Source organism: Streptopelia decaocto (genome assembly GCF_964273445.1).
Source record: "Streptopelia decaocto genome assembly, chromosome: 20".
Lineage (NCBI taxonomy): Eukaryota > Metazoa > Chordata > Aves > Columbiformes > Columbidae > Streptopelia > Streptopelia decaocto.
Window position 1 is genome coordinate 6,712,611 of NC_138675.1, and position 253,515 is coordinate 6,966,125.

The 253,515-nt window shown below is 51.4% G+C and overlaps 3 protein-coding genes across 3 annotated transcripts in view; 2 read left to right on the top strand and 1 right to left on the bottom strand.

The window, feature by feature from the left end:
• Positions 1-12,041: 12,041 nt before the first annotated feature.
• On the top strand, positions 12,042-226,482 carry PRDM16 (PR/SET domain 16; the record flags this gene model as incomplete). Its single annotated transcript, XM_082069877.1, has 17 exons — positions 12,042-12,078; positions 100,784-101,133; positions 129,625-129,675; positions 192,882-193,016; positions 197,355-197,457; positions 201,355-201,553; positions 203,640-203,787; positions 204,123-204,276; positions 206,702-208,103; positions 211,587-211,674; positions 215,035-215,204; positions 215,973-216,050; positions 221,566-221,735; positions 222,464-222,638; positions 223,155-223,385; positions 224,292-224,466; positions 226,348-226,482. The coding sequence occupies 17 exons, from the start codon at positions 12,042-12,044 to the stop codon at positions 226,480-226,482; spliced, it is 3,801 nt and encodes a 1,266-aa protein (XP_081926003.1).
• Positions 226,483-234,080: 7,598 nt separating this feature from the next.
• On the top strand, positions 234,081-243,448 carry ARHGEF16 (Rho guanine nucleotide exchange factor 16). The gene is made up of 15 exons (XM_082070026.1): positions 234,081-234,202; positions 235,240-235,822; positions 236,426-236,477; positions 236,911-237,080; positions 237,600-237,656; positions 238,032-238,192; positions 238,556-238,708; positions 239,350-239,479; positions 240,124-240,198; positions 240,994-241,086; positions 241,416-241,570; positions 241,765-241,962; positions 242,343-242,416; positions 242,655-242,756; positions 242,937-243,448. The coding sequence occupies exons 2-15, from the start codon at positions 235,265-235,267 to the stop codon at positions 243,074-243,076; spliced, it is 2,118 nt and encodes a 705-aa protein (XP_081926152.1). The 5' UTR covers positions 234,081-234,202; positions 235,240-235,264; the 3' UTR covers positions 243,077-243,448.
• Positions 243,449-245,696: 2,248 nt separating this feature from the next.
• MEGF6 (multiple EGF like domains 6) overlaps positions 245,697-253,515 on the bottom strand; it is a 63,602-nt gene continuing 55,783 nt past the window's right edge. The window contains exons 17-34 of the mRNA XM_082070057.1: positions 253,190-253,321; positions 252,740-252,868; positions 252,366-252,494; positions 251,919-252,047; positions 251,515-251,643; positions 251,217-251,345; positions 250,940-251,068; positions 250,350-250,478; positions 249,572-249,703; positions 248,721-248,849; positions 248,074-248,202; positions 247,748-247,876; positions 247,430-247,558; positions 246,754-246,882; positions 246,540-246,668; positions 246,263-246,394; positions 246,039-246,083; positions 245,697-245,860 (exon numbers count right to left, since the gene is read on the bottom strand). Coding sequence (XP_081926183.1) covers positions 245,796-245,860; positions 246,039-246,083; positions 246,263-246,394; positions 246,540-246,668; positions 246,754-246,882; positions 247,430-247,558; positions 247,748-247,876; positions 248,074-248,202; positions 248,721-248,849; positions 249,572-249,703; positions 250,350-250,478; positions 250,940-251,068; positions 251,217-251,345; positions 251,515-251,643; positions 251,919-252,047; positions 252,366-252,494; positions 252,740-252,868; positions 253,190-253,321 — 2,183 coding nt within the window. The 3' untranslated portion in view covers positions 245,697-245,795. The remainder of the gene's footprint in view (positions 245,861-246,038; positions 246,084-246,262; positions 246,395-246,539; positions 246,669-246,753; positions 246,883-247,429; positions 247,559-247,747; positions 247,877-248,073; positions 248,203-248,720; positions 248,850-249,571; positions 249,704-250,349; positions 250,479-250,939; positions 251,069-251,216; positions 251,346-251,514; positions 251,644-251,918; positions 252,048-252,365; positions 252,495-252,739; positions 252,869-253,189; positions 253,322-253,515) is intronic.

Genomic DNA, 253,515 nt, shown 5'->3' on the forward strand with positions numbered 1-253,515 from the left:
TTTCTTGGTAGAACTTGGTTCATGTTCGGCAGTTCTGAGTAACAGCTTTGGTTGGGATGTTAAGGTGAGAGTATCTATTTGAAGCATCACATGAAAACAATTAGTGGCTGTTGCTAAGCTAACGAGCAAAGCCTGCTGTTCTTGGAAAGTGCCACCTCTTCTGAGCTTGCTTTCGTCACAGTATTTCATGTATGTTCATATGAATTGCTGGAGACTTTGTTGGTGTCTCTCTGAATGGGTTATTTTGAAGTTTCTGTGCTGCTGGTTCTTACTGGGATTTTGTGGGATTTTTGTGAGGAGAAGGGACGGACCTGCAGGATGATTTGGTACTTTGTATGTGGCAAAATTTGGAGTTTGTGGTTGATAGCTCCCCTTCAAGCTTTTTGTGATGCTGGAGGGCAGGTTGCCCCGAGCCGAGGTCCTGGAGCACGGGGGAAGGAAAGCTGGTTTTGCAGTGGGGGTGAGAACTGTCAGGGTTGTCCTCTGAGAACACGGCCGTGTTCTGAACTACAGTCATCTGCTTCTATTAAAGAAAAATATAGCTGCTCTCTTACTGCATTTATTGTTTAATTCATTCATGCTGCTCGTTGGAAACACCATCGTTAAAGTCCTTCTGGGGCATAGTTTATTGTAAAGAAAACTCTCTATGGAAAAGACTTGACTTTAAATTTAGTACAGAAGAAAATCCCAAGTAGTTTTATTTATAGATCAGGGCATGAGAGATTTTCAGTTTTCAAGCTTGTTCTATATCTCTGTTTCTCTCATGAAAACATGGTTAAGATTTTTTTCCCATCCTTCTAGAATAAAATTATTTTATTGCGTGTGGGTTTTTTTTTTTCCTGAAATGCAGCCACTTAGTGACAAAAATGTTGGGTTTACCCATTGAACAGGCGGTTCTGTGAGTTGTGATGATGTAATTTGAGGTTGGGTTGTTCTTTATTGGATCATCTCTTGCTTCTGTGAATTTGTGACAGTCTATATGCCCAAAGTTGTCTGAGTATTTTCCAGATCAGGACCGTATGTATGATGAATTTTAGGATGTTATTAATACAGAGGCATCATGAATTTCATTGTGCAATATATGGTTGTATGAATAGTGAGAAAATGGCTAAATGGTGAATTGGTTAGAAATGTGGCTTTCCAGCAACCTGGATGATGAGAAAATAAACAATCAAGATCAGTTTGTGTGTGTTTAATGGGGGAAAATACTAAACTGTGGTTTGTATGGAAAACCAGCGAATGACAGCACTGAGAATCTTGTTTTCTCTCCTGTATTTATAGTAGGATGCAGAGTTTTGAATGACTTTCAAAGTGATAGTTTTTCCATTTCTGGTGAAAGTTGGGCTGTGATAAACAGGTCCAGCTGTAAAAATGAAAGGCCGAGGTGATTCCGATGCAGAGCTGCTGACCTGTGGTGTCGCCGGAGCTTTCACAAGCTGCGTGTCGGTCCCAAAAAGAGCAGCAACTCTTGACTGCTTTGAAAAGAAGTCAGGGGACACTTTTTTCTCCTGCTGCACCTTCCCTGGTTTCACTGTTTCACAGTAATTCTTTACACCCTTGTTGTGCCCCGCCAGCCCAGATTTTGTGATCAATATACTCAGGAATAGAGTGTTTCACTGCCTAGATGGTTCATTCAGCTGAGCTTTGTGACAAAATAATTAAGACTCAAATTACTTTGAAAATGTCAAGTCCTTTTGTGATCTTTAATTGATTCACATTCTGGGTTGCTTGAAAGTGGAGTTTAAAAGCTATTAGTAATAATTTTATAGAAAATGTTCGCCATATGAATGGGCAGTCCCCTTGTAATGCACCCAAGTGGCTGGGAGGGAGAAAGCCTCCAGTTCCTCAGGGTGTACTTGATAAGTGCGAGCGCTGCTCTTATTGGAGCTGGTTAAAATCACTGTATGGCTGATCTCACTCCATTATTTTTGAAGAAACTTCTCAGTTCACTCTATTTAACTTTATACTTCAGAGAAATTAAACTGTTTCCCCCTCTCATTTATACTGAAGGAGCAGAACTGCAGCCGCATGGTAGTCAAGCACTCAAGATGTATCTGTTTCAGGGTACTAAAAGAATCTGGAGCAGAAATACAAGATTTGGAGGCATATATCAGGAAACAGTACTTGTGGCTCTTCCAGCATGGAGTGTATTCCTCTAGGAAGGCTATTTTTTAGATGTTGGGTAAACACTATTATTCAGTAAGACTCTTGTTTGACCCAGGTATTGAATGAATTTTTTACTTTGAATGCTATACCAGTTGCAAAAGCCTTTCTGCTGCACAGGATATAAATCAGCGCTTTGACTTTTTGACAGGGAACAGTGAGTATGGCTGGTGCTTTCTGAAACGCAGCGTTCCTTCCCCAAAGGTTCTGCTCTTTCCTCTGCTTTAACACAAGTCTTCACAGGAATAAACCCAATGGAATATGAGTCACTGTAGGAAAAAGCATATGGGCAAGGTGGGCTACTGCCTTATAAATGGTACAATTGTAGATACAGGAGCGCAAAGGCTGCGCTGGTTGGAAAGCTGGCTGGAAACTAGCGGTCAGACGGGCACTTGTATTCATAGAAACCATTGGATATTTTGTATATATTTGCATTTCATTTTCTAACTGCTTCTTAAAAATGGAGTTTGGTTTCTAACTCTGTCAATTAGCTTATCACTAGCTAAGCCTCTGTTTAACAGCAAAAGTGCTGGGCTCCTGTGGGACTGCCACGAGTTCTCCCGTAGCCAATGTGTGCACTAAAACCTGACCAGGAAGGCTGAGAAGCTGCTGATCTTGCTTGTAGACATTTGATGTGCTCGTTCTGTGTTAATACAAGTGCGGGGAGGGTCTGTGTGGAACTTCGCATTTCTGAATGCAAAGACTACGGCTCTGGCAGTACATTGGTGTTGATCTCTCCATTGCTCCTATCACTGTATTCTGAGATTTCAGCCCAAAGCACTTGAAGGAATTAGTTTATCTCCCACCTGTAAAATAAGCACCGTTGCTGCAGTGAATGTGCATATGTAGGAGACTCCTATTTCCTCCTCCCTGTGTCTTATCAACTAAGCCGTCCTTTCCTGCGCTGGATTGTGTTGTATTGTGTGAGTGGCTGAGTAATTACTTGTAACTGATGTGATATTAGGGGGTAAAAAATGAAAAGAAACAACTTATTTGTCAAAGTAGCATTTTCCAGCAAGGAAAAATATTTTTGAAAAATTCCTGTCTAGCTGTGTCTGACCCGTAACACTGGAGAGATAATTGTGTGGACAACAATACATGAGATGAGGGGGGAAGGAGATGATACACATCCATGCCTGGTGCAATTGTCTGCAGTTCAGGGAGTTTTACTGAAGGAATGAAGTTGACTCATTCTTCCTGGATACAATCCACCTCGTGGAAATCGATGGAATTCTTTCTCTTGTGTTTTAACACATGTTCTTACAGTTATTTTATACAGCAAATTTTCATTAACTGGTAAATCTAAATGAACTCTTGGTTCCCTACAGTTGAAAAAGATGCTTTTTGGTACTGATAGCTTTCCCTTGGACTGGGATGTATGGAGGTGACATGGTCGCTTGAAGGGTGCTATTAAAGACTTTCCTATCTCTGGTTATGATCTACAGACCTGAGGACAGGAGCTCTTTGTGCACACTTCTATACCTTTGTGGGCACGTTGCCGGTGCTCTGAAGGTCGGTGGGAAAGCCCTGGTCCCCGGGGAGGGGCTGGGGGGGCCGGGGCCCCCCTGCAGCGCCCGGGCTGCGCGTCCCCCTCGTGCTCGGTGCATTGCGACAGATCACGGCAAGATCACATCGCACCCCATCAGCTTGGTTTTTCTTCCCCTGGACCTTGAGTTATGCTCTGAACTGTGGGCTTTTTAAGTGTTGGTTGGGGTTTTTTTTATTTTAGCTGCTTTGTATTAAATGAATAAAATATGGTCATGTCCCGTCAGGTCCCTGTTTGCTTCCATTATGCACCTTTATAAAAGGGAGTTGATCATAAATGGCTTGCCACTGGCTTTTTGCAGTTTATCGCATTCCCAAAAGGAGTTCTACATCCTCAGCTCACCAGATTATCTTCTTTTAATCTTAAAAAGAAAAAGCGGGGGGGCTGAGTGCAGAGATCCTGTCACCTTTAAACAGCTTCCAAGAAGTCAGTAAGAATTGCAGTCTGCATTTGTTTTGTGCTTGCGGAGATGCTGCTTGCTTTGCCCAGTATGAGTGTGTCAGTGCTTTAATTTGTTCTGCTGTAGACAAACAACATTCATTCAGCAACAAGCCCGTGTTCAGGTGTTTGTGGCAGAGAGGTGTTGCTGGAGTGCAGAGCTGTGTTAGTGCTGAAAGAAAAAGCAGCATTTGGAAAAGGGGTTGATTCTCCCCCCCCCGCCCCAGCAAACAGGAAAAGTAAAAAGTGTTCTTAATTATGACTTTGTGGTGGGAGGGTTATGCTCAGAAAGCTCTTCCAGAAAAGTAATTCTAAACAGCGAAAAAAGGAGGGGGGGAGGAAGCTCTATGATGTTTTATTTTAATAATCCTTTGCAGGCATGTGAGCCGCTCTCTGAGAGGGGAAAAAAAGTTTCAGGAACAAGGCACGAACAATACAGCCTTTAAAACCAAATCTGCAAACTTCAGAGGATATGCCCTCTTATTGAATACACCGGATTTCTCTCCCTAGCGAAGGGGAAGGTTTTGTTCGTTTGGACAGTCTTTGAATACTGTTCTAAAACTTCTTTCAAGTGAGAACTGAAGAGAGAGATGTTAAGTTCTGAGAGGAGACAATAAGTTAGCATCTTTGAACGGGGTCCCTTGCATGCAAATAAGGCTTTTGGCAATTTGGGGGAGTTTAATTGGAAGGTGGAAGCGTGTAAAGATAAGGCTTTATGGAAAGCGAATCGGTGAGAAGAACCCGCTGCTGGATGGGGATGCGGGGGGATCGCGGGAGCCGCCGCTCCTCACCTTGGCCGGGGTCCCCCCCGGCACAGCCCGGGGTCCCCCCGCTGCCCCCCGGCACAGCCCGGGGTCCCCCCGCTGCCCCCCGGCACAGCCCGGGGTCCCCCCGCTGCCCCCCGGCACAGCCCGGGGTCCCCCCGCTGCCCCCCGGCACAGCCCGGGGTCCCCCCGCTGCCCCCCGGCCGGGCACCGCCGCGGGGCTCTGGCATCTCTGCCTCTTTCTCCCCCCGCTCTGGAGTGGCAGCCCCCAAAGGGATCTCGTAAATAAATCCATCGGTTTAAAGTTTCTATAATTTTCACCTAATGAATTTTTTTCGTTAATGCTTTCCCCGCCCCCAGGGGCATTGTGTCAGGCCGGGCCCAGCCAGCCCTGGATGGCTTTTTCATAGCTCTTGGCTGTGCGCAGACCCTTCTTGGGATTAGTGGTCGGACTCCTCATTTCCCAGAGCCATAAAAGGTCTTGAACTCAATTAATAGCTAATAATTAGACAGCTAGCTCCGCCGCAGCCTTCGGTAGCGCAAGCAAAGCGGGTGCGCAACCCGCGGCGGGGGGAGACCGGGGCAGCCCCTGCGCCCCCCGGGCTGGCGAGGGCGGCAGCGCCCGGGGACGGGGCAGCATCGCGATCGCGCTGCGCCTCGGGGGCTGACCCCCTACACACACGGACGGGGAGCACAGGGGCACCCCGGCGGCCTCTGGGCTCGGAGGAGACGGGGTGGGCTCCTCCGGGGCTCCCGTCGGGGCTTGGGGAGCATTAGGGGAGGGGATCACCCCCGGAGCCGGCTGTAGTCGAGCTGGGAAGCGCTGATCTTTGGCAGGATCGCAAATGAGATTTGGACGGGTTTCGGTTCACTCATCTCCCCCCGTAAAACTTTATTAAAAGAACTCTTTTCTGGGGTTGCCAGCCCTCGGTTGCCGGTGCCCGGGTCGCTGGCCGTGGCTCTGCAGCAGCTCAAGAAGAGCAGGGTCTTCCTCTCCTCGGCCAGGAGGGGTTTGCGGTGGTGCCGCTGAGCTCCCGCACACCGCGGTGCGGTAACGTGCCAAACCCCGCGTCTCGCTGGATGCTACAGCTCGCTCCGACCTTTAAGTAGGGGGGGGTAATTTCGAGAGAAAAAGTGAGGAAGGTCGTTTTAGTGTCTTCAGAACACTGTATTTCAGTTGAAAAATGTTCGATCGAAAATTACGTGCCTAATACCTGTTTCCCAGTGCCGCCTCCCTCAGGAGGGGACCCCTCCAAAAACCTCCTCTGCCCTGAGACACTGCAGACTTGGGCTCCTTCCATTACAGAACTGTTTGCCGAGTTGCGGCACCCATCATTTCCATTTTGCTTTCATTTGGCAAGCGTTCTCCGGGCAAAAATATTTTGATCAAACGTCTAAAAAAATTGCTATAACTCCTTAATTTCCCTTCATTCCAAGAGAACCATCATGATTAAAACTGCTGTGTTTACATCCTCCGAAAACTAACTGTTCGTAGGCTGGCGTTTTAAAGACAACAGTGCATAATCTTTTACGATTGTAATTATAATACTGTTCAAGTTAGATATTCATATGTAAATGTTGCTTTTCTTTTTACGACTTCTTATTTTAGGACATGCATTTTTACCTCGCCCTGGACAGGCAAGGCATAGCCTTGCAGAGCGGGGTGTAACGAATTCGAAGGAATTCTTATAGCTGAACATGTTTTTTGAAAAATCTTAAATGGCGATTTACACGGTATTTTTTCATGGCCAGATGAGCTGTGTTTTCTCCTAGAAATGAGGGGAAAAAAAGTCGGATAAACGCATTTTGATGTAAAGACCTATTTCAGCGCAGCTTAAGTATCAGGAAAGTGAGCTGCAGGACAGTAACGTGCATGCACGGGCTTTGCAATTCTATGAACCTTGTTCCTCCTCCCCCCATGTATTTCATTCCTAAGAGGACCAGCAAGGGTGATTTGATATCTATATTTTTTTCCCTGTACAAAATGCGGGCATTTCTTTCTTTCTCGAAGTCGTCTTTCTTCTGCAGCTTCTCAAAGGTTTCCTGGTGAAAATTTGAGTGCGCAAATAGGTTTCTTAAGAAAGGAGCCACTCGGGTCTCTTGAGTGTGTGATTCGCCTCCTCGGACTCAGCCTAAATCACGATTTAGCTGCGTGCAAAGAGCGTTTGAGTCGAACTGCGGGCACCGGCTCCGGGCGGCCGGAGACCCCAGCGAGGCAGGGGGTGAACCCGGTTTGTGGGCTCGCCAGCCCGGGCTGCCTCCGGCTCCGAGCCCGGGGAGGCTGCAGCCAGCCTTTGATATAGATTATATATATATTTTTTCTTTTCCCCCTCGCCCCAGCCGCTCAGAGAGGCAGCAGAGCTTCTGCGGTGAAAGCGAACACGCGTTCTCCCCGCCGGCCGGCTTTTTGGAGGGGCTCCCGGGCTTGTCCTAAACCCGGGCTTGTCCTAAACCCGGCTGTCCTTAACTGCCCCCTTGCGCCTGCAGCACGCAGGGACCCGGGGCTTTACGCCGCGACCGAAAGGTGTTGAAATTCCTTGGCAGCGGCGGGGATGAAAGGCAAGCTGCTCTTTGCGTGGATTTCAGGCAGCCCCTAATTACAATGTGGCGGTTGTGTGTGTGCTTCCTCCGCTTATTAATGGCAGATTAGAAAGGGAAAATCTCTAGGGAAGCGTGTGACATTCTTATCGCCTAATCTGTCCGGGGCTCGCTGACCCTAACGGAGAGCAGCCCCGTCGTATGCCACGGGGATCTTGCGTAGTTTAAAATATTAATTCTTGGTCTAATCTCCCCGCAAATTTGCGCAGAAACAATAAGTAATTTATGCGAAAATCCTTGGGAAGGGGAAGAGGTTATGCTGTGTGTGCGGCAGCTCTCGAACAAGCCGGACTATCTCAACCATTTTAATCTTCTTTACTGCTCAAAAATACTTGTACATAACAACTTGCAAAACGCTTTTCCCTCCCCCGCCCCAGCGCCGCCGCGGTGCCAGCCCGAGTGCCCGCTCCGAGCCTGAGCCGGCGGGAGGGGGGCAGCGATTTACATCTGGTTTGGAACAAAATCGATCAGGGACACTCGCACGCGAAGTTTCACCTGGAGTGTATTTTCGATACTGGCTTCATAAAATACCTGGGAACACGGGGCTTTGTAGTGAAAATGCCAGACAACCCACCCGTAAATTACAGCCCCTCCCGCGCCCCCCTTTACAGAGCGAGTCCCCGTTGCAGCGCATGTGGCACGCTGCGGAGTTTGTGTGTTGAAATGTATATTAGCTGGGCGAGGAAGCAGAGATGAAGGTGCAAACAGGAGCAAGGGCGGATGATATAAACTCTTAACAGGCGCGTTTCACTACCGGCGGCTCGTCTGTGCCCCCGGCCCGGCCCGGGAGCGCGGCGGGTCCCGCTGCCCTGACACGCGTGTGCTGGGAAGTGGAACGGCTGCTCCTTTCCCTGAAGGGGACAATTTTTTAGACTCGGCGGAAAAGCGGCCGCCTCCGGGGAAGTAATTTTCCCCTTCAGCTGGCTCCAGGGCTGCCCCAAACTTGCCTTGGGGGAGCAGAACTCCCTGCAAACTCGCGCGAAGTGGTGGAGCACTCGTGTCTCCGGGCGTGCGAGGCCGCCGGCTCCATGTGCCAGGTCCTTGGCAGCCACCTGGGCTGACCCGGGGCAGCCGAGAAGCTTCCTGGCCCCTCTCCCTCCCTCCCGACTAATTAATTTGCCATTCTCCGTGGAAGCGACACGCAAACAGGTGCAAGCTGTAAAAGCCGGCGGTGGCCGCGGGATGCTCGCCCGGCCGGGCGGGCTGTGCCGGCGGGAGCCCCGCGGGCTCTGGGAAGGGCTGCGAGGCTCTTCCTCTCGCCCAGCTCAACACCTTGCTCCGGGATTCGCTGTGCCCAAGCCTCGGGAGCTCTGCGTGTTCCCGATGGGGATTTACAGCTGGAGTGCGGCGAGGCGCCCTTGGCAGCCATGAGTCTGTCTTTGTAGGTGCAGGAGGGAAGACCATGTCCCGAGAGGACGCGCTGTCCCCAGAGCCTCCCGGCTACCTTCCCTCGCCGCCAACTGTGCCACCTCCAGAGCATTTTTGCCTTAAAACGAAACGAGCCTGTGAAGCGGGTCCGTTCCCGGGGACGGGCGGCGGCTGCTGAACCGCAACCGCCCGCCCGCGCGCGGAGCTGGAAGGGACCCTGCTGGTGTCGGGAATGGAGCGTGTTCCCTCCCGCACGCCTCACAGTTCACCGCCAGCACACCTCGACACCTTCCGCTAAAAATGAGGTTGTTTTTTTTCCCCCCCTTTCCAACGCTACCTTCCGGCCCCACAAAAGCGCAGCGCAAGCCCGAGGCGCCGCCGTGCCCGCCGGCGGGAGCTGCGCTCCAGCGCGGTGTGAGCTGCGCTCCAGCGCGGTGTGAGCTGCGCTCCAGCGCGGTGTGAGCTGCGCTCCAGCGCGGTGTGAGCTGCGCTCCAGCGCGGTGTGAGCTGCGCTCCAGCGCGGTGTGAGCTGCGCTCCAGCGCGGTGTGAGCTGCGCTCCAGCGCGGTGTGAGCTGCGCTCCAGCGCGGTGTGAGCCTTTCCCGTCGGCCCGCCACTAACGCGGCCAGGGAGAGTGAGAAACGCAGGAAAAAAACCCTGGTTTCCGAGGCAAACGGAGAGCAACCCCAGCCCTCGGCTTGCCCGGGCTGCCGCCGGGTCGCACGACGACTTTTCGATCGCTTCTCTGTGGCTTCGTTTGCAGAACCACCAGCTAAAGCGTCGAGGAAAACCCCCACCGAAAGCGTTCTGCATCTCCCAAAATATCTGCGAGCGGGTCAGTCGGTACATGCTTAGTTACTGTAGGAGTTTTTTCCTGGGGGGAATCAGGAGATTTTGGCAAGAAAACAAAAGGCAGGCTTGTGCCGGAGCGGGGCTGCGGGAGCGCACCGGCCGCGGCTCCGGGCGGCCGTGCCCGGTGGCCGCTCCGCTCGCTCGGGCCCTCCTGTCCTTTGTTTTCCGGCTCGGGAAGGGGGACGCGACCGCGTCCCTCTCCTCGCTAGCCGGGGGTCTCGGAGCTTTGCTTCGGGTCGGGGCTTGAGCACGTCCCGTGCACAGCCAGCGCCTTCTGCCAGAAAACCACGGGAATAATAGGGAAAAGTAACCAGGGATGGTATTTTCAAACTGAAATCTGGCTGTCCCATGAGCAGCTCATTGAGGGAGGGATGCAGGAGACAGCTAGCGTCCAAGGTCGTTGGAAGGAATATTTCAATGAATTGGAAACATTAGAGCTCCTGTTTCAGCGGTGAAGCTCAGAAGAGCTTGTTTTTCCAACCTCGGGGTGCCCGCCGCGCAGTGAAACGGCTACCTGTGCTACCGCGTCCTCCAGGAAGGAATTCACAGGCACCATTTCAACATTTTAGGCGACACGTGGCTGCAAGTTCCCTTCAAACGTATTTATTTTATTTGGACTCCTGCTCCACCAACCTTCCCTTTAACGCTGGCTCCTAGGTAGCATCTGAAAGGGCCCTGCTCCCATTTGCAATTAAAGAGTTTATTGAGGAGGGGAAAACCGGTAATTAGCAAGAATATTCCCCCCTCCCCAGTTCCACCTGCAGGGCAAAAGTGCAGCTGGCAGAATGGCTTCCAGCAGAGACCTGACGCACCCACAGAAGTTTTGCTTTGTTTTTGCAATGCCCTTCAGTGAGAGGGCTCCTGATTTTCCTGCTGCCTGAGCCCCGCTATGGGTTCGCACCTCAAGCGCACAGCAGAGCCCTCTCCCTAACCCGATTATTTTATTGAATGTTTATGAAGGCGCGCGCTTTCTCTCTCTCCATATTAATCTCATTAAATCCTACCTTTCAACCTTCTTCCGTGACCATCTGACCTGGCCACTTGAATTAAAATAGTGCTTTCTCCGCAGTCAAAGACAGCACATCAATCATCGGGCTATTTACACTTCGCTCCTTTCTTCAAAGCAGTTCTTGCCTGGGCTCTCTCTACCTTCGCTCTTGGGGTGACGGGCAGGTCCTGCGGGGCTCGTCGGTATCGCTCCGTCCTTTTGTTTTTTTTTAATTTTATTTTTCCTTTCTCTCCCCGCTTTCCTCGGGTGTCCCCGCTTCCCCCGGCTTCCCCCGGCCCTCGGGAGCGCTTCCCGAGCGCGCTGCCTTCCACCTGAAACGCAGAGAAAAGCGGCACCGGCTGCCCGCGGCCGCCTCCCCGTCCTGCCGTTCCCCCGGGAGCGCCGGGGCCGGCGGCCGCTGCCCGGCGGGGAGGCGAACGCGCCGGGCCCGGGCCCCGCCGCATCCCGGCCCGCAGCGCGGAGCGGGGCTGAGCGGCCCCGGGAGCGGCAGCGGCTGGTCCGCGCCCCCCCCGCCCCGGGAAGGGGAGCGAGAGCGTAGGGTTCGCGTTCTGGGTCAAAACGTTCACGAACACAGACAAATCAGCCGGGGGGGAGAAAGGGTAAAGGCTTTCGAGCGCCGGTGTCGAGCAGAAATATCTTGGTAAAAACGCGAGAAATGACGGCAGAACACAAAGCGTAAATTACGTTATTTTAAAAGTTATGCAAGCCCTTGAGCCGAGGGGGGAAGAAAGGAAAAAGGCTAAAAAGGCAGGAAATAAAGGCAGACACTGATTGAAAAGTTAGTGTAAATAAATATTTTTTAAAATAAAAAATAAAATACATGTCTAGTATATTTACAATTACAAGATGACATCCATTAATAAACTCTCTCTACAACATTGCTGTTTAGTAGTAGTAATAATAATAATAATATAATGATAATCACCTCTTTATATGATGGCACCTTGATCCTTAAATATTGTCCAGTGTGTAAGGTCAGTGTGCGGAGGGTTAGGAGCGGAGAGGGCTGATTTTTCTTAAAGGGGCAGATCAGGGGAAGGCTGCGATGGTGCTGGGCGAGAGGAGGGGGGAGAGATAAGTGGTCTGAAGAAGAGGATAGGACAAAAAAAGAAAAAAAAAAAAGCCAAACCACCCTGATGATGATGAATACATTGGAAAGTTTTTTTGGCCCTGGTGAGGGTGTCAGATTGAATGCTCTGTGCGCATGTGCGAAGGTGTCCAAACTGACAATGCTTGGGAGATGAAGATAGTGTGTAGCTGCTTCTGGGCTCAAGGAGGAGGAGAGGAATCCACAAGCCGACACGATGAGATCCAAGGCGAGGGCGAGAAAACTGCCCAAAAGTAGGTCCTTTCTCTCCCTTCTTCCGCGTCCCAGCGCCCCGGCGGGCGGGCGGGAGGGCGCGGAGCCGGGCCGGGGGCTGCGCGGGGCTGCAGCCCCTCTCCCTCCCCGCGGCGGCGGCCAACGCGCCGCCCGCCCCGTGTGCGCGGTGACCGGGCGGCCCGCGCTGCTCCGCGCCGCTCCGCGCTGCGCCGCGCCCGGGCGCGCTATAGCGGGGCGAACGGCGAGCGGCGCGGGGCCGGGGGAGAAAAGCGAAAGTTAGCTGGAAGTTGACGAAAGGGGATAGCAACTTTTTTTTTTTTTTTTTTTTTTTTTTTTATATTGAGTCGTTCCAAGTCTTGTGAAATAATATTCCTGGCTTTTGAAATAGTGGGCGCTAGAGATCTGCGTTTGGCATCTGCCTGCGAGAGCCGGAGAGACTTAACGCTGGAGGGGGCGGGGGGGGAGAGAGACAGACAGAGGCAGACAGGGGGGAAAAAGAAACCCTTCTAGTCTCGGGAACAATTATCGGGGAGAGGAAAGAGAATTTGTAGCAAAAATGGATCCGCTCTCAGTGAGGGGCTTTGGATTCGCAGGTCCAGAGGGAAGATCCTGAAGGCAGCTCGGGTGTCCCAGCTGGGGGTTAAGAAGGTCTGGGGGAGGGGAGTGTGGGGGAGTGTCTTTAATTTTTAATTTTTAAAATTTACTTGGGGGTGGAATTGCAGCTCGTAAGTCTCGCGCAGCTTTTTCCTCCGTCTTCCACCAGACCCTTTTCCTTGCTTGCTTGCTTGCTTTCGAGCCGTTTTTAGGCTGGATTTTCAGAGAAGGAGAGTGCGGCTTTTGTAGGGAAGAGTGGGGGCTTTTTTGCCCCCGCACCCGTAGAGTCCAGCTGCAGACGCTCGGTCCGGTTCGCCAGTTAACTCTTAGGTTCGGTGCAGCAGAGGATCCGGGTGCCCGGGCAGTCTGTCTGTACTTCTCTACTATTATTATTTAGTTTCTGTTTCACTCTGGCTCCGTACGAAATATCTGGAGGCTGCAGAAGTTCCAGCGCAATCTGGCCCCTGTTGGAAACTCTGCTTGTAGTGCTTGGAGGAGCATTCTGAGAGTTAGCGGCGCCCGGATCGGTTCAGTCGCGGGCGTTTTCCCAGGGAGGCTTTCGGGCGGACTTTGACGTGTTAAGAGCTGGATGAGGAGGTTTTGGGGGCTCCCCGGCAGCCCCTGGCATGTGAACGGCTCTGCCGCAGCTCGGAGGGGGGGTCCCCAGGTGCGGTGGGCGCTGGCGGCCCCGCGGCCACCAACACCGTTTGGGGTGAAATCCTGGGCGTAGTTGCAAACCTTGGCAGGCGAAGGGGCAGAGGCAGCGGGAGCGGACGCAGCGCTCCCACACGTGGGCTCAAAGGTTTATTTTGTAATTCAAGTTCGTTATTCGGGAGCCTTTTCAACTCCTCAAGGTCAGCGGGCATTTCTTGCTGCAGCTCTGGTCCCAGTATGGGCTGCAGTTCCCCTCTCGTTTCGCGGAGAGCTCATCGCTCTCGCAAGCGCTGCCCGGCAGAGCCGCGGCTCCTCAGCCCGGCTTGCTTTAAAAAATACAAGAAAATGGCTTTGTCGCGGGGTTTGCGGCGGTGGCGGGTCCCGCCGCGGCCGAGCAGCCACGCCGCTCCGCGCCCTCGTTTTCCAAACCACACAACACGCAGCAGCCCCAAGGCCCAGCAATTTACCTTCGTGCGGCCACATTTTACAACGCGCTCCATTAAGATTTCCCCAACTCCCAAAATAGCCCCGTGCAGATATTTGTGTGCCGTCCGTACACCGTGCTGGCTCTAACAAATGCTGCTCTGTACGCAGAAATGCTGCTCCAAGGCGGGGATGTTTTACAGTTGGTGATCAACAGTGTCAGCACATCGCTGCGATGCTATTTGGGAAGTTGTCTTTCTATTAATCCTGTTTGGTTTTGGTTTTGTTGCTGTTTTTTTTTTTTTTCCCAATAAACACACGCTTTAAATGCCCCCGTTCATTATTTTTTTTTTTAACTCATCATTTATCATTTAGGTTGTTAAGGAGAAGAGTAATTTTCAGAGCTCTCTTGGCTGTGAAAATAAGGCTGAATAGAGTGGAATAATTATGTATTTTTTTTAATGTTGATTTTTCCCCCTCCTTCTCTTTCTCTTTGCTTCTGCAAAGGGCACGGAGGTTCTGCAGATGTGCGCCCGTGTGCGCAGCGCGGGCTCCGCGTTTTTCCAGTTGGTTGGTTGATGCGGGGTCCGAGCTGCCCCGGGCTTGGGAGCGGTGAATCCGCTTCAGGAGCGGGAGGTTCTCAGTGCCCGGCTTCTGGAGTGCTAGGGACATGAGCTGGGACTTCTGTGCCTGGAATCAACTACTTCCCTTCAGCAGGAGCTGCAGTTCAGAAACCTCCGGTCTGTGAGTGAGCGCTGCTAATACAAACTGGAAGTGTCTATTTGGAAGGCTGAGCTCTGATTAAAATCAGGTGTTTAATACAATACAAGGCCCAACGGTTTATGGGGTTTCAGTTGAGGATTTTTTAGGGATCACAGTTCAAAACAGTAGTCCAAAGCTAAGGTTTCAATATCCCAGGAGTATTTATTTGCAAAACAGATTAAACACGGACACGAGTGTATGGATCTTGCTGTATTTACATCAGCAAGGTAGCGAGAACTCCCGTTCCTGCACGAAATCCCGGGCGCACCTCTGTGCCCGCACTTCGGGGTGCTCCAGCCTCCATTAGGTGCATTTATTAATGCTGCACATATCCCGGGGAAAGCGATAGCACACGGCCGGCCGCCGAGCTGTGCAGGGCGGCACTACACAGTATATTAAAAACACAATATGTTGTAGAATTTCATTTCATTGGACAATATTTTAAGCAGATGTGAGGCTCCTCTGGGAATTCGACTCTATTACCTGACTTGGGAAGGGTTGAACGTGCGTGTGCGCGCCGGGGTGGGGGTTAGAGTGAAATTCTCGGCAATTTTAATCCGACTCCCCAGGAGCAAGGCAGGTATCGGAGCCGGCGGGGTTGAACCGGAGATGGGGAATTATTTTCGCTCGCTTTATCGCTCACCTCTGGGGGTGGGAGTCTTTGGTCATGGTCGTAAATCTAAAGATGAGGCTTGGGCAGGGTGCGAGGAGGCGCAGCAGCCCCGCGGGTGCTGGCGCTGCGGGCGGGCACCCCCGGGCCCCCCGGCTCCCCGCACCCCCGCCCGGGGGCTGCTCCTCTCGGTAGGGACCCCAGGGGCCGGCGCCCTGCGCTGCGGAGCGCGGCGAGCCGGTGGCCCCGAAGGAGTGGGCAGGTAACAGAAGGCCGTGCTGTGCCCCCGCGGTCAATGGGCCTCGTCCTTCAGCGAGAAAATAAAATATTGGTGACTAGGGAGAAGCTTCTATAATAGCTGGCGGTCTCTTTTCTACTACCGAGAGAGTGGAAAGGCGGCAAATAAATAAGTTGAATGCTTCACGTGTAAAGCAAATTCGTTCTCTTTCGAAATCTATGAATTACGTTTGCAATGTACAAATAGAATTCCAAACCACACACGGATGGGTATTTGTTTCATTTCAGGCTCTAAATAAATGTTCGTGCTGGAAAACGATAGCCAGTATTTCTACGGCCCCGTTTGCTTTTCGTTATTAGGAATATGACAAAGTTTCAAGTCCGAGTTTTCAGAGAGAGTTGCTGCATCTTTCCGGGCAGGCTGGACCGACAGGGAAAGGGGTGCGAGTCCAGCGCTGCCCTCCCCAGCCGCCTGAGCCCGGTGCCTGCTCCTCGGGTTCAGACCCGGACAGGACAGGTTTCCCGTTTACTGATATTTATTTTTTTTTACTAACGAGGGAAAAGGGAGCGGGCGAGAAGCGAACGCAGCGGCTGGAGTCCAAGTACCGCTTCTCGGCGTGCGACTGTTATTTGTGCTTGAACAGACGGTTCCAATATTGGAACACACGGAGGACGAAAATTTATGGCGGTTTCGGGCGTTTAGGGTTTTGTTGTTGTTGTTGTTGTTTTGTTTTTTTTACGTCTTCAAGTCTGCCGCCGCCTGTGCCCTGTCTCTAACCCGACCGGCGGACCCGGCCCCGGGCTCAGGCAGACACATCCCGGGAAGCCGGGCGGAGCGAAGCCGCGCTGCTGCCCGGCCCGGCCGAGCGGCTCCGGGGCTCCCGTTCCCCGCTGGCCGGCGCTCCCTGGCCCGCCGGCATCGGGCCGCTCCCGTTCCCCGCGGCCGGGAACGCGCTGCGCGGGTGCGGGGGCCGCTGGCGCTGGGTCCCCGGTCCCCGCCGCCGGGGCTGCTTCGCCCTCCCCCGCCCTGCCCCGGATCTGTTCAATTAGGCAATTAGGGATGCCGGGCAGGGAAGCGGGGGGGAGGTTGATCCGCTAATTAAGATGATGTGTAATTAGCGCTCCAACAAAAATTACCAAGGATTTAAGATCGGTTTAGTATTAAAAAAAAAAAAATCCAAATTTTTCAAATATAATTTATTAATTCAGCCGCCCTCCCCATTTAGTTTATTTGAGAAAGCATAGATGGAACAACTGCAAAGCGTTTCCTTCTCCCTTGTCCTGGGAAGAAACTTGGCGAATGGGAGGAATGAAGCTGTTGCTTGATGTGGGAGACCGAACTTGCCCGCAGATGGGCAGGATTAAGGTGCCAAAGTGCTAATGCTGAGGAAGATGCACAAATCGGGGGCTGAATTTTGGCCTGCAATAAAGTCAGTGCCCGTGGGTGTCCGCGGAGTTTGCGTGTGAAGTGCATGTGATGTTTTATCCACATGTGTTTACATCAGAGGGCATTTGCGTGTGCGTATGTAAAAGTTTATAAAGCGCACCAAAGAATGGTGCATTATTCCAGTTTCACTGAATTCCTGTGTCCTCTAGAAAACACTGGGCAGATGCAAAACATATCTCTGCAGATGCACTTGTCTGTTGAACTGAGAATGCACATGCAAAGACCTTATAACACGCAGTAAAATCACAGGTACTGTGTGATCACAAACCAGTATGGTATGTGCAGAAATCAAATGACCCGTATTTTAAAACTTTGTTTGGCATCAAATAAAGCTGTCTTATTTTTAGACTTTATATTGGAACTGCAGCGCAAGTTCAAGTTCAGCAATAGCAAATTAGGTCTTTGAGCTAAGGGCAAAAATTGAAACAAGCATATTTCTAAAGGCTGCAATTAAACATACCTGATGAAGACACAGAGGTCAGAAAGAGCAAAGAATTGCTTTTCTCTCCCACACACAGACACCATCCCCTGTGCAGTCATACATTACAAGGCTTTGAAATGGGTAGGATTCTGAACTATTAAACGGGAGAAAGCCAAGTGTACCTGAAACACAAAATCTCCACTGGCTCCCAGGCAAAATGCAATGCAGGAGCTAGGATTTCACAACACGGGAGCACTGTAATTCATCGCCCTTGCTCGCTGTAATAATACCCCGGCTCCTCGGTCGGATGGGAGCGTTCCGTGACCGGTGCGACAGGAACGCTGCTGCACGGGGCTCCCACCTGCCGCACAAACCGCCGCCGCTGGGCCCCGATACCTGACGGCAGCCAGGGAACGAGCGTCTGTGCGCGGCTGCGTTCATTACTGTTTGCAAAGCACCCTGAGATTCTCAGAAGGAAATGCCCTGTTGAGTGAAAAGCATTATTATTGTTATTATGGCTATGATTATTATGGCTTATATATTTTATAAAAGCTCTGTACTATTTAATATAGTGCTTCAAAGACAAAGGCCTGCGGAAGTTTGCAAACAGGAGCGAGGCGCAGCAGCCACCTGGGCGGTGGGAACGCTGTCGGTGTGCGGCGGCGCTGGGGACGCGGAGGCCGCGTGTGTGACGGCTGGCGCGGGATCCCGCGCGCCCGGTGACACCAGCAGGAAAAGAGCCCACGTTCTTCGGACTTGCTCTTGCCCTTCTAGCTGTAAAATTTGCATTCTCTGTGCTTACTATTATTATCATTATCATTAGTCCCTGTTGCAGTAAACTTCCGATGGGAGAAAGTGTTTACTGGAAGAAAAAAAAGCCATTGCATTTACAGCCTGGGCCTTTTGTGCAGCACGAGGCCGTGCTCCCGGGGCCAGGGCCAGCTCTGCCTTTGTTTCCACAACCTGATGGCTCTCCCACTTTTACTGGATATGTTTATTTTTTTCCAGTTAGAGATTATTTAAATGATAAACTCATGCAATTCCAAATGCTACCTGAAAGGATCAAAATCTGAGCTGAATAGTGATTTTTCTCATGCCTGTTTCCCAAGGGATGTTTTTAATCCTGAAGGGGTAAGTAAGCAGCATATCAATAAATACACACACCCGCGATGTCCATCTGCGGTTCAGGGAAGGCATCTGAAGGATATGTGCAAACACATTTGTTTCCACTCTCTGGATAACAGCCTGTTGATATGTCAGGGCTCCGCAGCATTCCACACCAACATTACTGCTGTGTTTTCTGATCTTAAATATGCCCTTTTTCTGGAGGAATTTCAGGTCAGGGATGTCGTGCTGGAAAAGATCTATGACCTTATTATTTCTTTTATTTTCTTAATGGATTTTCATGCATCACCGCTACCTACTCACGGGCTGTTTATTTTTATTTTGATTGCAGTAGGTTGTGCGTTATGTAGCGTCCAAATCTGTAACAGAGCGTCCCTGTCCTGAAGAGGTTTTTTTCCCTCTCTTCATTCAGTGAATGATGTGACCCCCTTTGCTAATAAAAATGAAATACGCCCCTCATCTCTGGAATCAGTGTACTTCTTCGTGCTTCTGAATGCTTATGCCCTGCAGAAGCGACTTGCCTTTTTTGTTTTGGCAGCGGGGCAGGAGGTCCCCGCGGTGCGGTGGTGACGCGTGCTCCCCGTGGGTGACAGTCGGAGCTGTCCCGCGGAGCAGAGCGCTCTGTGCACAGGTACCGGTTGGCAGTTGCTGCTCAGCAGCACTCGGTGCCCAGGACAGTGGGAGAAGGAGAAGTTTCTGTTCGGAAGGAGGATGAGCTTTCATCACGTCACCTCTGAGATGTGCTTTGTTCACATTTTTGACAGAAAACTAGTAAGGCATTTTTTGTGCCGCCGGACCCACTTTTGTCCTGCGGACAAGGCCACTGGCTCTCGTGGGGAGACATTTTCCAGCTGCAAATGGACTCAGACAGCCAAATTATTTCCAGTAGGCCACAGAATAATACGTCTATCACGGTAAATCGTGGTCTCCGTTGAGCTGGTGTGGAGAGAAAGGCTTCATCTTCTCAAAACCATTCCCTTTTTGTAATGGTGTGGACACGACTGGGGGAGGCCAGACCCGGGCTCTCCGGAAAGCGGTGACCGCGCGGGCGTTCGGGCTGAAATGTCAGCCCAGAGTAACGGTGCGGATTTAGTTTTGTCTCGAGAGTTTTACATCTTTCAGGTGTTTTGCTTAAAGGGAAGATTTTGATGTGGGAGGTTTTTGCTGGTCTGTTTTTCTTGGCTTAGAGCTCTGAGCAAAGCTCCGGGACACAATGCCCGGCATCAGTTATTGGGATCAATTTAGCCATCATTGCCAGATAACGCTGTCAGCCCGTCTGAGATACATATTTGTTTAATAGTTAATGTTCTGTACAAAATACAGAGGGTGGGGAGAAGTCAAACTGTAGTGAATGCTCTGCTTATTTTATATCCACTATAACTATTTTTGTCCATGAAAATTGGCTTAATTATATCAATGGAATGTTTCTTTTTCAATTCTGTAGGCAATTAGTCCATCTTGCTGGCTGCAATTTATTTTAATAAAAAAATAAACCAGTGGCGTGTTCAGTTCCTCATCCCCTGGGGACAAATGCGATTGGTGTGTTTAATTTCATTAACTACAATGCGGCCTACTGGAAAAATGTATAAAATCAGCTTTATACAGCTTAAACACTGGCATTTGAAACAAATCATTACTGCATTGGCTGTCACACTGGTAATTCTAGAATCCAAGACAAAAATATTATAGCTGTTTTTATAACCCTCTGCAAATACACTGTTAAAATAATTTGTAATCATTTTTTAAACATGCCCTGATGTTTTTAGTTAAAATATCTTATCACCACCAAAGAAGGTCGGCTATTCGTTATGGCGTGTGTGTTTTATTCAATGATTCGGAGGTCGCTTCCCCTGCAGCAAACCCACACCTGTCTGTCTGTCTGTCTGCCTGCCTGCCTGAAGCTCCCCAGTTTAGGATGGGCTGTTAGTACCCCCTGAAACTGTATTTTCTCAAGCACATGTGCTTGTCCCGCTTTGCAAGCCCAGCTTTTGTCAGGCAAGGGCAAGGAACAGTTTTGCTGAACGGGGCAGATGAAGAACATGATGAAATTCAGCGTAATTTCAAATACCACCTCCCCCTTCAACGAGCTTTTCTCTCCGTGCCACCCACGGTGCACCATGGCGCAGCGATGCCGCGGCTGTGCTCCTGGCGGCGGGGGGACGGGGTGTCCGTCCTGGTCCCACAAACACTCATATTGTGATTCCGCGAGGCTGCGGAACAGCCGAACGTCGCCTGTTCGCGGCGCCTGAGCCGCCCCGGCGCGTGGGGCAGACCCTGGCGCTTGCCCTGCTTCACAACTCTATTGCTGCGCTTGATTACACCGAGCGGTTTTCAGATACACGGTGTAGCCACAAAACTGTTCTTCACTGTTTTTAACACATCTCTCCATATACACACAGTATTGGTTTAAGGTTCGTGTGTTATTAGTGAATAATCCCAAGCAGAACACGTGCGCCTCGTTTTCTTCTGTGAAAACTGAGGTTAAACTGACAAAATTCAGGATTTTTTTTTTAATGAGAGGCCAGATCCTCAACTCATGTAAATCAGAATCAGCATCGGTGAAGCTGATTTTCACCAGCTGAGACATGACCCAGGAGATTTTGTGCATATGTGCATAAAATATACGAATATTGGTCTGTAGCTGTTTTGGGGGGATGCAGTTCCAGCATCTGCAGATCAATAGCTGCTGGAGAAATATGCCTTGCTGCTTTTTTTCCCCTTTCCCTTATGGGATGATCAATTATATCTCCTCAGCATATTTTAGACAGATTGCTATTTTCTGAAGTGGCAGGACTTCCTTTCCAAAGAAGTAATATACAGAAGATGGGCCATATTGGACATAAGCCATCTGTTCCCTTGCATGCCTTGTGCTTTTATCCCCCCCACTTCCACTGCTGTCATAAACAGTAGTTAATTTTCTTTCCCGTATCTTTAACTTTACAGCAGCGGTGTCTTGGTAGGAGCGATACCAAGTTATTGTTTTATTGGTATTACAGGGGGAGAAAAAAAATCTCCTTTATTTCCTCAATATAAAATCAGAGGGGGACTGAAGAGGAGACTTTTCCCCCCTCGCTACGTGGCCCTTCCCGCAGAGCAGCTCTACCTGAGCTTAGGCGCAGCTCTAGGCTGGGAGCAGCTCCCTGCCCAGGCCTGGCCTGCAGCACACAGCCTATATTTAGTATATTTACTCTCCCGGCCCAGCGTTATTGTGCTTTGAGCGTGTGATTCGTTGGCTGTAAGGAAAGGTGGAAAGTTGGATGCGAAGTTTCGCTCAGGACATGGAAAAGTGGTGGAATTGTGCAGCAGGGAACGGTGGGTGCGGACCTGGGTTGCTATTATTAAACAAAAAAACCCAAACACCAAACCTTGCGCAGATTGAAACAAGGGAGCTGGGCAGGGGTTGCTCTGGGATGCAGGAAAAGCATGAATCGGGTTTTTGCTGAGCTGATGAACCAACTTTACCAGCTTATGCAGATAATTTACCCTCAGCTACTTCAGCTGTGGAGCGGGAGGGACGTGCGTACCTGCCTTGGATTTCTGGATCGATGTCTCGTTAATGATCTTTGTGTTTGTTCCGACTCCCACTGAGATCTTTGGGATGTAGTCGCTGAATTTATTGGATCAGATTTTTAATTTTTTTCTAAGTTTCAGATTTGGCTAAAAATCTTTTGTTCTGCCTCAGATGCTTAAAAATGCTGTTGTTGACATGTAGCCTGGCATTTGTTTGCCTTGCAGGGTAGTGTTTACTGGTGTTTTTCTCTATTTCACAGTGAATGGACCTTTTGGGCTCAATCATATAAATTAATATTTAAATGGCTGTGCTTGAGGTTCATGTAGTATAAAATTGCTTAACCGTTTTTTGCTGTTTATAGTAAAGGACTGGTTTCATTTTATATTTTATTACATAAACGTGAAATAAAGAACATGCACAACTTAAAGTGATCATATATTTTATTTTAGAATTATCACATAGGAATAAAATAAATGTAAATCCCTACATGGCACGATAGTCACACTTAAAAAGCAGTTGATACCTCACGGAGAACTTTGAAAAGCCCTCTGCTCAGAAACACTTCTGCTCATATATCCCATATATAATGAATAAAAACCAGATCTTTGTTACTTTGGGAGTTCTTAAATTCTTCCTGCTAGAACACTCTTCAAGTATTTATCCAGCTAAAGTTCCGAATGGAGGTTGGTGCTTTGTGTGCTGACGGTCCCTGTCGGGAGGGCTGGACCAGCTGCCCGGGCCACGGTCGAGCGCCGGTAAATGCTGGTGCCTCCTCACATCGTTCATTGTGGGGGGTTTATGATTATTTATATACTCAAAATGTGTTCATGAGGTGAAATGGATGTCAGCCCGTTAAACAGCAGTTTTGGGTAGCTCTTCAGTCACCATGTGGATCTCTGAGTCCCGAAGAACCCAGAGTTTTGCTGCAAACCGCCCCAGGCGTCGCCTCGAGCTGCAACCAGAAGTTTCTTGTGTGATCTGGGAGTCAACACCCCAGCTAAATATTGATCCATGCAACTGCGCTGTGTGTTCCAGTACATCAGGAAAAGGAGCCCACATTTAACACCTATCTATTAATCTAGGGGTTTTTTGCCCAAGGGACAGTGACTTTTTTTTCTAAAGGATGGTTTAGCGGTTTGTGGAGCGAGTCTTGGGGCGTGAACCGGAGCGATGTCCTGCACGGGGTCGGTTCTGTTCGGCGTCTCGGTGCCGCGGGTGCTGGTGGGAGGAAGCAGCGCTTGGCTGGGACCTGAGCTTCTCACCGCTCAGTAATTCAGCCCAAGTCACACCCCTGGAAACTGAACACAGAGCTCAGAGAAAGCGTTCTCCTGCCCTTCTGTCCCTAGGAACTTCCCCTCTCATTTAGTGAAGAAGCCATAATTCAATAAACGAGGTGGGAGGAAGAGAAGGAAACAAGAACCTATGGAAGATCCAGAGTGTTACTTTGGGTTGGGACCCTCCTTTTTTTCCTAATGGAAATACTAAGGGTAGAACAGGGCAAACCGAGGCTCATGCCCAACTCAAGACCAGGAAACCTGAGTTCCCCCATGGAAGTTTGTCTTCAAGCTCATGCAGCCGATCACTGTCCCGAGGGAACGTGCCCAGAGCCCGAAAGCTGCTGCGGTTCATGGCCACCCCCCCGGGCCCGCTGGACTTTGGAGCGGGCCCTCAAGGCACTGAGCTCTTTGGGACATCAACGCTCTTTGCATATAAAGATTTTGCTTATATCTGAGTTGGTCTGTAAGGCTCGTTAATGATTAGCCACCAAGGGGCTGGTGTGAGATACCTGTTTCCGTGGATGAAGTCAGCTGTGCCTTTGTCTCTGCTTCTAAAGTCCTTTTTCTGATGTGACCTGGCTTTTAAAATATTGATCAACTTTTTTTTTTTTCTTCGCCTGTCATTTGAAGAGCTATATGGCTTATTCTTCTCCAGCAGCATAGAGGAATGTGTATTTACAGCCCCTTCAGGATCCTTGCGTCAGTGGAATATTCCCCTTCCGCAGTCACGTTTCAGTAACCCAGGGCTGAAGGGGCAGCTTTGAGGACGTCCCTGTCTGTACGTAGATCTGTCTGTCTCTCTCGTTCACAGTCACAAGCTGTAACTACGTCAGGGGTGTTCATCTTGTTGATAACGGCAGGTTCTTCGTCTTGCTTTTTAGTTCTTTCACTGAAATGACATCATACATGTTTGAAATGAGAAGAATCCCTGAAAACACAGACAAATATCTACCTGCTGATCTATCTGTCTAGAGACTAAATATTGGAAGAGCGCTCATTTAGATCAATCTTGCGCCTCAGTGCTCACGTTAGAACAAAGCAAAAAAGCACTCTTGAAAAATTACTGAATTCTCCTTGCAGCATCAGGTTCCAAGATAATGATGTGTCTGTGTGTGAAAATATTAAATTGCAATAACATGCAGAGTGAGTGGCTTTCTGAATGGGGTATTCAGTTCACAGCTTGGACTATCCATAAAGCTAGTGAGTGACAGAATACAAATGGTGTCATAAAACATCAGGGGAATTTACAGCCAGCCTCAATCTTTTTGATCTATATTCTATCTATGGAGCGCTCTCAATCTATCTTTAGTTAATGAAACAGTTAAACATATTTAATTATTTATCACTGTTTAATGTCAAGAGTTATCAAAACAGATTACGTTTCCCACACATGCACTTAGAGGTATTAGAAGAACTCTAAATTGTATGTACTGAAGTCTGGGATGTTTCCTGTCCAGAGATAATGCTTTAAAACGCATCTCTGCATGGAGATGTTTTCAACCCGCGGTTGTTTGGTGAAAGCAGAGCCTCTCGTGTCTTGGCCTGAGAGCATGCTTGATTTCTAAAATTTTGCTTCTTCTACAAACTGCTTTTATTCATATTAAAAAACCAGAAAAATGAGAAATCAGTTTTACTCAAGGTGAGAAATGAAATATAACGGAGCATTCTCAGAGGGCATGAGCTGCCCCACAACAAAGAGCCAACGGAGAAATCCTTCCTTCCGAAAGTCGGTGTGCGGCGCCGCCCTCCCTGCGCTGGAGAGCAGCCCCGGCAGCTTCGCACGCCTGCCCTGAGCGCACCTGAGAGCGAGCACGCGCGGCTTCCCGCGGCTTCCCGCTGTCGGTCTCACACGTGTATGCACACGTACACAACGTGTGCCGGGAGGTCTCCGAGAGCCCGGCGCCTTCGGAACAGTCGGGCGCGGATCTCGGAGCTGCCCCGCGGGTCTCTGCTTTCGCAGAAGTGAATTTCGGCATCGCAAACCTCCCAGGCCCTTGGGTTCCTGCTCCCCCAGCGGAGGTGTTAATTGGCACCTCGGGTTGTGCTGAGCTGCTAAAAGCCGCCGGTTGTTACTGAATCTCATCTGCTGGTTCTGGGCTGGGGGTGGGTCCTGGGGATCCCCCTCGGCCGCACCACCTGCGTCTTCTCTATTGGCAGCTTTGATAAGAAATCATTCTTTCTTCTCTGCCGAAGGTCTCTCTTTACCGGTGGTTTTAAATTGCTTTCCACTCCGGACAGACTACCCTCGTTCAAAGAGAAATGTGGAGGAGGTGGCTGGTTCCACTAAGTATGAGGAATCCATTACCAGAGGACTGAATCCTGTTGGGATCTCTCGGGAGCCAGCCCTCCTTGGCCCACCAAACACAGTGTGGCATTGTCGGCAGAAAGGGCCGGGGGATAAAGGCATCCCGCCTCGCTTTGCCCTCACAAAGAAACCTCAATACTTTTATTCAGCGGAAAATGGAATAATACTTCTGGGTTTGCTTTGAAAGGCGCAGCGCTGGCTCCTTCGTGCGCTGCGGCTGCGCGGGGAAGAGCTCTGCGCGAGGGGAGAGGGCTGCGCACGTGAAATGAGATTAACGGCATCGCCGTGCCAACGTGTTAAACGTTTGGGGGTTTACAAGGAGTATCGATGTTTCGTTGCAGGAATGAAGCCCCGCTGCACGGCTGTGCGGCAAAGCAAGCCAGCCTGCTGGAGAGAAAAGGTTTATTATATGTCGTGTTCCCTTTAAAATGCACCAGGTACTAACGTTCTTTCGGTAAAGGTAGGTTAGGGGCTACTTCAGATATTGCAGTGCTCTTAAAGAGTCACTTTTCAGTTGCTGAGTGGCATCCCTGTATCTTTAAGGTAGCCTGCCATAAAAAAAACCCACCCTACCAATTGCAGGTAATTAATTAATTTTCTCTAGCTTCTGTTTTGTGAAGGAAGGGAAAAATTCACCAGTGCATCTGCTGGTTTGTTGTATCACCTTTTGTAATTTTCGGTAATGTAGTCCAAAAATTCCCAGTGCAGTGAGATGAGTGTGTTAGATCCTATAACCCCAGCTGACGAAGAGCAAAGCCTTTAATGCGCGTTGTTGGGGCCAGAGGAAAAGATTTTGGTGTTGGAAACAGACAATGAGGCGCTTCAGAGAAGGGGTTTTGCCTTCAGTGGCTTGCAGGTGGTTTAATGATGATAAATGTGGGATGTAGATAAGTGGACTTGAGTTTAAAATGAGGAATCCCCATTTTCCGGTGGGTGGGAGCTGCTGGGCCAGTGTCTGCAGTGAAACCCCCCGAGGAACGAGGAAGAGTGTTTGCGTGAGCGCAGACTAAACTTTGGTCCTGAACCCTTCAGCAAATGTGGATTTCGGAGCAAGTGGCATTATTTACAGGGCTAAAGGGATGCTTGTAGTGAAACATTTGTGTAATGGAGCCTGAGCTTATGCTCCTCTGTTTTCCCACCTGCCTACTTCTGGCTCTCAAGAGAGTCAGTGGAATAAAGATAAGGGAGGGAATGGGGAAAGGGCTCTGCTCTCAAAATAGCTGGTTTATGTACACATTTTTCTCTGCATTGCGTAGATTCTTTTTTGGCAAATCTTTCTCACTACCCTTTCTTATCTGACTTCCAAAAGCTATTGCTGGTTTATGTTTTAAATGGTCTGAAGTTGTGCTGGGAAGCATTGATCGTTTTTAAATGCAACTGAAATGGTTGTGGCCTTAGATCCTCCAAAACTGAGCCTGGGGGGTTCAGGATTGTTTGTTCCATGGTGTATCTTGATATATCATGTTTCAAGAAGTTCTTATTATCAGAGGGAGGTCAGAAATATACTCTTGTGGTGTGGGTTTTTTTTGCAGTTGGGAGGTTATTTGTAGTGCTACAGATGCCTCAGTGGAAGAAAAATCAGAGTCCGTAATGTCATATTAAAAATATCAATAAATTATTGATTATTATTTAGCCCAGGCTTCAAGTGCGAGTGAGCGGTTCCCATGGGTCCCTGGTCCCTCCGGGACGTCACCGCCCGGCCGGGTTCAGTGGGAGGTGACGCCCTGGCTGCGTTTCAGGGGTCCCGTGCAGCCACCGAGCCCAACAGACACGGGACCAGCTGCTCGTGGTGTTCGGCTGCTGCTCCTCTGCCAAGACAGGTGATATTTCTGACCGGTTTGGATGTTTGAGTGAAAGGTTGCTCCAAACAGGATCTTTTGGTGAACGTATTTGTAGCTGTGAGCACACCGGGGCGGCTGGGCGGCGATGCTGCTGCTGCGAGAACAAACCGTAAAGACTCTGTGTCGATGCTCAGTGCCTGGTCAAGGGACGCATCTCTGTTTCAAACGTGACGTCGGAAGGAATCCAGTCTGCACAATGACTGCAGGAGCAGTTTCTGGCACAAAGGGTTCTTGTGAGTCAAGTGCCGGAATTTTGGGAGCGGTCTCTAGGCCTGCGGAGCCCATTGGCGTGATGTGCTAAATAGACAACACGGACGGGCTTGGTGGGAGGGGAACAGCTGGAGCGGCAGGAGACACCGGCCTTGAGGCAAAGCTCTTTGTACGCAGGGGAAATGGACTCGGAGTTATTTTGTAGTTGCAGAAAAAGCCCCAGTTCTCTCCCTACACCTTGACATGCACATCGTAAAGATTGGAAGAAGCAAAGTTAGTATTGAAATGAACGTGTGGCTAAAAATGAGATGAGATCTTTCCCGCTTTAGTGGGAACAAAGCCATCTATTTTTTTTTCCCCTTGGTGTATTGCTCTTTTCCTTACTCTGTGTCATCCAAAATAGCTATTAAAATCTAAAGTACTTTAATTCTAGTCATTATCATTTTTAAGGCATTATTTTATCCCTTGTTAAAGTTCAAAACAAACACACCTAGTTGTGAAAACTTCTGTATGGAAGAGGAAGCAAATTTGTTAAAAGAAAAATAATCACAGCATTGACCTCAAAGTCAGACATTTATTCCTCTTATTTCTAGGTTTCATTTCTTGCTTCTCTCCTTCATGGCAGTAATGTGCCTGTCTGCCGTTCGCTCTTTCCGCACCAGCAGAGGAAAGTGCTGTAATATTGTCCCTGTGTGCTGCTGATTGATTCTTGTTAAAGCCCCGTCACCCAGATCCACTTTGCTACATACAGGAAAACAACCCCAGACCCAAAAACCAAAAGGATCTTCTGCATCCTCTGGGGAACACAAACCAAACCGAATCCAGAGCAGATTTCCTGCAGGTCTTGTGCACACTGGGGCTGCTCGATGTCTCTGTACACTGATATAACTGGGAGCACTGCAGGTCTTGTGCACACTGGGGCTGCTCAATGTCTCTGTACACTGATATAACTGGGAGAACTGCAGGTCTTGTGCACACTGGGGCTGCTCGATGTGCTCTGTGCGCTGATATAACTGGGAGCACTGCAGGTCTTGTGCACACTGGGGCCGCTCGCTGTGCTCTATATGCTGATATAAGTGCCCTGGCACACCTTCTGGGCAGTCTGGAGGAATCCCTGCTCTCTGGTTCTTCCCAGAAGCAAACGCCGAAGCTTTGGAAGTTTCCCCATTTACATGCGGCGCGAGTTTCCCGTTTGATTAAACAAATGATGCTTTGCCTAATTTGTCTATGTTGGCTATTTTTATGAAATATGCACTTAATTAAGTAAGAGAAATACAGAAACATGTTTATTCTCTAGATTTATGCGAAAAGTGAGAACCCCACTGAAATTTCCAGTAGTGAAGCAATTAAGTAATGGAATTCCACAGTATAAACATAGTATAATTCAACTATAAAAACGATGTCTAAGCAATGTTAATGAGCTGACTCAAAGCTACAAAAGCTAGAAAAGTTCACAGTTACAGATGAAAATTGAATTTGTTTGGAGTTATAACTGAAATAAAGTTAGTTTGCGTGATGAATAATCTGTAGTCCCGGTCCAAGCTCTACGTGTGTAATATGTTCAAGCCTGAACATCAGCTAAATATCGGGATAGCAGAACTGGGCAGAACTGTCTCTAGGTTTTGTATGTGTAGCTCTGATCCATAACATCATTATACAAATGATGGTTTGCTCCCGTGGTAAGTGCTGTTTGAGAGGCAGGGGAACAGCGGCTCTATGGAACAACCAGCCCAGCCCCCAGATAACGTACCCATGGTTTGGACTGACACTTTGCAGGGTCTGCAGTTGCTTGTTTAAATGTTTTTCACAGTAACTACTAAAATGTTCTATTTGCTGGAGTGTAACGCGGAGCCTGAGCGCCATAACTCAGGAATCATGTGTGTAGAAAGCAGCTCAAACCGATCTGACACTTTAGCAACGTTCCAACTTGAAAATTGACAAAATGGTTTTTTGGATTTAAACTTGAGCTCTGAATTTATGTAGAAATTTGGCAACGTTGGAGCAAATCTTGTAGCTGGCAACTCGAATCTCCGTTTTCCGTGTGATCTCCCAAGGGCGCGTTTCCGATGGAGGGAGCGGGGGCTCCGCCGCGGCGCGTGCGGAGAACCTCGTTTCATTTGTGCAATGGTCCTTTATTCTTTCCTTTGCCACTGTTCTGACCTGATTGTTTTTTCCCTCTCTTCTGAATTCTCTCTCCTCTGTCCCCTTCCTTAGCGCGTCCGCAGGGCCGGGCTGGGTGCTGTGCAGTGCTGTGCGGTGCTGTGCGGTGCTGTGCAGTGCTGTGCAGTGCAGTGCAGTGCTGTGCAGTGCTGTGCAGTGCAGTGCAGTGCTGTGCAGTGCTGTGCACTGCTGTGCTGTGCAGTGCTGTGCAGTGCTGTGCGGTGCTGTGCAGTGCTGTGCAGTGCTGTGCAGTGCGGTGCTGTGCGGTGCTGTGCAGTGCTGTGCAGTGCTGTGCGGTGCTGTGCAGTGCTGTGCAGTGCTGTGCAGTGCAGTGCAGTGCTGTGCAGTGCAGTGCTGTGCAGTGCTGTGCAGTGCTGTGCTGTGCTGGGGTGCGTGTTCCTCCAGAGCCGCGTCCCGGGGATCTCGCTGCACTCTGGCCCCTGCGCTACGTTTTCTTCTCTTTTCTCATTCCACTTCAGAATGTTGTTTCTATCACCTTTTCAGCCTGGTAAATAGCACGCTGAAGGTTTATGATGTTGAAACTTCGAATGCCATGCCTTATTTTCTGTATTTTTCACGGCATTATTCAGATGTGTTATGTTATGGTTAGTTCAAGTTCTAGTGCAACTGCTCGAGGAGCTCGTTCCTTGTGGGCAGCTCCTCTTTGCCAAGGAGTGTTTGCACTTGCTCCAGAGGAGGAGGAAAGGAATGTTCCATAAATGTTGCACAGGATTAAAGCTGTGGATGGCCAAATCATTATGGATGGAGCCTAAAGCCTGAACCTGCACGCTGGAGGAGCCATGAGCCCGTTTGCTTTTGCTGGGCGAGCTGTGCTGGCGCAAACTGCTGCCATTGCTGGAGGATGGGACACGCTAAGCTGGATTCAGTCTCATTTTGGGGAGAGCCCTGCTTTTTCCTCTTACGTTGTCTCTGTTGAATATATGACTATTAAAAAGAAAAGAAAACAAAAAAAACCCCCTAGAATTAACAAATTGTGAGGCGCATCTGCCTGCCCTGGGCTACTTTCACAGTGATACAGATTGTTCTGTGAAGTTGGATGGGTTTCTCAGACATAGAGTGCTCGTGCAAGAGCAGCAAACGTCGTTCTGTCCTGCAGACCCCAACCCAGCTACCAGCTGGGCCAGGGCCTGTGCCCAGCAAGGGAGTATTAATTTGGATGGAGAGAGGCTTAGTGTTCTGGGTATTAAATTAAATGCCTTGGGAAAAGCAGCACAGTAGATGTGTGTTCGTACTGAGTAGTGTCTTTGTCTTTCATATATAAAAACACTAATTAAAATATAATGTAAAAAACTGAAGTATGCTGGCTACGTTTTAGTACGCTGCTAAGGTAAATAAAAACGAAACAAAAGATATATATACTGGGTCATTAAAAGTGCATTGTTAAACCGCTTTATGCCACAAAATTTCCGAATTAAAACTTGAACAGAAATACATCTGGAATGGGACACAAGGGCAGATTGCTGTTACTTCACCCGAGTCCCGCGTTTGGTCCCCGGTTCATTTGCGCTGCCGGTAACCGCTGTGCAGGGGAACGCGGGCGAGCGCGGCTCCTGCAACCGGACCTTGCAGACCTCCTTTAAACCTTGCAAACCGCCTTTAAACCTTGCAAACCGCCTTTAAACCTTGCAAACCTCCTTTATACCTCGCAAAACCTCCTTTTTCCAGCGTCCTGTACCCCCGGCAGTTCCACCCCCGGGCCTGAGCGCCGAGCTCCATATGCTGTGTGCTGCTGGCCACGAACGTCCCTTTTCATGTGTTCAAAACAGAAACAGCTTGGAATATTAACTTAGCCGTACTTTCCAGCTTACAGGGTGTAACGAGAAAAGTAGACAAGCCATCAAAGTTAGCAATTAAGGCTGATCCTTTACAATTGACAATGTGGAATATCGCGTATAAATCTGAAGTATTTGATGTTGCTTAATCAAAGCGTGTTCCTGATGGCAAACCAGCATGGGCTCACACTGGCAAATCAGCGCTTGCTTATTTTGATTTTCTCGTCTGTGCAAGCGAGTGTGCGACCTCCCGTGTGCTTTTTGGAACTGCCGCGGTGCCCGCATTTCAGCATCAGAGGTTGCCTGGGCAGCTTTGGGAGCTCAACGCAAAGCCCACCAGTAACTGTAAAGGTCTTTCCATTGGGGTCACCCCGGTTTGGATTTGTTCTCCAGGATGTGAGTGTGATAGCTCATCTTGGTACTTGCGGTTCCAGCCCCTTATTAATCCATGTCTTTCTGGGCAGAGATCCGCAGTTGAAGGCCTGGGGTGCACTAAAGGTGACAAAAGGTCACTTTATCACCACTCTATCGCTTTAACAGTATGGAAGTCCCTTCCAGAACCTTCTGGTCTTCCTGGCATAGGATGTGGCCACTTTGGGAAGGAGAGGGAAAAAACCTGAAAATCTTTCTTTGTGCCACTATTCCCCTGAAGAAAAAGCTTAACATCTGATTTAAGTTTCCTGAAATAACAGCAGATGTTTATCTTGTATTGTATGGCACATGGCGCTACATCTCCCGACCCCTCCCGCAGCCCGCGCAGAGGTTCTGCCCCCTCCCTGGACACTCGCAGGCTTTGTGCTCTTTTTGCAGTGTTTTCATTTCTCTGCAGCTTAATCTGCTACCAAAGTATTTATAAGTATCGCGTTATAAACCGTGAAACAAGGAATAGCAAAGGAGATTTTCAATACTTCCTTCCCCTAAGCACAGGACTGTGCAGCTGCTTACCTGCAGCCTCAAGTGATGAAAAGATTGTGCAGGCTTTCTGCAGTTCTTCATTCAGAGGAATCCACTTGGGGTGTGGGACTGGGGACAGGTCGATAGGAAAAATATCATGTCTTGGGAAAGCAAAAACTGCACAGAAAACATGTAAGAAAAAGTCTTTCTCTGGGTCTTGAGAAGAGTGAAACATTTTCACTTCTAAAAATCTCTGTATTTTACCATGAGAAGAGTGAATGCCTGTAGCTGGTGTAGTTGTTTTGTATTTATGCATGCAGACACCTAATTCAGCTTTCTGCAGACGCAGCGAAGCCGCGGCATGGCAGACACGAGCGGTGACTCCAGCCGCCCTCGCGGACGCGTGGGGGTGAACGCGGGTCCGGGGTCCCCCCGTGTCGGCGGGCAGAGCCGCTGTCGTGTTGGGGTGAACGCGGGTCCGGGGTCCCCCCGTGTCGGGGGGCAGAGCCGCTGACGCGTGGGGGTGAACGCGGGTCCGGGGTCCCCCCGTGTCGGCGGGCAGAGCCGCTGTTTGGGGTGAACGCGGGTCCGGGGTCCCCCCGTGTCGGCGGGCAGAGCCGCTGTTTGGGGTGAACGCGGGTCCGGGGTCCCCCCGTGTCAGGGGGCAGAGCCGCTGTTTGGGGTGAACGCGGGTCCGGGGTCCCCCCGTGCCGGGGGGCAGAGCCGCTGTTTGGGGTGAACGCGGGTCCGGGGTCCCCCCGTGTCGGGGGGCAGAGCCGCTGTTTGGGGTGAACGCGGGTCCGGGGTCCCCCCGTGTCGGGGGGCAGAGCCGCTGTTTGGGGTGAACGCGGGTCCGGGGTCCCCCCGTGTCGGGGGGCAGAGCCGCTGTTTGGGGGCGCTGAGCGAACAGTGGGGCTGGCGGGAGGCACGTGGAGCAGCCGCTGCCCGGGGAGAGGAGCAGCAGGTGAATGTCCCGGCGTTTGTGGAGCAGATCAGATGCTGCGTTACTGTCTTCAACAGGTCTTTTAATTTTCAACGTACTTCTGAGCTCCGCTGATCCGTGACCATTGTGGCTGCTTTTTTACCGTGCTCTCTGCAGGCACGGTTTATTTTATGTTTGAATAAACGCAGTCCTCCTTTGTTTCCTCCACCGAATTCTTTATTTATTATTTCCTAAAATGATTTGATTTTCCCCCTCCTTCAACACACATATGATTGCAATAAGCAGTTACAAAATAGAACCGAGAAACAAAAGGCTGAACATGCTGATAATGTACATTTGGTTTGTATTTATCGTTTTAAGATGTGTTTTAATTGGTTCACTACCAACATCCTGTAACTTTCAGTCAGTCAGAAGAGAAACCTGTTTCATTTTAAAGTCAGCTCGTTTCTTCCCGTTTCAGCTGAGGGCAGTGGGCAGGAGCCTGCTGCAGTATCTGCAGATTTAATTTAATTAAAACATTTAAATAAAGAGGATTAGAATACATCTTGTTTTGCTATCCTGCGCTGGTGATTAGGGGCTGGATTTCATTGTGAAATGGGCTTTTAAAAGAACAACAACACAAAACACATTTTGTTGCTTTGTAACATAAACCTTCATGCATAATTTCTAATGAAAACGTGCAACTATAAACCTGGAAATAAACAGTTTGCCTGTTATTCCAGGAGCTCAGTCTGTTTAGTTTAATGGAAAGAAAGTGACAAGGTGACATGAGCCATCTTAAAGTACTTACCTGACAACAGAATTGGATTCAATAGGCTAAAGGTGTGATGACACAAATTAATACAACCCTTTATTAAAAAAAAAAATCACAAAAAAACCCTAAACACCAAACCCCACCACAAAACAAACCAAAAAGAAAACCCCTGCTCACCACCACAAATCCAACCACAAAACAAGCAACCAACCAGCAGCAACAGCAAGCCCGCGTGGGAATGAAAGAGAAGAGGGTTGGAGCGGTGATCCAGGGTCAGCTTGGGCAGCCCCTGCACAGCGAGATCGAACGGAGCTGGTTTTGCCAGGTGTTTGTTGGGTGTGCTCTTAAAACCGCCCAGGACAGCGTTTCCACAGTCGCACGGTTTGCCTGTAGCTTGAGGGTTGTTGCTGGCGGGTCCAGCGCCCAGGCCGGGTGGATCCTGGAGTCCGTGTGTCCAGACCAGGAGCTGATCCGAGCACATCTTGTTGTCCCGGAGTCCATTGGAAAACCACAGCACGGCCCCTTTCCAACCTGCCTTTTATGAGGTTAGTGCCGCTCTTATTTGGGCCCATCAGCTTCTACCTTCAAGCTGTAATTTTGGATTAGCAGCTTTCATAAATATTTTGTATTTTAAAGGGTAAAAGTGTCCTTTTGCTCTTGCTAAAATCAGAGCTAAAAAACCGGCTAGGCCTGAAAGCGACAGTTGCACGTGTTTCTGTCTATCACCCCTCGTAACACGCTTTCCCAAAAGCCTTGACTGTGTTGTAAATGGTTGTTCCAGAAGCTGTATTCAAACACCAAACTTCTGGGTCTGGTTGACCCCACATGAGAGCTGGTCTGGTGGAGCCTGCAGGGTGCTTTGAAACGTGGATTAACGACCCACAGCCGAGGTCAGAGCGAGAACTCGTGGATGCTGGGGGTCCCCTCTCTCCATCGGTCCGGCCTGTGTCCCCAGCAGCTGATTTCCAGCCATCGCCGCCTCCTCCTGGGTGACCGAACCAGAGATGACCAGAGTTTGATGCAGACAAACTCCCTCGTCCATGGGAAGCAAGGTGTCCCCGACCAGCCCCTCTCCCGTGTGATAACGGATGTTTCTGCTGCTGCGGTGAAACTGTTTAATGTGGTCAGTCCAAATCAAGAAGTTTATGAGGAGAAGTGGTGAGGCGGTGGAAGTTGACCCTGGGGAGCAGGACATGGCACCGCCGGGCCACGGAGCCCGCGGGCTGCTCGGGCCAGCACCGAGACCTGTCTGCCTGCAGACCAAACAGCTCTAAGGTTACAAAGCTGAGGTCTTGCAAAGGAGTTTTTGTGTCTTTAGGGAGGGGCGAGTAGTTGGATGCTATTCAGAAAAACGCATGGAAACTTTTGTTTTAAGAAATGTTACGGAGTTTCCCTTTTCCGTTTGGCTTCTGGAAATACGGGGAGGGGGAACGATGGAAGAAGGTTCAGTTTGTTTGCTGGCCAATTTGCTCAAAAGAGGAGAACTGGGAAGTGTCTTTTTCCGTGAAGGTTCTTGCTGGAAGCCCCGTCCAGCTCTGCCGGGGCGGCCGGTTCCGTCCCCGTCCAGCAGCTCCCGCGGTGGTTTCTGCAGCGCCGGCGCGAGCGCGGTGGGAGCGGGATCCCGGCCACGGCTGCGAAAGCCCAGTCAAAAACGAAGGGCCAATATTCCACTGCTGTGGTACGGAGAGTTACTCCAGGAAAGAGTTATCCCTCTGGCGCTGGGACGACAATGTAAATACTTCTCTATGCTAAAAAACAAATACAGGATCATTTATTTAGTTCAGCATGCTGGAAGATCGCCATCTTCATACTAATTATATTGCATCTTGTTTTTCTCATATATATTGTAAATGATTTGTTATGCCAAAATGGCTGGAAACTTTTTCCCTGGTATCCTATTACTAGTTTAGGTTTCTGAGCATCTTCTCACTTGTATTGATTTTTCCGGTAGGTTTCTGGCAGCCGGGCTCGTTTGTTACCTGCTGCCATAGCAATGCCGCTCGTTCTCTAAAAGCGTGGTAGGAAAAGAAGGAAAAAACGTTGAAGTGTTTCCTGAGACAAACGCACCCCGCAGCGTGTCAGTCTGCGCCTCGCGCGCTGGTGGGTCAGCCTGAAGCGTGGATTTTCCCTTTTGGAAATAATACGAGCTCTACTGTCCACGAAAATTTAGCGAAGAGCAGCATTAGAGCTGGAGCAGCCGTACAATGAAGGAAACGGCTCTTCTCTGGTAATATTCAGTGAAGAGGTAGAGAAATGTCTTTGCGAGGGAGGGGTGAGGTTTGGGCCTGAGCTTTGCAGAACTCAGAGAGAGAAGAGCTGGAGAAGATGGAAGATAAGAACAAAGAGGATGCAGAATATGATCAGACGCAAAAGGAGAATAAGGGGGGAAAGGTGGCTTGGACAAATGGGGTCAAAAGGGCGCAGAAAACAAGAAGTGGAGTGGAGGGGGGAGCGTTTTGATGCTACAGCTTATCAGTTTTTAAAAAAATTGCCTTCAATTTAAAACTTTAGCCCGAAGAACCTCCAAAGCAATGAAACTTTATAGTGTCAAGGACAATCAGATTAGATTTTTAAGGGAAACTTTTCACCTTGAAAGCTTCAGTAGCAAAGAGGTGCTGGTCACCAGGGGCTGCTGGTGCCTGAGCGCTGGGACCGGGTCGGGTGTCCCTCCCGGAGCACCCGGCTCCGCACGGTCCCGCAGCAGCAGCAGCAGCAGCAGCGTGCGGGGGCACGAGCAGCCCCCAGCTTTGCATGGAGGATCTGGATGTGGCCATCGTACGCGTGGTGCAGACCCAGCTCATCGGAGCGCTCAGTCACCCCGAGGTGATGAGGGGTCCTCGCTCTTGAGGACCGAGGTGCTGCTGAAACACTCTTTGAAGTGTTTGAGGTTTCTTTGGTTTCTTTATTTTTTTCTCCTTGTGGTTTTTTGCTTTCTTCCGAAGAACAAAAGCGTAACTTCCCATGCAGCCCCGGTCTGTACAGGACAAGGACTCTTGTGCGCTATTTCACATACAGTCCCTGTTCAAAAGAACCTTCCTGCAGCTTCGGGAGCCCTGACAGTATCGCGTTTGGGTGAAGATGGAGCGAATCCCTTTCACGGGAACAGCGATCACAACAGAAATAACAGCGAAGGGGCAGGTTTGCGTTGCCACATTTCGTGGAGCCTCGGTCGCTGTTGTCCAGCAGTGAAATAGATCCGAGTGCTGAAATTCTCCTGAATTTTAGTTTACTCATCTGAACATATGTGATAGAATTATTCTTCATTAGTGTTGGTTACTGTTGCGCTTTCTGTTCTAATAGCGTGTGCAACTTCCCGCTGAGCCTGAGGCTCCTGGTGCCAAGAGCCGTGTCCAGGGTGGAAGAGATTCCAGACTAAGGCTGGGCAGAAATCCTTGGCTGTGTTTGCCATGCAAACCCCTTGAATTTATAGCTTCTTTAACACAGAGATTAAATCCACTCCTATTATACAGAAAAAAAAAAGCTGATTTTTTTCTTCTGTGGATAAATAACAATATTGGTATTTCCATCCTGTAGGATCTGCACATGTGAGTGGTTGTTCTTTGCCACTTCTCCCCTGCAAAGGCTGGTATCCAGAGGGAAATCATCTTTGTGCAAACTTATTTAGCTCAGATGGCTTTGGGGGTAAAGCTTTATGGAAAGCTAAGTAAAAGGTGACAGAAAAGGGATACTGAATGTGGTGAAAATAAACTGCAAGTGAATCCAGAGCTGTGAGTCTTGTGAGTAAGCGTGCTGGGTTTGGTTTGTTGTTGCGACGTGGGGAAGCAGGTACCTGTGCTGGAAAAAGCCGCAGTGCTTGGCTGGTGGGCTTACGTGGGGTTTGGGCGAGTGGAGCCGACAGTGGTTCCCGCTGAGCCGTGGGGACGTTTGCGGCCGCGCTGGGCGACGCGGCCCCGGCGGCTCCCGGCGGCTCCCGGCGGCTCCCGGCGGCTCCCGGCGGCTCCCGGCGGCTCCCAGCAGCCCCGCTCGTGTTCGGCGGGTCGGTAGATGGTCAGCAAAAGCCTGGGTTGATAAGGACTTGCCTAAATTAGGCTAATGATGGGTTCTCCTGGGTAATGCAGGGCAGAGAGAGTTCAAAGCCTGCTATTTATGTGCACAAAGTCCAAATACCTGCCAAGTCTCTTTGATGAAGTGTCTTTGTCAGAACGATTAAATGAAGGTTAAAAAGGCCAGACCTTTTCTCAACATATTTGACTCGCTCTTTCTTTCCCCTCTTCAAGGTGTCTTCATGTTACATTTATTTGCTTCATGAATTCTTTATTACACTAATCAGTCCTGATGTACAAACTCATTAGAAAATGAGCTGGAAATGTAAGATCTGTCAAATTTCAGAGACTTCTGACATTGTTAGACTCAAGGGCCTTTTTGCAAAGAAAAGAGAGAAAGGAAAGAAGCTAATGAGGAAATGTCAGATAATGTAGAAGTCAGTCCATTTGGGGCTGGAGTTTTACAAAGTTCAGAGAGAAAAGCTGTAGCATTGCCAGGGTAAACACCTATTTTTTTAATGTAAATTTTTGTGCAGACGATTTTTTTCGTAGTGGTGTTACTGAGCACTTCTGGTTTGGTTTTGTAACTGATGTCTTAAATCGGTTTACGTTGTTATTTTTTTTAATGATGACACAGAAATGAAGGGAAACAATGGTTTGAATGTGATTCTGAGCAGCACAGAGAACAGTGTAATGCTAGTGAGGGGTAAGCTTGCCAGCCTTTATTCGGCTTCGCTTGCATTTGCACTGGAAGATCAAAATGTAACTTGGCTTATTTCACTTGTTTATTGAACAGCTCAGGATGCTGTTGGTAGAACTGTTATTCACGCTCTGAGGAGCGTGTTACCCCATCCTTGCAGCAAACAGGAGACTTGTTAGATTTACCTGTCAAATCCCTTCTTCCTTGTCAGTTGGAACATGGGAATGTCTCATATTGCCGTCATCTGCCTGTGACCATCAGACTGTCAGCGAGAGCATCTGTACTGCTCAGTGCTGCTGTAATGTACTTGTGAAACTTAATCATGTACAAGAGGTACTAAGGAAGAAAACGAAGCCTATCACGTCTGACAAGGTGGACTGGGATGCAGGACAACGGGATCTGGTCTTGGTCGTGTTCTGAATTCCCTGTGTGACCTTGGGCAAGCCTCTTCATCCTTTTCTCTTGCCACAGGCTGCACTTGTGCTGTCTCAGTGATAGCTGGGTCTGACAAACGGCAATTATAATACAATGCATCACAAACAGATGGTTCTGGCTTTGCAAGGGCTTTTTTCCGGAGGTGCCAAAAGAGCAGTCCCCTTGGATTCCGCCCAGGAGATGCTCTGGGACCTTGGAAGGTGCAGCGATGCACAGACCAGCAGCTCAGGCGCTCGTGTCACCGCTTCTCCGGTCACCGCGCCCCGGACCAGCAGGTTGTGAACGTGTGGGTACAGCAAGAAGGGACATATTCCTTACTGTGATCTCAAACACAGGAACGTCTTCTGCGCTGTCTTGACAGCATTGTGCTGGGGGGGCAAGTGAGAGAGGCCCAGTTTTCTGAATACAATTGCCAGAATTGCTGTTGGAGAACATCTTTAGTCTTTGAATTATGTTATATTACCACACAGATTTTTAGAGCAGGCAACTCTGTTCATATAAAGAGCTGTATGCCAAGAGAAACCTTTCCCCGAGGCTTGTTCTTTCTCTGTTTCATTGGTAAAGAGCCAGGTGACCGCTCAGATGTGCGGGTCCGGAACGGGCCGTGCTTGTCAGGCTGCGTGGAGCTGAGGGCCCGGCCGGGGTCCCCAGGCGCTCCCCGGTTTGTGTGTCCTGGCGCAGCGGGGGCTGCTCCTCGAGGTGCTGAGCTGAGCATCCCTGCGCCTCCAACCGCAGGGCAGCCAACGGGAGCTGTGGTTGCTCAGCACCTCGTAAAAAACGAGCCCCTGTGGTTCTGGGGGGATAAATGAGAGAGAAACTGGGCTCAAGGAATAAGATAAGTGTGCTGGCAAGTTGTTAGTAGCAGTGAAAGCAAAACCTGAGGCATTTACATACCCATTAGAGGGGGATTTCAAGCCTGGACGCTGGCCTGCTTTGAAATCATTGGTCTCCTGGGGCCGCCTCACCGTGGCTGCCAACGCGGGGCTGGCGGCAGCGGCCGCCTGTGGCCGCCCTGCTGGTGGCACGGTGGGCAGCCCCGTCCAGCCCTGGGGGGTTCATGGCCACGGCTGCTCCTGTGCGGTGCGGGGAGGGGTGTCTGGAGCGCGGTGCAAAGGTGAGCATGCAGAACCCCTCAAAGGCAGGAGCGTTGCAGCACATGTGGCAGGGAGCGATGATTCATTTCAAGGAGCGCTTTTAAAATCAGATTAGACAGGATAGGCCAGTGAAAGGGAAGGGGGTATGTTCTGCTTTGCAAATCTAACTCCATCAAAAAGGTGTCAAAGAACTGGTACTTCCTTCTTAGTTCTTCCCCCTCTTTCCTTCCTCTTTCTGTCTCTAGCTCTTGTCTTGGCTCTTTTTTTGCAGACAAAAACCACATCTCAGATTGCTCCTCTTTGTAACCTGTGGCTGGTCAGGTAAAGCAATTTCATTAGTCCCCTAGGAAAGGGTCTTGGGTATTTTCTGTGCCCGAGGGCTGTGGAGCTGAGTCCTGGGGAGCAGCCCAGGTTTCCCGCTGCGTCACACCCACACGTACGAGATTTCTAGGGCAGTAAAGCTGAAGAGCGCTGGATCGGCCTGGCTGCTGGCGGAATCCTGGTATGTGCTTCTGTTTGCTTTGCTGATGAATGTGTTTTAAAACTCTCCTCAGAAAAAAAAAAAAATGTAGGAGTTGTTGTACATGAGTTTGCTTAAAATCATCCTGAACTTTTCCCTGAGCAGATCACCCCGCTGCTGTGGTACCAGCCCCATCTCTACGATTTCTTACGGTTTCCTTTAATTTCTAGTGTTCTGATTGGTACTGGCTTATTTGTCTTTGAACGTAGCTGCTTGATAGCCTCTAATATCCTACTGCTCCAGGTATTTCTCTCACCAAATAAAAAACGCTTCATGGCAAGTATGAAATTTAAGCGCACACCTAATTTGTTGCTGTTGGCTTTGGTGTTTTACAGCCGCTGGCAACCCTTCGTTTTGTCTTTAGTCCCAATTAGAATTTCAAGCTGTGACAACCCAGTTCTGGTTTTGGGCCCGGCCGCGGTGCTTCCCGTGGCTCGGCAGCCGGGGCCGCAGTGTCACTCGGGTCACCCCTTCCCAAGGGGTTCCCGTTGCCCACCGAATGGCTCCCAGACCTGCTGGAGCACAGCGGGCACGTCTCTGTGGGGCAGGGACGGCTGCACAAGCAGGGAAGGAAGGAAGGAATGCGCCAAATATATAACGAAAGAATTGCCGTGTCTTCTTCCACCAGAACCCAAGATTTTATGTTACAAGGAAACTTCAAAATCAGACTTCTTGAACAATTCTCCTTTAGAAAACATCTTGTGAAGAGCTGCAAGAAGCTGCAGGCCAGGAGCTTTCCGCTCCAGCGCCTGGTTCGCTCTCACCGATCCACACGTGGAATGTCCAGCACTGCTGGTTGTCTGTCTTGCTGTTCATTGTTCTTTCTGACGAGGTTGCTCTTCATTTGGGTTTATTTCTTGCCGGTCTCATCTGCTCTTCCCTCGTGTCCCTTCTATGCGGGAACAGCCACTGCTGGGAGCTTGGTTAGATGCTCTGTAATGTTTTGCTTTGGATTTGCACCAGTTGATTATTTCTGTAATAAGCAGTGCACTATCAACCTGAGAACTTTTATTGGGCGTTTTTTTGATGCTGTCTTTTACTTTTTCCCCTCTGTAACCCAAAGGTGCCCAATATGCTCATCTGACACAGTCCATCTCCCCTCAGAACTTCAAAACAGTAGCTGAAAGAAAAACAATTCCTTCTACAGTCGGGTGGACCTGGGCTGCCTTTCTCATTCTGAACCCGAGCCTGAAGGGGCCAGGGAGTTTTCTCTCCTTGAGACGTCTTTACCTGTTTTCTTCAGCAAGTTCAAACAAATTGATGAAGCGTATATGGGGAAGTTTACATTTCTGCCAAGTGCGTCTTGATAAAGGGGAGACTTTGATCCTTTGGCCTGTCAGTTGTGCCTCATCTGTGCTGGGTCAGGACAAAAGTCTAAGTGTGCTTCCCTTAACAATTGGATTATGCTGCCTCTAAAGTATTGCATGTGTATGACCATCAGTAGTGAGTTGGCACGATTACGATTTCAGAGATTTATCTGGGGAAAATCCTCTGGGTAAGAACCGATTCCGAACACCCAGCGCTAACCAGGTTGAGGGTAACTGTCGAACGGCTGATGATGAGAAGCAATCTCGCTGTTTACAGAGACTCTGGAGATATTTAGAAGCAAACGCACACACCCGCATGCTTGACTGAAAGGCCCTAGAAATAGAACACCTGCCAGTGCTCTGGTTGGAGTTGTGTTATTGCAGTGACAAGGTTTTTCTGTGTATTTTTAAGTGGATTATTTGAGGAAAAGGAGTAATTTTATGAAGAGTTAGTGCTGCTGCCAAAATGCGGCAATTTTAAAGCGAAGAATCTTCCTGAGTATTTACACTTTTATGTTAGACTGACCTGGGCTCGGGAAGTTAAGGATTCTTGAAATGAAAACCCATTAGCAAACAAGGTGAGTTTCCATGTACAACGCGATGGTGTCAGCGCCTGGCTGTGGGCAAAGACTGCGGAAGGACAAGGGGTTCGCACTTCTTACTCCAGTGCTTTGTGCTGCTAAAACCCAAGGCAGCAAACTGCTAAACCAGTTTAATATTAGATGTAACCTGGAATGCGAGCAGTGGACGCTGAGATCGTATTTAATTGTGCGTGACACCTCTGTGTCTGCGCTCGGCAGATGCGCGTGGGTTGGCTGAAGCTGTTCCTGGCTTCGTGGGCACAGGACTCAGATGCAGGAAGGCGGCATTGTTGCTCTGCACTACCCTGCACAAGAACCTTTGCGTGGTCATTTTTCCTCTTTGCTCTGTACCCTGAGCAAGCAACGTAAGAATCTGTTAATTCTCCGGGGAAATGACTCACTTTTGCTAACAAGCGGTGCCATGTCCGGAGCTGGTTCGAGGCCCCTGGGAACTACTGCAGCACAAATAATAGCGTAGATGAGCTACGGCGATGCCAGCTTGGCTGACCAGTGTGTGTTAATTTGCGTGTGGGTGGTGCTGCGCTTGGTCAGAAATCCAAACCAAAGCCACCTGCAAGGTGTGGGGTGTTTTTCCCCTTGAGGTCTGGTGTCCCAGCCGGGTCACCTGCAGAGCTGGCTTGCTCTTGACTTTGTAGCTCTGGAACGGCTCTGGGTAAGTGTGCTAATAATATCCTGGAGACCAAAGAGAAATGGGGTGTCACACGGCGCTGAGCGGGTCCCACAGATTGGTCTCGGGAGCTGCGGTGGCCGTGCACAGCCTGGGCAGAAGAGCCCTCCGTGAAGTGCGAGCAATTGCTGGAGAAGTGGGTCTGATGTGTTCCTGATCGCCTCCCGAAGCTGCCAGCCCCGGGGAGCTGAAAGCAGCCATTGGAAATACCTTTTTTAGAGTCGAGAGGGCCAAGGGACCCTGGTTATTGCAGATGAGTGTTGCTCTTTTCCTTAGCGGAGCACCTGGGCTCCGCAGGGCTGCTCGGCAGCCGCGCTGAGCTGCTATTTGCATCTACCATTATCACAGGAGATTTTGACACCTAGAAGAGGAAACACTTCTGAGCTGCCCCGTTCAGAGGCAGCAGCCGGTGGTACCGCACGCCTTGGCAGCCTGCGCCACGTTGCCAGCTCGGCTCGGTCCTCGTGTGATGCCGCTTGTCGCTGCTGCGCAGCCGTGGCCTCCTCGGGCGCTGTCCAAGCCTGGCCCGTGGAAACCGTCACCGGGGCTTGCGGGGAACAGCCCAGGTCGGGAGCACCAGGACGTGGGTGCGCTGGTGCTGCTCTGCCTGCGGGGACCAGGGTGATCGGGGGGGTGCAAAATGAATTTGATTTTTATGGTGTATTTCTTCTAAATGCAGATCTGTTTTAACCTACTGCTGCTACCGCAAAAGTCCCTCTTAGTTTTCAGGAAGCCTGTACAGAATAATTTTCCTTCTACTTTCTCCACTTCCTCTAAATGCTGGGCCAGACAAGGGTGCTGTAAAAATTATAAGCCACAGTTTGATGTCTCTAAGTTACAAGGAGTGACTCTGGGTTTGCGGTGGTTGAGGTGACATGGGAATTGGCCTTGACATTAATTTTTCTGTGGGATCCCTATATGGTCTTTTATTTTAATCTTAGTTTTGTTCCTCTCGTGTTCTTTCCTCCTTCCCCCCCCTCCTCCCTGCATTCACCATTTAAAATAGGACAGAAAAACACTGCTTGAAGTAGCTTGAAAGGCCAGATAAAATATTCCAGGATGCCCATTTAGCCCCAGAGGGATGTGGAAGATGAGGCCTCTATCTCTTGAAGACAGAGTTGCGACAAACACCAGGTCACTCATTAGTTCCATGTTAATTGAAAGAGTAGCCACCTTCATGGACTGAGAGCGCGCTTTCGCAGGGGAAGGGTTAGTGCCGTGCTTTGGGCGGCCCGTGTCCCACCCGTGTGCCTGTTTCTCCGTGGGCATCAGTCTGTTGGTGGCCCTGCCTCAGCTGTGTCTATTGGATTACACACTCGGGGCTCCGTGCAGGCACAAACATGTGCTTTTGCTTTTTGGCTGAGCTGCTCCCGAATTCCCATCAACAAAAGAGAACACCGCCACTTTTCTTCTTGCAGCTGATGGAGTCACCCACACGTGCAGTTGTGGATCAGAGAATGAGATGTGCGGCAGCTGCAGCAGAGCGTGTCCGGTGCCGCGTCGCGCAGGAGGGTCAGCGCCACAGGTGCTTTGGAGATCGCGCTGTTTTGGCTGTGCAAGTGCAGAACTTCCTGCTGGCGAACTTCATAGTGATGAGATAGTCTTCATCAATAAAGTGAAATAATCCACAACGCTTTGTGCTGCGCGGGTATGGCCATGAATGCCTCTGTTGGAAGGTGTTCGGGGCACCTGCTGTGTTTTGCAGGTGTTCCTGTGCGGTTGTCCTCTGCTGTGGAATCTGAGTGTCTTTGCTAGGAAAGTGCAGACTGTCAGCTTCTTTTCTAAGCCGTGAGCACGGTGGCTGATTTAAGAGCGGTACTGCGACTCCTTCCCTTTCAGAAAACCACTTACGCTTAAGTTCAGGCAGCACGTACCTAAGGACGAGTGGATTTCAGTCTGTGACAAGTGCTTTTCTAAATGCAGAGCATAATGAAATAAACGAGGAGCTCCTGTTTGTGGAAATAAATCAGTCGGGCCCTGGCCAGCGCTCTCGCAGAGGTGACAACGCCAGGTCCTCTTTGTCCCCAGCCCTGCCCGCTGCAGATAGCGCTGGCATCTGGCTGGGCCCAGTCCCCAGCCCTGCAGCATTTCTCCCAGATGAGTTCAACTTTTCCCCCTCCCCTTCCTTTCTCTTCTTCCCACCTCCCTCCCGCCCTCCCTGGTCCTCGACAGAGGCGCAAACACTCTTAAATGAGAGATAGTGGCTTCCATCCAATGGAGCCCCGGTTAATCACCGAACATCGTGGGAAAAGCACAAGATGAGGGCCGAGAAACAGCCCATTGTCTGGGCAAGATTAAAGCCCCAAAAGCCGTATTGTCTACTGAGGGGATAAATCTTCCTGCTGTCACTCAAGCACTGAATTAAATTCCCCTTCATTTCTAAAGGGGCTTATCTGTACTGAATAGGCTGTTGCGCCACAAGCGTAAGGGAACGTATTAAGTGAGCTCCTGTCTTGGGCACCTTCACAAATAGACGAAAAACGGGAGCAAATCTGGAAGGGGCGGGTAGGAGGGGGAAGAGTAAAAGTGCTTTGGGCTGGGGGAAAGAGGAGGGATGTTAATTGTTGTTGCAGGTTATTACTGAATGAGGTAAATGAAATGGCCATTTTGACTCTCCAGCTTCGTTGCCATTGAAATAAATACGAGGTGGAGTATTGGGAATAAGCATCATTCAGTGCAAGGGTGATTCGGGCACAGGGATGTCCTTGTGTAGTCCCCGGATGACAGCGTGATGCTCTTGCGGGGTCCCCAAGGGAGGAACCGGCCTTTGGTGGCACCGAGGGTGACAGGTGCGCTGCCACCCAGGCTGTGTTGGGAGGGACGGTGCGGCCAGCGCCAGGAACGTGTCTTTGCCTGGGTTTTGTGGGACGTTTTGTCCGCTGCAGGAGCTGGTTCACTGCTCTGGTGGGAGCTGGAGACACGGGGAATGTCTTGAGTGTGTGTAATGTCTCCAGGAGCCACCGCTGCCTCTTCTCTAAACAGCTCCCCTGGTGTTTGGCAAGGGGACCTTGCCAGCCTCCCAGCACCGGGGGCCGCGGGACACGCACCGTCCCTGCCGTGGCACCGGGGGCTGCTCCTCCCGCACCGCGTTCCTCACCCAGTCCAGGCCCCACTGTGGGAATGCAGGTTGTCCCGCCGTTTCTGGTGGTTCAAAGCCGTACTTGTGAAATGCAGCCAACAGACGTGAGTTTGCGCCTGGTGGACCAATGTTAGACAATGAGCTTGGAATATTACTGTGCCTCGGATGGTGAGGGTGCTTGGTGCTTGTCCGCAAGCTTTGCTGGTCACCTGCTCAGCTTATATTTGTGAAAAATGAAGCGTGCACGGAAAAGTTCTCCATGGCAATGAAAGGTTGGTTAGAAACTGTTCTTCAGTTAAAACTGAGAATACTACTGACCGCATATACACAATGCAAACGTCACAGCGATATTTATACATTTCTATTCACCGTGTAAAATATTAACTATGCAAAACATACTCAACATAGCGATCAGACTTTTCAGTTTGAGCAAACAGATGATTGTACTTCGCCGTTGTGTTAGCGTATTGGATTAGAAGCAGACTGCATTTCGCATTGGGTGCAGTTTGGTAAGTGCTAAACAGGATTTTCTGCATCCTGAGTGGAGTTTCCTCTTGTTGATGGGGTTTAATGCTCCCTTGTACAAGTCTCTTACTGTGCAAATACCTCCAATCTCTCCTTTTAGCAACCCAAACCATTGCTCAAACAAGCGGGTTTACACCTGCTTACCAGATTAATTTAATTAGCCAAAAACAGAGTGAAAGAACTGGCTTGAGAACAATAGTTTGCAAAGAACACTTTTATTTGTTTCTGTTTGAGTCTGGTAATCTAGAGGAAGCTGGATTGAAAGATTATTCCTCTTGGTTTCCTGGCTTCTTGTTTTTATACACTAACTGGAGAAAAGAAATTATCAAAATCATGTGTAGAGACTTTGTATTTGAAATAATACAAAGAAAACTTTTTCTGTTTTTTGAACTGTTACATGAAAGATCAAGCCCTTTGCTGTTTTAGGAAATCCCATCTATTTTCTGTCTAAAATGGTCCGAGTTCTAAAGTTTTGTGGGAGGAATTATTTCAGGAAGCCCGAATTAATGCACAAAGGGTTGTAATCAAAGTGCCGGGGCAGTAACGTGTGTGGTGTCGCTCTTACCGCCGCACTCGCCTGCAACGTTGACCAGCGTTGACTCACGTTGACCCACGTTGGCCAACATTGACTCATGTTGACCAACATTGACCCACGTTGACCAACACTGACCCACGTTGACTCACGTTGACCCACGTTGACCAACACTAACCCACATTGACCGAGGGGCCGGTTCGTTGGGGCCGAACGGCGGCGCCCAGCCCGGCTGCCCCGGCCCACTGAGAATGGCCCCTTTCCAGCAGCCCCACTTGCGTTTGAGTGGTTTTTTAACACCGGGGATTGCTAATTATTCGAAAAAATGGATTTTGTCAATAGAAACATTTTATTTCGGTAACCTTAAATATTTATTTCCATTTCAGCCTTACTTTTAAGACCATTTTCTTTACAAATCCGATCTCTGGTTTTAAGTAGCCGCACTGTGCAGCAGAAAAGGAGCTGTGTGGTAAATGTCAAATTGGCTTTTCACACTGGTCCTCCTTTCTCTTTTTAAATTTCCTTCAAAAGACACCAGACAAACTCCCGTTTTAATAAATCCACATTTCCCTAACACATACAGTTATTTAGAGGTACGTTGCATTGGACAATTGTAAACCCACTGAATTATATACATTAATTTGGTTAGAAATCAGCTGGTATTTTCCTGCTGAATTGAGATCACAGACTGTTCCATGCATTTTTCTTCATATTCTACAATCTTTTGGAAGAGGCACAAGATTTAAGTAAAGCACCTTCAGAGTCCTACATAATGCTACTTTTAAAGTAATTTGTATTTAAAAAATAATAATAACAAGCAAACAAACTTGTTAGCCCATAGGATGCTTCTGCCCTGTGGCTTAATGGCACAGGTCTTTATACATCCAAATCCAGCAGCTTTCAATAACAAAGGATGAAATTCATGAAACAAATTGCTTCTCTCTTCATAAGTCACACACTCGGATGCCAGGGTAAAGATGTGTTGATAACATTAAAATAGTTTGGTCGCCGATGAATTGTAAATTCCCACCGAGACTTGGGCCTGGAAGGGAGCTGGGAACAGCGTGATGCTGGACACAGAAAGCATTCCGATTGTGGTATTCACTGCTTCACTTCTCATAATATTTTTAGGATAAGAGCTCAGGAACACCACTGGGAGATTTTGGTAGGAAGCCTTCAGGGGAAAAAAAGAGCAAAATATGCAGAGGCGATTTAATGAACATCCACGGTTCTTTAGCGCGCTACTGGTGTAAATGTGATCTCTGCCGACTGTGACTTTTGGGGGCAGGGGAACAAAGGATAAATTTACATGAATTTCCTTTCTGACAAAAGGTAGCACATTTGCACTCCTTAGACAGAGAGCTGCTCTTCATCCGCAGAAGAATTCAATACATCAGGCAGGTTCTGCTCACGAGCTCTTCGCTCCACGATGCTCCCCCGGGAGGGGCTCGTGGAGGGGGAGGGCGACGTTGGGGGTCTGGGCACCTTGGGACTCTTGTGCTGCTGTGGTTAAAGGACGTCGGAGGTGCCCGAGCCCTGGACGGCGCTGGGTGGCGGTTGTGTGTGCGCAGGCTGGTGTGGGACGGTGTCCGTGTGTCCCTGGCCTGTGGGTGGTAGTTTGTGCTGTCCAAGCCGATGCAATGAGAGCCAGGGGTTGTTCTCACCTGAAGAGCAGACTGACCCATGTGAGTGGAGCTGTCCTGACGTTGGGATGGACTCGTGTGCGGGATGTTTGTTTGCGGGATTCCACACTGAATGCTTGAGGAACTGTATATTTTAAATGAAAGAATAACACTGTAGTTCTCTTTAGTTTTTCCCAGTTGCTGTCTTTGAATTAGCCAGCACAATGTGAACCTGCCTGCTCCACAAGTGAAAAAAGCAGTAGTCACTGGCTTGCCGTGCCGGTTTGGGTGAATACCTCCTGAATTTCAGCACATTTGGGACAGCGTTGAGCCCGCCCTCCGCAATTAGAGCCCCGAGCCCTGCAGCGGGACCTGTGGCTTCAAACCCAGGGCAGGGAGGGGGACCCGGCGGCACCGAGTTCTTCCTGCAGGTCAGGACACTGGTGGGACCCAAAAGGGTTAACAAACAAATGGCCTGAATCGCTTTGTTCACTGGAAATCTAATCAGATGTTAACCTACAGTCTATATCCAAGCAATCCCTTCCTTATGATAGTGATTAGTATTACACTCAGAATGAATAGACCAAGGAAGGATTCCTATGGTAACCTTCAAAATGCATTCCATCGGCAGGCTCTGCCTACTCACAATAATTACATTCTTAACTCGTCTAACAAGCGGCATGCTAATTAGCTGCTTAACCAGCCTCAGCTCATTATTACCAAGGTTGGGCAGGCTTGAGTAAAGTGACCCAGAGAGAACAAGCCCACTTAAAAAAAAAATAATAGTAATAATAAGGCATTTGTCAGATTGGCCATGAGGATGGACCTCCTCCGCAGCCACGGGGCTCTGCGCGCATTGGCCTCTTGGCAAACCAGCAGCACGCTCCGGCTCCCGGCCCCGCTGCCAGCCCCGTGTGCTCGGGGGCAGCTGCGGTCCCAGTGGTTGTTACAGTGCGGGGTGTCCCAGCGGCTGTCCCGGCCTTGCCACCCCTGTGACGAGCGGTTCTTGCGCCCCCATGGTGGCCGGTCCTGGCTGGCTCAGCTGAGCTCCCTCCACCTCCGCACCTCGGAAACCTGCTGTGCAATAGCTGCTGAACGTCAGTGGCTGCACTTGCAAGTTCCTTAATATTGAGCTCTGGTTTTCTCGAGTCTTGAGCCCAGCACCTGCACGGCTCAGCCACGCAGAGGTGTCTCGGTGAGGACCGAAGCAGCCCCCATCCAGCCCCGCAGTGCACACCAGGGCTGTGCTGTGCGCCAGGAAAGTGTTGCTGGAAGGGATAGTTATTTCCCAGCCATTGGTATTTCAGCTGAATCCGGGCCTGGCTTGACCGAGTTCAGTTTAGCGCAGATCAGCCTGTCTGTCTGTCACAGGAGAGTCCCTCTAGTCAGCGAGAAGCTGTTCTGAGCCTCACCCTGTGCTTCAGCAGCTGCGTTTGCATTCATTGTTTCCCCACAAAACACTCAATTTCCCGCTGGTCCGCTGTGGTGATATTTTCAGCGTACGGAGAATGAGGAGAAGAGAACTTTCCTTGCTGCTCTGGGAAAGGTGCGTGCTGGTGGTTTTGTTCTGTTTTTAAATATTAAGACTTAAGATGGGGGCAGATCCCAAGCGGCTGCGTTTCAAGAGCCTTTGCAAAGGCGCTTTCCAGGCAGGAGCGTGTTTGGGAGGCTCCTGCCCACGAAATCCCCCAATCCCGCTGTCTTTGCGGTGAGCCAGGTTCGCTCCAGTAGCTGACGTGGCTGAGAAAAGATCACGAAAGTGAGCGGTTTAAAACTCTTTCTGCAGTTCTTCAGTGTCAATCCACAAAGTTAATCCTAACGTAAACAACGAGTAACACGGTTTCTGTGCCGCTAAAGGCAGACTGGTGCTAGTGCGGAGCCCTGCGATGGTGGTTTGCTCCGAGTGCAATCTGTTCCATTTTGGTGTCCTTACACCAGCTGGAAATGTGAGCTCTTACCGTGATTTCAGATATCGATTTGCTTAGCATACATCAAAACATTACCTTAACATGTTGAGCAGAATGTTTATTTTTGGCTTTCACACTTCCAACCCTTTTAACACCTTAATGTGCTCTTGCATTTGGTTGCACTCCTAATTATTTTTCCCCTCCTCACCTCTGCAGTTAATTCTTACGTTGTTGAAATTGAACCGTATGAATAACGAAACAAAGCTAAGCCCACTGTCTCCAAAATAATACAATTTCCTTCTCGTATAAACCTACAGAGAAGCACAGAGTACAAAATTCCAGTAAAAAAGTGGCTGTGTTTACAATTTGTGGAAGGCATTTGACTGTCACAGTGACTTTCTTCATCTTTATCTAACCATAGTTATCAGTAGAATAGAAACGCATGTCTTAGAACAATATATATCATCTCTCTTCCTCTTCATAAAACGCTGGCAAACTTTGTCAGTAGATCTGGACGCAGTTTTTGTCCCCACGTGTATGAGTTGATGTTTCTCAGTCGCTGCCTCGTGCTCCCCTTGGCCCAGGTGAGGCTGGAGGGAGGTGGGTGAGCTCTCCAGGCACGTGGCAAAGGATCTTTCGAGGTCCCTTCCAATCCCTGACATTCTGTGATTCTGTGATTAGGATTTGCAAAGCTCCAAGAGGTCAGATATGGTTTAAAAACCCGCGGTGCTCGTGTTGTCACCATTCCCGTCAGCACTGGCTGCTCGGGAACCAGGGTCACCAGTGCCCGATGGTGCCAGAGAGCTGGGCAGACACTGACGGAGGGATCAGCACCCATCTTGGTTACCAGCGTCAAACCTAATTCTGTGTCTCATGCTACTGAATCTTTGTCTTGGCTGGATGAGAAGTATATATTAGTGATAATTTTCACAAACATCTGCTGGGGTTCGGACTGTGTTTAGCCCTTTAGTTTTCATTGTTAAGGACTCTCCTACTGGCCGGTCCTCCCTGCAGGTGGAGCAGCGTTTGGAACAGCCTGTGTCTGCGGTAACAGAACTTACATTTCTATTTGAACATAAGAAAAACCCCCAAGAATTTGCCTCCGAGTTCCTGTATATTCACCAATTGCAGAATAGAAACCGTGTCATGTGAACGATGCATCCAACCAAAAGAGAATAACAGAGCTCGTATTTCAGCTCTTGTTCGGAAGCCGCTCATTGCTGCAAGTTGAGAGCCGGGCTAGTGAAACGACTCAAGAAAAGGACCCGTTGCTTTCAGCTCGGCCGGCGCAAAAGCCTCGATATTGCTGTGTAGAGCACAATGTTTATATCCAAGTTCTGCACTGGGCAATGAACGTTATCTCAGCTATTGCAAATGGGCCGGTTTCCACTTTGTGGAGAATGCCCACGGCTGGGCGTCGGGCTGGCCCGCTGCGGCGGCCGCTCGGGGAATGCAGCTGCGGAACCCCCTGCTTTCCGCTGGGACGTAACAAAAGCCCCAGTAATGTGTACAGTGGGGAGAAGTATTTTAGAAATTGCACGGGGAAACAAGCTGCTCTAAACGCTCGGGAGGGGACAGCTTGTGTTTTGCATTGGTAACAAGAAGGGCACGACTTGTTTGCTTTTTGGAAGGCTGAGCAGGTTTTTAAGAAAGTATTTGTGAGGATTGCATTCCTGTTAAGTTTGCAATGGACCTTGGTGTCTTCAAAGCAGTGTCACCCTCCCCCATGAGCCAAAAAACTAACTAAAATAAATGTGTATCTTCCCATAAAGTGGAGAAAGCTGTGAAAGGCAGCACGTAATGAGAAAGCAATTCTACCTGATTAAAAGAGAGGAGCAAACAAAGTGCCTGGCTTGACCAGGTAGTCAGGATGTCCTTATAGCAAAAATGACATTTGTTCTCAGTTTTGTGTGGCTCAGTGATACGGCATGAGAATCTCTTCTGAGAAAGGACCAGAAACATCATTATTCCCTGCTTCCCCACTCCCTGGAGGCACATAGTTTGATGCTAAGAAGTGTTTAATTGATTAGTGACTTTCTCGTGGCTACAACTGCCCCCCTGTCCTGAGACCTGACTTGATGTCCACGCTCCGGGCAGCTGGGCTGTGGGTTGTTGTCCCGGCTCTGCAGGTCCTGGCAGGGACGGCCCAGCTGGGACACGGGGGGCTTGACTTCCCCGCTCACCGGGAGGGGTTGGAACTGCTCAGCGAACAGTCCAGAGTAACCCCCGAACAGGAAAATAAACAGCTGAGGGGATGCCGAGCACTTCAAGGCATCTGGGCCCAGGTTTTGCAGCTGTGTCAAGTGATTTTTTGTATCTACGAAATTTGCTTTCACCGCTGACTCGAGCGGTGACATGTGGTAAGAACCAGCTGAAACTTTTGTACTAAACCCTGCGGAATCTCCTCTTACGTTGGAAAAATTCTCTCCCCCAGACAAGCTGTGATTTCTGAATTTCCCGATGCTGTTTGTAGGGAAAGTGGAGTTATTAGCAAGGAGATACCTGGTTTTCTAGAAGCAAATCAGAAAGTGCTGGAAACGTTCCTTGCTCCTGGAGCGCTGGCGGGTTTGGGGTTGTGGCTGTGGGTAGGCAGCCCCTGCAGATCCGGGGCGCTTGTTTGTCACCTCAAAGCCACCAGAGCCGTCCCCTCCCAGCACAGCTGGAGCTTGTGGTTCTGGAGGAGCCGCTGACTCTAAACTGCAGCGTGTTCATAAACCACCCCCATTTGTATAATGCAAGGAAGGAATATGAAAACACAGCTTCGGAGATCTCTGTGAAAGATTCTTATTATCCTGCCCCAGATGGCACCAGCTGTACTCCTGGCCCAACACTAAATGGCTGCGGCTTGTGCCAAATATGTACTTGAGTGGGTTGTACATGCCCTTTACAAATAGAAGCTGAATGTTAATGGATACTGAATGAAACCCATTGCCAAACCAAACAGAGCCCCTGGATATATACAGGGCATGCAGGGAAATTATACATTTCAGCAACGCTTGCTGCAGAATGCGTGCGAAGGATTTCAAAGTGTTGGTGGATTTAATGCGGTCGCTGCTAATTCTCCGTATGCTAATGGCCGCGGGAAGATGCGGGAAGAGGAATGGGGAAAGGTTAAAGGACCGCGGCACTGATATCATGTAAATTCGGGATAGGGTCAGCGTCTGGTGTTGTAAACAACATCACATCTCGGAGTACATGGAGTTCTGATCCTTTCAGGTATTCGAGCCTTTGTCTGCTGATATAACGCTTGCCTGTCAGCCCCACGGTCAGAGGCCCAATCTTTTTTTCTTCAGTTGCTGAAAAGGTCCCAGCGCCACATCGGGGCAACACACTGGCTGCCTATTCTCCTTCCCCATGGAACGCAATCACCGGACAACTCTGCTATAATTCACTCCCTGGCCAGCCCTTTGAAAAGGTGGGCTGCCTCGGTGCTGTTAGCCCAGCAAGATAAATCATGTACTCGAAATTAACTTCCATTGAAAGGAAGGGGTGGAAGAAAAGCCGACTGGTCAGGCGGAGCACGCTAAAGAAAAGATGACTAGAGTTGATAAATGTCATTGCGGATAATTTGGGGGCTGTGATTAAGATCTTATCTAGGTAGGAAGTAAATAGAAAAGACTTAATAAAAGTCCTACCCAGGGATCCGTCCTTATGAACTTGTGAAGTTTTAATTTTTTCTAAGTGAATATTGAAGAGAGCACCGGAAAGGTCTTCATTAAAGGGAGCTGTTTGCAGGGCGCTGCCTGGGGGGATTTGCAGCGCGCCCGGGTGAGACTGCGCGTCCTTCCCCCGCTCCCTTGGCTTCTCCAGAGCAGAAAGAAGGCACCTTTGTCTAAATTCCTCTAAAAAGTTAAAGGATAAACTGGGGGAGAGCCGCTGCGCATTTCTGGGGAACAATCATCTGGTTTTTCTCTCCTCTTTTTCTTTCTTTAATGAATGGGCTTTACTGCCATAAAATTCCCCACAAATAAAATGTAACCTTATCCCTAATATGTGTAAGGGAGAGAACGCAGAGGCCTGTTTGTCCATAAATTCGCATACTGTTCGCTCAGAAAGCATAAACTGCCTACTATTTTTATTGTGCTGGCCAGAATTTGCTTTTATTATATTATTAGCAGTAGTTTGCTGCTTTTTTTTTGGTTCAGGCAATTACTCAGGCAACCTGCGAGCAGCGAGCGGCAGTAACGCCGGTGCCATGTGCGGGGAGCGGGTGGGGACCCCCCCGCCCCGCGCCGGGCAGCGCCTGCGCAGCCTCCCGACAGCGAGCCAGCGCCGCCATCCCACAGCCGGACAGCTGCTGGCTGTACGCGGGCTCCTGTCAGCTAATGAGAACGGTTAAACTTTTATTGAGGAGTCTATCCTGTGATCTATAACCTACCTAATCCAAATCTCTAAGGGATATTGAACTGCTAGAGGTTGCCAGAACCCTTGAAATGCCACCTCCTAAATTACCCAGGCTTCGTATTTACTTCCTCCGTACCTTTTTACTGCTTTCTCCAACAAATAGAACATATTTCAATATGAGAACTGGGTAATGTACTTTGGGGAAGAAAAAAAAAAGTGAAAAAGACCAGATACAAGGGCAGATGGGAAGGAGGTGGGGGAGCCGGGGGGCACTGTGTCCCTACCTGATGGGAGCAGATCGCGTTTGGAGAGCCGGGGAGATGGAAGATGTTGGTGTGTCCCTGATCCCTTAGTGTACCAAAGGGCTCTTCTCGCTGTTCCAAAAACAAATGGGAAAAGGTGTGAAGAGTGAGTAGTTACACGTGGTGCATCTTTCAGAAAGATCGGGTATTGAGTAAATTCTTACACAGCAGAGAGGGGCAGAAGCAGAACCTGCCCCTGCGCTCGGCCCAGGGAACCTTTGGGTGCTGAGGATGTCCCTGCAGAAAACCAGCTGCTCTCAGAGCCTGGCTGAAGCTGCTCTTCAGCACAGATCACAGATCACTCATTCTGCGCACGCGGAGGTTGGTGTGGCACACACACGGTGCTCCAGTTGCCAAAATACAATGGTAAACCTGCCCCATTGGTTCCCATTTGGGAACCCTCGGGAAGGGCAGGATCCCCGTGTTGGGTTTGGGAACCCTCGGGAAGGGCAGGATCCCCGTGTTGGGTTTGGGAACCCTCGGGAAGGGCAGGATCCCCATTGGGAACCCTCGGGAAGGGCAGGATCCCCGTGTCGGGTTTGGGAACCCTCGGGAAGGGCAGGATCCCCATTGGGAACCCTCGGGAAGGGCAGGATCCCCGTGTCGGGAGGGTTTGCCGAGCGCTGCTCCAGCGTCATGGCCTGTGCTGGCCAGAAGGTGCCTGAGCCGCAGGTTGAACTCCCAGCGCCTGCAGCTGCCTTTGTAATTAAACTCTCCAGTGTGAGGCTGCCTTGGTGCTTTCTTAGCCTGGGGAGAGTTGTCTTGCTTGTATTTATTGTAAGATCCTGCAATAACAAAACTCGTGCAGTTCCAGTGGAAACAACAAACTCAAAAAGTGCATATTCCACTCAGCAAAAACATTGAATTATTTTGTAGGAACAAGAGCTGAAAAATCAAGTCTATTCTTTCTGTTTGTAAATTCCCCGTGCGCTGATGCAGATTTCTATACGCGTGTTCGCTGTTTACAAGCATGAGGGAAAGCTTAGAGTTTAGTGCTTTATTAAGAGAAGAGTTGTGCCTCGGGGAACGGGTTGGGCACCACTCGCCATCAGTGTCGCTGGCCACTGGTACCACAGGAGACTCTGCTGCTCCAGTGTGGGTTGTCTGCGTTAAAAACAAATAAAAACAAACATAAAATGGCTAAGAATGTTGGCTCTCAGACAGTAAACAGACGCTGTTCTTGTGGTGCTTGCCATGCCCGTGAGTGTACAAATACCGGTGGTTATGGTAAGTTCCTGTGCAAGCTACCGACCATTTCTCCATCCGTCCCTCAGAGACATGCTGAAGGTAGTTGCTGAGCTGGCTGTTTTTCTCAGGTGTTCTTGACTCAGATCCCCAGCCAGTCCTCTGCTGGCCTTTGCCATGGGTTTGCTGTAGAAAATGAAATGCTCCTTAGAAATTTCTCCACTGAAATCTAGTTTTGAATATCAAAAACATCCTTGTTCAGAACATAATTTGAGTCTAACTCATGAATTCTTTCCAAGCTATTGACATCATCATTTTCCAGTGATCTCATCAGCATGTCAAAATCTCCCTTGTTAATGACTCTGAGAAAACCGTGGACCCAATAAACCCCGTGTCAGGTAAAGAATACAGCGAGGATTGGGAAGTGACAGATAAAGCAAATATCCTGCTCCTAAACAAACACAGCAGGACAGGAGAAGATGACAAATGATGGGATCGTGTCAGCTTGAAAACAGATTGGACTAATGGCATGCTGGACTTTGCACTCTGCGAGATCAATACTCTATCAGCCAGGAGAGCTCCAGACCTTGTGAATAGCGTTTGCACGGACAGAAGAAAGATATTTGCTGATAGCGTGGGGGTTCGCGGCCGGCGCGGTGGGCTGGCTGGAGCTTTGCTGCGGCTCTGAGTGCCCTGCCCGCTGCCCCCCCGACACGTGGCTTTTGGGGGACAGTTTGCTTTTGTCCATCTTGCTCTCAAGCGAGGCCCCGGAGGCTCCTCCTGTGCTGAGCACAGAGCCCCGCTGGGCTTCACCCGGAGCCCCGCTGGGCTTCACCCGGAGCACCGCTGGGCTTCACCCGGAGCCCCGCTGGGCTTCACCCGGAGCCCAGAGCCCCGCTGGGCTTCACCCCGAGCCCCGCTGGGCTTCACCCGGAGCCCCGCTGGGCTTCACCTGGAGCCCGGAGCCCCGCTGGGCTTCACCCGGAGCCCCGCTGGGCTTCACCTGGAGCCCAGAGCCCCGCTGGGCTTCACCCCGAGCCCCGCTGGGCTTCACCCGGAGCACCGGCCCGTGCCTGCTTTGCCAGGGCCGCCGGACGCGGTGTATTAACAATACCCACTCCTGTCCCTGGAGAGCTTTCCCCTCCCCGCTGGTGTGCTCGAAAGGGTTAACTGCTTTCTGATAAATTACATTCTTCTTAATAGCTATAAGTTGTTTACCTGAGCTAATAAGATTAATGTCGTATCGAATATGGGGGGGGGAAAAAAATCCCTTGGACAGATGAACACATGCTTTTAGATTTATATGCTAATCATCAGCAGCATGAAATTAACGCTAAGGAGACATTGTGGGAATGCTTTTGCTTGATCAAGAAAACAGAATTAACAAACTTCGGTATGATGTTGTAATGATGTTGTAGATCCCGGAGCGCGGGTCCCGTGCAGCGGGGCCGGAGCTGCTCTCGCTCGGGGGTTCGCAGGATCAGCCTTGGAAATGTGTGTTTGAACGTGGAGAGGTCGGGTTCAGAGCCCGGGAGATCCGGGGATTGCTTGTGCTTTTCCAAGCTGTTTATTCAGCTTTAAAGTCTCTTCAGAAGGAGGAGGAAAGAAGGCCTCCCGTGTGCCTATCAGTTTCTCTGTTGGTATTTCTCTCTACCCATTTGATATTTTAGATAAATAGGTATTATCTCATCTGAAGGAACTCTTTGCGAGGCAGCAAGTATTTTTTTTACCAGTCTAACCAGCTGCAATTTCAGAAATGTATATATATAACTATGCTGTGGAAAGGCGAGGTTTAAATGGAGGCCATTTAATAAAAAAAAGCAAATTAAATTCCAAGAAAAATATATAGAAATAAATCATGGGGAGATTTAGCCACGAACAACGTCAACATTTTTAATTGTGTGGTATTTAATTAAAGTATTCACAGTACTAAGATAATAGAAATGATATGCTGAGAATGAGAAAGTGAAGCTATTTTACATATATTTTAAATGCTGCCTTTGTTTTTTTCCTGATTTTTCTTGAACACCAGTGATTATAAACCAACTAACAAGCAGGAAACCCCTCTCTTAGTAGCTTTTCTCTTTTTTCTGTGCTTTGCACATGACGTGTGCTCAGAGCGGCTAAAGGGAAACAGGGCGGTTGCGTTTCTGTTGGGTCGTAACTCGGTTGCTCGGGCCAGAGAAATTGCAGCTCGTAGGGGGCAGGCGCTGAGCACCCCAAACCGCGCGGCTCCCTCCTGCCAGCCACGGAGCCATCGCTCACCGAGGCCTAATTGGAATCAGTTCATTTATATAATAAATTAAAGCTAATTCCCCACTCACATGTCTCAAAGGAGTCCGCTAATTTTGTTTTCTTTAAGAAAATCAGAAAGCCCGGACGTGCCTGTGCGCGGAGCCGGTGGCCGGGGGTCCTCACCTGCAGCACCAGGGGTTTGCAGGCCCGTATTGCGTGAAATGAGGGGGCCTGGCACTTTCAGGAGCGTTTTATCTACAACAGGAGCTCTGCAGAGATCCCAGATGCACACGATGAGCTCTCTGTGGCTGCCGCAGCTCGTTACCTCAGCAGAGCTGCACACGAAGGAGAGCGCCTGCGTCGGATTTGACAAGTAAAAATGCATCGAATCTGCCACAGTCATTTGTCTTTATTGCAGCCCTAATTTGAATGAAAGCACGTGCTAATAGAGGACACGGTTTAAGAAAACTCTGCGCATCAGCGTAAATATCCTGGGGAGGGAGAAACCCACAGCGTGACGGAACAGCCTGGCTGGCTTTGCTTGGCGCGGGCCCTGGCCCTGCTGCCGTTCTCTCGATGCCCCGCGCACAGGGCGCCAGTGGTTCCCGTCTGCCCGTGTCCCCCGCGCGTCCCCCTGGGGTCCCAGCACGAGCTGCCCGGCCCGGCGAGGGGGGCGCGTTAAACCACGTGCCCCCGGCCGGTCGCTGCCGCGCGGGGCAGCCCAGGGTAGCCCATGGTGCTGCCGCACGGGTGAGCTGGGGATGGGTTTGTCCCTTCCGAATCCTTCTTCATTATCTTTAATGGGATTCTGGCTTGGAATGATATCTCAATAGAAAAGAACTTGGGGCACAATTACCTTCTTCTGTGTCTTTGTGAATATCCATGCGCTGGTTTGTTCAGACGGGGAGCGGGGCTGGCAAGAAGTGGGAAGAATCTGAGAATTTGATGTGTAACCATTAAAACCTTGGAAGGAGTAGAACTGGAACTGAAAGCCATCTACTCACTAAGGCTTGTTTTAGCGTGGTTGTTGGTTGGTTGGTTTGTTTGTTTTCTTTTCTTCCTTTTAACTATTTTTAATGTGACATTAGGCGAAGCGCAACTGTTCTTTGACCGAATTCAACAAGTGTAAGATCTGTTGTGCTGTTGGGAAAGGCAGCCAAATGAGAAAAGCTGTATTGTGAACAACATTAAGCGGTTCCATTTTTCCCCTTTTTTTCTGCCCCACCCCTTTCTTCCTATCTTCCAATATAGATACTAATACTTTACACTGCATTGAAAAACCTGATACGTACTCCCTAGGTCTTTGAAATGTTTGTGAGCTCCGGTTTTGGTGCCCAGGAGGAGACACGTGAGCAGGGCTGCAGGCTTTGCCTCTCAGGTGCTGCTTTAACCCTTCTCGTCTCTCCCAGCTCACCCCGCTCCTGTGTGATACTGGGCGGCCCAGTCCCGGTCCGGCCGTGCGCTGGGGGCCCAGTTCCCTTGTGACGGGGACTTGGGCAGTTTGTGCTGGGTCGTATCTGAACACCAAGGCATTAATTTGAATTCAGGTCTCTAGAGAAAGATGCTTTGTGCAATCAGCACCCTCCCAGCTCCATGCGAGCAATGTTAGGGCTTTTAATAGCATGCTTTCTGAGCCCCTAGGAGGCTGGGACTTAAAACAGTCAGGTTCTAGTTAAACAAAAAATATATAGATAACCAAACCCATAGTAATTAAGAAGCTGGATACAGTCTGGTTTAGACCTCTCGTTTATTCAGTATTATTTAATTTCACAAATATTAAGTTTCCCTTTTCCATCATCAACGCCTCTCCCATGGGATGCACGTTACCACCAATTTCATTCTTCTGAAGCCTCGTTAATGTCACCAGTTGTTCACTTTGACTTATGGGCTTAACTTAGCAGGGAATGGAAGGAGTGTGAATAGAGTTGGGCTGTCCTTGGAAGGCCCATCCACACCGAAACCTCTGCAGTGAACAAGAGCTGGGAAGGTCAGGAGGCTCCAAATGTGGTCGGGATGTACAGAAAACCCCCTCAAAAACTCCTTGGCAGGAGGCAGAACCTGAACCGAGCAGCGTAGTGGGACCACTTGTGATCACATCGTTAGACCAGCAGAAACAGAATGCTCAGTAGCTGAGGAAGAGCGAGGTGGGTGGTAACTGGGACTGTTGATTCCTCCGTGTGTTGCAGCACAGGGACAGTCGCTGTAAGGACTCCAGGCCGCAGCATCAGCCGAGCTTCACGTAGGAGGCTGAGTGCTCTTAAAGAAACACAGCAAGGGGCAAAAAGAGCCCATCGATGACCTTAGGCTGAGCAACTCACGCCTAGAGATATTTCCTGACCCTCGTAGTTTTACAAGAGGGTTTATAATACTGGCACCATAGTGGGATGGTGATTTAGTAAGAAAAAAACCTGTGTTTGGCTCACGTGCTTGTGGCTTAATGAACAGAGCACAAGAGTTAAAGAATTTCACATGCAGACATGAAGCTGTTAGCACAATAGGAAAGCATTATAAGTTTCATCCTTGCTATTTCTTCTCTGAATAAGAGCTTTTTTGTATTTAGATTAGCAATGGGATATAGTAAAGTCGTTAACGTGTCAGAAATCTGGTGTTGGGACAACGTCCATGGCTGGGCTCCTCTCCTCAGCTTTGGTGTGCAGGAGGAGGCAGGATCAGTGCTGGGGACAGCGGGAGCTGCGCCCGCGTTCCCACATCGTGGGCGTGGAGCCAGTGGGATGTGACCACGTGCACATGGAAACAGGATCCCAGAGCGCAAATGCGCCCTCGCTGCAGATCGGTGAGCAGTGTGGACACAGGAGGATGAAGGGCAAACGGGGTTTTCTAGTGCAAAGTGTTTCTGGGAACAGATAATACAGGGTTTTTTTGTTGCATCTATTTTTTATTTGGTATAAAGGTTTGAAATTTCAAGCTGTTTGGGCAGTTACAAACTACAACCGTTAATTAAAACCAAAACAAAGCAACAGGAAAAAGTTCCTTGATAGGGAACAAACCCATTTTTGTTGAGGCCGAACAGGAGCCGGAGCTCTGTCCTGGAGCTCTCTACGTCTGCAGTGCCTCTCGCTTATTGAATAAGTGAAATGAAGCCCTTGGCGAGAGCGAGTGAGTGTGGGACAAAGGGCAGCAGTGAAAAATGAACACAGTTCCAAAATGCAGAGAAACAGATGTGACTCTGCAGCAGAGCAAGGAGGAAGGGGAGCCCATTACGGAGACCATACCAAGGGCAGGATTTAAAGCTGCACAACGTTTTGCTCCCTGTGTCGCTACCACGCAGTATTTTACAGCCCCATCCCCTTCGTTATCCCCGATACTGGGGGACAGAGAGGCCGCGTGTCCAACGCCGTGAACATCTGAGGATTCTTGAGGAATATGCATCAAAAGAGCTGGGGCGGGGGGGAAGGAGAAGGTGGGCGCTTATTAAGTCCTGCTAATGTTAGTGATGTATGGAGTGAAACATCATGAAAAATGAAAGCAAATCCTCCTATAATCTTGACAGAACAAAAGGCTTTCAGTTAAAATAGAAAAATGCTAAGGCGGTATATATCAAACATAACTTTTATATTAAATGTGCATGTGGTGGAATATGGATCACATTATGAGAAATGTTGTTTGGCTTTTTTTTTTCTTCAGCAAGCACCTCAAGCTCTTGCTTGGGAACCATTTGGACTGTGCTGCTTTCTGTTGGTGAAATTAGATTTTCTTGTGTTTTGTAATTACGAGGGATTTGCCCATCTGCACTTGGAAGAGGAAGAATTTTGCTCATCAGTCATTAAGAACAAGGTTTAGACGTCTGGCCGGAGTGAAAGTGGCTGTGCTTCTCATTCATCTTCCCTTGACAGCGTAAAACCAATCTATTGAAGCAGTTTTTCTTCTTTTTAAAAATCCCACCTTTTAGAACCACTTAATGGTATAAAATTTATCTGATGACTTGGTTTCTTTAAGCACAACTTCCCCAGTTCTAATTACTGCAACCTTTTGTTCTAAGAATAATAAAATATAAGCCCGGGTTGGCAGCGGAGCGAGGTGCCCCCTGGCACAAGTCAAGTGCTTGCAGAGAAAACGAAGCTCTCCCCGTTCCTCCTCGAAGGCCGGTAGCTCTCGCAACAGCAGTTGTTTCCTTTAATGCATTTCATTTGTCACAACTGGAGCAAAGTCTCTCGCAATCCGTCGGTCCGCAGCAGCGCGGCCGCCCCGGTGCGGCTCCGAGTCCTCGGCTTGGCAGGGAGGAGAATTCATGTATTAGTTTAGGGCTCAAGCAACATAAACAAAACTCAAGTGGCTGGAGGGAAAAAAGGATCATTATGTGAGTGAAAAAAGTTAAACATCTTGACTCGCCAAATGCTGCAAATGTCTTATACCAGACCGCCTGTGTGCCAAGTTACAAAGAAGTCATCTGACCGAAGGGGGGAGAAGGGAAGCGGGTTGTGTTTCAGTGCGCGGAAACGTAATACACTAAAAAAGTCAAAAGGATTTTTCTAAATATAATTTTTTCAGCTTTTTTTTTTTTGTCTTTAGAACTGTTTAAACATAGTTGTGCCAAATGCAAAGAGGGGTTAAAAAGGAAGTTTCAATTCCTTAGGATGGGGGGGGAAACCAAAGCAGAGCTCCAGCCGATCTCTTGCGGAGTGTCCGAGGAGAACGTGGTCCCGTCCTGGGCCGTCTGCTGGAGAGACCATGACAGATCGCAGCGAAAAGAGTTCTCTATCCATCTTGTTATGTCACCTCGTATAAATCAACATCTCTTAATTAATTACATTCTTTTCATACCAAGACTTTAAAATTGATGAGGGTGTGCCAGTGTGTATTTATTGCTCATTAGCCGCATGACTCTCCAGAGTTTCTGTGCGCTATTCCCACGTGTTTAAAAACTGTGGACATCTCATTTTACTGACTGTACGGGTGATTGTCTCAGTCACGGTGCCTTAACTGAGTTGCTCTCCTGCAGCAGACATAGGAGATGCAGAAAATGATTCTGTGTGTGTGTGCAGGCGTTTTTACCTGTCACATGCGTGCACATAAGTATCTCATAAGTATCTGTACATAAATGCGCATACATGGGGACCTCAGATTAATTCCGCTTCAGGACAGCAGCATATTTGGGAGATCACAGATGCACGTATTCTGATTGATTTTCTCCTTTATAAATTAAATATGAAGTCAGCAGCCAGAGGGTTAATTCTGTAGGATATCAGCAATAGCTGTTTGTTAAACAACCCTAAATATTTCCCTCTCTTATTCTGATGTGCCAAAATTTACTTGAAAAAGAAATCGAGATGAAGCTGAAGTGGGTCTTTTAGCCAATAACAAGGCACAAGTGATAACCAGCTACAGTCTGAACTCCAGAGGCTGATTTGGGCAAATGAAACAGGGCCAGGTTTAGAGGGGAGCGGCGTAAACCGCGCTCTGCTGGTGCCGCTGCACGGAACGGTTCGGGGGGGGGTGCGGGTGTCTGGGCAGACCCTGCTCACCCCGGTGAGGAGGGGAGAGACACGCTGGAGGGTCCCAGCCCCAGCACCGGGGAGACCAGCTGGAACCCGTCAGCGATGGGCAGGATATTGCTACTGCTGCTTGAAAATGGACAGAGCGAGGGACAGGGGGAAAGAGGCAGAGAGCTGAGTGAAAGATGGATCACCCCGAGGAGCAGGAGAGGAGAGAACGGCGGGAGCAGCGGGGAAGGGCTGCGGGAGTAGGTGTGGGGTGGAGACGCCTGGCGCTGCGAAGTTCCCACATTGGTGTGGAGTTTGCGAGCAGCGGGGCTGCGGGAGCACCCGCGAAGTTCCCACATTGGTTTGGAGTTTGCGAGCAGCGGGGCTGCGGGAGCACCCGCGAAGTTCCCACATTGGTGTGGAGTTTGCGAGCAGCGGGGCTGCGGGAGCACCCACGAAGTTCCCACATTGGTGTGGAGTTTGCGAGCAGCGGGGCTGCGGGAGCACCCGCGAAGTTCCCACATTGGTGTGGAGTTTGCGAGCAGCGGGGCTGCGGGAGCACCCTTGCGCTGGGTCAGCACAGACCCACAGCTCTGCCCACACTGTGCACCAACAGCCAGGAACTGCGCTGCTGGAAAACAAACATCTCGCCCTCGAGAGAAAGAGGAGTCATCCCTAATTTAGCTTTTAATAACAATTATTTCTTATATTAATTGGTGCTCAGCATTTTGTATAATCTACTACCTATTCCATCTCATGATTTAAGACACCTGACAAATGAATGTTTTGCAAACTGCTAAGGCACCTTGGCATTTTTTATATCTGCTGTAAAATACAAAATATGCTTTAAAAATTTATGTAAAACAGCTTTTATTTCTTACATGGTATTCTTTAATCTTTACACTTCAATAATGAGTTGCGGTACCTGCGGTTTGAGAATGAGCGTAGTTTTGTCCGTAGAAGGAGCTCCCCTTAAATCACGTCTATGGGGCTATAAAGTGGCAAAAAATCAGGGATGTGCAAACCCATTTTCGAGATTTGGACTTGAGTTTTCTCGAGAAACAAATGCTGGTAAGAGATGGTTTGTACCTACACACACTCTTTTTAGGATATGAGTTATTTTTATTGTGCCACTCGATTTTTTGATTCATCTTTGTGTGCAGAATTCTTTACTCAGGTCACCAGCAATTTCTTTAAATGATGTCAAAATAAAGACTGAAATAACAGTTGAGTTTGGGTGTATCCAGTGCAACTCGCACTTTAGTTACTTTAGTTGCTTGAGTGGAGATTTGTCTGGTTATGCTACTTGTCCATGGCTTTTTACTTTATCCCAACCTGTCCTGTCCAGGAACGTAACACAATTTCTGTGCTCTCGGTGTAACTGGGTGTGTTTTCCACGCGCTCTGACAGTGACTGTCCAGCTGCAGTGAAGGTCGTTCAGACACCAACACGTGAAGGATGCCGGGATCCCCGAGAGCAGAGCGATCCCGGCCTTTTAGCGCCTCCCTCTCCTGTCTGCGGACGGGAGCCTGGCTGTTCGGTCACAGGGACGGTCGGTGCGTCCTCAGGTGGCCTCACATGGAGACCGAGCTTCCCAGCTGCAGTTCTCAGGGTCTGGAAGTTCTTGTAAAGCAGAGTTTGAAGTTGATCTCTCATAACTAAGGATCCCGCTTTGCTCTCAGAGCAGCCGCTCCGCAGCGTGGGCCCGTTGGCCGGTACCTGCACCCAGAGCAGCTCCGGCCTTTGGTTGCAGGGAGGGCGGTAACATTGAGATGCGTTCGGTTGGAGTAGCTTGTTTATTTCGAGCACAATGACACAAGCGGCTCGTGAGGAGATGTGAGCTGGTTGGAGGTGCACAGCTGAAGCCCCTCGTGGTCGGGGCTCGCTGGGGCTGGGAGCAAGGGAACAGCTCCGGGCTTGCGCGGAGGCGCGAAGCTCAGCACGGCTCCAAGCCATAGCATCCGTGTGACGTGCAGGGTGCTGGACATGGGTGCTGGATGTGCTGCTGTGGATGCTCATTCATGGTGGGCCAGGCCTCCATCGTCCCCGCAGCAGCCGCCCATGGCCGGGTGCCCGGGGACCCCCCGTCTCTGCAGCCCCCCAGCCCGGGCAGGACCCGCCATCACCCATGGCCCCCCAGGAACCGTCCCTCACTCGGTTTCCTCCTCCAGCCCTTGCTGGGAAGGGGCCCTGTGCGTTTCTTGCTGCTCCACGCAGCTTTTTCCTCCCGGAGCCTGGTGTGTGTGCTGGTGCAGGGCTGTGAAACACAAGTCCGGGCTGAGCCCCGGGGGGGCAGCAGCCCCCGCTGCCCTCCCGGAGACTGATCTGTGACAGGCAGACAAGGCCCCTCACTCAGCAGCTCACCGGTGGAATTTCTCCCCGACTAATGGAGTGCGGAAACCGGAGTCCCTCAGCTGGAGCCACATGTTGTGCTGCAGCCGGGGGATGGGGCCCTGCCCGGAGCCGAGCCCGGGCTGCCCCCCCCGGGGCCGGCCCCGCGCTGCCCGGCCCGCCGGGTCGCTCCCAGCGCCGGGTCGGGCCGGTTCGGTGGCTCCGCGGGTTCGAGCCCGGGCTGCGCAGGTGCCCGTGTGGGCGGCGGGGCCGGGGAGCCCCGTGCGCCTCTCCCCTCCGCTCTGCACGCTTTGGGCCCGCTCTGGTAAGTGTTGAACATTTGTAACTTGCCTTTTTTTTTTTTCCCTTTTTCCTCCGTGCGGGATGATGAAATGATAATGAAATGCCGCCCGCTGGAGGCGACGTGCCAGTGCCCGGCTGCAGCGCCGGCATTAGCCTAATTCACTAAGTGCTAGATGCCCGCTTTGTTTGTGTGGAGCTTGCAGCCCTATTGATGTCAAGCAGGCTGTTAAAAAGCATAATGACATGGCATTAGAGACCCCGAGAGCAATTAACAGGCTGCTTAATTAGCAAAAGGAATTAGAATTTGAGTGGCTGATCTTTGCTTAAAGACTTGTAAAAAAGCTGGAGCAGTTATCTGATTATGCATTGATCAAACAGGCTAACCCTGTCCTTAGGTAATTCTCTTCCCTCCATTGTGGTCTTTGAATATACAACTGTTTAAATATTCTGACCTGCCCCAAGGAAGCCGAGGGGAGCTGCGCCCGTGGGGCCGGGGCCTGGCGAGATCCAAGGCCTGGCTTAAGGGCTGCGGCCCAGGCGAGGCCTGGCTTAAGGGCGGCCGCCCTTAAGCCAGGCCTCGCCTGGGCCGCAGCCCTTAAGCCAGGCCTAACTAAGGGCCCCAGCCAGACACACGCGGGCTCCCAGCATCTCCACTTCAGCTGTTGGCAGCCGGAGCAACGCAGAGTGATTGATTTTTGCACAAACGCGTGCACACGCTGCGTTATTTGTCCTGCCTGCCTTGGGCTCTCATTCGCTCCGAGCGCGTTACGACGCTCTCCCTCATCTAATAACTGCGGAGCTGCAGTTGGGGCAGGAGCACATTGGGCAAGGGGACGGGAGCGTGCGTGTCAAAAGATGCTGGTGTTTAATTTAGATGGTACTCGCAACAAAAGCAACGTGTTGAAGTAAGGGACAAGTGAGCAGACGGAAAAGCAGCCGGGAAAGGCTCCGTGAGGCCGTGTTGGCTGCGGAAGGTCAGAGATGGTCGCGGAGTCTCTTTGGCTGTAGCGCGTGTGACGCTTGCCTGACCTTGCTGCGCTTTTGGCAGGCGGTTCCCTATTACCGTGTGCCACGGAGTTATTAAAAAATCCATTAACGGCTGTGCTTGTGCTTGCCAGAAACCCACCTTCTCCAAAGGTGTTTTTACACAGTTTTTTGTGAATATTGTTCTGCTCTTTGCTTTGGCTTATTGGGAAGATATTATTTAACATTTCTCAGTGCAGCAAATACATGTTTTTTATTTTCTGGGTTTGTGACAGTGAGGAAGGAGAATTAACCTTCACAGGGCAGGGGATTCTGCGGCGCCCAGCGTGGTTCTCATTGTTTCACTTGTGAAAGTTTTGTTCGACCCAAGCTGATTGTGTTTAGTTCCTGACAATTTAATTTTGGAAATGTTGGTTCTAACCGTAACCACCGAGGCTCTAAAAGGCCACCATTGTTTATTGTTTTCCTTTTAATAATCGTATTTTTCCCCTGTTTTCTAGATGGCTAGAAAGAGAAAAATCACCCCCCCAAACTTAGTGACTAAAACCCATCTATACCAGTTTCCTTACTGTGGATACCGTTTGGGAGTGTAGCCGTCCTGCGGAATCCTCTGCCCGTGGTGTAAGTTCTAGTGAGAGGCTGATTAGTTTCTGATGCTCTGAAATGAGCAAATTGCAATTTGGGTTACAGTAAGTCCCTGCTTACTGGAGAATTATTCTGTAGGGAAATATTTATTACTTCACTGCGAGTTCATGTGAGAGAGATCAAATCTGTATTATATTTCATGCCGTAGAATTCACTGAAATATAGAATACGATCAGACTGAAGTCAATCGGCTGTGCCTCAGCTTGTCGACAGCACTTTGCAAACGCACTCGTCTCGCGCTCTCCTGTCCTGATGCAGCGCTCAGGGTGCTGTGAGGCCGGGTGCTCAGGGTGCTGTGAGGCTGGGCGCTCTGTGTGGGGGGGGTTTGCCCTGTCCCCCCCAGAGGTGCAGGTCCCGCGGCAGCGGGGGCGCGGGGCTGTCCTGCTCTGTTCCCGGGGCTGCGGTGCCGGGGCTGTCCTGCTCTGTTCCCGGGGCTGTCCTGCTCTGTTCCCGGGGCTGTCCTGCTCTGTTCCTGGGGCTGCGGAGCCGTTGCCGGGGAGCGTGGGCGCTGCCGTTCCCGGCTCTGGCTGCGGAGCCGTTCCCGGCTCTGGCTGCGGAGCCGCTCCACGGGCAGAGCTCTGCTCTCCGTCAGCTGGGACCGGACGGGCACCAGGCTCTGTCACAACAGCCTGTGTTGCACACAAGCCTTCCCCTCATCTTTCTACTTTAATGACATATTTCTCCAAGAAAAATGCTGAGTCTTTTCCAATAACTGCAAAAGTGTATTTGAAATAAAAATCTCATTCCTCTGGAGACTTTCCTCACTGATAAATGGGCTATTATGCTGTTCAGCCAAAGAAGATATTCATATTTTCCAAAAAATTGAAAGAACATATTAATAACTGATCCTGTGTCTTAAGTTCTGTATTAAGTTGGATAGAACATATTTTTAAGAAAAGGAAATTACAACAAAGCCCCATTTGACATGCATCACTGGGTAAATAAGTGTGTAAAGTTATGCTTGTGCTCAGATGTTTGTAGGATGACAAATTAATTGCTCTGAGCCTACTCTGCTAAAATTCTGTGGCATTTTTGGCTTTCTCAAAGCCTTTACCATGAAGTAAATGAGAAATGTTGGTAAAACCTTTTCTGAGGGTGTTTCTGGTCATCGGGATCAACCTGGTTGTGAGAGGGAGAAGCCAACACCCAGCCTGTGGTATCGGACTCAGGCCAGAGACTCCCACGGCTGTTGGTCGTGAAGTTATGTTGGGTTGTCTCAGTCACTTTAATAGGATGTAAAGAAGTACAAAATATTAAAATTAATATATCAAGAAAAGAAAACTTGAAAATATCAGCAGAACGGGTGAATCACCTTCCTGATTCTGCTGCGTTTTGCGCTGCTTGTTCCGTGAGTGGATGGTTATGATCTTGATATAAACTTTGGTATATGCAATTTAAGGTAGCGCTGCGCTCCGGGGTGTCCTGTCAGTGGATTTCTGAGTGTTGGCACCTATGGAAACCTGCACCCCAGGAACATGAGCACATCGGAGAAATGTCCTTAACCGGAGTCAAAAACCAGGACTTGTCAAGATCTCTACGGCTGATCTATGAGTAACCTGCAGAGACACCTACCCCGTGCTCTGTGGCGGGGCTGGTTTGGAGTTCAGGACGTGCTGTTCTCCAGGACCAGTGAAAGCTGCAGGTGGTGTGGAAAAAAGGACCTTCAAGGCTTGTACTTCACCCAGATGGCTTTCTGCCTGACCTAAACTTCACCCCCCCCACTTTACTGAAGGGCGCGTTAATGGGAGATGTACAAGGTTTGAACCAGTTTTGTAAAGATTAAAGGTGGGCCACTGCTTTCCTTTTGATTTTCTCCTTCTTTTGAGTCAGCAGTATTGATGTTTTGCCTGCACCCGAACGCGGGCCGTGCGATTCCTGTCCCCCGTGCGCTGCGGGGAGGTGGCTCCCTGCGTTACGCAGCTTGTGGTGCCGGGGCTGCGCTCTCCGGAGGCGCAGACCAGTTCAACCACCCCAGGTTCAAGTAGCACTTGTTAACACTCACTGGAAAATTCTCCAGCTTAGGCAAGAGCTCTCAGCGTGCTTTTGCTGGCTGGACTTTGTCACAGCTCCTGTCCCCACAGCTGCAGCGCTGCTTGTTCTGCTCCCTCGTGCTGCGTGTGCCCAGCAAATTGCCCATTTTCAAGGCTGCCCGGTGAGCATCCCACTGGTTCCAAACAGTTTGCTCTGGCTTCAGTGGGTCAGTTCAAGTGAAGAAATTCAGGAGCTGAGCTGCTCCGTGCGGGTCTGCTGCTGTGTGCGGGTTCACAGCCTCGCTCACGGTGCCTCTCCTAAAGCTTCAATGGTAAAGCACGTTTAGAAGGAACTCAAAGCAAAATCTTATCAGTCTGTGAAGGATTATATCAGCACAGTGAAAAAAATAATTATTAAGATTGTTCATTCATGTTCTGAGAGATCCCAAGTAAAAATAATTATCTTCCTTTGCTTGATCAGTTTGAGTAATTAGTTACAAGGCGATTTTGGGAGCTCTTTCCGTAGTTGTCTAAAATAGCTGCCTGCACACTTTGCTCTGGGGGAGCAGAGAGGAAAAGGGAATAAAGTTCTCAATAGTGCCAGTTTAGGGACAGGAGGGAGGGAATTCAAATTGAGCTGGTGGAGCCATACCGGTTTAGGCAATCTTGACCTAATTAGTCTGATGGAACATAGTCCAGCACTAAGCATCTCTGCTCAGATTTTTCAAAAAGTAAAGATTAAATTTAAAGAGATTAGACAACTTTTTTTCTTCCCCCCCCCCATCCACAAGATATTAGCTGTTCAAAAATGACAAAAATGTCCTTAAGCCTGTGTGAGGGAAGGGTGGGCAAACAGCCGGGCTTTGTGCGGCGGGGGCGCCGCGCAGCCGGGGCGAGGTGCTGCCCGGGCGCGGCGCGGGACCCCAGCGCCGCTTATCCCGCGCCAGCAAAGCCAACCGGCCGCGCATTAGCGGGGATTAGAAGCCGAAGTTGCTAGCGCAGCAGGGAAAACACTGGCCACCCACAAGGTCTGTCGGAGAGACGGGTTTGTAAGAGCTTTCCCTAAAGGAGAGGAAAGAGCTGGGTAGCGATCTTCCCAGTGCTAACGTAAATGAGCCTTGGGTTCATTCTGTGAGCGCTGACCTGCTGGTAAGGTATGGAGAACAGATGCCACTGGCTTTAAACAGCACTTGGGCTTCTGCATGTTCACGTGGCCTCTGCAAATGAGCAGAGGTTCCTAAATCTTAGCCCAGGTGGTTTGGGGACTCTTGTGACAGGCACACGGGACCGCACGGGCCGTGGGCAGCTGTCTCAGAGGGGCGCTGAGGGGGGGTTGCTGAGGCACCGCCTGCCCGCTGCTGACACGACCATGTCCTCTTCAGCTGCTCACTTGGGATTTTTGAATGTTTCATTTAAGGGGATACAAGCACCTCATGCAGACGCAATACTGTGGGGTTTCACATGGGGATCGTAGTTCTCAGTCCAGGTGCGTCACACGCAGGGCATTGTCCCAAAGCTTCTCCTGCCCTTGGCTGGTGGGCCATGGGAAACGAGTTTGTGACTTTAAACTGGTTCTTGATAAACATAACTGTATATTACAGACCCATCAACTTGATGTGCAGTAATGGGCTTCCACATTTTAGTGATTGCGCTGGCCATGAAGGATAAATTGTGTTGTCATTTTATCTTGCCTTTTATTTCCTGCCTTTCTTTGGGTGAGGAGATTGCCAGGCCTTGTGTCATAGTCTAATGGACTTTTGGAACAGCGCAGTGCTTAGTCAGGATCAGCCCAGCCGGGTGTAGGTGTTCACGTGGGCATCATATGGACATCCCGGCTCCCAAGAAGCTCCAAACGCCTCTAGTGGAAGAGGACTTCTTCAGTGTTACAGTGCGAGATGGAGCACGGGGGCGTTCGGGTCATCTCTCCCTATTTTTTTGGTAGTTTTAGATGTTCAGATTGCTGGTGGGGGTTTTGTATAACTCAGCAGCAGAATCATCCCAGGTAATTCTACAAGGAGTAGCATTAGCAGGGAAGATGTGCTCAAGCTGTAAATGCTCTGGAAATTTCTTCCTGTAAAACACATGTCAAAACATCAGGAGTCCAGGTAGCTGTGAGCCTTAGAGTTGTACATTCAAGCACAGAAGGACAAACTCCATCGTCTGTGTCAGACAGACGAAATAGTGAGACACGGCAGTGCCGCTTTCGGACAGAGATTGTTCTACAGCTCAGTCATCCAAGTGGAAAGGTGGGGAGACCCTCCCGCTGCCCCCGCAGCCCCGCAGGTAAAGCCTCGTCCTTGCACCTGTGCCGCTTGTGGCCCTGCAATACGGCTGCACAAAACCCACAGAACGTTCTCAGTGTCTTCATCAAGTCCCAGTTCTATCAGTAGTTTTTTTATTAACAAACCCTTTGACTTTGAAGCCTCAGCTGAAATACTTGTTGACCTTTACAAGTGAATCAGCGAGACACTAACCATGTGAGGTGGGTCATATGGAACAGATTTAGATACAAACTCATATCCTCCTACCAGAGGAATGCAAAGTCTCTCCCGATCCCTTCCACAAAGCTGCATCATGTGTGCCAGATAAATCCAAGGGACAGAAGGGGCTGCCAGACAGCAAAGGACAATAACTTGCTATCTCAGACAAAGCGGCCAGCGCTGCTTTGGGATTTCACTCTTAAAGGTGTAGGAACCTCCTCCTGTGGCCATTTCAATTACTAACGAGGCTGGTGGGGAGCGGAATGAGGACGGATTTATAGCTGCTTCAAATCTGCGGTGGTCTGGCAAAAGTCTAAGGGGCCGCATGAGCACGAAGGTGCCTTTGGAAAGCTGCGTAAGATTTTAAGAAGTCGGAAGCAATAAAAAGTTCAACTTTTCTCTAACCGCAGAGCATCCGGAGAGAAGGTCCCATCAGTTCTTGTTTTACACACATCAAATAATTTCCTCCTGTAGCAAATCGATGAGCTTGGAGGTGAATTTTCTCCCTCCCCATCATGGCTTGTCCCCGTGCGGAATGCGTGGCTGGAGATGCGCTGCTCACACAGCTCTGTACAGTAGCCCCGCTGGGTCCTCACCGCACACATCTCGTGTTCCTTGTTTGGTTTGATGATGCTGAATAAAGGTTCTTTGGATTTTGGAAAAAATGTTGGGAAGATACAGTTGCTGTTCTGCTTGCACAGTCCGTTAATGGGAAGAGCATCTTTAAAGCCTTGGGCAGCGGTGCAGCCGATCGGGACGTGTTCTTGTCTGACGTTGTGCGGGACAGTTGACAGTGTGCAGGCCCTGGGGATTGACACGTTCTTCCCCAGTGAAACAAGGAACTGACGTCTTCCCTTGGGAAGGGGAGGAGGAGCTGGACAACAGAGGACCGTTATGGGCATCTTCTGCCGCTCGTTTTGATGGAACCCACAAATCCAGCTGACAGAGATCACGCTTAAGCTTTTGACAGAGACAAAGCTTAAGGTGCACCCATTCTTTAGTATTTAATCTGACAGACTGTAAGTGACTAACCATACAAGTGCTTCCTGGGCAGTACCGTGGTCCTTCACGAGTCCTCGTCCAGCTTCCCCATCGGTCTCTGCAGGGCGAGCCCTGGGTAACCTGCTTTTGGTGCCGAAAGGCAGGAAAACGAGACAAAGCTGTGCAGTCCTAGTTAGAGGTGTCAGACTCTTCGCCAACGTCGTTCTTCATTCCCTCATTTCAGAGCTGTTTCTTTCCAAGTGCTTTTGCCTTAGGACTGTACAACTCTGACCTCTGGCACCGACATTAGACCTTTAATTACGTCTGCTAGACAAATGTGTCCCCTCCACCTCGCTGGCGGTGGCGCGGTGGGGCTGCGCGGCCCGGGAGCTCCGCTTTGACAGTGCTGGGAGCAGGGAGGCATTTTAAGCCGTTTGTTGTATAATCATCCCCGTAAGGTGGTGATTTTCTCCAAATGAATCAGCAGGGCTTGTATTTCATCAACAAGGACACGTGTGTGTTTTTCCTGAGATGACAGACCCCGGTCTCGGTGTTCCATGGTAAGCTGGATTCTGCAGTTTATCTGATTTGTGGGATTTCAATAACTTTGGCCGGCACATAAGTAAATGAACGCTTGACCTTGAACGTAATAGTAGGAGCTGTAGCCCCCGTTGGTGTTGCTGACAAAGCAAACAGTTTAAACATGGAATTCACAATTTTCTTTCAGTATTTATCCTTTTTTAGTTCACCTGTGGCAGCAGAAAAATACAGCTCGGGCTCCATCTGCACCAGTCCTCCGGTTATTAATATTCCTGTTAAGGAGCGATGAGGATAAAGAGCAAATGGGAAAGAATAGGAATTTCGTTTGCGTGCTGGCACTACAGCGTAAAACATTATTAAGATGATTTGTTAAATAATAGAAAGGGTTTTTCATTTCCTAATTTTCCAGCTGCAGCTAAAGCTATCTCCTGGCAACCCGCTTCTCATTCCTTAATATTTAGACTTATGGACCAATTTGAGAGTATTTTCTTTCCCGCTATGATTAATGCTTCTATGAAACAATGTCATCGCAAGCCATCTACCTACCTTGTCAGCCTGGCATCAGTCTGGCTGCGCTGGGCTGTAATTTATGGCTTCAGCCAGTAATTTGCAAATCTAATGTTGGGGAGGCTATGAGGATCTGAAATTTGAATGCTTTTCACTGATTTGGTAAATATCTCCTCCATTAGTAAAACAAATGGCACAGGGATCAGACATCATCTCCAAGGCTCAATAAATATTTTATCAGCCATAATGGAAATTGTCAAATTGATCTAATTGTACAATACGTTATCAACAAGATATCAAAGTTGGACGTGGCCTCTGCACTTGTCTGTCATTGCAGCCTTTTGTCTCCAGCAGCGACTCTGGGAGAGAAGTGGCAAAGTGCAGAGTTCAGCGCAAAGTGGCGCGAATAACGTACCCCGTGAACATCCATTCGGAAGATAAATTCGGGAGAAATAATTAACTCTCCCCGGCTCGACTATAAAGCAGGAGCGCAGAAGGTTCGTGTAAATCTCCCAAATGGTAACTGATATTTTTATGTCGAACCTGTGCACGTCGATCTCATGCATAAAGGCAAATGATCCATCACCGATACTGCTTTGGAGGCGGCACCCACGGCTTTGTTCCTGTTAGAGGGAGCCGAGTGAATTCAAAAGCGAATTTTGGTTCTCTGCAGCAGCTGGGGATTAATTAATTTATTAAAAAATCTTTAGGAGAAAAATGACCTAACTTTAGCTAAAATGGAATGTAATTATGACCCTGCTCAAACTCAGTGCAAATGGTCAGTCGCAGGAAAGCCAAGTTTGTAAATGATGAAAGATGAATTTGGATGCTCAGTTTTAACATGAGAAAATGAGAAGGCTTTGCTGTGCTGTTGAACTTCATCCTATAGAGATGTTGAATTGAATAGAGCTCTTTTCAGGTCTGGGGGTGGGGAGAGGGAATCCCATCCACTGGTAGAGAAAAAGACATTTACAGAAAAATGGTGAGAACAGTTTCTCATTCCGGAGTGTTCTGGGCAGTAAAGAGCGAGGGAGCCGGTACACAGCTCTTGTATTTGTGTCCATTTTTTCCCCATCGCCCATTGTCCAGGAGCAATAGGACGCTGCCTCGGGTCCGTACTCTCTGTGCCTCAGGCTGCCTGTTGCTAAAAATGAGAACGTCAGGACCTCAGTGCGTCAGGGAGCTTGCAGACATTGCCCAAGGGCTTGGGAGCTTGAACAAGAAGGTGCAGAAGGAATGGAAGCGTCTTCCTTTCTTTTTCTTGAAATTATCGTTGGGGTCTCAAAATCCCCGGCCGTGGGGGTGTCTCATGCTGAGGAGCGTCAGCGGCCTTCACTGGTTGGAGCATCTTCAACATGTTCTTGGTGCAGCCCTGGTTATGTTTTTCATTAGATCTCTTGGAGGCTTGAACAGAAGGTCTACACTTCATGTTTTTGGTTTCCTGTCATTTTGAATAAAAATAAGGATAGAGAATGTGATATCTTAATAGGAACCTCGAGAGAGAGTAGCTGTAGGTAGCCCTGGCTTTGAGGAAGCGCTTAAAGCCGGAGCTAACAAGCTGCAAACGTCCCACGGTGCATTTTTACTGTTAGTTTAGGTACAGCTGCTTTGTGCGTTGTAAATAAGGAACAGAAGAAAATGGAAGTGTGTGTGGAATTAGAATCAGCTTCAGGATGTTAATAACTGAGCACAAGTAAGATCATAATATTCATTAACTCAATGAAGGGTAGAGGGGCTGTTTTAACAAAATACAGCAGACAGACAACTAAGACCAAGTTGAGCTTGGGCTTCAGCGCAGCCCGTAGCCCCGGGGTTGTGGAGCCGAGAGAGGTTTCTAAACATAAGCCATATGCTTATTCTTTCTTTCAAACGTTCTTTTCAAGTGTATGTTCAGGTTTCCACCCTGCACTTGGTCGTTCTGTGTTGCGCACAGTGCGCACGCGAGTTGTTCGGTACGGCTTTCTCCAAAGAAATCCATTGGGGGTGTTATTTGGCCTGGATTGGGGGCGACCAGCTGCCGGTCTCCCGCCTCCTGACCGCGGCTGGTGTTCTCGGGAGCATCTCAGAACACTCGCGGTGTCTGTTTCTCTCTGGCACACGCACAGAACACACAGCGGTTTTGTCTGACCGATTCGAGTGATGACAAACCTGCGGGTGTGAGCGGGCGCGGGTCCAGCGCCGGTGACGGGCGCGTTGTTCCCTGTGCCGCCAGCCTTCGCTGCGGGTCGGCAGCCCTTCCTTTGCGCCCCATGCACGCCCCCACCTCCAAATCAGCAGACCGAGATTTTTATCTGTAATGGCTTCTGGTGGGGGGCGGGGGGGGAAGCTAAGCATTCATTTTCTAGGCCAACAATAACCCTGGCCTAGACGAATAACTCCCTCCTAGTTCCTACAGAGAGAAGTGTTAGACTACACAGACAGTGAGGTCATTCATAGTCACTATTGTTTCTTGATAACCCAATTAAGAAAGTGCAATTTATCTAGCCTGTTTCCATTTAATTATCTAATTTGTCTGCCCGAGCGGGCCTGGCTCTCTCTGCTCCCCGGCTGCCATCGCCCGGGCCGCGCTCCCGCAGCGGCTCCCCAGGTGCTGTTCATTCATTTGACCTACAGCCACAGCCCGGCATAAATCAGGAGGGTGGAAAGAGCCATCACATCGCTTTCCTTCCTTTATCATGAGGGGGAAACGCGTGCGCTAGATTGAGAGTCACGGTGCCATTGCCCTCTTGCTAATCTAAGACTAAACTTTAATAAAGGTATTTTATAGTCTTCCATTTAGAACTAAAGATGGCTTGGGAAAAAAAAAGAAGAAGGTTTGTGTGTGGGGGGGAGGGTTTGTCAATGTGGGTGTTACACAGCAAAGGGTCAAACCCACACTATTAATATCCAACCGAGAAATCATTAATACTTGTATATCACTATTCTAAACGTGCCCTAATGAATGCTGTATTTGTAAATAGTTATTGCTGCTGCCAAACGCGCTTCTGGAGATACCTGCAGGGGAATCACGTCCGGTACCTTCAGCCTCTGTACTGATGAGCTGAGCACCAGGCACTGTTCCCGGAGGCTCCTTCTCCTGGATTCCTTGGTGCTCTGGCCTTTCACCCTGCGCTTTCTCCTTTGCCACGTTCAGTTCGCAGGTTCGGGGATCTCGTTCCCAGACTCGTGTTTAGTAAACTCGGTGTGCTTGGTGCGATTCGCTGAGCTCTGGACTCGTGGTTTGTGTTCGCTCTGTTTGTGCCGAGTTGTGGGTGTCTGGATTTGGACACGGCGTTCGACGTTCAGGCCCTTGTTGGAGTGACCCAGCGGTTTAGAGGGGCTCGTGTGTGATTCTGTGGAGGGTGGTGGTGATGCCCTCAGTTTATCCACCCACTGGGGATGCTCAGGAGTCAGTGCTGCAGATCAGACCCGCGGTTCAGCTCATCTGGATCCTCCGTCTGCTGGTAATGGGTGTTTCAGGGGTAGGGAGAGAGCCCGGGAGGGGAAGTACCTTTCAAAACGGGGGTTTTGTCTTCATTCAGATCACATTTTTGTGTCTTAATTCATGTTTCAAGTGCGAAAGACATAGCAGCAGCAGGATTTACACCACCATGCCCTTCTCTGGTCCGGGGCAGTTGCTGTTGTGCCCATTGTCCTCTTGGAAAGACGCACCCATCCGTGTTGTGCTAGAGCCGCTGCAAACGTTGCCCAGAGATAACAGCTGCCTCAGGGCTGCAGGAGAAACATCTTCTGAGCCTCCCGGGCTTTACCCGGTGAAAATGAGCCCCCGGAAACATTCTGCTTTCTGGGGATCGGAGAATATTGCAGGTTCTCCCTGCATTCACCTTGACTCGTAAGGACAGCAGCAAGGCTCTCTTGTACACTGCTCTTTGATTTTTGGAAGCCAGGGACATCCACCCTTCCTAAGGCCGTGGGTGTGTGGGTTTTCCTTTTATTTTCCGAAGTTGTTTGCGCTGCTGCTATTTCTGGAGAGGCGTGTTCCGTGCTGCTCGAAGTTACCCCTGAACCGCACTATCTGCTGAAGGCTCCGGGTCCTGTTTGCTCTCTGCAGCCCCAGCGGCCCCGGCAGGCGGACAAATACCAATACCTGCGCAGGGCTCGGCAGCGTTGGTGGGGCGGTGCGGGTGGGTTTCTGCTCTCGGCCGGTAACCCAGAGCACTCCTGCACTCCCAGGCGTGCGCGTTTTGTCTTGCTGGCTCCTGTTTAGAGAAGAGTTGAACAGCGTCATCAGAAACTGGATGTGTGCGTTTGCAGAAAGCACTGAACACAAGTTAGCCGGAGATGGAGGAGGAGCTGTTTGCATTTAGCTGATCCACAAATGGGTGTCTATCTCGTGCTGTGTTTGTAGCGTGTTATCATTCAGCATCATTGTGCAGTGTGATTTCGTGTCGTCTGCTCTCCCTGTGCAATGGGGATCATCGGATCACATGGACTGTACAACGTGTTGGGAGGTCCAAGACTTTTCTCTTGGGCAGAAGGGCCTTTGCCACCTGCATCGGGTGCCCGACTGTCCCACATCCCGTTTCACTTGGCTTGGCGACCTCCATCCATCCTGGGAACAGTGCTGGCCCCACAGTTGTTAGGAATGTACCTGGAATGGAGAAACGAGCCGGTTTTCCCCTTTGCACCTGCGGCTGGGCCTGTGCTCTGGAGCACCGTGTTCTGTGAAGAGCTTGGCTGGGCGCCAGGCATTTGGAAGGACGTTTATAAATCCTGAAAGCTTTGCATATTTCTCCTGAATGATTATTAGTTCAAATATTTATCCTGTAAAAAGACAACAGTCATTATTTGTCAGTCTCTGGCTTAGAATGGCTGGTCATCCTCAGGAAATGTAGCACGGCCTCTTGCAGATTATTGGGGGACGGCAGTTAGCAGATGATGGGTAGTTCTTAAGCAGATATTAATTGCTAGAGTCCAAGAGCAGATTTGAGGGTCTTGCTCGCCATGCAGAGGTTGCCGTGCTGCCCTCAGTTAACGTCTCATTGGATCCTTCCCCCTGCTCTCCCTCCCACCATCCGAGGAACCGCGAGAGTCCCGTCTGCGTCCCCACGGGCACGGAGCCCGACAGGGATCCTGTGCTCCTTTCCATTGTGGTAAAGACAAAACAACGAAATGAAATTGGAAGCGATCTCTGCATTACACAAGTCTGCACACTCCAGAGCTCTCCAAACAAAGGAGGTGCAGGGAAGCCGGTCACCATCGCAGAGGAGCAGCAAGCGTCTCTGGGCCAGGGCTTTGACTGTTCCTTAACTCAGAACTGAAATATTTAACTCCTCTGCATCCAGAGCCATTGGGGCTGCAGGACACGGGGAGCAAAGCCAGGGGAGCTGCACTGAACAGAAATAGTTGAAACTTCGCAAGACTAGACTGTTACTTGTTATGGTTAAATTGGCCACTAGTATAGAACGCAATCTTTTGCAAAAATTGTTGCTAGATTTTATTTCATTGGAAATGGAGGAATGGAAAAGTGAGCTGATCTTGCCTCATCCAATTTAATTATTTTAAGGAAAAAACAAAGGTAGCTGCAGGGAGGGGAATTCCTTGGAGCTCAAGTCACAGTGTTATTATCAATTGAGATTCAGCGAGCTTGCCCGTCCCCTGGCTCTGGACGGAACCTGATCTGACGAAGCGGAGATGCTGCACCGGATTCTGTGTGCGCACGTGTGCGCTGAACATCGCTGCTGCTGCTTCAGCTGCCTTTAGTCTTTGTTAGAAAGAAATTGAATAATCTACGTTAGTTTTTTAAATTATTTTGTGAAGAGGAAAGATGATTTTGTGGCAAAAGCTTTCAAGCAGGATTTAGGAGAAGCAGGGATAGCTTCCTCAGCCCTCGCACCGTCACCGTGGCCAAGCCACTGCAGGTCTCCAGGCTTTGGTTTCTTGTCTGTACGTGCAGGTACCTGCAGAACCTCCAAAGCTGCGGCTGGTGGTTCCGAACGTTCCTCCCCGGCTGCAGCCGACAGCGGCACCAAAAGCGGCAGTGCGGGGGGAGCGGGGCCCCCTCTCCTGTTGGGCTGTCAGGGATCGTGGCAATCGTGTGCAGGAAGAGACAGAATTCACAACTTGAGGCTGGGCAGGGAATAATAATCCACCTTTACAGGGCTTTTCTGCAGTGCATTGTTTAGCAATGAGACAGCATGGCGTTACGTTTAATAGATCTTGAACTGTCCAGGATGGGATCAGAGGTAAATGGTGCAGGGATTGCAAACCAAACATTTGTTGTTTTTGCAGACTTTCCTATTAGAGATAACTATGATAAAAAATATTTCTGCCAAAGTGATGTAATCCCGTAATAAGTTTGTGATGAAAGTGCAATTTGCCTTTTCAAAAAAAAAAAGGGGGGGGGGGAAGGCGTTTGCATTTGGACAAATCTGTCGTGTTTATTAAGAGCATTCCAAACAAGCGGTGGGAATCGCGCGCGCTGTTGATAGACACCGTAGCAACGTGGCCGAGTCTCCCTCGTGACTGATAAGTCCCGGCTTTATTTTGATAACGCGGGGGAGCTGAGATAACTGGGACAAAGGACGGACTCGCTGCTGCTGCACAAGTGGCTTCCTCAGGTGAAGCTGCTCACTTGTTCCTGAGCTGACCTGTTGACCTTCTAATCACTGACAAATTATCCACTGCTTTATTCTACAGTCTTCATTATGCGCTGTTATTAAACAGACTAATTTCTTTTCTATTAGGACAGGATCACTGAGGTGCAATAATGACCTTTTCCCTCGGCTTCAGTGAGGGGTTCTGGAGGCATTTCTGTGATTTCACAGCAACGCTGGGACGCCGCGGTGGCTCCCGTGGAGGTTTCTCGGACGTTTGTGCCGTGCGCCGCGGTGTCCTCGAGCAAGTGCGCGCGGTTTGAAGTCCCTGCAGAGGGACGTCCCTTGTCGCGCTGGCGCTGCCGCAGGAGGGTGGGACCCCAGGCCCCCGGAGCAGTGACCGTGTGCCGCAGGGGACAGCCCGGCCCAGCCCCGGGGCTGCAGGCTTCACCGAGTCCGAAGGGAAGAAGGCAGGAAATACGTTTTGCCTAAAATAACAGAGATAACTTGATGTTCCTTGCGTGATATTCTTTAACTTTTCCCATCAGTCTTTTCACTAGAGCATTTCCAGTTTTTCAAAGGATTTATTGTGAGGGTGGAGGGAGTGCAGGGGAGGGCAAACAAATTAGGGGTTTAAAATTACTATTAAGTATCTTATTTTCAGCCCCCTTGACTGAGATCCTCAGTTCAGAAGGAAAGAGATCATTGAACCGTGGTCTGCGTTTTGAAAGAGAACTGGCGAGCTTAAGTTTCCAGTATTAAACATCTTAAAGAAACCCAAATTTTCAGGAAGTACCTGCATTCTGTGGTTCCCTTTCAGTGTTTCTCATGGAGTGGCAAATGCTGCTACATCTCAAATCAGTCTTTTAAAACAATACATTTGATAAGTGTTTGTTTCCCAAAGTCCCTCCAGCAATGAAGGGATAGAATTTTTTGTACTACATAAGATTCCAAATCCGTTTCCCCAAAACTGATTTTCCAGGTTGGTGATTGGGAGCAGTTCCCAACAGACCGAGCTTTGGAGAAGCTCCGTGTTTGCTCCGTGTCCTCCCCGTGGTGCTCGCTGGGGTTCCCGGAGCTGTGGCAGCAGCACAACCGAGTGTTCTCACATGGGCCGTGTTCAGTGTGTCCTGTGCATGGAATCAAAGAATGTCACAAATTACCATGCAAACCTCATCTGACCTTTCAGAACAAAATTGCCACTGTTCTGGATCTGCTTTTCACCAACTCCGTTGGTCCTTCTTTAGTCCCTTTTGTTACTGGCATGAGAAAGCCTGAATTTCTGACGTCTAATAGAACCTCCGTGTAAGAAACACGGGGCAGAGACGCGGAAACGGGCTCAGGTGACAACATGTGGCACACACACTGTGGCAAACTGTTCCTCTGGGGAAGGACAAAGGCCTAAGTGCGAGAACCTTTCCGTTTATGAGTTTGCTAATCCCTTTAAAACTGGAGATGAGCTTTTTTGTCAATGGGAGCGGGCGCGGGTGCTGAGTCGAGCTGGTTGCTTATCTAGATGGCCGTGTTTAAACCCTCCGTTTGCAAACCCCGCGCCTCGAGTGCCCGAGCCCGCAGCGATGCAGAAAACGGACAGAAGCCCCGTTTTTGGCTGTTTAGCTGTGTGTTCGCTCCCGTCCTGCTCATCGCGGGGTCTGGCGAGCGGCTCGAGCTCCTGCACGGAGAACCCCGGGGGCACCTTCGCAGTCCTGTCGCGCCCCTGAGCGCTTGTAGGATCGCGCTTGACCAGATCAAGCACAAAAACGGGGACTAGATTTGTTGGGTAGATCAGCTGCAAATAATTCAGTGATAAATTGTTGCAAATGGTTGGGTGTTTTGAACCACTGGTGGGTGTAAGCTCTGGGCATTTAGTCTTGAATCTTTTGTTGTGAGATTTTAAAAAAACAAGTAAAAAATGCAGTGAACTCAAAGGCTGGGTTCGCATGATGGGAGCTGCGCGGGGATTGTGCCTGCTGATTAGCATCTCGCACAAAACGGACTCGCCGTTCAGGTTCACAGAATTATTTCCCCGTTATCTTTGTTGTCAATGGCACGATTGTATATAGATTTCTACAGAAGTGTTCTGTTATTTTGCAGTAAAAGGGACCTGCTGTATTGTTTGAAACGCACTTGTTCCAATTCTGAGTCCTTTCCATCTGTTTTCCTCTTTCCTTCCTGTCGATAGGAGCAGCGTTTCCTCCGCTCTGCGCGGGAGATCCGTGCAAAGCCCGGCTCAGCTGGGCCAGCCGATAGCGCCCGGCGCTTCAGCCCCGTCTTTGGGAAAAGGGGAAGGAGGGGAGGAGGAAGAGTTAGCGTGCGTGTTTCGGAGGGTTTGGAGAGCGCGTGGCTGGAAGGCTCCACAAGCGCCTCCCTGGAGCAGCGTCCCCAGCGTGGTGGGGGGTGGCCCGTGGTTGTTCCCCATGGTGGGGCCTGCGGTGCCGGGACGCTGCGGGGTTTGTGCCCGCGCTGTGTCCCCCCGGGCGGGCGGGCTCGGCGGGGCCGGCAGCCGCCTCCGGATCGTGGAGGGAGAGACGCGTGGGAGCGGAGCGTGCGGGGCTGCGGCTGCGGAGCGTGCGGGGCTGCGGCTGCGGAGCGTGCGGGGCTGCGGAGCGTGCGGGGCTGCGGGAGCGGAGCGTGCGGCTGCGGGTGCGGAGCGTGCGGGGCTGCGGCTGCGGAGCGTGCGGGGCTGCGGGTGCAGCGCGTGCGGGGCTGTGGGAGCGGAGCGTGCGGCTGCGGGAGCGGAGCGTGCGGGCTGCGGGCACAGCTCCGCTGCAGCCCCGTCCTGCCCTCGCAGCTCTGGCCTGTAATGGATTTCTTTAAATTAATAACGCGTAAAAGGAGATTTACACCGCGGTGCTAAAATATTGTCTTTGCCTTTTATTCATGCATTTGTCACTGTAATCTCTAATAGAGGTGTTCAGTGGGGGGATAAATAATGAAGGGTAAAAAACTCTGCCATAATCCAGAGCCATTTGCAAATTCATCACCAATATTCTTTTAGAAGCAGAGACAGAGTGAAATGAAAAATATATACTGGTGCTAATATATCTCACTGATTTCCATCTCCCATTTATTCAGAGCACCTACTTTGAGCTATGATAGAATGTGAATCCTAGAAATTGCCATTCCTGTTGAAAGACGAGTCTGGGGCTGGTTCTGAGCCTCCCGAGCAACAGATCAATGAATCCTGAGCGGTGTCTTTACCGTCAGACATAATACACGGACCTTGTGTTTTCTGATTAATTAATGTTTAAGTTATCATATACAGAATAGTAAGGAAGTTGTAGCACTTCTTCAGCATTTAAACTGTTGTGAAAGCTTTTGAAGACAGGTTTAAAAAGGCAAGGAAATAAAAGCAAATACCTTGAAGTAAAAATCCTCTAAGGAAGTTTTATTCCCCATTAAAAGTGAGAGTGGCTGAAAGAAGTGAAAGCACCGTCCCGAAAGAGATGCAATTTCTCATCGAGTTCAGATTCCTTTAACCTTCATAAAAATGTTGCAACTTCAAGATTTTGAAATTGTGGTCTTGGGACAAAAGGAAATGTGTTATTGCAAAAGAGCTTCCCTTGCCGTATTCCCTGAGCATCCGAGCCTGGGAAAGATTACAAAACCGAGAGCGTAAAGGCTCCTGTTTTTCCGCAGCCGGCTGGGGCGGTGGCGGGGGCCCCGTGGGCTCGGCACGGAGCTCGGTGCTCCCGCCGGAGGGGGAAGGTGTGTCGGGGTGTGGGAGGTTCGGGTCCCATGTCTGCTCTGGGGTGACAGGAGGTGGTGTCGCCGGCGGCGCCGGGACGTGATGGGACACGATGGGATGCGATGGGACGCGCTGGGACGCGCTGGGACACCATGGGACGCGCTGGGACACCATGGGACGCGATGGGACACCATGGGACGCGATGGGACACCATGGGACGCGATGGGACGCGCTGGGACACCATGGGACGCGATGGGACACCATGGGACGCGATGGGACGTGATGGGACGTGCTGGGACGCGCTGGGACGCGATGGGACGTGCTGGGACACGATGGGACGCGGGGTGTGCAGTCGGTCCCGCCGCCCCGCTCCCTGGAACCAGCAGGCAGAGTGGAAACAGAATGTAGTAGCACTCCGAGGGGGGGAAGATGAAATATATCACAAGATAATAAGAAAATAAACCATTAAAAGGCTCTGTTTCCTATTATCATGTGGTTTTATGTTAATGAAGTTGTTCCAGGCCTGTTTGAGTTTAACTCAAGCAGGGGAATATGAGTAATATGAAAAATATGTGGGGATGAAGACCCTAAGTTAAAAAGTCTGTGAAACATTTAACGTTTTCATTCACCGTGCGTTTCAGAAGAAGATGTAAAGCAGCCAGAAAGCGCTACGGAAAAAACACGACGCAGCAGATTTTCCTGGTTGCGATCGGGGGATCCCTGGGTGGGTGTTCCCTGGTGTGTGAGGACACCCGTGGATCGTGGGATCGCAGAGGAGATGATGAGAGCGGTGACGGAGGAGGCGTCTGTCCGTCCCTGCGGAGGCGTCTGTCCAGATCGCAGGGCGGTTTGGCCTCTTCAAACAGCTCATTGACTTAGGAAAGAAAGGTGGAATTTGGAAAGCAGCTGTGATCAGAAACATGAAAATCGTGACACAGTCTAAACACAGACTTGAGTATTTTTTATAGCATTTTATTTCAGAAAAGCTAAAAAATTTAGCTTTGACCCAATATGACTGAAATTGAAGAAGGGAAAAGGGAAAGTGTGACGGGCCAAAGATGTCCCAGGTTTAGAAAATCAGATTCCATTGTGAGAAGAGGTTTTGGGCAGATGACGTTATTAATAGGCAATATTAGAAGACAGGAGCTGTATTTAGTTCTAAATAAAAGTAAAATGCTAGTTTTGATGGGTATGTTTTCAGTGCATCTGCATTTTTCCCTGAAAAATAAGCACTGAAAAATATGAGTCATTTAGACACCTGGTTGAGAGTGTAAGAATTTTTCCTCTTAAAGAGAAAGCTCCAGGTTCCCTTTGGTCACAGTTAACGTGTTGAACAACGTGGGGGTATTGCTGGCCAGTCAGAAGCAAAATGTACAGATATTTTTATATTAAACATTTTAACACCAATGCGCTTGTGGCACAGGCAGCGCGGGAGGAGGAAGCGTCACGGAGGGATCTCTCCAGGACCGAGAGCTGTATCGAGGTGTGTGGTAAATCCTTCCAGATTCAGGTATCGACTCTGGAGAGGTTTCCCTGCAGCACACGGTTTGCGTAGGGTGCCGCTTATTCACTTTAATGCTATTTTTGCATCAAACCAGAGTTTTTAAGAAGTGAAGGTAATGGATTGTATTGCACATCGGGCCACGGGAACCTTTGCTAATCTGAAGGGTGAAGAGTCTGTGTGGAACCCGAGCCGGTGGTTCTTGTTCCTGCTTCAGTGTTTAAGTGCTCAGGAGTTGTGAATGGGGCAGGACGGCTTTGGGGTGGCAGGGGATGAACTGGCACAGGGTGGGCACTCGGTGCTGTCAGAGCAGAGCGGATGTCGGCACATGGAATCCCTTACGGCCCCCGGTTGTTGCCGTATCGGAGCTGCGGCATTAAAGAGGAATATCACCTTGCCTTCTGTTCTGCTGAAATGAATTAACCCACAGGAAATCGTGGATTTCCGAGCCCGGCTTTCCTTACGACATTCCTCGCTGCAAAAGGAGAATTAAACCCGCGAAAGTGAGTAACAAGAACCAGGTTCCAAAATTATTCTTCTGTGGTAAGAGAGAAACATCATCAACGTGTTTAGCAGCAGTTCCACCGCTTTTCAAAAGGGATTTAGAGGAAGATGAAGCGCGAGTGTGGGAGCTGCGGGTGCGGAGCGTTGGGGTGGGGGGCGATGGAGACACCATGTCCCTTCGGGGTGGTGACACCGGTCCCAGCAGAACTGGGGGAGAAGACCCCACTGAGCACTTCTGGAAATTCTCCATTAAATCCCTTATTAGGCCATGAGTGGAAAAAAGGCCGTAAAAACTTTCGAAAGAGATTTTTGGAATTCTCACCATGGTTTTATTATCTTCATAACTTTCAATGGCCTTACTGTTGAAACTGGTTCAGTGGGAGTTACGAACTGATGGGACAGGGCAGGACCGAAGGAATGCGGTTCCTTTGCCATCGCCTGTACAACGCAGCAGGAACATCCAAAGCTCCTGCAAAGAGCCATTCTTCCCGCGGTTGTTGCGCCGCGGCGGAGCGTGTGGGTCTCCTCCTCGGGCCTTCGTTCAGGAGCCGCATTTCCTCACGTTTTGCTTTCTTGCGGTTCTGCTGACGCCGTTTTCCAATTTAAAAATTGCAGTCAAATGCGTACGTTGGGTTTGATTACCACAGCGCCACCAGGGCACGCAGACCGTGCCGTCCAGAGTTAAATATTCAAAGAACGGTCGTGGTGGGGTTTGGTGTGTGTCTGTCCGGGATGCTTGGCCCGGCGCTGGGGCCATGGAGCCGCGTTCCGGCGGGGGGAGCGGGGCTGTGCTCCCGCCGCTGCCTTCCCAGCGTCTCCGGGCAGGGGTGCTGGGCGATCCGGAGCCCGAAAGCTTCCACAGGGGAGGATTCATTCAACTCCTTGAGAAATGTGGTTACCCAAAGTCTTCAAGGGGAGAGAGAGGCTTGTGGGAATGAGCTTTGGTCAGCCCAGCTGTGTCTGCAAGGGTTGGTTTGGGGGATGCTGTACCCAGTGGCAGTGGAACAGGCTCCCCAAACACCTAGCCATGAAGAAATTATTGCACGGTGCTTAATGGAAGTTCAATACAGCAGGCGACCCCATGTTTCTCCTCCTCTCCTCCTTCCCGTAGCGCCCTCGTGCCTCAGTTTCCCCATGTAGCTTGCGGCTGCTCCGCTGTTACTCATTTCTCTTTCTCTATCCCTTTTTTCCTGCCTCAGCAGCTTAAAAACCAAACAGCAATCCTTTCTGTGCTCGGCCCGCGGCTGCGCCGCTCTCCTGCGCCCGCGGCCCGGAGCCGCGCTCGGGTCAGCAGCGAGCTAACGCCTTTGTCAGCGTGATTAATAGCGCTGTGGATTGTCGTTAATTCACTGGCTAATGACTGCAACTCTGGCCGCTCCTGGAGTAATCGGGTGATGTATGTGGGGAGCGCGCACCTCATGGCAGAGGTGAAAATCATTTCGACAAGTCAAATATTGTCACAGGGAACAAATGGCTCTCCCTGTTAATAAAAATTAATGAATTTTTTTTACCACTGGCCTGCTAAATGAAGCTGTGGAGTGACTGAGTGGAGGGGACAAGCTCGGTGGAATTAAGCACTTTATTTGATGGTTAAAACTATAAACATCTTTATTACGGTTGTGATAGGATGTGGCACGCGTCGGTGGGGATTTTGTTTGTGCTGCAGAGGTTCATTCAGAGGCACCAGGGCTTTTTGCAAGTTTGTGTCTGTGTTTGCATTGGGATGGAGAAGGGAGAGAAGACAAGAGAGGCTGGGTCTGGTCCAGCGGGGACGAACGTCTGGTGTTGGTGCTGGATCCCTCCCTGCCCGCCGTCCTGCGGGGACGTGTCCGGAGGGATCTGCTAATGAGGGCGCTGCGTCCCGTGGGTAATTAGGAAGGAGTCTGGCTGGGTTTCATGAGGACTTGTGGTTCTCTCCGTGCTGGTGTTGAGTCCTGTTGGTGAGATAATTGCCGTGCAGGTGCCATCTATGGAGAGAAAGGCTCTCAGTGCGCGGGGGGCGGCCACCAGCTGCTCTGGATCCACGCACGATGGAGCCCCGCGGTGGAGGGCCCGGAGCCGGAGAGAGATGGGGACACATGGGGAGAGATGGGGACGCGTAGGGAGAGATGGGGACGCGTAGGGAGAGATGGGGACGCATAGAAGGGAGATGGGGACACGTAGGGAGAGATGGGGACGCATAGAGAGAGATGGGGACACATAGAGAGCGATGGGGACACACAGAGATAGATGCACCGTACAGACGTGAGCAGGAACTTCCATCAGCTCCGTTTTGCCTGCATTAACCACAGTTTTTATACTCTTGCCAAGCTAACATGTTAAGTGGAAAATAAACGTCAAATAACCCTGCTATAAAGCCGGATTTGTTTTATCAAACACGTATAGGAAATCTTCAAGCAATCTCACCAGTCTAAAGTCATGTGTGTGAAGAAAAATACCACTTGACCTGTCCAGGTTCTTCAACAATTTCCAAGTTATCATATATTTGTCTGAAAAAATATTGGGACACCTGGTTTGTAATGTATAAATTGTATTAGACACCGTGGGGATTATGTAAATGGAGGAGAACAGCAAACAGCATCTCACTGCAGCTTCTGCTTTCCAAGTATCTTTCCCTGGTGAACGTGAACGCCAGGTTTGGCATCTATTTCATAGGAAAATCCATCCTATTTGTCAATGAGGGAGACAGAATAATTGAAAACTTGATTAAGCAATCCCAAATCTGGGTTAAGTGTTACTGTGCTTAAAAACAAATTATTTGTGTCACACAAAAACCAAGAGCCTGTCTTTTGAACAGGCTGTGAAAACTACCAATGTAAACTTCAGAACTTATGCGAAAGTCCACTGATACACTGAGCTTTGTGATACGGATCTCAGAGATCATCGTTTTCAGTGTGGACCTGGAGCTTCCACAGCGCCGCGCTACAATTCTTGTATGTTTTATTCTGTGTTTTTTCCATTTATCTTATTTTCTAATATACTCTTCTGCATTTATTCTTGAAAAGTGTTCTAAGCTCACATGAGGGAGATGGAGAGTTGCCAGCAGAGCAGAAGATGCTCATTTTCAAAGGCACGGTGGGTGACCACGCGGCTGGACGTGCCTTTGCCTCGAACAGTAACGAATGTCGCCGGAGCCGTCGCCGCGGTCGCCGCCGTCCCCTTCGCTGACCGGCCCCGACACGCGTCCCCGCGACGGAAAATCCGGGAGCTGAAGGGTTAAGGCACAAATAAACCTGCGGTTCAGACTGTCAGCTTAGATGGTGCTTAGCAAGGGCGAGGAAAGAAAGCCAGTTGTGATTTAGAAGAAAAACAGTGAGATTTGACCAATTCCATGGAATACCTATCTCAGCCCCGGGGCAAGTGGAAGTGGTATATTAACCAAGGAATAGAGCAGAGGAGGAAAAAGGCCAAATCACATTTCTTTGAAACAAAGAGGCTTTTTACCAGGAACAAGCCTTGATAAAAATTACAGTGGCATCGCAAGTCATTTCACCCGCTCTGCCCCAGGCTATATTAGAGCACTGAGGAAATAGGGGATGCAGCAGCCCTGAAATACAAGTACAGTAGTCCCAGGAGCATTTTTAGTATAAATAATCCTTTTTAGAATAATGCGCTGGCTTTGAATAGGCGCAGGTGGCGGGTGCAGCACCCAGGGCTGGTTTGGGAAGGGTCAGGATGGCACCCTGTCCGGGATGTGCCCGCAGCACCCGCTGCCTGGCCACCACAGCCCCTGACCGCAAACGGAACCGCGCGGAATCGGCTTCAAAATAACCCTCATGGGTCTGTCAGGCTAAGCCAGAAGATACTGGGTGTGCCTGTGGGCTGGGCGGCTCTAGAACTGCTGCAGAGCTCCCGGCGTCGCGTGGATTTCCACTGGAATCGTGAGATTCCTACGGACGCGTCCGCTGTTGCTGGACGTGTGTTCACAGCTCCGCGGGCAGGTCCTGCGACCCACGTGCAGAATGCTCGGGAAACCCGCCTGCTGAACCGCGTTTGCGCACAAGTGCCGGGGAAGGGTACGTGTGGTGTTCCGCCCCACCGCCTTCTGTTGAACCTGCTGTCATTCCTGTCCCAGGTTTTGCAGAAAAGCTTTAGGAGCGCTTTCTCGGCCTGAAGTGACTTGTAAATAGGCTTCAGTGGAAAGAAAGCACTAGGATGAAACATGCGCTTGGGTCCTGGTCGGGTCCTTGTGTTCAGCTGGCAGAGAGGACAGGAGCCTGCATAGAGCGCTCGCGTGGTCAGCAAGAAAATGCCCCAACTCGTCTTGCGGAGGAGCTCAGTGCAGACGGCCTTCGAAACCGGGCTGGGAAACCTGCGGAGGAGGAACAGAGACAGATCTTTGCAGAGAACGGGATTTAAAAAGCGAGTTGTGTTTCTTACTGTGTCATCACTTGCCCCCTAAAATTCCATTTTTTCATAGTGGTTAAACATTTCTGTAATCGTCAGGACACTGGGAGCTGGGAGGTGTGCGTGGCCCACGAAATGAGTTTGGGTTTGTTCCCATAATATCAGTAACTTGCCTTCTTGGCCTAAAGGTGGGGAAAAACTTGGTAGAACTCAGAGTCAGACTTTGCTGGATTTTCCTTATGTGCATGTTTGAAATCTGACAGGTTTAACGTGAGTTGGAAGGTGCCTGAATGGGATGCGGGTTGAGAGCTGAGATGCAGGTTTAGAGCAGGACCAGCCCGGGGGCCTGGGCACCCGCGGCGGCGCAGCGCCGTGTCCTCGTGTGTCCTGTTCTGGTCACCCCGCTGTCCTTGTGCACAGACAGTGCGTGTCCTTGTGCACAGACAGTGCGTGTCCTCGTGCACAGACAGTGCGTGTCCTTGTGCACAGACAGTGCGTGTCCTTGTGCACAGACAGTGTGTGTCCTTGTGCACAGACAGTGCATGTCCTTGTGCACAGACAGTGCGTGTCCTCGTGCACAGACAGTGCGTGTCCTCGTGCACAGACAGTGCGTGTCCTCGTGCACAGACAGTGCGTGTCCTCGTGCACAGACAGTGCGTGTCCTCGTGCACAGACAGTGCGTGTCCTCGTGCACAGACAGTGCGTGTCCTCGTGCACAGACAGTGCGTGTTCTCGTGCACAGACAGTGCGTGTCCTTGTGCACAGACAGTGCGTGTCCTCGTGCACAGACAGTGCGTGTCCTTGTGCACAGACAGTGCGTGTTCTCGCAGCTGCCAGTCAGGGCAGTTGTGTGAAATCTCCAGAGGCAGAAGCTGCAGCGTGTTTGACAACCCTCGTTGTGTCCTCTCCGGGGAGCAGCTCGGGCAGCCTCTTCTGTGCGTACAGGGGTTTCCGTGCTGATCTTCACTTGACTTTCAGGTCTGGAAAAAACACAATTCTTGGGCCAAAGTGAAGTTGGAGGCTGCTGTGAAAATGTGTCCTTGAGGTTTGTGAATAAAAACTGCGTTGGTCATACACAGCTCCGGGAGGACTCGGCTCGGTGACCGAGTGGGATTTATGTTCTGCCAAGAGGTTTTGGGCTGGAATGGTTTGATTTGGCTGATCCGACACAGACACTGTGCAGTGGGTGACTCAGGAGCCTGTGTAGCAATAGGACTGTGCGTTCTGCTTCTGTAAATTAAAAAGTGTGTGAGATAATGATAAAGACTTTCAAAGACTGAATCTTAAAAATTCAGCTGGGCTAATTCATTAGAAATAATACAACAAGTTTTACAGATGTTTTGGCTTTACAATAGAAGGGGCAGGTGATAGAAAATATCCTGAGCACAAGGCAGGCTTGAAATACAAATCTGGTACATTTGTGCATATCTGATATTTACAATATCAATATAGTGTTTAGGGCGTTGAGGAAAACACAGTTTGCAGAGCACTGTGTGTGTGTGTGTGTGTGTGTGTGTGTGTGTGTGTGTGTGTGTGTGTGTGCCCTGCACTCAGAGCTGTGTGTGTGTCTGTGTGTGTCTGTGTGTGTGTGTGTGTGTGTGTGTGTGTGTGTGTGCCCTGCACTCAGAGCTCTGTGTGTGTGGCTCTGTGTGTGTGTGTGTGTGTGTGTGTGCCCTGCACTCAGAGCTGTGTGTGTGTGTCTGTGTGTGTGTGTGTGTGTGTCTGTGTGTCTGTCTGTGTGTGTATGTGTGCCCTGCACTCAGAGCTCTGTGTGTGTGTCTCTGTGTGTGTGTGTGTCTGTGTGTCTGTGTGTGTGTGTGTGTGTGTGTGTGTGTGCCCTGCACTCAGAGCTCTGTGTGTGTGTCTCTGTGTGTGTGTCTCTGTGTGTGTGTGTGTCTGTGTGTGTCTCTGTGTGTCTCTGTGTGTGTGTGTCTGTGTGTGTGTGCCCTGCGCTCAGAGCTGAGCTCTTGTCACCCACCTCACGCCTGGCCGCTCCTTCACCGCCGCGTTGCCCGTCCTGCCCGCTCTGCCCTCCCCTCCTGCACGGGACGTGTTTGTCTGGCTCCTGTTAGGAAATAGAAATTGTTATCGATTAATATTAATATTTAGCGTGTTGGTGAAAATGTCGTTTCCCACCGCTATTAATCTGCTATGTTAATAATGCCCGGACTCCTGTTCTGGACCCTGGGGAACCCACAGTGAGCAGAATGACAATGAGACGGTAACAACAGCCGAAAAGCTTTGGCTTGGCAGAGATGTGAATTCCAATTGCAAGGTCTCCTTTTGGAGCCGTACAAACGCTTTATTCTTGTTCTATGGTCTGACATCCAGGACCGAGGGAAATACCCGGCACCGTTTGTTAGCGGCTGGAGAACCAGTCTCGCTGCATTTATTTATTTATTCTGAATAGGTAACATTTCTCTTAGCGGAGAATTTATCGTGCAGTCATTTTTAAAGTTCCACTTTACTGCATTTCCAGCGAAGAAATTTCTGTAGAATTGGAGCATTTCTATGGTTTTATAGATTTTTTAGGGGGAGATGTTTTGTGGCCGAGCCGAGCAGAGCGCTGGGGAGCAACGGGGATTTTCTGGGCGAGCGGAGCATTCTCTTCAGGCTTTCGTCTCTTCTTTCCAGATTTTCTTTCTCTTGAATTATTTCCACAGATTCTTCACAAGCGTTTGTTGCAACTGTATGTGTGACACCCTGTACGTTTCTTGTGCCGCTTCATTGCAGCTATTATGTTGTAAATAGTTTAGAGACACAAATCCCAAAGGCTAATATTTTTCCAGTGGCTTTAATAATAACACAGTAGAGCTTTTATTTTTCTTATAACAACCTGCTTTATCTACTGCATCCAAATATGCATTGAATTAATTTTTTAACATAGCGCAATCGTGGAAATGTCGTCCTGAATTCAAATACACAACAACACACTAACACAGAGATGGGGTGAAGTGTAGCTATGGACAAGAACATTCGTGTGTGAGTTTCATTCTGGAAGGATCTTGCGTGGAAGGGTTGTTGCTGCCGGGTTGGACCAGACTCTCACTGGAACGTGATCCTGGCGCTTAGTGGCGAGCGATTCGGACGCTTTCCCTGCCGGTTGTCCCGCAGGAAAACGCGCATTGAGGAACACGTCGAAACACTGTCTCAAGCTTTATTCTTCATTCTGCCAGCCCAAACCCCTTAATAAAAGAAAACACTTAATTTTTTGCTTGAAACCAAAGGTAATTGAAATCCTTACTTCTTGTTTGTCTTACAACCAAGTTCTGAAGCAGCTGGTTTTTTAGAACATGTATTGAAACATACATCCCATTAACTCTTCTGCTCCGTACTCGTCGTTCTCACCTCTCGTTCCTCATGTAAGGTGTTTCCTGTTTCTTTTTAATAAAAGGGTTGGAATCTGTTTTGCGAGGTACAATGGCAGTCGAGACGAAACAGACCGTAAATGTGGAGCTTGACGAATTGTACAAATTAAAGGCGGAGAAGGAGTTACGCGTGCAAACGTTCAGTTTTGATCACATCCTTTCCCCTGGTCCCGTGTCCCCCCGTCTGTCCCTGAGCAGCCGCGTTGCTGTGTCAGGACCCGCTGGTTCCATGTGCAGCCGTTCTGTGCTGGACACGGGGTCGGGAGGAAGGAATTGCCTCAGTAACTTACTCCTTATTGTCCATGGATGGAGGAAAAGCTATTTTTGTACGACCCTGAAGCATTTAATGCCTCAGTCCCATCCTTAAAGAGAGAGAAATCATTCTTCTCACTGCGGTTTTGGCACTAATGTGCATCCTTTCTGGCAGAAGGGAACCCAAATATTTTAGATGAGCTTCCAGAGATGGTCTTGCCCTGAATTTAGGTGTTTGGCTTACGAGTGGAAACGCTTTGAAGTGTTCCAGCCCCAGCCGTTGGTTTCTTCGGTGCGAGGGCTCCGCGTGTGGCGGGAGGTGGACGGTGGTTTGTGGGTGAGCTGGAGGCTCCTCGAGCCGAGCGCTGGATCCCGGGTGACGGCCCCAGCCCACTGGGAGCGGGGCTCTGCGTTCCTATTGTATTTCAGCTGCGGCCATCAGGTGGCAATCTGATCACTGAGATCATCCTGCTCCAGGGCTGTTTGGGTGGGTGCTGGTTGGTGCTCTCGGGTGTCCTCTGTGATTTACACGTGTCCTGGGGGTTTTGCTCCGCTGGTCAGGACAGAGGCCGGGCAGTGGGGCTGCTGCACGATCTTGAGTGCAGGAAGGAGCATATAGGATATAGGTACTTGTTACAACTCACCTGAACTAGATTATAGCTGGGCGGCACAATACTCGGGGCAGTGAGCCTGGGCAGCTGTTGGCAGTAGTTGAGCGCATGTTGTTTAATGGGAGAGTTTGCACGCCCGGCTCGGGCTGGAATGCTGAGGGTTCACTCCAGCTCTGCTACTCTACAAATTGGTCATGAAAATGACTATTTTTGCCGATGAAACGTATTGAGCATACAGCGAAGAGACAGAATCCTCTCACCCAGAGTGTCTCGTGTTCCGGAGGTGTGAAATATTCCATGACTTCTTCCCAATGTAGCGCTAGAGCCGGAATAGCTTTTGGTGTGGTTGTTTTCTTTTCTTCCCTGGGGAATGTTTTAAAGCAAAATCCACCCAGCGCAGGAGCCTGGGTACGTTCCATGGAGCTGTAAAGGTGGTGGCAGGTCCTGGCCTGGTGGGGGTTTATCTGATGACACCTTTAATATCATAATAGCCCAACAAGAAGCAGTTCCAGACAATAGTGTGGTTTTAATACCTGGATGCACTTCTAAACTTATAGCGAGGAATGAGTTGCAAAGTTTGAATAATTAAGTAAAAAACCTTTCAACAGCCAGTTGATGCCTAAGGACGGAGTCTGTCCGTGCGGCGCCGCGTTGTTCGGGCTCACGTACAAAGTCACAATTCTGTGTGGATATTTCTGTTTTCTCCTTTTTTGCTTGAATTATCCCTTGGGCCTGAGATTCCAGGTTATCTGCTGAGGCAGAGTGTGAGTTCAACGGGGGCTTGATGTTCTTCTCCTTGATGTTCTTCTTGATGTTTAGAAAATGAAAATACCTGTTTATTACACAGATTGGGAAACAAATACAAAACATACAAAACGACCCACCTGAAATCTAACACATTGTCTCTTTTACCACCATTTCCTTTAACATCAGGCTTTCTTTTTCTTTCAGTACAGCTGCTAAATAGATTATTCATGAGGCCTCTACCAACACTAAAGCATCACTCTCATTGTTGCAGGAACCTCATTGGTGTCACACAGATTTTAAGCCTATGCCCATATCTGATTATCTGTGGAAACGACCTTTCAATGGGTCTTTTTATTGAGCAATTTTGCTCGTGAGCTTTGAAGGACTAATTTTAGTTTCATGGCAATAACAATAAGGTCAAGTTGTATTTCTGTGCGGCTTTTCAGAGCAGCAGACGTTGTGGGTGTTGAAATCCCGGCGGTGAGGAGAGGGGCAGCGGGACAGCGGCTCGGCACCGGAGCGGCCACGGAGCCGCCGGCTCCTTCCCGGGCAGCTCAGGGCTCTGGGCAGCGCTCCTGAACTACCACATGTTCTCAGCCTTTTGGTTTGTCAGCAGTGGTGTCGCACGTACAGAAATGCCCAGGGGGGCGCTGGGGTTGGTGAACGGTGCAGCGTGCACTGGGGACACGCTGGGGATTCTGCAGCGCGATGGTCGCGGGACTCTCAGCAGCGCGGTACCCAGACGTTAAAGAGGCTCCACCGATTCTGAAGCAGCAACGTGAGTAGATGGACTTGTCACAGGTGCTTCAGCTCTAAGCCAAACTAAACCCCAGCGGCTGATTTTGCCCTGGCTATTAATAAATCCTACATGGAAGCTGTTGATCTAAAGATTTCATAGTGTGACAAACCCAGCGTGCGTACGTATGTGTTTGGTGGTGCTGCTCCTCTGGGTGCGTGTGGTGTCTCTTGTGTCACAACTAATGGGACCTGAGGAGGTTCCGTTTGGTCGGCGTCCGGTGCCTGTTGGTGCTGATCGCTGAGTTAGCCCTCAAGAGGCAGAGGGAAATATTGCCCGTGATTGGTGATGTCTCCTGAAATACGAGGTCGGTCAGATGTGTGTTTAACTTCAGAGCAAGTTAAAGTCACTGTTCTATAGTGAGGTGTCTTTATACTTGTATCATTTGAACATTTTCACAGGTTGTGCTCCAATAAACCTGGTTTTGCTTTTCAACTCAGTTGGAATTCCTGTTTCTTAAGTGCAAAAGAGGCTAATCATAGAGTAGAAAATAATTTGACTTGCTAATACTAGGAGAGAAAACATTTAGAGCAACCACAAGTATTTTCAGGATTGGGGAGTATATCATAGTTATGAAAGCGTGTTTCTGGCGCCGTGTTTGGGTGAGGAGGCTGCACTTTCTAGCAGAGGAAGCGTTTGGAAGCTGGAGCAGGCGCTTCTCTGTACGGCTCAAAAGCCGGAGCAAAAAAAGTGTTGGCAAAGGAAGCCAAAGCCTCCTCTTTGGTGCAGTCTGCCACCGGCCTTCTTAGGCGTGAGCTCAGGAAAATCTGTGTTAGGCATCAAAAAGCATGAGGAGGAGATGTCCTTCACACAGAAGGTGTATTCTGAGGAGAGAGATGTAGTGTGTGTATATATATCTATACGTTCAGCGGAGCCTTGCTTTTGCGCTGTTCTTCCCGCGGTGTCTCCGTGGCAGCAGGAGCCTGCACGCCGATGTGTGCTGGGTGCTGCGGGATGACATCAGGTCGGTCATTAACATGCGCGGTGGGCGTCCCTCCCGGCCCGCAGGCCACAATGAGCCGCTTGTTGGGCTTGTTATCATAGTGGAAACTACTGTGCAATGAAAGCACAGTCATGCTGCCTCATGTTTAATTGAGAGATGGCAAATCTGTTCCCAAAATACTTCAGCTACTTGTATGGTATGACAAATGTGTTTTTCTTTTCCCCCTTCATCTGTTTCCCTCCCCCCTTTTTTCCTTTTTGGATGAAAAAAAGCTCTATTTCCATTACATATGAATGTTGTAGCTTAGCAATTGCCTCCTCTTGGAAAATCCCCAAACACGATTACCCTCTGAATCTGCAGTTTTCACTCGTAATCCTCCTATCTCTATGTATTTCAGGCTCCCTGGGACTTGATTTCTTTTCCTTCAGCATGCTCGGGGCTGGTTGTACAACTTGCTTCTCAAGCTTCTTGGTGTTGATGCTGGTGTTTGGCATCACCAGAGGTGCTGGGTGGGAGCTGGTGACGCTGTGGCGCTGGAGATGGGCCACACCTGGAGCAGCCGCGTTGTGCGTCGGCTCCTCCGCCTTTGCAGTCGCACCGTAACACTTCACCCACCCCCGTCACAACTGCGGTTTGAGTGCCAGCCCACCCCCCTGTATTTGGAAGCGATATCAACTCTGCCTCAGTGTGATACGAGACATGTCAACATCAGTTCATCACATTCAATTAAAACAGGGTGTTCTAATATGCTAATGAGCACTCCAGTTAATGTGGCAAAAGCTTTGAAGATATATAGTTAATTATTTTTTTGTTTCCTAGTAGATTTCAGGAAGGGTGTTTGAAATTGACTTTTGCTTAATCTCGAACCATTTGAGTGCAGTTGGAGAGAAATTCCATTAATGGTTTTGTGGAAGTTGCAACTAGATATATATGTGTATGATTTTTCAGGTATAGGGAATAAGAGATGTAAGAGCCTGGTTCTGCTGAGTCTGTGTTTAATGCTTTATGATGCCTGCAGTGCAGTGTCTGATGTTAAGTATTGTACTTCCTACGATAAAGATGGTGAAATCTGTAAAAGGCCCTGTTGAGCACTAAAAATCTGAAGAGGTAAACGCATCCCAGAGCTGAAATCCATTGTGTTCGGTGGAGAATTTCTCTCTGGATTTCGCGCTCGCCTGGATGATCCTGGAGTCCCTGCCTGGGTCTCACATAGATGGTTCACAAAGTTGTTGAAACACCCCAGATGGTTCAGTCAGGAGCCTGCAAGGGGCTGAAAACTCCCATTTCAGTGGAAGATATTCTATCCCGTGTAGCTCATTGGAGAGGTTAAGAGGTGACATCCTCAAAAACTGAAAAGGGAGAGATGTTGAATGCGGAAGGTAAAAAGGAGGCAGACGGCTGGCGGGGAGAGGGGACAAAGGGTTTAGAATTGCTGGGGGCTGTGCACGGGGGACGAGCCCTTGTCCCCCGGTGGCGGTGGCTGCTGGTTGGGCCTTAAAGTAGCGGGGTCAGCCTAAGAGAGAACCCGCGCAGAGCCTTCTGTGCTGAGCTGATTCACAGGGGTCCTTAGTCCGAGCGGGGCAGGGCCAGCCCTTCCAGCTTTCCCTTCGGCTGCGGTGGCACCGTTACAAAGCAGGTCCTGCACAGCTCAGGGGAACAACGTCTGCGATGAGGTTGAGAGTGTAGTTTAACATGCTCACTCTTCAAGCATGTAGGGTGTATTAGTCATAAAACAGTATTGCAAACTAGCGATGCTTTTGTTGCGCTGCCGAGGGACGTTGCTGGACGGTCACATCAGCCGCGGCTCCTGTTGTGTGGCGCCTTGAGCCCGAGAAACCCAAGCACTCAGCAGACAGTCCCCGTCAAACTTCGGTCATATTTTACCTTAATTTCTCTTTTAATTCCCCTACAAAATACACCGAGCCAGCTGAAGCAGTAAATGGTCAATGGAGCTTTGGGCACCTGTGCTGCGTGCTCGTCCCCCTCTGTGCCGCGGCTGCGGGGCGAACGCCCGCCGGTCGCCCCCACGGCCCCTCCAGCCGCTGAGCACCCTGCAGCCGGGACGAACGTTCTCACCGCGTTCTGTAGCTCAGAATGACCTTTGTTCCGCCGCTGCTCCTCTCCGTAAAGCACGCGAACTTGGCTTTATGAAACTATGTCCCAAGAAGAGATTAACTGATGTTCACGTGAGTATTTCAGTGTGTTTTGTTCTGCTGTTTCCCCTTTTAGGTGACAGCGAGATTGTAAATAATATGTACGAGACCGACCCTGATCTCCTTGCTGGCGAAAGTGCAGAGGAGGAAACAGAGGACAGTATTATGTCCCCCATTCCGGTCGGACCTCCGTCACCCTTTCCCACCAGCGAGGACTTCACTCCCAAGGAGGGCTCACCCTATGAAGCTCCCGTCTACATTCCTGATGACATTCCAATCCCACCAGATTTTGAACTCAGAGAATCTTCGATTCCAGGGGCAGGGCTAGGGATCTGGGCCAAAAAGAAGATTGAAGTTGGGGAGAGATTTGGACCCTATATGGCAGTACAGAGGAGCACATTAAAGGAAGCAAACTTTGGATGGGAGGTAAGCGTGTTGAATGTGATAATCCCATTCGTTTGTCTTCTGTGCAAAGTGTTTGTGAAGCTCCATCGAGCCCCGGCCGGGCTGGGACAGAGGCGGTGGCTTTGCTGATGCCGTGTTTCCCTGCCTTACTTTGCATCCCCGATTACGTGCGGTATTTAAAAAGCAGCAGAAATAATTTTTAAAGACGGCTTCTCGGGCTACAAATACTGCTTTAGCACCATTTTAGAAGGTTGGTTTTAAATGATGTTGGGTCACTTCTTAAAGTGCTTGTCATTTCCAAATTGTGTTCAGAACTTGTCACAATGGAAGGAGTATGATTAGTCGCATCATGTTTTGTAGTTGGCTGTGTTACCTTTGACTTGCAGCCCATGTTCGCTGTGCAGGCGTTATTAACTGGTCATAGAAAAATCGCATGTACCCATTAAGAGCCCAGGTGTTCTTGAGTTCTTGTTCTGCATCGAAGATAAAGAAATGTGAAAGTCATTTTTCCCTAAGACCTAAGCAAACCCCAATGTTCAATAGGAAAAACACCCCGTCCAAGGGCTCGCTGAGCTGTTCTGGGCTGTCGTGCGGTAGAAGTGTCCGAAGAGCTCAAATCGGTTTGGTGGGACAAGCTTTTCCTTTCCTCTCCCTCCCAATGCAGGCGAAGGGAAGTTCAGCCAGAGGCTCGAGCCCCCTCGCCCGCCCATGCAGCTCATCCGCGTGCTGGCTGCTCTGTGGTGAATGGCGTGGAATGCTGCGTGTTGGTGCTGTGGGAGCTTCGAAACGGGTGGGTATTGGGGAAAAAAGATCTGTTACTGTGCTGGTGATACTGGTCAGTACTTGTCAGTCTGGGCCGATGGGTACACGGCAGCTCAAGGTCCCTGGTGTGCTGGTGGCATGGAGGTCTCTCTGAACAGAGCACGTTTTCCTCTAGGAATACCCAGCGCTGACTGTTTACAGTGTGGAAGTGGCTCCTCTGGAAGGCGAATCCTCTGTTTCTGAACCTCGCAGTCAGACGCGCCTTTGTTTTCACAGACTTTTTTTTATTTTAAAAAGCGCAATCCTCCTTGGCTGCTGGAACTCAGGCCAAGCTTGGCTAATACCGGTCTTGTTTTCTATGACCTCGGCAAAACTTTGTCCTTGTGTTTTATATTTGTGATAAAAGTTTGTGTTTACATCCCTGTTTTTAAGATAGTTCCCTGCATGCGTTCTGCACTGATATCAGCCGTACCTGTTCGCTTCGGTCTGCGTTGACTTTGCGATACTGTTGATTCTTGTAGCGCAGTTGAACAAACTTCCTTTCCAAGAGGAAGTTCCAGGCCCCAGCAGCGCTGCTCTGGGCTCTGGGTCACCCACACCTGGTGGGAAGGACGGTTTGTCCTCACACCCCCCACACCGTCTCTTTGACCTCGTCCTTCAGACGCCTCTCGGGGTTTTCCATTCCCAGTGCGTTTAAACAGAGCGCAGACGGCGGGTTTTGGTCCCTCAGTCTCTTCACTTGGGAACAACACACCCGGGTGCCTTCGGGTGCCGGGCGGGAATCGTTGCCGTACAAACCATCTCTGCCCACGCGCTGCTTTCTGTGCTGCTTCCTGAGATTTTAAGGGTGGAAAAGCCTTCAACATGCTCCAGGCAGCTTTACGGGATGTCACTTGTGCTTGAGAATTGCAGCTTGGGACACGTTTCCATCGCTGCTAATAAAGTGGAGCGGGCAGACAATCGGCAGCAAGAGAAAAAAAGGAAAGGGGAGGAGTTTTTTGTCACCCTGTAATTTGTTGACGAGACTTTTGCCTCTGTGTTGGTGCTCAGAACAGCGGTGACTCTGACAGATGTACTTGTTGGCGTGTTCGTGTGCAGTTTGACATTAGTTTTTGGCAATAGTTCTCTGGAACTCGTAGTTTTGACTTCTTGAAAGCCGGTGTAAGACTTGTCGTAGCGCCTTATTGCTGGCTAATTGAGATATTACCGGTGTGTCTGGATCGCCTGGCCTATTAGTTACATGAGGATTTTTGCTTCAGGAGAGACGTGTTCTTCACGCTGCACTATCTTGTTTCTTCATGTCTGTTTCCTCCACCATGCACTTTGTGGAACAGCACGGAGCTCCCCGTTTCTCCCGTGCCGGTGGTGTCTGCCCGCCGCTGTCCCTCCAAAGACACTCCCGGCTCACACCGTGCGGCTGTTCAGTGCGGCTGTTCCTGCCCCGCGCTCCCGATCCTGCGGCTCCTCGCCGGCTGGCACAGAACCCGCCGTTCAGAGTCCCCGAATAAATCACAGCGCGTTTACACTCCATTGCCTCTGGGACTTGGAAAAAAAAAGCCACGTAATGATTTTGATCACTTTGTTGAGTAAATAATGATATTTATCATAGCGCTGTTTAATTTGCTAACTGGGAGAAGAATGGGAATCACATCCTGGAGGGAAATTTAGCAAGTGAGTTCTGGGGAATTGGGAAGCAATCAGATATGCTTTTAGCTCAGTTTGCTTCGCAGGGTAAATACCATTAATAAAATATAGTTATTAGTTCCTTCGTTTTAACTTATATTTTAAGAGAGGTGATTTGCTGAAGCACGAGAGGCTTTGCTCATGCTGCAGCAGGAACCAGGCTGCCTATTTACCTGTGAAAAATAAGTGCTCTCCGGTCACGCTTTAGGGTGGCGATAGAAGCTGTGTTGTGAAAGACAAATAACTGTGGGAAGAATCAGATGCAGCAGGAGCGCTCGTGGCCCCGCAGCCCTGCCCGTGGACAGCGCCGGGTCCCGTCGGTTGTGGGGCTGTTCCCTACACCTGGGATTAAACACAGGCCAGGAGATGCGCTGTATTGAACACAGGCCAGGAGATGCGCTGTATTGAACACAGGCCAGGAGACACACGGTGTATTCAACACAGGCCAGGAGATGCGCTGTATTGAACACACGCGGTGCTGCGAATGCTTCTCAAAGAGCAGTGGGGAGGGGTGCGGGAAAACTGCGCGTTGTATCAAAGGCAAGGTCCCGTTCTCTGCAACTGCATCTGTTGGGGGATAATTTATTAATCTCGAGGCTGGATAAAAAAGAAAAATGCACCTTATGATGTCCGAGTGAAATGACCGACATTTGTACCATTTTTGTGGTGTTTCATCAAATGCTTCGAGTTGGGGTTAAAAGAGTAAGTCTTTTTTAGGCCCAAGAATGCCAGGATATCTTGCTCTATCTTGGGCACGTCTCTAAAACATGGGTATATAAGGAATAAAGGAAAAAAAGAAGAGACAGGGGAAGGGAATGACTAAGAATACCTCCTGATATTCCTCCTTTATTTCCATAAGGGGTAATAACTCATGAGCAATCCGGCAGAGGGCACTTTCTTTAAATAGAACATTCTGATTCACAAGCAGAAAAAGGAAATAAATATTTTCTTTTAGTTTTCGAGAGGCATCCATGAACACCCGCTTCTGAAACAGCATCTGATCATCCACACTAAAAAAAAAGGGGGGGAAAGAAAAAAAGGAGGAAAACCAAATCCCACAGATTGGTCAGTGGTGAGCGGAGGGCTTGCAAACCAGCCCGTTGGGTGTCACGGGGCGTGTGGGGCGCAGGGCAGCGCTGCGGAACCTGAACCTCCACAGAAATCCAGCCTTTGCTTTGTGTCCCCAGGAGAGTCCGGCTGCTGGGCCGGGAACACAGCGGGGTTTGGGAAGGGAACAGTCAGTGCGTTGGAGTTAAACAGAAACACACACGGACTTGAAAGGACGCGTCATTTTATGTAGAGTCATGGAATAGTTTGGGTTGAAGGACCTTCCCAGCGCCCCCAGCCCAACCTGCCATGGAAGGGACATCTTCACAGCTCAGGTTGCTCGGAGCCCGTCCAGCCCGGCCCGGGGCGTCTCCAGGGGGGTGTTTGTCCCAGGAGGGCGTGAAGCGCCGTCTGAGTCACATTTGGGACGCTGAGTGTGCGGGAGGAGCTCTGGTGTCCAGACAAGGTGCAGAGCTGGCTGGGAGGAGCATTTCCCCGCACAGGAGTGGCTTTGGAAGCGTTACTAATCCTGAGCTTTGCTTCCGGAGTTGTGACTCAGACCAGCTGCTCTGCCAAGTGTCCTCGTGTAAAACACCCACCTGGACTCATCTGTGCGTGTGTCTTCATGTCCCGGTTCTCTCCCCGCTCTGAAAGCAAACGGAGAACAGGACAGTCAAGGCGCAGGCCCGGGTGGGAGCTGGTTGGTGTCCTGGGGTTTGGGCTGTGACAGTCTGCTGGGACCATTTAATGCGTTTGCACCGATAGAGACGTGCACGTCCAAGTGGGATGTGTGAATCAAGGAGAGGCGTCTCTCACAACGCAGGTGATCCGTGTGCGCATCGGGGAGCACAGGCTGGAGAGCGCTGCGTCACAACTTGCCATCGCTTACTCTCTTTGCACAAAAATGCACAAAAGCTGCTTACAAATAATAGTAGCGCTTTTGGGTGCGGGGCGTTCGCAGGCAGCCGTCCCGCTCGCGCTCTGCAGCGAGGCGCCTTCGGCTGCCCTGGGCAGCGTGCGGCTGGCGAGGCCAACGTCCGTGTGTCCTGGCAGCAGCCTGCTGTCCTGCCAGCGCGGCCGCGGCTCGGAGCCCCATCCTGAGAACCACCTTGGGTTTAGTGCCTTTCAGACCCTTTCTGGGGCAGAAGCTGCAGCTCCAGCCCACCTGTGCCTGCGCTGTTGTGCCCGCGTGGTTGTGCCCGCGTGGTTGTGCCCGTGTTATTGTGCCCGCGTTGTTGTGCCTGCGCTGTTGTTCCCGCGTTGTTGTGCCCGCGCTGTTGTGCCCGCGTTGTTGTGCCTGCATTGTGCCGGGCCGGTTTGCTCCGCGCACACAAGTGGGTATTTTCTCCCTTTTGATCTGATTAGCGAGCAGTATGTTTCTTCACTTTCAGATAATGCCCGGGCAAGTCATTGCTTTAATTGTACATCTCATTGTGTCATCCCTGTTCAATCATGTTCAAAAATACCTACATTTCACCCTTGTCCCCCACCTCCCTTTTCCCATTTAGATCTCACTGAAGTCCATTCTACCTTATCAGCACAGTAATTTCATGAGCAGAGCTTGGATTTCTGCCGTTTAGGCCCCGGCCATTGTCTGTCGCAGCTGCAGTCAAGATAAACCCTCACCCAGAACAAAGTTGGAATGACCTTTTACAAGCAGAATCTGCCTTGTTTCCCTCCAGACTAATTTATCAGCCTTCATTTCAGCCCAGTCTCTCAGCAGAGGCCTGAAAGAACATTACAGAGAGCATGAATGAACAGGGGGATTAAGATGCTTGGCTAGTCCCTCTTTTTCATCAGACACCTTCTGGATTTACTGAGATGTAAGCTGTAAATGACCGTAAGTGGTGAACTGCCTTAAACTTGGAGGAAGGGAAGGGAAGGGGCGGGGGAGTCGCCAAAGCCAAATGTTTGGAGAAGCAGAGAGCTCTGGGGAACGCGATAAACCTCGCTCCTAACTCAGAAAGTGGTGGGTCTGAGCAGGACTCGAGCTGCCCCAGCTCTGCCGCCCGCTCCACAGGGCTCCGTGTTGGGATTTAAACCCCATTTATTGATTTAAAGCAAATTTTAAATACTGGGTTACGTATGTCTATACTAGAAGTATTTTTGCACAGCAGACTGGCAGAAGTTTCATTGGGAGCGTGACTATAACGCTGCAAGAGCTGGAAGTTTTTTGCAGTGCACATGCTAAGGGTCAAAGAGCCCGATATGAAAGAAAAGATCCACTTTTAGCTGACAACAGCCACCGTCCCAGAGACCTGCGGCGAGGAAGGGAGTAAAGCGTGTGTAGTGAGGGAGGGCAGAGCCGTGGGCTGGGGCTCGGTGGCCGTCCTGCGTGTGCACGGGGGCAGCTGTCGTCAGCGTTGGGGGACCGGCGACCCCGCTCCAAGCACTGACACATCAGATATATCTAGTGCTTACACCTTGGAGCTTCCTTCATCTTTTATGTAGTGAAAAAAAGGGTCGTTTAACAACTTCCAAACGTTACTGTTAAGTCACGAGCTGCTCAGTGCAGGGGGGGAAACCCTTGTCTGCAGAACTGGACTCATTGTGTTGGATTACTTGAATTGAGTTGACTTGAAAGCTTTTGCACGGGAAGAATTAAAGGCGGCTCCAGTGAGTTGGCCTTTGATACTGGTTGTAGTGGTGAGTACTGGTGGTGATAAACGACGTCAAGGGGACATTTCTTGTGACCCCAGGAAGATGTTGCGTCTTCATTCCCCGCACTCGTGCGAGTGCTGGACCAGTGTTGCTATTGCAAATCTCATTTTCAACTCCTTGTTGTTTGTGTGGGGTTTGGATCCAAGCCAACATTCACAGTGTAAATTCTCATCTTGCCTGCAGTTTATTACAAGATTTTGTGGTAGTCTGCTGGAAATTTCAGATTTAGAAATTTGAGCCAAAGCGACTGCTTTTCCTGCCTTTTTCTGTTTTCCAGAGTTGCTTCATTTTCTACAGGGCTTGTGTGTGTGTGATATATGTATCAGTAAATGCATGTGTAAATTTACTGCTTGCTCTAAACTGTAATTGGCAAGAGTAGGAATGTAGCAAATTCAGAATGTGAATGACAAAATACTGATACTGTATCCTTTAATTTATTACCTGCATTATCCACAGTCCACGTTTTCCACTCGGTTCTCTCTCCTTCATGAGTTGTGTTTTCACTGGACTGGCATTTTCCTCCTCTGATGAATTAACTGTCAGTTGAAGTTAGTGAGATAAATCAAAACAAATGGACACCCTGCTCCATATTGACTTTCTCACTGCCTGGTTCTGAAAAGCACTTTCTGAGCCCCGCGCTGCTATTCCGCTCGCATGGTTCTAAGCAAATGTACAGGAAAGGAGGAACTGGGTGAGGTAGGTGCTCAACAGCCATCAGTTACGTTTTCTCTATCTTGGTTTTATCTGGGATCTTGTCAACAGTGAGATCTGTGCCATTTGCCAGGACAGAAGACACTTGGCGTTGTGTCAGGAAATGGGATGTTAAATGGCTCTCAGGAAGCACACGTTGATGTTTCGGCCTTTTAAAATGTGGTTTAATCTACACTGGAGAAGAGGTTTTGGAATAACTGCAGCAGTTTAAGTGCAAAGAAGGACCCTGTGTTAGCGCACGGGCGTCGCGCAGACACCAGAGCAGAGACGGGTCTCCGTCCGGGTCCAGGGAGGTTTATCCCCATTGCTGTGGGAGTTGCTGCAGATGGTTACACGGCTGTTGGACAGGGGCTCCGAGACGTCGGGGTCTTGGCTTTTCTCCCAAGATAGCAGAGCTGTTTCCAGCCCGGGTTATTCTGTTTGTGCAAGGGGATGAGTAGTGATCAGACACAGGATCCCCCGTGTCCCCGGTCACACAAACCTCTGCAGTGACACGGAAAAGAGATCTGCGATACGGGCACGTTGGAGACTCCGATCCCTGGCAGACATGGTGAAGAACACGCGGTTGCATAGGTGCAGGCGTTCATTTTAATGTCATCAGTGTTGTAATTGTATGATAGAAAAGAGATTGGTTGTTTAAAAATAATGAGGATAGCAAATCCATCTGAGCCTCGCGGGGCTGCGGATCAGGCACCAGCCGTACTCACACCTAAAATCAGCAATTAGTAATCAGTAAGTCTATAGGAATAAGGGTGATAGATTTTAGGCTGGTTGCGGGTGTCTTTAGGTGTCGGTTCCCCTGGCTGAGCAGTTTCAGTCGCAGGAACGAGCATGTGCCGGGCAGACGTGGGGAAATTCCTGTGTTACTTGTTTACTTGTGTCCTAAACGTCTGCGCCTCAGCGCTTGGCTTTGAAATGCATCCTGCATCGAGCAGGTTCCTTTTCCATAGCTCCCGCCCGACGGTGTGTTGTGTCTTCCTGTGTAACCAGAGACACGTTTGGCAAATAAATTTCCCACCTTCTCACCTGGAAGAGATCTTCTGAACTTCAATTCAAGAAGTAAAAGGTTAAAAAGATGTCTGTGCAGAGGAATGGGTGGTGGAAAGGGGTAAAGCCTCTCAGCAGTAGGTTAATTGGAGAGTGGAATACCAGCGTAGATGGGAGCACATAGTTCCCGTGGACAATGTGCTAAAGAAGCGGGAGCTGGGAAGGACCAGCTGGGATTGTTAGTGAATTAGCTGAAGTCAGAAACCGCTGAATGGAGCAAAGAAGTAAAGGGGAAATGAAGGTTAGGGTATAATTCAGTCTAAATTAGGTGGGCCATTCACAATGCATAAAAGGGCTCTGAGCTTCCTTTCTTGGGGAAAATGGGGAGGAAAGCTCACTTTTATTGGGATGCGTGTTGAGTGGTTGATTTTAAGAATGTGCATACCTAGAGCCTACATGTTGGAAGTGCATTATCCACCGGGTTTGGAGGAAGCATTGAAAATGTCATGAGCCTGAAAGACAACAGATTCAGGAAGAAAGACTCACACCCGTTCTGCTGCACAAGCGCGTCGTTTGAATCTCTTTTGAACTGAAACAAATTCTCTTCATTTATTCTGTCTTTGGCTTGTTATTAATGATGAAAACTCTGTATCTGGTCCCCTCTGAATCCTGGCTGCTCGAAATCCACTCTGGCTTTGGCCCATCTTTCCTTGTTGTTTTTGGAGAGATTTCTTATTGCATTTGAGTACTTTGATTAGTTTCTAAGTTTGTTTCTGAGTGGTTATACTGTTGAAAGTCACGAGGCAGACAGCAAATGTTCCTGGAGAGTGTGTTTGTTCTACTTAAACGATGAAACCCTAGAGAAGCCCCTCTGCGGCACGAATTTAATACACTAAGAGTTAATCTCAAGTGGTTGCTGCGTTCACAGCCGCCCACAATCACCGTCTCCATTGCAGCATCATTTGGGTGTTGTTCACCCAATCCTGAGGGAAGGGTTGAATTCACAGCATTCTCGGGGATAACGAGTGCTGAGTATTTCATACAAAGTGGACAAAACATGTCAGAGCTGCACCAAAGACGCAGAATAATCCGGTGCACAGTGCCTTGAGTCACCTCCGGCTTGGGTGAGTTCACCTGCTGAACAGTCTCTTTGGAGCAGGGGCCCATAGGAACAACATGCTAAGAGGTTTATGCGGGGCGCGCTCTCGGGTGCTCTGTGCGTTATGGACCTTCCCGCGGGACGTCGTGCGGCATCGTTCATCAGATAAAGCCTGGCTGTTGGCATTCTGGTTTTACCAGACACGAGGTGCCCGAGGAGGAGCGTGTTGCGGCGCCGGCGCTGCGAGCGGCTGCGGGAAGGGTTTCCAGCGCCGCGCTCGCTCCGCGCGCTCGTGTCAAACCCGTCAATGGGAACGAGATTCAGAGCTGGGGCAGCAGCGAGTGCTCAGTCAAAGCGTTTGATAAATCACTTAAACAATCTCGCGGATTGCAAATTCTGTAAATGCAAGTTCTGCACTTATTCAAAACTAGTGAATGTGACAAGACCAAGAGACAGCAAAGTCAAAACAGCAGGAAGGAAAACCCCGATTCTTTGATGAGATTAAAATACCAGCAATTGAAGTGGCAAGCAGGTAGGACTGTGCCTCTCGTGTGGCTTTCTAGCCAATACGTGAGCATTTCCAAGGAGAATACACAGATGGGATAAGAAGAGAAGGCTGATTTGATGATTGCAGCATAATTTTACCGTTACTTTGGGGTATGTGTGTTTTCTTTAATATCCTGAATGGCATAATTCAGATGGTCAGGAAAGTTTTCTCTCTTATTAAATGGAATGACAAGTGACTGTGAAAGTCGGAGAAGGGAAATCTCAACAAGGCCCAGATGGCTTTGAATGCTGAACAGTTTTTCTTTGGTTGGTCAGGCTGCAGCTGGAGCCTCCTCAGGGGGAGCTGATTCTGACGAGTGTCCCCACGCCAGAGGTGGAAACAAACCACTCAGACAATGTTGTGAGTTCAGCGGGGCCCACGTGGGCCGCAGGCAGCACCGGCCTCGCGCACACCAGGTTTTAGGCACTTTGAGATTCCGGAATGAAAACTACTGTACCCGTCACAACACGTTACAAATGACATGGGAAAACATTTTGTACAACTGTGACACTGGGCAGATTTGCATTACGCTGGACTGAAATACGTATGTGTATATATATGTACACACGTGCTTAAACCTCCCAAAGCAAAGTGCCAAATGGCTCCTGGAGGCCTTTTCCAGCAGGGCCTGCGTGACCTCCTGGTTCTGGGCGTTTCAGGCAACCGCTGGGGTTCAGCTGCTGTTCCAAGAGCTGCCCGAATGCTAACGGCTTCAATCAATAGCAAAGAGCATTCTAGAGCACTAGCTACTGAGATGCCTTGTTCTATTCAAAACATGGTAATTTTGGGACTACACTAAAATCTACCTCACACGTGTGGATGCGATTGTTAAAAAAACCTTCCCCCTTGACTTGAAACCAATTTTTTCCTCTTAGAAAGAAAGGTGATTTTTAAGACTTGCTAGCAGTCATTATTCTTTCTCCTGTAAAATAAGTGTGCTTAGCACATTGAACACGTACCAGTGAACGGGAATCAGCAGCTGTAGGGATTTATAGAAAAGGACATGGTGTGTGCAAGGTGGAATGGTTTTAAAGTCTCGATTTGCTTGCGGTGCTGTTATTTCTGGGTGTCTGCTGCGCGGCGGTTTGGGGGTGCACACAGGCATGGGGGTGCACACAGCCATGGGGGTGCACACAGCCATGGGGGTGCACACAGGCATGGGGGGCGCGCGGCTGTTGGCTCTTTCTTCTCGAAACGCTTCACCGCAGTGGGCAAAATGGATGAAACACAGAAAAAGAGAGACAATAAATAGTTTCCTAACCTGGCTCGGATAATAGAGAAAGTTCGTTAGATTTATTAATCCTCATTTTCCTTTGGACTGTCAGGCTTAGAGTGACAGTAAAAAAGCTTGTGACGACTTTGGCTAATTTGCACTCCATTCACTTTCTCATGAAAACCCATCAGGATGACTGAAGAACTGCTCTGCAATTGACCTTATTCAATGGCAGAGTGATATACTGGGAAACAGGCCAGTTTTTACAATGCCGAAAAGAGCAAATTGGACGGAATCTTTGTTCCTCTCTTTCTTTCCCTTTCCTTTTTATGCCAGTCTTGCTCTAGTTAAGCTCTCTCGTTTGTTCCCAGTCGCTCCGGGGCTCAGGTCACCCTCTGTGGAGCCGGTGCAGGTGATCGCTGGGCTGGACGCGGGGACAGACGGGAAGGGAACGGCTGGGACTGCACAGGGAGCACGGCCACGCGGGGCGCGCAGCCGGCTGCGTCCGGGCACGATCGCCCATGCTCAGCCTGGCGTGTCCGGGCACGATCGCCCATGCTCAGCCTGGTGTGTCCGGGCACGATCGCCCGTGCTCAGCCTGGCGTGTCCTGGCACAATCGCCCATGCTCAGCCTGGCGTGTCCGGGCACAATCGCCCGTGCTCAGCCAGGTGTTCAGGACCAGGGGCTGGTTGTGTCCTTGCACAATCACTGGTGCTCAGCCGGGTGTTCAGGACTGGGCACCGGTTGTGTCCTTGCACAATCACCGGTGCTCAGGCAGCTTGTGCACCACACGGTCCCCACGAGCAGAGTTTTCCTGTTGCTCTCTGATTGAGGCGTTACAGCCGGTGGTGGTTGTGGCAGATGAGGACGGGGAGGAGATCCTGGGCTCTTCCGGGGAGCTTCTCTGCGCTCCCTTTGAATAGACGCCGGCAGAGCCGGGATCTGTCCCTGCCCGTCAGCGAAGGGAAAGGGGACGTGGGGCTGGGGGGAGCGCTCCTGCGTATGGCCCCTTAAATGAACATTTAATGTTTTATGCAAAAGAGAACAGCCATGAATGAGAGTCTGCCTCAGATTAGCACATGAACAGTCAGTAGTCTGGCAGATATGGAATTTATCCGGGGCGGTGGAGAAGGGCAGAACGGTTTGAATGTGAGAACCAGGCTGGTGCTGGTTTGGGGTGGATTCTTTCTGACTGAAACCACTGCAACTGCAGCTTTGTTTCCAGGCTTCACGAGGTGTGGTTTCTGTAAAGATTTCTGACTAGTAAGATATGGCTATTGATGGTTTATATTAATAACGACAAGACGTGGGGTAGATCCTGTCTGTCTGTCCTGCCGTACCAAACGTAGGGAGGCGGGACAGCTCTGCTTGTGTCCTGCGCTGTGTCGACGTGCTCGTCGTGTTTGTGCTGATGGATCCGATCGAGCGCGGGCGCAGCTCAGCTGGGACGTCCCGCCACGCAAAAACATCGCCGGCTTTTCAGCGTACGATCGTTGCTCTTTTCTGACCAGCATCAGCACTTCTGATTTGTTCACGTGAGGAAATGAGACACCTGAGTGAAGTGACAGGATTTGCAGAGCTCTTGTGTCTCCAAAGTGGCACCAGCCAAACCCTCCCCTGACATCCAGAAACCCTCGATCCGAACGCGGTTCCTGAGGAAAGTCGTCGGTGTTTGGGACGCCGGCAGGAGAGGTTACGAGCCTCAGTGTGTTTGTGTTTTGTGAGCGAACCGACAGGGCGGGCTGAGGCACCTGTGAAAGAACAGAGGAAGCGACAAAGCTCTTTCTACCGATGTTTTTGGGGCCGATGTTCACAGGAGGAAAGCGTTGTGTGCCGTGGCCGTGCGGGACGGCCCTGGGCGAGGTGCGACGCTGTGTCACATCGGCGCTGTCACGACAGCCGGGGCTCGGTCCGTGCCGGCCGGGTGGCCACCGCGCGGGCTCTGGCACCGGCCGCGGCCCCGTCACCTCCCCGCCCTCCTCCCGGTGCCCTCAGGTCCTCCGGCTTCCCCTTCTCTCTCCATCACATTCTGCCCATGTCCGCACCCTCATTAATCAATGTCAAGTCACAGAGTGTACAACAAGGGCTGTATTCTTCAACTGCCCCCTCAGCCCTCATACATCCCATTGTTCCAAAAAACTGATTCAGATGGCAAGAAAACAGCCGATGCAGCACATAAAAGAGATGAGACAGAAATGAAAAGAATCAAGGAGGGGAAGAAAAAGAGGAGGCATTTTTTTCCCCTGAAACACTCGAATAAATACCGGGCAATGATAATTTAAATTATTCATACATTTATGAAAACATCCATTGAAAAGTGAAGTGTATGATGCTCTTTGTCTACTTTACTTGTCTCTTGTTTGTGATTAACCTTTACTGTAACTTGGGCTGGCAGTGCCACGGTCACAAAGACCAGACTTTTCCTTCCATGGGAAAAAAATGTTTCATCGTATCCAAATGAAAAATTAAGTGGAGGTATTTAGTGCTGATGTGGCAATTTGTTGCAGAGCATTAAAGATGCAGTATTATCCGTGTCTGTAGTACAAACGCTGCCTATTAAAAAATAGAAAAAAGACAGACAAAGCCAGCTTTTAGCAGCGTGTTCGGTGCGAGTCTGACATCTCTTCTGCGTGCAGCCCGTGCGCCCGTGGGGAGCGGAGCCGGACACGAGGGGCTGTGGGGTTTGCGCCCAGCAGGGGAACCCGCACGGACACGGACACAAACACCCTCAGAAAACAGGAACGGAGCGAAATCAACCCTGTTGCTTGGTCATAGCTTGGGAGATGTGCAAACTGCGTAAGACGCACTCACAGATAGCATTAACAATTTAATCAGAAAATGTGACATTTGAGGCCTGTCTGGGGAAGTCCAGGTGACATTTCTTTTGCCTTTCAGACACTTTTTGCTCAGGCTGCCGTGTTCTGGAAAACCTCGGTGTGTGGAAAAGTGAGTAGTGGGAGAGGAAATGCCAATAGTGATAACAAACCGATATCAGGAATACCAATAATAATCATTTTGAAAAGTCAGAGCAGTAGGGAACTGTGTTCTTTTGGTCCATCTCTGCAGTTCTTACTTTCTTGCAGAGACCAAGAGAAATAGTCAAAGCAAAGCTTCTCTTATAACATTTGTGTCTCGTGTGTAATTCATCAAATTTCTATGCGACTTCCAAACCAGAGAGGTCTGGATAATGTCATGTAATTTATAGATAATCATCCCAACATTTTTATTCCCCAGTGAACATATTTAGTCCTGCAGATCTGCGTTTCTGCGTCTCCATAACTGGTTGATTACGTGGGAGGGGGAGCCATTGTCTCGCAGTCAAAGCCAAGGGATTTGGAGCAAAGATCCCGTTACTCTGGTGTTGACTCTGCAGTTGACTCTTTGTGTGACCTTGGACACGTCACTTACGCTCTGAATGCTTCACTTCCTTCTGTAAATGGATAGAACGGGTTGGAGGACGCGCAGAGAAGTGTGTCTGGAACCTGGTAGCGCGGTTTGAGGTTCCCTCGTATCTGGCAGCGGGATCCGATGGTGCTCGTCACCCGTGGGCTCTGAGTGTTATCCTGCCCACCCACCTCGGGAGTTTGGTACATTTTCTTTCATGCTTTTTTCGGTCGCCTTCCACTTGTGCACGTTGTCTCGTTTTTTAGCTTTTCTGCCTCGCAATTGCTGTATGAAATGACTCTGAAAGTTCTTCTTTGCATCTATCTTGTCTCGGGTTTACTGGGTTTGTATTTAATACCGTCTCTGGCTGAGGTGAAGCATGTGCCCCTGTTTAAACAGAAAACATTTTTAGTAAGTCCACTAACGGATAAATCTACGAAGAGAGGCTGTCAGCCATAGGATACAGTATTTATATAGAAAGTGTGGTGGAAAACTGTGTATTAAAAGAGGAAAGGAACTGGAGCAAAAGTCCTAAATCAAACTCCTGGCAATATACCATCTTGGTGTGTATTTCTTGCTAGGCTGTGATTCCTTTTTCTTGGAAATTATCCAGAACGTCCTGGCTCGGTGATCTGGGATACTTTTCAATATACTGGATATACAGAGCAGTGGGCAAACTTCAAACAGTTCTGCGATTTTTCTGGGCTATGGAGAGGAATCCAGAATCCTGGTTCCTCTCCTCGGCTGATTCACAGATGCCCCGCGCCGCTGCCCAGCCCGGCGTGGTTTCTGAGCGGGAAGCAGGGCCGGATCCCCCCTCCGTTCACACGGCGATCGGGTTGTGTTTGGAGCGGCCGGTGCCATGCAGAGCTCAGCTTGACCCTTGGGAACGGGCTCCGTGGTGAGAGCTGTGCAGGGCCAGCCTGAGCGTCCACACCCGCAGGAGCACCCCAGCTCTCAGCATCCTGTTCTGGATGGCGATGGCTTAATCGGGTCTGCTTATTCCGAGCACAGAGCTGTCCCGGGGCTGTAATTCATAGGTAGCCACTGCACCTCTTTTTTTCTGCAGGGCCTTTCTAGGCTGGGGAATTAAAGGCATTTTCTGCGCTTCCTCGCATTAGCGCGGTTGGGCAGTGCTCGGTGTCCAACCCGGTCCCGTGTCCCCCCGCCGCCCCCGCCGCTCTGCCCGTAGAAGGCTGGAGATGCTGCGTGCTGGGCTCCTCCTCCCGCCGGCCAGCCCTGGGCTCTGGGAAGGTGGCCAAATGCCACCGAGGACACTGGAGCAATAAATCATCCTCCTTCCAACATCTGCAGGCCCCAAGGCTCGCCCCTTGCCGATGATGATCTCGCCTCCCACCCCCTGCTTTTTATCCTGTCCCCCTCTGACAAAACACCTATTGTCACCGCCTGAGTGAAGAAGAGTCCTTTCTGCGCCACAAAGGCCCTCTGAAGCCAAGTTGTGAGCTGCCAGAGACGATGCCGATGGCTCGGCGGGGAGTCTATATCTCACTCTTTTTCTCTGTAGTTCATACTTTTTCTCTCTCACGGGGGTCACCCAAAGCCTTTCACTCTGGCTTCATATTCACATAAAGACATCAAGAAAAAGAAAAACCACACCAGAAAGAATTATTAGGCATGGCTGTCAAATGCTTTATGGGGGGGTTGTAGGGGGAAAGAACAGTAACTCTTTATGTGCTGGCATTGTTACAGGAGCTAATGTACCGCTGCCGAGCGCGCTTTGCAGGAAGACCTTACAGAGCTACGTTAAACTAAAATATTGCATTGCAGTAAAGCGGCACTTTGTTTCCATTTCTAGGGTTTTTAGGAGGTTCTTCTGTATTATAGGTGGCTCTTTCCCGATCTCACTTTCTTGAAGAACTTTTTGATTAGAAATCTCTCCTGACGGGCGTTTGCGTGCCGCTGCAGTGCTTTTGGGATCAAACAGATCAACCTGCCCCAAATCCACTTTCGCACGTGAGAGGAGTTTAAAAATCCAGACGCTGCCACGCCAAACCCTGCCCAAACTATTCGTATTTCCTCACCCAGTGGGCAAAGCTGCGTTAGTGCAAACGAGCTGCAAACATGGACGGCAGGAGCCTCCTTGCCCTTCCTACCAGCGCAGACACCAGCGAGCTCCTGCACTCTGTGCGGCTGCCGCGCCGACGCTCGTGTTCCGGATGCTGGAGTTGCCCGTTTGTGGCAGGTTTCTGCTGAAGAGCGTCCCTGGATCTGCTCCCCGGCCCCTCGCGGGCTCCTGGGGAGCTGTGAGCCGCAGGCTTCGCACACAAATCGCTGCCCAAGGTTCATCCAGATGCCACGTAGCCATGTATGTTTTTAACCCTTTGGAGCTCGCCCGGGAGAGCCCCTGCTGCCTGGGAGGGGAGGAATCAAAAACCTCATTTAATCCTTTGGAAGGCCGAGACTGTAAAGCTAACAGTCGAGTAACCTATTAAAATTTACAGTGCAAGGCATCAAAACAGCAGAAAAGTGCACATGTATAAAGTTTAAAGCATCCTTATAAAAAGCCGGAAACCTAACACTGCATTCCTACAAATTATTCCCTTAGCAAACATTTTTATTTCCAATTAGTAAAAGAAAAATTGCTAATTTGCTGCAGTTGGACAGGCCTGACGTCTCAATCTGCAAAGTGTCAGTGCTGTGAAAGGAAATGTTTCACACTGCGCTGGAGAGAGAGCCGCTCTAAAGAGGGTCAGGGCATCGGGCCCAGAAACCAGATTGACTGGCCATAGCGCTAAATTACTCACACAAGACGCACATTGTCTGCCGTGCCAGCTCCCGGGTACTCACTTTCTCATTCTTTCCCTTTTTCAGCTGGTGCTGGGGGGGCGCTGGGTGCACGGGGGGGCTGTGTTAGCAGCAACGAGCTGGGTCTGGTCTCATCCTCTGCTCCGGGCTGGAGACGGCGACCCCGGGTAGCGGAGTGCGGTAAATACCCCCCGACCCCCCCACAGCGCCTTGGGGAACCCATCGCTAAAACCGGGTGGTTCCAGCACAGGTGTCGATGGACCGAGGTGGACGTTGTGCTGGGATGAAGGCCGAGCTGGGGGTGAGCAGCCCCTCCACGTCACCCCACAGGACGTTGTGCTGGGATGAGGGGTGAGCAGCCCCTCCACGTCCCCGTGTCACCCCACAGGACGTTGTGCTGGGATGAGGGGTGAGCAGCCCCTCCACGTCCCCGTGTCTCCCCACAGCAGCAGTCGGTGCTTTCTCGAGGTGGTGCCGGAGCTCCCGCGTTGCTGTGCGGGAGGAGCGGGTTCGTGTGACGTGGCTCCCGTGCGGCGCAGCGTCATCCTGGAGACCTGCCTGGGGTGCCCGCGGCGCGGGGAGAGCGGGGCAGGGAAACCACGGCATCTGCGCTTGGTGCGGCGCTCTGCTTAAAATACCCATGTTGTATTTATTTCGTGGCTCATCAAGAGCCCTTGAATCCAAAATGCTATTTTGAGCGTATTGTGATACCTGAGCCAGGATGTAAATCTGGGTTTTGTGAAGCTCCCTAGTGACTAAAGAGCAATCACCAAATCTTCTCTGAGAGACTCAGGAGGTACCAGCTTTGATTTTTGTGGCCTCACCTTGATATTTTCCTGTTATACAGCTGCACTGAGCAGCGCTGAGACTGGCAGATTGACAAGGCTTAGTTTTATGTTATACGGACTTGTATTTGAATTTAAATTATTATTATTATAATTATCTTTTATCACATAATGAAAAAAAATGCACAAAACAAGGATCAAGTTCACAAGTGATTAGTACTTTTTACCTGGCAATTTTATTATCTGCCTGTGAAGAAGTTTCCTTTGGTCCCTATTTCCCCCTCGCTGCTCCCACCGCCCCTTTTGCTCTAATTGTGTGTATGCGGGGACTCAGGAGCTGGGGCTGGAGCAGCGACGTTGAAGGTCTTGTAAGCCTGAGTTGTTTATTTGAAGGGCGGTGCGTTGCAGCACTGGGTGTTTAACAGGGATAAACTTTGTGCATTTGTTGCAAGCAACATTTTCTTTTGCTGGTACCTCTAGTAGAGCAGCTTCAGCGTGGAGAGCCGCCTGGATTCCTCTGTGCGTCGTGCCGGGCAGCAGCCCGGGCAAGCACCGCTTTATTTGCACTGCAAATCTTGCGTGTGGGCACAGAACTCCAGTTAATTTGCTGGGGGAGACTGATTTCCAGGAGCAGCTTTTAGCGTTGCTGGAAGGAAACGGGCGCACCTTGACATAACAGTCTGCACGGCCCCGGCCCAGCCAGACAGCTCCTGCGTTTCTTTCTGCTGATAATCCCTCCAGGACCTTTGTTTTCTGATAAAACCAGATTCCGCTGGAGAAACCTAAACACATTAGAGGCTCCATTACATCCTCTGCAAACTTCTTAAACCTGCCCCGGGCTTCCTGTGCGTTAAACAGAGCAGACGCGGCCGGTTCCCGCGCCGAGCGGGGCCAGCGCCGCTCGCTGATAGCGCGGGAGCATCTGCAACGTGTCCCTGTTCAAAAGGAAAACAAAAATGGGCAAAAAAAAGCCTTTAGTCAGATAACGCTGGAATAGAAATGTGAAGGTTTCTTGTCAGGAGCGAAGATGCCGTTGGTAAGAGTCAGTTTACGGCTTCATTCCTGTGCCTCTCAGCCCGCAGTTATTTGTGATCTGATATGAAGACGGTGCTGCTGAGTTGGTGTGAAGAAAAGCAGAGAGGAAAAGCAGATTGTTCTGCGTTCCAGGCTTGGCTGTCGCAGAACGGAGCCCAACGTGTTTCCTTTTGCGCCGGGCCCTTGCAGAGCCGCTCCGGGGCTCCAGGCCCGCGGGCCCGGGCGGCAGCTCCAGCACCCGGGGCAGGAAGGGAGGAGAAGGAGAGTGATTGAGGCCTGGGGAGGGTTTGGGAAGGTTTTGCTGGGGCTGGGTGGACAGATGTGTGAGCCACAGCCTGTGCTTCTGTGCTTCAGTGACCACACTCGCCTCCTTCAGCTTCCTGTTGGTTGTAGCGGAGGGGACAGTTACACCACTGAGAGATAAGCCAGGCTTCAAAGTCTGAACTGATGTGTGGTTATTCAGACCTTACTGGGGTCAAAGGTGTTTGCATCTGAGGAGGAATGACAGCCTTATTTTTAAGATTAGGTCTAAGGAGCTTCAAACGCGCTTTCTAAATGCCAGAGACGTGTGATTTGGGCGCATCGCCTAATTTCTTGTCTCAGTCTTGTCTGTAAAACTGAGTTAGTAATCCTTCTCTTTTTCTCTTCTTACTGTTCATCTATCACATGTGGTTATTTTGCAAGGTTATTTAGATAGACACGTCTTCATATTTAATGTATCAGGTAACAGGACCGCACTGCCATGGTGTTTTCTGGGTGCTCAGCCCAGGGTACCTGACGCGGTGCTGCCCATGACGCGGAACAGCGGCTGTGGCCAGCAATGGGGACACATCTGTCCCCGTCCCCGAGTCAGCACTGAGCGTTTTCCCCATGAAAACGGTGGGTTTGGTCCTGGGGTTCTGCACGTCTACCTGCTTGAAGAGAAGGTTTGCACGTTTCTCTTTATAGCCAGCAAAACCAGTGCGGTAAGAGAATTGTGATCTGCGTTTCACAGAACATGCATAGCTTGCTGGGTACACCCTGTGTGGTTTTAAGCCAAATTTACTTTATGAAACGGGCTGAAACAACCTGTGCCGCACTGTGGGGAAACAGCGGCAGCGGGAGCTCGTTCGGGGGTGTCCAACCACATCAGGCGTTTCTTCAGGGAAATGATCAGGTGCAGGTCACCTTGTGTCACCGTCACCGCGACGCAGCCAACAGAAGCTGCTTGTGGAGCGGCCGCTGGTTATCATTGGGGAGCCAATGTCTTCAGATTTTATAGCTCCTGTTATCTGAACTAATAAAAACACAAAGCCGGTGACGAGCCGAAGGTCATCCCATCTCTGTTGAGGCGGGCGGTGCTCAGCAAAGCTCAAGATTACGCACACTTTTTGTCTAATACAATCTGTAAATAGAAGTTTTGAATGAGGGACGCAACTCAAAGATGCGTTTTGTCCTTCCATTAACACTTACACAATAGTTTTCACGTCCTGTTTTCCGTATTCCTTGCTAAGCTCGCGCTCCAGAAGGGAACGGAAAACAGGGAGCGGAACCGAGCGCCAGGATGGGCCTGAGTCCCTTCTGGAAAGTCAGATTGAATAGAAAATCTGTTGAAACAATGCAAGTGCTCACCTTTGGGGAAGCCATTGTGCCAAGTGCAACGTAAAGAGACAGCAATAAATCACCGCGCCGTGCACCTCAAATAGATAATCAATTTAACTGAAAGCATCAATAATCATAGTTTGACATTTATTGCCCTGCGGATGTTTTATCTTTTAGGCTGGGGACAGCGGGCGATGATGAATGCCAGTTCTGCCATGGAACACAATTACATGGTGCAAGGAAAAGGGTTTTATATTCGGGGAAAAAAAAGCAGTCAAGTTCATAATTGAACCAGATTGCACAAAATTTGTGATAAATAAATGCATATAACTCAAACTCATATGACTTGGATTCTAGTGTTAGGGTTCATGAGATGATGTGGCAGAAGCTGCTCTGTGTGTTCTGAAGTGGCTCAGCCCAGCAGTTCTGCGGGTCCAGGGTGTCATGGTGCGTCCTCGCCGGTGCCGAGCGGCGCCAGGGCTGCGCTGGTTGTACGGACAGGGGCCCCGCGGGCAGCAGAGGGATGAGATGCTCTTTCCTGGTTACTTTCCGAGAAAAGAGAAGGTTCCTTTCCACCTGAAGAGTCGTTTCCGTGGGGGTGGCCGTGAGTCCGTCCTGGTCGAGGCAGAACGGGACCCAGCGGGACGGACCAACAGCACGAGGGGGTTTGTGGCTTTTTGCTTTACACTCTCCAAGAGGTTCAGGGTGTTGAGGAGACAAGAACCAAGTTTATGAGAACATTAAACTGCTGTTATGTTGTTCCCACAAAGCGACAGTTCCCTCGATGGCGCATTCAGGTTATTTGGTGAGATGGGATCTTGTAACTACACTCAAATCAGTGATTATTTACGTTGGGCTGGCAGTTAAAAAATGCTCTACTTCATTAAACACTCTTCAATGGCTTAAATAGGTTTTGTTTCCAGCATCTGGATACATTGCGGACATTTCTGTGTCTGTGATCTGTTGGTGACAGTTTTTAAGACGTAAACAGAAACGCTCTTTGGCGAGGTCGTGTGCGGAGCATCTTCCAACCGCAGCGTTCCTCTTGGCTCGGCATTAAACAGCTCCGTGTAATCAATACTCAGAGCTGCATCTCCCAAGGTTTTCTTCAGAACTTCACTTGCAGTGTTTAATAACAATAAGGGCTGTGTGTGCTTTTCAAAACTTTTAATGCAGGAAAGAAAAATCCCCCCTTTTTTTCCTGGTACTGCTCTGCAAGAAACTGCAAATGCAGAATCTGTGTTAATTCTGTTAGTAATCAACTGCAGTTACTAAGGGATAACATAGGGACGTTTTTAGGAAGGTCGTAGCCGTGATGCACGTTTATTGTCTGTAGAGATGCTCTAAAGGTTAAGCATTACCTTAGGTTTAGTTGTTTGTAGCTGGTTGTCCGTTCCTGTGCGGGTTCAGCAAGCGGGGGAGCTCAGGACGCTCGGCGTGGCGTTACTGCGGCTGTATTACAGCGTATATCGTGATTATATCGTGCCTTGGACGCTCCAAACGCAGATTCCCACCCGTGCGAGGCGCCAGCAGCCTCCCCACAGCCCAGGAGCTTCTTTCCCTTTGGAGTCTCTGAATCCCTGTCTTAAGAAAGTGCATTGAAATTGCCACCCGCTCTCTGTCTGGCTGATTAAATAAAATATCATCCTTTTCCAAACACAATGTTATCATTCCAAGCATAATATTATCCAGTTCTGTCTGAGATTGTTTCTACGGCTCTTAGAAGGGAACTCACCTGGCACCCCCTGTCAATTCAGATAAAACACCACCGTGTGCTTGTCTAATAAGAAACTGATTGTGCCCATGTCTGTTAGTCCACAGAATAATTCCCTATTCACTTTTCTTTACAGAGAGGATCATTTGCTTAATATTACTTCCGAGTAAAGGAGGACAAGGTGCCCTTTCTGTCCCTCTGTTGTTCTCTTTCCTTGCACAGAACATTCCCACAAGGAGTCCCTCGCCAGGTTCACTTCCCGGTTCAGAGTAAATACTCCTCTGTGCTGGAGCAGCAACACGTCTTGAGGACAAGTGGCAGAAGGGGGACGTGTGGATTTCCGTGTCGGGGTGTCCGGGATAGGAAGGCTGAGCTTAATCTGCAGTACAAGCTCCTGAGCCGGGCCCACAGGTCCCCCTACGTCAGACCAAGTGCGCGTCAGCGTTGCCATTACAGCAAGATGCATGGTCTCTCTTTTTTTACTTATGATTATTACTGATCATCTTAACAAACAGGTTATCAATATATGAAGTAGAGGGGAAGTTCATTTATATTATTCTGTCAATATCAAGGTCATTTTTATAACTAAAAAGGGTCGAGAACAGAAGATAGATGGATTGTAGATGGCCGAAGCTGCCCGCCCGGTCCGTGCACGTTGCTGCACACAGCGGAGCTTTATCTCTCAACCAAAACATGACACTTCACTCTTCAAGATGATTTTTTGCCCCGCTAATAAATAGCTCCAGATCCATTAAGTGATTGTGTAGCTGTGTGCAGGCAGAATGCGGAGCTGCCAACCCGCTCCCATCCTGCTCCGTGCTCGCTGAGCTCAGCGGAGGCTGCAGCTGCTTCGGGAGCGCGTTGTGTCAGCCGAGCTCCGGTTTATTTAGCGCCCAAGTCTGCTCGGCGTGTTCCCGGCTTTCAAGAGGAACAAACTGAGTAAATACAGATACCATTCAATACTCACAACTTGTGTTTTCATCCTTAGACTGCACCTACTGCTCAGCGCTAGGCACAGAGAAGTGTCCCTCTCATCTTGTCAGAATTCAGTTTTATAATGGAATTTCTCTTCAAGAAAAAGGGAGTTGATAATATTTGTAAGGGTATTTTAAAAAGAAGATAGTAATTTAAACCTTTTTTTTCTCATGTGTACTGTTACATATTTATTTTCTGGTGTTTCAAGAAGTGAACAAAATGCTGGACAGAAGATTTGGAGGCTCTTGTTATTAACTGGGGCTCGCTCTTGTTTCAGAGCTTGCGGATGCTGCGGAGGGGCCGCGGCGGGTGCGCTCCGTGTCCGTGACCGTGTCCGTGACCGTGTCCGTGACCGTGTCCGCCCGCGCGGGGCCTGCGAGGTCTCGTTCCTGTAGCTGTCGAGCACTGTTTGCTCCGAACAGTAACAGTGCAGAGGTGGTTGCTGAAGGGGCTCTTGGGTTGCTGGAGAAAAAGGGCAGAGGGAGGTTGGATGTGGCACCGTATGAAGGGGAAATGCACCCCCAACTGGGGTCCAGGGAACGCACGTAATGAAGGAAATGCATTTTCCTTTAGCAAAACTGCCAACCTATCAAGTGCATTTCTCGTGCTTATTAACACTGGACTTTAAGAACCTGATAAGAATGCAATATAAAATCAAAGAGCCCCTAAAGACTGTGAGATTATATTTAATACTCTCCTATCACCAGTCCTGAGTGCTTGGCAAGAGAAACGGTGACATTTAGTAATCAGTACCCTCTCGTATTTGTCTTGGCTGAAAGTCTCAAGTCCTCAGCTTATTGAAGTTATTACAAGTTCTCTCCATTAGATTCTGTTTAACTTCCTGGTGTTTGCAGTTGAACTGGATCACAATGTCGTGGAGGAGTCACGTCTTTAAAAAGAGATACACACGTTGCGATACCACGTATGTAAATTGCGTGTTTATCTTCTTTCTCACAGTCTTTGTTCTTAAACACATTTTTAATGTTTGACATTCATTCTTCTTCACATTAACTACTCCTGGCGTTTCCCTGCGCCTCTCTGGATGCACGGAAGTTTGTTCTGTGTGATAAGAAGCTGTTATTTCTTACTAAAAGATGACTAAAGATGTTCCTTTTGAACACCCTTTGCAACAATCTGGAGTGATTCACCTCCGCAAACTGCGGTTTGTTCTCCGGAAGGTGGCAAACAGGAGTTCTTGGTTATAAGAGCAGTGCAGGCCGGTCCTGCTCCGCAGCCGCAGTCTGGCCGCTCCGCAGTGTTCCCGGTTGTGCCGGGGTTGCCCTTAGCACTGAATGCCTGGTTTATTCTTTAGACTCTTTTCAGCCCTCGGCTTGTTTGTTGCCAGTCAGGGCCGTGCGATTCTCCCTCGCAGACAGGAGCTTTCCTCCCTTTCCTCTTCATTCCAGGCACATTCATTGCAAATTCCCAAGGCAGGATATAGAAAATTTCCTGGAGCTAACAGGCTTCACGAATTTACTTACTATAGAAAATGTGAAATTTTGGTAAATTGCTGCCCAGAAAGTGCTATAAAATCCCTGCATTCTAAAAATCCAGTTAATAAAAAAATTCTTAAGTGCTGAAATGGTTTTCTGGGGGTTCCTTCTTCTGGCTGTGCTGTGAAAGAGCGTCACTGTGGCGCAGCTATTGCGGGGCTGATGAGCTTTACAGGCTGTTCCAGCCCCTCAATGCCAAGTTTAATATCTGGCTTACACTTGGCCCTGGACGAGCCCATGTGAGCTGTTCCAGATCCGGCTCATCCTTCTGATGATTCCTTTTTCAGCTACCGCTCACTCCAGTGCCCACTGGGTCAGGGCCAGCGTTCTCCAGACTTTGCAGGATAAAACTTTTAAAGGAATAATAATTAATGGCAATTATGAAGGACCAGATTTGTAGCTTAACAACAACATTCTCTTTCGAGCTGAATTGGAGCAGAGGTGCAGAAAGCCCTGGAGTTGTGTCCTGGGGATGCGGGTGCCGATGGGGATGCGGGTACCAATGCTGGTGCCAAAGGGGATGCGGATGCCGATGGGGATGCGGATACCAATGCTGGTGCCAAAGGGGATGTGGATGCTGGTGGGGATGCGGGTACCAATGCTGGTGCCAAAGGGGATGCGGATGCCGATGGGGACGTGGATGGGGATGTGGCCGCTGGGCTGGGTGCTGGGGGTGTTTTTTAAAGCCCATAATGACCAGAGGGAAGGAAATATTTGCTCTGGTGTCACATTGTTCACTCGTGCACCGGGGATCGTGCAGATCCCTGGGCACGGATTGAAACGCCGAGGTGCTTGCTTGGTTTTAGCTCTTACTGACTGCAACAGTGAGTGTTGAGGTCTTGCTAAAGAATCAGATGATAACGAAGAACAAGTTATTGAAACAAGTGCTGTTATCCGCATACTGACTTGTGTGGAATTATTGGGTGTTCTCTTCTGTTTCCAGCTTGGAACAGCCATGGAAATACTTGTTAAAAATCAAGATTCCCAGTGATCCAACAGGGGCAGGTTCTTTCTGTCGTCTTCGCTGCTGGGGTTTGCTGAATGCATCAAGCCTGTTGAACTTCTGTGGTGTGCGTTGTTTTCTGCCCCCTTTTTAATGACAGTTTATCTGAGCTCAGGGAATGAATGGATAACGTTACTATTTACATAAGCTCATTGTGATCTGTCTCAGTAATGTAATCAAATTAGGGTTAACTGCAGCTGGAGAATGCCAGCTTGTAAACTGTTTTTCAAAAAGAATCACATGGTGTTACTTGACATGTTTAGTATACATTTGGGAGGCTTTGCAAAAATTATAGCACATCCTGAACTGATGTAGCTAAGTCAGGGTTCTGCTGCCACCAGTTCTCTGGATCCAGGAGTGAGAGGCAGGGACCTGGTCCCGGCTGGAGGAGATGACACCTCCAGCCGTTCCCGCCGCACCGGGCGCTCTGACGCGGCTGCTGCTGACACGTTGTCTTTCCTTTGGCTAAAATCAACATATCGGTTGATAGAAAGAGCATATGGTGTAAATTTTGAGTACATTTAAGAACATCTGTGTTAACTGCGAAAGTGCAGCCCACTGTAGACGTCAAGCACTATATTTAATCTTGCGACACTCGCATAAGATGAAGTCCAGCCTGAGCTAAAACTACCCGATGAGTAGATTTTCAAAGTATCTTTTGTTATTCTTATTAATAAACATCGCATCTGGTACTCAGTTTCCCTCTCTCTGCCTTTCTCATGTGATAGTTGGTGGTACATACATCACCGTGTTGGTACGTCCATCACGGTGTTGGTGTATCCATCACCGCGTTGGTATGTCCATCATCGCATTGGTATGTCCATCATGGTGTTGGTACATCCATCATGGTGTTGGTATGTCCATCATGGTGTTGGTACATCCATCGCCGCGTTGCTACGTCCATCATGGTGTTGGTACGTCCATCACCGCGTTGGTATGTCCATCATGGTGTTGGTACGTCCATCATGGCAACGTGATTCTAGCGGTTCCTCGGCGGCTCCGGCAGTGATTGTCAGCAGGAGGATTTGGGTTCCATCCTCTGCCCCTGCACAGACACAACCCACCCCCTCCAAACACCAAAATCACGTCAAACTGTGGGCGTGGGGAGATGAGGCCATCAACACTAAAATGCTTCATGAAGTTGGGGCTTGTTTCCCCAGTTCTGTAACAGAAGGAAACTGCAAAAGTATTTCATCTCATCAAAAATCAGCTGTTTTGCGATATTCTGAATGAACCGCTAGGTAAACAGCACGGATGCTTTTCTGTAGAAGCACCTGTTTTGAATATGGAATCGTAGAATTGTTTTGGTTGGAAAAGACCTTTAAGATCATTGAGTCCAACTGTTAACCCAGCACTGCCCAGTCCAGCGCTAACCCATGTCCCCAAGAGCCTCATCTCCGCGTCCCTCAGACACCTCCAGTGTGAAATACTTTGTAGGGAAATTCTGTTCTCCTAAGAATTTTGAAGTTTGGGATCACCTATGAACTGAAGGGAAAAAAATACAGGTTGGGAAGCAGAACTTTCCCCTGGAGCAGATCTGTCCAAACCAACACAAGGAAGCTTGTGTTGGCGTTTAGATTCAGACTCAGGAATTCCTGACTCTTAAGCCTGTTTATACAGGACTACACCACAGCCCAATTTGCACTTCATTTTGATTTTTTTCCCCCTCTACGTTTATGGTCGTGTTGAACGGGTGGATTATGCACTCTGAATGCACATACTCAACCAATTGTATTGAAAGATTTTTTTGCATGTAATAATTGCCTTGAGGTGTCTTCGTTTGGAGGCAGCAGTGTTCCAGGAAGGCTTTTAGGTCACGCAGCACAGGCCTGTTTATGTTACAGCTCTGAAAGCTTCATGGCCTGACTCTGAAAAGGCTTTGGGGGTCGTTGCTGGTCCCTGAGCAGGTAACGGGGCAGCAATCCCAGCATCGCGGTGCAAACTGTGCGGGGGGGGTGTTTAACGCGGGTAACTGGGGGTGAGGTTTCAGCGGGTGCGAGTGCAGGACACGCAGGTTTGCGTTGCTCCGGCGCTCACCTCTTGCTCCTGTTTGCTTTCAGCTGCTTTCTAAACCACAATTTCAGTATCTATTAGAGCTGTTGTAAAATACAGAATGCTTTAGGGTTCTGACCGTTCCGGACACGACAGGTTGTTATTACAGCTGAGCCTGCAGGTATTTGCTGACATGTTTGCAGTTGGGATGTTGGTCGGTCTCACCCGGGCCCGGTGAGGCCGCCCAGGCCCCTCGTGCCAAAGCCTCAGCGTCTGGAGCCACCGGGCTCCTGCATTTGTGAGGATCGGCTCCGTTTACACGGGGGGGCTCGGCCCTTTCCTTTGCTGTGGGGGGGATTGGTTTGTTTGTTTTAGGTAAGGTTCCTTTGCAATGTACGATTCTCATTTTATCTTGGGTTTCCTTGCATTTTCCCCCACGCTTTGCCAGCCAGCAGGGCTTGCTGGGCCTGGCAGTCCCGAGCCCCTTGGCCCCCCCGGCACTTGAGCACATTTAACCTCAGGCACCTGAGATGCCACCGGGGCCGGTGAAATTGCTGAAATCCTCGGAGTCCGGCCGCTGCGTGGAGTCGGTGTTTACCCTGACGGGGCATCCGCTGCGGCACAAAGTTGAGGTGCTTGACCTGCCCCAATGCCCGCTGACCTGGAGCTAATCTGAGGGAGACCCAGCAGCGTTTTAATGACTTGTGTCCCCACACCTCTGCTGGAGGAGGAATTAGGGAGCAGCCCAGGGCGCAGCCGCTGCGCGGCGGGTCCCCCGTGCTCCGCATCGCCGCCCTGGGAACGGAAACACGTGTGCCCGTCGCCCAAACCTAAAGAAACTGGTTACAGAAGCTACAGAAACCTTAAAATGCGTGCGAGAATACAATAGTAGTTCTGGTGTAATCCTTCCGTCTAACTGACAAAACGACTGCGTCGCTCTGTTGTAGTTTAGAGTTTTGGCGTTTAAATACAATAACAACAACAATAGTAATAATAATAATAATATTCTTTATTTTATAACATTCTTAGTTGCAGTTCAACTTAAATTTTTCCTGTTTTGTTTTTTCTCATAGCAAATACTGACTGATGCCGAGGTGACGTCCCAGGAGGGCAATGTCAAAAAGGTAGGATACGGATCAATCTTACGCACATTGTTTTACTGCCTGGCTTTGCAGTGCACCTAAACACCTTTCCTCTTCTTCCTCTTGAACAAAGGTGTGTATCCCAACAGCGTCGTCAAAGCTTTCCAATATTTGCTGTTGCGTTTTTGGATTCAGTTTTGTGGTTCTTTTGGCGTATTTATGTCTTTTTGTGACTCCAGTATTTATGAAAAATAACAGAACAGTTTGAAGTGTTCCTGGATTCAGCTACAATAGGAACAGCTGCCAGTCCAAATCGAAAAACCTCAGTTACCTCTTTCCAGTAAAAGAAAATGTTGATCCTTTGTTAAAAGTGCTAAATTTTTAGAGGTCAGTTCACTATGTAATGTGGCTTATGTGAAATCCAAGGGAAAGGGAATAGATATATGAAAGGATAAAATTTAACTCAGATGATGTATTACCGGTGCTTTTCATCACATTGCGATGCTTAAACTATAATACTGACCAGAGAAAAATGTGTTCCAAATACAGCCCAGCTGTACAAACTCCTCGGCGGTAGCTGCGCTCAGCCCAGCTCGGCGCTCGCCGGTAGCCGGGCTGCTGTGCGCTGGGGTTGCTGCGGTACCCCCGAACTGACGTGGTTGCCGTGGCTGCCGCCGAACGGCTTCTAAAGCAAACGGCTTCTACGCAACTGTCTTGTGATGGGTGTTCGTGGTCGTGTTTAGAAAACAGGAGGTTTTGAAAGTGGAAAGTATTTTAAATTGAACCGGCGACACGTGCCGTTGTTATCCACCCATCGAGGCTCCGCTGCTGTTTCTTCACTCCAAAAGCTGAAGGGAAGCACTTGTTTCACTCTGCCAAAGTGAAATATAATCCTTGTCAGGCTCCCAAGTTAGTTTGGGAAAAGATACTTAGACCCATGTCTGGTATGGACCGTTCGATTCTTACCGTGTCGAGAAAAATAAGCTTTTATTGTAGGAAGCCAGGCGACCAACATGAAACGTCCTTTGACCATCCCCTGACCTTGCAGGGGACCCATCGCAATCCTGCTGAACTTTTTACCTTCTCCAGCCCCATAACTCATGTGGGGTTCGCTCTGCCCTGTGGGATCCCTTTGTCCCAGCCGTGGTGACAAGGTGGCAGGTTCTCGCTGCCACAGCACGGCGATGGAGTCGATTCTCCATGCTCGCCCTGCTCAGCTACCGCTTTCTCAGTCTTTAATTACAACATCACAAATAAATTGTACATCCCTTCCCACAGAATGCGCGTCACCCTAAAGAGAGGAGGCTTTGTATGAAACAAGGGTGGAAGGAAACGTTAAACCCTCAGCTTTATATGGTCAATACGTGGGTTTGTATTTAAACTTCAGTACTTCAGTTTTGAAGGAGAATGTTGCAAAAACGACCAGTCTTTGAAAAATAGTGTCTACTGAAATATTGTCCTGTCCAGCAGGTATAACAGTGGACAATTATGATATTGGACAAGAGGGGAAGGCCCGGCCTTCCGCTGCTGTCTGTAAATGCGTTGTGGAGAGGCAGTAGTGGGTTTATGAGGTGATAAATTTATGGAAGGATGGGCAGTAGGGTTTTACAGCGGGGTAAGAAAGGTCAGAGCAGTAAGGTAAAGAGTTCAAGTCTAAACTTTATGGCTTGTGAAAAGACCACTGCTAGACAGCAGAAAATGGAAAAGAAAGAATGAGAAATCATTCTGTACGATTTCCGTAGCATCTCAGGATGGTTTGTAAGGAGCACCGCAGCGTTTTGCTCCGGTGGTACAAAACCCTCCGGGGAGATCATCTCCCTTCCCAGCCCCTCTGAATCATTCGGGTGTCATCGCCCTGGAGACACAGGAGTGCAGATTTGCCTTCCATTTATTACAGTTCTTTCAGAGATAAGTCGGTGGTGGGAAGGTGACTGGAGACAGATGTGGCTGTGGTGGGAGGCTGGAGCCGGGGACGCGGCGCTGGGCTCCGCGGGGCAGGGACAGGACAGGGACAGGGACAGGGACGGGGACGGGGACAGGGACAGGGACAGGGACAGGGACGGTCAGACAGAGCTCCGAGTGCAGAGAAAACCTGCAGAGAGAGGGAACGCGGAGCCGGGAAGGGAAGCGTGATGGGAGCGCCAGGTGCGGGAAGATGCACGGACACGATCTCTGCTTAAAAACTGCCCCCGTGGTTATTTCTGCTGTTAACGTGCCAGGAAAAAAACTGCTCTATCATGGAAATGTTCATAAACTGCAAGGCAGTGAAAAGTCTGCAGCCGCAGCGTAGCAGGCACTATTGTCTGTCATATAATAAAGCAGGCCTCTGCTTTTTTGCTTGGAGCAAAGCAAGAAGTATTTTCCCACTATGTCCCCTATTTTTCAGTTTGCGTTACTGTTATTTCTGCTGGGACCACCAGCACCAGGAGGTTGGTTTGCTTGTTAGTGGTTGTCTCACAAGAACTAAGATCTCGAGCAATATTACGAAAGGACCTACATCCAGGATCATTTTTCCGTGTCTGGAAATGTGCTGTGCTGGAGACTAAAACGTGGTGTACGCCTACCAGCTTTTCCTTGTATCTAATTCGCTTGCTGGTATTTAGTTTAACTTGCACAAATTGACATCAGCTCCCCATCCTGGTTGTTTGATTTTAAGTAATTGCTTGCGAAAATAATGCTAAAATAGGAGATTCACCTTTTAAGTGATTACTTCCAAGTAATGCTAAAATAGGAGATTCAGCTGTACCTGCGGGGACAGGGTCCTGTATCCCAAACACCTTCTCTCCAGGGCATCTTCCTGCAGGCCGTTGGTTTTGCTGAGAGCAGCTCCCCTGCTCTATTGCTCTGATTTTTTAAGCTTCTCCGCTGCATTTAATACATTGGGGGGGGGTAAGAAAAAAGCTCATGATTGTTATTTTCATTGTCACGTTGATTTTGCTGTGAGAGGGCAGAAGATGCGGGGAGCAGCGCTGGGTGTTGGCGCTGGGCGCTGCGGATGGTGCTGGGCGCTGTGCGGATGGTGCTGGGCGCTGTGCGGATGGCGCTGGGCGCTGGGCGGATGGTGCTGGGCGCGCTGCGGATGGCGCTGGGCGCTGTGCGGATGGCGCTGGGTGCTGTGCGGATGGTGCTGGGCACGCTGCGGATGGCGCTGGGCGTTGTGCGCATGGCGCTGGGCGCGCTGCGGATGGCGCTGGGCGCTGTGCGGATGGCGCTGGGCGCTGCGCGGATGGTGCTGGGCGCGCTGCGGATGGTGCTGGGCGCTGTGCGGATGGTGCTGGGCGCTGTGCGGATGGCGCTGGGCGCGCTGCGGATGGCGCTGGGCGCTGTGGATGGCGCTGGGCGCTGTGCGGATGGCGCTGGGCGCTGTGCGGATGGTGCTGGGCGCTGTGCGGATGGCGCTGGGCGCTGTGCGGATGGCGCTGGGCGCGCTGCGGATGGCGCTGGGCGCTCTGCGGATGGCGCTGGGCGCTGTGCGGATGGCGCTGGGCGCTGTGCGGATGGCGCTGGGCGCGCTGCGGATGGCGCTGGGCGCTGTGCGGATGGCGCTGGGCGCGCTGCGGATGGCGCTGGGCGCTGTGCGGATGGCGCTGGGCGCGCTGCGGATGGCGCTGGGCGCTGTGCGGATGGCGCTGGGCGCGCTGCGGATGGTGCTGGGCGCTGTGCGCATGGCGCTGGGCGCTCTGCTGGCAGCCAGGACGCGTCTGCCCGCGGGGACGAGGGACCTGGGGACTCTGCTGCAGCCCCTCTATTTAGTTTCTGTTTACTTAGAGGGAATGGCCTGAGGGGCTACTGGAGAGAAAACATCTGTGGGAGATAATCTATAGAGTTATCTATCTATCACTCTTGTCGACCCTGTCTCCCCTGAGAGCAGGCTGAGAGACTGCTAATAAAAAGGCATCGCTGAAGAGGCTTTAGGGACAAATAAAGGGACATGTTAAGGGCCAGCTGAAAAAGGATAGAAGACATTATTAAAGCTCAATAGCCATCTTATCAAAATCCAATAGGATAGGCATTTGGCAAAAGGCTTTAAATTTATGCTTTGACTTTCTCGAGAGCTTGAATTTATCCATTAGCAAGAATGTGCTGCACGGGGAGCGGGAGATGCTATCGGCTTCAAAAGAGTTGGATTCAATCTGGTATTGTACAAAAACAACAAGAAAAACTGAAGACAAAACCAGTTTTTTCCCCTCTTTGGCCGACTTTGTACTCACATTGCAAAATACTAGAACTGGGTAATAATGCTGATGACACTATAAACTGAGAGTAGTGTATTCAGCGCAGTAATTTATTCTCCACTCCCAGATCACACAGACCTTTTAAAAAATAAAGTTGCTGTTAGAAAGTGGGTGAGATTAGAAATCTTGACCTCTTCAATAGCATCAAGTAGTGCAGAAGGAAGCGGGGTAGATGGAAAGCTCTTATTCCTGCGACAAAAGTAAAAACCAGCCCATGTTTTGTTACTGCAGATAGGAAGCGGGTTGGGGCCATAAATCTCTCCGGGTTTGTTATTATATAGAAAATGCTACAGGTCACAGGAACCATCTGATACTTCAGAAACACATTGTTCACACAAGATGATTGATTGATAATTATGATAATTTGCAAAATGATTATTTGGGTATTATAAGCACAGTTTGTCCCCCTGGGTCGCTGTGAAGACATTTTCTATATCACGGGCCGTCAGAAATGGCCCCTGGCAGCCGGGGCTGGGGAAAGGTCTGGCCGGGCCGTCCCGCGGGACCCGCGGGGCTGATGAGTGATGACCCGGCGGAGGCAGAAATCAGAGCGCAGGGAGCGCTCGGGAGGGGCTGCAGAGGAGCAGGGGACTGTCAGCTGTCTGCTGCGGAGCAATTACTGGCCGGGCCACGCGCCCCGCGGCCGCAGCACGGGCTGTCACGGCACCCACAGCACGGGCTGTCACAGCACCCACAGCACGGGCCGTCACAGCACCCACAGCACGGGCCGTCGCAGCACCCACAGCACGGGCCGTCACAGCACCCACAGCACGGGCTGTCACAGCACCCACAGCACGGGCCGTCACAGCACCCACAGCACGGGCCGTCGCGGCACCCACAGCACGGGCTGTCACGGCACCCACAGCACGGGCCGTCACAGCACCCGCAGCACGGGCTGTCACGGCACCCACAGCACGGGCTGTCACGGCACCCACAGCACGGGCCGTCACGGCACCCACAGCACGGGCCGTCACAGCACCCGCAGCACGGGCCGTCACAGCACCCACAGCACGGGCTGTCACGGCACCCACAGCACGGGCTGTCACGGCACCCACAGCACGGGCCGTCGCGGCACCCACAGCACGGGCTGTCACGGCACCCACAGCACGGGCCGTCGCGGCACCCACAGCACGGGCTGTCACAGCACCCACAGCACGGGCCGTCGCGGCACCCACAGCACGGGCTGTCACAGCACCCACAGCACGGACTGTCACAGCACCCACAGCACGGGCCATCACAGCACCCACAGCACGGGCTGTCACAGCACCCACAGCACGGGCCATCACAGCACCCACAGCACGGGCTGTCACAGCACCCACAGCACGGGCCGTCACAGCACCCGCAGCACGGGCCGTCGCAGCACCCACAGCACGGGCTGTCACAGCACCCACAGCACGGGCCGTCGCGGCACCCACAGCACGGGCCGTCGCAGCACCCGCAGCACGGGCCGTCACAGCACCCACAGCACGGGCCGTCGCAGCACCCACAGCACGGGCCACCGCGGCACCCACAGCACGGGCCGTCACAGCACCCACAGCCCGGCTTCGAGCAGCCCCGCGCCCTGGGTCCGCAGCTCTTAGCACAAAACACGCTCGCATTTCTGCACTCAGTGTATATGACGAGTATATTTCTCATCTGTGTCCAATAAAAGGTGTTCTAATACGGTCACTAAATATTTAAAAATCCAAATTTCAGTGGTTATTCATATTTCATTTGTGTATGTTGAAGAATCAACCCCAAGTTTTAGTGGTTTTAAAAGTCTTCTTATGTACTGGGAATTTACAGTATTAAGCAGACTGATTTATTTTAAAGACATCACCTGCTTTTGTGTGCTCAGATGTGGCTTACAAAGGAGAGCACGTTCGTATAAAACGTACCGGGCTATTGGGAGCTCGGAGACAGCGCAGCACAGCGACCCAAACGGGGGGTTAACGGGGCTTCACCAGCTCCAGAGATGGGCAACAACACCCGGTTATCAGAGCCAGGTCCAGCATCTTCACTGCCTGACCGTTACTATTGCAGAAAAAGGGCTTTAATGTGCTTGTTTTATAGGTTGTATCTCTAGGAAATAAAGGTATGTTTAGCTGCCACAAACAGAGGCAGCTCCGAGTTGATTTTTATAATCTTTTCTTGAATAGACGTGCGTCATTCCAATAAGCCCCGGACAAAGGAGTGGACAGTTGTCTGAGAGTCTTTTTTATAACAATTCTCTCTTTCCATTGTTAGAGAGCTGCTAATAAAAGAACCAGGAGTCCATTAATTCAGTGAATGAACATATAGTAAAGTCAGTTCCCTCTTGAGAACAATAATGTTGCGGTCAGCTTAGGTTGCCATGGAAACTAAGTACTTCTAAGAAGTTTGCATCCTTGATTTTGCTGAAATGAAGCATGTAAAGTAAAAAAAAGGTGTAAGGCTGGCACAGAAAAGTCGGCAAAGAAAGTGACGGTTAAATTATTTTGCAGGAATAACGTAGTAGGTTTAGTTTGTGTGATGCATACGTTTGGGCTGGGTTGTGTAGTGTGTGTCTGACTGCAGGAGGGTCTCTGGGCTTTGGAGCCCGTGACTCAGGGCAGGTTTTGGGGGGCTGTGTTGAGTTTGCTCTGTCTGGATCTCCAGAGCGTGGAGATGTGGCCACGTGTGTCGCTGGAGGGGTGAGCAGCGTGTCCCACACGTGTCCCACGTGGTGTGTGTGTCCCACATAACGTGTCCCACACATGTCCCACACAGCCCCCTGTCCCAGGAGCTCCAGCAGCACCTACAGGTGATTGTGGTGGTTAATGACAGTTCACCATTAGCACTGATTTATAATCTGCTGTCTTATTTTCTTGAAGAAGTGAATTGCTATAGCTGAGAGGAACGTGTCCGAAATGTATTGTTGAGCTATTTATACACGTTGTTGTGAACAACACGCATCTCTGCTCAGCAGTGTCTCCTAAGGTGAGCGTCCGTTTAACTGGCACAGCTGGTTACAAGAGGTCACCTTGTCTTCACCTGATGCGCCTCAACCACGGACACACGGGCTTGTGGTGGCCCCGAGTTCCTCACAAAACCAGCTGAGCTTTCTGCAAGTTGGGTTGGATCGGTGAGCTATTGGGTTGGATTTGTGATCTGTTGGGTTGGATGGGTGATCTGTTGGCTTGGATGGGTGATCTGTTGGGTTGGATGGGTGATCCGTTGGGTTGGATGGGTGATCTGTTGGGTTGGATGGGTGATCCGTTGGGTTGGATGGGTGATCTGTTGGCTTGGATCAGTGATCTGCCACGTCTCTGAAGTGTGAGCAGCAGAGTCAAGTCCAGTTGCTGCGCGGTTTAACCCCTGTGCCCAACCAGTGCTCTGCTCCAGCGGTAGAAAAGCCCAGACCCCTGCACCAGTAATTTATAATCAATGTCGTATTTCAGCATCAGTGCGACCTCGTCTCGTTAGGGCAGCAGTGTCATCCATTAGCGAGCTGGTGGAGCAGTTCGCTGTGTTCCCGTTGCTGTAAGTGGTCCAGCCCATCCCGTCCCGCCGGGGGGTGTTCCCAGCAGCGTGCTGGGCGCTCGGCATCACCGGGTGCCGCGGGTACCGGGACCTGCCGCCGGCCTCAGGCTTCTGCAGAGCCACCCGGTAACCGAGACTGGTTGAGACGTTCTGGCTGAGCCATCGGTTATACTAAAGACATGCACAAATTTGAAAGTCATAAACCTTTTAATAGCTAAATAGTCTGGAAGCCACAAATCCTGGGGAGCGAGCTCTCTGTGCTTGTGATAATGGTCACAAGCACCCGAGAGCAGTTTTAACACTTCTCTCATAACCCTGCTTACCTCTAAGTGGACAGATAATTAACGATTCCTTGTTGAAAAAACACATGTAATATCATACGTTAAATTAAAAATCCCCTACATACACACTTACTCGTTTGAACCAAGACATGTTTTTAATTGTTTGCATACCTTTGAGCACCCGCTCTCGACCGAGCTGCAGGCTGAAAGGCTGGCATTTACATAGCGCCTGGAAGGCGATTACTGGGGAAATAATATTGTGGATGATTAGGAGGCATTACAGCCTCTCCTCAGTTTAAAAATGCCAGAATGCCCCAGAGATGGCCATGAATCTGCTGCCAGCCGGCCCCTGTCAGAGCTGAAGGCAGCGCTGTCTGGAGCCCAAAATCAACCTCAGGAAGGTCATGTGAAAGAAAATCCTCCGTCGTCAGGAAGCCCTTGGCCTCGTGGCCTTTCTGACATTTTCTGACAAACCTTAAATCACTGCAGTAGACAAAACATCACAAATTTGGGAATGATGGCCCCTGGGATTTCAGAGCCGTGTGTTAACGGGGGGGACGCGGGGGCGACGCTGCCCCCGCCGTTTCCACAGCCTGGCGATACCCACCGGCGGGACGGGCGAAACTCAGAATCGGGGTTTGTTGTATACGTTACGTACGTTACAGGAGCCAGATGGTTCTATTAATGTAATCTGGGAGCTCGAGGTGTGCGCAGCGTTGGGTTAATCGCGTTGTGCGGCTATTAAAGAGAATATAGATCAGGCAGGAGGCCCGTTAGAGCTCACTGGCTGGGAAGAAAAGCCTGGATGGTAATTGGGGGGGAAAGGAAAGAAAGGGGAAGGGGAAGGGAAGGGAAGGGAATTTTGCTCTAGAAGTGTATCAAGGGGTTGCCGGGCGCTGAGGACGTGGCTGCTGTCCCACACACATTCTAGGAGCGCAGTATATTTTGACGATGCCAGTTGGATGGAGGTTTAGATTAGATGAGGTTTTTATGAGATTATAAAGTATGTCTTCTGAACAAAAGACCCAATTTATTTTTCAGAAGGCAGTTTTGAGGGAAAAATAATTATTAGAAATCAGCAATTCCATTATATTCAGTAGTACCTTTATTCTAATTCCTCACACTAACTGGGCTGGAAATACCCAAGAAATAGGTTTCCTTGTATTTTCTCTGTTCGGTTCATAGTGCCAGCCAAAGCCTTGGTGTGTTAGAGGCTTATGTACATTAATAATGTGAAAAGGAAGTTTCTGAAAGTTCAGAAATGCTTTAGAGCCGGACGAGCTTTGAGTGTTTTCTTCTTGCAGAGGTGTCGGAGAATTAAAGAGCAAGGACCTTTTCTTGTAGTGTATCTAAATGGGTTGTTCCATAACAGAGCAGAACTGCAAATGTAGATATGGTTGGCATGACAAGCAGATTTTAGAGGAGGACTAGATAGGGAGTGAAGGGTAAATATTGTGAATACAAACTCGCATGCCGGTGGTTCATTCATTCTCAGTCGTCCCGTGTCTGCCGTGTCGGTCTGTGCTCGTTGTGGTGCTGACTCGTGTCCCGCGCTGAGCTGCCCTGGCCGGGTTGGGGGCTCTTCCCGCTGGAGTGACCCGTGTGTGTCCACACCGGCCCTGGGTTCCAGCCCTTCTCCCCGCTTTGCTCTCGCTCACCTGGGACAGTTCACCTGCATTTGCTGTGCTTGCACGCTGCCCCCCTTTTAGTGCTGACACAGCACATCAGATATTAGTTTGACTTTTCTTTACTATCTGCCGAAACGAATGGCCATTTCCTTAGGAAAAACACCAAACCAGCACTGCTGAGCATCTTGATTCTGCTGCTAAAGGCTCTTCAGAGTTTTAGGCAAATACCTGCCAGGCTGGAGTAGAAATACACAATCCTGCCTTAGAATAAGGGGCCTGGATGGCTTCCCGAGATCTTCTCCAGCCTCGTGGGTTTTGGGGGGTTTACACGTTTATTGCGTTAACTGGTGCGAAGGGGCTGAGCCTGGCCCGTTGGGACAGACGGGAGGGCGGCACCGAACGCCGTTCTTCTTAGGTTAGGTGATTTCTTTTGCCTTTCTCTAATGGTCCCTGGGAAGTTTCATGCTCTTTGTTTTCAGTCCTTATCGGCCAAACATTCTTGTCCGTTCTCGAGTGGGTTTGGCTGGGAGGGCTGGCAGGGAAGGGCCCATCGGGCGCTGCAGACTCACCCCCCGGCTCCCACATCGTGGAGTTTCCTGTGGAAAGAGTAGATTCGCGTTCTGAAATGTGTGTTTGTGCACACCCGAACAACAGAAAACCAGGGAAAGAGAAAAGAAAGAAGAAAACAAAATCTATTTTTTAAAGCCCTGTATTTGTAACTGTAAGCCAGAGTTCTGAACTAGTATAATAAGGAAAAACAAGGGTGATAGAATATGGAATAACAGATGAAATAAAGGATAGGAAATTAACGCTGAAGTGCATTTTGCTTTTATAAAGAAGAGTTAAGGTGTCAGAATATTTTTCTGTTTCAACATGGAAGTTATTTGTCCTTGTGGCTGACATTGCTGAGTTTCTATGTATCGTAGCAATGGGTGGAAACATCCTTTAACTGCCCGACAGCACTTACCGATAAGCCGGCCAATTAATAATGGTGGTTTGAAAAGCCCAAGAATAGGTGAGAAAGCAAAGTCCTTCGCTAAGTCATATTTGCACAGCACTAAGAGTCCCCTTTTACCTGATCTAGTAAACATGGTATTAGGAACTCTGTGCTATTGAAAAGCTGCGAGACTATAATGATATGTGTAACTGATAATTGCCACTCCTAACTATTCAGCACCCACTTATCATGCCTTTTGTACATATCCATACCTTTGAAACGGACAGCATATGTATTTCTCTTTCCTCAATACTGATGGGGGGATTTCTTTTTACTGATACGACCTATTTTATCAAAGAGGTAAATGCAGAAGGAGGATCAGCGTTTCCTCCCAGGCCAGTGGCCCTGGAGCCGTAGACTTTGCGCTGGCTCTGGATGTGCAAACACGGAGCCGCGTGTTTGCTCAGCTGATGCCAACGTCTCCTCCTCCCGCCTCGAGCGCCCGCAGACAAAACCAACACGGTTTCTGATGGAAACAGAAAGTGATCTAAATCTATAAGCAAATGCACAAGCGGTTCCCTGAGGTAATTGTAACTAATTCCACACAGCCACTGCTTGTTACTTTTGGTCTTTGACACGAATCCGCTGAGTCTCGAGCAGCAGAAATATGGAACGTGTAGGATAGTCACAGGCAGAATGAGCCTGAGCCATGAGGGAGGCTTGAGCAGAGCAGGAGTTGTCAACTGGCAGCAGAACGTGCTCCATCATCTGTATCTTTGTATGTTCCTGTGCTCTTAAAAAGGCACAGAAATGGAATTAATTAGAAGTAGATGAAGCTGTTTGATTAAAGGGCTTATTTGTTGCCTAGACGTATGTATAGGTATAGAAATGCAATTAGTTGGAGAGTGCCATTAGCAGCGTCAGGGAGCAGAAGTAATAGAGCTTAACCCTCCCCAGAGCCGCGCTGCGGAGCTGGGACGGTTTGATCCTCGCAGGACGGGTTTGGTTTAGCGGAACCTTCCTGCCTCTTAACTCTTTGTGCGCTGTTTTGCAGCCAGAGCCGCCCTGAGCTGGGACGCACACGGTGCCAGCGCCTCCTGCACCGCGCGGGCCGGGAAGCAGCGCGGCCGGCAAACGCCTTAAAATGTGCCCAATACACCAATTCCTCAGCTTTCCAGAGGTGCAGCTCCAATGGTCGCACAGGGAGAGCACCCATTTAAGGGTCTGTTGGTGTGTGTTGCCCTGCGGGTGTTGGGTGTGAGCGGTTCTGGCACCAGGACTGCAGGGACAGCTCTGGGACGTGCCGGGTCGGGCGCTGGGCGGTGCTGCGGGGTGACTGCGCTGCGCCTCGCTCACAGCGATGGTGCCGGGGCCCAGCCCCAGCGGTGCTGCGGGGTGACTGCGCTGCGCCTCGCTCACAGCGATGGTGCCGGGGCCCAGCCCCAGCGGTGCTGCGGGGTGACTGTGCGGTGCCTCGCTCACAGCGGTGGCGCCGGGGCCCAGCCCCAGCGGTGCTGCGGGGTGACTGCGCTGCGCCTCGCTCACAGCGATGGCGCCGGGGCCCAGCCCCAGCGGTGCTGCGGGGTGACTGCGCTGCGCCTCGCTCACAGCGATGGTGCCGGGGCTCGGTGCCAGGGCTGCTCGGAGCGCACTCCGAACGCTGTTCTGACGGTGTCCCAGCGGCTCGTGCTGTCTCTGCTCTCCCCAGCGCCGCAGGGCACGGAGCGGGCGCCTGGGCTGGGACCGGCGCCGCTGCCGCTCGTCCCGGGTTCTGCTGGGGTTCAGCGATTCCACCCCGGGCTGCTGCTCCCCGATGGAAACACGACCGGCTCAGTGCCGCGATGTGTCCGGCGCACGGGTCAGCACCGGCTCACTAATGCCCCGTGACGGCCCGGTCGTGAAACACCTGAACGCTGTCCAGGGAGAGGTATCGATGTATGTGGTACCCGTCATGGGAGAAAACGTTCACCAGCGTCAGTCACGGCTGGAGCAAACCCACCCTTGGTCATCATCGATGTACATTATATATCTGTTCTTTCCCTTGAGAAAGTGCCTTACTTTAGATGAAAAGAAATGCACTTCATATTTCAGCTGATAATGAGAAGTTAATAAAATTGGGATTTTGTGCAATGCGGGACCTCTGACATCTTAATCTTTATTAAAGAGACTTAAACTACCAGGAACTGCTGGTGCTGACTGGCACAGCCAGACCCGAGAACCACCAGGAGAGACTGGTCAAATGAACTGTTAAACAGCTCCTCTAATCCATCAGGAAGAAACAATAAGTGCTGGAAACATCTATTTACCATGCATCAATCACGCTTACCTAAGCAATTCTGAGTAATTATACTTCTGTTATATAGTTCCTGAGATGACTGGTCTGAACGAGACATTTGCTTTATTAAAACAAAAAAATTTACTTTAGTTGACATATCAAATGTTGTTTCATATTCTGACAGAGTAGTAATTTTTCTGGACATAACCTCTACTAATTGTTGTGTTAAAATCCTATCTGGAATTCAAATAGCTCCTTTTCCCTTTTAAGAGCTTGACAAAAGGAGAGGTTTAAAAGTTTAAAGTGGTGGAGATTTTGTCTGTTGAGCATTGCTAAAAAAAGCATTTGGACCAGCTTGCCTTGGTGCGACCTATGGGAGGCAATAATGGGGAAATAATAATTGATCTGTGGTGCAGTTAAAGAGTATTGTCTTCTTTTTCTTGCATTTCTTCTGCTTGCTTTCCCCGAAGGCGCCCATGGCCGTGCTGCAAACAGAACAAGTCGTGCCCATCCAGCTCTGCTTATTCTAGCACTGCAGGCTTCGAAGTTTTGCTTCTGTTTTTCCTGACCAATATAACGTTCTAGACTAACAGATAAATCGATGCGGGACAATTTGTATCTTCATTTTATATAGCTCTACAAATATAATACCTTTTGTCTTGTTGACCTTTGATGTTTGAACATGGTGGAGTTATAAAAACTATATATATTTATGTGTGTGTTTTACAAACCATTGTTGTGTGGGGCTTTGAAACGTCGTTTTCTAATCCACTCAGAGAAAGGGGAGGGATAGAGTCTTTGTCAGTATCCAAGCAATTAGGATAATTAAAAAAGAAAGCTTATTGGGTAAACATGCTCTTAGATTGTGACCTCTTAATTAATGGACTACAGGGAGAAATTACAGCGGTGGCAAGATAATTAACACATGCATTTAAAAAGAACTGTTAGACAAGGGTATTATAGGATAGTAAGACACAGATTTGAATCACCCAAGGACTTTGGAGGTGAACAAACACGGCTGAACAGACAGATTTGCACGTGCGAGCGCCCCGGCACGCGAGGGGCGCACACTCGGTTAACTCGGGTGGCAGCGTGCGCGGCTCTTTCGGTCGGACGTTCCCTTCCGGGAGGTGCTTTAGAAGCCCACAGTGACTTCTGTAGAGTTTCCACGGGTCTGAGGACGAACCAGAACGTGATCCCAGCACACGGGGCTGCCCGCGGATCGAGCTGGGCTGCCCAGGCCCGCCAGCCCGCCCAGCCAGGCTGAGCGTGGGCCGGGGTGTGGTTGTCTGGGTAGAACGTCTCTCATATACATCACATACACGACAAAGCATTTTCCGTGCTCTCTAATCATAATTCTCCTGAAATCCGATTAATAAAAAGAACAAACTGCAGGCAAGTCTAAAACTGAAATGATTTGTGTTGGGAGATCGAGCCTCGTGTTGTAAACGTACGCACAAGCCAAAGGCAAATGATGATGCGCCATTGAAGACCATGATTTGCGCGAGGCCTGGCAGGGCCAGGAACAAAGAGACGCTCTGCCCAGGCGGCGTTTCCACCCAGCCCAGCACTCAGCAGAGCCCACCCGCCGCCCAGGAAGCCTCCGTGTTGCTGCTTTTGTCTGCACACAAATGTCCCTGTTAGCACAGTGTTCATCCTACCTGGAACATTAAAGATGCATGTAGACAAAAAAGTAATAAAAAAAGAGCTTTATGAATGTTTGATTAGGGACCTGGGCCCCAAATTTTTAACTAATTGAGTACATTAAATAGTATGTCTCTGAAAGACTAATACAAGACACTTTTCAAAGCTTCTTTAATAAAAATTCTATTTGGGATTTGACCATAATGGCTATCCGTGCTTGCCAAAACATGACTTCTTAGCAGGTGACTTTCATCAAGTACATCTGAAATAGTACCTAAATGAATTAGCAATAAAATGGACTTAGGCCTAGCAGTAGGAGCCTCCATTAATCTTGGGTTAATCACTAAAGAGATGCCATTCACTTTTCTTAAGAAGTCACATTTTTCTCCCCTTGCTGGCGACCAGATTTCATAAAGTAACATATTTCTAATGAAAGGGCTCTGCTTGAATTAAAACCCTGAAGGTTTATGCAGATTTTAGTTTTGATTACTGCTGGCATGGGCTCTTAGCAGACTCCGGAAGGTAGGTCCGCAGTGAAAGAGTCCCAGCATGCAGTTCATAATATTCTTTGAAATAAAATAGTGCACTTGTACTTAGTGGCTTTAATCAGCTCTGACTTTTGATAGTCAAACAATAGCTAATTACAGTAACACCTGCCTTCTAAGTCATGTCATGTAGGTTATTGCCAACAAGAGACCTTGTATCTTAGCTGCATGATTATTATAGAGTCTAAAACCTATCTGTTAAAAAAAGAGAGGGGGAGAAGAACGGAGTTTGGTAGCCATTATATGTATTTTGATTGTCTGATGCATTTCTGGCTTTTCTGCTGGCGGTTTGCTGTGTTAGAAAGGCAAAGAGTTGCTGTTTGTGACCACATTAGGAGCTGAGTTTCAAGGGAAAGGATTTGCAGCCCTCGCTTTCCCGTGAAGTAACGACAGAGAACGCTGGGTGTATATATTGCTCGCTGTATTTGAATGTGTCTCAATTTTCAGCATAACACAAAATTTAAAATACGTTTTGAGTTGTTTGTATCATCTGATCTCTGACCTGTAGCCACAGAGCAGAATTTGGTTGCGCTGTCATTGAACACGGTGGTACGGTGAGGGGGGCAAAGGCCCCGTTTATTTCAACCTTCATCAAGTTTAGAAAGGTTTCATAAAATAAAATACCCAGCTACGAACCTGATTTTGAAATAGCAGACAACGCTTCTGAAAATAAATGCACACCTTTTCCCCTCTAATATTTGCTTTCACTGTGAAGAACAGTCAGCTGGATGTCATTGTACGTGCCAGCTGCCGTGGACGCCATAAATTCTTGTCTCATTGAAGACTCTTTTCTCATTAATTTTGCTAGCAAATAAGGCTTCGTTTCCACAAACTCAGTCAAGTGAGTCACATCAGATGTTGCCAGAGGCTGCGCCGGCTCCAGGAGCCGCAGATGCGCCGGATGGTCCCAGACCCGCAGCACCCGCGGCGCCTCCGCCCGCCCTGCGCCGGCGCAGGGGAGACGAACGGGGACGGGGAGACCTGGCCGTTGAGAGGAAAACCCTCCCGAAGGACGGACAGACCCGAGCCACAGCGAGATCCTGTTTCCCAAAGCGTATTTCCATGCGCGTGCTTTACAGAAGCCATTGCATCGCAGTTGGGTTATGCACGACGTAGGGAGTTTCACCACTTTCTCCGTGGTTTTGAAGGCAAAGAGGTGAAGTTCTGGGAAGAGCTATCATTGCGGGTAGCTCTGCTCTGACTGACAGTAGACTATCTCAAAGCATTTTTGGATTTTGACAAGTTGGGGTGTGTCTCTTCTCTGGGATTTTCAGGTAAATCTTGCCGTTGCTGTCAGCGGCACAGCACCTCGTTTGCACCTGCGTATGGACCGTGATTATTTAAGCTGCTGTGAAATACCCAGGATCAAGGCCTTATCCCGTTAGGCAGCGTGTGTGCTCCTCGTCAGTGACAGTCCAGACTCTCACAGTGTAAAACCACAAGAAACCGTGAGGGAGACGGTCTGCAAGAAACGGGGCCCTTCGTCTCCGTTTGGCTGATGGAGAATCCAAAGTGCGAGGTGTGGAAAGATTGTGTGAGGCTGAACCGCTCAGGCACCGGCCAAGCAGGGAGTAGAACTTGGGGCTTTTTCCTGAGTTCCAATGCTGTGTCCTGCTGAAAATGTAAGAAAAGGCAGATTGGAAGTTGTGTGACACAACTCTGCTGGCGTGAGCACCAGAACACTCGAAACCTCAAGGCTTGATACAGCTCAGCTCCCTAGGACTGAACCGTTTGCTGGTTTTCCCGGCACCGGAGCACCTGTCTTAATACAGATTTTGCTGTTTTCTTTAATGGCTTGTACAGAATTTGGAGGTAAAGCTGTGCGTTGGCCACTCTCTATATTTTAGGTGATATAGGTACCACAAGCGACAGAAAATGAGTCGCGAACCGACGTGTTACCTGCACTGTGAACTATTGTATCTGAATATTGAAGATGCACATGGGGGGTTAAATTTCTCTTTACAATCAGGCTGTATGTTTAAAAAACACTCTTTCTGGATTATATAAGGGTTTGGGGAGGGAATGTGTTGCCTTAATGAATAGGGAATATGAGTGCGTGTTAAATGAAGCTGTTGTTAATTACTGTTAATGGGCTACCCCCCCCTCCCCAAGTTATTCTTTCTCCCTATTTGTCACGTTAACCCTGAACTATGCATCGAGAAAAATCTTCTTGATATCCTTTCCCGCGTTTGCCATATCTGATCAGTTTGATTGATCATCGCCACGGCCACAGGTTGGCAATAAGCCCTTTGGAGAGAGCCACGCATTTCCCACAGGACAAAACTGGCACGACAGCGTTATAACCCGGCCATTCATCAACCTGGTCCCAGGTGGTCAATGGGGGGGGGACGGGACCAATGTGGCGGGGACGGGGGGGCGGCGGGGGGAACCGGGGGGTCGGCGGGCGGGCTTCGCCCTCCCGCCGCCCCCCGGTTCCCCCCGCCGCCGCTGCCCGAGTGCGCCCGTCCGATACAACGGCGCCCCCTGTCGGCGGCGCTTGGGGGAGTTGGCTTGCGGCGCGGGAAAGTTTGTCGGTTTTTTTCTTTGTGTTTTTTTTCTCGTTATATAGAATATTCTGTATTATTGCGGCCGGTTCTGGGCCTCTCGGTTCAGAGAGAGTCCAGCGTGGTGAATACGAGGAGTTGTTGGCTCCATTTCTCAGCGCAATAGGAGGAAAACCAAGGGGAGCAAACCCATATTTCTGTAAAAGGTGTGGAGTATGGGAAATTGGCGTAGAACAAACAAGGAAAATATGGCATAGGCTCCTAACCTGTGCCAGGGAGCGGCTGAACTGCTGGACAAGCTCGGGTTCACTTTGTGTGCCGTGATGTGGCCCCGTGCCTCGCTCGCTCGGGCTGCGCCGGCTCTCGGCTGCGGTACTAACCACCCGTGCTACCTGGTGGGTGCCGTTCTGCTGGGACGTGTGAGTTCAGGGCTTCATTAGAGTCTAGAAACATCACCCGCTTCTTTTCTCGTGGCTTTCTGCATCTTTATGCGAAATGCGGGTGGAAGCGCCGTGATCACTCGCTGCTTCGTCAGCGCCAGTCCTGCAGGAGGGAGGGACGGGCTGGAGCGTGTGGACGGAGCGTTACCGGTGCTTCCCGTGCCTTTCCAAGGCATGTCTGCGCTCTAACCGCAGGCTTTGCCCACTGCTGCTGCGAGGTCACTTCTTGTTGGTGGAAAGAAGGGAGCCCTCTGAGCGCCTCGGAGGAAGAGTCAGGCCTCTCAGTTCAGGGAACCGCTGCGGAGTCCAGCGCAGCCACCAGGATGCTGGAGGGAGTGGAGCATCTCCCGTGTGAGGAAAGGCTGAGGAGCTGGGGCTCTGGAGCTGGACAAGAGGAGACTGAGGGGGGACTCATTCCTGGGGATCAATATGGAAAGGGGGAGTGTCAGGAGGATGGAGCCAGGCTCTTCTGGTGACAACCAGTGACAGGACAAGGGGCAATGGGTGCAAACTGGGACACAGGAGGTTCCACTTAAATTTGAGAAGAAACCTCTTCCTGGTGAGGGTGGCAGAGCCTGGCCCAGGCTGCCCAGGGGGTTGTGGAGTCTCCTTCTGTGCAGACATTGCAACCCCTGGACACCTTCCTGTGTAACCTCATCTGGGTGTTCCTGCTCCATGGGGGGATTGCACTGGATGAGCTTTCCCGGTCCCTTCAACCCCTGACATCCTGGGATTCTGTGTGCCACGCTCTTTTGTTTCAGTGTCGGCTTCTAGGAAGGTTTGGTTTCAAAGGGGCCATGTCACAGTTTATGTCTCTATCAAGTCCTGAAAGATTGTGGTTCTGTTCCTAATGCTGGATCTGTGAACACTACACCAAAAATGGCAGCACTTTTCTGGCTATTATTATTCCAATATAATAAACTGTTCTGGATACGTGACTTCCAGGGCACTTCCAGGGTGCAGTGTGGGAAGGCTTGTTGATGCAGTTAGGAGTTCATTTATCGACGTTTGAAAACAGACGCTTTACCAAACACGCAAACAAAACCCCCCAAAAAGCCCCGTGATGCTTTTAGTACTAAAATACTTCAGTTTTGTGCCAGAATGGCGATTTTCAATTTTGCCAAAACAGCACAAGATTTAACTGGAAGATTTCTCTGGAAGTGGCTGAATGTTGCCTCGTGAATCCGTTTGTTGACTGATTCCAAGCGCTGTTGTGGAAGCGCCGCCGTTGGCACAGCAGCGCAGCCGCAGCCACGGGCGGGTTTGGCTCTGCTGTAGGGTTGGGTGTTCCTGGTGTGCTGGGGGTGTCACCCGAGCAGCCCCAGCGTGTGACACGGGCGGTGACAGACACCGCTGCCTTCGGCACTGACACAACTCTGGGATTCCAGACCAATTCTCAAGATACCAGAGCCTGCGGTACTTTGGGAAAAGTTCCAGGTTTTGAGAACGTCGAGATGTTGTTAGACATGTTCTGAATTTGTGGTCGGCTTGGAGCTGCCTGAGCCTTGTTTTAATTCTGCGGGGATCCCTCTAACCCCTGAACCGGAGCAGGATGAGGCCCTGAGCTAACAAAATAACTGCGAGCGCCCCAGTCCAAGTCGTTCGGTTTATTATGGCACTGGAAATAGTTCTATGGCATGTGTGTGATGTTTGCTGAGATTTTATTAGACCTACACTTGAAAATTAATTCACAAAGGGCAGGAGCAGGAAAATCTTGATGAGCTGTTAATCAACCCCTTTTTAACAGCAAAACCAGCGCGTGTTTGTATAACAAGTTGAATGTATTCAGTGATGATTTTCGTTGTCTGGAAGTACTCTCGCAGTTTCAGAGTCGTGGCGAATGCAATTAACTTGTTATTGCTACTTACCAAAATATGTTTGTTTAGTCTTTTCTTTTTTATAGCTCTTGCTGTCTGGAAGCGCTCAGAAGGCTTTATCTTCTGTTGGAAATGGAAATACTCCTGTGTACACCCATGTGCACATGTATGCAAGTGTCTGTAGGTATTTAGAACACTCCCAGGTTCTAATGTAAAGGACCAGTGTGTCTTCCCAAGCCCTGGGGGGCTCAGGGGGGTTCCCGTCGTTCCCCATCACTCGTGTGAGCGAAGGGACTCGGGTGTCCCCAGGGGACCCGGCTGGAGCCCCGCGGGGACGGGGCGTCGCGCAAAGAGCGCTGCTGCCTTCACCCACACACCTGAGTGGGTCACTGGGGGCTGAGGAATTGCAGAACACTGGGCCTGAGCCAGGGTCGTTCCCGCCCGAGAGCCCCTCTCCAAACGTTGTGTATCTGTTTGTTCTGGTTTGGGTTTATTTGATTGTTCTAAACGCCGTCTGTGTGTCCCGTGCTCTGCGGTTACAGATAACGGCTCCCAGCCTGAGAGGCTGAGTTCAATGTGAACACAACACCGCGTCTTGCAATATAGCACAACAGGAGGAATATATTCTCAATTTCTTACGTTTTCAGCTTGCTTTCCATTAGTTGATGAGATGTTCTTAGGCTGTTTTAATACCCCTGTAACATTTGGTTGGAGAGGTGACAAACCTCTGCTTGCAGGGCCTGGTGTGTCTGGGTGTATTTGGTTTAGAGGGGACCCGGACCGGGCCCTGGGGTCCCTGCTCGTCCGTTCGCGGCACAGAAAGCTCGGTCCGAACGCTGATCTGTGGCTGCTCAGCCTCAGGTGGCCCGAGGAGAAGGCGCAGAAATGAGTCCGAACCCAAGCAATGGTATCTCCTCATCCTCTTACGTTTTGTCTGAACCAGTTTGATACAATTATGAAAAAATCGTGCTTTATGGAAGTGAATTTAATTGGGAATAAGCAGAGAAAATGGGAGGCGAAGGATCCCAGCTGTCCCGGGGCAGATTTCAAGCAGTTCTCATTGAAATTAGCAGAGTTTGGAAAGACAATTTCAGGTCACTTCATCATCGAAGGGTTAATTCTAATTTTGAACTTCCCAAATGTCAGTGCTCTCCTATCCAAAAATACAGCAACTGGCTTTATCAACATATGCTTTTCATTACCTACAAGACTTACAATATTTTTGGTGTCTATATCAACTTGATTCAATTACTGGTACCAGCGCGAGGGAGCGTTAGCCCCGGGGACGCGGGGGCGAATGCATCAGTGCCCGTGGATACAGTGTACGGAGCAGATTAATAGAGCAGATTTACATCAGGACTGCTGACTCTATTACTTTAAAACTCCTGTAATTGACTTTTTTAAAAATGACATTAGCATTTAAATGGTGCTATCGTTACAAGGGTGAAGGTTCAGCAGAATATGATCAATTTATTGAGCTCTTCAAATGTTCTTTTGATATTTATTTTTGTTGTCATGCTGGAGGGGTTTTTTAGTGTGTTGTCAGACACAAGGAAAAGTCTATACCATTGAGAGCTCGCGCTGTGAGCAGAAATGCACGACAGCGTCACGTAAACCCGCGCGTGCCCCGCTCCGTCCTCTTCCTCGCCTTCATCCCCGCGCTCGGCAGCTTTCTCCAGCATGTACAGTTCCGGTAGGACGGACAGAAATGATTTACAGAGGCTGTCTTGTCTGTGAGAAGAGACTGGTGTTCGTGCTTCTTACATAGAAACAGAAATTTGAATAGTTTCGTTAGAGAAAATGACTTAAAAATGGTAGAAAACACTCAAGCAGATAATCTTATACCACCAACCACATTGCAGTTACAACTCATTAAAGACTGAATTATTAGAGACCCGCGTTGTCCGGGGCGCCCGGCAGTTCGGGCCCGGCTGCACAGAGCGGTGGGGAAAGGCCCCGCACCCGAACGCTGCGGGACAGAGCCCGGTCTGCCCGGGTTCAACCCAAAACCCAACCCAAAACCCAACCCAAAACCCAACCCAAAACCCAACCCAAAACCCAACCCAAAACCCGGGCTGGCAGCAGCGGGCACCTCCCGCAGGACTGGCCTCCCGTGGGCAGCACCGTACACGAATGTGGGCAGCTGTACCGCGGTGCGAGTGTGTCTGCGTGTGCATCTGTAACCCGGTGCGAGTGTGTCTGCGTGTGCATCTGTAACCCGGTGCGAGTGTGTCTGCGTGTGCATCTGTAACCCGGTGCGAGTGTGTCTGCGTGTGCATCTGTAACCCGGTGCGAGTGTGTCTGTGTGTGCATCTGTAACCCGGTGCGAGTGTGTCTGTGTGCGCATCTAGAAAATGGGTTCATTTTAGTCTAATATTCTGACGTCATCTGTGGAGTTTTGGAAACCTTGGAGGACACATGAAGGAGACCGACACGGCCTGAGAGAACGTGTGTGCTGAGCCCGCCCGCGGATGGTGCTGGGCCCGCACAGCGGGTGGTGCTGGGCCCGCACAGCGGGTGGCGCTGAGCCCGCACAGCGGGTGGTGCTGGGCCCGCACAGCGGGTGGCGCTGAGCCCGCACAGCGGGTGGTGCTGAGCCCGCACAGCGGGCGGTGCTGGGCCGCGGTGCCTCACTGCGGCTCACCCAGCTGCGGGTCAATAGGCTGTAAGTCTTCTCCTCCCGGGCCACCTAATGCCACAGAACCAAACACGGAAATTGAACAGTCCACGGGGCTTTGATGAGGCCACTTAGTTTTCCCCGGTTTTAAACAGAAAAATCGAAAAGGAGAAGAACAGAACTTTTTCTGCTGTTTTTTGGTGGTTTTAATGGCGGTCTTTGGCTGCCGCTGCTGGGATTGCCGCATCCCGGCCCCGCTGTGCGGGAAAGGCGCGCGGGGCCGCGGGGGCAGAGCCGTGCGGTGCCGATCGGCGGCCGCTGTCCCTCCCGCGCTCAGTGCTGTAAAACGGCCGGTAGTGACCCAGCTCGACCCTGCCAGCTCCCTGACCTGCTCCTTTCCAGGATGCTGCTTAATTTGCACTAATTACATTCCATTCTGACAGGAACTTGGACATTGTCTCAAGCTTTCAGGTATTTGACTGCCGTGTTCCAGTACAGAGGACTCTTGAGGCTGAGTATGAAAACAGCAATAAGTAATCTCTGAAAATGCACTTTTTTAATATAATACCTAAGTAGCTTGCATGTAGCATAGTCTGTGTGCATAAATACCCTTCAAGTTTGACTTCATGCTTTCATCTTGAATTTGCACAAGGATTTGGGAGGGTTGGTCAAACCCAGCAATAACAGGTTTTAATAATTAATACACTTGTTGGCTTTGCTGATCTGCACGGAGCTTCTCATCCCAGATCTCTCTGCATCGGGGAGGAAAACGGTGTTAACCAAAAGGACCAGGGATTTTCCTCCTTGTTGGGGCTGTGAGTGATGCTGAGGATGCGATGTGATGATGTGACGTGATGTGATGATGCGATGCGATGCGATGCTCTCCTGTGCCTGTGTCACAGCCCATGGGCCACAATGTCCTTTTGCAAAGAGTAATTGGGAAGCGTTTGGTGTTTTCAGCACGGTGACCACTGAACACGACCCTGCCAAAGCAGCCGAGCAGCGGCTCCCGGCCCCGAGGGGTCCGGAGCAGGGGACGTGGCCACGGATCTCAACGCCAGGTCTCAAAGCCACGGATAAAAAAGTATCGAGCACATGCCAAGGCTTTGTATTACTTTCAAAAGAAAAAGATAGGAGCCATTGTTGCAGCTCCATGAAGGCTTTTAGGCACAGACGGTATCAGTAAAGTAGTCGCATGTTTCAAAATATTGTATCATTTTAAAGTGCAGCGCACATGAGATCAGTGAAACGGGATACGCCAATTTGAACCGTGTCGGATAAAGCAGCTCTGTGTTCGGAGAGACAGAGGCACCCGGACCCAAAATCCCTGGAGCTGTCTTTCAAAGAGTGATAGTTACGGAAATTAGCAGTGCAGAAATCCATACTAATCATTCATCGGGAGTCTTATTAACTGTCTTACCAGTGTTATTAGGAGAGGGACCGGCCCCCGGCGGAGCAGCAGGGCGGGCGGCCGCTCCAAAATCAGCGGCATCCCTGTGGCATCCATCCCACATCCATCCCGCATCCATCCCGCATCCATCCCAAATCCATCCCACATCCATCCCGCATCCATCCCGCATCCCTCACGCATCCCTGTGGCATCCATCCCACATCCCTCCCATGTCCCTCCTGCATCCTGGCCTCTGGCTCACAGTGAGAATCGTTTTGTAAATGACTGTGGCACGAGCGGAAAACATGACCCAATCTTCATGTAAACTGAAGTGATGCCTTGTTGTGACAGAACCGATGCAGAGAGAAGGAGGTGAGACGTAATGCTGAGGACCAGCTCCCTCTGCTCCTCCAAGAGCACCTCGGGACCTTCTGCCCGTCCCCAGGTCTGAGCAGGGCTGGCGTGGGACTGACTGGCTGGGTGGGAGCTTGGAGTGGATGCTGGTCCATCTCCGGTCCATCTCCGGTCCATCTCCAGTCCATCTCTGGTCCATCTCCAGTCCATCTCTGGTCCATCTCCGGTCCATCTCTGGTCCATCTCCGGTCCATCTCCGATCCATCTCCGATCCACCTCTGGTCCATCTCCGGTCCATCTCCGGTCCATCTCTGGTCCATCTCCAGTCCATCTCCGGTCCATCTCCGGTCCATCTCTGGTCCATCTCCGGTCCGTCTCTGGTCCATCTCCGGTCCATCTCCGGTCCATCTCTGGTCCACCTCTGGTCCATCTCTGGTCCACCTCCGGTCCATCTCTGGTCCATCTCCGGTCCATCTCCGGTCCATCTCCGGTCCATCTCCGATCCACCTCTGGTCCATCTCCGGTCCATCTCCGGTCCATCTCTGGTCCATCTCCGGTCCATCTCCGGTCCGTCTCTGGTCCATCTCTGGTCCATCTCCGGTCTGTCTCACCGAGCGGCCGTGCCGTGGCAGCGCCCATGCCCGTGGTTCTGCTTGTTCTGAGCAGCTGTGAATGGTCAAGTGCCCTGAACTCACAGGCTGTGTCTGTAAATATTGTGTTTAATACAACGGGAGCTATCATAACATCTCTTTATTTATTGACAAACTTTACCTAACTAGGAAATAAACAAGAATATTTGTCTCAGCTGAGCTCCCACAGGGAGTTTTGCATGAAGCTTTGCCTTTGGTTTTATCAAATACATTTATGAGTATCAGCTGGGACCTGTTTCTTCGGAAGAAGAGGCCGTGGTGTTTCGGGGGGGGGTGTCAAGTTTGACCCCTGGTGTTCCATCCGATGTTAGTTTCAAATGAAAGAAAATTAAATTACTCACTTGGGTTCAAGGACTTCAGTCTGTGAATCCTACCCAGCTGGTATCTGCACCGTGAGGGAAACAAAGAGCATAGAGGAGATAAATAATACTTGAAAAAGACAGGATCTTTTTTGTCTGCTTCTTTATCTGTGGTTTGACTGTGTTCCTTAAGTGTTGAAAGGGGCACTTTCTTGGCAAGTATGACACAAATAACCTTCACCCTTGACTGCACTGTCTGAGACGGTTATAAATTTGAGGATAAAGGACGCGAACAAGAGTTACTTTATATGCCATTTTCTCATGATAACAGGGGATGGAGAAATGAATGGGTGTTCCTGTCCCACTCGTCCTGGGCTGTTTAGTCAAGCAGTCGGGTTTACACCCGGCGCTGTGCTCCAGCCTGGCTGGGCTGGGTCTCGGTGCGGACGCTGCTCCGGGTTTGCGGGACGTGCCCGTCGCTGCTTTTCCTCCCAGGAAGAGGTGAAGCATCTGCGGAAAGGACCGAGATGTGACGGCACGATGGTGTCGAGCAGCAAAAGCTCCTCAGTGTTTGCAGAACTGAAGCGTTTCTGGGTTGGAACGTGGGTTTTGTTACACTGGCCCCATGAAGGTTTATGCTGTGAATAAGCTGTGTGTATTTTCTTTGTGTGTATTCTTTTGCAGAGCTTTTCAGGGAATTTTTTAGACTTATAAATGCGTTTTAAAGATTTTTTAAAATGTCTTTTCGAAGGCTGATGTTTAGAGAATTGCAAAAATCTGCATTAAAAAACCACCAATGGCATCACGCGCTTGACAGAATCTTTGGCCGGGCAGCACTGACATGGTGGGGGCTCCCCGGTGCGGTTTGTGGGGTTGTTTGTCCTGTCTCACTACTGGAGTTGTGTCCGATGGGGGTGTCTGGTTGATCTGCCGGGGACCCATCCAGGTTTTCAAGCAATTCTGTGCACAGCTCACCTGTTTCCTTCCAGAGCCGCCCGGACAGCTGCTGAATTGGGCCACATCCAGGCCTTACCATTAGACCGCTTTCCTACTGCGGGCTTACCTTAATCCATTGCCATTTGAATACTATTGCAGCTACTGCTTGAGTTTGCTGTGTTGCGGGCAGAAATGTAGTAAACTTCAGGAACAGCTGTGGTAATGTAAAGCTGGTAATGTATGGAAACATTGAATAGGGAAGGAACGCGCCGTTCCCTGGTGCTCTAGCGCAGGTTGCTGCTCCCTCCAGGCCGCGCGATGGAGCGTCCTCGGTGTGCCCGGGAACCTCATTTTGTGTAGGATTAACCACAATCAGTGAGGCCCAAAACCTCTGAGAGCCCGCTTCATCTGCAACGGTGTCACCGTTCTGCTGCCCCGTGCTCGCACAGCTCAGAAGTCAGAGCAATGTACGTTTGCTGGTGGTGTTGTTAAGAAAATCCCCCCCTTTTCCCCGTCATTAATTAAAGCTGCAGTTTGATCTGTATATAGAATTGTATATATGGCCATATATAGAACTGTACTTTGGTATAAAATAGATACTGCAGTTGGAATTGCAGTAAGGAAACAGAGCAACAACGGGCATTGCTGAGATCGCGGTGCTGATGAGGAGTGCAAATTAGATTTACATTTCCTGCATATCTAACAGCAGCTAAGCGTTTTTTGGTCCTTTGTGTATGAACATTTCCATTAAAATTTACAAAGGGTTTGAACTGGATTAGACTCCCACAGTCACTTTGAAATAACAAAATACAACTTGGCTGACAGGGGCTGTTTAGAAACCTTTTGCAAAAATTATCTTGAGAAACCTTAGCACTTAGCGCTTGCAAAACGTCGCCTTTGTCTTGCCCCCTCTGCCAAGTTCCCTTTCTGTCTTGCCACGAGGAGGATAAATTATCCGACTGGCAGAGATAAACCGCGGCGAGGTGAGATTGCTGAGCCGAACACCAGCAGCTCCGGCCTCCGCTGCCGCGCGTTCCAGCCCTTTCTGCCCGTGTCAATCAGGCGCTTGATGAATACATTACTAAGTGCAGTTGGTTTTTTGCCTTTCCAGAAGATGCAATTAATGTTTTGGCTTAAGACACCCAGTTTATAATAAATGTATGGAGCGCAGCAAAGGATCTTTGAAGTAATTCGGGGAATTATCTGAAGGGAAAAAAGGCGTACGAGAAATGAATGGCTTTGGAGAGTCCGAAGCGCGTTGGCGTGGAGCGGGGAGGGGGAGATGCCGCTTTGTGCCGCCAGCGAAACGGCACACGGGGCTGGGGCTGGACGGGAGCCGGGGGCAGGGGGCGAGAGCTGCGGTCGGAGCCGCTGTGGCCACGGGGCTGGTTTGTGCCCTGAGTCTGCAACGTGTGCAGTAGAAAGAGAGCGTGTCTGGGAGGGTGTCCGGGAGGGTGTCCGAGAGGGTGTCCGGGAGGGTGTCCGGGAGGGTGTCCGGGAGGGTGTCCGGGAGGTTTCCCCCGCGAAAGGGACGAGCAGGATCCTCCTTCCAAGAGAATTTGTCCCAGGAAGCGGTGAAACGCAGGCTGGCTGGAACAGGAGGGGACAAAACTGCTTTAGCAATAGGTGGTGACAGTTTCTTTTAATCCTCTTTATGTTCTGCGTGTATTAGTCAGCAGCTGGCTAACAGTATCTTTGGGTTTATCTCACCAAGAAGCCTTTTGACAGGGGAGTTTTTGCCCTGGTTTGTTGGAGCGGGTTTGTGCTTTGGGGCCGTGGTGAGCTGGGGGGGCAGAGCGAGGGGGGGCCCGTCCTGGGCGGGGGCGCCGCTGGACCGGCCGAGGTGACCGGTTTGTATCCAGAACCTGGTTCTGTGCGAGATGCCGTCAGGGTCGGCGCTGGGCTGGTGGGGGCGGCTCGTTGGGAAAAAGGGGGACGCTGGGAAATGCCTCTTCAAGCAAATGTTTCATCCAAGTGTGTTCTGCTGAGTTTTCCATCCCGTGTGATCTGGAGGTGAATCAAACCTAATAAACAGAGCTTGGACGTTATGTTGTGTCTAATACTGATCTTTAGGGCCAGACACCGGCTGCGATTTTCTTTCGGGGTCTCGCGTTACGCACATAACGTCTGCAGCGTCAGGTCGGGCCATCATCCACAATCTCACCCTCTTTCTGCATTTGCTCTGAGTATCTCGCCCCCGTTTTCCCTCATCCTGACAGTGCTGGGGCGCTGCAGTGGCACCCGGGGGCCGTGCGGTGAGTTCACTGCGCAACGAGGGCTGGGGCAGAAATTCCCCTCGGCACAGGCTGCAAGGAGCCCCCGGAACGGTGACACCCCCGCTGTCCCCCAGCTCTTCTTGAGATGAGACAAATGACAAGCGATGAGAATCAGCCCCGAGATCGACTCCTGCGTTAGGGCCCAGCCGGCCCTTGCGAACTTCTCAGTCCATTTGCACTGGATTCGAGGGCTGTGAAGGAAATGAAACCCCGAGTTTCATGTTTCAAAACATAAATTTTGCCCCGGCCTGGCTGGGAGGGTATGGTGTGAACAGGGCTATGGAAAGGTAGGATATTATTTATAAAACTACCATGAGGAAAGTTTTAGGGCTTTGTAACCAGCTGCAGGTGAGCTGATCTGCTTACACTGCCCTGAAATCTGGAAAACACACCCGAATGTTGCCACGTGTAACCCCATTGATTGGGCTGGGTGCTGCGGGACGGGCGCGTTTCGAGAAGTCCTTGGGTTGAAAATGTGCTAGCGCCCCGTTACCAGTTGTTAATGCTAATTAATTTTAATGGTAATTTTAATACCATAGTATTAAATTGATAATTTTATATTTAATAGATATGATGTTACTATATATTAAGTACATAATTTAAATTAGTGTATTAAAATGGAAGATAGCAAGTAAGAAGTTTTCACTGCCGGCTTGAGTTGGTGTCTCCACGATAACGAGTTTGTCATTGTCACGTCTCTCAGGATGCGAGGGCCGTGCAGGGCCCTACCCCCTGTCCCCCCCATCTCTCCTGTCCCCTCCTGTCCCCCCGTCCCCCCTGTTCCCTCGGGCAGGGGCAGCCGCAGGGAGCTTGTCTGTGGCCGGGCTGGGTCGGGCGTGCTGGGCGAATCCTCCCATCACAGCTTGTGCAAGCGCCAAATTCACCTGCAAATGTCACCCTGGTCTTGGTTGACATGACGCACCTTCACCCAACTCATAGATCTATATATATATATATGTGTATATATATGTGAGTGTGGATTTTTTTTATTTGGGTGAGGAACAGTCTGTCCAGCCCATAATCAATGTTTAAATTCCTCCCCAGTGGATCCCAGCGCTCCCCTGCGCGTCCCCCGTGCTGCTCCCGGCCGGTGTCCCGGTCGGTGTCCCCGTGCCCCAGGGAGCCGTCCCCGCGGGCAGGACCGTGCGCTCCGTCCCCCCGCAAGGGTTAACTGTCCCCACAGAGCCGCAGACGGGCAAACAGTCCCCGCAGAAACCGGACCCAGCACTTCCCTCTAATGAAAACCAGATTCACTCCGACAACAATCATTCCACTGTTCCTCGGTACCGCTCCTTGCTTGAGAGAAGCATTATTGTTGTTTCTATTAAAAAAAAAAAAAAAAAGAACCCATACATGATATTTCTCGAGTTGATCTATTTTATCATCTGGTTTTCTTTCTTGAGAAGGAAAAAATCAAGTAAAAAGTGTTGCTGGGTCCTAGTGCCGAGTCTGGAAGCAGGAGGAGGGAGGGGGTTCACAGGGCCGCTGGCCCAGGCCCCAGCGTGAATTAGTGCAGACAAAACAGCCGAAGCTCCACCATCAGGGTCTCACGCGCGTCTCCAGCGCTCGTGCTCGGCTGGGCCGGGACGCGCAGGAGCTGTTGCAGACAGGGTGTGTTTCACTGCGCTAAACACAAAAAGGAGAAATAGTACAAACTTGGTGCAGCTTTAGTGGAGCCCTGAAAACAGAGTTTTCCACACACTGTGCTGGAGTGGGGGGTGTTTCTGCACATCCCGGGGGTGTCGCGCGCGGGGCCGCGTTTGCGGCCGGTGGAGCCTTGAGCTCCGCGAGCAGCGGGCGCAGCCTCGGCCGCTCCTCGGCTCCGCGTCTGCAGCTCGTGCTTTGTAACCGGTGCCGTAGCGGGCAGGACGGGATTCTGATCGGGCTGCGAAGGAATCGGAATTCAGGCTTTTATCTTACCGAGCGTTTCCTTTAAATGGACAGATCGACCACGAGGCCTTTGTCAGCGCGTCCTGCCCCCGCGATCGCCCGCAGCCGGGCTGTTCTCCGAAGGGCAGCGTTTCCAACTTACACAAATATTCCGATGCTTTTGAAACGTGTTCCAAATAGACATTTATTTTGGCTACAACAATATTTTCCTTTTATTGCTGTTATGGGGTTCAGCATTTCCAGAAATAACTTCTGAAGGTGCTTGAGGGTCTTGGCCATAGGTGTTGTCAGATACAGCAGAGGGGTATTTTACAACGCACAATGTATAGGGACATGCATTGCGAAAAGCAGGGGCTGCACTTAGGGAAACTGAAAGAGTTTTTTCAAGCGATTATGGAAGAATATCCCTTCTCGCCGTTGTGTAATCTCGCTGTTTGGGTTTTGGTGCACTGGTGCTGGTGTTTGGAAGCGGCAGCGCGGAGCAGGCGCGGCGTGCCGGCCCAGCCGAGGTGCGCGGGGGATCTGTGAATGTGTGAAAGCACTGGCTGCCAGTTACAGCTGGAACCCAGCCTGGAGGAGCCCAGATCCTTCAGCGGGAAGTTTGTAATACATTATCTCTGGAGTTGGCCCAGCTCTCAAAACCAGGAAGCATTAATAGGACTAAATGTGAGCACCGTTAGCACTTCCAAAGGCGTGATTTATTATCCATTTTGGTTGCAAAACGTTGTTTAGTTGCATAATCTTGTTCGTTTAAGCAGGAAATGTCATTAATGGATTAGTTCATTAAATGCACAGACCTGCAAGCGAGGGAGCTCTTTGCACTGTCTTTGCAGTGTCGCCATTTCCAGCCGTCCTGTACCCGCTTTGAGACACAGAAAGCGTTGAGTTTTCCGCTTAGAAGAAATTTCGGAGCTTTTGAAGAGGAATGGACGCAGCGGGGAGTTCGGGCTGGGGGGAGGCGCAGGGTCCGGCCGGGACGGGGCGCGGGACGGGGCGCGGGACGGGGCGCGGGACGGGGCGTCATCGGGGCGACGTGGGGCAGAGAGGAACCGAGGGAGCTTCGGTCAGTTCCCATCCTGCGTTGGGCACCTGCGCAGGTTGTGGGTGAGTCTGGAGATCTCACCCCTCCCTGGCTCCAAGAAACAGAGAGCGAGGCTGCTGGGAGCGGTCCTGCTAAGGCCGGGCTCAGCCAGGCCTGGCTTAGGGCGGCACTGCCACAGTCACCAAGTCCTGTCTAACTGTTGGTCTCTCGAATTGGGGTGCACCGAGTACTCCGAGGACTGGAGGACTCTGCTCTTGCCACAGTGTTGTTCTTTCCCAAGTTTGTACATGACTGGCTCTTATGAGTGTTAGTGAAAATTTACTTCAAACATCAGCATGTTCTACTTTAACAGGAATAAACAGTTGGCCAGCGATCATTCTATTTGTTATCTGCTAAGTTTTACTTGGTATCGGAGTGATTCATGGAGGCAATGCTAATTATACCGGCTTTCTTTCTATTACGAGATATTTTTCCCCCTGTGTTTTGCCCCGCAGTGGGTCTGTTCCTGGAAAAGCCTCTCCTTCCCTCTCCTTCCCTCTCCTTCCCTCTCCTTCCCTCTCCTTCCCTCTCCTTCCCTCTCCTTCCTTCTCCTTCCCTCTCCTTCCCTCTCCTTCCCTCTCCTTCCCTCTCCTCCTTTGATCTGCTGGGTAGGGTTCAGCTCCTTCATTGTTGCAGTTCGCGGTGAGCGGTGAGGATGGCCCTGACCTTTCCAGCGGTCTGGCAGACACATGGCACAGGAAGCTCGGGTTTTATTTCAGGCTTTTCCACTATTCATCTTGGATGGATTACAACGGTAGCAGCTCCGACTGTCTCGGAGGCCTTTTTGTGATAAAGCGGAGGTAGCTCAGAGAAACGCGCAGGCTGATTTGGGATGGGCCGTGCGCGCTCACATCTTTGGGTGATCAGATGCAATCGCCCCTCATGTTCTATATGTTGCTATACTGGGAGGAATTTCTTTTACGCCAGGTCCAGCAGCAGTTGCCCAGAGCGCAGTCTGTTCTGGAGAAGAATCTCTGCGGATGTCAATACAGCAAATGAGTCATTTGCTCCAAGAAAGGGACGTGCTGCTCTCGTGCTGCTGCTCCGCTGCTTTCTTTTGCTTTCCCAGCTCGGAACCTGCAGTGGAACAGGCGACGTACAGCAAGCTGCCGTAAATACTTTGTAAAGGATTAGGATGGAGCTTGGGGTTGATGTTCGGATTTCAAGAGGATGGGTCAGTTTGTCATAAAGAAATGCCCATCCTAAGTACTGAGGGGATTGCAGAAGTGAGCGGGAGAGCCAGCCCTGCAGCTCGCGCCAGAGCAGCTCCGCAGTGAGAAGCGGCAGCACCTCGTACTTGCCCTTCTTTGTTTATGCAGCTTAAAAGTAACACAGCAATCCGTCTTTCATAGCTGGCCTTAGCAGACAGGTGATTCAGCAGCTGTGTGTGAGCTTGCTTTTCTGTTTAACGTTTCACAGCAAAACAGACAAAACCAGGCAGACCTCTCCAAAGAAACGAAATGTGATAATTCCTTTAGAGGTGCTGTGATTTATGGCAAGAAAAAGCGAAGACAGGCTCGTCGGCGGGAGGAAGGGGCTGCGGAGCGGGAGATGAGCCTGTGCGCTGACATTCGAACTCTACCTGCCTGCTGAGGGTATCTGTGGATTTAAATGGCATCTCAGGGGACAGTATCAAACTTCTGAATTCCATTCATCCATCAGACGGGAGAACAAGACCTGGCTTTCAGTCGGCCGGGAGCTGGAGGTTTCTCCTGGAGTAAATGAGCTCAGACCACACAGATAAAGAACGTCTTCTGTTCCGTTTTAAAACATTTCAGGGGAGAATCATCTGTCACTCGGCTCCGGGCTGGAGGAGCCGCGTCCAGCGCAACAGGGACGCTTTTCAAACCGCCCCCGCCCTCCGGCCCAGCTTAACCCCCAGGGTTTGCTTCATGGCTTCTGGGGAAGGTTTGAACCACTGCCCGGCCTGGGGGCTGCGGGTCGTTCCCACCGAGCAGGGACCTGCTCCCCAGCCTCCTCCTGAACCTTAGCAATTTCATGTCCATTGACTTTTTCCCTCCGTCAAGTGTCCTCCCGTCCCAGCCAAAGCCGAAAGGGAAATAAACCGAGCTGCAAATGAAGTCGATCTTGCGTGGGGAGTCAGCTTGCCTGGGTGGATCCCCAACGCATCTGTGTTTTATCTTTATCCAAATATAATTCATACTATTAGAATAAATCTGCCGGTTAATACAAATCAGCGTCACCAGTGATGTGTACTCTTCATGTACAGCAATGCCTAGGGAAGAACCGAAGCCTCACGCGTCAGCCTCAGAGTGTCTGTGAAGTGTTTTCGGAAGGTTTTATACATTTCATTCCACCGCTTGTGCTCACCTGGTGCAGCCGGACCTGCTGCTGCTCCACACTGCCGCTCCTTTTAATGGTAAAAACTCTATTCACCGGAAAGTTCCATTTCAGGAGGCTGAAAGCAATCACAGATTGGGTCAGTTTGAATGGATATTTATGGATTTTAAAGTGTCGGAAGTCCACGGGTGGTTTCAGAGCAGGGTCCCGTGGCTTTGGGACGCGCCCCTTGGCTCTCTCTCGGCCTCCCGTGTGCAATATCTCAGTCTAAGCAGCGCGGTTGGTTTGGCTGGAGCAGCAGCGTCACGGAGCAGGACGGCGGCGCCGGGAACGGGCTCCACCTGCAGAGAGGAGCGGAACCGCCGAGGAGCCGAGCGGGCTGCCAAACCAAGAACCACCGAAAACCACCACGGCCGGGGTTTGGTGAATACTTCAGCTTGATTCCAGAACAAATGAGTTTGGGCAAACCTGGAGATAAGGATCTGAAAAGTGACTCGCGGGCTGGCTGCCCCGAGAGCTGCCGTGGGACGTGGCCCCGGTCACTCGGTGTCTCCAGAGGCTCCGTCAGTACAGATGATCCTAATGATTTCCACCCAGTTCCCAGCTCTCTGGGTCGCAGTTGTGCAGGATCACAGAAGAATGTGTGCCTCCTGTGCTTATAGTGTGTTTTTCCACACAGAACACGAATAATACACTGGGGGGGAAGAAAAGGGGGATGTTTAAAGCAAAATTTCAGTTTAATTAAACTAAAAGCACCTTTTCAAATATGAAACGTCAGGCTGGTTAACCTTGCATCCTGAGCTGGAAAGATACATTTTCATCTTTGCAGTGCCTTAGTTAGTGGTTCCTGGCACATTACATTAACTAATTTGAGATCGAATTATCAAATTTGCTCATTGCTGCTAGCACTAATTTGAAACCTTACAATAAAGAACAGTTTGAGAGGCAGATGAAAGGCTGCCACCCACGGAGGCTCCAAGACCTGTCCCTGGTGTATCGCAGCGAGCTTCGCAGAGATTTGGGGTAATTGCAGTCATGAGCCGGAGCTGATTGAAGAAAATTATACCCCAGTTTTTTACTACAAGCTTTTTTTTCCCCCTTTTTCTTCCTTTTATTGTGTGTGTGGCTTTTCTTAAATTATGCTGTGAAACGCTATTGCAAGGAGGACAAAGTTATTGCATTTTTAATAACTTTATTAAAACTTTGCTAACAACTCTTTCAGCTTTGATACTCCTGGAGTTGCTGAGGAATTATGTTACCTGCCTTTTCCAAGAGTTATTGGAATTTATTCTATCTGAGGTTTTTGTCCTTGCTAAACTTTTAAACTTGTAGCCAAAACTATGTTAATGGCTTTCACAACGATGTAAAATCTTTCACATTACTAGCACAGGTTTGCTGGCCCTCCTGAGTCTCGCAGTTTTATGAGAAGATTGCCAGGCTTAGGGATGGCAGCTGGGAGCTGAGAGCAATTTGGTAACATCAGCATTTCCTAATTGTGCGAAGAGCGAGCGCCGCGTCCGTGTCTGCGCCGCCCTGGTTGAGTTACCGTCCTCAAAGAACTCGCGTTTTAACAAGTTCTCCAGGCGGCAGCGGTCGGGGGCCCGAGAGGCATTTTCCCCCGACCTTCCTGAGACAGATGATTAGGATGGAGTGCAGATAGAGATCGCGGTCGGAGAGGAGGGGGCGGCCTGGCTCCCGACCCGGGGACGGCCCCGAGTGCCGTGGCAGCTGCGTGCAGCGGGACCTGGAGGCTTCGCTCTGTTGAGTGGGCAGAGCATTGAAAAGAAGAGATGGGACAGTAAAGGTATTTGCCGTGTATACCCATCAAATGGCCTTTATAAAATAAAAATGAAAATTCCCTGTCTGGTCAAGGTTAAGGGAGCAGGTTAGGGGATGGTAACAAGGCTTGAAATGTGAAGAGTGCAAAGGTTAAAACGTTCGTCTGCTTTGGAGCCCGTAGGCATACCTGGCTTTAGAGCAGGCTCTGCAGCGCTCGGGTTTTGTTCTGTGCAATAAGTCGTTTGCTCCCGTGCTGAGCCCTCCCGCGGGGTCTCTGGAGCGGGGTGGAGCGGAGCTGCTGCTCGCGGGGTTCCTGCTCCTGCCCACGCTTGTCGCTTTCAGCACCCTCCACGTCACGTTCTCATCTGCGCATCCTGGGGAACCTCAGCAGCCCCTCGGCTGGCGAGCAGCTCTTCGAATGGCACCATCGCCTCTGGGGAGGGATCCGGCCTGCAAGGTGGGGACAGGGGACACGTCACCCCCGAGAGCAGCCGGAGCTGCCCCTCCGTGCCCTCCTGCCACGGGCACAGTGCCACCCGGAGCTGCCCCTGCGCTTCGAGGCCAGTCACTGACTCTGCAGACAACAAGGAAGTTTGACCCGGATCGAGTTGCCTTGGGAGGAAGATCGTCCCTCTTGGCCCTGCCGCCCCAGTCGTGCTGCTGTTCAGCAGACGTCGCTTCACGAGCCGCTGGCCGCTGAGCAGCAATTAAATTAAGATGAAGGTGTAGAAGCAGTTTGGAAATTGTTTATAATGAACTAATCCATTATCGTTACACGACCAGAATGTGAGAGGGAAAAACAGGGGAAAAAAATCCCCCTCGGCTCCCCTGCCGCCCGGTGTGAGCTCGTTCCTGTTTGCAGCTCTGCTGTGGGAGTGCAGGCGTTCTCGTCAGACAGCTCGAGCTCTTGGGGTTTGCCCATCTCATACGTGCAGACGCGTGTCCCTTTGTCCCCAGGACGGAACAAACCCGCATGTGCCACCGGCAGCTCCGGATTTCGGGGCACACGGAGGGTGGGGGGGCTGGCAGGGCCCCAAACGGGGCCCCAGGGCCACCAAACGGGGCTGGCAGGGCCACAAACAGGGCTGGCCCCACGTTCAGCCCCCGGCACAGCCCAAAATGAGCCTTTTCCTGCCCGTGTCCCTGCGCCGCGTCTGCAGGCGCTGCCTCCGCTCCGCAGGCCTGGGGCTGCTTCCAGAGCCCAGTGACAGAGAGGAAACAGGGCCAGGAATAAATGGCCTGTTGATTTACTCAAGTTACATCATTTTCTTCCCCTCAAGAGCCTATAAATCTCACGCTCCTTGTAAAAACAGAATTTAAAAACAATTGAGAGCTTCTGAGACGACCCCATAGCTTCCAGCCGCTGCGGCCTCTGAATATAGAGCTGCCTTTCACAGGCCGGGCCACTTGGTTCATATTAGATGCTCGGGAGCCCTGCTTCCAGCTAAGCAGCAGAAGCTGTTAAGATATTTTATAGTCGTCCTAGTGGTTTAGATAACGTTCCCCATACATCGCGCGGGGCTGGAGCTCAATAGCAGCTTCCTGACTTGGCCGCAAGGCTCGGAGAGTCATTAATTCACACGTTCGGGTTTCTCCTCTCCTCTCCTCAATAATATTTCTGATCAAAGACGCCCAGGCTGGCAGAGGTGCCTCCGCTAAAAAGTGGATCCTTCTGATTGTTGTACAATTTACGGCCTCTTTGCTCTGAGGGTTTGTATTTTAAGAAAAATGCTGGATTGTTGAGCTTGCTGCAGTGCTTGTTAGTTCTGCCTTCAATCTCACATCTGAGGAGATGTTTTAATCCAACGGGGATTTGTGTTTTATTATTTTCTCATTGCTAATGGGATACAATGGGCTGCAGCTCTTTCCACAGCTGGGTTAATCTTTTGGATGGTTACCAGTGTTCTGGAGGGTGAAAAGGGGACCTGACTGGAACAAAGCAGGTTTGGATGTTGAAGGTATCAGTGGCACGTCGCCACCTCTCACCTGGCCCCACCGGCGTCTCGTCCGTCGTGATGTTCCAAGCCAGGGCTCGATCATTTTATAACTGTGCTGTGGGGATGTGGAGCTGACGGAGAAGGGGCTGAGCTGGTAAAGCCGTGAAAGCTCCGGTTTGGAGTCGTGTCTCTGGGAACCCCGGAGAAACACGAGCGGCTTTTCTCAGTCCATTTCACCAGCGCGTGTGCCCGTGTGGGATCCGACACCGCGCTGTCTCATGTGAGCTTTCTGATGGCTCCCACCCAGACCTTGACAGCAAAGCCCTAAAGTTCTGCTCTCTTTATTGTAGCTGATAAGCTCTAAAGTGGCTTCTCTACTGTTAGGTGTGTAAATGTTTGAAAATCTGTCATTTAAAATACTGTCTTAGAGTGGAGGTCGTTCCTTTCATTCAGTGAAGGGGACGGTACCGGTCACCGCGCTTGGCCGCCATTGCCGCCTGAGCTCACAGGTAGAAGAGTTTGTCAGTTGCTTATCAAGGGATGCTTTGATAATGATGCTGTGGTTAAGTGCAGGAAAAGCACAACTAAGTAATGAAACCAGCGATTCCCTCTAGACTGATGTTTTGTTTCCCCAAGAAAGGAACTAAACATACGAGTTGCCATGATCCCGCAACGCCGTATTTGCCGGCCGCTGGCTCGCTGCCATTGCGGCGTCAGCGGGGCCGCGGGGTCCCTGCGGCGCTGCTCACACAAACGGAGTGGGTTTACTTGTCATTTCTGAAAACAAAAGGGAGCTATCTCATTAGTCACTGTGGATCGAGGTGTGCGTTGTGATGGTTTATCGTGTGTCTATCGCGTGCTGTGTCCCCGCTCCGTTCCCATTTCAATTTGCACTTTCTTTTGCGCAGTTTCCAGGTGACTCGGTGGCTGGGTTCAAACATCCGCTGTCCTCTCCTGAAGCTGATGGAATTTTCTTTCTCTTCTTTCTGAAACAGTGTTTAAAAAATGAGGAGCATTCTCCGTGTATTTTATGTAACTTAATTACCTTTGTAATTTCCGTGCTGTGAAAGGGAGTTTAACGTTTTTGTATTGGAATGGGGGCGATGTGGATCACATCAGCCTTTCAGCCGGTGCCGGGAGGAGGGCGCTCGGTTACCTGTGTCTAATAACACATAGTGCTATACTGTTTTCTTATGTTCTTCCATACCATATTTGATCTTTTGAAAACTGCTTCTGTAATTTCTGTATACGCTTCACTTTCAGTTTCTATTCTGAAGCCACAGCAAACTGCTTTGCGTATGTTTGCGCGAGTAACTACAGCGGGGTAACAAATGCGACTTCTCAGCGGCGCAGAGCGTTGTTCTCGCGCTCCCGCACGCGGTCGTCGTTCCCTCCGGGTGCGTTTTTCTGTCCCCGCGAGCCCAGGTTGAAGATCTAGTTCACATTCACGCCACACGCTGCGGGATCTGCCGCTTTTGAGGCCGAACAAAGGCGGGTTCCCCATCTCCAGGGCGCCGCTGGCCGTCCCGCGCGCCCCGCACACACTGCTCTCTTTCACCGGGGTATTAGAGAGCAGCTCAGAAAGAGACCTCACAGATGCCAGGAGCTGTTGAGCATTGAGTTGTAGCCTCCGCGGCGCTCGGCTCCCGCGCGCGGGAGATGGGCAGCGGTTTTCATGCTGTTTGACAGTTATCTCCTCAGCAGCATTACTGGGCTCATACATCTCCTTTCAGCAGCTCCAGATAGAGCTGACAGCAGGGGATTCTGTTTTGTCTCAGCAAAGGGGGGGGGAAAGGAAAAGAAAGAAAAGAAGGTGGTCTTTTGGCAGTAGCCGAGGCCACACTGGAGCACCCAGGGGCACAATGTCTCCTCTGTCTCCGAGAGAAAAGAGCTCCTGACAGGAATCAGCTTTCAGTCAACTGCCAGGCATCTCTCGTGATGGGAGGCCCGACCTGCGGGCTGCGCGCAGATAACCTGTTATCGCGGAAGATTGAATGCAGAGTTAAATTGCCTCGCGCTGCTGTTTCTGCAGGTTCCGGCGGCGGGAGGGGGGAGTAAAACATCATCGTAGGAAAATTTGTCAGAGGCGAGGAGCTGGGTTTGGAGGCAGCGGCGCCCTCGGCGCTGCCCGCCGGAGCCACGGCTGTAACGCGCCGTTCTGATGGCTTGAGATAGAGAAGTTGATCGTGTAGATACTCAGTTTATTGTAACAGGCGATGCTGCGTTGGAATGAGCTTGTGCAGAGCACGAGGCTGATGTTTGGACGTTGAATTTTCACTGGTTATAACGTGAGGCGCCTCAGCCATCAGTGTTGTTACGGACCAGCCGGCCTCCCCACCGCTGCGCAGCCCAGTCCGGCTTCTCCTGCTGTTGCACGAGGCTCAGTCCAAGCGTTTTCGTTAACCCGCGTGTCCCTGCGTCTGGTACGATGGGAATCGGCTGCTGCACCCGTTTCCTCCAGCCCTTCCCCACTCACCCTTTTGTGCACTGGGAATCGTTTTTCATTGAGGCCATATACAATTAGGGCCAACAAAGTTAGATGGGCCTATTATAGCAGTTCTGTTTATGCTGACAATAAGTTATTTGACCTCCAGGCTGATCGTGTTTCTGATAGGGAATGTATCAGCTCACCGCCTTACCCGCTGATAACACGAATGCACTGACTGACATCTGGGATGCTGCAGCCAGAGAAGGAGCATCCGCAAAGAATGTCCCACCTTCAAAATCTTTTACATCCTCTAGTAAAAATGTCTTGAAATTAGGTCGTTTTTCTTTCTCCTGGCTGGGAGAAAGGTCTTCTGAATAAGTCATTCCAGATTAACCGTAGTAGCTGTTTGTTCAGGCTGCCGGGAAAAGGTGATAAACCAATTCAGGGAGGATGAAAGTGAAGCTGGAATGCTCTGTTAATCACCTGTAGACGCAGTTGAACACTCATGAGTCGAACTGGGATGCTTTAATTGCAGCAACATTTTGAAAAACTGTGTGCGGTATTAATCTCACGGGAAACGTCCTTCCAGACACTTCCTTCGAAGGCTCCGGCGCCCCGAACGTTAACGTGGCAGGGACGTCCCGTCCCAGCCCGCGCACGTGCGCTCCGGCCTTGCCCAGGAGGGCTCCGGTTCTCACAAGGAGGTTTTGTCGGTGTAACGAGTGATGCTTCGCGAATCGAAGCTGCGTTTCCTGCTCAGAAATGGCCCCTGCCCAGGCAGGACCTCAGCGCCCTGTTCCTCGCCCTCCCTTTTGCTCTGTGGTTTTACCTGTCTCGCTGCTCTTTATTGACGTGTACAAATTGCGACGGGATTCTCGGGGAAGGGGAATATTTTTGAGGTAGTATTTGTGTTTTTCTGTCCGCATATCCAAGTGAAGGGAATAGCTGTGCGGGCAAAGACGTTCCTTTCTTGCACCGTGCGTCCCGAGGACCTGCTGGAAACGCTCGTGTTGTGTCACCACGCTGGGGTCGCTTGTGGTAGCAAACGTCTGTCCATCTCCTGCCCTCGGACCAAGCGGCTCTTGCTCCTGCAAGCCCGTCTGGGTCTTTTTGCAGCACCTGCCTTGGGGTCTGGAGCAGCTACAGAAATAAAGAGGAGAAAACACACAGAGCTCGTCCCGAGTTCAAAGGACCGTGGGCGCGCTGTTGAATGCCGGCTCTCGGTGCTATCTTGGACATGACATAGCTTGCTGAGCAATTTGGTGCCGACTGTGGCCCGTCAGCTCGCACTGTCCCGCCGTGGGACACCGGCGGCTCCCGGCGCAGCGAGCAGAAATGCTTTCATGTCACTGTTATCTGACGCTGGATGCCTGGGACAAGTTTACAGAGGTAGCGCTGAATTCTTTGTAGTAAATCGTGGCGGGACCGCGCTGGGCTGTCCCTGGGGCAGACGGTGGTCGTGCTCCTCTCCCACCAGCGCCCGCTCCACCTTCCACTTCGCTGTTTCACTTCAAGATCTATTTCAGGAGAAATTGTAGCCACAGTTGTAGTAGCCATAAATATGAAAAGCAATTTTAGTGCTGGGTTTGGAGTTGGGGTGTGTTTTTAATTTGCGGAACCTGAGGTAGCGCTGCAGGCTGAGTGGTGAAAGTCGGCTCGCGCGCAAGGACGGTGCCCTGAGCGGGGACGGGGGGCGCAGCTCTTTAAATACGGATTTATTAAAAAAATCAAAGATCCTTAGGCTTCGGAATGCCAACAGTGGCTTTTGAAGGGCAGGGGTTCAGTGTTGTCTGAGAAGCAAATGTGTTTCCTCCCAAATCATTAACGTATCTATTTCTGCCACTTGAAGTGTCCACGGGCGCTCCTGTTGTCATTACCTTGATTGTCTGGTGTCCGTTCCCGTCGAAGCTCCGAAGCTCAAGTGCTCAGGCTGCGAGGCCAGAGGAGCCTCTTCCAGAGCCGAGTGCGGCAGTGGGCTCTGCTAAGGGCCGTTCTGAGCCAGGGGGAGCTGGGCGGCGCTCACCGTGGATGTTGGGCTGCGGCGAAAGGGAAGAGTCCCCGAAACCAACCGCTGCTCAAATTCGCATCACTCGAGGTGATTTTGATTTCGATGCAAACATCATTTCTAAGGTCTGTTTATAAAGGGTAAGTTGTTTTAAATGGGTTTTGCAGATGAAATTTACTGCGTGCAACCCAACAAAAACAGATGGGGAAATGGTGTCTCCTTTATTCCTTAAAGATGGGGGTCTGGGGCAGCTCCCCCTCTCCTCCGCCCGCAAAGCCGAGCTCAACCAGGGGCCCGTCTGATGGAAACAGCACCGTATTACTTCAAAATCTATCATGCGATTTCAGGTTTTTTTCCTAGATGGTGTAAATGTAATTAGAATTTGCCCGCATCAAGCAGCAGTTCCCCAGAAAGTCATCAATTAATTGATTCCAATTACTCGTAATTGTTTCTCATACATTTCAATTAGTCTGCTGTGTTGTTACCAGCAGTATGGTCAATTGTACAAGTAATCAACGTGCCTTTAATAACCGTCATGAGAAGAAGTTGTGAAAAGGAGTTTAGGGAGGAAGGACAACGCTCTGCGTGGCAGAAAGTGCCTCTTGTCTGGTTTGTCATGATTTATCGTGCAGTGGTTTCTGGAGACAAGGGAAATAACCAAACTGTACAGATGTTGTTAGCAGGCGAAGGGCCCAGCACCTTTCAATCAGGCTCTGATTTCAGTCGGTATCTTTCGGTATCACTCAGTTTCTCCAGGCTCATCGGGTGTCCTTGTCCCCAGGTGCGAACACGTCCCAGCTTTGCTCTGGTCCACATTGAAATCCAAAGGACTGGAGCTCAGTCATTTATCAAACCAGTAAAGCCAACTAAATAGTTAACAGAAGTATTGAAATGATTGTAATAGATATTTTCGTATTGATTAGAGTTGTGATTTTATTACAGATATTCAAAAATCGACTCCCCGCTTCAGCAGCAGCTTCTACTTGTCGACGTTCTGAGGGAGCTCTTGTTATTTACCCATTTGCAGTTGTTTTCTGTAGCAGAGTTGTGGTAAATACGGGATCGAATGTTCAGGTATCCCTGAACAAAAGTGCCCCCAGTCCCTGGGAATGCTTATTCCTGTTATATGCACTTATAAACCCCAAATTCTGTTACTTTGAGCCTGTGGTGCCAGAGGTTGCCGCAGCGTCCCCCTTGCTGGGACGTGCCGCTCCGCCACAAGGGCCGTTTGCAGGCAGACGCCGACACCGATGTGTTTATCATTAGGTTAACTATGTTTTCCATTAGAAAAAGAGTGATTTAGAACCTAAATATATGTCTGCGTTGTGCTGTGTGTAGAGAGAACTTTAACAGGTTTCTGACTGTCGTAACGTAATGACCACTAATTCAAACAGGTTGTGGGTAAGATGAAAGCAAGTATGGGAAATGCAATATTTGGAATGTTGTCAGTAGGAAAGCGTTGCTGGGGCTACTCAGTGTGGCTTGAAACAGCCCTTTATTCAGCAAAGTGATAACGGTATCTGTGATTTAATTAATATTGGTGATTTGGGGCTGTGTGTGGACTCCATTCTCAACAGAGTAAAGATGTAGCAGCGAACAAAGCGCGGGGTCCCGGGGTCAGCGACTGTCACTATGGAGCTGATATCAGTTACCGAACAGACAGGGCCAGATTTCGTTTATCTGACACTGAGCATTGTGCTGGAAAAGTTGGCAGTGCTAATAATTAGAGATGTGAGTGCTGGCTAAAGAAACCCCGCTTAGCATGTAATCAATCTTTACGGAAAGAAAAAGAGAAAGAGAAAGAGAGAAAATGAATCAACCCACACCTGCAAGGTTACGGGAACTTAAAAGGAACAGGGGAGTACGAGCCCATCCTGTGCAAACACGAGACGCTCTGAACACTCAAACCGCAGCTCTGAGTATCTGGGAGAAAACAACCCAGCTGGTGTTGCGGCTCCGGTCCCCGCGCGGCTCTTTGTTGTCCTCACGGGAAGGGGCTTTTGCTGGTTCTTACGCTGAAATACACCGTACGGAGAGGTGGTTCGGTTCAGTATTAAGGCAGTTACAGGATGCAGAAGCATCATCACAGTGCGATGTGCGTTTTGTCCTGGTTTAGTCCTTGGGAATGTCCAGGGAAGGGGTTTGTGTTGCTGGCGCTGGCTCGAGCGCGTCCCGGGGAGCGGAGCCCGCCGTGCTGAGCTCGCCCGCCGCTCCCAACTCATTGCACCTGCGTTTCTGTTGGGATCCCTTCTCCTGCTTTGGACTGTTGACTAAACCTGCGTTCCTTGCTTGGTCCTGAACGATGCTCGGTGCAAAGGGGACATCTTGTTGCAAAACTTGGTGCTTTCGGGCAGATACAGCAGGCAGAGCAAACATGAGTTTATCTGGAAGAGAGGAGGGGAAGTTCTGGAGGAATCTGCCTCCAGCAGCAACGTGCGTGCAAACTCATTCTTTTCACAGTCTACCTTCCAGCCTCATTGTTTTCATACAGAGAATATAGAAACTGAAAGTAGGCTACTGAAGAATAGATATTTATTTGCAGTATCTCTGCAGTTGCTGAGCAAACAGCAATACAGGCGGAAGTCTGTGTACTTCCCAAACTTCAGCTTTAAGAGGCTGGTGCATCAGAGGGTGTCTCGAACATTCCCGAAGAGAATAATCATTTTTAGCGAACGCGCATCAATCCGCTCTCCCTGTTCCGCGGCGTGCGCTGCGCGGCGGGCGTCCTCCGCGCTCCCTCCGTGTCTTCAGGACATAAAACTGACAGCAAACTCAATAAACCAACTGTTTTCCCATCAATCATATTGCGATTCAGAAAATTCAGCAGGCGGCACCGTGCTAAATTATTAACCGAACATCATCATTCACAGGGGACGCGTTCTTTCGGATGGTCTTTGGGAAAAACACGATGATCCTTGATGTTTAATAGGCCCGTGGCCGAGACAGGTGTTGGACGGGCTGTTACGCGTGTCCCTGCACACACGTCCCTGCACACGCGTGTCCCGGGGTGGGTGCACACGTGGTCACACTCGTTCCTGTGGCCCCAGACCCCTGTGTCCCTGCACTTTGGGTCCTGGATGGGATCAAACCTCCCGGAGCAGCCGGTGGAGAAGCTGCTGAGCTGCCCTGTTCTCTGACTCCTGGCGCTGGGCTCGGCTGTCGGGTAATGATGATTTTTGACTCTCATAAGGGCTGGATTGGGCCCAGGAGACATTTGACATCATTTGAAAAATATGACCTAAAAAAATTCACCAATTGTTCTAATGGCAGAAACCCCACGTACCTTCAGTAATGTAGGTGACAAGAAAGAGAAAAAATACTTCTGCGTTGAGGTAATGCAGCCATAGTGCTTCAAATTCTGTGGCCATACGAAAACAATGATCACATATTCTTTTTCGGTCATTTTGTCTTCTATTCTGGGAAGAAAAGTTTAAAGGAATTGGAACAAAACACTGTATTTGTTATGAAGTGAAGTGTCCTTTGGGGATGGGGCTTCGCGGTGGAGACCCCGTGCAAAGGACATGGTGGGGGTTAATGAATTGAAGGTGCCACCATGCGAGGGCGATGGGCGGTGATGGGGGCCGTGGCCAAAGCCGGGGGGAGCTGGGAGCAGCTCAACCAGGGTCCAACTTGTGAGATGCAAAAGAAGGATTTTTATGTGAAGAAATTGGGAGAAACTACTGTAGTGATTTTCAGATGTGGGAAGAGAATTCCACTGCCCAGCCAACCAGGAATAAGTCTGTATTTTTTATGGTTGGACTCGATGATCTTAAGGGTCTCTATGATTTTTGTGAAGGAAAGATGCTGGACCGTGCTCGTGCAGCGGTGGTGATGGGAGAGGAAAGCAGCTGCGCTCCGGAGCAGCGCGATGGGAGTGTCCCAGTAGCTTTGGACTGAAATTACAGTAATAATTCTTCAATTATAGCAGTCAGAAGTTAATGTATTTCTGCTCAGTGTTGTCAGTGGCAAACCAAAGCCCATTCATTTCCCACTCGGTGTTTGTTTGAGAATCATCCCCCGTCGGCTGCCGCGGGTGAACTTGTCTCCAGCTGCATTCCTGGACGTCTCTGTCTCCGCGCGAGGGTCCTGTCCCGAGATAAGATACCACGGCATTCCCGGGAGGTGTCAGCGGGCCGCCCCATGACACATGATGGGCGATAAGGGCTGCGCGAGGTGCTGATGTGGCCACGTTGGTTAATGAGGTCAGCGCCCGAGCCACTGCCCCCCCGATAACCCGCGGACCCAAATAGAGCGGAGATAGCAGAGGGTGCTCAGAGCTCCTGTCTCCGATCCTCCTGCTGTCCATCACATCCGAGCACTCAGTCCAGAAACGATGATGCTTCCAAAGGGTGACACTCGTGCTTTTTGCGGCTCCCCGAGCTGTGGGACCACGAGGGACAGAGGCAATTGTGCACGGGCTGGGCAGAGCGGGCCCCGCGTTCTTCTCAATGTGTGGGAGAGCTGTTACACTGCAGGAATAGCACTGAACGTCCTCAGAAACTGCGGCTTCAGTGCCCAGGGGGTGCTAAGTTGGGTTTAAATACAGCGAGGTTAGTGAAATCTGCCACTAAACGTGTATCAGAAGAGTTGCTATCCTCACACAAGGATGTTTTCCATCGATGGCTCTGAATAAGGGAAGGGAGCATTCCTCGCACCTCACAAAAAGCGCTGGGTTTCAATAACCACGTTCCTAGCGGGGCGGATGGAGTCGGGCGGTGTCGGGCGCGTGGAAGCAAAGCGGCGTTTTGGGACGCGTGGAGCCGTTCGTGTCCCGCGCGGAGGGTGCTCGGCTGGTCCCCTGCAGAGCCCCGCGCTCGCTTTGCTCAAAACCACCCGTCATCTCATGGATTTGAATGTCATATTGTCACTTAACAATTAAAAAGCACCTGGAGTTTGGAAATCTGTTCGAATGTGCTGGTTTTTCCCCTTTTTCTCTTCGTAAACAAGCCAAGACCTGGCAACGTCTGGTCGTGCTGGTGCTGAACTTTCTGTCCTTCCCTTCTCTCAGCTCAGGTCTAATTTATTTAATCATCGGAGCAAACTTTCAAAGTGCTCCGTGCCTCCTCTTTTGTTTCTAAGGTTCAGATGTATTTTTAGCGCTTGTTACTGAACTAGGTCTGTGCATTGGAGAAGAATTAATTATTGTTTTGGGTTTGTTGTTATTCAGACGTTCAAAAAAAGGGGGATTTGCGGACTTTGAACACCTCAGGGGCTTTGTTACATGCCGTTTGTATGTTGTTGGGGTTTTAGCGATGATTTGGTTTTTAATATAAATCCATGCTGCTGAAAGGTGACGGCCCCACCGAATGAAGCCTTGGGTACCCAGAGCAGGGTTTTAAGCTCGGTTCAAGGTTTGTGGGTTTCAGTCATTTTCTGCAGAGCAGGAGGAACCCCTGCTCCGTTGGGTATGGGAAGCAGGAGGAACCCCTGCTCCGTTGGGTGTGGGACGCAGGAGGAACCCCTGCTCCGTTGGGTGTGGGATGCAGGAGGAACCCCTGCTCCGTTGGGTATGGGAAGCAGGGGGAACCCCTGCTCCGTTGGGTGTGGGACGCAGGAGGAACCCCTGCTCCGTTGGGTGTGGGACGCAGGAGGAACCCCTGCTCCGTTGGGTATGGGAAGCAGGAGGAACCCCTGCTCCATTGGGTATGGGAAGCAGGAGGAACCCCTGCTCCGTTGGGTGTGGGAAGCAGGGGGAACCCCTGCTCCGTTGGGTGTGGGACGCAGGAGGAACCCCTGCTCCGTTGGGTGTGGGACGCAGGAGGAACCCCTGCTCCGTTGGGTATGGGACGCAGGAGGAACCCCTGCTCCATTGGGTGTGGGACACAGGAGGAACCCCTGCTCCATTGGGTGTGGGACGCAGGAGGAACCCCTGCTCCGTTGGGTGTGGGAAGCAGGGGGAACCCCTGCTCCGTTGGGTACAGACCAGCGTTTTGTGGCTTTGCATCCTCCCCGCTGCACATTTTGTACCTTAGAGCAGAGCAGGTGGGGGACAGGGAGTGTTCCAGTGGCCCAGCGGGTCCCATCCAAGGTGCCACAGTCCGTTAATCTAAGTTCACTAGGGACTTCCAAGCTCAACCTCCTTGTGCATCCCCAAGAACGATCTTCTAACCTTACCTGCTCTGGCTTCAAAATGAGGTTTTATTCTTGAATCATTTTTGGACACAGGTTTAAAGTAGGAAGCCTCAGCCGGTTTCCTTGCCGGTTTGAGCCCGGGTTAAGCTGGGCTCCCGTGCGCCTCGCGGTCCATCTCTCTATTCATTCTCTCCTTTTTGTGTCTCGCTCTTCCTCCCTCCACGGGCCCAGCCTCCGTGATTAAGTCTGCAGCTCTCCTGCTGTTTTTAATAGGCCTGTAGACCTGACCATCTGATGAGAACCAAACTGCACAGCGTGCTCCTGAATACTTTCACTGGAATCTCCTAATGCAGGGTATTAATCATTAGTGTCAAACCATTCAGGCCCTAAATATGTCCACCCAGTATAAAATTATACTAAACAGGAGGGGAAAAGGGACTTGGCCCATATTGAAAACAGACATCAGACAGTCCCCGGACTTGTGGGGCGCAATGGCCGAGGGCACTGTCCGCTGGTCCAGAATAGGCTGTTTGAGATGGGCATTCGCACAAGTTGCAGAAAATCAGCGTAATGAGTTAAAGGAAATACAGAAGCGTGTGGCTTCCTCTGGGGTTTAGCGACACTGACCCCTGGGACGGCGTTTGCTGGTGTGTGTAGTTCAGGTGCATCTGCCCTGGGGATCTTCATCAAGAATTTTTGCGGTTCGCTCTTTTTTTTCTGCAATTAGAAAACCGTAATTGCTAAATAATTTGCCTGCATAGCGAGTTCCTGTATGCGCAGGTGGATTTGGTGCAGGGCAGAGCGGGCCCAGCGCGCTCCTCCAGCACGGGCTGTCAGCAGCGCTGAGCCTGCGCGTTACCTGTGTTCTAAACTGTATTCTTGGTATTTCTAAGCTAAGGGGAATGCAGCCCCTTATATTAGAATGGCTTTTTTTTTTTTTTTTCCCCAAAAGGCTGTTTCTAATTCTCTGCAGTAAGAATGCCTTTATTCTTTGGGCTTGGTAATAAAAGTTAATCGAGTGTAAAATAAAAGTTACATAAGGTGAGTGGTAAAACTTTACGTTCCCGATGCTGGGTTTGCGGACGCCTCCGTCCGGCGTCAGGGCCGCGTCGCGCCGCCCGCCCCGCGGCGCGTTCCTCACCGCACCGGCCAGGTAAACCCAGGGGTTTATGTTCAGCTGGTCTTTGCTCATCTTTCCCGTGTTTGACTCTGTGCCTATCAGGAGAATGTGTAAAGCCTGCCAGAATAAAATACACCATCTGTATATATTGCTGTGTACGGGGAAAGTCACCTTCCTTTGATTCTGCCTGTTGAAAATACGCAGTGTTGCTGCCCCCAGCTCTGTGTCCCGTTATCAGTATTTTTGGTCCTGTCTTGCTCTGAAGAACATAACTGATGTCTGTTAAACGCCGCTTATTCCTGCGGTGTCTGTCCCGGTGTTTCCGTAGCTGTGTTATTGGTCTTGTCCGGCCTACAGGAAAGAGCGATACTGTAGCTGGCGTCCCAGAGTTAGGTCATATTGAAACCATCTGTAACAAATCTTTATTTGCAGTTACTTTGGGGTTCAAATTTCAGCTTCTACTCCACCTGTCATCGGTGTTTATCCTCATAAACTTTCACAGCTTCTTCTAGTCTGTTTCTTCTTTTGGTTTTTTCCTTCTGAGGGACCGTTTCGGGTTGTTGGTGTCCTGGCGAACACCGCGCGCAGGTGGTTCGGTGCTGTCACAGTGACCAGCGGCTCCGGGGCTTTCATTTTAGTGTCTTGCTTGAGAAAAGTTTTAAAACCTTTTTTCCCCCTAATTCATGGCTTTTAATCCACCTCCTTGGTCTTCCGAGCAGAGCTGTCTTACACGTTGATCCTTTCCGACTGTAGTTCCTGCTGTCGGGTTGTTGTGGTAGCAGAGATGGACACGCCAAAGCAAACAGACGTTCTGCTGCATTGCAGGAGTGGCGGTTTCAATAATTCTCGATAAAATGCGTTTTCCGCTGTGGTATCTGCTGTTGTTCCAGGTGGGGTCGGGGAGCACTGAGACACACGCGGTTTGGGGTTGGCGGGGCTGCCCAGCCGGGGGGGCAGGAGCCCGGTGCGCTGGGGAGATCGGAACCTTCCAGAAAGCCGGCAGGAGAGCGCTGGGCTGGGAACACGGAGCAGGCAGGTTGCTCACCCCACACTGGGCATCAATAACAGAAATACCTTGTGCATCACTAGAGACGCTGCACAGGTGTCATTGTCATCTCAAACCGCGCTGTGTTCTGGGCACAAACAGGACACTCAGCACTGGGTAGGAAGGGAAACCAGTTAATGCACGTGGACGTATTCAAAGAAGCGTGCACGTGTGAGCAGCTGTGGATGGTGGTTTACATGTCTGCCTTTGATGGTGCAGGTTTGGATCCCTTCGTTAGTTTCAACCCCATAATGCCCAAAATGGTTTTAATTTCTTGTTTCCCATGGGAGACACATTAATCCAGCTGACAAGACAAAGAAATTACACAAAACGCTGTTTAAGATGGAAATGAAACCGTCTGGATTTAAATGGACTTCTGTGGACTATCAAGCAAAGGCATCAGCTCGCAAGCCTGAAATTTCCAGCTCATTTTAGTCAAGCAAAGTCAGAACAGCCGCAGTTTGGGTGTTGAAGAGCTCTAGAGCTTCTCCGGTACCACGCCGGCTCTGTTGGCTTTGTTGTGATGCATAAGTAAGCACACACACATATACATAAATAATTGCCGTTGTCTGTGTTTGGCGTGTGTTTTGGTGCTGAGTGATGGCGTTTGGGGCGGGAGCGGGGGAGCGCGGCCGTAAAGTGGACCCCAAACAAGCTCCATCTTTGTGGCTCAGCCGAGCGCCTTCTGGATGGTTTTAATCTCTTTGACCTCGTGGCAGAGAAAGAGGGAAGTGAAGAAATGGTGACAAACACCAGCTCTTTAATGCCAGGTTTGTTACTGCCTGGAGTGCCCTAAGGGTTAATGTAACAGTTTTAAGTCCTTCAATCACACCCACCCCCAACTACAGAACACTTCCAAATAATCCCTTTATAATAGACCCTTTTCCACAGATTGTATCTAACCCATGCATTAATGGGGCCCATTGGTGTCAAGCGTTTCAACAAATCTGGGCCGGGAGTGCTGGGGAGCCCCGCTCCGGCTGCAGCCGTTAATGATCTTTTGCCCCTCTGACTCGGCTCCCCTGCTGCCGGGACAAAATTAAACCGCCGCGGATGGCTAAATAGTTATTTGCTGCCCAGGCAATTGCATACTTGCAAACCTCTCCATCGCGGAAGGCCAGATGGACTTTATAGAAACCAGACCCAGGCCGCAGTTTTAATTATCATAGTCCTGTCAGAAATGAGTGAAATTCTGAATGACCGCATGAAACGAACCAAAAGCCTTACACATGGATTTTTTCCTCAATAAAATTTTATGGCTTCTTAAAGAAACAGCATTCATATATTTTACGAGGCCTAATCATTCACTAATGCCTATATTAGTGCACCTGTGGCACTCGGCCCCATGGAAATTGCAGCGCTGGTCCCGCTACGTTCTGTGCGTCTCATTACAAACCCCGTGTCAGAATCGCAGCACGTGCTGCAGGGATAAGCTGGTTCGTTCTCCTTAGCCGGCGGCCGTTGTAGTGAGGTGAAGAGATTTATGGGCCTTTATCTGCCGAAAGCTTTGTTTCGTTGTGTGGATAAGACTTGTATAAATACAATGACCCTTCATAATCTAAGTTTTGTAAAATTCACCCCGAGACAGTACACTTGTTTGAAGGGGTTGACTGTGTTGTGTTCCTGTGCTACTTCGAGGAGAGGAAGAATTTCCATTGAGTGGTTTCCCCCTCAACCAGTCGTATTTGCTGGATAAGTGGTGGCGCTGGTGGCCGAGTGACAACTTGTTTGCTCAGCGCTGGTGGCACCACCTCCGTTCCTGCTCCGCTCATCCCACGGGCAGCGCTGGTGGCACCACCTCCGTTCCTGCTCCGCTCATCCCATGGCAGCGCTGGTGGCACCACCTCCGTTCCTGCTCCGCTCATCCCATGGCAGCGCTGGTGGCACCACCTCCGTTCCTGCTCCGCTCATCCCATGGGCAGCGCTGGTGGCACCACCTCCGTTCCTGCTCCGCTCATCCCATGGCAGCGCTGGGCTTTTCCAGCAGCTTCTCTGCAAATCGGCCTTTGCTGGGGTGCCGGGCCCACAGCCGGGGGGTCCCTGGGCTGCAGGGGGTGCTGCGTTTGGCGGGTTTTGTTCTCCACAATCTCTTCAGCCCATTGTCCTTTTCTGCGTCTCTCTGGCCTGTTGGGCAGCGCCCTGGGCTCTGAGCTGAGGAAGGTCCTTGCAGCTCAGGCTCCTCCGGGCTGAACGACCCCGCTCTCCCAGCTTTCCTCGCTGGTTCTGGACCTCGTTTGGTTCCCCGGCTCTCCCCCCGCCCCAGGGGCCGCGTCTCGGCCGGCTGGTCGAGTCCCATCTGCTAACGAGGTCCCTCCAGCGCCGCGCTGACAGCCCGAGCGCGAGCTGGCTGCGCGGGCTCCGGCGCGGGGATGGAGTCAGCTCTCGCTCCCTATGCTTTCTCATTACTTCATGCGCTTGGCAGCTGCGAACAGGCCGGACAAGCTTAGCCAAAATAAGAACTGATGTAGAAACATGGAAAAGACTATTTAGCATTTCCAAACATTCTTCCTGGGGAGACGGCAGGAGGGGGAGGAGGAGCTGCTCTGCCTGTGTATTTTCCTTCTGCGGCGCTGTCAGATGCGAGCAGCTCTTTGTCGGGGAGGAGGAGGATGATGAGGGTGGCAGCATCTCCACCGGTCCCCTCCAGCCAGGGGCTTTGTCCCGATCCCGACGCTGTGCTGCGCGGGGCTGGAGATACAGCCCGTGCGTGTGCGGAGTGCTCCGGTTCCAGAGGGGCTAGTAGTAAACTGAGAATATTTGGATAAACTTGCCGGCCCTCAGGACTAGAAAAGGACTTTTGTTCATGTAAAGAAAAAGGCTGTTACATTACCATAGGATGGCTGGATCCCGTCCAGTAAAAACTGAGCTTGAAGGATAAAAATGATGAGGAGTGTCAAAGGAAGGACCTTTTACTTGAGGTCAGGTATTTATTTTTATTTATTACAACGTGAGATCTACGTCCACGGCCTCGCTTTGCTCTGAAGCGCCGTCTCTCTTGGGAATCCTGTCCCTTGGCAAAGGGAGCGGGGTGCCCAGGGGGTCCCCAGTTTCCAGCGACAGTGAACCGCTTCAGTTCAGCACCATTTACATCAAATTATGTCAAACCCGAGAGGAGGAGGCGGGGCGGGGGGGCCGTACAGCATCCACACCCCGCGCGGATGTGCCTTTGCTTCCCAAGCACTCTGTCCGTCCCGGAGCAGTTTACAATCAACACGGCTGTTTACAAACAGGCTGGAGCTGCAGAGCCCTGCGCCCGTCACCCGGCCCCAGCGCCCTGTGCTGCTGTGAACCGGCCGCTGCTGGGACGGGGCAGCTCGGGCCCCTCGAGGCTGGTTTTGGGAAGGTGACGGTGACAACAGGACGGGGTGCGGGGCGGCAGCGGTTTTGGACAGAGGAGGCAGATCCGTTTATCAAAGCAGAGTAACGAGAGCCGCAGCCAGCGCGTTATTGAGTCCATGTGCCTGCCCCTCTGCGAAACGCTTCGTGTAAAACACACGAGACGTATTTGGTGCAAATGTTTTCCTGAGATTTATTTTTATCTAATCGCTTATGAAAGTTTTACTGACTTTAAAGAGCAGATTTGCTAACCACCCGTAAACCACGTTTTTCTGCTTTAATTAAGCCATTTTTGTCCATGAAGTTTTGTTCGCACACTGACAACATCAATATAAATATCTCTCTGCCAGAGTAATTAATAAAAGCAGGCAGCTCAAGGGACAAAGCATATGTGTTGTATCATCCTTGTAGGCTCTGCTATTGTATCGTTCTTCCAAAAAAAGTTAAGGATTGCCTCAATTAAAATGTTATGTGGCTTATGTATGTTCAGATTTAATTTGGTAGAAGTGAATTTATGTTCATCCTTAGAGAACTCGTGGGGCTGCCAGATACAGGCAGGAATCATTTATACCATGGAAATACTGTGCTGTGAGATGTTTTTAAAGGCTGTAGGATTAGGTCTCAATAAACTGTTTCAACAGCATTTCAAGGCTTGTGCAGTTGCTTCAGTTTACAGCACGGGTGTTTGCAGGAAGAAGGAGACAATGCTGTTGTTTGCACTGGGTGTTTCACTTACTTTGCATGCTAAAGTGCTGCTAAAAATGTGATAAAATGCTTCTCAGCATGGAATCCATACTTTTTATTATGGTTTAAAGGAATTTGTGAAGTCCTCTGTTCTGTAATATGTGAGTTTTAACTTCAAAATAAGATAAGCAAGCTGTCTGCAAGAAAAGAGTGTCTGTCTGTTAATGGAGAAGAGTTGCAGGTTGTTAGGTGGCCTTTCTGAATACCTGAAGGCTGTGAATAATGTCATTTTCTGGGCCTGCACTGAAGTCTGGCTTCCTGAGAGTGGAGGAAATGCTGTGAAAGGCAGATGCAGTTCTGTTGTGTTTGGTTTTTCTTCTATTTGGCTTCAAAACGGCTCATGTTAAAAAGTGCAGGAGTGTCCTGTTGGGTTGGGAGGTGGATCCAAACCAGCGTGTCGGCTGTCGTGGGGGGTTATCAGAACCGCCTTAACCCGGCACCGCGGGACAGACGGTGTGTCAGGTTGTGTCTTGTTTTGAGAGCCGCCGGCGAGAACCAGATGTGCGGGGATCGCCGCGGTGGAACGAGGCGCCGGGCGCCTTCCGTCGGCTCTGCCGCGGCCCTGCCTTGGGCAGCCGCTCCACAGCGCCCGCCTGCCCGGCTGCTTTGGCCCAGAGACGGCTTGAGAGCCGACCCGCCGATGTTGAAATGTTTGTTAGCGCATTCAGAGGGCAGATTTATCATTAGAATCAATTCCCTGGAATATATCATTTCATAAGTGGGTGAATTGGCTCGGGGTAAAGTTCATCAGGCGGCACGTGGGACTGTGCAGTTTACCCTTGTGCTTCCTTACAGCCGAGATTTCGGCCTGCGATGATGACAAGATAATGATTCCGTTTCAGCTGCAGAGGGGTCAAATCAGCCTTTGGAGGGAAATAATTCCATCAGCCCCGCATTGCTCAGAGGTTTGAAAAGAGCAACAAGCTCTGAGGAATTCTAGGGATTGCTTTTAAATAAAACAAAAGAGATTTCCGCGTATTTGAGTGAGAGGGTAATGGTCGGATCTCTTTGGAGAAGGCAGATGGTTGAAGGTGATTATTCCGGGGTGGTGTGTCTGTAGATAAGATCCATAGGGACCCCGACACCTTCCGCTGCGAGTGTGACGGGCCTGGTGTCTCCAAACAGCCTGAGGAGCGTCAGGTTGTCCACGAGCAGGAACAGTGTTGGTTCTGAGCTCGGGATGAAAAACAAGGATCCAAAATTCCTTTACACATTGAGTAATTGTGTCAGAGGGCAAAATTACTTTATTCACTGCATAAATGTGAAGGAAAACTACTCTGCTCGCTTTGTTTCTGTGTCTAATTGTGAGCGATGCTGACTCGCAGGTACCTGGGGGTGCATCCCCTTCTGGAAAAACACCTTATTTTGCTGAGGGTGCTCAGGCTTCATCACCTCATTTTTGCACCTTCTCTTGTTCACATTTTTGGTAACTATCAGCTCTAAAGAAGTCGCTCGAGCACAGAGCAGCACTTGGTTACTGCCCCGAGAGGAAACTTCTCTTTGGTTTGCTGTGCGGCGGCTGCTTTGTTCTCAGAGCCCTTGAACGGTTCCGCTGCTCTGTTTGCGATCGGGAAACCTCTCGTGTCCTTTGGCTGCGTCTGTGTGCCAGCCCGGTGCACGAGCTCCTGCATTTCGCACCTTGCGAGGAGCACGAGAGCGGCCTGCAGAGCAGCGGGCCGCTCGCTCTGAGCGCAGAGCTTCAGCCGGCTCCGCCGTGCGACTGTGGCGCTTTGGGGGTTTCCTGTGCGATGGAGCTGGCGCGGCTGCGGCAGCTCGGGGCAGGCTGGCGCTGCCTTTGCTCAAGGGCTCCTTTTGTCTTTTAAATCTCCTTTTTTAAAAATCTCTGTTCTGAGAGCATAAGGTCATGGCTAAAGCTACAGTAATATGCACCTTTTTGGCCTGCGAAGGATGATAATCCTGTGTTTTAGGCATATTGATGCTGGTGAATTTGTGCTAGAAGAGCGCGATACTGTTGTGTTCAGGGCCTGCCTTCTCTGGCTTTGCTATTCTGCAGCTTTTTTGGCGTTAAAAATGTGGCCCAAGCACCAAAACCAGGTGTCAGGAAAACTCCAAATACTGAGCTATAAGAATAATTATCCTCTCGGTTTTGAGGGGTGAGACACAGAAGTTGCACCCATTGAATATACCACACGACGTGGGCTTGATTATCTGGACACCAGTTATCTGCATCTTCCTGTTACTTGAACTTGGGCCGTATATCCCCAGATCTATTAATTAAATGGAAAATAGGTGCTATTTCAAGAACCTCAGCTCTCTGGATTCATGCAGTTTTCCTTGGGGTACCTCATCTTCTGGTCAGCTGGGGTTCCCATACACCAGCAGCACCCTTGGAGCACCAATAAGGAGCCGCTTTCTTTGGTTTCACCACAACTTTCACAACTGAGCACTAAAAGTGGCAAGAAACGCATCGTGTAAAGCCCCAGTTCCTGGAAACAGCAATTAGTTCGGGACCTCGGGTTTCTTAATTACTGGGCCCAGGGGAACCCCACGGTGAATCAGTTACAGACAGCAGGCTCAGAAACCACAGGGGAAGCGAACAATCCGTCAGTGTGTTTGTCATCTCTCGAATTTTCTGTGCGCTTCTGCTCCCTCTTCCTAATCAGCTGAGATGAACTGTCCTGAAACTCTGAATCCTCATCTGCCTGCTGGCAGCTCTGTCTTTTGTTAATCAGATGAAGAATTCTCTCACGTCCCCATGCGTTTTTCATGTATTAAGCTTTTACAGCTTTAGCAGTTACTATTTTTTAAAATGAAGCAGAATGAAGGAGAACACAGAATGTGATGTCTTGGGCTCTTTCGGGGAGGAGGAAAACTTCAAAGTTGTTGTGTGTGTATATTACAAAGAACTGGAAATCCCTTTCTTGACTTGTGTGTACAATATCTGAGGCAACGCTGTGATTTGATTCAAGCGTAACTTTTTATGGTTTACTGTTTAATTTAAATTGGTGCGGTCCGAATGACGTTACCAGTGAAAAACGAGCTTTTGTTGAGATAATCGCCTGCCATCATCCCCAAATCGTCCTCTGTTTTGACGTTCGTGCTCCGCGTCGCCGTGTGTGGTGATGAGATGTTGCTGTTGGGCGCAGCTGATGGCGCTCAAGGAGCACGAGGGTGCGAGGGGGCGCAAGGGGCGGAATTGGCTCCGTCCTGTGTTATTTGGGTTGTTTTCTGGGCCGCAAAGCTGCGCCCCCAAAGCAACCGGGCTCCTCTGCCCCGGGAACGGAGCAGCCGTTCTGGTCCAGAACAGCCTCATTTCGTGTGATTTCTCGTGTTCTTTAGATGTGGTGGAAAAAAGAATGAGAGGGTTATTTTTCCAGGACAAAACTATGTCTCAGTAACAGCAGCTCGCTGATGTTTTTCCTGCAGATCCTTCATGAAACCAGGTGATACGGTAGCACGAGGGCAGACTCAGAAACGCAGGCACCGGTGGAAAAACTCCACTCAGGACGTGCGGCTTGAGTGGGAGTGGAGCTTCAGAAGTGTTCTTCCTTTTAGAAACGTAGCGATCTCCCTCCTCTCCCCTCGGCCGGGCGCGCCGGGCTCTCCTCCGGGACGGACGCTTTGCTGAAGATCCGCGCGTCCCTTTGCGGGCGCTGGGGACGCTGCTGGGGCCACGCGGCCAGTCGGGCAGGCGCAGGTGAATGAAGTTCTCTGATCCGCAGTCGTTTGGTAAAGAGCCCTTAGAATTTGACCCTGGAGCCCCTGCACATCACGTACCCGCGTCCTCTGGGTGCATGAGGGTTTGGAGGTGAGAACAGCGTTTTCTCTCCTTATCATCCAGCAGTTTTGAGGATGGGGAGCTGGCTCCAGGCGGTGCCGGAGGACCTGTTGTTTGGACAAGAAATTCACTGTGTGCCACACAAAGTGGCTCTGGCTGTGTGTATGTGGAGCGCTGTGTGTATGTGGAGCACTGTATGTATGTGGAGCGCTGTATGTATGTGGAGCGCTGTGTGTATGTGGAGCGCTGTGTGTATGTGGAGCGCTGTGTGTATGTGGAGCGCTGTGTGTATGTGGAGCGCTGTATGTATGTGGAGCGCTGTGTGTTTGTGGAGCACTGTATGTATGCGGAGCGCTGTATGTATGTGGAGCGCTGTGTGTATGTGAAGCGCTGTATGTATGTGGAGCGCTGTGTGTATGTGGAGCGCTGTGTGTATGTGGAGCGCTGCCTGCACCCTGCAGCGGCGCAGCAGACCAGGTGTGTTTGCTGGGCTGCTGGTCCCGCGGTTCTCGGTGCCGTGGCCTGTTTGTCGGACAGTTTCTCATTAACTCTTTGTCAAAGCACCAGGAAGCCTGCTTAATTGCAGGCAGAGCGCTGGATTTATGAGTTCATCCAGGCTTCATGTCCACACATTGACAGAGGTGTTTCTCTGGATCAAGTCTTTTTTCTTCATTTCGTGGCAAGAATGGACTTTCTGTTTCAGTTACTTCTGAAAGTCATAAATTGTAGCAGACCCTCCCTCCCCTTTATTTAAAAGAAACACAACAAAACTTCATGGCAACAGTTTATTGCTCTAAATCAGCTTGTGGGTCATTAAAGCAAAAAGGAAAAAGAAAAAAGCAAAAAAAGGGAAAAATCTCCCTCTAACTCCTGCCAAATAAAATGGGACCATCGGCCAAGCTGTCAGAGGCAGATCCTGCGACGATGGGATGAGAAGGTTTATTACACTTCGGGCTTCTGGGGAGGGATGTTACAGCAACAGGGCGCCGGGTCGCCGGTGGCAGACCCGCGGTTGCTCCGTTTCCCCGTGCACGCTAGGAATCCATTAAGGCGACTGAGGACAGATGGCGGCGCCCCCTCCAGCGGCTCCGCGGGCCGAGCGCCGGACGCTGCCATTGAGCCTGAGCGGAGCAGCCCGGCAGAGCGCCCGCGAATTAGAGGAGCAGGAAACCTCAAATGGTGTGCAAAAAAAATTGTAAACCTTCAAGAGAATTTTTCCATAACTTTCGCTTCATAACTCAGCATTTCTGATGGTAATAAATTATGAAACGGAGCCTTTGCGAGATCAATGAGCCTTTTGGATCCCGGTCCCGAGCGCTGCTCCGCAGACGCAGAGGAGGCTGCGGGGCCCTGAACACAACAGTTTCCTTTGGCCGGTGGGGATGAGTCTGAACCACAACAGGGTCCTGGCTCGGGCTCCTCGCGTCTCTGCCGCGGGCCGGGTCGAACCCGGAGCCAGAGGGACGGGAAGGGGCGTTTGTTTAACCGAGGCTGCCGAGAAGGACGGGGAGCAGATGGTGAAGGTGGTTCTGTCTGAGCAGGACGGAACCGGGGCCCGATACCGGCCAGGAGGGGAGTGGAGCCGAGGTGCTGGGATGAGCTGTCGGACTTGAAAACAAAAGGGATGGGAGGTGCCTTGGGTTAATATATAAAGGTATATATGGAACTCACAGTGTGCAACGGGGGGACAAAAGATGAACTGGGGTTTTGGCATTCATTGAAAAGGAAGCCGTGAGCAATCCGTGATTGGGTGGGCGGGATAAGATGGAAGGCTGATCAGAGGGAGAGGAGGCAGAGGAAATGTCCCCAGTAATTAACTTTACGAGAATGCCCCCGGCTGCAGTCCAGGTGGGAGCTCATTTCTCCAGCAGCCGTACGAGTGCACGTCCGTCCCAGAGCACCCGGGTCTGACCTGGGACAAGGGGGGACAGGGACACGTGTTCTGGGTCCGGCTCTCACGTAAGAGGCAGGTGAAGCGCCTTGTCCTGCGCTGGGCTGCAGCGGCAGCACCTGATGGTTTGAGGCTTGTAAAAATGATACCGATTTCTAATTATAAATTTATTTTCTCTTTTCCTCGTCTCCCTTATCTTCCCCCTTCCTTTCCCCTCTCCTTTTCCTCTGATAACCTCTTTTAATGTCTGAGCCAAGTTACCCGTCTCCGCTGCCTCACCCATTTCAGAGGGCGCCTGAACGCAAAGTGCAGCGGTTACAGTTCAGCTCCAACAATGCGGATTCCTGCTAATTACATGTGATCTTCTGTTGTTGTTTTTGGTGGGTTGGTTGGTTTGTTTGTTTGTCTGTTTGCCAGTTGCTTTAATAGAGCTGGAAACGGCTGTTTTGACGAGTCCATCCCGGATCGGGTGTTGAATGTGCTGAACCACCTCGCGCAGTCCCTGCGGGTGGATCCCTCTGCCATCTCTAATTTACCCCCAGATAAGGCTGTTTGCCCCCTTTTCTTTCCCCGCTTGATCTTCCTCGGAGCACCAGTTCTCTCTTAGTGCTCGTTGTGCTGCTTCTAACAAATCTAGAAGAGTGAATGCCCATGTGCGTTCCAAAAGCAAACCTGCAAACCGAAGATCTGGTTTGTTGCTGACAATGGCTTGTAAACAGTCGGTTTGAAGAATTTCGGCACAGGAAATTTCTGATTTCCTTCTGGTCTAAACTGTGGAGATGTGGTCAAAGGTTGCAGTTTGTTTTTCTGGAGTTTTTTAAGGTGGGAAGAAGAGGGACTTAGAATATTCTTCTATGAGCGCACATTTCACAGAGGAAAAAATACCTACTGCAGACAGTAATTTGTGGCTGCTATTGGATATCTCACTATTTTTTAAATTGTGTTATGAGTTTCACATAGAACATCAGAAAAGAGCGTGAGAACTGATCTGTAATTAGAGGTGTCAACCACAGAGCGCGGCCCCTGCGCCTGGTCCTGCTCGGCGCTCGGCGCGGCGCTCGGGGGCGTTTCGTGGCCCGAGAGCAGCGTCCCGGCAGCACTTTGGCACGGGGGGGACAGACAGCGGGCGTCCCGGTACAGAACATGGCAGGCGTTTCCAGCCTCGGAGATGCCGCCTGGTGTCTCCCTTCACTGGCGGGGAAGGCAGATGCTGCGTGTTTGCAAATACTGAGGTTTTGAGAGAACGATTGTCATTTAAAGGCAGGATTTATAAGACTAGCCTGTGTTCTTGTAGATAGTATCTCACTTTCATTTTTGTTCCTATGATAAATCGTAAGTATCTAACGAGTACCCAGCTGCCAGGGACTCTGTAACTGGTAGTTTAACCTGTACTTTGTTTGCTCCTGGGTTGCGGGCACACAGAAAACCATGCTGTTATTAATCAGGCAGATAATGCTCAGCGCAGGTTAGAAAGCTACATAAATCTGGACTTATTCATCAAGGGTTTATAGCGAGTAAAACCATAGACCGGCCATTCTAAGCACCTTTGCTAACAGTCTGTTCCACATCGTTGCGTCCTGTTGTGCCCCCGAGCTTCCAGCCTGCTGCAATTGCAAAGGAAAAGCGTGTTAGCAAAATCCGGGGAGATTCCCTGCCTAAAAATGATGCCCTTTATTCATATGCATAAGGGGACAGGAGGACTCGCAGGGTCACTTCATGTGGCTCAGCTGGCCAGGAGAACTCGCTGCCTTTTAACAGCTCTATTGCTGGGGATATCCTGCCCACTCCCTTCTGCTCCGTAACATTTTGTCTTCCAGCTGTTGGGATTCCAAGGTCCCTGTTGCTGACACAGCCCCGGCCCGTTGGAGAAGGGACAGTCACACTCGAAGGGCTCGCCATGCCTTGTGCTATTTACGGGGCGCAGAGAGCGTGTGTGAAAAACAGGGGCTGAAGTTCTCAGGGTTTCATGCAACCTCTTTCTCGTTTTGATCTGTGAGATTTCACACCCCTGTTGGGTTTTCGAGCTGCACTCAGATCAAACCGCGGGTCGGGGTGGTTTGTGGCGGGCGCTGCGCTGAGCTGCCAGCCCTGCAGGGCCCTGCAGGCACCTGGGGCTCGGGCTCAATTCTGGCTCTTCCCAGGGCTGGCCGGGTGTCCTCAACAATCTGTTCTGGAATACGGGAGAGGTGCCTGCGAGGTACCGCTGGGAAGTGAAATAGGCTGTTGGTAAGCCCGGGAGTTTCCGTGTTGTATTCCCGGGGTGACTTCACTTCTCTGCCCGCTGCTGTGTAAATGAGTGGGGCTGGGAGGTCAGTGCGCTGCTGCTCGTTCAAACCCTTTTAAACTATATGTGATGTACCCAGAGGGGCTTCCAATAAACAGCTGAATGTGGATGGTTCCTCCCGGTCTGGTTTTCCGGACGGTTTCTGTGATCACTTTCTGTCCAGTGCTGGCCGGGCTATTCCGCTTCGTTAGCTAATTGGGGGTCAGTAAGGCCAAGACAAGTACTTTAATCTCAACAACAGTCAACAGCTTCAGTCACCCTCCATGTTCCTAGAAGTTCCCTGAGATAAAACAGAAGTTGTTGTTATTTTAGCTGGAGTAAACTCCGTGGAGCTTTTCAACCCACGTTACGGACGCTTTAAAAAAAAAAAATTACGAAGTCCAAACTACCTTGAATTGGCTCCTGTGGCGTTACCGCCGTGCACTTTGCTCAAAGCCCTTTCCTGCGGATCCCAGCACAGGAGGGTTGTTTCTCCCACCAGTTCTGTCCCAACAATCACCGGTTCTGGGAGGAAACGCGGTGAAATGGATCTTTGCCAGCGTTGGTGTGGAACGCGGAGCATCTTTTCTGGTTCTGTGCCATCAAACCGTGCTGTCTCAAGAATTAAAACATGCCAAGTATCTTGCTGGTAAAACAGTGGTTCTCTTTAGACCACAACCATTTCATTAACCTGTTTTTTTTCACATCTGGACACACTCGGGGTTTTTATTTGGAAGGAATCCTCTCTTGCACACTGGCCCAATTTTACATGGGATGCTCTGGTGCCACCGTTGTGGTTCTATAAGCGAAGGCACCGTTCATTACAGCGCTTTTAAAAGCATCATTTCCCAGCCCTGTGGGAAGTGACCGGTTCTGAAAGTCTACTCAAAAAAGGAACGTGATTTTTTATGTATGATAAAAAATTACCTTACATGAAAGGGTAAAATAGATAGTGTGAGGATGGGGCAGTCTAAGGGCCCTACCATTTAAATTAATCCAGTTCGGAGGAGTTCTGTGCTTCATTACTTGAGCTGGTGTGGACACTGGAAGTGTGTGTGATCCTGCGCCTGTGGCTCGTGGACAACTCGGGTGCACGTCCTCGGAGGTTCTGCCGACCAGGAACTGCAGATTGTGCCTCAGAGCTGATTTTAGTCTTGTCATGTGTGTCTTTATTAATTACACACACCATCCCGCTTTCCCGTTTCTTGTTTGGCATCCTGCGCTGCAAGCGGTTCTGGTGTCTGTCTGGGTTCTGTCGCCGTCCCTTGGTGCTGGGTGACCCAGGTGTTTCTCGTCCTGTCCCCTGCAGGTCGCTGATGAGCTTGGCACTGAGAAGTTCGGAGTGGACGCCGGGCAGAGCGGCTCCGCCACCTGGCTCAAGTTCATCCGCGGCAGCTGCTCCTGCGAGGAGCAGAACCTGGCGCTGTGCCACCTCAACGACCAGGTAACCAGGCGGCCGTCACCGCCTCGCCGGTCCGGCCGGCGCGCGGGGCGGCACCCAACGGAGTGACCAAGGGGCGCGTCCCTAAAACCAGCTACAACCCCTGCGCTGGTGGGACCCTCTGGTGCGGGACTGCGGTTGTGGTGGGGAGGATGGTGTGACACACAGGTTATGTTAGCAAAACGCAATGAGACAAATGGGAACCGGTCTTGGTATTTTGTTGCCATCGACGCCGTAGGAATTCGCTGTGAGGAGCAGAGGGCGATTCCACACGGGACCCCGGGACCGCGGGGAGAGGGACACGGTCTGGGGGTCCCCTGGGGAGGGAGGGAAGAACAAACCTGCAATGAAAGGAAAGACCTTGCAGTTAGAGATCACCCACAAACTAAGCAGCACTGTGGGGATAAGAGCCAGGACAAGCTTTAATCAAAACCGTTTGCTTTTCAGGAAGAAATCAACATGTTTACATGGGGAGACCGTCCTTTGCCCCCCCCGCCCAGACCACATTGTGTTCCTTACGCTCCTGTAGCTCGGGAACGTTCCCAGGGCTGTTCAGGGGATTTTCCTGGATTTCTAAGTAATGGGCAGCAGGGTCTGGACCTCGGAACGTGCTGCTTTCCGTTTGGTTTTTTCTTCCCCAAAGTGCAGGTTAAAATGCTGCTCTTTAAAAAGACATCAGTTCATATATTTCATTAACTATATTTCAATTGTGAAACCAATTTTGACATGTAAAATAATGTTAGCCGGTTTTCTTTATATTTAGTCTTACTTCATAGGTATTTGCAAGGAACAGAAGGTCCTTGATTAGCCGAGATAATTCTGTTTCTCAAGGAGGACTGGAAAAAAAGTGTAGAGAAATGAAATGATTTGCTAAATGGATCTGGAAAATGATACATGACTCCTGGTTTATTTTTTCATGTTGCTACTGCTGCCTTCATGGGGCAAACACTACAGCAGTTTAGCTGTTCCTATTCAGGAGACTAATCTTAAACAGCATATATGTAATAAATAGAATAGCCATGAGCTTGCTTTCGGAATGATAGCTGCTGCTTTTGTTTGTGTTACATATATTGGAAAAAAAGAGCCTAACAGGAGCTACAGTGATGGAGAAAATAGGGCCTCTGTTTAGTAAGTCAATCTGGTGTGCGCATAATGGAGATATTTGATGTGTGTTTTACATACGCGGTCTGGCTGTGGAGGATTCCGAGGTGTGTGCACAAAAGAGGAAACAGAACGCAGCGTGGCTCGGGTGAGACAAAGGGAGGGCGACTCCAGAGGGGGAGAAGCAGCTGAACGGGAGCAGGAGCAGCCCCGGCCGGGCCAGAGGCACCAGCTCCCGCGGCCCCGAGCAGGCGCGCGGCGCTGCCCGTGGTGTTCCGTGCGTTTCTGGTGCAGGTCACTGCTCGCAGGACAAGGACACGAACCAGCCGCTTTTGGGCTCGTTTGGGCCGGTTTGCCCATCGGCTCCGCGGCCGCGCTGCAGTTGGTGCTGGGTTTGATCTCCGGGCAAACGCTGCAGCTGTTTGCTCAGCTCTCTAAAGCGCTTTTTCCCCAAAGTACAAACGTGTTGCTGCAATGAGGCGAAGATGAATAGTGGCCGTAACTCGCACGGCAGGTAAACGGGGCTGTTTCTTATGAAAGATACTTGAATAATGAGGTAATACTGGGACGGACTTTTCTCACTTGACGTGTTTCATCTCCGTCTATTGCCCTGATACTGAAACACCGCGTTGTTTCTGGGCTGTCTGCCTCAAAGCACTTTTTCTCAAGGAAAAGATGCACAGAACCCCAGTTATATTGTCAACTATTCTGCATTAAATAAAACTGGTAATTAGGTGCCCTTTTGTTGTGAGAAATAAGAAAAAGTAACGTGTGGAATTTTTATATAAATTATGAACACAAATGATTTATGAATGTTCTGATGTGTTAGTAAATCCCATCTTTTCGGGTGCACAACAGATTAAAAAAGGAAAGGAAACACAGCAGTAGTTTTAATTAATTCAGACCACCAGTAGCATGATTGCAAGATGAAGTTTATTATTATAACGAAATGTTTGATGAAATTAACGTGACTCCAGAAGAATCCACCTTTTCCCTGGTCCTTAGTGAAGCTCGTACTGTATTTCTGGACAGACTGCAGCAGACATGTTGTGATATACATGTATGTTGTGATATACATGTTGTGATATACATCAGCAACTTTGTTCTGAGAACAACCAGCAGTGACGGGGTCGGAGGGGACGCGGTGGCCACGTTGGCCAGTGAGAGTTCCTGTTCCAAAGGGTTTTCCCAGTGTAAAAATTGTGAATGTATCTATGAGCTGGGTGTTACCTTTTAGGTGGCGGTTTGTGCTTTAGAGCTGGTTTTGTTTGGGGTTGGTAGCTGAAAGAGGAATGTCTGTTAACAGCTGTTTTGGGTGCTTGTCTTTTTCCCATCTCTGCATGAGCTGCGATCCTGCTGCCCAGTTTGCACCGCACAGGGATTTTCAGCTGGGGATCTCAGAGCACAGCGAGATACCCAGATCGCTCCAGCTGCACAAATCCCCGTTTTCTGAAGGCGTATCTGGCAGATGTGAGGATGGATATATCTTCAGTGGGAGAACTGGGTACAAACCAGCAGAAAATTGTGATGAAAATCGCGCCAGGGTTCTGGCAAGTGCAGGGACGGGATTCTGTGCGGTTTGGGACACCTTGTAAATCACAGGCAGTTACATTTCAGTTCTCAAACGTTTGGGTTTGTGGCTATGCCGCTGCTGCTGGTTTGAAACTCTTGTTGAGAGATTTGATGCCCATTCTGCTGAGCAGTATTAATCTGTTTGCACGTAAGATATCAATGTATCTCAATTAATTTGCAGAAGAAATTGAGGGGGTTTAGAGCATGCTTAGGATGAATGGAGGCACCTGCACAAACCAAACGCATCACGCTGATCTCACTTTACCAAAAAGGGCTTTTTCAGGTCGGGGTTGCGGTGTCGGGGTTGATCTCGGCGATTGTCGCACCGGCCCCGGGCATGGCCGCAAAACCCCGGCACAGCCCCAGCTTCCCTCACCTGATCCGCGCCGGGGGGCGGGACAGGACGGGACAGGACGGGACATCGCGGCCGCTGCCGCCGGAGCGGCCCCGGGACAGCGCTGCCCGCGCCCCGGAGCGCACACAGGTCAGGCGGCCCGGACCCCGGGCTGCCCCCGCGGCCCCGCTCCGCACCGGCCCCGCTCCGCTCCGCACCGGCCCCGCTCCGCTCCGCACCGGCCCCGCTCCGCACCGGCCCCGCTCCGCTCCGCACCGGCCCCGCTCCGCTCCGGCCCCGCTCCGCTCCGCACCGGCCCCGCTCCGCACCGGCCCCGCTCCGCTCCGCACCGGCCCCGCTCCGCTCCGCACCGGCCGCTCGGCGGGGACCCCGCGGCGGGCGGAGCCTGCCCCCTGCTGGGCCGGGCGGGGGCCGCCACGGGCCCGATCCCGCTCCGGCCCCGCTCCCGCCGCTCACCGGCAGCTCCGCCGCCCTCGCCGGGGCCGCCCGTCGCGCCGGCAGCTGCGGCAACTTTCGCTCGGGCTTTCCCGGGGAAAGCTGCGGGTCCCGCTGCGGGCGGATCCCGGTGCGGATCCCGGTGCGGGTCCCGCTGCGGGCGGCGGGCGCTGCCGGAGCGGGAGCGGGTCCGGCTGCGGGGGAGGCGGCGGGAGCTGCTCCCGGAGCCGTGCGGGGTGAACAGCGACCCTGGTTACAGACCTGCGGGACCGCTCACTGCCTCGCGGTACACGGTTGTTTTTAGGTTTAGTTGTAACGAATTATTAATCCCTTGGGAGCTTCCCGAGCTCGGTCTGCAGGAAGAGCTCGGAGCCGGGATTCTCCAGCGGGGCTGCCCCGGGCAGCGCGGCCGCATCTTGGGGCGGTTCAGACCGCGGCTTCAGGGGTCGGATCCTCAGGCTCCGGGGATCCCCAAACAGCTCTGTGCGGATGCGCTAATTCAGCGCTCTAATCATCAGGCCAATTTTGGCTTAGAGAAGCAGAGACTTGAATGTGTCAATTCCGTCAGTTTAATCTTCCCTGCGCTATAACAAATGCACCAAGCTTATGGGAGGCAGGGAAAACAATGGGAAGATTTTGTGTAATTTGAAGGAGAGAGGCTGTTACCATAAATACTGCTTTATTGTGCAAGCCGAGTGAAACGCTGACACACGTGGAGGAAAATAAAGGCAGGAAAAAGAGCTCTCAGTAGCAATTATCACACAAATCAAGTGACAGCCTCCCCTATTAGCTGGAATAATTTGAGTTATTGGTTAAAATGTAAAGTGCAAGTCTTTGCATATTTAACGTGTCTCTCAATTTTTGTTTCTGATTCCCAGATCTATTATAAAGTTATTAAAGAAATTGAGCCAGGAGAAGAGCTCTTGGTGTACGTGAAGGAAGGTGGTTATTCCCTGGGGAACATGGCGCCCAGCATGGAAGGTAAGGCCTCGGTTCAGCAGACAGGACCTTCTCACCCCTCCCAGCACTCGCTGCTCCGCGCCGGCCCCGCTCCCACTGGCCGTATCTGGGCTGATCTGCACTGCTCCTGGTGAGCTGTCTCAGCCGTTGATAGCGAGCGAGCTCTTATTAACCTCAAGCCGTGCAACAGGTTAATTTGCTGCTTCTCTTTGAGGGACGTTGTGGTTTTCAATGCGGTTGGAGGTGCCTTTTGAATTCCCAGGGTCACTGTGTTTCTTCAGGTTTAATAAAGATGGGCCAAACGCTTCCAAGGCCAAGCAGAGGGTGGAATTATTGTTGAACAGAATGATGGTTGCAGAACGTGGACCCTGCAGCGCTGCAGTGCTGCAGTGAGGCTCTTTGCTGAAGGTCGGTTGGTGCAGGGAATGAACGGAGGGTGCTGGCTCGCTGACATGTCAGGTTTGGAATTATATGTCAGTGTTCTCCCCAGAAAAGTTCACAATTTTCCCCAGATGAGCACACAGAGATGAATAATGAGTGTATTCTCAGTGATGGAGTAACACGTGCCTTTTCTTTTTGATGTCAGGGAGAAATCAGAAGGAAACCTCACCACTGATTTGCACCTCTGTTTCTAATTGGCTTCTCTTTGAAGGAGCAGAAAGTGCTCCTTGTTTTCCATCTCCATCACTCTGTAACATTTATCTGTGTCTTCCTGGTAACGTTTAGTGCTTTTGCCACGTAATTGCTTTCCAATTATAATAGGCCAACATTAAATATTTGACTTCTTAATACTTTTTACTTTCGGTAATGCTATCTTCCTGCTGCCTCGCACCCCGTTTCCATTCTGAATTAAGAAGAAAGAAAATGCAAAATTGTTCTACACAAAGATAATTATCATAAAAGTCTTTTCTCCGCGCCCAGCGAACGCCGCAGACCCCTTATCACTGCAGGAATTTGGAGTAGGGCACTTGAACTCCTTTGAGATTCAAGTCTGGTAGATTAGCATGTAGATGCCACATAATTGTGTTCCCCTTGGTTTCTCTGAAAGCTATTAGGCACTGATTTATTTTTCTGTTACATTCCTGCTTTGTCCTGAGTGTTGCTGATGGAACTTAAGATAGACACATATAACCATAGATTTGACAAACAAGACGTAGCGAACAGGCAGCAATTTTTTGTGACTGGGTTTTTCTTTTCCTTTCATCCCTTCTCCCCGTGCGGCGCTGGAGCAGCAAACGCTGTTTGGAGGGCAGCGCTCCATTTGTGCTGCTCAACGAGAGAGGAGAACTTTAATGAGAGAGAACTTGTTCTGAAGGGCAACGTTTTTATTTTTTGCTGCTAAAAGAAGGAAAAAACAACTGTGATGAACCTGAAGTCTGCAAACCGGGTGTGTGATATGAAGACAATAAGCAGATACCAGATGGTCTCAGTTGGGTCCTGAGCCTCCTCGTGGCGCCACGTGTGGCATGTGGTCACGGGGCTTTGCATCGGGGTTTGTCAGTTCTCTAATTCTTCTTTTCTTTAAACATTTCTCTTTCCAAACTCTAATATTCTGAAGCACAAGCATCTCTTATCACCCATCTTTCCTACCTGTGTACCAGCTGTTGTGTTGGTGGTGGCAGTGGAATGTTGGACAGAGCAGACGGGTTTGTTCGGTTCAGTGACGTGCGAAGGCCGGAGCTCTAAAATCTCTGTGGCTCTGGGAGCGTTTATCGGGTTAGTGCAGTCTCTGGAGCAGGATCTGTTAGTGCCAGCGACACCCCGAGCTCAGCGCGGCGCCTGAGCCGGTGCAGAGCGGACGGGTCGGCTGGTGACGCGGAGCGATGCTGGCGAGGCCGCTCCTCCGCCCGTGTCTGCGCTCGGGACACCCGGTGCCGGCAGGTTTGTCTCTTCTCCCCCCACTTGCTGCTTCTGAGCCAAGAATCTTTTTGGTCCATAAACATGATGAAATCTTAAATTTTGCTGGGTAATGTTCATGCCGCTGGTGCAAGTCCAATGCAATAACAAGACATCTGATACTGGAATTTCCCCCCCCGCTCATAATAAGTAGTTCGGATTATTTTAATGGTGGGTGATACACGCTCTGCCGATACTGCTGGGTAGTTCTTTGTATCCTCATTTCCAGGGTTCCCTCCCCAGGGACATAAGACATGTGAGATACACATTGGTTCTATTCTGCAAAATGCCAGCAGATAGAGCTCCTCTAGGGAGTAGAGTGGGGCCTGATCCGCTTCACAGCAATGGCAGAGTATATGATCTGTCAAAACCAGTTGAAATGGGAGAGATACGGGTATTTTCTTCCCTTAGGTCTCCTTTTTTATTCAAAATCCCTTCTCATCCCCCAAAGGAAAGTGTTGACCCGCTGGATTTTATTTCTTCTCGCATCCCTCCGTTCTGCAGTCCGGGCAATCCTGCAGCCCCTCTGTGTGTGTCCGCCCCGTGCAGCCGGTGCGGAGCCGCGGGAGGTGCTGCCTGGACGAGCAGCAAAGCTTCGCTGCCCGTGTCTCAGTGGTATTTTCTTTTCTAGCTGCGTTTGACTGTTTCCAGTTCGTGGGCATGTCGATACTTTCCGCGTAGGTGTGGAGCACTTTGGGTTTCATCTGCCCACATCGCTGCTTGTCGCAGCCGCTGGGATCTGCTCTTTCTCAGTCACCGCAGAGGCAAGTCGCAAACCACAGCCTGAGCTTAACTGGGCTGTGTCGAGAGCGCCGGAGAAAGGAGATCGCTGCCCGGCGCAGGGGGGGAATCGGCGGGCTGGGGGAGACGCTGCCCGCGCTCACGATCGTGTCACACCAGCAAAACTCACCCTGATTTATGTAAAACACCATTTCAGTCCTTAAAGCACAGCTTAAGTGGCTGTAACTGTGCAGAACTTAGGACAGACAAGTGCATGGGGTGTTTAAACGAGGGTTTGCTGGCAGGCTGCGGGTTCTGAACAGGGTTCCAGGCCCCCGGTGTCCCCTCCCGCGGGGACGGATCCAGCACAGCGGCGGCTCTTGCCGCGTCTCGCAGAATGCTTCCTCCCTTCCCTGTGAGCTAACGCGTTTTACCACAACCTCTCCTTCGGAAAGTGAAGTTACCAGAGAAAGAGAATAAAACTAATGGGAAGCGGAGCGCCGCGCAGCACCGGGACGGCGGCGGCTGCAGAAGTTGCGCGCTGGAGGAACCCGGAGCTTCCCGGCTCCTCGCAGGGGTCGCTCTCCTGGAGAATTTACAGCTCTGAGCTGATTGTTTGGCTTGGCACCGTGGTCAGGATGCTGCCTTGTAAACTTCATAATAGCTGCCCTCTTTTTAATTTGTTTGACCTTGACTACAATAATTTATTATGTGCATTAGGTCTTTTTTTTAAAAAAAAAAAGCACAACAACAAAGAATTTGGCTGCCTTTTCTTTCTTCACGGTGCTCTGGTTTTGAACCCGTCGGGTTTGATGGCGCCCTGAGCTGCTGCTGTGTGGGATGGGTTGAGAGGATAACATTGTAATAGAAAGACATTTTCTTAGGAGCTTCCCCAGGTTTGTGCTGTGGCCATTTGCTCTTCCCGGTGTCTGTCGTTATGGTTTGTCCCTTTATCCCTGGCAGCCCCTTTTGAGGAAAAGCTCATTCGTCATTTCAAAGAACCTCATGGCAAACAAATGCGGTGCTCCAGAAGTCCCCCCGGTGTTTTGTGCATCTGCTGATTCTCGTGGGTCTCAGCAGAGTCCGGGACACAGAGAGAACAACATCCCTCCTGGGTGTGTGGTGCAGTTCTTTAATGCCTAAAGCGAAAGCAGCGTGTGGGCACAGCCCACCTTGGGTTCTCTCTGCAGATTTCCTCTTGGTTTGTTTGATAGATCCTCGCAGAATGTCACATCTGTACCTCTGTTGGGTACAGCAGGCTCCTTGACCCAGCAGCCCAACTCGTCTGTGTGTCTGTTGCAGAAGAGCCCACGTTTCGCTGCGAGGACTGCGACGAGCTGTTCCCGTCCAAGCTGGACCTGCGGCGCCACAAGAAATACGCCTGCAGCGCCGTGGGCTCCCTGTACGAGAGCCTGAGCGAGGACATCAAGCAGGAGGGACTCGGCGATGGGCAGGTCTATGAGTGCAAGGACTGCGAGAGGATGTTCCCCAACAAATACAGGTACCGGGACAGCCAGCCCCGCGCTGCTCCTGCACGGTCCTGGCTGGTACTGGGGGATGTGGGGCCAAGGTGGGAGCTGGGACGGCTGATTGACCTTCCCTTTGTCCGCAGGGCTCAGGAAGGGCCTTTTTGGGTTCCTCCAGTGTCGTTAGCTATGGGGCGGCATTTTGTTCCACTTAAGTTTCACAGACTGATGCTTTTCATTATCCACTGGTAGAAGCACCCACAGATTATTGGCAATATCAAGTTTAAATGGTTGTTTTCTGAGTTGCCTGTGAGTTCCCCAGGGCTGTGACAGTCGGATGGTGGCTGCATTGGCTTCTAGAGCATCATCCCAAGTATTTCGGTTGGGGATTTTTTAAGCAAATAATGTGAAGTCATGTTTTCATCAGGGGAAGGACAGAGGCAGCAACATCCCCGTGCAGTGTTCCCGATGGACCGGGTGGGGCTGGGAGGGAATGTCCACACCTACCCCACCCATCAATCTGCCCTTTATGTCCTGAGAAAGGCACTAAACCACAGGATCTGTCTGGCCAGCTTACCTACATGGTCTTGTAATTTTTCAGAAGTTAATACAGATCAAATCAGGAGTGCCACTGGGGAACCCAAATTGAGCATTTAGCAGCTGACTAAATAAATAAATGTTTTGCTAATCCCGGTAGGTACTTGCCTCTAAACAGCCTATTAGTTTGTCCATATTTGCTCTAAATAAACTCATAAATCACAGTTAACAGGAGCCTATTTTTGTATATGTATATGAAAGGTATATATTTCTTTGTATGTGTAAAAAATTTAGTAGTGTTAAGAACGCCATTTCTTCAGCAAAATGAATGTTGCTGCTTTGAAATGAGTGGACTGGCAGTTTGTGAGGGGCATGAGTGTGAACAGTGATGGTGTGAGCTGGAGGCAGGGCGGCTCTGTGGGGGCTGGTGGCTGCGGAGATCGGGGTGCAGTCCCCCCGAGCCCACTGGTGACAGCCCACCGGCTGCAGGGCTGCCCTTGTTCTAGTGCTGCGGTTTAATGTTCCCATTAAAACACAGCCCTGCTTTAAAGTTCCATAGGAGTGGTTTAGTATCAATCTGGAGGGGATTTCAGGCAGCAGCAGGTTTCACGTAAGTTCGTCAGAATTCATGGTAAGAAAGAGAGTTCATAACTCAATTAAACTCCACCGAAGGATGCAAAGCTCCTTCCTTTGTTTCTGAGGACTGGCCCGGGAGGGGCAGCATTTCCAGCACCCTCGGTACATTTTGCAGCACTCGCTCTTCACGGGGGTGGTTTCCAGGCTGCAAAGCTGCCCCGCTGCCCCGGCGGAGCCGTCCCCGGGTGTCCCCAGAGCTCCGCGGGCTGACGGGGGACAGTGGGTGACACAGGGAGGACGAGCACCCCGTTCTCTCTCCGAAAAGCCGTCGCTGCCCTGGCCCCGCTCCAGCAGCCGCGTCGCTTCGCCATCATCATCCTCCTGGCCTGGGAGAGGCTGCCAGTTGGCAGGAGTCGAAATTGCCGAGTTAAGTAATAAAAGATGTCTGACATTTAGAAGTGAAATGTGTTTGCACCTTATCACGTTTCTTTCCAATGTTAAGTTGCTGTGTTCTGGGAAGCCGTGGGCTTTGTGCCCGTGCAAACGGCAACGTGATAGTCTCAGCAGCAACAGCTAATATCTTGTCTTTCCCTGCGGGGATGCCGGAGGAATCTTGGTCACAAAGCGCTCGTTTTTCCCTTCAGGAACCTGCAGGGTCAGCTCTGCTTTTACCTTCCTTCTCCCCCTTGTAAACGGACTCAGGTTTTTAATAAGATATGTTATAAAACACAGCAACGTTTGGAGGCAGAATAGGGCAGTGAAATAAAAGCCAAAAGCCCAAGCGGTGTTTGCGTCTCGCTGCCCCATGGTCGCTGTGCCGCTCACCCGCTTTCCGCAGGGAGTTCTGCAGCGGCGCTGGGCAGCGCGGCCTGGAGACCCCCCGCGCTCGCGCCGTTTCTCTGTCACCATCTAGAACCTTCTATCGGGGTTTCAAACCTTGTGCCGTGGCGGCGTGTGCCGTGTCCCCGGTGCCGCTCCGGTGGCTCAGCGCGTGTCTCTGTCCCCCAGCCTGGAGCAGCACATGGTGATCCACACCGAGGAGCGCGAGTACAAGTGCGACCAGTGTCCCAAGGCTTTCAACTGGAAATCCAACCTGATTCGGCACCAAATGTCTCACGACAGCGGGAAACGGTTTGAGTGTGAAAACTGCGTTAAGGTACGGGGCAGGACGCGGGGACAGGCGCGGGGACCTGGGGAAGGGGCCCAGGGGGACACACACCAGCCCACTTTGCTGGCCTGGCCGTGAGGCGGAGGGTGGTGACACGGGGACAGATAACTGTGGCTGTGGAGCTCAGCCTTGCCCCGAGGAACCCGCCTTTGGGTGCTGGAGCATCTCCCGAGGTGGCAGGTGACGTTGTGCAGGAGGTGAACACCTTGCCCTCCCAACACCAGGAGCGGTGGTGGCAACAAACGGCAAACATCACCAGGCTTATCACACAGACGCTCTTCCCCTGCCGCTCCGTGTCCCCCTCAAGGCGCTTTCTCTCCCAGGTGTTCACGGACCCCAGCAACCTGCAGCGGCACATCCGCTCGCAGCACGTGGGCGCGCGGGCGCACGCCTGCCCCGACTGCGGCAAGACCTTCGCCACCTCCTCCGGCCTCAAGCAGCACAAGCACATCCACAGCACCGTCAAACCTTTCATATGTAAGTTGTCCCGTAACCGCGCGGATCCCCGGGGCCCCGCTCCGAGCTGCCCCCGCGGGAGCGGCCGCAGGGGTTTTATAGGTCAGAGCACAGGATGAAATTCCACAGCCTTTCTTTTTCTTTCTCTTCCTTTTTGCGTGCTCCCTGTTTTTCCAGCAAACATCCGTGGCCGTTTGTGACTTTCCTGATGAGTTAAAAGCCGCGTCTCTCAGCAGTCCTAGTGATGCCATTTGCTCGTATCTTTTCTTCCGCTCATCTTTTTTTCATTAATAATTTTTGAACGTTCATGTTGGTGACACAAATAAATAGCTGACACGGCCTGATCGGAGTGTTGTTCAGGGTGCCTCAAATCCTGTAGCTGTAGTAAAGAATTTGGAACAGTCACAGACACAAGAAGAAGGTTTTTTTCCTTCTTTATTTACTGCATGTTTCATCTAGATAATGCTGGGGAGCCAAATAAATAGCAGATTAACTGTGTCCTCAGTGCTCTCTTTAGTGCGGTGTTTCCAAAAGGGCCTTTTCCCCTGAGAGCCGTTCATCTCATCCCCTGTCGTTCTCAGGGTTGTATATTTTTTTAATTGACACAGCACCCATGGGGTTTGGTGACAGTGCAGAACAGCGGCGGTGTCCCGGCGCCCGGGGCCGCGGGGGCTGCTCCGGCGCGGCTCGGCCAGCGGCTCAGGCGCAGGACGGGTCTGGCTTTGATTGCGGCTTTGATGTCACGGTGGGGAAGCCACTGAACCCACTTCTGCCTTCTTTTCCCCTATTGCTGTAATGGGAACAGCATGCAGGAGTATCCTGGGAGACTCGTTTCATTAATGTGCTCTGAGATAATCAGATGGGTGTCAGTGGAGGAAGAAAAAATACTCTTATTGCTCACTTTGATGCAATCCTTCATTAGACGACGGGCACATGAAAGAGATAATTTGGATCTCATAGCATTGCTGCAGTGAGATGAATGATTTCTTCTCATAATCTCCTCACTCTCACCTCATAAGAATTAGGGGTTGTCAGTCTAGATCAGCGTGCAGAGCAGCGCGCGGCGATTGCGCCGGCTCAGACGTGCCGGGGGAGGCACATGCGTGAGTATGGAGCCCGTTAGCGGGAGCGCGGAGCCGCGGCCGCGCTGTGCTCTCCCGTTCACGGAACACGAGGGTTCGTGTGTGTGTGTGTTGGGTTTTCACACCGCGACACTTGGCTTAAAAACATCCCCAAACGGTAACTTTATAACCGCAGAACAGCAAGAGAGGGGCAGGACACAGTTAGTAAATCGTTGTATAACTGGAGACCTAAACAAACATTTTCCATTTTTCCTTATTTTAGGAGGATGATATGAGTCCTCATACCTGTCACGCTTTTCTTTAGAGAATTTTGTTAAGTTTTAATAATCTTTGCTTGGAATTTCAATAGAAGGGACTTCCCCTTATATTTTCAGAGCTGCCAGTGAAATATTCTCCGGGCAGTCATTTCATATTCAAGCACTGATGGAAATTCTAAAGATTTAGGAAAAAATAAAGGGAAAGTCACACTTGTACGTGTACGGAGGGAGGGGTGGAGGGATGGGGACTCTGAGAACCCGGGGTGGGGTGACCAACACACCTTCCCTCCCGTTGTCTCACTTGCCGTGTTTACAAAAGGGCGATAACAGCAACTCTGCTGAGAAAGAGCCGCGTGAATTCACCCAGCAGAGAATTTATTCCGATGTTGAAAGAGGCATCGGATAATAAAAAGTTACAGTGTTTTGATATATAGAAAAGTTTGGGTGGGATTTTTTTCTAACTTTGCCTGTTCCTTCCACACCAGCAAAGTCTGGAGGTGAAAGAGGTCATTAAAACATCACGTTTTGAGAGCTCGGTATTTACAGGTTGTTAAAGAAAACATTGATGTAGCATTAACGTAGCATTGCTAAGGTGTCTTAATAACGTAATGCATACAAGATCTCACCCCGCTTCTATTTGAACTGAGGCCTGGCTGGCGAAGTATTTATAGGACATCCCTGTGGAGCGGTTACCTGCTATTAATGGCATTAAAGAAAGGGTGGGTTTGATTAAATGAGGCAAAGTTCTTCTCCCTTCATCCTTCAATACTTCCTGCCATGCCAGGACTACAGGGAAAGCAGATCAAATAAATAGGTATTATCATTGAAACGCATCATTATCTTTACTGAAACGTTTAAAGAGACTGTTAGGGCAGGAGTAGCACATCCCGTCAGACTAATGTAGGGAGCTGCTTGGTGAGAGATTCTCCAGTAAGGACGTTTATTGAGGGAAATGCATTATTATTGTGCTTTTTACCTCTTTTCTTCTGTCTGTGGGGAAAGGGGCTCCGGGGCAGCGGGGGGCGCTGGGGAAGCTCCTCACCAACCCCCGGCCAGTTCCTGGTAATTTCATATCGCTGTTGCTGTTGGTTTCTGTTGACGCTTTAGGTGAGGTCTGCCACAAGTCCTACACGCAGTTCTCCAACCTGTGCCGGCACAAGCGGATGCACGCGGACTGCCGCACGCAGATCAAGTGCAAGGACTGCGGGCAGATGTTCAGCACTACCTCCTCCCTCAACAAGCACCGCCGCTTCTGCGAGGGCAAGAACCATTACAGCCCCGCCGGGCTCTTCGCGCCCGGCCTCCCCCTCACGCCCACCTCCATGATGGACAAGTCCAAGCCCTCTCCCAACCTCAACCACGCCAGCCTGGGCTTTAACGATTATTTCCCATCCCGCCCGCACCCGGGGGGGCTCCCGTTCTCCCCGGCCCCCCCGGCCTTCCCGGCCCTCACCCCGGGCTTCCCGGGGATTTTCCCGCCCTCTCTGTACCCCAGGCCCCCCTTGTTACCACCCACCCAACTGCTCAAGAGTCCCCTCAACCACACTCCGGACGCAAAGCTCCCCAGCCCGCTGGGGAACCCGGCGCTCCCCCTCATCTCCGCGGTGAGCAACAGCAACCCGGCCGCGGCGGGGGAGGAGAAGTGCGAGAGCGGCCTGGAAAACTCCTACCTGGAGAAGCTCAAAGCCAGGAACAGCGACATGTCCGACGGCAGCGACTTCGAGGACGTCAACACAACCACGGGCACAGACCTGGACACCACCACTGGCACCGGGTCGGACCTGGACAGTGATGCAGAGAGCGACAGGGACAAAACGAAAGATAAGAGCAAACCCATTGAGAGCAAGCCAGATTTCGTCAGCAGCTCTGTGTCTGCAGGCTCCAACAACACCACGAGTGAGATCCCTCTCTTCTATTCTCAGCATTCCTTCTTTCCTCCCCCCGAAGAGCACCTGCTGCCGGCCACGGGAGCAGCCAATGACTCTATTAAAGCTATCGCCTCCATTGCCGAAAAATATTTTGGGCCTGGCTTTATGGGGATGCAAGAGAAAAAGATGGGTTCGCTCCCCTATCATTCCATGTTCCCCTTTCAGTTCCTCCCCAACTTCCCCCATTCTCTCTACCCCTTTGCGGAGCGGACCCTCAATCACAACTTGCTGGTCAAGGCAGAACCAAAGTCACCCAGGGACCTCCACAAGGTGGGCAGCACCAGCTCCGAGTCACCCTTCGATCTCACCACAAAGCCAAAAGAGATTAAGCCAATCTTGCCGCCACCCAAGGTGCTGCCGGCCCCGGCCTCCGGGGAGGAGCAGCCGCTGGATCTGAGCATCGGCAACCGCAGCCGGGCCAGCCAGAACGGAGGGAGAGAGCCACGGAAAAACCACATCTACGGGGAGAGGAAGCTGATGGCGAGCGAAGTCTTACCCAAGATTTCCCAATCTCAACTGCCTCAGCAGCCATCCCTGCATTACGCTAAGCCATCACCCTTTTTCATGGACCCCATATACAGGTATTAACATACCCTGCCTTAAGCGTTCCCTAACGAGCTCGTTTCCTAGCTGGCCTCGCACCGTGAGGCAGATGGGGCTGTGGGGTGTTCAGAAGGCGCAGCAGAATCTGCTGCAGCTGAGCATCCTGCTCTCTGTCGCAGCACCTTGAACTTTCTGAATCGAAAGGGCTGAATGATTGAAAGGAGTGCTTATAGTCAGTATGTATAAGGAACACATCCTTCTTTTGATAAAGAAGAAACTTGGCCTATTTAAGGACTCTCCCATGAGCCAACGCTGAGATGGCACTTGTGCTGGGGAAGTTCCAGAGGTTTGATCCGATAGGAATGTGGAGTTGAGGGGCTGGGAATGGGTCGGGAGCCCCGGGAAGCGCTGCGCGATGGCCTTTGTGCCGCTCCACCGGGCCTCCTCCTCACCCCTTTGCTCTCTAATTCTGTTCTCTTAGAGCTTTTCAGTTCATAGGAGCAGCCGCTGTGGACCCAGCCTTTTGAAATGTTTTTAGGTCTGGAGTAACAAGTACTGTGTAACTACATGGTAATGTGATGTTATCTGGATCTCTCCCAGATAGGTTCATCACAAACTCAACTTTCTTAGGAGATAACAAGGGGTTTCTAGTTTCATGTGAAACGGCTGGTTTTTGGGGAAGGCCCGATTCGCTATTTCATGCCCAGAATAAGCTGAACGTGGAAGGCATGTGTAGAGCAGACGGGATGAAGTTATCCAAGTGCCAGTTACACTTCCAGAAGGAAGGAATTCAGAAGATGATGTATGGGGCAGACTTGAGCCTTTTGTTGTTTTAGAGCTATTTATAAAACCTCTTTCTAAATGGAAACTGGTTTAAGGGGAGGGTCCCTGTTTGCATATCACCCATCTGGGCACTGGCACTGCGCTTGTTCTCCTCCCGGATTTGTCACACAGCAAATACTGTTTGCTTCTTTCTAGCAAAGTCCAGTGAAAGGAGATGTCCCAAACGGGTTTGATTGAGCCATTAACATGGCAATTAATTCTCCCTGAGGACAGGATGCTTCATCCATCTCAGTCCACGGGTTTGACCCCGAGGGCCCCTGGGCTCTGTTGGATGGAGCAGCCGGTTCCCGGCAGCGCGTGGTTTGTTCTCGGGTCTGGGCTGCGGCGTGAGCCTCGCTGCCATCCCGGGGCTGGACAGACTCACAGACACCGCGCAGCGAGCGTGTCAGCGCTGGGACGGGTCGCCCGGCTGTTCAAAGGGCTGCGAACGACAACCGGGCTGGAAACACGGGCTGGGAGAACAGCACCTATGTCACTGCCCTGCTGCCTTGTACGGGTGATAACTGTGGGAAAAAATGATGTCAATGTCTAGCCAGGCCAAGGAGCTGTCAGCCGGGACGAGGATTAGCGAGCCCGCCTTGTTGCTGTTGAGAAAGCGTCTCTCGCCGTGCCAGCGCGCTCGGGGCTGATGCTGTTCCTCGCTGACACGCTCCCATCTGTGATGGAAACGGCCACATCACACCCGGGACACGTACGTGTTCTGTCTGGGGCCACCGTGCCCACCCCCCCGCAGGGGTCCCTGTGCTGTGAACAGTCCCGCAGTCATTCCTGTAGAAAGCACTTCTGGAAAGAAGTAAATAAATGGGATAGACAGGCAAAATCGTGGAGTTAGCGTAGGATCCTGCCACCTCTGGGCATTCTCAGTAGGAATGTTAAAATAACATGGGCTGAAAAAGCCGTTGCCAATTAAAATAGCAGCCTCGGGAAAACCGTAAAGGTCCAGAAGACAGATGGAAGTGGAGGATGGGGGCATCGTTTGTTGCATTCCATGGGATGCATATAGTTTTAGTAATATATTAAAATAGAAAGTCAGTGGTGGAGTCGCTTGTGAATCAGACTTCTGATGTAATGAGCTAAACAGCAGAGCTTCCAAGTCCCAGCTTAAAAAATATGGAAATATTTTGTTTCTAAACTTCTCTTTATCAGACTCTCTCACATCATTTGGCTCCTTCGTTTTTCTCCCAAAGGCCACTTAAATCCTTGACATTTTCTCCCGGTGATCTAATAGAGCGCAGCCAGACAGCCCGCAATCAGCGCGGCTTCAGCTCGGCCTGCGAAGGTGACGTTCTCAGGCGCAGGGCTCAGGGGCAGCTTAATCCTCTGCTCGCTGCGGAATCCGGCTCTGACGGGACCTTTGTGCGTCGTGTTCCCACCGCCTGACGTGGGAGGTGGCGCAGCCGCGTGGAGCGCCGCGGGTGCCGGGGTTTGGGGTCCTGGAGCCAGGAGCCGGCGCGGCCGCGGGTTCCCTGGGTGGTTCCAGCGCCTCCTGGTCGGGGTGTTGGGCACCCAGGTTTTGCTGTTTTACCTTGTGCCAGGGAGAAACTTCTCGCCTGTTGTTTCACGGGTTGGTGTTTTTCTGAGAACTCATGCCCGTAACAAAACAAGTGCCTTCCAAAGCATCGTAATTATGGCTGCGTTTCAAATCCAGCTCTTCTCTTTTCTTCCACCTAAGAAAAATTAAATGCAGATTAAGTACAGTTCGCTAAATAGCACTCTGCATGACTCTTCTTTTAAACTCTTTGGTAATTTGATCCACACACCAATCAGCTGAAATGCAGCAAAATAATTTGCTCTCATTTATGCTGGACTAATGTTGTTAAAATTACTCTTACTATGGGATTTCTGCTGGTGTAGCTGAGATGGACTCAGTTCCAGTAATTTAAAGATGCAGCTGCATTTATTGGAGTTACTTTCATAGCACTTTCTCCCGTGGAGGACGTTCCAGTTTCTCTTTTTGGGTGATCTCACATGACAGTTTCATGCAATAGAATATTTTGTGAAAGAAATGCCAATATTTTCAAAAAAAGGACCGAGCTTCAGGGTCGTTTCTGCATCGTAAGGTGCTGAAGCAAGGAATATTTGAGCAGGCCAGATTGCTATCAGAACAACTCTCGTTCCTGAGTCGCTTCAGAAATCTCCCACCCGTTCCTAACTGTTTAAATTGTTGTCTGAGTACACTTGCCAAATAAACTCAATGCATATTATATCTCAGCTGCAAGGGAGGAAATAAATATGAAACACCTAATGTTTTCAGCACGCTTGGGGCTGCGCAGCCGGGCCCGGTGTTAACTCTGAAGGCAAACGCTCACAGACAGTTGTTTTCCATGCCCACTATGGGCTCTCGAGCTTTTCCCACTGAAACGTTGCTTTTGCTGTAAATGTGACTCTTTTCATGACGTTTCCCAACAACAGAGACTTAGCGCTGCAGTGGAGCCGTGAGTTCTCACAAGGAGAGATCAGAATGTTTTCTCAGTCGTCAGTCTGCTGGCTGAACAAACACTGCCCAGAGGAGGGGCTCTGTTCTCATATCATTCCCAGCGCATTTTGGGGGTAACGTGGGTCATAATTTGTAGTATGCAGTAGGAGCGGGAGAAACGTTTGTGTGAGCAGGGGAATGGCCTCCTGCGTGGGACCCTTGGCTGTGTGTTGGGTACGTAACCCTCTGTGTTGTTGTCCAGCAGGGTGGAGAAGCGGAAGGTGACGGACCCTGTGGGTGCCCTCAAGGACAAGTACCTGCGACCCTCCCCGCTGCTTTTTCACCCCCAGGTAAAGCAGGGACGTTGTAATGCGGTGTTGGTTGCGTGCTGAGGATTCTGAGATGGAGCTGGTGCAAACAGGTCACTCGGATCAGACCCGTTCTGGTCCAAGGGCCCGGCTGGACGCTGCAGTTTTCCACCAGTTCCTTGCAAACACTTTTTCCATGCTGGCCGTGAGGATGGCGGGGGTTGTGCCGTGCTGTTCCGTTCACACTAACAGAACAGGGATGAGGACTGGCCAACTCGTGTCATCTGCCACGCTCCCCTTTCACACGCCAGATACACTGCAAACCGTTTCCATTGAGTATGGCTGTGCCGTCATTCGTGGCGGTGCAACGTGGAGAGACCCCCAGCACCCGCGCAGGACCCTCCCCTACATCTTCTGGAGAGCGTGAAGGCGCAGGGCGGTGGGATGGGGGTTCGGTTCTGCCTGTGCGGGCAGGTGACGTGTGTTGTCCCCTGCACAGCCCTCCTGCCCCGGGACTCCGCTCCGCAGCGACACCCGTTCTGCTCCGGCCCCGCTGCCCTGAGCACACGCTGGGCTCCGGGCTCCTTATTGTGCTCTCCTTCATATTCACATGCATTGTTCTCCCCTGATAGTGTTTCCCACCTTAGATAAATAACTCGCAGGTTTGTGAAAGCTGGATCCTGGTTGCTTTCACAGCTAAACTTAGTTCCCTCATTGTTTCGCATCAGCCTCAGAGTTTGGTTAATAACTTCCCCCGATTTTTCCTTCATCCAGGCTGGATAATGGTGACAGGCTGGCCAGGAACATCCTGTGTTTGTGTGGGTTAGAATAGTGGGGATATCTGCCTGTAAAGAATCTGATAGCAGGGAGGAGCCAGTGTGGCAAAGCAACCCAACGAGACGATGAGAACCGTCCAGCCGCTGAGCGGGAGCGAGGATTGGCTGGAAGGTTGTTAACATTGTTCCCGAAACCCTGACCACGTCCTCTTCCCATGGCAATGAAAAGATGTGGAAGGTCTGGTTATCTCTAATAGCTTGTCACACAGAATAGCCTAAAATTTACAATCACGCGAGCCCGAAACTTCCTGGTAACTCATTTTTAATAAAGCGGGTTGCTGTGTGGAGATCACTCGATCTGGAGAGCGGCTGTTCCCATGCTATGTCACCCATCGGGTGTTCCAGGTGCGGTGAGCCAAGACAGGTCATTTGTTCAACAGTATGTCAGATTTTTCCTGCCAGATCCCCATCCAATGCTACCCTGGATCTTTTTCTAAGAAATCTTGTTTTCAAGGGCTCCTGTTTCTGTCTTCGTTAAGAGCGACGTTCACATCGCAGGTCAGTCAGCCCACGCTGTGCGTGCGTGTCACTCGAACATGAGTCTGGTCTCGGCCCTCTCCCCTGTCCGCGGTTCCCCAGCCCTCACGGGGCCCCGGCTGGGCTGTCATTGAGCCAGATAAGGGCTCAGCGTTCGGAGATGCTTCCCCTCTCAAACTGAATTCAGGCAACTTTTATTTCTTAGCCAGTCGTTGCCAGTAGTTTCTCTGCTCCGATGGAAGTTATTCTTACATTGTCTATTTTAAATGAAACTCTGGACAACATAAATAAATGGTGTAACTTTTTGATAACTTAATGGAAAACCTTTCCTCACCTGTTAAGTTTCTTTTCTTCTCCCCTTCTTTTTTATTATAACCAGGCGGTTGTTCCCTAAATAGCAAAGTGCCTTTACCACTGGAGAGGCTGCGGCCGGCGTTTAGAATTTTAAAATAAGCCTCCGGCTATCAAGGCAGCAAACATCTCTGACTAAGTGCCTAAAGAACAGGGCACAACAAAAGAGATCTGCAGGTACTGCGGCGCGGGCTGAGCGGCACGGCGCTCAGAGATCCGAGAGCGTTTTAGTGCGATGGTTTTGTTACATGACTGGCAGCTGGGGCAGAGCTTTTGCTGTAAATGATCAAGTAACCTTTTCAAGTGGCTGGCGCTAAGTATTACTTACTATTTATCATGGGCCGGGAGCCTCCAACTAAGGGGCCGTGGATCTATTATCGAGAAATGGGTTTTACTACTCCTCTTTTTTACAGCTTATGAATGGTTGTCAGCCTTCCACAATGTATTCTGCGGTGATTAAGACAACTTTTTTTTTCATAGTCATACATTTTAAACAATATCTTGGCTCTCTCTCCCCGCCCCGAGCCCAGTTTAATAAAGTGCAAACGTGCAAAAGGTCAGCCCTTCCTGTACAATAGAGCATCGAGATGTGATCTATGGCTTCCTACCGCCTTCCGCCGTGTCCCGCTCGGGCTCCGTGTCGGCTGAGAGGAGGCAGCTTTACTGCCGCCTTGTTTGTTTGATCCGTGTTCTCTGCTCGGAGCCTCGAAAGTGCTCTCGAGGCGCATGGAACCGAGCGCTGGGGATGTCAGCCGGTGCTCTGAGCTGCGCCTCTCCCTTGGATTTGGATTTCCTGTCTCGCTTTAGTGAAAGCAAAAGCGCTTTTCTTTAGGTAGGATCTTTATGCGGAGCCTCTTTTCGTTCACACGCCGGCTCTTTTCTTGCCTCTTTAGCTTTCCCCTCCTCCTGTCTCCCCAGGTTTTCTCCCTCTTTGTGGTCTGGTATTTCATCCAGTGTTTATGTGAGGATGTGGCCATGGCTGAGACACAACCCGAAGCTGATATGGGCTTCCAGAAACATTTCACGTGGCATCTCGTCCCTCGGCCTGTCCGTGTGCCGCCCCATCCCAGCGGCACCCACCTGTGGGTCCTGGTGCTCCCGCCCGAACTCATCCCGCCACAGCTCACGTTTTGGCTGGAATCCGGGGGGCTCAGCCGTCTCCCACCCGTCCTTCTGTCATTCCGAGCCTTTGTCACACAGAACTGACGCGCTGGGCTCTTCGCTGGGCGAGCGGCCTCAGTCCGTCCCGGGGCTGATCCGAGTCCTGCTCTCCCAGCCCCTGGGTCAGAAACCAAATGTCCTCGCTTGCCCAGACTTTGGTTGAGTCTGGGAAGAGGCTTTGGGTGCTGAGTTTGGCACCCAGCGGTTGGCCATGGTGTCTGATTTCAGTGTCAGCCCTGGAAAAAAAGAAACCAAAAGTGTTCTGAGATAATTTTTAATCTAAAGTGCTGCAAGTAAGCACATGCACATTGCAAAAGGTGAACAAGCGCCTAATTTCTAAGATGCGATGCTTAGGGCATGGCTTGTATCTGTTCTGATTTCCCTGAGCCCGGTGCAGTGTTTTTCCGGGCTGGATTCAGTGGCTCGTTTCACGCTGTGCAACCAGCTTCTGGGAGTGCGAGCAAACCCCAGCAACAGGCTCTGCCCAGCATCCTGGCGCTAAAAGCCATGTTTGATGCATCAGATGCTGTTCTTCCCGTGGGTTTTGATGACACGAGCTCTCGCCTTGCACTTGCAGATGTCAGCCATAGAAACGATGACGGAGAAGCTGGAGAGTTTTGCAGCCATGAAGGCGGACGCTGGCGCGTCCCTGCAGCCCCTTCCCCACCACCCCTTCGGCTTCCGCTCGCCGCCGCCCACGCTGTCGGATCCCATCCTGCGCAAGGGCAAGGAGCGCTACACCTGCAGGTGAGAGCGGCACCGGGACCCCGCGGCACCCCCTGGGGACCCCGCGGCACCCCCTGGGGACCCCGTGGCACCGCGGGCACGGGCGGAGCGGCTTCACATGGACGCGGAAAGGGAGAACAGGATTAGAACAGAGCATTCTCATGACTAATTCGCTCTGAAATAGCTTGTTTTGTCTGGTAGAAAATCAGCGTCTTCTATTTTCTTTGTAATTCTTTAATAACCTCGAGAGCAGATCTGGAGATTCTCAAGCAAACACAATTGTCCAAGCCAAGTCTCTCGTGTGTGGCAGCAAATGCCACAGTTGCCAACGTGAGTGCGACCTCAGCTACGTCTGATCTCAGCCACATCTGGTCTCAGCAGTGCAAAATAACGCAGTTTAGAACACAGCATACTGCAAAACGCTTTTTCAAACACTCTTGTGTCCACAGAAATACTTACAGATCCATTGCGGCGCTAAAAGCTTTTAGCGGAGCAGATCACCAAAGGAATAAAAACCTGTATCTGCCTATAGAGTTTTACCTGCAGCTACCAGAGGTTCTTGTGGTGGCTCCCGCTGCATTTTTCTTGCGGGCAGTGAGTGGGTGTATATTTTGTTTGATGTATCTCCTGTGTTCAGTTTTGCTGCAAAAGCTGTGGGCTCGCCCCCGCATCTTCCGCCCCCAGCACGTGGTGCCGGCAGCTGTCAGTGCACAAAGCGGGTTTTGGATGGTGGGCGCTGGTGGGGCCGCGTCTGTGGGCGACCTGACGCTTCTGTGGTTCCCACCCCAGGTACTGCGGGAAGATCTTCCCGCGCTCCGCAAACCTGACGCGGCATCTGCGGACGCACACCGGGGAGCAGCCCTACAGGTAACCCCGAAACCCACACTCGTCCAGCCCCCGTGGAACCCCCTCCCACACCCTCCTCACTCACCCCAACAAACCCCTTCCCACACCCTCCTCTTCCACCACTCTGTTCTTTCTTCTCCTCTCTGTAAAGCCGTGCCAACACAATACCGCAGTCCCGTAGCATTACATATAATGATTCATAGGATTGTATATTATGTGTACCAGCCAAAAATAATCAGGCCTGGCAGCTCGAAGATAGACACTTAACTTATATTTAGATGTATGCTGGCAAACGAGTGGTCTGATTTGCAGCGTTGTTTAACACTCACATTAACCATTCATCTCAGGGACAGCTGAAGGTGCTGAATGTCTCTGAAAATCGGGCTGTTTTGAAGGGCTTGCCAGTAAGTAACTGCTGGGGCTAGCTGGGCTTTTTCCTTTTCCTAATGCATACCAGAGGTGTCTGGAGCAGTGGATCAGGAAAAGAAAAGCCCTGTGGTCTATCTGCTTTAAAATCTAAGTTAGGGGGTGCCCGCCTTCAGTCTCCTGAGCCACCTTTTCTGCTGGTTGTGGACGAGCTGGTCTGATTTTTAGGCTTCGGTTTGCCCTGCGTCCTGGATTTGTGGTTAGAATAGGTACATACATGAGCAAAACTGAAAGAATGATGAATTGAGAGCTCACTGCAAATCAAGCATTGTGTTCTCCATAATGTGAGTAAGTGTTTCGCACATTTTCAAGCAGTAGTAACAATTCAAACAGTTTCATTTTTGGTAGCGAGGATTATGGTATTTCTATACACAGTCATAAGTTCACAACAAAGCAAATGTAACAGTTATTATATAAAGAGAAACACAAATTTATGAGCAGCAAAAGGCCATGTGGTCAAATACATCGAATTCTTATGCTCGGTTTAACTTAAGGAGCCGCTCTCTCCCACATTGTGATCCCTGGTACACACAGAGTCAGTTTTTTTCCATACAGAGTCATCCGGAATTTTGAGTGTAGACATGAGGTAAATTAAGAATTTCACAAACCCTCTCCAAAGCAGACACACATTTTGGAACCATTCCCCATTCTGATTTTTTCACTTGCGTTATTTGATATGCCTTAAATGAATGCTGTGTATTCACTGTACAGCCTGTCGGACTGAAACGCTTGTTCCCGATGTTTCGGAGATGGTTAGTCCAGTTTTCTTCCAAAAAAGGAGACTTGCAACTTAACGAAGGTTAGGAAAATAGAGGTTTATTTGATCTGGTCTTCTCCCAGAAAACGGCCCGTGTGTTTGTTTTGTACCAGAGGTTTGACTTCTGGACAATGTTGCATTCTAACAGCACTCCGGAGGCTTAGTGCTGCGGTTACAGGAGAGCTTAATTATCATTGATCTGATTTTCCTCCCTGAGAACTGAGATTTCCAACTTCTGCAGCAATAGCTGTTTGGAAAGCTTGTTTTTAAGTGCCGATGTTTATGCAGGTAAAGGAGGCGGCTGACTGTTCGGTGTTCTCCTGGTGTCTTTCTTGCAGCTTTTCTTCTGATTGTTTAATGATTTTTCTTTTGCCTCTGTCTGTGTTATTCGTCCAAACAGGAATTTCAATGTTCTTAGTGCTGACGTGAACGGCCCAAATGTCCAAGTGTAGATAAAGGAGCAGGCAGGCCAGAAGATCAGGTGCTTTGCTTTTGATTCCTGATTGTCCTTGATAAGCGATATATTTTTACCGAGTCACTTACGTTTCCGAGGTGTCTATTTAATTATGTATAAAGTAGGAATTAATAGCACTTGAGCAATAAGGAGGCAAATTAATTCTTAAGTGCTACGTGTTTTTTGGAGAGTGAGAAATACCTGTAATGTGCTTCCTAAAAAATGCACTTATTTGAAAGGATTTAAAGATAATATCCTATACAGTGAAAGTAGACCTGCTGCTTTTCACTCTTCCACACCAAACCCAGATTTGGCAGCGTGTATTTCACAAAGGACTCGCGAACCCAACTGCTGCTGGCAGAGAAATGCAGGTGAATTTGGGCTTGTGAAAACCTGGAAACTCAGGGTGTAAAAATAGGATGTTGTTCTGAGCTTACCAAGCAAAGCCCAGCCGAGCTGATCTTAGTGCAGCTCCGTGTGCCTGGAGCACGGGAGTGTAAGGGTTATTGTGGCTGTGGCTTTGCTTCTGTGTTTTGTTTTCATTCTGTGGTATCGCAGAATCACACAAAGTACGTAAAGCTTGGCCTGAGAACAGCTAAAACCCATTGGATTCAGCGGGACTTCATTTTCTCCCTTCAAATGTCCATTCCCCCCAGGATGCCCTCTAATTGATTCTTGAGTTACAGCCCGTCCTGAAGCGTTGCCGTGATTCCCCCATAAAGATGTGCTTCCTGACGTCTGTTTTGAGTTTGTTTTCCTTTAATTTCCTTTCAGGCCCCCGTGTCCTGTTATCTGCATTAAGCTCAAACTAACAACCAAAGCCGACGTCTGCCGGGTCATTGAAGATTGCACATAGTTCACTCAAAATCTCTTCTTTCTCGTTTTCTACAAATGTAGCCAAAACTTCTCCCTGGTGTAAACGCTCCTGAGATGAAGGAGTTATCCGGAGGAAGGGTGCCTGTCCCCATGTTTTATCCTTTATTGCCGCAATTCCGTCCTCGCAGCTCACACCGATCAGCCAACAAGTGTATAATCCTGCAGGCGCTGTCCTGCGGCTGCGGCGTCACCGAGCGCGCTGTCAGCCGCTCTGCGGCGCCCCCGGTCCCGCTCGCTTGCGGCTCCGCCGCCCGTGTCCCCCGTGTCCCGCAGGTACCTGCGTGTCCCCGAGCTCGCGGGTGCCGCTGCTCCTCAGAGCTCCCGTGTCCCGGCTCGGGCACGTTCTTCACTATCATTCACTCCCACGTTGTATTTTTTTAGCCTCTTGGTGTGTTACTTTAAACTGGTAAGGAAGAAACTTTACCGGCATTTTGTCAGCGTGTTTACAAAGCAAATACTACTTCTTTTGAGTTTGATTCGTCTCTTGCCTCTGTGTTCACCTCTTCCCTGAATTTAAGCTGGTTCCTCTGTCTGGGTCATTTATTTAGATTAAAACCAGCAGAGATCTGAGTACTGACCCCTCTGGGACCACAAATAAGGCCGTACGTCTCCCTCATCCCTTTGCTTTCAAGACATCAGCTCTTGCTCCTTCCCAATGCCCCTCTGTTTTCTATTTTTGTAACAAGCTCTTTGTCCTTTCTCCGTCCCCCAACCTGGATCCGCAGAGCTCACAGGCAGAGCCAGGGCCTGTCAAAGGGAGCTTTTCAAAGGCTTCCTGAACGTCTAAATGAATGGCCGTGCAGAGGCCAGGCCTCGCTCGCCGTGCGCGCGCGGGGGCTCCTTTGAAGTCCCTGCAGCCGCGAGCGATGTGGGTGCCTGGGCAGCCCCAGCACCACGGTGCTGGGGACCCCACGTCCCTCGTGTGCCCGGTGTCCCTCGTGTGCCCGGTGTCCCTCGTGTGCCAGGTGTCCCTCGTGTGCCAGGCACAAGGTGACACAGGGAAGGGGCAGTTTGATTTGGGAGCCCCAGGGCTGGAGGGGACGGACGGAGGGGAACCTGGGGCATCGGCAGAGCCGGGGCTGCGATGCGGCACCGGTGGAACCGAGCTGGGCAGAGCGCCCGTGGCAGCCCCGTGGGGTGACGGGGTACTGGGGGCTGGTTGTTTGGGACATGTCGGTTTCCCGTGGCAGCCCCGTGGGGTGACGGGGTACTGGGGGCTGGTTGTTTGGGACATGTCGGTTTCCCGTGGCAGCCCCGTGGGGTGACGGGGTACTGGGGGCTGGTTGTTTGGGACATGTCGGTTTCCCGAAGTGCTGAACCCCCATAGCTCCTGGGGTCAGATCTGTCACTTGGTCGCGGGTAGGAGGAGAATAAGAGCTGGAATCCTCTGGATGTTCAGCTCTCAGTATATAAACTCTGCTTGTTCTCCCCAGTGTTCAAATATCACTTGTTTTCTTTAGTTATTCTATTCGTATTTTTTGAAAAAAATGAAAAACTTTTGAAGGCTGAGAAAACTGCAGTTTAAGAACAAATTCTGCTTTCTTCCTAGGTTAATCATAATAAAGCTTCATTATTTGAAATAACTTTATTCTTTTTGGTGATTGAACGGTAGGAAATTTGAAGGTGGGCGTGGAATCCATAAACATTCAGTGAGAGAGAGTGTTTCATAAATGTATCTCTGCTATTTCCAAAAATAATATCAATTTATTTTCAGAGGCCAAATAAAAATCGCAGCTGTAGCACATCTGGAAATTGTGTGTTTCACAGCATCCATTTCTTACACTCGCGCCTCCTTCCCGCGTTTGAACCTGTCGTGTCTGTAGGAAACAATCCTGTGTCCTCAGTGTCCGGGCAAGCCCAGTTTGGTGCTGAGTTTGTGTCCCCCCTTCCCAGAGTGAACTAACGAGGTTCCAAAAACGTCCCCAAGCGCAGCAGCGTCCTCAGGCCTCGCACACGGCAGCTCAGCGCCGTGGGACACGTCCTGCTCTGCTAGAGCAAGTGGTTTATTCCGGACTTACCAGGGCTTAGGAACAGTTTTATTTTGTCCCTAAGTGCCCAGGATTTGCAAAGGTCTGTAGCGGAGGGAGGATTCTGCTGCTCGTGGGTTTTGGAAGCAGAAAGCAGCTTTGTGGAGGTACGAGTGACGCATGTAAAGGGAGCTGTAGTGATTCAGGCGGATTCAGAGGAATTGGGTTTTGTGCGGCTTTGGCGGCTCGCAGCTGCCCTCTCCCGCCCGGCGCCGCGCTGCGCTGGGCCCGGCTCGCAGCCTGGCTTAGCAGAGCCCGGCCTGGCTGGGAGGGAGTCGGGACCGCAGAGGGGCGGCGGCTCTGGACCAGCTCCCGCACCGCCAGCGCGGCCCCGCGGGGGGAAACGTTCCGCATTGTTTCATCGTCAACCAGATATTCACTACATAGGAATAAATCTTCACCTGTTTGGAAACTATGGTGTCTTTTTTGGGAGCTGTTGTGTTATAATAATTACCTGTAAAGGTGTGCTGTTCTGGGCGTTCTGGGCCGTTCTGGGCCATTCTGGGCTGCTCTGGGCTGCTCTGGGCTGTTCTGCCCACATCTTGAGTACCGCTGGGAATTTCACAAGTAAATCTGAGCTTTCTGTATGTCCAGATCACTGTCTCACGCAGGGATGTTCTACCTAATAGCTATTTTATACATTTAATCTCCCTTCTTTCTCCTGGTTCCACAGCCATATTTCGCCTACTTCCCCCACTAAATGAGAAAGGTGGAGGAAATAAATTCACCTTTCTTATTTTTACATTCATGTGTGGAAAAGCAATTCTTTTGCTTAAAACTCCTATTTGTTTGGACGGCTCACTTTTTAATTAATCCTAATCCTTTCCTTGTGTTCCTTGAATAACAACAATATCAGATTTGTCTGGAATGATTAATGCCTGGTGTTTCCCAGGTCCTCAACTGAGTAAAGATTTATAGACCAACATTTTCTGCTTTTCTGATAGTCAGATTTTTTTCCTCACGTAGCACTCTTTGGCATTTGCTTCTTTTTTCCAGGTGTAAATACTGTGACAGGTCATTCAGCATTTCCTCCAACCTCCAGCGGCACGTTCGAAACATCCATAACAAGGAGAAGCCATTCAAGTGTCACCTGTGTAACCGGTGCTTTGGGCAGCAGACCAACCTGGACCGGCACCTGAAGAAGCACGAGCACGAGAACGTTCCAGGTAGGAGGGGACGGCGCTGAGTTCTGCTGCGCCGGGGACAGGACACCGTGGGCTGGTGGGACGGGACACCGTGGGCTGGTTGGACAGGACACCGTGGGCTGGTTGGACAGGACACCATGGGCTGGTCGGACAGGACACCATGGGCTGGTTGGACAGGACACCATGGGCTGGTTGGACAGGACACCGTGGGCTGGTCGGACAGGACACCATTGACTGGTCAGACAGGACACCATGGGCTGGTTGGACAGGACACCATGGACTGGGGGACAGGACACCATGGGCTGGTCGGACAGGACACCGTGGGCTGGTCGGACAGGACACCGTGGGCTGGTCTCACTGGTCACCCTGGGAGGCCTTGGTGGAATGTGGTGTTTCCAAAGGGTGGATATCGTCAGGCCGCAAAGCAGAAATGGCAGCACTTCAGTGATTTCCCAGCCTCGGAAAAAATATAATGAAAGAGTTACAGGCAAAGAGCTACACAATGGGTGGTGGTTCTGAAATTGTGTATGCTGTCCGTAAATGTGAGATATCACCTACGTTTCTCTCTGTAGTGCATGTCAGGAAAACATGAGCTTCTTTTGGGAGCTTTGCTCCATGAGATTCCTCTCCAATGTTAAATCATTACTATATGGTGGGAGCATTGTTGTGTAGTATTCCTCCTTCGTTTCTGCTCTCAGTACCAGGTTTGGCAGTACCTGACGGGACCTCCCGTTCTGTCTGTCTCGCAGTGAGCCAGCACTCCGGAGTCATCACCAACCACCTCGGGACCAGCGCCTCCTCCCCGAACTCGGAATCTGACAACCATGCACTTTTAGATGAAAAAGAGGATTCCTATTTCTCTGAAATCAGAAATTTTATTGCAAATAGTGAAATGAATCAAGCGTCAACCTTAGCAGATAAAAGGTAGACAAGCGCATAAAATTATCTCATGACATGTATTGCTTTTCTGTTCTATTAGTTTGTTTCAAATCTATCCATATCACAAGCCTTATTTTGAATGAGTGATATTTCACCTGCTGCTATCCTGTTTTCACAAATAACTACTTAATGCCAATACTAAGGCTTAAGTCCAAAATGTAAGTATGAGAACTCCACTTGGTGATGTGATCCACGTAAAGACCAGTAAGAAGTGGGGCATGTGCTGATGTAAAATGTGAAAAGCATTGGGCTTGGTATGTACTCGACATGCTTATCAGCCTTTAGGACACTGTGAAGGCCGATTTTTAAATGCCTGAAACATGTTGGTTTCCCCTTCCTTGCAGTTTAAGTAATATGTATATGTACATAAATATGTCTGTGTATTCAGACATATGTATACAATTATCAAAGTCATGCGGTGCAGTGGAAATGCATGACTTACACATTTGGCGTCTTTTTGTTCTTTTCTTTCTTCTTCCCCTTCTCGACCAAATATTCCAGGCCAGAAATCCAGGATATTGATGGCAATTCCCAGTGTCATGGATTAGCAAATGAGAAAACGGAAGATGTGGATGATGAAGACGAAGAACTGGAAGAGGAGGATGATGACAGCCTGACGGGGAAGTCCCAGGACGAGGCGGCGTCGCCCGCCGCGGAGCCCCGGGGAGCGTTCGAGGATGAGGAGGATGAGGAGCCCACGTCTCTCACCATGAGCTTTGAGCACAGCCGAAGGTGAGGGGGCCCTTCCCGGAGGGCCCACGGGCGCAGCCCCCGAGTCACCGGGAGCTTGGGAGTGCTCTTGTTTTATTTTCCGAGCCATGTGTCATCCCTCCGGTTTGATTTGAGCATTCACTTGAGAGATTCCATTTCCACCATGGTGGGGACGTGAAACAAGTGGACTGCAGGGAGAGCCTGGGATAAGGTGTGTGTCCAAGAGCTGAGAAGTTCCTATCAGAACAGTTAGTCTGACACAGAAACCAGCATTTTCAGGGCACCACAGTTCAGCAGATAAAGTCTTTCTCTCTCAAACGCTGGTCAGGGCAAGGGAAGAGGCGCCTGTGTGCACCCGGCCTGTGCTGCTCTGCCCGTTCCAGTTGTAGCAAAATGTTGTTGACTTCACGGGGAGTTCTCAGAGCTCTGGGACAAGTGAGGCTTTTTTCCCAAGGTCAAACCATGTCCAGATACCCTTAAAATAGAAGTTTGTTGCACATAGCATAGATTTAGCTTTCTTTTTGCCTCAACTTGCCTCAGTTTCCCAACTGGCATTTGTAACAAATGTTCCATGATGCAAAGTAGGATCTTACATGACTCCAGTGCATCGCTGTTGTCGTTGCCAAAACGCAGCGGTGTTCTCCAGGTGTCAGCGTCTCGAGGAGTGGCAGCAACTGGACATCACACAGGGACCACAGCGAGCTGTGGCCACGCTGGGTCAGCAGCACCTCCGGCACCAGCGCTTGTTTGTGCACACTCATGCTCTCCACTTCTTCTTCGCTCCTTGCATTTTGTGTCGTCGTTGTGTCTGTCTGTCTGTCGGTTCACGCATGTGGCTTGTGAGACCCCCGTGGTCTGTGCATGCAGGTCAGAACCCTGGCGAGATGAGCTAACGGCAGCTCCCCCCTTCCCTGGTCCTTGGTACAGGTGTGTTGAGGAGGACGAAGCCGGCTTGTTAGATTTGGAGCAGATGCCGAATTTTGGGAAGGGGCTGGATCTTCGCAAAGCAGCCGAGGAAGCATTTGAAGTTAAAGATGTGTTTAATTCCACCTTAGACTCTGAGGCAATAAAACAGACTCTGTACAGGCAGGCTAAAAACCAGGTAGGTACATGCCAGACCGTTCTCTCTAGCTCGCTGCCAGCACGTCGACAGGGTTCGCAAGCAGCTGGCCGCCTTTAGCTGAGCTTTATTTTCCCCCTCCAGCGAGCAGGAGTTCTCACTGTAACGTGTGAATCACATGTGAACTGTGTCTTGTTGCAACTGTGCTGAAACTGAGGAGAAATGGAGTGGGCATCAGTTTTAGGTCACCAGTTCAATTTATCATTTAGCCTGTGCTGTGAGGACATGCTTATGTAGGGAGAGAGAGGCATCTGTCTGGTTTTATCTGTCTGTATAAATGTTTTTATGACTATAGTTTATTTATAGTTTGGGATGGGTCTTCAGTTGGTATATACTAAGAAACTCGAGGTTTGGTCTGCAGAGTCCTTGGGTTTGATTACAGAAGGTAAAATAGACAGTCCAGCAGGTCTGGAGGGTTTCCTCGTGTATCACCCTCATTTCTAGAAGCAAACCCTAAAATGGAAGCCTGCCCCGTCAGACCCACCCAGAGACCTCAAAATCACAGCTCAGCACCTCGTGGGGTTCTGAGGAGAACGTGGGGGCAGCGGCAGCCCCATTAAATAGTCTGGTTTTGTGAAGTTCCTATCTTGATCCCTCACAGAACTGGGGAAGGTCTGCTTGAGGGTGGCGTGCAGCTTTGTTCCAGGTGAAACTCATTTAAACACAAGCCACTTGCCTGACTCTTAACCTGTGTCCTGTTACTAATATGCTAATTGTACTAACTGTTTAGGCACAGCTTGCTCTCTTAGAGTTTGTACTACGTTGTTAAGTCTAGTGTGTGCTTGGATGGGGGGGTATTTTTGTTTTTTGAATCAGTTTTATAACGTATGAGATGCAGGAGTAGCCACACTTAAATCACAGTAAGTAGCTGAAACAATTCAAGCCATCTCTCATGCAGCATATATCAGTGAAACAGCGTTTGTGCGCCAGCGCGGCTCTGCCCCGCGGCTGCCGTGCGTCGGGCAGCCTTGGCAGCGCCTGTCCCAGCGCGGCTCTGCCCCGCGGCTGCCGTGCGTCGGGCAGCCTTGGCAGCGCCTGTCCCAGCGCGGCACGGCCCGCGCAGCCCGGGGGGGTGACTGCATTGCTTGTACGGGAGGTTGTCAGCTGCCCGAGCCTTCACATCACCGGTGTGGGCTGTGAAAGGACACGGGTGGAAGGGAGGAGGGAGAGCATCGGGGTTAGAAAGCAGCGAGCAGGTTGTTCTAGAGAAAACAGAGGTCTCCACGCATTTTTCTCAGCAGACACTTTTAAACATTTTGCTGCAGCAATAAATTTACCCCAACAAGAACATAAGGCCACACTGGTGACAGTGATGAGCATTTCATGCCCGATTCCCCAGGTTTCTGTGGGCACCGGTGAGCTCATGCAGGAGTGACAGCGAGCGTCCCGCTGCCCGCGGGGTCAGAGCTGGCGGGGGTGTCGCGCTGCTGTTCCTGCGGCTGTGACCGGCCCGCCTGCTTGGCCCTACATGTACTTTTTCCAGAACAAAGCAGAGTAACTGGCACTCTGCATGTAGCTGCTTTGCCCTTAGGGCAGAGCCTGGAACCACGCGAGTGGGTTTGTGGCCACGTGCGAAGCTGGCGCAGGGTGGGTCTGGTCCTACCAAAGCCAGTGGGAACAACGGCCTCTCCCGAGTAACCCTACAACTGCCCATAAACTCGGTGGCTGATGTGAGTAGCTGGAGCGGTGGGTGTCGTCCCAGCGTGAGGACGTAACCTCGGCCCCACGGGCAAGGCTGCTGGCCCAGGCCAGGGACACCGGCTGTCCCGCCGGTCCCCAACAGCCCCTGCTGAGCTTCACGCGGGTGTTGTGGCCTCGGGCGGGTGCGCTCACACGTGTGCTCTGCGCTGCTCTCTCCTCCAGGCTTATGCAATGATGCTGTCCCTGTCCGAGAACGCTCCCCTCCACGCGTCCTCCCAGAGCTCTCTGGGTGCTTGGTTGGACATGGCAGGAGCAGCTTCAGAGTCGGGGACCTTTAACCCCATCAACCACCTCTGAGAGGTCACAGGGCACTGGCCAGAGTCCCAGCGAGGAGGCGGCGGTGCTGCGATTGTCCCAGCAAAACTCCCAGCAAGCAGAAGATGGATGAGGGGGCCTCAGGGAGCCGTCTGGACTTTTGGCTGAGAAGGAAACCTGTTGCATCCGACCTACACGTCCTGCATTTCTATCTGTCCAGAGTTTTCATTTCTAATTTATCAGAATGAACCTCTCCAAAACTGGATAACTCCAATGCAGCCCTGAGATTTCACAGTCAATAGGAATAGCATGAGCAAGACATGAATTGCAACAGTGCAATCAAATATTGGCCCCTCTAACAGTACAAACCAGTGTCGCTGAGCCAGTAAAGCCTGCGGATAAATGAAAGCTTGAAACCATTTGGTAGCATTTCCTTTCAGTTCAGCTGGGTAGAGAAGTAATAAGGAAAACGAGCCAGGCGTGACCCATCCCTGATGCAATTCTGACACAGTCACTGGAGTTATACCAGGGAAGGGTAAATTCAACCCATTTGATTGACCCCCATGAGAATCTGGAATTCTGTGCTCCCACAAAACCACCGTCCTGTCCTTTATTCCCAGCAAAACACCTCGACACGCTGCAAAGCTTCTGGAACGTGAGGCCACGCTGCCTGCGGTCACCATACACGTCCGTGGTGTCCCGGCTGGGGGTGGGTCACCGCCGTGGTTCACGGTCACCGCCGTGGCTCACGGTCACCGCCGTGGCTCACGGTCACCGCCGTGGTTCATGGTCACCGCCGTGGCTCACGGTCACCGCCGTGGTTCACGGTCACCGCCGTGGCTCACGGTCACCGCCGTGGTTCACGGTCACCGCTGTGGCTCACGGTCACCGCCGTGGTTCATGGTCACCGCTGTGCCCCGCGCGTCCCGTCTGTGCCTGCGCTGCGAGGTGAACAGTCTTCCCATCTCTGCTGGTGCGTGCGAGCCCGAGCTGCTGCTTGGATCCGAACATCCGAGCGTTTCAGAAAGATCCCGCTCAGCCGGACGGGGGGGACGGTGGCACCAGGCCCCACCACCGAGCTGCCGAGACGCTGAAGATGCTCCAGCGTCCCCGGCGGAGGGGCCGGGGGTGAACCGCGTGTGCGCCGTGCGTGGTGCTGCAGGCGATTCAGGTCCATCTTCTGGTTCATCTCCCAGGGTTTTGAGAGTGACATCCTTCCAGTGTTGCTGGTGTCTGGGAATTGTGGTGGAAATTTCTGGCTCGTGCAGTTGTTTTGGTATGCTGGATGGTCGCTTGTGCACCGCACACTGCTATATGGCCTGTAATTTAAGTAGAAAGATTAACATTTCCTTGGGTTGGCAACCTCAGGGGTACAGACCACTATTCAAGCACAGAGCTAAGAATTGAATTGTCTCTCTGACTCTAAAATCGCTTGCAAATATTTTATGAGTGATTTAAAATCGCTTCCAAGTCTCATCTTCTTTACCGATACAGAGCAGCCTCCAGAAAGCCTGTGCTGTTCGTGCTGTTCCACACCGCAGCTACCGCCTGCTGTTGGAGCGCTGCAGGTAAAGCTGAATTACGGAGCAGTCAGGAAAGCCATCAGGGCTTGCAAAGGATGATGTTGGCCACTCAGAATGTGTGTCCTGAGAATATTCTGGTTGCAGCAAGGAAAGGTCAGGAATGCCAAGGACTGGACTGTCCCACCACTGCGTGAAAACGCGTCTCTGCATCTCGGCCATGCAGTTCTGCATCAGCAACAGCCTCCAGGAGCCGGGCGGCGCGCGGGCGCTCCGGCTCTGTGCAGGTCGCGTCCAAGGCTGGTGAGGCCAGAGGAACTCTTCCCATTGATTCCAGCATATTTTAGTGCTGCCTGTGCCTCTCGTAAGCGTTGCATCAGGTCATAACTGCTTGCAGAACTGGGTTAATGGCCGATTTCAGAGAAGCAGCTCACAGAGGTTGGTGTATCTGCCTGTAGAGACCTGACACGTGTGGCCTCTCTGCCTGTGTGCCGTGCAAAAGAACAGGCGGAGGCTTCCGTGCCAGGCCGGGGTGAAGGAGCAGAGCAGCGGAGCCTCATTCCAGCATGCTAAAACAAGGAGACAGCTGTTGAGGTAAAGCAGAGGGTGCGTTAGGGATGATATCCTTGTCATTCACTCTTTGCACCCAAGAGCACTTGTGAGGCTGTTTCTATGTGTCCAGGCGCCTCGCGCTGCCCGCGGAGGAGGCGCCTGGGGCGGCGCTGGTACAGAAGGAACAAAAGGTAAATTAGCAGCATCCGTGTATTTTCCAAGAAAACTTACCCTTCCTTTTTGGTTTTCCACATCGCCCTGTGAAAGTGCCCAAGGCTCCGAGACCAACAGGCAGCGTGAGCTGAACTGCTTCATCTATTTGCACAAAGCCCTTGGGCAGACGCAGCCCGAGAGCCGACACTGTCCAAAGCGCCAGGCTCTGCGATGGAGCCGGGACGGCCCGTCCCACCCGTCCCCTGTGCCGCCGCAGCGCCGCCTGCCGCCCTGCGCCTGGAGATCGAGCCCGCGGGCGCCGACTGAAAATAGTGAAAGAGTTGTTTCTTTTCCTGATGGAATTTATTTTAATCTGTATATAACTTGTAATTTTTTGCTAATTCTTTTCTTATTTTATTTCTTCCTTAACAGTATTTTTTGCGTTAGGTATCATTATTGTGAAGAGATAATGTTAATATAAGTATGTAGTGGAGGACCAAAATTGTGTAATTAAGGTTGTATGTTGTATGACTGATAACCAGGGAGTAGGAAGATTTTGTCCATGTGCCAAATGACCCTGATCAATCCTGCTGGTCTTGCTGCCGATTCTCCAGACAATCATATGTTTTGTTGCATTTGCCTTTAAGTGACCGCGCTGCGTTAGACGAAGGTTTCAGGTTATTTCCTTGGCCAGTTGGAAAGCGAAACTCCAGCGGAAAGCGAGGGCCGGTCCCGGTGCGCCTGCCCGCCAGACAGGGCCACGGAGCCACCCGGGGGCGGCGGGGCTGGCAAGTGATGCTACCAAGCCGGCAAGTGCCGGTGTTCGCCGGCAGCCCCTGCACAGCTGTGCCCGGCCCCATAAAAGCCCCTGGTTGTGGTCCCAGACGCGTGCGGCCCCGTGGCTCCTGGGGTGTGTGCTGGGAGTAATCCCGCGTCCGAGCATCTTTCGAGGGGCCCTGCGGCGCTGTCTGCCTCGTCAGAACGCGATCTGGGGTACCAGCGAGCGTCGCGTGCTCTGCCGCGATGTTCTGCTCGTGGTGGGAGCTGACGGAGCAGCAGGGAGCTGGTCCCCAGCTCCGGCTCAGAGCAGCGTGTCCTGCGGGGCCGATCCTGCTCCCCCAGCCCGCGGTGCTGCCTGGGGACGGGGGTGCAGTCCCGCCAGGGACCGAGGACGTTGCAAATATAGCTCTTAAAATCATGACATGATTTTTTCTTTTCATATTTCCTAATTCAGTTTTCATCCCATTTTCTCTAGCTGGCGTCTGTTTGTTGTAGGATCTCCCAACTCCTCTAATTTAGCACTGATTACAAATTTTAATTTTTCCGCAGTTAAATAAACAGAAAGCCTCACTGAATCTCTATTTATCCCGCAGCTTTCGTTCAATTGCACTTGAAACATGTTGCAGCTCATAGCAGATGTTTAGTTTTTGATTCGCCATTGTAGACAAAAGCAATCCTGTATTTTGAGGGTGTTTCCCGGTGCGTGTGTGGAGGAAGGGGCTGGTGGTGGGGCAGGTCTGGGTCCCCTTTGATAGGACATGGAGCCGTCCTGCTCAAGGACACCAAACCCACCAGCACGTCGTGCTCGGGAGCCGCGGCCCTGGGGCGATACCACGAGCTGGAACACGGCAGCTGTTGGTTTGGGAGCCAGGGCGCCGCTGGAGGTGGGGATTAAACCAAGAATAGTTGTGTAGGATCTATTTATTAAAAGTATTTCCACATCTCGCAGCCACGTTGCCACAAGAGCAAGGAGGAGAGGACGGGAGGAGCGCTGTGAGTTGGTTGTGTAACGGGATGAGGTTGATGCTCCTCGGCTGTTCGGCGCTGCCGATGTGACGCTGCACCAAGAGGGGTCTTTGCTGCTCCTGAATGTGTCGTTGGGCACAGAGCGGAGGACGCGGCTCTGATCGCGCTGTCCCTTCTCGGGCCACCCAGAGCAGCCGGTAGGTGTGAAGCGCCGCGGTGATGCAGGTGATGGTGCAGCGTGGTGATGCAGGTGGTGGTGCAGCGTGGTGATGCAGGTGGTGGTGCAGCGCGGTGATGCAGGTGATGGTGCAGCGCGGTGATGCAGGTGGTGGTGCAGCGCGGTGCGCCGGGCTGTGCCGCGGGACGTGCCAGCGCCCGCGGTCCCAGGTCACTGCCGGGTGCACGGGGTGTTGCTGCCGGTGCCGGCTGCTCCCGGTGCTCACCATTAAACCATTAAAGCGCATCCCGCAGGGCCCTGCGGTCCCGGAGCCGCAGCAAAGCCAAACCGGCCACTCGGCTGCATTCAGGATAAACACAAAGCTCGGGTTCTGTCTTGGTTAAAACAGACTAGTGGAAGCTTTCGATTTCTCCCTAATCAGCACTTAGACTTTCAATAGGCGTTCTTGAAAGCGGCTTCTTTTTCACTTCATGCGAAGCGTTTCGAAAAGCACTTGCACAATGCCGTGAACGTGTTTAGACTCTAAGCATCAAAGCACTGGATCGTGAGCCCCCTCCCCGCAGCCCATCTCAATCTACTGACTTACATTGGAGTTCTACGTGCTGTACTGTGTGTGTGTGTGTGTGGCGGGGGACGGGGACGCGTCGCGGCATCGGGACCTGCCCATGCGGGGCAGGAGCGCCGGGACCTGCCCGTGCGGGGCAGGAGCGCCGGGACCTGCCCGGTGCGGGGCGGGAGCGTCGGGACCTGCCTGTGCGGGGCAGGAGCGCCGGGACCTGCCCGGTGCGGGGCGGGAGCGCCGGGACCTGCCCGTGCGGGGCGGGAGCGCCGGGCTCCGCTCGGCGGCGCTGGCGGCATCAGGGCAAAACATCTGCCGGGGTCGGGAGCGTCTCCACAGAGCCGAGCAGCTTCTCCTCTCTAGTGCTGAGTGATACTGTGATTAAAACCTTACGGAATGATTCCAGGATTATTTTGCTCTTCTCTTCTGTCGTTAATTCCTGTTAATTACCACTTTGGAAAAAAAAGAATGAAAAAAAAGAAAAAAAAAAAGAAAAAAAAAAGAAGAAAAAAAGGCAGCTTTGATTTCCAAATGTGCAATTCACACGTCAACAAAGTAATTCTGAAAGTAATTCTCAATGTATTTTACATTCTTGTTGCTCTCTTCAAAGCAAGAGATGTTTTGCCCTGATGTCATATCCAGCCTGCAAAAGATGTAATTTAAAACATATATATATTGTGCTTGCAAGAATCATAAATCTGTGCATCCTATGTCATTCCTTTTCCCATTGTTACAATACAGATATGATTTAGGGTTTTTTTTCTTTAGAACTGTATAGTGTTTTTTTAAATCAATTGTAAATGTCTGGTTTTCATATAATGTTTAAAAAACATTGAGAAAGAGGATGGTGCTTGTTCCATATCATTCTTGATTGTATATTGCTTCTGTTATGTTTATAAGTAAACTGTGCATGACTTGTGTTTAGCAGTCATTATTGTGTCTGTTTGTGAAATTTTTATTAAAAGGAAAAAGATTCCGTAGATGCACTTATTGTATATGTGATTAGATTCTGCGTCGGAGGCTGGAAGCCTGAACTGCCACGGAGGAGCGAAAGAAAAGCGTCGGCAGTTATTAATTAATATGAAATCGCTTTGTTTGGAAGCATAATGAAATAAAAGATATGAAGTGTAGAAAATAATTAAAAAGCGATTTTACAAATTTCATTTTGATGCTTGTGATAAAAAGACAAATGTACTTGTGTAGAGAAATTCCTTTAAAATAATGAATAGAAAAAGCTGATTTTGAGGTTAATGCTGTAGAATAGGAATGTATACCAAATGTAATCTTTCCAATGCTACAATGAATTTATACATGAGATTGATATGCAATAAACCTGTGTGCTTTTATAAGCAGTGGTCCTGTGAGCTTTGTTCTTGGCGCGGCGATGGAGCCGCGCTGGGCGTTCGGGTGGGCGACCTGGAGCGGGGTGAGCGGTGCAGGAGCAGGACGGACCAGCCCCAGGGTGGGGGATGTCACAGAAACAGGAGCTCGTGCCGGAGTTTGGGGTGTCGGGAACATTCCCTTTCAAACCACGAGCTGCGAGTCAGCGAGCGGTGCAGTGATAGCGCTCAGACGGTTCAGCGGGGGCCCCGGGAGCAGAAATGACTTGAAAGCACCGTCTTTGAACTAACAACACGCATTACGAAACTGATGAATGGTCTCCGCTTCAGAAAGTCATTCATGGTGATCAAATGATGGTATCCTACATCCAGCATAATGGCCCTTCCCTGGAGTTGCCGTGTAAGGGTTTCAGTCGAGGCTGAACTCTTGAGTGGAACCGTCTCTGACGGCTGGAGCCTTTCTCCTTATTAGCCCCGGAGGGAGAGGAAGAAATCTATGGGCTAAGAAAGCTCTGATAATAGAGCGATTGTCAGGCAGGCCGTGCAGAGGAGAGAACAGAGTCTTTTAAAAGAATACTGCTGACAAGTGGACTTTGTCATCCAGAAAGCACTTGAGATTCACCATAAACCAGCAAGAAAAAAGGCTCCATTTTTAGGGGAGGCGGAAAACCAGAGCGGGGGGCAAAAGAGAAGGTCAAGGAAAACTCTGTTCCCAGTAAATACAGAGCGCTGTTGAGCCCGGCCTTACGGGGCAGCCGCACAACAGCCTGACCCTGGGATCCCCCGTCCCGCAGCTGCGCCCCCGGCAGAGGGTTCCCCAGCATCCCAAACCGGGGTTCGTGCAGCAAACGGGCCGGCCTGGGGTTACTGCAACCGCTGGACTGAGCTGCTGTGGCAAGCGTGTGCGTGCCTGGAGTAAGATACAGTCCTGCTGGAAATCGCTGAGAGCCTGTTGCTCTCAGGCCCTGTGGATGGTCAGGGGTGCAGCAGATTTTCACACCTTGACATGATGGGAACGATGCCAAGGAACCCTGTGACCTTTAGTGACCTTGGGGAGGAGGCTCTCGGGAACGGGTGAAAACAGCCCAGGGGCTGCGAGAGAAGTTCTGCACAAACACCGTCTTGAAGAAACGGCAAGAAGCAGCGACAAAAAAACGTTCAGCTGAGTTTAGTGAGTTCGTTGTTGCTGTTCAGTAGACGGGCCCTGGGATGGCGCACGGGAGCCGGGATGTCTGCGGTACCGGCACCGGCACCGACACCGGCACCTGCCTGGGGCAGCGCCACGGAGACCCCGGCGCCTCCGACCGGCACGTGCCGAGGGGCAGCCCCGCCCGGCCCCGCCCCGCCTGGCCCCGCCCAACCCGGCCACACCCAACCCGGCCCCGCCCCGCCCGGCTCCTCCCCGGGGCGGCTCCGCTCCCGCCCCCGCCCCGCCGGGCTCCCGCGGGCGCGGGTGAGCGCGGGCGCTGCCGGGCGGGGCGGGACCGGCCGCCTCCTGCGCGGGTTCCCCGGAAAGGGGCCGGAGCTGCGGGCAGGAGCGCCGGGCGGGCGCGGGGCTCGGAACGAGCGGCTGCCGGGCGTGCTCCGGGAAGGGGGCGCCAGCGGCCGGCCCCTCCGCCTCCTCCCCGGGCGGGATCGCCGCCCCCGCTGCCCCGGAGGAGGCGGATCCCCGCGCTGGCAGCGCCTCTTCCGCGGGGGCGGAGCGGCCGCGCTGGTGAGTAGCGGAGGCTCCGTCCTGGCGCGGTCCCTCCCGCGGGGCCGGTCCCGGGGGCCCGTGTGCAGGTACCGGGGGGGAAATGGTGCGTTTGTCCGCAGGGATGGAGCTGGAGCGGTCCCTGCCGGCAGCGGAGCCGCCAGGCGGGGGTGGCAGCTCCGGGGTGGCTGTGCGGGTGGGACCCCCAGCGTGTCCCCGTGTCCCGGAGACTGCGGGTCCCAGCCGGTCAGCGGCACCGCAGACCTGGGGTTGTTGGCGCACCCAGCGCCTCTGAAACCGGGCGTGCCTGTTTCACGTTGTTAGGGCTGGTGCTTAGGACAGGCTTCATCCTCAGCCAGGACGGGATGAAGAGCAGAATGTAGCGCTTTTCTCGTCTGCGGGACGTTTGGCAGACCTCTGGCCAACAGGCATGTGTCCCTCATCCTAGGGCAGAGAAATAAGCAGCATCTTAACCAAATGAGCTTTTGTTGATGGGTCTGTTTTGTCCTTCTGCCAGTTATTGGGGTGGGGAAACACATTCAAGTCTTGGTTTCTGCTTCCTGGTCCATGGCCTTTGGAAAGGAACAGCTCAAGGTGGTGGTGGAATGCAATGAGATCTTGGTTGAGAGGAATTAAACCATAGTTTTTCCTCACATTCTGTAATGGGCAGGCAGTGGGTGTGAAACGCTCCATCAAACGTTTGTTCTGTAGGTGCACAGCACATGGGGTGGCACAGGAGGAGATGAGTAGGTTAATCCCAAAGAAGGCGCTTTGGGGGCTCGGGCAGGTGGTTCTGCACGCGGTGTGAAGCTGCTCCTCGGGCGGTTTGGGACGGGCACCAGCTTTGAGGAGGACGGGGCGCACGGTTTCGCGCTCCTGGGGGTTTTCACAGCACGTCAGCCTGGGGCGGCGGGAGCCAGGAGGGAAGGGGCAGCCGCGGTGGCTCAGGGGGGGCAGCTCTGTTTCCCCATGTGCTTTGGCCACCACCAAGTGTCAATGCCCTCTGCCTTGCTGGGAGGAGATGTTCAGCCATCCGTCTGTCTGTCTGTCTTACACAGCTGTCCAGTTCCCTGTGCCACCATCATGTCTCGAAGTCCCACTGGCAGCTCTGTGGATGACAAGGCCTTTCTCCTGGAGTACCGATGCCACCCCGTGCGGCCGGAGCCCCCCAGCCCGAGCTCCCCCCCCGGGAAGCGCGGCTCCGCCACGGCGCCCGACGCCGCCCCGCTCCCGGCGATGGGCTCCCCCCCCTCGGCCGAGCCCCGGCGCATCGTCCTGAGCACCGACAGCCCAGCCGCGCTCAAGGTGGGCACCCAGCAGCTGATCCCCAGGAGCCTGGCTGTCTCCACCAAGACCAAGAACAACCCCTCCCGGCACCAGAGCTTTGGGGCAACTGGGTCCAGCTGGGAGCCCCAGGGCCCCGACCCAAAGCGGGCGTCCGTCCCCAGCGTCCCCAGCGTCTCCGTGGAGGCAGATGAGGAGGATGGCGCTGGGGGCGCCCTCAAGCGCAACCTGAGGAGCATGTCCTACCGCGCGGCCATGAGGGGCCTGGGCGCGGAGACGGAAAAAGCCGTCCCCGCGCTGAAACCCGTGTCGGAGGAGGACGGCGCCCCGCCTGCCCACAGCCCCACCAGGAGCAAGGTGGGTGTTGAATCTGCTGCCACCCCATTGGGGTCGAGCCCCACTTTCCTGGTGATGAGCTGCTGCCGGGGGGTCTGCGGAGCTTTTTGTCCTGCAACTCCAGTGTGTTGCGGAGCTGTGTGAGCCCAGCGTGGAGCTGGCAGGGTTCGCTGAGCCCGGCGATGTGACTTGTGCCTTGGGAACCAACATGTCACCAGCAGATGCTGTAGGTCCCCGGAGAGCCCGGAAATACCTGGCGTGGGTTTTGTGGGCAGTGGAACGGGCTGCTCCGGGCTCCCGCGCGTCGGCCGGTGGCCGTGGGCACGTTTGCAGGGTGCGGCTGGCTCCGCGCTGGCGGGGGGTTGTACACAAACATGGGTGAACATGACTCCAGCACAGGCAAAGTCCAGGTGTGAGACGGACAGATGTGAAAGGCAGCGGTGTGACTGCAAACTGGTTTAGATCGTGGCCCCGATAATGCGAGGTGAAAGCTGAGTCACTTTGGTAAGGCAAACAAAAGCTCAGACAAACCTCGAGCTGAAAGAACAGGGTGGTATTTGCTGACTGGCGGTGCAGGTAACTGCTCAGGTAACTGCAGCGTGTTCTCCTCCTGTTCCCTTGCAGAGAACCTTCGGGCGGAAGCGGGTGCAGAAGCGTGGTGGCTCCTTCAAGGACCGTGAGTGCTGCCTCCATCTTCCCGGGAGCTCCGGGGTCCCCTCGGCCTCGCAGGGCACCCGGTGCTTCTCAGCAAAGCGAGTCCCTGAGGTCCCTTTGCCACGTGCTGCTGCCTGTCCCCAGCCTGGGGCAGTTGCTCTTGCCTGCAGGCGCAGCGTTGCAGCCCTGCTCTCCGCTCCCGGGTGTGACGAGGCGCGGGTGCTGCCGCGCTGGCTGCGGGAGCGCGCCCGGCTTTGCTTGCTCTGGGCAAACACGGGAGAGCTGTGGGAGCTGCCGGGAGCAGGAGCTGCTGGTTAATTGGGGCTGTGCAAAGTCCGATCTCACAGGGAAGTGCTGGCCCTGGCTCTGGGCGATGGGCTGAGGCGGCAGTGCCAAGGGAACCCCGGGCTGTGGCTGGGAGAGGCTGCGCCGACCTCTTGCCTTTTCCTCTGCAGAGCCCCAGCTGTACCAGGAAATCCGTGAGAGAGGCCTGAACTCTGTGAGCCATGAGTCAGATGAGGATTTGCTGGAGGAACCCGTCCCAGAAGAGCCGTCCCCCGCGGGTGCTGCGATCGTGGTGCAGAGCTACCGCCCGGCACAGGTCACCTGGAGCCAGCTCCCGGAGGTAGGGGCAGCAGCCCAGCCCAGAACGCCCTTTCCCCTTGCCGTGGGCTGCTCCGGCACTTGGGGTGTGTTGCGGCCACAGCTGCGTGTATTTTAAAAGCTCTCTGAACAAACCGTGAATGGGTAACTCTGCAGCACAAGTCTTTGCAATGGGACGTCCTGGGGCTGTCCGGCCCCGGCCGGGACACGCAGGATCCTGCCCGGGCTCGCCAGGATGCTGCTGCTGTTGTGCTTGCAAAGGTTCACCCACAGGCCGGGGAAGGCAGGTGCTGCTGCTCGTACCGGGCTGGGTGCTGGCCCTGGGGGAGAATTATCTCCTCCTGCAGATGAGCATCTGCCAGCTGCGGTGGGCAATGCTGCGGTGGGCAATGCTGCGGTGGGCAATGCTGCGGTGGGCAATGCTGCGGTGGACAATGCTGGTGGGTTGTGGGGCCAGGCAGAGGAGCAGACTGCACTAGAGGGCGTGCAAGGACCGTCGGTCCACGGTGACGGCGCCCGCTGATCCAGAGCTCTCCCGCAGGTGCTGGACGCTGGGATCCTGCAGAAGATCCACCCCGAAGAGCGCAAGCGGCAGGAGGTGAGAGGAGCCTCGGACGTGCCCGGGGTGCAGCATGAATGCTGGAGGCCGGCGGGACACGTGGCTGTGTCTGAGCCCTCGTGCTGGGCTGGGCCCGGAGCAGAGCTGGGCTCAGCAGAACTGGGCTCAGCCTCAGGTTCAGCAGCTCTGGGGCTGAGCGGCGCTGGCCGGGATCACCCACGTGCCCTGGCAGGGAAGCGGGCAGCTCCTTGGGGTGCTGTGAGAAATAGCTGCAGGAAGGGAGAACATCTCAGTGGTGAAAGTCCTAAGCACATGCTGAAGTTATGGGTGTAGGGCAAGCAATGCACGAGATGATGCAGGGAAGGCTGTGCTGTCAGTTTGTCCTGTTACATCCCCAGTGCCCTGCTTTTTCAGGCCATGTTCGAGATCATCACCTCTGAGTACTCCTACATGCACAGCCTGAGCATCCTGGTGTGTCACTTCATGAGGTCGGAGGAGCTGAAGGAGACCATGACTCAGATGGAGCATCATCACCTGTTCTCCAACATCAGCGACATCCTGGCGGTCAGCACCAGGCAAGTGGGCTCAGCGTGGGAGCTGCGGGGGGTCGGGGTTGTGGTGTCCTGCAGCTGGGCAGAATCGGCTCGGATGGGGCAGCAATGAGGCTTCCAGAGAGCTAAAGCGGGGAGGGATGTCGTGTGGGAGCGGAGGAAGCCTCGAGAGCTGCGTTGCCCGTTCCGTCTCTGCTGGGAGCCACGCTGGGGACGTGGGTGTCCCAGCTGCGCAGAGCTGACCCCCTGCAGAACAGATCCGGAGCTTCGTCTCCTCTGGGAAAACTGGGGAAAAGTTGCCCTGGGAACATTGTTAAACATCTGTCTGTTCCGTTTGTCCAGCCCTGACGGGTCACGTAGTGAAGTTATTTGGAATCCTCCCCTTAGGTTCTTCGAAGACTTGGAGAAGCGGCACCAGGAAAACATCCTCATTCCTGACATCAGTGACATAGTTGAAGAACACGCCTCCAACCACTTCAGCCCCTACGTCAGCTACTGCTCCAATGAAGTCTACCAGCAGAGGACCCTCCAGAAGCTGCTGTGAGTCCTGTTTGGTGCTCAGCCCTGGCTGGAGCTGCCTCCGCGGGCCCCAGGGCTGCGGGGACGCCCGATGGCGGGGACGGGGCTGCGGGGACGCCCGATGGCGGGACGGGACCATGGCGGGACGGGACCGTGCCCTGCGCGGGTCCCTCAGCCCGTGGCGGTTCTTCTCCCCGAGGCCGGCTGTCTCCTCTCTGAGCAGAGTCCAACTTCTCACCCTCAGTGTGTCTGTGTCCATGATCCGGACGTGGCTGTGTTGTGCTGTGACGGGTGAAGGACAGGGATAAGTGGGGGTGATGCCGCCACTTACTGAAGTCAGGCGGCTCTTGCCAAGGTGAATAACGTGTGGGGCCTGTTGGGGATGTCTGTGGAGGCTGTTCATCCCCAGATCGTACTGGTGTCTTGGGTCAGGTTTGTGTCTGCTGTGGGTACATCTACAGCTTTACTCTGGTGGGCACAACATCTCAAGGTGCTTTTCCATCACTGGCTGGCGGATCAGTCTGTTTTCTGCCGCGGCTGCATGCTCCGAGCTCGGCACGCTACCGGCCAGCGCCGCCACCACGCTCCTGTGCGTGGAAAGCTGCTGGAGAATCCTGACAGCCGAAGAACAGAGTTAATGGAGATTTCTTGTCCTGTTCCAGAACCACAAACCCCTTATTTAAAGAGACCCTGAAACAAATTGAAAGGAAACCAGAATGTGGAGGCCTGCCAATGATATCATTTCTCATTCTCCCTATGCAGAGGGTAACACGGCTTCCTCTGCTCTTAGATGTAAGTAAGCCACACGGTGGCATCGCTTGGGCCTCTGAAGAGGTGGCTGTTATTCTCTTACTCAGCTGAGCCCGGGGCAGCTTCTGCTTGGACTTGCATCCCGCTGCGATGCCCAAGCCTTCATTCAGGATTTAGATTCAGAGTGATCTGCTTCTGTGTGTGCCAGATGTGCAGCTCTGTGCTTCCCATCTCAGCACCACCCACCTGAGCGACAGGAGGTTCTTCCGTGCCCCGTGCTGCGTTTGGGCACCCGGGGGTGGCACGAGTGTCCTGTTTCATTAGCGGCCGCGCGGCCCAGGAAGGGAGAGCAGGTCTTGCACAAGCTCTGAGATCCAGCACTCTGCACCCAGCTGCTCCAGACAGCGAAGCTGCTGGAGGTGGGATTTCTGGGACCCGCTCCCAGTTTGTACTGGGCTGCAGGGCCGGGGGGACGCCCGGAGCGCAGGGTGACAGTGATGGTCGGGCATGTATCCGATGTGACTGCCCAGCAGAACCCAGGTTCGCAGCTCCCAGCCCTGCAGAACTTGCTCTGACTGTGTCTGTCCTGCTGCCGGGCTGACCCTCGTGCCACATCCGGAATCCCAGCTGGTCGCGCTGTTCCGTGCCTTGCAATATCACTAAAGCATCTTGTCTTGACATTCTAGACTGTCTGTCAAAAAACAAAAGCATGCACAGCAGCGTACGGAGCTGCCGCCCGCGCTCTGAAGGCCATCAGCAAGGTGAGGCCGCTGCTCCCGGCTCTCCGCCCCTCACTGCCCCGTCTGCCTCTGGCCTCTCCGTTCTCTTCCCTGCATCAGTTCACCGGGGTTTCTCTGCTCCGAACAGCCGCTGGCTGTACACATCTTCTCCCTTCCTCGCCTGTTTCACCTGATCTTGTTTTTTTACTTATTCTTGTCATCTTCTTTCCTCTCTGGCCCATCTTTTGTCCTTCCCTTTGGTGTTGTATTCTCCATTAGTGCCCCCCTTCTCAGAACCTGCTTCGAGGTGGTAGTGTCTGTGACACTTGGCTCGTTTGTCGGAGATTTGGGCAAAGAGCAGTAAACAAAGCAAAGAGCAAAGGGTGCGAAGGACCCGTGGCACAGGGACACCTGCTCCGGAGGGACCTCGCGGGGGCCGGGTGCCTCTCGGCAGGGCCAGACCTGCCTTCACTTCACCTGCCTGCACCGTCCGTCTGTCCGAGTGCTCGTCCTCCTCCGTTCACCTCCTCTCTTGGGATGGTTAATTCTTCCTCCTCGTGTTGCTCCTCGGTGAAGTTCGGTTCTGGTGCACTCTCGCTTTGGCCCTTTTCCAGGCAGAGCGAAGGTTCCACCCCTGTCCTGGCGACCTGTGTGGCAGGAGAAGCTCCAGCTGCCTTTCCCGAGCCCGGTTCTGACCTGTGGGGATGCGGCTGTTCCTCCTGCCCGGGAGCGGAGCAGCCGCCCCCCCGCGCCGGCAGCGCTCGTGCTGGGGCAGAGCACGGACAGACCTGTCCTGCTGTTCACTGCTGCCCGTGCGTTTGCTTTTCCCTTTTCTAGCTGGTTAAGAACTGCAATGAGGGGGCTCGTGCGATGGAGAGGACAGAGCAGATGTACACACTGCAGAAACAGCTGGAATTTGGAAAGAAGAAGGTGAGGGCTTGTGGAAGTGGGGAAAAAGAAATCTTCTGGGGTGTGTGGTTAGAGGGGCCCATCCCGGCGTGTCGGGTCTGTCCTGGGAATCCTTCCAGGAAGGCTGGACCAGCCAGAGCATCACTGGTGCCACGAGCAGCATCCCTGCTGCCACGAGCAGCATCACTGCTTCATCAGGGGGGTGACCATTCTTTCCTGCTGTTCTGACTTTAATGTGAGTTTCTGGGCACACCAGGGGCCACTCTGAGTCCAAATGCAGCTGCTTTATATGATTTTGCCTGCTGCTGTGAGACAGGCGGTGAACGCGATTTTCTCTGGGTCCGTTCCAGCCGTTCCCGCTGATCTCCGCGTCCCGCTGGCTGCTGAAGCGGGGGGAGCTGCACCTGCTGCAGTCGGAGGACGGGGGCATCTTCCGCCGGGGCGCCGGCCGGCTCTGCTACCTCTTCTTGTTCAATGACGTCCTCATCATAACCAAGAAAAAGAGGTACGGCTGCATGGAACCTTCTTCTTTCCCTGGAAAAGGACCAGGGGGATTAAAATCTCCGTTTCCCAAGCAGCATGTAACCTAAGCAATTCTTGAGATTTCCCTGTTTTGACCCTTACTGAGGTGTGTTTTGTACCGACCCTGTGCCGGTCACCTCGGTGATGCCCACCGAACCCGTCCCGTCTCTGCCGCAGCGAGGACAGCTACACCGTGATGAACTACGCCACGCTGGACCAGGTCACGGTGGAGAAGATGGAGAACTCGGAGCCGCCTTCTCCCCCTCCCGGCAAGAGCGGCGGCACGGCCCGCGGCCCCGGGCACCTGCTGCGCGTGGTGATGGAGCGGGACAGCGAGGGCCGGCGGGAGGAGGCCGTGCTGGCGGCCGAGACGCTGTGAGCGGCGCTGCGCGGGGCGGGTGTCCCTCTCCCGCGGGATAAGGCCGTGTGTGACCCCCCCTTTCCCTCCCCGCGCCCCCTCCCAGAAATGGAGATCTGTGCAGGCTCGTCCCCTTGCTCGCTTTCCTTCTCTCTCTTAGATTTCCCTTATAGTTGCCATATGCTGCTTCCCCTGTGCAAATCAAGCAAAGCAGCTGGGTGATGCGTACTGCTTGTGACGTGTCTGTGCTGAACGCGCTGAATGGGATGTTTGTTCGGTCTGACCTCCCGTGAAGGCCTTCATCCTTCCCGCTGGGAACCGCCCGGCTGCTGCCACCGGCACAGCTGCCACCTCTGAGGCTTTCTTTGTGTAATAATATGGGTTTTCTCACTGCCAGGAGCGACCGGGCCCGCTGGATCACGGCGCTGATGCACAGAGAAAAGGAGAAGCCTGACACCACTCCTAAAGGAGGTATCAGCATGCGGGGAGGTCAGGCCTGGCTAGGCGGGGATTAACGGTGGCACTAGAGCCTGAGCACAGGCGCAGGGCTTTACGCTGTTCTTAGGGCCGTGGTTTAGAGGTGGACTTGGCAGCATTTGGTTAACAGTTGGACTCGATGACCTTAAAGTTCTTTTCCGAACAGCACGATTCTGTGATGTTATGAGTTAAGCCCGGCTGTGCCGTCTCACTGGTCCCACTGTCCCTGCAGATCTGAGCCAAGTGGAGATAACCCGCGCGTACCTGGCCAAGCAGGCGGACGAGCTGTCCCTGCAGCAGGCGGACGTCGTCCTGGTGCTGGGCGGAGAGGACGGTGAGTGTGGCGAGCAGGGAGCTGCAGCCCAGCTGCAGCCATCCCCGCAAGCTGGGACTTTAGCCATTATTTTTCAGAAGCTCCCAGGAAGCCGCTGGCAGGTCCCTGTTGCTCCTTCCACACGCGTCCCCGGGGGCCACGGCCCGTCGTCCCGGTGTGACCAGCTCTGTTCTGCCCTAGGCTGGTGCTGGGGGGAGCGGCTGAGGGACGGCGAGCGGGGCTGGTTTCCGCAGTCCTGCGCCCGGCAGATCACCAGCCGCGCGGCCGTGGAGTGCAACGTGCGCCGGATGGAGCGCCTGCGCATAGAGACCGACGTGTAGCCCTCCAGCCCGGAGAGACGCTTCTGCCCTGACTCCTTTCAGGGATCTCCAAACCTCTGCGGACTGAGCCCATAGCGAGGAGGGAGCGCGAGATCCTTTCTTCTTGAATTTCGTCTGTCTGGAGCAGTCACAGGCAGCAGATCTTATTGTCCAGGACTGGGCTTTGTCCAGCTAATCAATGTGAGCCCTGGTGTCTGAATGCTCCTGGCCAAGATGAGCGTTAATGACCTGGAACAGGCTTCGGGAAGCAGCCGCGGTGTCGGGTTGGGTTGAAAGGGCTGTGGCCGCGTTCTGGGCTCTGCTGAGCGGCTCGTGCTGCCCCCTCCGTCCCCACGGGCGGCTGCAGGCCCTGTGCGGGCAGCCCGGGGGCTCGGGAGAGTGTACCTGGATCGAGACGTTTTTAACAACTTCAATCTCTGTGCTAGGCTGGTTATTTGACCCCGTTTCCCTGTTTCTTTTTTATTCTTTGTTTTTCCCCCCACAATTATTCTTGGTTCCTTTGAACACAACGGTGACCTTGGCAGGGTGAGGTGATACCCATCGCCTTTCAGTCACTTGTCAAAAACCCAGAAGCACGAAGCCGAGTGATGCTGCAGCTCCCGCCGCCTGTCCCGTCTCCCGCTGTGGACACGGGGGTGCGGACCCCGTCCTTCCCCAGGCAGAGCGGGCCCCTCGCCCCCCCCGGGCCCCAGAATTAGCACCAACAAGTGGTGATCGAAGAGGGTCGTTCTTTTGCCGCAGCTGAGCAGTCGCATCTGGGTTTTTGTGAGTCGGTGTTTAATGCCGTGGGGCCTTCGAGGGGAAAGGGCAGCGACGATTTTGGGGTGAGGATTCCCAGGGACAGCCCTGTTGCGATGTGTCTGTTTGCTGACGCTTCCTTCTGCTGGCAGCTCGCTGGCCTCCGCGCGTTCTCGACAAATGCCCATCTCAGCCCCATCCTCGAGAACAGCTGCCGAACATCTGCAGCGCGTCGCCAGCGCGAGGGACCGAGACCAGACACACATTCAGTGAGGTTTCTGTTTATTTGGATTAGCTGTGGAAGAATTAAAACTTTTTATCAGTGCTAATTAGGGCTCCAAAACGAGAGACACTAGCTACATGAAAACAGGAGGCAAACAAACTATTAGGAAATATGAACAGGGAAAAAAATCGTGATTATAAGAGATACAGGTACAGATTGCTGCGGTCCCACGCTTATGGTTTATTCCAAGAGGGTGCCAGGAGCCACAAAGCTGCAGCTCAGGCTTTGGGGGTGTGATGGGACAGAACGGATAATCCCGATGCTCGAGGCTGGGCCGCTTTCTGTGCTGTCCTGGAGCGAACAGCGGGGCCCAGGGCTTCTCTGCACCTCGGGCAGGGGACAAGCAGCGCGGTGGCATCGCTGGGTGGCATCAATGGGTGGACCTTCCCGCTGCACCCACTGGCTTCTGGGTCAGCAGGACTGATCAGGGTCATTTGGCACATGGACAGAATCTCCCTACTCCCTGGTTGTCATACAACATACAACCTTAATTACACAATTTTGGTCCTTCACTACATACTTATATTAACATTATCTCTTCACAATAATGATACCTAATGCAAAAAATACTGTTAAGGAAGAAATAAAATAAGAAAAGAATTAGCAAAAAAATTACAAGTTATATACAGATTAAAATAAATTCCATCAGGAAAAGAAACAACTCTTTCACTATTTTCAGTCGGCGCCCGCGGGCTCGATCTCCAGGCGCAGGGCGGCAGGCGGCGCTGCGGCGGCACAGGGGACGGGCGGGACGGGGCCGTCCCGGCTCCTTCGCAGAGCCTGGCGCTTTGGACAGTGTCGGCTCTCGGGCTGCGTCTGCCCAAGGGCTTTGTGCAAATAGATCGAGGGTCCAGGGCTGGGGTGAGGACACGTAGAGATTTGCATTTACTGGGCCACGCAAGGGCTTTGTGTCTATCCACGCAGTATGTCTGATTGTTACACTAATTTAGGCTTGCTTGTTGGTGGAGCAAGTGACGTGGGCGGCTCAAAGGGGCTGACATACTCCTGGTATGGAAAATCAGCTGCTGTGCCCCTGCGAAGCTCGTCGGGAGCAGACGGTGCTGCCAGCGACACAGGAAACCTGCAGAGGTGAGTGCTGGGGCTCATCGTCTTGTCCTCCACAGCAGATGATAATTTACAGTATGAGACCATTGCAAATTTGATTTAAACAAAACAACAAAAAAAAATTCAAGTGCGGTGGTACTTGTACAGGAGGCGTGACTGCAGGAGAGCCGGCCACGTCCAGCTCTCAGTTCTGACGACTCTGTTGTGCAGCTTCCCATAAATACTATCGCATAAATACTTTTTTTGGGCCATAGTTTCAGCCTCCCCAAGCCCAGCACCCAAAAGATGAAGGCCAGCAATTTGCCACGAGCCATCGCAGTCCATTGTCTGCTGGCCAGAAGCGATCACTTCTGAGCTGTTCCTTTGGGGTCTGGCTGCGGGCGTGCGCTGGTGCTGGCACGTGCGTGTGTGTCCCCACGGTGTGCGTGTCCCCACACGTGCCTGGAGGCCACCCATGCCGCCACGGTGACGGGGTGACCCTCGGCGCTTCAGCCTGGCTCAGACAACGTCACGAGCAGCAGCTCAGCCTGCCAGGAGATGATAAACAACCGCTCCTGGGGCTTGTAAACCAGTTTGTTCAGCGGGTCGTTGGCTTCTCGAGGTGGCTGCTTGGTCATGCCAAGGGAGCAGGACCTAGTGCTGGCCCGGCCGGAGCCCCCACAGCGGAGGGGACCCGCTGGGCACCAGGGGCTGCGCGGCTGGAAGGGAATTCGGGGTGGGTCAGGGCTCACGGTGTGTTGGCAGCTCAGGAGGGGAGACGCTGCAGGGACCCCCAGCGCTGGCCCTGCTCGGCGCACGCAGCCGGGAGCTGCTGCTTTTCTCAGGTCTGTGCCCGCAGCCGCGGTGTGAACAGCCGCGCGTCGGGGTGTCACTGACCTGGCACTGAGGAGGGGTGCTCAGCCGGCGGCAGAGGGGGCGAACCTGCAAAGCAAGTCAGAGCATCCTGCCCCCCCATCCCGCTCCCTGTCCCCACAGTGACCCCGTGCAGCGCCCAAGGGGGAGTCACTTAGAGCCAACAGGTTTCATCGTGGTTTGGGCAGAAATAAGGTAGGTGGCATTGGGACTGTCCCACCGCAGGACTCGCTGTGCCCATACGTTACCTTCCCGACACGTGGGGCCCATGTGCCCGTTCAGACAGCGGCACTGGCCGTTCCGGGCGTCGCAGTAGGAGCTGCTGGGGTCACACTGGCAGCCCAGGCTGCAGTCGGGGCCGTAGCGGCTCGGTCGGCACTCTGGTGAGGGACACAGAGGGGACAGAGACAAAAAACAAAGCCCCCTTCCATGAGAATTCAGCTCCAACAAGAGGGGTTCTGCAGCCTTTTTAGGACTGGGTTAAGCCTCCCACCAGTGCCCCTCCTGGGCTGTGGCTGAACTCACCGGAGCCGCACGTGGGGCCGGTTTTCCCCGGGGGACACAGGCAGCGCCCCGTGGCCGGGTCGCAGGGCGCATCGCCGACGCAGTCGCAGAGCTGCTGGCATCCCTCGCCGTACGTCCCTGCCCCGCAGCCTGCGGAGAGAGGCGAGACACACCGCACGCACGTGAGCCTCAGGATCCCAGCGGTTTCCAGGGAAGGCGGCAAAGGACGCAGTACCTGTCTGGCAGCGATCGCCCTGGAGCCCAGGGGGACAGTGGCAGCGGCCGGTGGCCGGGTCACAGCCTGCTCCGTGCTCGCAGTCGCAGCGTTCCCGGCAGCCGGCTCCGTGGAAGCCCGGGGGACAACCTGGGATGGAGCCGGGTGGAGAGCTCGTTAAAGCAGGGCTGGGTTGAGCTCAGGCTCAGCTGCAGCAAAGCCTCATCAGCCCAGCAGAGAGAAGCAGCGAGCCTTTTTCTCTGAGAAATACCCAATTGAAGGCAGCTGTTCTCAGTGGCCAGCGCAGAGCCGGAGCCTCCTGCAGCCAGCGCTGCTGCAGAGTCCAGCACTGCAGCTCCACAGCGTTTACCCAGCGCTAATGCAGTGGTGACGAGCGTGCTCAGCTGCCTCGGAATGGCACCTCTGCATCCGGCGGTCAGCCAGAGAACAGAAATTACCTTCTCTGCCACTACTTGTGCTGCCTGGGAAGGCAGGTAAGAAAGGAAGCACCCACGGGTGCAGGTAAGAAAGGAAGCGCCCATGGGTGCAGGTAAGAAAGGAAGCACCCACGGGTGCACACAGCCACGTGTGTGACTGCAGCGGGTCACACCTTTGTCCTGTGACCCCGCTCTCTGCATTGGCTTCAGGAAACACCGCCCCCCCGCAAAGCCGCAGGTGCCTGTGCTGCCGCACTCACTGTGCTCGCAGAGGGGCCCGTAGTGGCCGCTGGGGCAGCGGCAGGCGCCCGTCCCCGCGTCGCAGGTGCCGTTGTGCAGGCAGGCGCAGCGGAGCTGGCAGTCGGCGCCGTACTGGCCCGGCGGGCACTCTGCAGGGAGACACGTGGTGGAGCCGGTGAGCAGACAGGGAGCAGACACCAGCCCCATCCTGCGCTTCGGGACGTGGTGCAGCAGGACAGGCACAGGCGGGGAGAACCGAAACTGGGCCCAGTGTGAAACAACGCTGAGAGCCACGGTTCCTGGGCCAGTGCAGGACAATGCATCCAAGGCGGGTTTACCTAATTCGCAGGATTTCCCCGTCCACCCGGGCGCACAGGAGCAGGAGCCGTCGGCCGCGTCGCAGAGCCCCCCGTTGTGGCAGGAGCAGGTCTGCTGGCAGCCCAGCCCGTACCGGTGCTTCTCGCAGCCTGCGGGACACGAGCAGGTGACAGCGGGACACGAGCAGGTGACAGTGGGCACAGGGACCCTGGTGCGGTTTGGGCAGGAGGGCCCAAGCACAGGCAGAGATCTCAGGGCAAGGAAACTGGTTCCACTCAAGACCTTTTACATCTCACTGCCTGAAACCCCCGCCTGTCCTGATGCTCGACCCGCAGCTAATATTGACCTTGCTCACAGGTGGGACCGGCTCTTCCTGGGGGGCACACGCAGTCTCCAGTGACGTGGTGACAGGTCGCGCCGTCCCCGCAGGCGCACACCCCGGCACAGTCCTTGCCATAGCGACCAGCGGGACATCCTGGTGGGAGGAAGACCTTGGTCACGCCAAAGCACAGCACGTCCGAAGGTCAGAGAGGAACGAGTCTGCGCAGGCACCGGAGCAAAGCGACAGGCTGGCAGGAGGAGCCTGTGCCCTGTCACCGTGCACAGAGTGACGGGCAGACCGGGAAAAGAGCTTTGAGGTTTCCTTCTGCTGCAGAGCAGAGCATTTTTAGCAGAGAGGCAGCGATGGCATGATGCAAAGGCTGGTGTGTCAGGCCTTTCATAGTGGAGAAATCATTTTGGCATGGAACAAGTGGAGCAAGAAAATATTTCCGTGGTTAAGAGAGCAAACAAGCTCAGCTGCAACCGAAGCAGGGAGGGCAGTGCTGACAGCGCCTGCGGTGAAGTCAGACCAGGAGCATTTCTGGAGCTGGTCGCTGTACAGCTCCTCGTCTGCCCAGGGTCAGCAGCCCGGCTGTGGGCAGCAACCGCTCCCACCACCGTTCACCTCCCGCCGAGGAACTCCTGGGAGCTCCCGCTCCCCTGCGCACTCACCGATGCCGCAGTCAGCGCCGATGTAGCCGGGCGGGCAGTGGCACGTCCCCGTGGTAATGTCACACACCCCCCCGTTCTTGCATTTGCATGGCCTTTCGCAGTTGTGGCCGTACCACCCAGGGGAGCACTCTGCGGGGGGAAAGAATAAAAGCAGCAATGGCCTCATGCCTAAAAAGATGAGAACGGGGTCCAAACGCTCTGGAAAATGCACCGCAGCCACCAGCAGCTCCCGCGGGCTGCGCTCGGTGCCCCCGCGGGACACGCTGAACCCAGGACCGCGACAGCTGCCCCGGCTGCTCGGCCAGAGAAACCCCCGAGAGCGCGTGGTGCGCAATGGTACCGCAAACATGCAACAGCAAGGAGCTCTGGGCTGCTCAGAACCTTTCTGCTGAAAACACAGCTGGTAAGCAGCCCACAATTCAAAAGAAAAATGAAAAAAAAATCCAAAACAACGGTCTGAGCGCAGATGAGAATGATGTTCTGTTTACATGAACTCCTACTCGCCCGTTAGTCAGCGAGCGACGCGGCAGAGGCCAGAGCCCTGGCGCACGGGGACCGGCTTGGGCAAGAGAGCAGGAAAACACTTGTCTGGACAGACTCAGCTGTGAGAGCTGGACAACGGTTATAAACAACACAGCAGAGCTCGGCAACGCGGAGGAGGACAAGGGCGACCGGGGCAAGAAACCAGGCAAGACAACCCGTGAGAACCTGTGCTTTGAAGCCCCTCCAGGCGGCTTCTCCAGCGGTCACCCCGGTGCTGTCCCTGCGCAGGGGCGACGGCTCCGAACCGGCACCGCCAGCACCACCTCGGGCACCGACCGCGGCGGAGAAGGGGCTGAGCGCAGACTCACCCAGCCGGCAGGCGGGCCCGTGGCGGCCGGGGGCGCAGACGCAGGCGCCGGTGACCGGGTGGCACTCCTGGGTGGCTCCGGGACACTGGCAGATCTGAGCGCAGCCCTCGCCGAAGGTCCCCGGCGGGCAGGCTGGCGGGACAGAGGGCACCCGGGTGGCTCGGGTTTGCTCGGCAGGAGCTATCCCAGCCCTGTGCAAGGCTTTCCTCCCTTTTTGTTTGAAGCCAGGATTTAGGAAGCCTTTTATGACAGTGAGAGTTCTCTGCAGCCAAAAGAGCAAAGGGAGCCACACGCAAATGCTTCCCTGACTCCAGGAAAGACTTGGATTGAAAAGCTAACGCAGTACTTAATGGCATTAGATGCTTTTTGCGATGCTGGCCCTGCCTACCCTCGTATCCCTGCAAGCCCCCATCCCCTCAGCCGGGCACGGCGAACCCTCCCGTCCCCTGGGTGAGGAATGTGCTCACATGCCTCTGTCTCTTCCAGACTCGCTCATGCCCACAGGAGCTCATTTTAATGCTGATTTGTTGCTAATCCTCAGGATAAATACAGAGCTCTGATTTCCCACTTGGCTCCCTGAGCTTTGCTCACATTCTGTGGGCACACACCCAGCTGCCAACACGTGAGCTGCTCCTTGGCACCGCGTGCTGTTGGGCCTTTTTTTGTTCTTTATTTTCCTTTTCTTTTCCCCTCCTCTATTTTCTGTAGCAGCTGCTTGACCCGTCACGTTCCCAGAGCCCGTCAGCACAACTGAAGACGATCGCTCCCGTTTTCACACCTTTCTCGCAGGCGGAGCCGGTGGCGCCGGGCGGGCAGGCGCAGCGGCCGGTGACGTGGTGGCAGGGCGCCCCGGGGGGACAGGCGCAGCGCCCGGCGCAGCCCTGCCCGAAGGAACCCGGCAGGCACGCTGCGGGAAAACGAGTGACATGTGAGTGTCCTGCCTGGATTTCAGTTCTTCTTAATGCCTGAAAGGCACCAGAGACCAAGGGCCAGCTCCTGCCCCAGTGTCTGCGGTGCTGAGCCAGACCTGGCCATAGCAGACAGCGAGCCAAATGCCTCTTTCAGGGCAGGCTGTTGGCTCCTGAAATTTTGCCACAATGTGCGACTCATATTAAAAAAAAAAGAAGTTTGTCTCCTTCCCAGGCCTCGGTTTCCCCCTGGCAGGGCTGTACCAGCAGGGTGGGGATGCTGTGACACGGCGGGGATGCTGTGACACGGCGGGGATGCTGTGACACGGCAGGGATGCTGTGACACAGCAGGGATGCCATTACACTGCAGGGATGTTGTGACATGGCGGGGATGCCGTGACACCGCAGGGATGCTGTGACATGGCGGGGATGCTGTGACACGGCGGGGATGCCCCCTCACCTTTCTCGCAGCGCCGGCCCCGCCAGCCATGGGGACAATCACAAGCGCCGGTGACGTGGTGGCACGAGACGTTGTCCCCGCAGTCGCAGTGCTCCTCACAGCGCGCCCCGAACAGCCCCTCCGGACAAGCTTCAGGGATGCGAACACGGGAGAGAGGACAAGTCACACAAAGAGAGGTGAGGTGGCGCTTTTTCGCTGCGGTTTCTGGAGGTGCACACTTCCCTTGATGTCCCTTTGATCCCGCCGCCCCGCGGCAGCGACACGCGGCCCCACTCACGGCTCTCGCAGGCGGCTCCGGTCCAGCCCGGCGCGCAGAGGCAGCGCCCCGTCTGGCGCTGGCAGGTCCCCCCGTTGTGGCACTGGCAATGCTCCCGGCAGTCTGCCCCGTGCCGTCCCGGCGCGCACTCTGGGAGAGGGACACAGTGAGATGCCACCTGGACCCCCACCGCGCGTGGGGACAGACCCTGAGCTCTGCCACCAGCGCCGTGCATGTCACCCCCCGCCTCCAGAGTCCGAAATGGGACAGGGCTGTGCCAGAGCCCATTTCTCGGCGCTGCGGCTGTGCCGTCACTCACCCAGCTCGCAGGCCAGCCCCGTCCAGCCCTGGGGACAGGCACAGAGCCCCGTGGCAGGGTCACACGTGCCACCGTTCTGGCAGAGGCAGCGCTGGCGGCAGCTCCTCCCGTAGAACCCCAGTGGGCACACTGCAGGAAACCAGGCAGATATCCCCATCAGAAAAGAGCTCCGGAGGCAAACAGCCATCAGAGGACCGGCCGATCTGAACCGAGGCCGTTCTCGTGTGCAGTGAGATGTATGGAGAGGAGCCAACGACACCTGAGGCTGCTCAGCTGCCCACGTGGAGACGTTTGGTATTTAAACCCGCTCAGGTAAGCGGGAGCGGTGACACCCGGTACCGGGGGCCTGAGCTCCTTGCAGCCTCCCCAGCCCCGGGTTTGGCCGCGGCCCTCGGGTGCGTTACCTTGCTGGCACGCGGGTCCCGTCCAGCCGGCCGCACACAGGCAGCGCCCGCTGACGTGGTCGCAGGTCGCGTTATTGAAGCAGTTGCACGTCTGGCTGCAGTTCTCGCCGTAGCTGTTCTCCTGGCACACTGCGGGAGCAGAGTCAGGGACAAACTGCATCGGCCACACTCCCGCTGGCCATCCCCAGTGCACTGGTTGGGGACAGGAACCAGCACCGGTGCGCGGCTGCTGTGATTGTTCTGTGGGGTGGTTTTTATGGTGCTAGGGGGAAATAACAGCTGGATTCTACAGAGAGCTGACATTCAAATATCATTTTATCTATTAGGAAACTGTTTTGCCGGATTCTCAAGCCTTCATTACATTCAACAACAACCAAATACTTCTCTGCTGCACAGGATTAATTTCCACCCCACCCATCCCGCCTGCAGCCCCCCAGTGACACCCACCCTGGCCGCAGCGGGGACCCTCCCAGCCGGGGGGACAGTGGCACTGGCCCGTTAGGTGGTCGCAGCGAGCACCGTTCAGGCAGTCGCAGGCGTCCCGGCACTCCAGTCCGTAAAATCCATCCGGACAGGCTGCAGAAAACAAAAGGTAAATCCCCAAAGGCTGGAAATCTCACAGCAGGGAAGAGATGCCTCTTGGTGGCCTTTTCCTGCCAATAAAATGCTGCAGCAGTGTGACAGCCACCTGTCTCGGGCTCTCCCCAAGCAGGGAAGCAGCAGTATATGGGATTTATGTTTGTTATGGATGTTCAGATACAGGACAGAGCTGGGGGATCAGGAGCAACAGCACCAGGTTTCTGCCCACGAGGGGTACTCACCGTGCTCACAGAAGGTTCCTCGCCAGCCCGGGCTGCACGTACAGGCCCCGCTGACGTGGTCACAGGCAGCCCCGTTGTCACACTGACACTGGTGGCGACAGCTCAGCCCGAACCACCCCTGCGGGCACTCTGGCAAGTGAAAGCAAATGAGACTGAGGAGCCCGTCCCTCCCCAGCATCCCCAGGATGCTGCGCTGAGGTGGGAGACAACAGCATCTGGCAGCTGCTTTTTTGTAATGACCAGTGGTTACGGGTGAGTGTCCAGGTCCCCCAACCACCCTCAGGACAGGGCTGGCAATGTCACAGCCAGGGCACGGGACTGAACTGCTGAGTCTGACCCAAGAAGCGCTGATGGAGAAATCTGCCCTGTGGCTTCCACTGCTCCAGGAGCCTCCAACACCTTTCCCCTGGTGAAACAACTCATTTGGCTTGGCTAAAATGCAGCACTCACTGTGCTCGCAGCGGGCGCCCGTGTACCCGGCCTGGCAGACGCACTGTCCCGTCTCGGCGCTGCAGCTCCCGTCGCCGTTGCTGCAGTCGCAGGTGTGGGCGCAGTCGGGGCCCCAGCGCCCCGCGTCGCAGGCTGGAACACAGCAGGATGGACCCTTAACAGCGTGTGCCCCGGCTCGGCTGCTCCGGGAGCGGCGGCACGGGCACCGCGCTGCCGCCGCCGCGGGGGTTATTCTCATCGATCACAATCGCTCTCTTAGGCAGGAGGACAAACACGGCTGCAGGTGAAAACCCAGCGGGACAGTGAAAGCAGGTGCTACGTTAGCA

Bases quoted from the DNA above. Each gene is read 5' to 3' on its own strand.
- ARHGEF16 (XM_082070026.1), top strand. From the start codon at position 235,265: ATGTCTCGAAGTCCCACTGGCAGCTCTGTGGATGACAAGGCCTTTCTC. The intron at 238,709-239,349 runs GTGAGTCCTGTT...GTCCTGTTCCAG, and splicing joins AGGACCCTCCAGAAGCTGCT to AACCACAAACCCCTTATTTA. The intron at 240,199-240,993 runs GTGAGGCCGCTG...TCCCTTTTCTAG, and splicing joins CTCTGAAGGCCATCAGCAAG to CTGGTTAAGAACTGCAATGA.